The 202684-nt window shown below is 42.8% G+C and overlaps 5 protein-coding genes and 1 long non-coding RNA gene across 12 annotated transcripts; 3 read left to right on the top strand and 3 right to left on the bottom strand.

The window, feature by feature from the left end:
• Nucleotides 1–13592: 13592 nt before the first annotated feature.
• On the bottom strand, nucleotides 13593–30297 carry LOC140340800 (general transcription factor II-I repeat domain-containing protein 2-like). Of its 3 annotated transcripts, XM_072426187.1 has the most exons (7): nucleotides 26275–30296; nucleotides 24855–24955; nucleotides 24598–24732; nucleotides 24404–24527; nucleotides 24192–24289; nucleotides 15365–15575; nucleotides 13593–14413 (listed from the first exon to the last, which is right to left on the bottom strand). In XM_072426187.1, the coding sequence occupies exons 2-7, from the start codon at nucleotides 24930–24932 to the stop codon at nucleotides 13659–13661; spliced, it is 1401 nt and encodes a 466-aa protein (XP_072282288.1). In that variant the 5' UTR covers nucleotides 24933–24955; nucleotides 26275–30296; the 3' UTR covers nucleotides 13593–13658. The 3 variants fall into 3 exon arrangements, with proteins under 3 accessions (XP_072282288.1, XP_072282286.1, XP_072282287.1); XM_072426185.1 differs by having other exon boundaries at nucleotides 13593–15575; nucleotides 26275–30297; XM_072426186.1 differs by lacking the exons at nucleotides 24192–24289; nucleotides 24404–24527; nucleotides 24598–24732; nucleotides 24855–24955; nucleotides 26275–30296 and adding an exon at nucleotides 23888–24021 and having other exon boundaries at nucleotides 13593–15575.
• Nucleotides 30298–31307: 1010 nt separating this feature from the next.
• Nucleotides 31308–131516, top strand: CIC (capicua transcriptional repressor). Of its 5 annotated transcripts, none has more exons than XM_072427234.1 (22): nucleotides 31308–31509; nucleotides 54336–57172; nucleotides 110456–110605; nucleotides 110686–110893; nucleotides 111740–111869; nucleotides 112875–113057; nucleotides 113749–113911; nucleotides 114872–115071; nucleotides 117074–117302; nucleotides 117400–117500; nucleotides 118163–119312; nucleotides 119417–119628; nucleotides 120869–121041; nucleotides 122110–122294; nucleotides 122646–122945; nucleotides 123229–123418; nucleotides 125402–125675; nucleotides 126189–126436; nucleotides 126796–126950; nucleotides 127416–127547; nucleotides 127669–127800; nucleotides 128381–131516. In XM_072427234.1, exons 2-22 carry the CDS (start codon nucleotides 54367–54369, stop codon nucleotides 128656–128658), a joined length of 7599 nt encoding a protein of 2532 aa, XP_072283335.1. In that variant the 5' UTR covers nucleotides 31308–31509; nucleotides 54336–54366; the 3' UTR covers nucleotides 128659–131516. The 5 variants fall into 5 exon arrangements, with proteins under 5 accessions (XP_072283335.1, XP_072283337.1, XP_072283338.1 ...); XM_072427236.1 differs by lacking the exon at nucleotides 31308–31509 and adding an exon at nucleotides 35375–35810 and having other exon boundaries at nucleotides 126799–126950; XM_072427237.1 differs by lacking the exon at nucleotides 31308–31509 and adding an exon at nucleotides 35376–35810 and having other exon boundaries at nucleotides 117107–117302.
• A 2895-nt stretch (nucleotides 131517–134411) lies between these two features.
• On the bottom strand, nucleotides 134412–141362 carry PAFAH1B3 (platelet activating factor acetylhydrolase 1b catalytic subunit 3). The gene is made up of 6 exons (XM_072427232.1): nucleotides 141225–141362; nucleotides 139613–139699; nucleotides 138301–138390; nucleotides 137036–137152; nucleotides 136690–136812; nucleotides 134412–135429 (listed from the first exon to the last, which is right to left on the bottom strand). Exons 2-6 carry the CDS (start codon nucleotides 139691–139693, stop codon nucleotides 135160–135162), a joined length of 681 nt encoding a protein of 226 aa, XP_072283333.1. The 5' UTR covers nucleotides 139694–139699; nucleotides 141225–141362; the 3' UTR covers nucleotides 134412–135159.
• A 30-nt stretch (nucleotides 141363–141392) lies between these two features.
• PRR19 (proline rich 19) lies at nucleotides 141393–160533 on the top strand. The gene is made up of 4 exons (XM_072427231.1): nucleotides 141393–141731; nucleotides 144754–145680; nucleotides 157686–157828; nucleotides 158971–160533. The coding sequence occupies exons 2-4, from the start codon at nucleotides 144771–144773 to the stop codon at nucleotides 159961–159963; spliced, it is 2046 nt and encodes a 681-aa protein (XP_072283332.1). The 5' UTR covers nucleotides 141393–141731; nucleotides 144754–144770; the 3' UTR covers nucleotides 159964–160533.
• A 24454-nt stretch (nucleotides 160534–184987) lies between these two features.
• LOC140340834 (uncharacterized) lies at nucleotides 184988–194594 on the bottom strand. The gene is made up of 3 exons (XM_072426250.1): nucleotides 194471–194594; nucleotides 190220–190358; nucleotides 184988–189100 (listed from the first exon to the last, which is right to left on the bottom strand). The coding sequence occupies exon 3, from the start codon at nucleotides 188236–188238 to the stop codon at nucleotides 185395–185397; it is 2844 nt and encodes a 947-aa protein (XP_072282351.1). The 5' UTR covers nucleotides 188239–189100; nucleotides 190220–190358; nucleotides 194471–194594; the 3' UTR covers nucleotides 184988–185394.
• LOC140340835 (uncharacterized) lies at nucleotides 190354–194857 on the top strand. The gene is made up of 2 exons (XR_011922744.1): nucleotides 190354–190744; nucleotides 194295–194857. It is a non-coding gene; the product is annotated as an uncharacterized lncRNA (long non-coding RNA).
• Nucleotides 194858–202684: the final 7827 nt, after the last annotated feature.

Here is a 202684-nt window from a genome sequence, read left to right as displayed (position 1 = left end):
AGAAACAGGGGCCAGAGATAGAAGGTGAGCCGCGGGAGCTATTTATAGTATGGTGGGGTCAGGACAGCTTCCTGCTTCTTAAATACAGACAACTCCTCTTACAGCTCTGAGAATGGTGGGGACATGCCATCCTAGATATGTTTATGTTAAGACAAGCCATGCTGACACACAGACAGCACAGTACTGAGCAACGGCGCAATACTCCATTCCAAGTAAATGTCTAAACAACAGGCCAATGTCCCCTGGGGGGACAGTGCAAGAGTGGGCGTGGCCAGACAAGGGTGTGGCTCAGGGTGGAGTAGCTAAAAAGTTACTTTTATATTAATAATAATAACTGATTAAATAATTAAAATATTAATTTCTTTGAAATTCTTTAAAAAGCGTGATTTTAGTAAAGGATATGGTGGAATTAAGGTGATCTTTAAGAATAGAAAAGACTTCTGAGATTCTTTTAACTATCCTGAACCTAGCTAAAAGCTGTCCCTCATTATTCACAGAAAGAAAAGTTGAAAGTGTAAAAACTTGAGGCCAAAAACTTATGCTTTGTACATACCTCGGATAATAGTTGTCCGAGATGAATGATCATGCTTATCTCATTTGTACAGCAGTCCCAAATATTGTTCATCAATCTGTCAATGTGGCAAGTTGATGAACAACAGATCGTCAATGATTGTTCTGCATTCCTATGGAGGAACTAAAGCTTTACAAAATTTATGATCAAGCAGGGCCTATTTGCACAAAGGGACAGGTGATATCCCTTCTGCAATAAGTATTCTTACCAGCCTAATCGCTGAGATGCGCATGCCGGCAATCCTGGCTTTCCCTGCAGTTGCTGGGACAAAATAAACTCCTGCTCGCCTGCATGGGAGTTGCATCACCCTTAAATATCCAATCAAAACAGATGAAGATTACGACTAGGAAAAGAAGTAAGAAGATGGTGGTGCCCTGGTTCGGAATGAGACAGGTGAGTATAATGGAGTTTAGTTGCGCTTTACATCCTTACCCAGTTATTTTTGTCCTCCCCCACACAGGGAAAAATCCCCCCAAAAAAGTAAAAAAAAAAAAATCTCCTCTCTGCCCTTCCCCCTTTCTTGCTTCTCTTTCCAAAACTTAAACATTTGGGGCTCTGGCCCATCTGTACAAGCCCAACACCTTTTTTTTAATGGGATTTTTTTTTGTTTGTCCTGGACACTTTGGCAAGGGGGGAGCCCGGATGTCATTTTAATATTATTATTATTATAATATTATAGTAATGTATATAGCGCTGACATATTATGCAGCGCTGTACAAAATCTATAGTCATGTTATTTGCTGTCTCTCAAAAGGGCTCACAATCTAATGTCACTACTATAGCCATATGTCTTTTTAATACAAGGTAAATTATGCCTGTTAACCTAGTTTCATGTTTTTGGAATGTGAAAGGTAACCCGAGTACCCGGAGGAAACCCACGCAAACACAGGGAGAACCTGCAAACTCCATGCAGATAGTGACCTGGCCGAGATTTGAACCTGGGACCCAGCACTGCAAAGGCTGCAGCGAACCTATTATGGCTCTAATTTACATATACAGTCTGTGTATAATAAACAACACAAACCCAAGCATAGTTCCCTGAATATAAAAGACAAGTAGAAAACCACAGAGATCACAGAGATCCACACAACACAGGTCCATATGTGTCATTCTGCATGTAGTGATATCCACAAAGAGGGGGCGGATAAACACTCCAACATGCAGATACTCTCACACTATCTCTGCCCCCAGGCTGATAAACTGGCCAGTTCCTCAAGAGACCCCTACAGAGACACATGAAAGACTGTCTGAGCCCTAACCCTGACCCCCGGGTCACCGGTTCACGACCCAGCAGTCACCCGGTCACAAGTGGAGAGGGGGGTCTGCTGGCAGCAATTACAAGTCTCTTGGACCCAAGGTGTATGTGATATTATTGGAGTGTTCAGCCAATGTTACACTTCATTCTATGTTATCATTTAACAGACACCTGATAGCAGTCACTGGCCCCATGGGGAACAATCAGCATTGAGTTCAATGAATAGGGTGTAAACTTCAGCTTTGAATACAGATTGTTTGCAGAGTTTAGGATTATCAGAGGGTCAGAAATGTACATTGTAAGTAGGGGCATGCTGTGCGAATGTGAAACCTTCTGAAATCATAAGGAACGCTGTATGGCAGCACGGTGGCTCAGTAGTTAGCACTCTGACTTTTGAAGCGCTGGGTCCCAGGTTTAAATCTTTGCCAGGGCATTGTCTGCATGGAGTTTGCAGGTTCTCCTCGTGCCTGCAACGGTTTCTTCCCACGTTCCAAAAACATGCAGTTAGGTTATTGAACTTAGACTGTAATAAAGACATATGACATTAGATAAGGACATTAGATTGTGAGCTCCTTTGAGGGACAGTTAGTGACATGACTAGGGACTTTGTACAGCGCTGCGTAATATGTTGGCGCTATATACATATTATATATATTTATTATATATAAATATATATTATAGTATAATAATCATATGGCCTAGGGTTGGTGGATACCTAACTGTCACACTGGATGATCTTTATGGAAATCTCATCTCATCTCATCAACCTATCTTTGCAGATATAACAACCTCTACCCTTAAAGGAAGCTTTACACAGGATTTTGGAGTGTGTTGTGGGAATAGGCACTGATTCAACCAAAAGAGCATTATGAGGTCAGATACCAATGGTTGGTGAGACGACCTGGATAGCATTTGGCTTTCCACTTTATCACAATGGTATCCAGTAGGGTTGGGGTCAGGGTTCTCCACAGGACATTTGAATTCTCCCACACCAAACCTATCACACTATGCACCTGGTTTATTAAAGCTCTTGAAGGCTGGAGAAGATACACTTTCATCGGTGAAGCTGGGTGATCCAGCAAACCTGGAATGGATCTGGTCCAGGATTCAAATTGTTTGCTCGCAAATAGAAAATTACTATAAAGAAATTAATTCCAGGTTTGCCATTGGCAAATTAGGTAAAGGTTCCATCAGTCTAAAAATGAGACTTCCAGGGAACCTAAACTATTTGACAGTTTTATATGTCTTTCTGGGATTCTATTGGTCTATTACCAAGTCTACACACCTACTAAACTTCTATTGATACATTTAGAATATAAAAAGGTCAATGTAACAGATGTGGAAAACAAAACCAACACATTTTGGTATAATTTAGTTGGAAAAAGTGAACTCTCCTATCAAATTGTTTGGTGCTGCTCCCTACATTATTGCATCCAATATTTGCCGTGCACCCTGATTGTGGAGCTCATGGACTGTGCTTTGAATATATCAGACTTTTTTTTTATATTGAAGCTTTAGCTTGAATTTGCTGCAAACATAAAACCATCCCAGATTAGGATTGCCTGATATACGAGAGGGGTGCTGAGAAGTTCCTGGCTTTGCCCCCTTCCAGATGAAATAGAAAAATGAGTTTGGGGGCATATGACAGCCTAATATCTTAGTATGTAACTGTGCAAATATCAGGTCTTTGTGATTCTTAAAATAGTTTTTTCTTTTAATGAGAAGCTGTGATGGCAGAGGCACAAGCAAGTTTCACATTGTTGGAGTTACGGGCCGTCATAAAGTTTTTGTTTCTCCAGGGAAAGTCAGCAAAGCACATTGACATTGAGATGTCACAAACACTGGGGGAGAAGTGTCTTTCCAACAGCACTGTCATAACCTCGATATCTCGTTTCAAGACTGGGCATTTCAAAGGTTGAAGATGAGCCCCGCAGTGGGCGCCCCCCAACCTAAACTGACCCGGCAACCTGCGATGCTGTCCATGAGCTGAATATTGAGGACTGGCGAATATCAGCAAAAAAGATAGCCCAGATACATCTCACGGGAGCGTGTTGGGTTTATTATCACCACTATCCCAGACATGCGCAAGCTTTCAGCGAAGTGGGTGCCGAAATGTTTGAACAGTGATCAGAAGAAGGAACGAGTTGAAGCATCCAAAGCCGTTTTGGCCCATTTTGAAGCTGCACAAGATTTTTTGGCTAGGTTAGGGACTGAGGGTGAAACCTGGCTCCACATCTATAATCCTGAAACCAAGGAACAGTCAAAGGAATGGCGCCACAGCGGGTCCCCGCGGCTGAAGAAGTTCCGAACCCAGAAATCGGCCCAAAAAGTCATGGCGTCCGTTTTCTGGGACAAAGACGGTATTCTGTTGGTGGACTACCTACCTCAGGGCTCTAGTATCACTGGACAGTACTGTCATTACTGGACCAGCTGAAGGAGGCAATGAGGACGAAACGCTGTGGAAAGTTGACCAAAGGGATCCTTTTTTGCAGGACAATGCACCTGCGCACACGTCCAATGTAGTGGCTGCCAAATTGAACACCCGGGTTTTCCAATTGTTCCACCATCCCCCCTACTCACCTAACCTGGCCTCTTTGGACTATTTTATCTCTTCCTGAATTTGAAGAAACACCTGAAGGGGCAACATTTTGAGGACATTTCTGACCTCAAGGGTGCTGCTGAGAGCTGGTTTGCGGCCCAACCCATGGACCTTTATTTGAACGGTCTAGAAAAGCTGCAACTACGCTGTACCAAGTGCATCAGTCTCAGGGGGGAATATGTTAAATAAATGTGTTATTTCATAACTCTGGCTCTTCTTTCTGGGCAAAGCCAGGAACTCCTCAGGATCCCCTTGTAATATCTCAACCACACAGATGGTGAATTGTTTCCAACCAGACAGACCTGATTGCTAGACTTTAAATAGGAAGACGGTAATGCACAACCATTGTGTGGCACTACTAAGCAGGAATTAAAACCTGTATTGGCTGTGCTGAGCAAATATGGATGCCCGTGTGTTTTGTAAATTATTACAACTTTGAGACAACAACGTCAAACGTTCTTGCCTAGAGTGATCAATATTATTTCATGTTTTAACCCTGCCAAAAAAAAACAAGAAATCTGTTTTTTTTTTTCTTACAAATAGAATGCATTACTTTGTTATTGCCCATAGCCAAAAAGTAAAACGAAATTGTTAAACCTGCATTGTGTGGTGGATTGCAGTGTAAATTGAAGAGTTGAGCACGTGAAAGTTTTTTCCCCCCCTAACCAATCCCAGGAGTGCACTGCCATCTGCTGGTCATTTTTCAGAATACAATTCCAGCTTTTACTATTTACTCATTATACAGAAAAGTGTGACACAGAAACTGTTTTATGTTAAAATAATTTCTATACTTTAGTGGACAATGAAAGACACACAAGACGAATAATTCTTTCTTAAAGTAAACCCTGTTGTAAAAAATAAAAAAAACGTTCACATGCGCCAGGTGTTTTATCCCCTGGCCTGTGCTGTGGTTGTCCTAAAGGGTCAGTACACCCAAATCTCATATGGGTTGTTAAATCTCCTTCTTAATATTCCTGTTACCTTCTGGGTCATTGTCCTAAAACAAGAATGTTGCAAGTGATGGCAGAACTCCCAATCTGCATGCTCTGAGTTATGCAAAGTAACTAGGCATTGGAAATTAATGACAGCCAGCTCTCATTGCTCCAAAGAATCCTATAATCCATAGTGATCAATAGAAATGGAGAATATACAACTGTACAATAAAATCATACGCAGGTTCTATCATCTACTGAATAAAGACAGTGACTGTATCATTGAAATCTTGCAACAACCAAAAGAAGCAGTTCCCCGTTAATACTGGAAGATAAAAGCAAAGACAAAGGGGCACTGACTTCATATACCAAAGTAACATGTATAGCAGGAAGGCTGAGTCACTGCTGGGAGAAGCTGAGCTGCCAATCTCTGCTGGGAAGGGAAAACAGAGCTGATGATCACTGCTGTGAGGGGGAAGCAGGTGAGCTGGGTTGCTGCATTATTGCTGGGAGAAGGTATTAGGGTGAGCTGAGCTGCTGGGATAACAACTTAAGTGCTTCTAATCACACATTTGAAGATGAATTGCTCTACAGTGCCAGTACCTACATAGGCAAATGAGGGTGCATTTGATCGTCTGCGGCCTGGGCACAGGTTCACTCTTTTAATCTACCCGACCAGAAGATGATTATTAAAAAAACATTTAGGATTTTGTTATTGTATTGTAAGAGTAGAAATTATCTAAAAAACAACTTTTCTATAAAGCTCGAACACCTACAAGAACTCCTTTTTTAGATACAGTGTCCCTTTAACTATATCAAGAATAATAGGATATCACTTTGTGCACCAGTGAACCCTGAGGGATTGTCATTTTAACTGGAGAGGTGCAGAGTATTTCAAATGTGCACTAGCCACTAGAGGGAACCAGAGAAAACATTTCAGGCCTCTAACTTTTTTTTTTCCGGTTTTGCAAAGGATAATGAACAACTAAATTCTTTTTTTTTTTGACATACCAAAAGCAGAAGTAAAGATGATCACTTTTTCTGTAGTACAAACATAAATCAGTTTGGGCATTATTATATATGGACATGATATGTATCTTATATACAAGATAGCTACAACTAATGATTTACCAGGAATGTGTACCCAGATTATGATTTAGCTTGTTCAATGTCTTGGAAAGTTCTCATGTATTCAGGCTATTTTTAAATCTAGTAGTAGGTAATCACATTCAACTTCACTTGTTCTTGTAATGTTGAAGATGTATCTCCAAGCTGCTTCATTGGTTTATGAGAACAAGTGAAGCAGCTTGGAAAGCTGCAAAACTTTCAGCTTTATGATAACTGATTAAGCAGCTTGTAAAGGTATGACAGTTTTAGCTTCCCATGTAGGTCCCCATCTAACCTGACTGAGCCTGAAAGACTTTGCAAAGAAAAATGGCAGAGAATCCTCCAATCCAGCTGTACAAAGCTTGTTGCATACAAAGAGACTGCAGGCTGTAATTGCTGCCAAAAGGTGCTTTAACTAAGTACAGTACTAAGGATCTAAAGGGTCTGAATACTTCTGTAAATGTGAGATTTCAGTTTTTCCTTTTTGTTTCAATCAAGTATATTTCCTTTTTGATGAAACACAAATGCAACAATAAACATAGTCAAAGAATTGTGAATGTATACAGGTGGATGAAGCATACATAAGAATATACAAAGCATAAATAAGAGACAACCACAGTGATCAGTATTAAACAATTTGGTTACAGAATATGTTAATCAAGTCAAAAGCATGCATCCATTGCAGAAAAAAAAGGGAAAACATTATAACATATGATTCACATAGAAATGTCATTTGTACCAGAACTAAGGGGGGGGGGGGGATACGAGGACATACACAGAGATATTAAGCCCCAAGGGGAAATAGGGGGGAAGAGGGTATTGGGCATGGGGCGAAGTAGGGAGAGAAGAGGGGGGATAAGGGCAAAATGATTCAAGTAATATATAGTCATCAAGATTTACCAAATCATGCTCCATCAATGCCAAGGGGCGTATATCATATACCCGGCCGACAGCTCCAACGTTCAAAGGCCGGGATGCGAGACCAGGAGACGCTGATGCCCTCTGGGCATCACCAAGTGGACACAAATGCTGGGCCCAATTGCTGGAGGATGCCCCTGGCTCGTGAGGACCCTCAATTCAGTGATTTTACCCCCCTCAGGTCACACTCGGGAATACCACCAGGGGGATTATTAAACCAAGACTGACCACATCATTTATATTGATTATATTGATTTTCGTCTTCAACTAATAATTCCATATGTTGGATCCTCTCTAGCTCCATAAACTACTCCTTCGTGAAGAGAGTGTTGGTTTGTTTCCAAAACCTGGGAATAATTGCTCTGGCTGCTGTTAAAAAATGGCATAGCACACCCTTTTTAGCAGATTTAACTGAGTCCCAAATCATGGAAAGTAATGCCACTTTGGGGTTATTATGGACATCTGAACCTGTCAGTGTATTATATATTTTTATGACTGTTGGGCATTCCCATTATATGTGGAGCATAGAACCCCTATGTTATAGGCATTGCCAACATGTGTCAGGAAGAGAGGAAGAAAAGTGATGAAGATCTGTAGGGCACCTATACCACCTGTAGAGGATCTTAGTTACTTTCCTGTGCTTTGCATGATAACGCAAGTTTGTATGTCAAAATAAAGGTCTGCTCCCAATCAGAACCAGAGATATGCATACCTAAATCCGATTCCCAATATATACTGTATAGCAAGGTGTTAGATGTGGTTTCCGATAAAAGGATAGAATATAATAGGGAAATAGTATGGGTGGTCAAAGAACCTTAATATCATCTCTATAGCAGTTAGAATTCTGTGAAAAATGTGTTTATCTCTATATGCGGACACAAAGGAAGAAAGCTGTCGGTATTGAAACAAAGGGGACAAAATACCACAGTCTTTAATATTCAGGGAAGAAAGAGATGGAAGTTGCCCATTGGACAGTATGTCACGGAGATGTCTATGCTCCTCGATATTCCAGATTAGGAACCTTCCTGTGTTCAATGCTGGGGGAAAGGCTGGATTGTCAAATAAGGGGGTCATAGGACCTAACTTAGAGGACATCTTACTCATAAGCATTGTCCAAAATACGCAAGAAAACCAGTTAGCTTAGGGAGGGGTTGTTTGGGGCTTAAAAGTACAGTGTTTATCCATAGTAGAGAACGTAGATCTAAAGGAGATAATGCATTCTCCAGAAGTACCCAACTTTTCTTGTCCCTGGTGCGAAACCAATCCACTATTCCTATTAGGATTGCTGTTCTATAATACGAAAAAATGTCGGGTACTCCTGCCCCGCACCTAGTTTTGGGTTTAATCAATGAACGAAGGGCAATGCATGGGTGTTTTCCCTTCCAGATAAATGACGTGAAAAGTTGCTGAAGCTTTCGTAAATATGAGGCTGGAAGGTGTATCGGCACTGTTTGGAAAATATATAGTATGCGGGGCAAGATGTGCATTTTAATTGATTCTGGCAAACCAGGACAAGGGCAAGGTATCATATTTATGGAGGTCTGCTTGAATTTTGATAAATAAGGGTGAATATTTATATACAGTAATTATGCATGAAAAATTTGGTAGGGTCTGAAGTAATATGAATCTCCAGGTATTTGAGGACTTCATTACATATTCTAAAGATGGTGTTGTTGCTTATGGAGTTGATTTGAGTCTGAGGGAGAGTGACATTAAGCAATTCCAAATATTACAATTCATTTTAAAATTACTTACTGTGCCAAATCTATCAAACATCTTCAAAATAGAGGAAATTGAAGTGTGAGTTGACGTTATGAATATTAGGTCATCTGCATAAAGGGAAATTTTGTATTGCGTTTCTCCTATCTGTATGCCTTTAACATCAGGGTTTGTATGTAGGGCGACTGCTAAATCTTCCGTAACTAATGCATACAGCAGGGGGATAAAGGGCATCCTTTCTTGGTGCCATTTTGTATTGAAAACAATGTAGAAAGGGATCTATTCACTCGTACCCAAGCACGAGGGGCTGAGTATAGGGCTGCAATGCGGGAGATCATAGTGGGGCCCAAGCTGATTTGTTTATGTGATGCATACATAAATTCCCAATTTACCCTATTGAATGCCTTCTCTGCATCAATTGAGAGAAGGCACATACTGTATGTATCTTTTAGGTAGGATTTAGAGCTTTGGTCGCTATAAATCCTACCTGATGGGGATGTATCAAATATGTAATATTTTGTGAAAGTCTATTCGTTATAAAAGTTATAAATTTTTGGGGGTAAAGCTATCAGGATCGAGGCTTTTACCCATTGGGGTGGTTAGATGGCCTCCTCTTCCATGAAAGGTGTTTCTAGGTGAGATACAATATCATGGTCCAATGTCAGTAATGCAGTAGAGTCTATGTAATCTTGCAAGGATTGCCAAGGGTACTTGTGAGGAAGCAAGGTTATATCAATCAGAAAATTAATTCTGGAACACTTGTAAAATGTCCTGGGGTATGGAGGTAGCTGTTCCCTGTGGAGTACAGATGGGAGGGATATATGTGACTGGAGCTCCAGAATGTATCGCAAGAAATTTGCCACATTTGTCCCCATGCTGGTATACTAGTTTACAGTATCTATCCTTGTATTTTTGGTGGGCCGGGTCATATAGTTGAAGAAGATGTTTGCTTGCAGCTGTCAGCTCCAAAAAGACACCTGGGGTCATATTTTGCTTATGTAGTGTTTACAAGGTGCAAATTTTTTTTGAGGTATCTGCTATATCCGGAGATCTAATCTTTTTGAGGCGCGCACCTTGATGAGTTAATACGCCTCTGATAATGTCCTTTAAGGCTTTGAGTGATGTAGGGTCAGAAGTGTGATCACCAAAAAAATTAGTAATTGTGTTTTTCACGGCATTGGCACAAACTTCCTCTTTGAACAGAGAGTCATTACATTTCCAAGTCCGTTCCTTTCTGCCCAGATTCCATATATATAACGTTTCTGAGACAGAGGAATGATCAGACCAGGGACAACCGTCAATAGATGCCAATCTAAAGCTCTGTTACTAACAAGGACATAGAAGAGGTAGTCTTTGGTTGTGGGGTTCAAAGTACACCATGTATCAATCAATTAAAGCTCTTGAAGTTTGGATTGAAACGTATTAAGTTTGGAGTATGAAACAGAGGTTTTTCAATAGTATCAATTCTGAAGGTCAAGGTCAAAGTTTAAATCTACTCCCACCAGGAGGATACATTCTGCAAAACCTTTCAACACACCCAGGTACTTTATGGTGATAAATAACAACTATAGGTTGTTGATTGGGCGTAAAAGGAGGCCACTGTCCCCAGGCGGTAAATTTCACAAATACATATCTGCTTTGCAGGTCTATCATGGTGTTGAGAACCTGAGCTGGGAGGGAATCATGATAGGCTATAGATACACCCCTAGACTTAGGCTACGTACACACATGCAATGGTTCTCATCGGCCCTGAGCCAATTATGTGACGAGAATCTGGTGTGTACAGGGCTCGTCATCCATTGTCCGACCATCCTGGCGGATCTACGGACGATGGGCGACGAACAATCGTAATGCAAGTGAAGGTGGGGAGAGCGCAGCGAGGTGCTGCTCCGTCGTTCCCTCCTTCCCCTTTCCATAGAGCAGAACGGTGCTGTATGTACAGCGCTCGTTTATGCATCATGCAGTTGTTTGTCGTTGGAAAGGATCATGAAAGATCCTAGTGTTGTTGAGGAGATCAAATGACCAGGTGAACAGAAATTGGAATGTAAATTTAAATGCTCTGCTAATCTGATATTTAGTGAAAGTTAGGGCAGGGGTGGGGGAGGAGGGTATAATTTAGGGGTGGAAATGGGGAAGGGATTCACACACAAGGACCAAGCTCTCGACAATTGGGGTAGGCTAATGCCCCAAACGTCGAGCAATCTAAGTGGAAGGTTAAAAAGATCCTTGGAAAGCCCAGAGGGGTTAAATACGGTAACCTTGTATACCCTATGAGTGTAAAACTTCCACTTTAGGGTTAGAACAGGCCAAGAACAAAGGAGATTGGATAACCATAAGAGCAATGGTGAAGGCAACTAGAGATGGTAGCCCCTTCTGCTCCATTGATCTCCAAGAGTGGGAACTGGAGGTGGCATAGGAGATATCGTCAGGTGATCAGGTGCCATGGTAGGAGGAGTAGAGGTGGCCAATCTTGAGCAATGAGTAGCTGCAGTAGGTCCTCTATTCATGAGGGAAGCTGCAGTCTGACAATCTTGAAGTACAACATTGGGGAGTCTGAGGTCCGGACCTGTGGTAGGTCCGAGAGGTCTCAGAAAACGTTTTTTCCACCTTGGCAGGCAATCAGGTGAAAGGGAAATCTCCATCTGTATGGGATGTTCAGTTTGCATAGCATAACGACAAGAGGCTTAGATAGGTCAGGCGGGAGTTGTAGCTGCCAATTCAGAAGTAGGTACTGTTTCCGGCAACCCCCTAATACAAATATTATTTTCAGTGATTTTCAGCATCACCTTGAGGTGTGAAAAGCCAAATAATTTGAGCCTCATGGTGTGACAGAATGTCTTCATGACAAACGAGCTGTGCAAGTATGCTGAAGAACGGATGTAGTACTGGATCCTTGTTGTAAGGAGCATTGCATTGCCTGAAACTCAGATTTACAGCTAGCCTCCAATTTACAGATACCTTGGATTTAGGTCATGTTTGGTAGGTAGGGCGCATTTATGTGCCTTCCAATCCCATCGTACCCTTGCTGGAGCAAGCTGTATACTCCATGGAAGAGGGAAAGATAGGGCTTGGAGTAGGTAAAGCTGGGCTCCCCTGAATTACCTTGATTGTAGGGCTGGAACTGGTCATCCTGGCCTGCTGGGTGTCTAACTGAGATGTGGGTGTGTGAGCCCGAGCACTGGTTTCATTTGCTGCTTCCTCCATAACGCCGGGCCGTGGTTTTGTGGCCTGGTCGCGCTTCACAGCCTTAGAAACTAATAGGCCGTGGCTTTGCCCCCCAGTTTTTTCTTTTTAATAAATTCACTAATGTAGCTTGGAAGGCAGCAAAATGCTTAGCTGTATGAGAGCTGATAAAGCAACCTGGAAAACTGCAAAAGGTTCATAACAACCGATGAAGCAGCTTGGAAAGCTGCAAAACCTTCAGCTTCATACCCGGCAGTCCTGTCAGTCACTTCCACAATCTGTCACTGTTTCCCAGGTATGTTCTGTTAATATTATTATCACTCAGGCTTCTGACTATTTTAACATGCATGTAGACATGATACAATGTTGTCACTATAAGAGAATGAGGCAAAAAAATGCAATGCAGCCATTACTAAATTTAGACTATTTAGTAAATGTATTAAAAAAAATGAAACATCACATTTATATAAATATTCACCATAAGTAACCAGTGGGATCATTATCTGCCCATTACCATCCAACAGTGAAGCATGGTGGTGGCAGAATCACACTGTGTGGATATTTTCAGCAGCAGGGACTGGTAGACTGGTCAGGGTTGAGGGAAAGTTGAATGGAGCAAAGTACAAAGATATTCTCAATGAAAACCTGTTCCATAATGCTTAGGACCTCAGATTGGGTGGAAGATTTACCTTCCAACAGAACAATGACCCAAAGCACACACAGCCAGGACTACACACGAGTGGCTTAGGGACAACTTTGTGAATGTCCTAGAGCAAGGGCAGGCAAACTTTTATGGCCATTTCAGGGGTGGGTGGGAGTACACTAGGCTGGACTCTGGGTCCCGCCCCCCACCAGGGAACGCCCGCTGAAGGGAAATCCCTCTCTTGTGTATGCATTGCAGGGAGGTTTCAGGGAGCTTTCCCTATTTACCGCGCCGGCGGAATATCAACGCCCCCCTGGTCCGGAGCTGGCCGGCATTAGGCCGGATTGGCCAGTGGGCGTTAGGCAGGAACTAACTACCGGATAGGCCGTATCTGGCCTAAAGGCCCAAGTAAATACTTCTGTAAATGTGAAATTTAGGTTTTTACTTTTAATACATTTACAAAATTGTCTAAACTTCACTTTGTCATCATGGGAAGTGTAGATCGGTGATGGTGAACCTTTTAGTTTAGTGCCCAAACTGCAACCCAAAACCCACTTATTTAGGTGCCAACACGGCAATTTAACTTGTATACTGAGGTTTTAGTTTACAAAACACAATTCATATATAACATCTTTTGTCTTAAAAGAAAAACACAATAACAGAGCTTTCAATTATACAAACAGTTTTTTATTGAAAGGTAAAAGTTTGCATTTGGGCATGCTTTTGAACAATTAATGTGATTGTTGCTGTTGCATGCATGCTAATAATTTGTCTAACCTTGGCCTATACTTTGTAAGTTTCAGAACAACACATGCAGCACTCAGGTCATCGGTTAGTCCATTTTTGGTGTCAGATTTGATATCATTCAAAGCTGAAAACAGTCGCTCACAAGCATAAGAGGATCCAAACAAAGTAAGGAGTGCAATCCCAAGTGCTTTCATTGACTTAAATTTATTTGGCAGAGAATTCCACACTTTAAGGATTTTATTTTCAGAACTACCTGTGCAGTAATTTGTTATCTCTTCCATCTTCTCAAGTGTTTCACGCAGGTCATAGAATTTATTTTTCCAGATAGAGCTTTCTTGAAATTCCAATAACTCCATTTCTAGATTTTCTAAATCTAACCAGTGTAAGCAGGAAAGATCAAGTTCTTCAAAATTGGCTTTATCTGGAGAAGTAAGAAAACACAAGGTTGTCTCCATCTTATGGAACTGTAAAAATCTGTTACTAAAATTCACCTTTACAGCTGCTACAATGCTAGAAAATTCCTTGTAGATTTCCTGATAGCTTGTAGGTTTGTCTGCAAATGTAGAATTTTCCAAATGCGTTTTTAGATTTGTAAAATATTTCAGCAGTCCACTTTCAAGGTCTGTTTCAAAAACCTGCAGTTTTTTCTCAAATGTTTTGATATGAAAAAACATCCTTTCTGCTGTTTTCCCCAGACCTTGTAGTTGTTTGTTCAGTACTTCAAAGTGTAGTGTTAAATCTGTAAAAAACATAAGGTTGGTAAGCCAGGCCATATCAGTGAGCTGTGGATATTCCTGCCCTTTTTCATTCAAAAACAGCCTAATTTCATCCAAGCAGGCTACAAATCTCTCCAGGACTCGTCCTCTGCTCAGCCACCGGACATTATTACACATACGTACACAATTACACTGTGCCTGAACCTTCTCAAGAAGTGCTCGAAACTGTGGAAAATTTAGAGCATGAGCCATGTAATTCACAATTTTTCTGACATCTTTGAAGACATCGTCAAATTTTTTGCTGCTTTCCTCGGCACAAAGAGCTTCTAGATGTATAATACAATGGAACTGAATGACTTGATGTTTTATTTCTTCAACAAAGAACCGTACGAAACCAGATGTTGCCCCCACCATAGAAGGTGCCCCATCACTAGTAATTGAAACCACTTTTTTTGGTCTTATGTCTTGTGACAAAAAAGCCTCCATCACAGCATTGTAGATATCTATCCCTTGAGTTCTATCAGGCAAAGACACTAGTTTCACCAGCTCTTCTCTCATGATGTCACCAACACCATAACGCAAAATGACTGCTAGCCTTACATGATTATTTATATCTGTGCTTTCGTACAAGCACATGGAGTAACAGGCTGCCTTTTTTAAGTCAGTGGTGAGCTGCTGACTAACATCACTTGCCATGCACTGGACTCGATCTTTAACAGTATTTCCGCTAAGTGGGATCTCAGAGATACGTTGAATAATTTTATCCTTGCTTGGGAAATCATGAAAAAGGGAATTACTCCCAGACAACATGGCCATTTTCATAATATCCCCATCAGAGAGGGGGTTACCATGTTTTGCTATGTACAGTGAAATTTGAAAACTGGCAGCTGTCAGATGATAGTTAGAAAAAATAGGATACTGGGAATTATATTTCCCCAATTTCTCTTGAAGAATCTCTTTTTTTTTAGTCTCACCAAGTTTGGCAACACTTTTATGGTTGGTGTCAAGGTGCCGTTTGACACTTGATGTGCGACACACAACACTTTTATTACACAGAATACATAAAGCTTTCCCATTGCATTCAATCACTCCAAATGTCTCTGTCCAGGCCTTCTGGAATGATCTTCCACTATCTGTTTTTGCTTTTTTTGCTGTACTCCTTTTTGGGTGTTTAAGACTTGGAATCTAGAAAAACACAAAATGAGAAAAAAATGAAGCACCCAATACAAATCTATCCCTATACCAAAACAATTTAACACTAAACAAATGGATATCCCTGAATCAACAATTTACAGCAGTGATTCTCAGCAATAAATCTACCACGGGGTGTGTACAATGACATCCCCCTCCTTTGAACCCCAATTCCTCTGGAATGGGGAGATGTACAAAACCAAAAATGTAGGTGCAAGTGGGGGACACCTGTGACTAACACCCCCTAAAATTTAATTGTTAGGCTATCATCAGAACATAAAGAACTCTGCCCATCAATAAAATCTACCGTTACACATTGCTGGAGGCACCTGAACCCCAATTTCTCTGGAACAGGAAGGGGGTACAGGTGAACAAAATTAGTCAAAAAACTCCTACCCTGTTACACATTGTTGGAGGCTTCTAGCACCTAAACCCCAATTTATCTGTAAACGGGGGTACAGGTGAAAAAAATTTGAGGTGCAAGTACGGGACACCTGTGGCTAACACCTCCTAAAAATTCATAAAAACTCTGCCTATCAAAAAAATCTACCCTGTTACACATTGCTGGAAGCATCTAGCATATGAACCCCAATTTCTCTGGAACAGGGGGGGAGGCGGTACAGGTGACCAAAATAGAGGTGCAAGTGGGGAACACTTATGGCTAACACAACCTACAATTGAATCGCTAAGGCATCGTCAGAAAATAAAGAACTCTGCCCATCAAAATAATCTACCCTGTTACACATTGCTGGAGGCTTCTAGCACCTGTTACTCTTCTAGAACCCCAATTACTCAAGATTGGGGGGTACAGGTGAACAAAATTAAAGCTGCAAATGAGGGACACCTGTGGCTAACACCCCTTAAAATTTCATCGCTAAGGCATCGTCAGAACATAAAGAACTCTGCCCATCAAAAAAATCTACCCTGTTACGTTAGAAGCCTCCACCTTCTAATGTAACAGGATGATACGTTAGAAGCTGGAGGCTTCTAGGGGCATAGTTCAGTGTTTAATTTATTTCAAAGTAGGCCTACAAATGCACACTTGTAACAGGTAAAATTTAAAAAATATTAAAACTTTTAAAAGTTTATAAACTGTGTTATGTTTTGCGGCTCCAGACTATTTTTCTTTAGTGGGAGAGGAGGCAAAATGGCTCTTTTGATAGTAAAGGTTGCTGACCCCTGTCCTAGGGAGATTGCATGAATAAAATGAAGTAGAGGTGTAGCGCACATTTCCCATACACAGTAGGCGTGCAGACCTCGATCATCCATACAAGCTCTCATTTTCCCATAAGCAGGAGCCCAGGATGGTTTCTATGGACAGCTGCCAATACAAAGTTCCCTTTGACAATGCCAGTACAATCAGTGCTATATCTGTCCTGTCCTCTCATATAGTACACACACAGGCCATAGAGAGCTGAACTCTGCACACCAACCTATTTTAACAAACCGGACATTACACGGGTCATATGATGTCAGGTAAACGCAACCTGATCCTATGCAATGACATTGTAACCTTTCATATACTGGGCGCACAGAACAGATGTCAGTAAGTGTGGATGTCATTCATGCAATGCACAGCAATCGCTCTCTATGACAGAACCAATCCATAACCCAACACCAGCAAGAAGCACCAACCTGATCCAGAGGCGGAGGTCACAGCCTGAACTCTCCAGCCTAGTAACCCATGATGGACTTTTCCTACAGAAATTTGTCCAATCCCCTCCTAAAGACATCCAGATTAGATGCCATCACCACACTGCCTTAATTTTATTTGGTAACTAAGACATTGTCATTAAGACAGAAAATGATCAACATCTTCTTAGTTGGGTGCAGACAGCAATAATAATAATAATAATAATTATAATAATAAATAACCTCATAAGGGGTTTAACCTTTCCTTGCTCTATGCAAGACTATAAAAATATATATTTTACCTGGGCATATACTTTAAATATTTCAATTTACTTTCAGTCTAATCAGCGCATGATAATCTATTAGGTCTGTATATAGTTTATAAAATATATTTTGCTTATATGAAAAACTTATACTACTATGTTGCTTTGCAGTGAACAAAACTTGATGTGCTGTTATTGCCGTCTACACAATGAAACCTATGACCTAGAGACCATTTGAAACTCTACAGATAATGTGATTGACAAGAGGAGCTTGTTGTACACCACTGTGAATGGACCAGACAAATGGCAACCAACTGCTGATATATAGAAAGAGATTAAGGTTGACATCTTTTCGGTGCCAAAAGGTGGCCATGAGATACTACCACCCTATTAACTGTTTATGGACTATTATAGTTATTTGGACTTCCCAGTATATGTTATTGGATCTTTTTGCTTGATTACACTGTATTCCTATAAATATTGATGTAGTTCCCTGTTTGAATCAGAATTTCTAGGTTTAACTGCTAAGCATTTTTTTCCCTGTTGCAACATTAAATCTTTATTTAAATAGGATTTACTGTCTCATCTCTGATGGTCCGCTTGGAAACCCCCTAAAAGAACTGGACATTTGGTGCCGTGACTCTTAATTCCAGGAGTTCCCGAACGAAGAAACCCAAACCCCGAGCTAGGGGCAGAACCAGGGGCCATGGTAAGAACTTTTTTCTCACTAATATTCTGCCCATCACGGCTAGTAGTATTGGTTCCAGGATTGCCAGATTGGATTCAAGACGGGATGATACAGTGAGATAAATGTACTTTAGGTGTATAAATAATTTCAATAGTGGTGAAATAATCTATAAAACTGTGATACTTGGGTCTTGCCTGTTGCTGCAATAAAAGAATTTGTTACGGTTTCTGTGTATGTTTTGGTAAAAGAGTGCGACTCTAGAAAGAAATAAGAAAGAGGTCGGCAACATATTTACCTGATTAAAGAGCCTGTCTCCAGTCAGGTCCTTGGGTGAAATTGGGTGAGCTGTGCAAAAGACTAAAGCTGTGTACACACTTCCAATTTTTATCGTTGGTAAACGAACGACGAACGATCCTGCACGATATCTGCGAACGATCGTATGGCACCGATCCTGTACATACAGATAACGACACGATCGTTCAAAGATATTGTACACACGATAGATGCGATCGTTTGAACGATACAGGAAGTGACGTGCACCACAGGAAGTGAGCGAACGTTCGTTCACCGCGCATGCTCAGACCATGGATGATCACTGAACGACCATACACACGATAGATGGTCAACGATCGTCGTCCAATCTGATCCGCCGGTCCGGTCGTTCATTTCCAACGACTATCCTCGTTCGTCGGCGTCGTTGGTTACTTTTTTTACGAACGATTTTTGGCCAATCGGTCGTTCGTTCGTCGTTCATTTCCAACGATAACAATTGGAAGTGTGTACGCAGCTTAAGCAAAAGACCAAGGACGGATTCCGGTTTGTAACAGGTCACCCCTGATGGGATAGTTATCTCAGGTGAAACTACAAATTAGCTAAAAGACTGATATGTTGAATTTTTAGTTAAGATATTAGAGATAAGAAAAGAGTGTTGGTTCAGAGCTTAGTAACATAACTTCCTTTGAGAAAAATGTGTCACAAATAGGGTTAAAAGGATAGGAAAGGCAACCAAAATGATTGTGAAACTAAAGATGGTATTACACCTTAGGGATGAGCGAGAAGGCCTCTGACAGTCTCGCGAAAATTTCCTCGAACTTCCGATGGGTCAGCGAAATATCGGCGAACTGATTTCGGGAATTCCATTAAAGTCAATGGGCTGAATTTAAACATTAATAGCAAAGACCCTTTACATGTTAGAACCACCAAATTTGCTAGGTATGTGTAGAACAGTGGCAACAAGGGAAAAAAAAACAAAAGAAAGACCTTGTGGTTTACAGAAAATGGCAGGCAAAGTGACAGCAGGCAAATAGAATTTTTTGATGGACAGCGTACAGAAGGCAGCAAAAACATTAGGACATTGAGAAGGGTGAACTCAATCCACTATCAGCAGTCTCTGCTGTCAAAACGGCAGGAGACCGCATTGCTAGCTGGCATCATGACCTAGATGATATGTGTTAGGAATGCCACCCATAAAGTTTTGGACAAGTAACGCGGTGTCATTAGGCATAAGGATGGAGGACCAGAGACGGAGCATGGGTCAGGGAGAGCAGTAGCAGTGTGTGGCCTCTGGTCAGCTATTGTCAGGGAGACCGCATTGGTAAGTGTCATGGAGAGCTGGGTGTAGTGCATCGTCAATGCCACCCAGGAGTGTGTAATACAATTTTTGTGAATGGAGTACTGACAGGTGGCAGCAGCAACAGCAGGAGGAGGCGGTAACTGGCATCTAGAGCTGGGTGTATTGCATGATCAATGCCACCCAGAAGTATACAATTTTAGTAAATGGAGTACTGACAGGTGGCAGCACCAACAGCAGGAGGAGGTGGTGGTCCCTGGGATGGAGCGTGGACCGCATTGGTAACTGGCATCCAAAGCTGGGTGTATTGCATCATCAATGCCACGCAGAAGTGTACAGTTTTACTGAATGGAGTACTGACAGACGGAAGCAGCAGCAGGAGGAGGCGGTGGGCCCTAAGACAGAGCAGGGACTGCATTGGTAACTGGCATCCAGAGCTGGGTGTAGTGCATCATCAATGCCAACCAGAAGTGTGTAATACAAATATCTGAAATATTTGTATTGCAGTGTGGGTTCACAGAGGCATCTTGGTTGGCCAGTGAGTCCTTGTGTAAGTCAATCAGTGACATCTGCAGTGGGGATATGTTTTTACTTAGTAACCCACCTTTCCTTCATTTTCAAAAAGGTGAGGCGATTGACATTTTCCGGCGACAATCGTGATTGGTTCTCCGTGACCACTCCGCCAGCGGCACTGGCGGTTCTTTCGGTCAGAACACTGGATGCTGGGCACGAAAGAAGCTTGATGGTATACTATGCCAACTGCGGGCAGATTTCAAGCCTGTTGACCTAAAAATGAGTGGCGTCACTACTGTCAGGACAGGCATCCTCCTCATAACTGCTGTCGTCAACACCACCACCACCAGCCAGAAAAGAGCCAACGTAATCGTGCACCATGTGCTTCATCCGTTCTCTGGTTATGCCTCCGCACTTCACTTGTTTGAGGTGGCTGTATCAGGTAATCCCCCCTGCCTTGGCCTAGGCCTTTGGATGTGTGCGGCCTGCTGCCACTACTGCTGCTGCCGCTACAGGCGGATGCGGTGGAGGCAATGTCCACCTGAGCTCCCTGTGTGGAATGTGGTGCGTGGAAGTCCTCACACAGATGGTCGCATAGTAACCTGCTCAGGCGGACCTTTTCTTTCTATTGCACCAAGTTAGGTAAAAAAATGGGACATTTTGTCCTTGTAGCGGTGATCCAGAGCGGTGGCCAGCCAGTAATCATCCCGTTTTTTGATGGTGCAAATGCGGGGGTCCCTCTGTAGGCATCACAACATGTGAACACACATATGAAAGAGGGGTTCCCTGGGCTCATCCTGTCCCTCAGTAGGCGCCAAAACATCTTCCTCATCACCCACCTCCACCTTTTCAAGCTGCAGCAGTTCCTGTTGCTCCATCGCCCGCACAATGCCTGGGGCATGACAGCACAAATGCGGATTGGATCGGTCCTGCCCAGCAGCCCCAACATGGACTCCCTCACCATCATTATAATCATCTTCCTCCTCCTCTTTAAACTTCTGATGCTGGCCAGTGTCCCTTCTTGCTCATCCTGATGCTGGCTGTGCACTATGGAGTGTAATGTCACCCTCATCCTCCCCCCCCCCCCCATTTTTTCCCCTCCTCTCCCATCGCCACTTTCCATCAGGTCACACAGGGTACAAGCAGAAAGATGTTGTGTATGACCTCGTTCCAGCCTGACCGCATCCGACTGACAACGTTTGTGGCCTGCACAAAGGGGGCCAGTACCTTTGCACAGCATCTCCATCTGCAGCCACTGGTCTCTGGTAAAATATCTCAGTTGTGTGGCTGTACCAAGGGCCCCGCCGTCTCCATGCACCACGCTGACCAAAGTAATGGCGGATGGCTAGCTTTTGCTCACACAGTCCTGGGTACTTGCAGAGGAACTTCTGCACCACCAGGTTCAGTACGTGCACAAAGCAGGGCACATGTGTTATGCGGCCCATGCGCACTGCGGCCACAAGTTTGGCCCCGTTGTCACCCACTACATTGCCTGTTGTGAGCCAGTAGGGCGTCAGCCAAGCCTCAACCTCTTTGTGAAAAGCAGACAAGAGTTCTCTGGCAGTGTGACTTTCTCCCCCAAGGACACCAGTTTCAGCACTGCCTGGCAACGCGTGTGCTTGAGGGAGCCGTAGTGGCGTGCCCCTTTAACCACAGTGTCTTCTGCTGCACGCTTTTCAGGAGTAGTGTCGAAAAGAGAGGGGTTGACGGTAGAAGGTATGCAGAAGGAGGAGGAGGGAGAGGACTGGGGTGGCCCATGCTTTCCCACCACACCCCTCGACGGGGGTACCAGGTGCTCTAATGCCTCTTGCAGACTACCGCCCACTGAGCTATGCAAGGCCACCTAGTGAGCGCTGAAGGACAGGTAGCGTCCCACTCCATGCCTGGTTGTCCAGCTGTCCATGGTGAAGTGGATTTGGCTAGACACCGAGAATGCCAATACCCGGGAGAGGTTTTCCATTACATGTGCAAGTAAACTGGGTACAGCTGTGCGGGAGAATTAATGCCTGCTTGGTATATTCCACCGCCGCTCGGCACGGGCCATCAGGTCACAGAAGGGAGCCGAGGCCTCAATGCTGTACAGCGGTAGCTGCAAGGCCAATAGTGAATTGAGTTGAATGACTGTTTTGTTGGTTGGGCCCATAGCCTAATGCCTTCTTGTGCAGAACTCCGGTAGAGTGGGCTGAAGGGACTGGGAGCTTAAGGGGTCACTGGAGTACCCATCCTGCAGCAACAAACGTCGTCTGACCCCACGAAACTTGTGGGCAAAAGCGATACTTCATCACCGCTAGAAGTCTGGCTGGCACCAACCTCCTGAGACGTAGTAGCAATGACAGTTGGAGGTGAAGGAGTCATTGGAGTGGAAGAAGAGACGATGACGTGGTTGTTCCTCCTTCAAGAGAACGCAAGTACTGCTCCCACTTTGGTTTGTGGTTCTTGGGCATGTGGGAAAGCAGGGATGTTTTACCCAAATGTGATCAGGCCTGTCCTCTGTGGATCTGCCTGTGGCACAGGATGCCGATTGCTACGCACCCGTCATTGTCTTTCAGTGTGAAAAAGGTCCACACTGGAGAGGTGCATGGAACCAGTCTACTGCTTTTTCTCTTTTTCTTTGCCTGCCTTTGCGTCTGCTGGGTGCCCTGCGTCTGCTCCAGCTCCACCTCCCCCACGAACACATCGTCTCTGACTGTTCCCCTGCTTGTGACCACTCCTCTGTCTCTTCTTTGGGACTCATATGAGACAGTTTGGCGGCCCCTTCCATCCCCAGTCTGTTGTTGCTGCCATTCCTTTACGTCTGTTTTGGAACTGATGCTAGCCCCTACACGTACCAGTGGTTCCCAGGTGACATCACGGTCATCATCATCCTCATTTTCATCTAAGCCAACCTATGCAAATGCAGCCACTAATCCAGAACCCTCACCCAGCAAGTGCTGGCCACACTCTCCAAGGGTCCCAAAGTCTGCCTCCTGCTATGAAATTTGCACTGACAGATCCTCAGGCTGTTTGTCAAACAACAAGGGAGAGTCATCGGGAGGTACAGGCATATTACCCATGCTAACTCCTGTTTTTGCTCCTGTCATGGCTGTGCTGGCTGCTGCAGAAGAAGAGCCTGCTGCACTTGAGGCCCCTGAGACCCAGTCTACAATACTCTCCACATGACATGGCTGTATGATTGTATTCCACTCTCTCAATACATCCACTAGCATACTGGTGCTCCACACACATCTCAGACCTGTTTGACAACTTGTGCCCCCTGTTTGAAAACTTGTGCAGGTCACCCAATGCCACGCCTTCCCCTGCGTCTACCACTCATCTTTTACTTATTCAGGCAAAAATGCACCTGTACCAAACGGTTTCTTTGGTAAATTGGAACAGGTATCAAACACTGAAATATCTGTATTTTTTCTATAGTAGTATAAGTTATAGTTTAAGTGTCTGTGTGATATTGGAGTGACTGTCATAGTGTAGAAAAGTCTGATTTGTCTGTCTGACTAAAGCCTGTCTGAGGCTGTCTGAAGTTTATATGCCTGTGTGACTGGTAGCTATCAGATACAGAAGGAGTGATTACTCAGCGGAAGGTGCGCATGCCCACACGGCGTCATAGGTTCGCCACCACTGCATTAGATTGTTCAATAATTACCTGATGATAGTGAGAGACATCCTGACCTACTGTGTGGAATCCTGGGAATAGAGAGGACAGGGACATCTCTCTGGTAGGTTTGTTGGGCCCTCGGCTCCATAAACCTGATGAAGGTGAGGGATCTCCTGACCTGTTGTGTGGAATACAGAGGACAGTGACATCTCTCTGGTGGGTTTATGGGGCCCTGAGCTCCACCAACCTGATGATGGGGAGGCATCTCCTGACCTTCCTGGGTAGGAATCTCTGGAATAAAGAGGACAGGGACATCTTTCTGGTGGGTTTATTGGTCCTCAGCTTCACCAACCTGATGATGGTGCGGGATCTCCTGATCTTCCTGTATGGAATCCTGGGAATACAGAGGATGAGGACATCTCGCTGGCGGGTTCCTGTTACTGGATCCATCTGTAGGAATCACACACCTTGACTGAATACATTGTCTCCATGTGTTTATCAGATGATGGGAAATCTAGGTGGACCCTCCGTAGCGGTCCCGTTTACAATTTTATCTCCTCTTACCTGGTGATGTGAGGGTCTGGTGGTCCTTCATCATGACATCCTTGAAGAGGTCCTTGTGTCCTTCTAAATATTCCCACTCTTCCATGGAGAAATGGACAGTGACATCCTGACACCTTATAGGAACCTGAAACACACAATGATACAGTCACTATCCAGACACATCTCATAATAATCTCCCCAAATTCCTTGCTCACCTCTCCCGTCAGCAGCTCAGTCATGTTCTGGATGACTTCTAGAATCTTCTTGTTGTTGAGTTTCTCAGGTGTCAGGCAGTGAGGTGGAGGCACTGTAATGGTCACCTGGTCTCCAGACTTCACTGGATGAAAACTCTACAATAAATTCAATACCAAAATATTAAAACATTCACAGAATCCTCCTCACCTTTTCGGTCTCTATTTTTTTAAATTAGAGATCAGAGTGATGTCATGTGTCCTCCCAGAATCCTCCTCACCTCTCCAGTCAGCAGGTAGATGATCTCCAGGGTAAGGTTTAGAATTCTTTCAGTCATGTGACTCCGGTCCTTGTTCATTCTTATTGATGTCTTTATGTGATCTATGTAAGTTGTGGACAGACAGCAGAGAATTAATTGGGCTGTACCAGACGTATAATATTAGGATGGGTTAGTAACCAATAAATTCCTGAATTCTTCTTACAATACTGTAATCCCACCCCTCAGTATAGGAATAAGAGCTGTGTCTGTGTCCATGCTGCTGTCATTACCCTTAATGTATAAACCTATCATATGTGTGAGATTGCCATCTTTCTTTTTTCAATGACAGAAAAATCCCTTCTTCACAGGCCTGTTCTCGGGAGCCCAAGCCTATGGGATTTGTGACATGTGTATCCCTGAAGGCCATGTGCTCCCATTCAGTGTTTACGGCCACGGCAGTAATGACAAAATAGGAAGGGCTTTGCCTTTTTGTTTTTTTAAAAAAGGCATTTAACGAAACAAAAAACAAAGGGTTATCTACCCTTCTATAAAAAGTATTATGTGGTGATTGCCTACTTCAAGACCAGGGCTCCCAAATTTAGTTTAAATAATAGGGACCCCTGGGGTTCACTTACATGGCATTGATCATTGGAGTACTGTCAATTGTCTGTGTGCTATGGTGCCTACAATATAAATTTACCCAATCACCAAACTTTAAAAATGCATCAGAAGCACGGTGGCTCAGTGGTTAGCCCTCTGCTCTTTGCAGCGCTGGGTCCCAGGTTTGAATCCCCATGTTTGTGGGGGTTTCCGCCCACATTTCAAAAACATGCAGTTATTTTAATTAGCTTCAACTCAAAATTGACCTTAGACTGTAATAAAGACATATGACTATGGTAGTGACATTAGATTGTGAGCTCCTTTGAGGGACAGCTAGTGATATGACTATGGACCTTGTACAGCACTGTGTAATATAATGGCGGTATATAAATACTGCGTAATAATAATATTCAAACTGGTGGTAAGGTGGCACTGCGGTTACCCCTTCCTCGTGCCATAGAACCCTGCTTAGGGTTAGTCGCTCAGTACTGATCACTGCCGCCTGGAGTCAAATCTGCAGATGCTGCTGTGTAAGGGACTGAGCGGGTGGCAGGGTGCCTGTTACATACAGCTGGCCACCTACCACCAAGCTCATCCCACAAATAATATTATAATTAATTTTTTTAAATATATTTTGAGTAATACCCCAATATTTTAAATATCTTCTAATAAAAAAGCATAAAAAAATCAGTCCTTTTTCAATATATAGTATAGTTCACCCAAGGGGGGCGCTATCGAATCACTCCTTAAAAAAGTAGGCTCTGACCCAAAAAAGGTCGGGGATCACTGATTTAAAACCTTCATTGATTTCAAAAGAGTTTTACATTCAACAGGCACTTACCTTAGGTGGAGGAACATCTATCACAAATACAACTGCAGAGAGTTAGCCTGCCACAAGCTTTGGGTTCATCTGGTCTGAGTGGCAGACTGCTACTCCTGTCCCTGTGCAGCTCTGTTCTGTCTTCAGCTTTCATATTGTACTTCCTATAACTAGGACAGAGCAAGATCCCCCCATCCCCTCCCTCATTTTACCCTCTGTACTTTCACCCTTTCAATGCTGGATCAAGACACATCAGTTTCTATACACATCAGCTGCCTCTCCTCCCCACAGCCTGGTATTCTGAGGGTTAACTGATGATGCAAGAGAAGGGAACCTCCCAGCCAGCACAGGGACAATAGCACAGCCAATGAGAGACCAGCAGGTGGGGGAAGTCACGTGCCCACAGAGAGGGATCTGAGTGCCCCTCTGGCACGTGTTATATAGGTTTGCCACCTCTGCTGTAGATTAAAGAGCAAAGAATAAGAAATAAAAATTGTAACATTAGGCTGCAACATAAAACTGAAAAAAGGAAAGAATAATGCAATAATAAATCAGTATTCTATCTGAAATGGATGAAGGTGCACTACATTGTCCCTTGCAGATTTGTATGTGTCCCCCCATTCTATGCATTGTTCTGCCTTTTTTGTAGTCCTCTCGTACACCACAATTAACCCCTAATAAAGCCCCCGGATTTCTTTACCTACATGACAATATCATCCCAGGGGTCCTGTTCTGTCCAGCATCCATTTATTGCGATTGGAAAGCTCCTGATAGTTTTCTTTTGATTAGCTATAGAAGAGGGCAATTAATTGATTTAGGATGTGGCTACAGGACATTGCCAATAAATCTTAAAGGATCATCCCACTGAAAATGCAGTGTCACAATTCTGCCACTAGAGGGAGATTTAGCTACGTGTTCCCATCCTGATTTTATTATACAGGTAGTCTCCGGGTTACATACAAGATAGGGACTGTAGGTTTGATCTTAAGTTTAATTTGTTTGTAAGTCAGAACAGGTACATAAGGAATGCAATTAGGACTGGTGTTTGTCTCAACATATTATTAGGCAGCATGGTGTCAGTTACCGTATAAAATCCTCACTGTGAGTTAATCACAAACAAAAAAAAAAAAATCTTTATGGAGTCTAGACATTCATTAAATTCTGGAGCAAGCTGTGCTTTGATATGCAAAAAGAAACAGCTACAGAGTTTGTCTTGGTCATTAAAGAGTTACAAGAGGCTGCAGAAGGGCTCAGTCCTTAAGATCACCCACAACTTGCTGTATTTAGCAAAAGATTTCTTCTGCAAGTCATGCAAACTGCCCCTCCCCCCATCAAGCCTCCATTCTGCACACAGCAAGCAGGGAAGCCCCATTCGTTTGTATCTAGGTGGCATCCATATGTCAGGTGTCCTTAACCCCGGGACTACCTGTAAATGTATTGTATTGTTATGAACTTGGAGTCACCTGCAGGGTGTTTGTTAGGGATGAGCAAGACTGGGGATTGTTTTTGCAGTTTCCCAAATGCATTGGTGTCAATGAGCCTTTTAAGGATGCAGTGAACTGACAGCCCCTCTGTAGCCTAAAAAATGCTGTTAAAAAAAAAAAATGAAACTGCACTATATACACCTCCCCCACATCTTCCCCCCAAGCTTCCATTCCTATTTCCGCATCCTTAACTAAATATTTGTTGTACAAATTCCTCACCTGGATTGAAATAGCTGACTCTGCACACTGTGAGCTTCCCCTAATGTGCATTGGAAGCTGCAGCAAGTCAGATGGACCCGGCCTCATTTCCAGGCTGGAGGACGTCCAGCATCCTTAGGCCCCGCCTCCTCCAGCCTGGTTGCTACAGGCCCCAGCCTTTATTCAAATTACCCATTTTATGCAAATGATCCTGATATTGTAAATTAAAAAACAATAAACCTCCAAGCATCAACACTGGAACATTAAAGCATGCCATGGTAATACTACTAACATTTATGCCATTTTTTCTGCCTATGGTTTTACTTTAAAGAGAACCTGTCACAAGACCGGTTCAAGCAATGTGCATGTTATTTACTCATAAATGCCTTCTTTGTGCAGACATCCAGAAGAGCTGCGATTGCTGCTGGGTGCCACCATCTTTGATTTGATGTCAGCAGCGCCAGCAGACTCTGTTATTCCTCCTTTATCTGCTACATAAAAGGTTATATAGGGAGGTGAGGGGACTGGAGGGGAGGGGTGTAGGAGCTGTCTCAGCATAGACAGCAATTAGACTGGGGGACTGTGCTATGGAATCGACTCTTCCTGGAGTAGTCAAATTTGTAGCACAATTAGAGACACATATATGTAAATATAAATAATTTATGGAAAATGTTGGGAAGGAAGAATAAAAGCTAGGGATGTTTTTAGCGGTTAGGTTTAGGTAAGAGAGGGGGTATATTTAGGACCCTTTCTTTTAGTATGGGATAGAGTAAGAAGGGGTTAGGAGCCACTATCATGTGTTTTATTATATGTCCCAGTTGGAATCAGTCGCTTGTTTATTTGTCCTGGTGACCTGGGTCACTGGGCAACAATGTAAGGGGATATTCAACATTTTACAGTTGTCCTTGCTAAAGATAGAAAGAAATCTTCTCTCCAAAAAGACACAAAGATATAAAATGAAATACAGAACACAAGATAAGAAAACAAACACAATGTTTTTACCCATTGCTATGCTACATACATCTTAAACTAAATAAACTGGACATTCAGAGATATTGGTCTAATAGCGGATGTCATTCTAATTTTGTCCAGTAGGTGTCATGTTTTCATTTACAATAAAACAAGTGTCATTTATTATAAATCAACACAAAACATCGCCACCTAGTGGAAGAAATGAAAGCATTTTGCTTTCAAAGGAGACTGCAGCCCATGGACTCTCTGCTTGAGCAATACTTCAGGAACTATATCCAGTGAGTATTTTTCTACCCAGTCCAAAGTTGTTTTTTGTTATTGTCCCTGTCTCTATTTGAGAGATTTCCCTCCACTTCCTGTACTCATAACACACTCGCATGTAGACAGGAAGTCTAGCAATAGAAACTTGGCGGAAGTTCTATACTTTCCATACTTCTTTTAGAGCTGGAGATGAGCTTGAATGATAGTGGAAAATTGTAGTTGAATTTGGTTCGCAGCAGCGATCAATCAAGCTGAACTTTAGGGACAAAAACTTTCACATAATTATATTCCTCAATAGCCACAAAGGATATACATTGACGTTGTGTGCACCAAATGCCTTCACAAAACCAGACAATACTTGTAAATACTGTAAAACAGCAGTGACATCATCACTGTGCTATACAAAGCCTGTGTATGGCTGTAGGAGGGGCCTGGCAGCTCCTCCCACTACAGACTGCCTGCAAGAAAATTCAGGAGGGGGCGGATACAAGACCAGTTACCTTGTGTAACGTAAGAGAACATCAGTGATTGGTCTTTATAGGAAGCTTCTGCACAAAAGCAACATTTAATGCTGGATTCTTGGCCAGATCTGGAAAAAATAGACAGAAGTGATAATACACGTCTCATTATTATTATTAAAGCGTACCTAAACTCAGATATTTCACTTTACATAAAAGGGTAGACAACAAGTAAAAATCCTGTAGTTTTTTTTAGTGCTTTAAAAAAAAATTGTGCAGCACGGCTCCCTAATTAATGGGAGTGCAAAGCCTCCTGGGATACCTACGTCACGCACCCTGGGCGGCTCTTGTGTGCTCCTTCTGTGCATGCCTGGGGCCTTTTTGCGCAAAGAAATACGCATGCATGCGCTGTGAGATCGGCAAGTTTTTTTCTACCCTACGTCACCTGATCTCCTGCCTAGGTTGAGTGATGTAGGATGAAGTGCCCGGAAGAAGAGATGAAGATGGCGGTGCCTGGAGTGCCGGCTCCGGGATGATGCGGGACACCCCCGGATGGATCGGACTGCCCTGCGGGATTGAAGGTAAGTGTATTTTTTTGGGGGGCTGTTTTCAGTTGAGTTCCTCTTTAATAAACAGGATTTATACAGCGCCAACATATTACGCAGCGTTGTACATTAAATAGGAGTTGCAAATAACAGACAGATACAGACAGTGACACAGGAGGAGGAGAGGACCCTGCCCCGAAGAGCTTACCCTCTAATAGGTGGGGTTAGTAACACACAATAGTAGGGGAGATATGAAATGGTGAGCAAGTATGAAAAATGGGTTTTGAGTGATCTTTTAAATGATCAGAAAGTAGTAGCAAGCCAAATAGGACGAGGAAGACAATTCCAGAGAGTTGGAGCAGCTCTAGAAAAGTCTTGGAGCCATGCCTGTGATGAGGTTATGAGTGAGGAAGTCATTAGTAGGTCATTGGAGGAGCGAAGAGAGCGGCTAGGGGAGTATTTTTCTATCAGGTCAGAAAGGTAAGTGGAACAAGATACTCTTGTATTTAGGCAATACTTGCTTATCCTAAAATCCAGCTTTAGGACTATATTAAAGGCATCCTAAAGAAGTCACTGATATCATTATACATTTTTTTAAAGGTTTTTTAAACAGGAAGTAATGGTAGATTTCTTAGATTGTAAGCTCTCTGGGGCAGGGTCCTCTCCTCCTCCAGTGTCATTGTTTGTATTTATTTGTCATTATCAAATCCTATTTATTGTACAGCACTGCTTATTATGTTGGCACTATATACATACAGTTTATTATTATAATACTTTTAATAATAATACTAATAATAATATTAATAATATTAATAGAAGGAGGGGAAGGTTTGAATTCTGAGTTGCAGATTTTCCCCCACTTCCTGTTTTGTGAAACCTTTCTCACGTACACCGAGCTTCCTATCATGGATTCTAATTCTTGTCACTATAAAGAAAAAAGTTTTGGGTGGACCCCTTAAATGGCAAGCAAATCTGGAATGGATTTCTTAAAAATCATTAGCTATTGGATAGCAAAGGTTTTCAAACCATAGCAGGTTTTCTGGATCACCCATGTTCTCCCATGATAGTCTATCTCCTCCAGTCTTGGAGAGTTTTGATAAATCGGGTCCATTATGCTGGCGCTATATCAATACAAATTAATAATGATACGTTTGTATCTTTTTTTTTTTAGAATGGTTTCACTTTGTCATGCAGCGTCAGCATTGCGCCACTAGAGGGAGAATCGGCTACGCTTCCCATCCCGATACGTTCTCTATCCCTTGCCGAACGACTGCTGTGACTGTACAGGCTTACAAGGCGTGCTCCATGACGGCTGCAATTTCCAGCGCAAAATGCAGCGTAAGTAGAAAAAAAAGAAATATGCATTGGTAACCCATGTGCTGTATATGTCAACAAAGAACTGAACGGCATCTCGAATAAAGCTGGCTCAAAACTTTGTCAGCGAACAATTTTCACTAGTTGAAACTTAGTTCATTCTTGCATTTTTTTGTTTTTCACACGCAGATGTTGCCGCACCCTCTAATGCGTCACTTCGGCACGGGTAACGTTTTGCAGAGGAAACGGGTTGTTACCCTTAGTAACCGGCGCTAAGTTTCCTTCTGTAATCTGTATTGGAGGAATCTTTTTGAATGCTGTGAGCAAACAGAGTGACTTTCCCTGGCTGTGTTTTGTTGCAGCTAGTTTCGTGCCGGATCATCTGATCTGGATGGCGAATGAGACGCTGCGCCCATGTCGTATCTCAAAAACACACAAAGAGCTGCAGTTGCACAATTTTATGTAATTGTGATATGAAGATGGGGATGGGCCGAGGAGAGAGCAGAAGGAGCGGCCACACTGGATACTTTATGGGGAAGTGTATAGGGGGTTGGGAGAACAGGGCCTACAATCTATGATTCCGGGGTGGATCAGTATATTACAGGAGGGTACTTTAATCAGTGGTGGACAACTGTGAGCCCCTGTGCAGAACTTGGCACCCCCTGTGGCTAAGGAGGGTTCAGGGCTCACATTGCACCTCCCTATGTTCACCCCTGACTTTGATCTTTTTACCATGAGTACTAAAAAAACTGAAACCCTGGGTCCGATTGATGTCCAAAGTGTCCAGCTACAAGCTTTAAACTCCAGCAGGTTCACCTACTGGTCATTTGTAGGTTACTGGTGTCTCTTGGACCATACCATTATAAACAATACAAATAGGGGGGTTGTTTGTGCCCATTGCAATTCCTAACAATGCCATCTCAATTATTAGAATGGGGGGGAAGCGTCTACCTTACCCAAGGCCTCATTCTACTCATCAAAAGTTTACCTATAGTAATATTCAGCATTACAAAGTATCAATTTCCCCCTATAGCCCATTGTCTGAGTACTCATCAGGAGCACGGGGGTGCTCTTTACTTTTTGACTTAGAAAGTTGACACTTTGGCCCAACTCATATTATCATTCTTCGCTAAGGAGCAGCAAATAGCAAGATGGGAGAGGAAGCTGAACATGGTGCCTACTGACTACTTGGAGTATGTATTTGTATAACAGAGCTCCCCTGGTGTCACCGCCCTGTGGGCATAATGTTGAACTAAAAGCAAGTAGATCCATAGAGCCATGGCCCTAACAGTATTTCCCCCCAGGAACCGGGAGTAGGGAAGCTGCAGCCAGGTGGTCAAAAAGTGCACATGGCAACATATAACCAGTTATTTGTGCCAAAGCTATCCAGCTATCCTATGATTGTATTCGCTTTCTACCGCCCCCTATATTTTGTTCTGACTTTGTAATGCTTGTCCCCTTAGAATGCATCATTTTCCTTCATTTTTGTATTAGGTCCTAACTGTCCAAGGCCCCTTTATTGTGACCCAGCTTCCTGTCTTGTGTTTTGTATAGAGTGTAATTAATATAGTGTAATAATTTAGGCTTAGATCACATTTACAGTAAAAATGTATTTATGGCTCCTGGGTGCCCTCTGGTAACTGCTAGGCCCCAGGAATGGTAATGGGGAATATTAATTTGAATTTTTTGCCTGGCTTTTTTTCTAACTGTATTTTTTTAATTGAAACTGCATGTAAAGCTTGCAGATGCCTAAAAATGTTTCCATTGCAGTGATGAGAGCTTTCAATTCAAGTGTATAGAGATGGCTGGGGTAGAAACCACCTTTCCACATTGGACGTAGGATCTGAAAAAACGTGCAGCAATGCTACTGCATACTACTGCCTGGGAAAAAGGACAAAAAATAAACTATTTGTTCTAAAGTTTTGGCAAGAAGTTTTTTTTTTTTTTTTTGTAAAAAAGGGTGCAGCACTGCCCCCTAATTCTATAAATAGGAGCGCAGAGCAGGATACCTACATCACACATCCCGGGAGGCTCCCAAGCATCTCAGGCATGCGCAAAAGGAGCCCTTTCGTCAAAAGGGGAAAAAATTGCCAATCTCATGCATGCACAGTAAGATCGGCAAGTTTTTTTCCCATCTACGTCACCCGATCTCACACCTGGGTCAGGCAACATAGGAAGAAGAACCCGGAAGAAGAGGAGAAGATGGCGCGCCTGGAGCGTCGGCCCGCAGATGGATACTGGGACGATGCAGGAGCCCATGGAAGAGACCTCCGGACCAATCAACTGTGCTGCGGGATTAAAGGTAAGTAGATTTTTTTGTTTTGGGGGACTTTTGAGTTTAGTTCCTCTTTATATAATAAAATCGCCTTATACAAGGCAGCAAATACATAATGATCTGTACAGAAGCTCTGTGATCCTCTCAGCATGATGATAGCTCCAGGGAGTTTGCCAGTTCTACACCCAGAAGATGAGGAGCAGAAAAGATACAAAGTATAAATCTTCTCTCCTCTTCCAGCTGGCTGCCTGTACTCACTGACAGCTCTCTGTACATCAGATTGAGAGCTTGTCCGATGATAGCCAGGTGGCTACTGAAAAATGCTGGGTGGTGTGCTCAGTTAAAATGGTCTGGGGAGAATAGCGCCCTCTGGATGTACTCTAAAGCAGAAAAACTATAGGTAATTAGCTACCTGGTACCATGGTTCTATGAGGGTACTGAAAAGAAGAACTTTGGGCAAGTAGCTACCTGGTAGAATGGTTCTATGAGGGTACTGAAAAGAAGAACTATGGGCAAGGAGGTACCTGGTACCATGGTTCTATAGGTGTACTGAAAAGAAAAACTTTGGGCAAGTAGCCCATTGGTGCCCTGGGGGCGTACTGCGCAATAGACTGGTAGCTGCCTGGCACTATGGGCTACCTGATAACAGATCGCTGGCTTGTAGCTACCTGGCACTATGGACCTATGCACATACTCCAAGGCAGAACTATAGGCAAGTAGCCCCATGGTGCTATCGAGCATCAGCAAGCTCTCTGTCTTAGATTGGCATCGCTATACAGTTCCATAGATATAATTAGCTTGTTCTGCTTCTTCCTCTCCCAACCTAAGCCTTGCTGTGCTAGGTATATTAGGGGAATGATGACAAGGCTGAAACTATTTTCGGGGATGTGCAAAGTGTACCCCATGGGTTGACTGAGTCAGTTCTGCACAGGGACCCACTGTTCTCTATGTCTGTTGTCTGCGTTCAATAATTCTCTTTCATGTTTTTAATGACTTTAAATGTTTTTTGGTATCGTCTCTCTGTCTTCTGTAATGATACAATACTGGTCACAGTCAGATTTTGTTGCCAGATCTGATCTGTCTTAACATACATGTTACAATTTAATTGTATAATCTTCCTTAGATCTATCAGAAAGCTATAGAAGGCGGGGGTCAGCCTGGCTGGTTACAGGCCGCATGAATGACACAGTATAGATGATATAGTATTATTATTATTATTAAACAGGATTTATATAGCGCCAACATATTACGCAGCGCTGTACATTAAATAGGGATTGCAAATGACAGACTAATACAGACAGTGATACAGGAAGAGAGGACCCTGCCCCGAAGAGCTTACAATCTAGTAGAGTATGGTGATTAGCCAGCTCCTTGGGGCACATATCTATACCTACCCCACCAGTATCTAATATTATATTCAAAGAACAGTTCTGGCTGCACCCAGGCTTCTTTCTCAGGTTTCCAGCATGAAAAAAATGGTAGGGCAGAATCTGATTGGCTGCCTTGGGCAATACAATCAGTACCACTTTCACTTTTTTCCCTTACTAGAACAGGACAGTTCTTTATCTCCAGACACGATATGGTTAACAAGCTCCTGATTGTAAGAAGTTTGCCGCCCCTTGCACAGCCATTGGCCTAATGTTCACGAGGACAAGCGTATTGGCCAATTCAGGCCACGCCCTTATGTGTGTAACAAGTCCCTTATCGTCTGGAGAGCCACGCCCACTCCTTCTAGTTTGATGGCAACACGCTTCCCGACGTCACCGCTTCTCCTCGCTATTGGCTGGCGCTTGTCCCCTCACTAGCCAATGCGCCGCCGCGACGGTGACATCAGCTAGCAACCATTCCCCGGCACGCGCCGACAGAGGGGGCGTGGTTGGGTCGGGCAGTGAGTGGATCCTGGGGCATAGCACCACCCCTTCATGCTGTGACGCCAACGGCGAGGAGGGCGCTGATTGGTCGAGCCTGACGGGCTCTTGCTGTTGCTGTGTGGGAAGAGACGGCTGGAGCTGCCGGTATCTGATGAAGAGCCGGGAGCGGGGGAAAAGGGGTGAGTCACTTAGTAGCAGCTCTCAGCAGCTGCCATCTTCTTTTTGTAACATCTGGATGGACTTCTTCACACGTTCTGCCATACGGCTGTTTCCTCCTCAGCTACAGCTTCAGCGCACTCCTTTTACCTCCTGCCTAACTCTCCGCTACACTTGCTGCGACTTGTAGTCCTCTGTCAAGCACTTTCCCTTTGCTGTCTATTGAGCTCATTTGCTTTGTGAACTACAACACCCGTCAGGCCCTGCGGCAGCCTCCGCTCTTGATAAACAAGTCACTTCATCCAGCGCCGTGGTTGGTGAAATTCTACCACGCCCCACACTTCTTCTTATTGGCTACTGTACCAGCCTGTCAACTGCGTCTGTGATATCCCCGCCCTTTTCTCAACCTCACTCTTCTGTGATTGGTTACTGTAAGCGTTGCTTAGGATTTTGCCCAGCCTAACCGGGTCTGTTCCGCCCTTTTGGGTTGACAGATGGCTTCCCATTGGTTTCAGGTTCTGTCACTGGGCTAGTTGTGGGCTGTGATTGGTTGGCTTGGCCAGCTGTTCCTGCTTCATTCACCATTTTGTCTCCTGGAGTAAAGGGGGCCAGGCAGCAGTGTGTGGATGTCCGTGAGTGAGGGCCAGGTGAGTGTCCACTGCTCACCTACAGCTTTGCCTCCCTGCCTGGATGTGTTTGGAAGCAGCTGGGGAGCTAGCAGCTGTTGTGGAACTACAACTCCCAGCATGCCCAGCCTGCTATAGTCAAGAGGGGCATGCTGGGACTTGTAGTTCCACAGCAGCTGTAAAGACTTCAGTCTGGCTTCTATGATAAACTTCCATCTGCACCGTGTACAGCTGTGTGTCTGCGTTCCCTGTGTGTGTGCACAATCCCCCCCTTCCCCAGCCAGCAATAGCAGCCTATATGTGTCTATGTGATCCTGTGTCACACTCCCTCCCCCCTTTCCACAGCAGCACTCTCCTGCCTGCCCATATGCCTGGGGACTTTCCATTCGTGCCATGGATAATTCCTGATCTGCATCCGGATGGGTGCACAATTCACGCTCTGTCGTATGCAGCACTCTATGCGCGGCATACATGCTCGGGGTCGTCGTGTCTGCAAATAATTTTCACATATTAGTGAGCAAACACGACCACCCGATTTACAATCTCCAGTGGTGAGACATTTGCGCCCACCTACCTGACTCCGATAAGGGTCTTACAATCGCTCTAGCAGCTGGATCTTTTATTCTAATATACTGAAAAAAATTCAACAAGAGAAGTGAGACTGCCCTGGCTGAGAGGGAAAAAAATGATGGGATTTTGAGATAGGTAGGGGGGCAAAGCAAGCGAAAATAAATGGTGGGCAGATGTTTGATGGTGGCCCTAGGAGATGGTTATAAATAGACCTATCGTTTTTATGTGCCTTGCGTCCAATTAAAATTGATATACATACTAAGGGAAGGTACCCTCTCCCGATCTCATGGACATTCATGGTTTCCATTGATGTCAGATATGCCAGGCCACGGCTTTGTATTACTGATTTCTAGACGCACATAGATCTGTTCTAGGAAGGAGCTTGCTGCATGTCGTATCTGACAGCACAGATCAGAATGATTGGAGGACGGGGGGGGGGGCTCGATTATGAGTTATGGATTGAGATAGATAATGCGCTGTGTGGGTGGACTGATAATATCCTCATCACAAGAAAGACAAATAAAGGATTTTTTTTTTAATTTAAAAAACTCAAAGCGTTCCGTGACCTTTTTCTTTCTTTTACTGCAACTTTCCATTCTGTCTAAAACCAGATATCACAGGATAGGGGTTCTCACCAAGTGCTATTTTTTAGCTGAGGACCAATGAGATTGGAACGTTATGGTCATGTGACTAGAAGAATAATACTGACTGTCGTGGTAAAGCTTTATGGGAACAAAGAGGGATCACCCATATTATTATTATTATTATTATTATTAATAATAATAAACAGGATTTATATAGCACCAACATATTATGCAGCAGGGTACATTAAATAGAGAAACCAATGGAATCTGGTCTGTGTTTCATTTTCCATGAAGGGAGCAAAGTATATTTTGTTTTATAAGTCAGCCAGTAAAAGGCCTTCAATAATGATTCTGATTGGACAGAGGCTATGGCACGCACATTGTTTTTTAGGAATCTCCCCCCTTTCCCTTCATCCACACACGTAAATGCAAAGACCAATAAACGTTCTCATTTAAGCACACCGGCTCCATCGTAGTCACAAATTGTATTTGTAAATCCTCTGGCTTCATCCATTCAGTTGCTTTGAGCAATTTGTGACAGGCAGGTAAAGTTACACCAATGATCATTTTGGCTATCTGTAAGGGTGACATTCTTCCCACTGGCCAGCAATGCCACCACACTAATGTAGTTTGAGCTGTGAATATAGTAATTATACCAGGAGTTCCCTAAAGACCTGAAAATTTCAAGGCTTCCCTCATGTTAAAAAGGCTGAAACACTGATCACAAAACTCCACTCTCCATCATCGTAGGTCAACTTCCTCCTCCTTGCTCTCTGTCCCGGCCCATTAATAACCTCCAGGGCCAGTTTGCTTATCAAAAAGAGAATAAAGTTGTTCCCAGGGTCTCATAAGATTTATTCTTCCTTGACACTGGTGGTGGAGCTTTCCCAGCGGGACCACATTGGAGCACCTAAATCTATGCGGTAGCCGCTATATGACAACTTTTGTGGGCTTCCTAAATATGACCTCCAGCCTTCCTTTCTATCTTGCACAGTTTTACCAACTCCTCTCCTGGGCTGAAATAGCTTACTCTGATTTCACTGCACACTATGAGCTTCTCACAATGTGCAATAAAAGCATCAGAAAGTGAGGTTTGCAGCTAAGAAAGATGTCAGTTGCAGGTCAAATACACCTTTGTGAATTATCTAAAATGCAAGCTGAAAACATTTATACATCAACAAGATGCAGAAGCTTCTGTTGCAGGCCTTTGGAAAGAATCACTATAAAAAAATCCAGGAATGGCTGTACTTTGACTTCTGGCTTTGTTCAAGGTTTTTGGGAATCCAGTGAGCCAATCAGGGATCAGTATTCGGAATGCTCCCAGTCTGTGATGTTTCGATATATTTGACTTTTTGGGAAAATCATCAGTTTTCAGATTTGAGAAGGAAACTTTACATCCTGGCTTCTGTAGCAATTATTAGAAAGCTATACTGGGAGAATATAAAAGCTGCCATTGCCACTCTGTTGTATTGGTAATGCTGGTTACCTGGCTCTCTGATATCAGTGCTTTCTGAATCATCCACCTAGAACAATCCTCCCTTAATTCACTTTTTTCTGGTCACACAGCCATTAAAATATATAATATATATATATATACTGAGGACGGACAGCCAAGTCAGCTTGTAATACCGGTAGCAGCCCACATATTCCCAATGAAAGCTTCAATTAAGGTTTTTTTTCCATGTTCAGTTACAATTTGGACTTTAGACTTCTGATAGGACAACAGTAATCTCCTCCGCTCGCCTTCATAAAATGTCCTGCCTGTGATATCTGTATTTTTATTAGTTATATAAAAAAAGCTGATGTAACACATACATATGAATGCAGATACACCATTCAGTAATTGTTATTTGCATGGAAGCGATTTAGGTATGAAAATGTAAATCTAATCAGCCGCGTTACGTGTGAATGTGTAGAGGGGGAACATGGTGATGGCAAGAGGGAGCACGGGGTGTAGAAGGGGGACACCATCAGACTGCTGCTGCTCTTCTTTGTCAAGCAGAGTTCCTCCACAGGTTGCTAGGGTTTCCCTGATCAATGAGCAATTTGTACCTCCCATGTCAGTTTAAGTAAAGCCAATGATCTTTTTGGCTATCTGTAAGGGTGACATTCCTCCCAATGGCCAGCAATGTAAAAGGAATTCTTCCCACTGACCACCACACTAATATACTGTGAGCTATGGATATAGTAATTATAGAAGGGGCTCCCTGTAGACCTGAAAATTGTCAAGGGTTCCTCCATGTTAAAAAGGTTGACCTATATTATAAAATATGAAAGGTTAAATAACTCAAGAAGGATTATGCAGATAAAGAATGGAGAGTTATCCGCACCCAATGCACTGCCCCTCCCTCCATATGTAAATAAATATACACAGGGAGAATTCTATCTATTGTGTAACTATAAACCAGACTCTTCAACTTTAGAAATGTGTTAACTGTACTGGACCAGAGTTTAGGTTTTAAAAAAGTCAGCTGATTTATTTATAACATATAAGTGTTTGGCGGTCCTTCCTCCTTCATCAGGGCTGTAGGTTAATGTGATATGGGCTGTGACATATGGATGAACCTGACAGAACTCTCCCTTCAGTTGCAGCTTATATAAGAGTCGGAGTTACAAGTCATTTGGGGGCTGTGACTTCTGCCTGACCTCCTAGCCATGAAAATGTTTTCAGATTCAGAAGTAACAGAAGTAACAAATTCTGCATGTAAAGGATAACTATTCACAAAAGTATCACTTGAAAAAAAAAGGGATTAGGAAAACAAAATTGGTCCCCATACCTAGTATATCCATATACAGAGATCTGTGCAGTGCTGCCTAGTGTCCAATCAAATCTATGAGATTTGTAAATGATAGTGAGGTCATTCCTGCCTATCAGAAGCAGCTAGGTGGTAGGCAGGGGAGGGGCTTTTGGTAGTCAGGGGTGGGGATTCTATGATTCTAAAGAGGGGCTTTCAGCATCACAGCCACAAACTACCTGCCATGAGAAGCCCCACCTCCTTTTATAGGTAGACCGGAGATGGCATAAATATTGTTTATAACTTTCAGCACGGATTGGAGGGGCCACATGGGCAGATCTCTGTATCCAGACATCCTAGCTGTTGGGTCCAATTTAGTTTTATTATGCTCTTTAGGATAACCAAATGGACTTAGGTGCATAAATACATTTATCCTAAAATACATCTAAAGCCCAAACTTTTTTGTTTTCTATTTTTTTTTAATTCCTTAGGGAATTAACTGGTCCATTTTTTCCCCAATCCCTAATTTGAAGGTCGTACTGACAATTTAAATATTTGAACCTCTAACTTTTAGTCCCAGTGACAGGGGCCACCAACTCAGAACTTGGATGTTTTCTAATGCTATGCACACTTAGAAGTTGGGAGATGGAGGTACGGCAGTTGAAAAGGCAGCAACTTCCAGTCCTCTGACCTCCAGGCTGCAGTATCAAGCTTAGACAATGTAAAGCTAAAAAGAAAGTGACGGGTTCTCTTGGCATTGCTTTTCTTTGCACTAGGCATCAGCTGCTTATTATAAAATGTCACCCTCAGTGCATGATATGTTTTTATTTTATAATCATGTACAGTGCTGCAAATGTGTTGGCGTTACATAAATCCTGTTTAATAATAATAATAATAATAATGATTAACCCTAATAAATAACTTTTAAGTGGAGCTCACAGCCCTCCATACCTCTGTGTCTCCTCCTGTCTGCCCCGATTCTTTCTAACATACCAATACATAACCCAGCCCACATAATCCCAGCTGTGCCTTGTGGCAAAGAATGTGGGTGTTGCCCACTTGACCATCTTACATTCTCCGAGGTAATATTACTCAACTGCCTGAAGAATAAATAAATCCTGGCAGCCCACGACACACGCGGCCCGTGTTTTCTTTGGGACCCGTGTTGGCGTTTGCATGCCTGCAGTACGGTTAGCGGTTGGCGTGTCGGAGGGTTAACTTTTGATCAATGGATTGCACTGTAATGATATTATCAGTGGCTGAATTAAATTTAGTGCAAATATGAAGGGGATCTAGCACAAGCAGTAAAAGGATAGATAAGTGAGGGCAGGGTCTATAGCAACCAATCAGTTCCTTTCTTTTTTATGCAGAGTGAATTTAAAAAATGACAGCTGAAATCTGATTGGATAAAGTAAAACTTTGGCTAAATGCATGTGAACAGTTATAACTTTTACAGATTTAACAACAGTGTAGAAGGGGAGAAACACTACAGTTTCCTTTGACACACTAATGGGATCATCTGGGGTTTTTCACTGCAGGTAATTTGCCGCTTTGGCCCCTAGTACCTGAGAGCAGGGACACTAAGCCCCCCTCTGTCACCTACGCTAGGAGGTGACAGTCAAAATGATCTACCAACAATAAAAACTTTGACTTATTAACTCCTGCGGTAGAGTTTCTTTTGAAAGACAGGGCTCTCCCATCTACTCGCGTTGCCTTTGCAATCTACCGGTTGATCGCGATCCACCTGTTGGGCACCACTGTCTTACATTGATGACCATTGGAAAAATTGTCACCTTTCTAGATAGCCAAATGATCATTGGTGTCACCTAAATGACCTAAGAGTTAACAAATTACTCATTGCTTAAAGAGCCCCTAGCAACCCCTGGAAGAACCCTGGTTGAAAAACTCTGATTTGAACACTACCAGAGGAATTTTTAAAAGCTATATTTGCTGTGATTTGTATTTGGCATGAGAACAATGCTGCACTGCTCCTGAAGTCAGAGCACAGTTGCTACCCTGATATAGTCTTCTTGCACTACTGTGGAATGAAAAGGTGTTGCAGGGGGTGTGGCTATCAGCATTGTAAGCAACTGTCACACCTAACCCCACCCACTTTTCTTGATTGACAGCCTCTGTTGCTGGACCCCTCCCACTGTGATCTGCAGTTTCTAGGAGGGGGAACGTGTGAGACACAAATGAAGGAGGATTTGGCTCAGTCGGAGAAGCTAAAAAATTGTGCCATCACATAGAAAATGGATTTAGGATCTTGGTATTTTACCTTTTCCCTAGGTCCTTGGGCAACATATTTTTCAGACCTAATTTTTAGACTAAGTTCACCCAGACTGCCAGCTGGGACAACCTCTATGGTCTCTCAAAATTAGTGAGTGTTGGTGGGGTTTAATGGGATAGCAGATATTAACCCCCCTAGCGGTGTTCCCCAGTGTGGCTCGGGGTAAAAAAAACATGCAAAAAGCAGGGTGGGTAAAAACAATAAAAAACTACTTGTCCCACCGCATCCTCCTGCGTCCTGCCCCACGGATCTCATCCTAGAGCGGCGTCCTCTTCTTCCGGTCTTTAGCCGGCTAATGTAGTGACGTTCCCTGGGGTTTCCCCGGTGACGCCGGTGCGGGAGGCCTGGCGGGAAATTCAAATAATTTTGTATTGGATTCAATACAAAATAGCTGTATTGAGTCCAATACAAAAAAATCTTTACATATATTATTACAGTTTTCAGTATTTTTTGCACCTTTGTTTTGACAGATTTTTTTAATTTAAAGTTTATTAATAAATTTATTAAATTGGACATATTTCGGTGGGTTATGCCTAAGAATTATAAGCCTACAATGTAAAATAATTTTCCATGCAAAACAATGTAATGCTTTTTGGGTAAAAAAACGGACAGAATTGGAACACCAGGGTGGTTAATCCCCGCTTGTATTGTATACCTTCCTGGTATTCTTTATGGGCAGATGTAACCCAGCTGAAATCACTCTGCCCCCTTGTTGTCTTGTGTGAACGATCCCTAAATGTGTAGAGCCCGGTGTTTCTTCATACAGATGACTGGATTGATGAGTACAGGACTAACGCATTATGAGTGTGTACAGTATTTACTCATTATTAATATTATTAATAAACAGGATTTATATAGCGCCAACATATTATGCAGCGCTGTACATTAAATAGGGATTGCAAATGACAGACTAATACAGACAGTGATACAGGAGGAGAGGACCCTGCCCCGAAGAGTTTACAATCTAGTAGGTGGGGGAATTTCACACACAATAGGATGGGAGATATGTAGTGGTGGGAAGTAGTGGTGGTTTTCCAGGCATTTCCTGCCTGGAAAAGTACTCATCTACTTTTCCAGGCAGGAAATGAGGTGGGTTGTATCTGACTTGCTGCAGTTTCTAATGCACATTGTGATAAATCAGAAGAGGAGCATGTACAGCTATACAAGACTAAATAGAGAGCTGGAGGCCAACTTTAAAGCATCGTTTTAGGTCTAGATTAGAAGAGATAAAACCAAAACTTTTTCTTATCTCTCATTGGGGAGTTTACTGTTAATTACCTCTCCCATAGATGTAATAGAGAGTTAGAGGAAATCTCTACAAAAAGAAGGCAATTCGCCTTTTGGACAAATGTGACAGAAACAAGAAGATTGCATCCCACTTCCTGTGCTGCAGAAAACTGTCAACTACAGAGGCAATCAGAGGTCACCTGACGTCTGACAGTTGCTGGCAGTGAATGGCAGTTGGCTGTGCTTAGCCGTGGAATTGCAAAGAATTAAAGCTCTATAACATAGTGACACTCTGGTAAATAAACCGAATTAGAAAATGGCCAAAAAGATTCTTTTATGTGTTGTAAAGGTAAAAACAACCATCCTGTAAGATCTCCTGTTTGGCAGTTAGTGTTCTTTAGGCATTACGTTTTTCTTAAGAAACTTTACAGCAAAGACTGTTTATTCCCATGCTGATAAAAAATGCTCTCAGTGTAGGTACCAAGCACTTTATTTTTGTGTGTAGAAATTTCAGCTTGAGCTATTGATCTCCATAAATGACACATTTTTTTCTAGCATAGCAGATAAGGATAGATTAGAGACATAGAACATAGAAAATGAAGAATATTCATTGACTATATTTCTAAACAAATTTTCAGTCCTGACCTATTTTTAAAAAAAATTGCAGTCAGCTCCTTTTTTTCTGACGGGATAGGTGTTGTCTCTGCTTCAAAAAAAATCTTACCTGCCTGATCACAGTTTTAATTCACTCACCTGTCCATGGGTCACCTGTCCATGTTCTGTTGCAGGTGCCGCCCTCCTCTTTCCTTTTCTTTTCCTAGTTCTGATCTTAGGCTATCTTTATTGGCCAGGATATTGATTCATATGCACAGTTCATTAGGTCCCAGCAGCCTTGTAACAGTGCTGGAATGCCCTGGGTATCCCAGCATCCCCTGGGGCTGCTGAGATACCTGGTGCATCCCCGCATTGTCTTCCTAATAGAAGGCAGCATTCAGACAAGTAATGGCCTTAGACTGTGTTCACACTGGCCATGTGCCTGGGAGCTCAGATCTCAGGGGGAGATGCTTCATGAAGCTTCTTTCAGCAGCAGCCCGTAGAGAATGTCAGTTGTGCAGACCCAAGTTCCACAAGAACCAGAACTGCGGTGCCAATGGTCGAACAGCTGGCAAGGTGCTAAATCGCCCTGGTACTGAAGCAGGTCTGCCCTAAGATATGTATCGCCATGCAAAAATTATCCCTGAAAACGATCATTGGTAATATTTCCAGGACAAGTAGAAGGAATGAGCACTATTCTGTTCTATAAAGAGGAGAGGGCAAGTATGGGGACACCCCGCTCCTACTTCTGCCTCAAGTGTTGCTGTTTCTAGTGCCCTTTTAATTCCATTATTAAATCTGACAAGAGATAGAAATCCCCTATTGCCCTGAGGACATCCTATGGGCATTGGCCTACCTAAGGACGGTTAGTGATCCAGCTGAATTGAGTTGGAATCGATGGTTTTGCTGCAAATTGTAAGCCGCAGTAGTCACTAACAGTGAGATTGTGCAGTCGCTTGAGGGGGTGGGAACGTGTGAGTACAGAAGCGTAGGTGTAATTGTGGGAGATTGTCTGGGCGCCTCGGTCTGCTCCTTGCAATATGATTTCTCTGTGTACTTGTCTGAAGTTGAGTGCGTCCACCATTAAAAGAGCACCTGTATCGTAGCAATAAGAAGAGGGTAAGGGGGAGAGCAAGGAAAGTAGTCACCGTCATGCAAATGCTTCAGATGATTGTAGCTCATCATTGTGATGCTTGAAGATAAAATCTGAAATGCATTTAATGTAAAAGTTTCCATTCGCAGTTGAGAATCTGAGCAGCATTGTGATTTGACTCTTTGACAGCTGCTTAGCAGACAGAAACAAATGAACAACAGAAGGCGTTTCTTCTCTCCACAAAGATGAGTGGGAATTATCAATCCTAACTTAATGTCCATAATATTTGCTGGATATTTAAATAGAAATAAAAAGGAGCACACCTGTATTTTCTACACACCACTATCTCAACAGGATCAATTTATTTAGTGTCTCCAAGCCAACCCCTGAGGAAGCCTATAGGTGAAACGCGTTGGGTTTGGAGCCTATGATACTCTTTTTGATCACGAATTATTAGACCAAAATAATTGAATTATCGTCATCCATGTTACAACTGTTATTGTTCTTGAGAATGTTAAAAGCTTATGTATGCATTTCTTGATATATATTCTTTAGTAAAACATAAACGTTACCTAAATCACAATCCTTAAAAAGCCCTCTCTGTATCTACCCTTTCTTTTAATTTAAATCAGCATTGTGATCTGACTGTTTAACTCTTTAACTTGCCTGACCTCATGTTGAAAACACACATTGGATCTGATTTAATTATGCTCTTCAAGGCTGGAGGGGATACACTTACACCAGTGAAGCTGGGTGATCCAGCAAACCTGGAATGGATTTATTAAAAGTAATTTGCTAGCAAATGTTTTGAATCCAGGACCAGATCCATTCCAGGTTTGCTGGATCACCCAGCTTCACTGATGAAAATGTGTTCTCTCCAGCTTTAATAAATCAAGCCTATTGACTCCCAGCTCCCGAGTATACATTTACCTATAAAAACCCTCGATTAATCCACAAACCAAGCCCAGCGAGTCCCGTGCTGTCTCCCTTTCCCTCTTTTTTCCAGCATCGCCTTCTTCTTTCTAATAGGTTATTCTTTGTCACCTGAACTTGCACTGCATAGGCGTCCTCCTCCAAATATAAAGAAATGTAAATATCACTGCACATGTGTGGGATTGAGGGCTTTGATAGGGCGTGCTCGATCTCAAGCATATGCCTTAAGCTACATACACTCTTCCAATAGTTCTTGCCCGATATTCGACTCAGGACTGATATCAGACTAAAATCTGAATTGTGTACAGCGCGCGTCGTTCGTCGTCCAAATGACTGTCATGGCGGATCCACAGATGATGAACGACGAACGATCGTAATGCAAGTGAAGGGGGGAGTGTGCAGCGGGGTGCCGCTCCGTCGCTCTCCCCCTCCCTTCTGCATAGAGCAGAATGGCGCTGTATGTACAGCACTCGTTCATGCATCGTACAATATTAGTCGTTAGAAAGGATTGTAAAAGATCCTTTCCAACGACTATAATTGCATGTGTGTGTGCGGCTTTAGGCAGCAGGGTGGCTCAGTGGTTAGCACTCTGGTCTTTGCAGTGCTGGGTACCAGTTTCGAATCTCAGCCAGGCCACTATCTGCATGGAGTTTGTAGATTCTCCCTGTGTTTGCGTGGGTTTCCTCTGGGTACTCCAGTTTCCTCCCACATTCCAAAAACATGCAGTTAGGTTAATTGGCTCCCCCCCAAAATTGTGGTAAAGACATATGACTGAGGTAGGGACATTAGATTGTTAGCCCCTTTGAGGGACAGCTAGTGACTTGACTTGTACAGCGCTGTGTAATATGTTGGCGCTATGTAAATATTGTGTAATAATAATAATAATAATGTTTGGAAGGAGCAGCCCACGGCCTCCTGGGGTACGAGACGTATATGTATCCCAGGAGGCTGTGGGTTTCCCATTCAGGAAGGCAAGGGAACCCCCCAAAAAGTAATTAAAAAACTAATTTTATCATTCAGTAAAAGGGATAGCCATGATTTAATCATGGATCCTCTTTAGGGAAACCAAAGCATAAATAAACATGCAGGTTGCCATTGTTGATCTCTAATTGGTTGGCTGCCGTGCTGTTCCAGTTTCTTCATTACATTATTCATGGCCTGTTTGCATTTTGCCCAGGATTCCCTTTTCTTTTGCACACTGTGCCTCACTTGCTGCATGCTACATATTGGTCAATGACTCTGAAAACACTCCAACCAGGGAGCTTTACAGTTGCAGTCTACCTACTTGACTCAGTAAAAGTTTCCTTTAAGGGGGACCTAAACATCCTCTGAGGTTTGTTGTGTGCACTGTGGAGCTGTGAAATGGTGTGCTCTATAATCCAGCACACACAGGCCAATGGTCACTTCTGATTCAATTAATGCGATTGGATTTGATTAGAAATCAGAAGTTAATGAAGTGGAAGTAATTTTTGTGCTTCTGATGTAAATAGATCAGACATGCTGGACAACGTCCATCTAACTTACACAAGACAGGTCATGTGTATAAATGATTCAGTCTGGATGGAATTCTGATCGCCTTCTATCTGAGAAAAGTGCAGGGACTTGGCAATGTGTTGGGACTTCTGCTCAATCTAAAAATCAATCAGATCTATCGAGTGCAAAATGGTCTGCATGAGGTCAGGTGAGCCACTTGTGCAAACCCTAGCTGAACTCCTGGCAGGTATAAAAGATACAAATGAATTGAGCTCTGTAACCTTGCATCATTATATATTGTTCCAAGTACCTTAAGTTGACTCTGAATCAGCCTCCTGCAGTCCCTGTACAGTCTGTACAGCAGAGCTAAGAGCGGAGGAGGTAAAAGCTGCACAAGGGGGACAGGACAGTCAGATGGGCTTCAATGGAAGGAACATGCTCACAAACAGAAAGGCGAAATCGAGAAGAATTAGGTTTATTCGTCTGCTTTAAGTCGTCTTCTTCTTTCACTCTCCATTCACAAGGAGGGAATCTGAAAGTGAAAGAAAAACTGTAAAAAAGGAAGTTTAGGGCCTTTTCATTTGTAGACACTAGACGAGGCTTTCGTTATTATATCACATGGGCGGCACGGTGGCTCAGAAGTTAGCACTCTGGCCTTTAGAGCGCTGGGTCTCAGGTTTGAATCTCCGCCAGGATCTGCATGGAGTTTGCAGGTTCTCCCCGTGTTTGCATGGGTTTCCTCCGGGTACTCTGGTTTCCTCCCAAAACCCCAAAACATGCAGTTAGATTAATTGGCTTCCCCTCCTAAATTAACCTTAGACTGTATATAAGACCTATGACTATGGTAGGGACATTAGATTGTCAGCTCCTTTGAGGGACAACTAGTGACATGACCATGGACTTTGTACAGCGCTATGTAATATGTCGGTGCTATATAAATGCAAGATAATAATTCATTGGTGATCCTGCAGTAAGGATCATTTCCTGTATAAGGTGACAACACTTTTCTAGCAAAATAAATATTATAGCAGTGTTTCTCAATCAGGGTTATGGGTACCCCAGGGCTCCTCCAGAAGTTGCTGGGAGGTTTCTTTAGCAATGAGCAGTTTGTGGCCCTCTACACTCTGTCTATCTGTAAGGGTGACATTCTTCCCACTAGCCAGCAATGTATGCAAGGTATGGTTTTATCTGATTGAAAAAAAATGGCCATGTGTATTGTCGCCCCTAGATTCTTGCGGAAACCAATTAATATATTACCAATTATTACACAATATTTATATAGCGCCCATATATTACACAGTGCTGTACAAAGTCCATAGTCATGTCACTAGCTGTCCCTCAAAGGAGCTCACAATCTAATGTCCCTACCATAGTCATGTCATTATCACAGTCTCTGGTCAATTTTGGGGGGAAGCTAATTAACTGAATTACATGTTTTTGGAAAAATAACTGTTTCTTATCAAATAAAAATCCAATATTATGTTCTGGTGTGGGTGAAAAGAGGGTTGGTGCCCACAGCCACACATCAAATGTTAGCATTTACTGCGGAGCAAAACATGGAACCTGATTGCTATTTGCAGCAACATTTAGGACTTGCTCCAGTTGATACAAAACAACCAGAAAGGTGGCTTTTGCTTTCAGTGCGTGTGTTGTGTTTGCGGATATTTTTCTCTCTGCTGCGGTGTGTATGTGGGTGTGCGGGTCCTTATTTGCATATTTCTAAGAGGAGATGTCTCAACATGTCCCCTATGTGTCCTAGCATGTCCTCTCCAGAGATTATTTACTCAGTGCATATGTCTGTGGGCGTCCATTGCTTAAATGTTAATAGGTATAAGGAATTAAACACTTCAACACTGAGACATTCAACTTACAGCTAAGGGGAGGACTGCCACGCAGATGCAGACAATGTAGTGGTGTATTTGTGTGCAGAGGGGGAATGTATAAGCTGCATGACTGCCAGGGGGTTATGCCCACAAGTTGTCAATTGCTGCCCAACTGCAATATTGGATTAGCTAACTAACGGGTTTTGCTGCTAATACCTAATGGTGCCGGGTATGAGGGAGCTTGTGATCACCTCGGATTCAATGCCCGGGCCGTCACTGATTTGGGATGATGGTATTAGGAGAACTCTGCCCATTTTGGGAAATACAACACATTTTTGCACAATTGGCACACCATCCCAGCAAGGAATATGCACCCTATACCTACCGCTTTACCACCTCTATTCTAACTGCAAAAATGGCTTCTTAACATGGGGGGAGCATGTGATCTCTACCATGGGTAGGTTTATAAACTATCTTATACCGAAGCTTAATTAAGGGGGGGTTTCCTGCAGCAAGGAGACCAGGAAGGAGAGTCAGTAGGTAAGTCTAAACAGGTGCTAGATTTTAGCCACCCAAAATGAAAGTTTATAATAGTCTGGTGCAAAAATCTATCATTAGTACAGGTGTCCCGTGATGTCATTTAGTGATCTCCTGGACTGGATCAATAAATGATCCTATAGCAGTGTTCTCCCCGGAGCCTTTGAAAAGTAGGGTCACAATCCACTTCAAAAATTTTGGGAATACTGCTTTAGAGAGCTATTGTAGTCCGAGCAGCGGATACTTTCCACCTGTCCTTTCTCCTCCGCACTTTATAAAACAGGACATTTGTCAGTAGTCTGCACAACAATCTTTTCTACTGTCACCCAAAATGATGAATATTGATTGTTTCGGCATCTGTTGAGTGTAAGGGGGTTTAATGTACTTTGCTCCGAAGGCTCCCTTTGACCCGAATTTACATTCTGATAACTTCCGGTACGAACCCGAAACCCTTAGCAACATATTTGTGCTATACATATATGTGTGGGAAGGTGAGTATACTGTAAGTAGGTGGTCTAGTATGACGCTCTTTATCCATTTAGTACAAGGGTCTCTTTAAGCAAACAAAGCACAGCCTGGCTGTGATTAGAAAAGATATCGGTGATTCTGACAAGTGACCTTCGTAAATCCACTCCACTGGTAATTTATTCCGCCATCATGATTCATTGCACAAAGCAAATCCATCTGCATATACATTGGTGCCTACTTTGCTTGCTGTGAAGGTATCTGTCCTGGTATACAATGCACAAATCCACTTTAGGGGTGTTTGGTTTATTTGTGCCAACACTTTTATTAGTGTTGATGGGGAGATGAACAGCTACTAGTGCCTTGCGTTCTTCATTTGCAATTGGAAGCCATTGCTGAATGTTTTTTATACCAGACTATCACCATGTTACACCACTGGGTTCCAGAAGTGGATGGTAAGGCCAAAGTATTCCTGGTAACCCCAAAGCTTCATGGTAGGGCTGAGAAAGCAATTGTGAGGGTTCTGAACCGAAATGTCTCCTGTAAAACCACAATTTTGGGGCTGAGGGGTAAATAAAGTCAGTAAAGGGCTGGGAACCTTTGGCTTGGAAGGCAAACGCAGGCAACAGACAGCTGGCACACCCAGGGTTCCCAAAGGACGTCAATAATAGTGACACGACTTTTCATACCTTCCAGCATCAGTGTCTATTGTGACTTGGCATTTGGTCACATGACCAAATCAGGAAGGTTGTGCTAAAAGGTAATGGCTGTATCATGTCCAGCATGTGTCACTGTTTATGGGTTCTGCTGTGGTTGAAGTCTGCATTGTAGAAAATAACCACACAACACCACCAGCCCAATTTATCTTTCCCACCCAGTCCGGTCCTCTTCTTCACTAAAATATAAGTGCGGCCTAAGTACAGACACCACACCTACTAAAGTCTCCTTTATCCCCCACTCTGATTTTGTTTCACTTTAATGAACATGTACAGTTTTATAAATGTATTACTGATATATCTGTGCATCGGATCTCTCCTTTCAGCAAACCTCTTTCACTACAGCACAGCTGATTGGCTCTTTGTGCTACTTCTCCCTCCCACTCCCTGAGCTCTGTTTTACAGAAACTACAAGCACCTGATGCCAAGGCAGGCCCCTGAACCATAGATACAAAGCTGCTGCATCCATTTGTAGATTTTATATTTGCCTGCAGATTTATTGACAGACTTATGCTGACTCTCCAACCATCAATTTGGCACTCTTGGATTCAGAGTTGGTTATGCGGTCTTAGCCAAAGGTGCTAATGTTTGTGCAGAGCTGAGCTATTGGTTGCTTTGCCGGAACGTTGATCACAACAGGTATGCTTTAAAGCAGGTAGTGCGTGACCGTTGTCAGACACTGGCATGCAGTGTTGTTAATACAAAAGCAATGCATGTCTTTTGGCAGAAGGTCAGTATTCTAAAGCAACAAAAGTCATAAGAAATCTTTTACCATAAAGATACCAAACATGCAGAAGTATCCTTGCTGCTGTAATGTGCAAAAGTAAAAATCAAAAGCATTGGTAATTAAATAGAGGATAGGCTTTAGTTGCTGGGTATATATGTGCCCAGGTACAAGTCCCAGCCCTATGGGCATACAGAGACTTGTAGTTCCACAGCTAAAGAAAATTAAGTTTTCCTATGTCCCAATAAGAGTGCTGACACGTGCAGCAGTTTGGTTATTAACGTTGCATGCCTCTGCCAAGTCTGCCCACCATCGGATTATTATGGCAATGTAATATGAAACATACACAGTGCTCAGCCATTATTAATAATTGTATGGAATAGTCAATCATCTGACTCCATGCCGTCCTCTGCTGCACATACAGAGCTTTAAATAAAAGGCAAATAGACTTTTCACAGCTGATTACTCCGCAGTTTTAACACCAAATTAAGAAAAGAAAAAGGTCATTTTCACTATGCACTACAACCCTGCGATCACATGCTGCACATGTGACAGATGCGCTTTTTAATACGCAGTATCAGTAACTGCATTCCACCTCACCGCCATTTTTTATTTCTAGTGCCTGCTCTTTTGCCAACATCGGTCATCTCGCAGGTATGTTTTGCCCACAGACGGGAAGTGAAAGGCAGCAGGGGGGTAGTAGATCCCGGTAATATAGTCCCCGTCTTTATTTGAAGCACCAAGCTATAGAGACGCACAGCTGCCAGTCAGTCGTCTTTACAATCTTAATAAGCCATTTTTAGCAAGTGTCGCCACCATCGCAGGAACCAAGGTGGCCATCTTTCATTGTCCACCTTGTTACCCGTAGGCAGGTATATATGTCCGTGCATGAAATACATGTGTGCGAGCGTGTTGGGGGTATGTGTCGGGGCATGTTCCATGCATATGATTTTGCAGAGCATGTCGTCATGTTACTGATAACACATGCACTCTGTCATACGTGCTGTGCTGTTCTCATAACAAGCCAGCGTTTAACTATTGCAATGCCGCTGACTGCTAGCGCTTGCATTGTGTGTTTCCACCTTGCTTGGCATGTATGAGAATCTGGGGGAGGGGAACCTATCTCTGTGTGCTAACATGCCTGCTCATGTCCTCACACCACGTCTTCCTTCTCATTGGCGGGTGTAAATGTCTGGGTATCTATTTATAGTGGGTGCAGATGAAGGAACCTATTACACCTTGTTAAAGGGGAATCCCGTTTAATGTCACGTTGCTATAAACAGCACGTATGATATTGTTCATATGTATTACTCATTTAGTGCTGACGTTTATTATATAGTACATTGAACCCATCTACGTCAGTCCCTGCCCTCGAAGGAGCTTACAGTCTATTGTCCCTGCCGCATTCATACATTCACAAACCACAGGGATAGTTTTGCTGCTCAGAAGCAGGCGATGGCCGCTGTCCGATGTAGCCAAGGCGAAGAAGCGCAGGGTAGAAAATCAGCACCAATCTGTAAGCCCGTCCCTTTTAATAACAGCAAATGTTAAGGTTGGCACAGAACACAGAATCCTTGGAAAGAAGAAAGGTCTTGTAAGGCAATAATGGTAGCCACTGAGCTGCCAGTGTACTGGATTAGGTGGACCTGTATTGTAAATGAAGGCTGAAGAGTTCTCCATTGCATATATAATGGATAGTTGCAGCTCTGATATACCTTTGCAGAAAAAAAAGACTCCGGGCTCTCTGCTGCAGCTGGTCACATGACCAGCGTTAGTTATGCGGTCTTAGCCAAAGGTGCTAATGTTTGTGCAGGGCTGAGCTATCGGTGGCTTTGCCGGAACGTTGATCACAACAGGTATGCTTTAAAGCAGGTAGGGCGTGACCGTTGTCAGACACTGACATGCAGTGTTGTTAATACAAAAGCAATGCAAGTCTTTTGGCAAGAGGTCAGTATTCTAATGAATATATGAGATAGCTTTCCTTCAAATCACAGGAGCATGGAAAAAGCAATTAGTTATGTAGGTACTCACCCCCCATCCCCCCCCCACACACTCACAACTTTTCAGTCAAATCTTTCGCTAACTTCTCTGCTGTTATTAGTTTGATGTGGCCGTTTTGTGATCTTGTCTTTTTCTTTAAATCTCACCTTTGAAACAGGTGCCGTCCTTCTAAGAGTGAAAGCCAGAAGATGAAACCAGTAAAGAAATCTACAGGCCCAGGGAACAGCAAAGCATCAAGCTCCACCCGCAGTAAGAAACAGAAGAGAAAAGTGGAGGAAGGGAGACAGGAGGAAGAAGAACAGGAGGAGGAGGAAGCCGCAGAAGAAGAGACATCTGAAGAAGCAGACGAAGGTTCAGGGCATCACCTGGCGTATGTAGGGGCAAGAAGGATGCAGGTAAAAGTTGAACCTGCAACTGCAGAGATGGCAGGCTCCCGAGTACAGGAACAAGACTTGCCAGGACGTAATCCACAGCAAATGACAGAGGCTGAAACACAAGAAGAGAGACCTCAGATATGTATTGATACTTCCAACAATGACCAAGTGATGAGTAAAGTAGTATATGACACAACCCGCTGGGAAATGCCTTCAAGTAGGAAGACTGCTACCTTTAAGTCCAAAGCTCCCAAAAGAAAATATGTGGAAGGCCAAGGCTCACAAGAGGTACAAGAAGATTCTTCTAGCAGCAGTGATGGTACCTCTGCACCGCAGGAACGTATTCCAGAGCAGTCTGTAGCTCCTGCTATTCAAGCAGAAGATATCCCTTCAGTGCGATCCTCCTCTACAGATACAGCCAGTGAGCATTCTGCAGACTTGGAAGAAGAGTCAGAAAAAGTCCAAACTGAGCTGGAGCCACCAACAGTGACCTGGCCTGAGATTGACATTAGAGGTCATCTGCAGCCTCAAAAAGTTCTGGCTCGTAAGGAGGATGTCTTCTACCTTTGCCAAGTAAAACAAGTCCGTCGGAACCATGAACTTGGAGTGCAGTTTCCTGGAGCACAGACAATTACATTCCTGGACATCATGCAGGAACCGGTTCTTCTAGACCAGATCCCAACACCAGGTGAAGTACATGTGGGTTCAGCAGTGTGCGCCTGTGTGGGACCTGACAATACAACTTTCCGAGAGGGAACTGTAGTAGAAATAGTTCAGAATCCCCTTTCCTACAAGGTTTGCTTTCAACAGAGCCCAGGGCGAAGGGAACGTGAATATGGCTGGGTCCCTCACAACAGCATTCGACTTGTTCGTTTCCCTTGGTGTAAAGAACCAGTTCTGGTAGTTCCACGAGCAGCAGAGGAAAAGCCACAGCAGCCAATTAGCAGATTTCCCCCAACCCATACATCAGATCAGCAATCAGGTGGCATGACTGAGATGCCACCATCTCCACGTGGTTCAGAACCAAAACATCTTGAGGATGCAGAGGTCTCAAAGATTAGTTTTAGCATGCCAGTGAGTGAAGAGAAATTGGCATCAGTGCAACACTGTATTCTTTCACCTCCAAAATCTCCTGCCTATGGAATGATAATGGGGCGATTGCCGGAACAGCCATCACCCTTACTTAGTCCAGATGCCGGAAGTCGGAGCAGCTGTAGCAGTGTCTCTTTGGATAAATGCAGTACTCCAGGGTCCCGTTCTCGAACACCACTGACAGCAGCCCAACAGAAGTATAAAAAGGGAGATGTAGTTTGCACCCCTAATGGGATACGTAAGAAATTTAACGGTAAGCAGTGGAGAAGACTGTGCTCTAGGGATGGTTGCATGAAAGAATCTCAGAGAAGAGGCTACTGTTCCAGACACTTGTCAATGAGAACCAAGGAGATGGAGAGCATGTCTGAAGGTCGGGGTGGTCGAGAAGGAAGTGCAGAGTTTGAATGGGATGATACATCTCGGGACAGTGAAGTTAGCAGCATACGCACAGACTCCCGCCCACGTCTTGTGGCCCCCACAGACCTTTCACGCTTTGACTTTGATGAGTGTGAAGCTGCCAATATGTTGGTATCATTGGGCAGCTCTCGCTCTGGAACCCCGTCATTTTCCCCTGTTTCAAACCAGTCTCCATTTTCCCCAACCCCGTCCCCCTCACCTTCCCCACTGTTTGGCTTTAGGCCAGCTAACTTCAGCCCCATCAATGCTTCCCCAGTCATTCAGCGTGCACGTAGTAGACATGTAAGCGCAAGTACCCCCAAGGGACAAGCGGTGTTAACCCCTGAGATGTTGCATCATTCTCACCACCGAGAGAGACAGCCAGCGGGCATCATGCCCTCATTCCAGACCAACCTTACCTTTACAGTGCCCATGAGCCCAAGCAAGAGAAAACCAGATTCTCATCATGGCAGTGCCAGCTCTGCTGCAGACTTCCAGAAGAGCGATAGCTTGGACTCAGGAGTAGATTCTGTCTCCCATACACCAACACCATCAACTCCTGCCGGATTTAGATCAGTGTCCCCTGCCACCATATTCTCCCGATCCCAACAGGCTTCTCCATCCCTCCTCCTGTCCCCACCAGCTGGCCTGACCTCAGACCCAAGCCCCTCAGTCCGTAGAGTTCCTGCCGTACAAAGAGACTCCCCTGTTATTGTGAGGAACCCAGATGTCCCCCTTCCATCAAAGTTTGTAGAAAAGCCAACGGATGTAGGATCGCGTGGTATTGGTGCAGCAGGAGTCGGAGCGGGAAGTCCTCGGCGTATGGTTAAAGTCTGTTCCAAGGAACATCCTTCTAAAACACAGTTGCAAATACCTGTACCCATCAATGCAACCCAGATACAGAATGTGGCACGATCATTACCATCTGGGCCAACAAGCACCGGGGAATCGGCTGTCTGCACTTCTTCAGGTTCTACAGATCTTCCTCCGACTGTGTTCAGTGTGTCGTCACCATTCCAGCCTGTGGCGTTCCATCCATCCCCTGCTGCCCTGCTTCCAGTGATCGTTCCTCATGACTACAGCAGCCATCCTGCACCTAAAAAGGAGATCATCATGGGAAGACCTGGCACAGGTAAGGGATGACTTCATTATTTGATGGTATATTATATGAAGGTGATTGGTATAAGAGTTTTGTGATTCAAGATAGGGTTTTGCTCCATCAGTACAGTGTTTAACCCAAAAATGTTTTTAAGCTGGGTGGCAGTCCCTGTATTGTGACCAAACTCTAAGTGACCACCCAAAAACAGCTGGGTGATTACTGAAAAGTGCTGGGTGCTGCACCCAGCTAAAAGGGGCTGTGGAGAACACTGCAATACCTTTATCCAAATAAAAGAAACTGTACTTTGAGCAAACCAGTAAACCCAATGCTTTTATTCCTCTACTGTTTTCCAGTTTAATCTAATTAGTTTTAGGGCTACACGTACGGTTCTCAGTCATTTTTATAAATGGGCATGAGCTGTTCTTATTTCAAGAAATAAGCAAAAAGCAATCGATGTGGAATTTGCTTTCACTACCTTTGGTGAAAATGGTTGACTTGGCTTTGTTTTTTATGGCATGCTTCAGATTGAAGAGCCATGTCAATATGTGTCCAAAAAGTATGTGGACACCCCTTCAGTTATTGGGATCAGACATTTCCAATGATGGCTACTGGATACAAAAACTTTCAACCTTGGGCCCAAATAACAGAGGCTGGCATACAGCGAGCAAATTTCATTTAAAGAAACTATCGGTTGGTGTGTTGTGCCCAAAATATTAAAATTTCCGATTTAGAGATGCAAAACCTCTTTGGATAAATCAAAGCAAAGAAAAAGAGAAAGTGCTTTTTTGGCACACAAAATACTTGCTGTAAGAAACTTACATCAACAGGGAGAAAATTACATATAAGTTTTGTCCCATCCACATTGCTTTGTGGGATTTTAGACATCGAGTACTGAATACATTTCAACTAACAATAGGGAATATAAATGAAGGAAATTTTACATATTAGTTTCACCCCAAACCTACATTACTTCATGGGGTTTCTGGGGACCAGATACTAAATAAAGCTCGTCTACTAGTAGAATAAAAATAGGTAAAGGTTTTTTAAACCAAAATTTGACGTGTTTCACCATCCGGCTTCCTCAGGGGTAATACAAAGATTGTAGTAATACTATTAGACAGAGTTACAATAAGTAATTCATGCAATATTAACCCAGATAGTATATATACATACAAATCAGTTTGTATGGAGGTAAAATAATGTCAACTATGAAACCATAAAGACAGTTGTGCACATTCCATCTCGGGCCCTGTAAAGAGCACTTGGCCCTATAGACCTCCTTTGGGATGAACAACAAGTGTTTTCTTATTAAACATCATTACCTTTTCTTACAAATGTTCATTTGACTTATTTGAGCACAAGTTCCTTCAGACAAACTCTGAATGCCTTCCCAGATAACAGAGCCTGGCATATGTTGAGCCAACTTCATGATCATACCCATGCAGTGCTCAACCCAAAAAGTTTGTTTGGGTGGGAAGAAATTTTAGACGGGTGGCAGATTCTGTATTGTGACCCAACTCATTAGTAACTACCCAAAAACAGCTGGCTGGGTACTGAAAAGTGCCGGGTGGTGCACCCAGCTAAAAGGGCCAGGGAGAACATGGCTTTGGAATTGGATGTCCAACAAGCTCAAAAGGATGACCGGGTGTCCACAAACTTTTGATAATGTTTCCCATGTTGTTGTTGTTTTTGTTAAGAGATTGAACTTTGTGAAATTGTGAAATGTTTCTATTGCGTGTGTTTTGTAATCATGAATCGGTATCTAAGCTGAATTCTGTTCATTTTGACTCTCACTACACCTTTGTTATGACTCTGTATTGAAATGACTGAAGGTGCGGCATGACTTCAGCGTTTTCTGGTGAACTCAAGTTGGTTTTTATCAAGTCAAGTTACAAAAAAATGTCAGTTTTCACTGACAAGTACACTTCCATACAGTGGCTTCCTTTGAGATTTCACTGTATTATCTCTTTCACACTTTATGTGTTTGCAGTGTTCTTACGGTTTTACAGCTCTCCGAGAACAGTTCTTGGAGAAAAACTGAAGAGTTTCAAAGCTTTTTGTTATTTTAAGACTTGACTCTCCCAACAAAAAGCAATTTGCTGTAAAGGAGGAAGCAAAGCAAAGTAGTCACTGTCCAGATTCTTTTACAGTTATGACATGTTGGGGATTATTTGAAGGGAAAGTAATCCACCTGTATTAACCAATGGCTGTGCTCTCGCTATTTAATCAAAATTATTGTGGAAACCAGGAAAAGTTATAACACAGCTTTCAAAGTAGAATTGTTATCTTATTGCGCATCTATTCCTCATAAATGTAGAACAAAGCAGGGTCCTCTCCTCCTCCTGTATCACTGTCTGTATCTGTCATTTGCTACCCCTGTTTAATGTACGGCGCTGTGTAATATGTTGGCGCTAAATAAATACTGTTTATTATTAATAAAAATAATAATAATAATAACAATTCAAAGCAGCGTGGTCACTCATACAAGGGCCATCTATGCAGGGGCAGTGTTCTCCCCAACACATTGTTTTAAGCTGGGTGGGACGAAGCTGTAGGGGGCTGGTCAAGGAGTTTTCAGGGCAGCACATCACAAATTTAGTGTTCCCAGTTGTCATTGCTATAGGAATCAAGTAACCACTATAACTCTTCTTCTACTTTGTTTCAACCTTCTAATGTATAATACAAAGATGGTGGAATAATGGGACATATTAAGAGGGTGGGCTCTTAATATGTCCCATTATGCCACCATCTTTGTATTATACCCCAACTGTCAAGTGTGCCTGTATTGGGACCTAACTTTTCAGTACCCACCCAAAAACTTCCAGGCGGTTACTGAAAAGTGGTGGGTGGTGCACCCAGCTAAAAGGGGCTGGGGAGAACACTTAGGGATCTATCCTTATCAGGGATGTAATGCTTAGCACAGTGAATACCGATTAACAAACCCCTTCAGTATTCTTACCAGAATTTTTTTTTTAGGCTGGGTTGAAAGAAGCTATAGGCTAGTAGTGTCCACTGTATTGTGACCCAACTCTTCAGGCTGTTACTGAAAAGTGCCGGGCGGTGCGCCCAGCTAAAAGAGCCTGGAGAGAACACTGCCCTTGCTTGATAATCAACAGCCAGTCACTTCTTTATCCACCTGCTGGGTTTGGTTTTTTGACAGTTGTGTTTAATGCAACAGCTTGCACATCTCAGGGTAATGGTGTGCAGGGTATATATAACTAATAAGAAAAAGCCTGCTGATCACATTTAAGAAGAGTACCCAGACTTTTATTTTTTACTTTTATAACATTATGCCTTTTAGTTGTACTTTTAAAAGAAACATTTTCAGGGAGAAGCATTATACAATGGTTTCTTAGCAGTACTGGAATGTTTTATCACTTTCACTGTCACTTATGTATTGTTCATTGCGTTTTGCAAATTGCTATGTTGGTGACATAAATTAGTATTGAAGCCAATCACTCAAGATAACAACCAGCTGACCAGCATTTACAGATCAAAATTGGAAATGGCCTATTTTTAATAATACACATTGGTATAGTTTGGATTTCACAGTAATAATTGTGCCGTCCTGGATGACAGAGGCGCCTGACACATCTTACCATAAAAAGTTAAAGATAAAAAACTTTGACACCTTTCCCATACAGGTCAAAGTATCTCCGGAAAAGCGCAAAGCACCCAAATCCCTTAACAGCACTCTTGATTTTACTTTTGGTTTTTGAATCCGTGACGTCATTGTCCAGGTCGTGGGACAACTCTTGGGCTCATCGATTGGCTTCTAGAACCAAGCATTGCTCAGGGGACGGGGTCATATTCCTATCCATAGCTCGAAATGCCTGGTGTCACCAGCTATGGAGACATGATCATGTACAACAGCTTTCCTAAACCTTTTACCCTGAGAAAAAACCCTTGAAAGAACTTTTCAGGTACCCCTTCTATATTTACTATATACACAGCTTACAGTACATTAGTGTGGTGGACAGTGAGATGAATGCCTCCTACATTGGTGGCCATTAGGAACAATGTCAAACTTACAGATAGCCAAAAAGATCATTGGTGTCACTTAAACGCATCTGATAGTCACAAATTGCTCAATGAAACCTCTAGTAACCTCTGGAGGAATCCTGGTTGAGAAACTCTGATGTACAGCAGAAATGTTGCATCTGTATGAGGCTTAGGCTGCAAGTCGTAAGGAAAGTTGGTACCATTTGTAATTCTCCCTGACATCTGTATTTGTTCCGTTTGAATTTTGTGTGACCAAGTGTAGCTGACCAGATCTAAACCAGGAAGAAATACTCCGCTCCCATGATAGAATCGGAAATGTTCTTGCTTTTTAAGGGTTGGTAGTTTGCACAATGGGCAAGGGAGGTTGGGTATGATTGCACTGGCATCTGGTGTCCATTTTCTATAATATATTAGAGGCCTGTATATCAAGGAAAAGATCTTTTTTCCTCCTATTCTAATTGCTTTATTTATTATATAGCCTGTGGTGTTTGTCATAAAAGTGGAGGATGCTATTTAACGATCTAAAAGTGGTGAAAGGACCTCAGTCAGGCTGCTCTCCCTTAAAGGAGCTCTTCAGTATACAGCCAGGCAGCACAATAATTTCATTGTTTTCAGGCACTGGGGGTTTAGTCCAATTCAACAAGCAGCCTGGAGGTGGAGAAGAGACGAAAGTGGAATCCTCCTTTAACCCTCCCCACCCAATCTCTATTTTAGATTTTGTCTCCTGCGCCATCTAGGCCACACAGGCTCCTGGGGTTCCTGGTTGTCTCCTCGTCATTTTTCTTTTTCAGTCTTCCGCTCCGGAGCTGTGAATGTGCCTGGAAGTGTGAAGACGATGTATCAGTTCCTATAGAGGAGGTGTCTGTGCAGGTGACATGTCAGGCAGATTGCATTCATTATATTTATTCCTGCTTGCGGCTAAGGGCCGGGACCGCACACAGAGACATAGTAAGCTAAGTGAGAGGACAATTAAAGGGGAACTTCACACAGAACTATAAATCTGGGTTGTCTGTGAAGTATAAGCATCTCCACTTTGATGTGGTACATGAAAGCTTCTGGGAATCGCACCCTGCACCTCTGTGTTCGTTTTACTAGTTGTCAGCGCCAAAGTGGAAGTTTTCCAAGACAAGCGGCCTGTGTGCTTCTTTGTGCAATACAGGAAGATTGCAAGGGGCTGGCAGGGTGCTGTACGAGCTTATATGCTACAAATATCATGTGATTATACTTATGTAGATCCACACCCAGTCACTAAAATTTCATATCGGCTTCAACTTATTGTGTAAAATCGTATTCATTATTTTTAAATCTTTCATCAAAGCGGAACTAAAGTTAAAATAAAAAATCACACCTTTTACTTCTGCAGATATCTCCGGAGCTTTCTGTGATTCAGCTTCGTGTTGCCCTGGTGCAGAGGAAGTGTCGGGCACCTCCATCTTCTTCCTTCTCTTGTCTGCGTCACCCGATTTCGCACTGCGCAGGCTGACGCATGCTGCTGTATTTGCAGTGGCGATCCCACTGCGCGTGTGTGAGGAGGGCACCTTTTTTACTTTTTTTTTTTTTTACCTTAATGGCTGAAATGCCTCTTTTTCGTATGCTCGATCTCGGGCATGTGCAGAAGGAGCAGCTAGAAGCCTCCTGGGTTATCCCTGACACTCAGGTTTGGTATGGATCAATGGCCAACCTTTCCAATAGCAGGGCCCAGCAACACAGCAAAAAATTTTGCCACTGCCTGGTACATGTACGGCCTACAACACTCTGCCGCCCCCAGCAGCTCCACCTTCGGCCAGCAGAGCAGCGTAAGAAAGCTGACGTACTGTCAAGCGGCATAGCCGCCAGGGAACGACAGAGACGTGGAAGCCCCACATACACCACTCCGCCACTCCCAGTCGCTCCTGTGCAAGGAGAGCCGCCCGCTCCGCCACCAGCTCCAGAGCAGTGCAAGTAGGGCCGCCGCTCCCAACCCACCAGCTACGGACTGTCACCAGTCTGCGGCCCGAGGTTGGGGTCCACTGGTATACAAAATACAAACAATTTCAAGACCTATTAGGAAGTTGTGGTCTGCTGCTGTCTGGATAAGGAAACAAGCCCTGAGAATCGCCAGGCAGCCATGGCCGGAGGTCGTATAGACATGGAAAAGCTGGAGGTAGCTGTTCTAAGATCCTGGAAATGATTAAAACAAATTCCTGTATGATAACCCGTGATTTAACTTTAATTTATCAATGCAGCTTTTGAGGTCTGCTAAACTTTACCATTATTATTCTCCATTTGCTGCTGAACCAACAGAAGAATAAAGAGGACCTGTTATTAAACTGATTTCAGACAAGCGACGGTTTAACTCCTATAGATAAAGTTACATTTTCACTAAGCCAGTGCGTGTCAGAATCCATGTCACAGAAGACTCGCTGTGGCCTCAGCCGTGTTGAATACTAATCTTTTCAGCTGCGACTCAATGCAGCTTCTAAATAGCTTTCTGTAAAGGTGTCGGAGACGTCAATAAAAGGTGCCAAACCACCGATTACTCAGCAGTGGAATCTTCTGTTTAAAAACGATGTCAACGTCGCCTCCGTCTGTTGTACAAGCGGTAACTTTTTTTTTTAAAGAAAACATCCAGACCTCTGGATGAGTTGTCAGCATTTAAGGTTGCACAGGAGCTGATGCGTCATATATGTGAAAGTGCAGCTAACGTGCTGTGATAGAACGGGAAGATGCGACGCACATTAGCGGCAATATATTTATTTGGCCTGACATATTAAAGCTCTCCAAGATTGGAGAATGTAGAAAAGTGTTTAAGCTAGAAATGTTTTAAAGCTGGGTGGGAAGTAATTGTAGGTGGGTGGCAGCCCCTGTATTGTGACCAAACCCTTCAGTAACCACATAAAAACAGCCGGTTAATGAAAGTGCTGGCTGGTGCACCCAGCTAAAAAGGGCTGGGGAGAACACTGTAGACTGTCATGGCAAAACCAGCAATCCTGAGATGGATTTCTTCTAAAATCATTTGCTGTTTGTTGGCAAATGTTTTAAATCCTGGACTAGATCCTTTCCAGGTTTGATGGATCACCCAGGTTTTCCCATGATAGTTTATCTTCTCCAGGTATGGAGAGCTTTAATAAATCGGACTCATAATGTCTACATACTGTAAAAAGTTATAAGGACAGCATAGTTTCTTGCAATATGCCCTTCCAAGGTTTACTATTTATGTCATGATATGTGGACAGAAAAATAGAAACTGTCCTTGCTGGCTTTTTACTTTGAACCATGGAACAAGCAGACTGCCTGTGAAGTCTGAACAATCTGAACTTTTTCTGCTGCAAAGGTTATGTGTACCATTGGACCATGCTTGTCCAATGATCCTAGAAAACATACTTACCCATTAGTAAATTAAAGTAAATTCCCATCCCTCCCAGAAGTGACCATCTCTAGGTACCAGGTTTATAGGCAAAAGGACTCACCCCAGGTACATCGACTGGGGAAGATTTTTTTTTATACGAACTGATTATGCTTTGCATAACAGACTTGTTATCTTGAGCTAAATGTACATTTGCTCCTCTGCCACCCACAATGCACTGCTCCATGCCCCAGTGCCCCAACATCACCCATGCAAATACTGAAAAGTTGCTTTATACTTTTGGTAAGAACCAGAGGAACACAGAAGCCAGGGGATGCCTGCACATGTTAGGTCTGTGCTTCCTTTAAGTAGGGTGTGTTAGCCGGGCCCTTGAGTATCCTTTGCTGAGGGTCCTGCTGGTTCCTGCAAGCTGTGTAGCCTGGGAAAGGCGGGTTGGGAGTTAGGAGCCAGTCTGGACATGAGGGAAGGGGGGTTGGTGAACAGCGAGATCCAGTTCTCACGCAGAGGCCTGCTCACAGAACATCTGACATTCTGCCAACAACAAAAAGCAAAGTCCCACACAAGTCCCAGCGGGCACTCTATCTGTTAATGGAGAGAGAGAGAAGAATCAAACTGGCCTGACTGTAACTGAGCTGCCGTCTACTACACATTCCACAATCGTGGCACGGAACGGAGATAACATATCGGTGCTATTAAAGTGAAATTCCACCTTTTTTCATGCTGGGAATAAAATAAATGAGAATCATAGCTGCCCTGTGTGTGCTTAAATATTTGTAGATGGAGAACACAGCTTGCTATGTATTCACACTGAAAATTAGAATCTGCTTTGGATATAGGTTGTAGAAATGGCCACCTACTACAACAAGGAGATCTTTGGTTCTTCGTTCCCAGGATACACAAGCCATGGCGTGCTTAACTCTGAAGATTTTAGCTGCTGTGGCTAATGCCAAGGTTAGGTCACTTGATCCACATCATTGCATTCTAGATTGTAAGCTCTTCTGGGCAGGGTCCTCTCTTCCTGTGTTACTGTCTGTAACTGTATGTCATTTGCAACCCCTATTTAATGTACAGCGCTGTGTAATATGTTGGCGCTGGGGGGGGGGGGGGGGAATTTGCAAACTCCATGCAGATAGTGTCCTGAGATTTGAACCTGGGACCCAGCGCTGTAAAGGCCAGAGTGCTAACCACTGAACCACCGTGCTACCCACTCTCTGATTGCCTATAACTGGGGTGGGTGCGTACATTGGGCTGTTAAAGGAAGCACAACTTCCACCAAAAAAGCAACACAGACCAAAGGTGCATTATGGTAACGCTCTTGGTTTCTCTTGGTTCAGCCATACTTTGTGCCATACTTACATTCAGATGCAACATATAAGCCACTGTGAACAAACTACACTGATGAATAGACATATTCACTGAACAATATGGCAGTTCTCCATTCCATCATTCGCAGATCTCAGCTGACCTCTGTCCTGACTACAGGTGTGATGGAGATCTGTCCAGCAACATGCTTAAAAACTAAAGAAACCTCATGATATTCTATGCTACCCTGGCTGCTTCTCTTCATTGAACCCCAATTTCCCTGGAACTGAGAGGTTTAGGAAACTGAAAATATAAGTGCAAGTGGGGAGGACGTCTGTGGCTGACCTAACATTTCATGACTATAGCATTATTAGAATATAAAAGTCTCACCCATCAAAATGCACTGCCCTGTTACTCATAACTGTCTGTTTCCCTTCATTGACCCCCAATTTCTCTAGAACTGGGAGGTGTAGGAAACCCAAAATATAGGTGCAAGTGGGGAGGACACCTGTGGCTGACATGTCCTAAAATTTCATGACTATGGCATTATTAGAACATTAAAAACTCCCCCCATCAAAATGCACTGCCCTGTCACACATAACTGTCCTCTTCCAATGTTTGAACCCCAATAGCTGCCCTACACATAGCTGGCCACTTCCCTACTTTGAACCCTAATTTCTCAGGAACGGGGAGATATAGGGACCTGAAGATGTAGTATTATGAATGTGTCCTTCTTGGCTATCTGTCACATGAATTCTATATGTCTGGAAGTATCCACTGGAGAATTAATGGGCTTCAAAGAAGGTCAGCAGCCCCCTATAACTGTCAGGACACATTGTAATGAGCACATGGTGAGCATGGAGAAATTTAGGTGATACATTGTAGCCTTTTATGAAGGAGGAGGACAACTTCCTGGCTTAGGGAAGAAAACACTATAAACCCAGCCCTGTGATTAGCTCCTTGTGCAGTTCAGGTTTCATGCAGCGTGAGACATGTTACATTTGGCAGCTCATTCTACCCCTTTGATCTTACAGGTCAGGTCAGGACATCGATGACCCCTAGCAATGTGCTGAGCCTCTGTCCTTGGTTAATCAGCAGGCGGGGAAGGTGATGAAGCCGTTTTGCTTCACTGTAAAAATAAGGTCATAATTTTTATTAATAAACAGGATCTATATAGCGCCAACATATTACGCAGCGTTGTACATTATATAGGGGTTGCAAATGACAGACAGATACAGAGAGTGACACAGGAGGAGGAGAGGACCCTGCCCCGAAGAGCTTACAATCTAGGAGACATCCATCAGGCAGTGTGGCAATATTGTGTGAATAGAATCTCAACATTCACTAGTACAGTGTTCAGCTTTGGGTACATTGACCTTCTTGTATGGAAGGCAGGGCTCTGGGTATGATGAAGATTCAATTTACTGCCTAGCAAAGAATTTAGCAACCACCTGCACCAGCAATGACCTCATGGCACCGGAGCAAGCTTTTTCTACCCCAGTTTTATAAGCACCCCATTATTCCTCATACCCCCGGGAGAACAAGAGGAAACGTTTACTTGGTCTGGTGCTCAGTATTCCCTGTGGGCGTCTGCTTGGCAGACGAGGGGTTAAGGAAGCCTCGTTCTCGTCATCGGTGACAAAGCCGTCTCTCGGCAACAGGTAACCGGGGCGACCGTTTCCTAAAAAAGCATGGAGCCCCCTCCCAACCGCCGCCCCTTGTTCTGCTTACTCCTTTTTAGATGTTTTTTGTTTTAAAGAATTAAAAGTATAATAAGGACTCTGAACGAAGGCCAAGTGGTCAGATGGATATCATTTTCCCCAATTATGTCTTTGCTTGTTGAAAAAAAAAAAAACTCCAGGCAACCAGTGCCACCAATCGGTTCCAAATGTATGCAGAAAACTTTGCTGCTGTGCCAAAGTCAGAAACTTTACATACTTCAAAGCTAAAATTCAAGCAAATTCCTGTGTACCATATTGAAATATATATCTGGGAGCTGTTTCACCTATCAAAGGATTTGTATTTCACCATCACCACCTTGCATATCCAACCTGGTGACCCAACTTTTCATGAGCATCTTAGCAGGGTCACCTTTCTGTGCATTGGACAGTAAAGGAGCAGTAACAGACTGATGAGGTCCACACTCTACTCTCCTCTTTCAGCACATGTGATTGCAAGACTCCTGATTGGCTGCAAATCCTCTCCCCTTTCAGTGTAGATGGGGTTGAAAAAAGCTGAAAGCATTAATTCAGATTATTTGTATACTGTATTTAGATGTATCATTTTTTTATTATTTGTTTCTGGAGATCAGCATTAAATCACATTTATATAAATCCATCGCAATCCATTACAACGTGAATATTGTGTGAAGCCAATGATGGAGAACTGGCAAAGGTCAAAGTTCATGCTACAGATATAGCAAATAATTCTTTATTCTTAGTAGAATAATCGGCATGCCAGTGCTTTGTCTGGGGGAGGCCATAATAAAAGGGGCCCCTGTACTCCTGCCCCACCAAAAGTCCCCCCCCCCTCCCCATCAGTCACTCAATAACAGCCCCAGAGCAGCGTTCAGCAAACCAGGGATTGGATATATAAAAAATAATAAATCTTTGTTTCCAGCACCGTTATTTCAGACATGCGATTTCTATTTTGTTGTTATAGGAAACGGATAAACAAGGGGAAAAAATAACCAGTAACATGTGTCAGCGGGGAGAGGGAATACAGAGAGAAAGAAGTTTCATTATGGTCATATTCCCTGCTGCTGACACACGGTATATGGTGATCGGACGCTGTGTCTGGTCACATGATGGGCCTGAAATTGCCCAAAACTGTAGAAGATAGGAGAACCTGGGTGATCCAGCAAACTCAGAATGGATCTGGCCCAGGATTGAAATATTTGCCAACTGTGAATCCATTGCTGGATCATCCATGTTTTGCCATGATAGTCTACAGCAGGGGTGCCCAACAGGTAGATCACGATCTACCGGTAGATCGAGTAGATTTCGGAGCTCGCCTTTCAAATAAAACTCTACTGCGCACAGGAGTTACGTTCAAGTTTTTCTTGTTGGTAGATCATTTTGACTTGGTTATCAAAAAAGTAGCTCAAAAGCCAAAAAAATCTGTACACCCCTGAAGGGGTTGGCTACAATACAGGGACTGAAAACATTTGCCAAATTATTTTGAAGAAGTCCATTTCAAGTTTGCTGGATCACCCAGGTTCTTCCATGATAGTTTATCTTCTCCAGTCTTGGAGAGCTTTAATACATCTTGTAATTGAAATAACAGTGCACCCCTGTAAACCTTCGGTGGCAACCTGGTGCTTTCTGATGAACAAGGGCTCGGTGGAGTATTAATCTTACTGACCTAGATAGCGGACTGCAAGGTGCTGGTGTGCCATGCTTGAGCCCTGCAGATAATTCACCTGATTCAGAAACCTCTGGATATTACACAGACAAATCCTCAGGGCCAAGCCTAATTAAGATTTTCAGACCTGGATTTGGTCTGAATCACTTCTGAATCTGCCAATCACTTCTGCTTTTGGAGTTTATTATAAGGCTGTGTTCAGACCGGCGGTAGGGTTGTGGTGCGGTTACAGCTTCCTCATGCCAGTAATCCTCGGCCTTAGGGTGCAACATGTAGCAGCCTCTGTAATGTGACCAAAGCCTCCAGTAACCACATAAAAAACATATTGAAAAGTGCCCGTTTTATGACCCAAGATTTAAAGAAGAACCAAACTGAAAACGGCCAAAAAAAAAAAATCCTGCAGGGCAGTCTGATCCATCCGGGGATGCCCTGCATCGTGTCCCACAACCTCCCGGCGCTCCGGGGCACCGCCATCTTCGTCTCTTCTTCCGGATTCTTCACCCTAAGTTGCCCGACCCAGGCGCAAGATCTGGTGACGTAGAATGGAAAAAACTTGCTGATATCACTGCGCATGCGCAAAAAGGCTCCTTTTGCGCATGCCCAACGCATGCATGCGTTGTCTACCCTTTTATGTAAAGTGAAGTTTCTGAGTTTAGGTACGCATTAAAGGGGCTGTGCTGCACCACCAACATCAACAATATTTTTACTTCATTTAGAAGTGTTCTCTACCTTTTATTGTAAAGAGAATATTGTTGAGTTTATGTCTGCTTTAAATCTCTAAATGGGTTTTCCATTGGTGATGACACAGTGGGACCACATCTGTGCAATATATATATATATATATATATATATATATATATGTATAATATCTATAGCCACGGCTGCTTGTATTCTCCAGCACGGGTGCATATGGCAGGGTGTCAGTGCAGGAGGAAGGACAGTGCAGGAGGTGTCTGATCTTCATGGCAGGATCTATTGGTATTCGTTTAATAAAGGCAAATAAAAATAGAAAATGATTACAAGCTTCTATGAGATTTTAGTGTTTAGTTTCTACATCCACTGATAGTGTTGGGGTTACCATGAGAGTTATAATTTTTGGGGGGGGGGGCTTGGATATGGCATCACCTGCAATGCCAGGGGCTCTGTGGCCAATCTAATGTTTGATATCCTCAGGGATCATTATGACTCTCTCTGTTATTCCTCTTCTTCTTTCTATCTCTCGCTCATTATATTTCTCAGCAGCGATGGAATCACACACATCTGACCCAACCTATCTAACCTCTCAGATATCACAATAGTACTATAACAACGGGTAATTACCGGGATCAGCGCTAGGCCCAGAGGCTATAGGTTCTGCACATCTGACAGGAAGCGTAGGACCAAATTACACATATGCGTCAGCAGTGAAAAGCACATAGAAAAATGTTGTGTAGGTGTTCTTAATGCATGCGTTCATTCTCAGACTGCTAACAAAACGGGGCCAGCTGATCTTACAACTTCCGCCCCCTCACAGTTCTTAGATTTTGACTCGTTGTGCCGTTAAGCCGGCCAGGATGGGGTTAATACTAAACTCCCACACGTACTTCCTTTTCACATTAGAACATCCCTTCCCTGCTGCGCCAAAGTCATTACAGCTTAAGACTTGGGGGGAAAATGTCATGGAGGAGTGCAGAACAGTGGATTCATGGAACAGCCTCCCAGCAGAGGTGGTAGAGAGTGCTGGAATGCAGCAATGCCTGCAAATCATGCCCAGCATAAAAATGTGTAAAAACTCGAGGAAGGCACAATAATATACAGAATGGCTGGAAAGGAAGTGAGCACGGGAGATATTGATTGTATTATACTTCCTAATATTTATGTTTAGACACTGAGCACCTTTACAAACAGAGATGCATGCCCATGCATGGCAAAGTGATAGCGGACTTGTAAAGAGAACCCCCTACCCACTGCCTATTTATAGCCCTGGCCAGCACTCCCCCACAGATCCTGTCCTTGTTACAAAATGGAAATCTGAGGTTGGTCAGTATTTTCCCTAAATTTCTTTTTAAGCCGGGTAGAAAAATGCTATAGGTGGGTGGCAGCTCCTTTATTGTGACCCAACTGTTCAGTAACCAACCAAAAACAGCCGAGTGGTTACTAAAAAATGCTAGGTGGTGCACCCAGCTAAAAGGGTCTGGGGAGAACACTGTTGGTGCTATGAAGGCAATAGTACAGCCTTCCTTTCCTCATTGTGACCCAATCCTCATTACATGGGTGGTCACATGCTACCCCTGGCAGAGAGAGGAGTGGCGCGGAGCTCTAGTTAAAGTACCCACATTTGTGCTGGTATCATGTCCTTGCAAGGGTTGGGAGTGTGAGAGAGAAAAGCAGCACAAGGAGCCAGTCAATTCATGTGTGGACAAGAAGCATGCTGATAGGAAGAAAAGCAGAGCTACAGCTAAGTTCATCTGTGCTGTTTCTACTTTCACTGTCCATTCACAGGCCGGGGTGGGTCCCAAGCCCTCTTGGCTTTTGGGAAATGCATTGATATAAATATGACCAGTGCTCAACCCAGAATTTTTCTAAAACTAGGTGGGCGGAAGCCCCTGTATTGTGACCAAAGCCTTCAGTAACCACATAAAAACAGTCGGATAGTTATTGAAAAGTGCTGGGGGCAGCCCCTGTATTGTAACCCATGACAAACGATCATAATGCAAGTGAAGGGAAGAGAGCACAGCGGAGTGCCGCTCCTTTGTTCTCCCCTCTCCATAGAGCAGAATGGTGCTGTATGTACAGCGCTTGTTCATGCATCAATACAGTCTTTTGTCATTGGAAAGGATTGTGAAAGATCTTTTCTAACGACAGTTATTGCATGTGTGTACCCAGCCTTACACATTTACTGTATATATTAAACAATTACCTTCGACATGTCTGGTCCCAGATCTTTACTGTAAGTCTGCCCATTGCCATCTTTAGAGAGCTTCTGAGCCATTCCGGTGCATGAACGCCATGGCCTCCATTCAGATCAATGGGCTTTTCATGAGGATGAGGACACTTCCATGGGCGCAAGTAAAAGCTTGGAGCATTTATTACCATTGCAGCCAGAACTTGGCACCTCGGAGGTTGCATAGTAAAAGTATGGGGAGGGTGGCCTTTGCAGCTCTTCCAATCTCAGACAGGGCAATGTCTGCATGGAGTTTGCAGGTTTTCCCCATGTTTGCATGGGGTTCCTCTGGTTTCCTCCCACATTCCAAAAACATGCGGATAGGTGAATTGGCTTCCCCCAAAATTGATATATGAATGTACTAGACATGTGACTGTAGCTGGGACATTAGATTGTGAGCTCCTTTGAGGGACAGTTAGTGACATGACTATGGACCTTGTACAGTGCTGCGTAATATGTTGGTGCTATATAAATTCTGTGTAATAATAGGGGACAGCATAGGTAAAGACAAAGGCTGAAGTGCCGCTAACAGTGCCCCAAGGATTTATGGGTATAGTATAACGAGGGTACAGTGGTTGTTCTTTTTTTTTTGCTCTTGGAATGAAGAGAATAAAAAGATGCCAACAGTGACCGCACTTTAGTTCAGGGTTGCATGTGGGTGGACAAAAAATTCAGAATACTCACATTGAAGATTGCAACAAACCATCAGTATGGTCCTAACCTGACCTCACTTTTTGGAGAATATATCTGCCTCCTCGCAGACCTTTACTAAGTCAATGAATTAAGGTCACCTTGAGAACTGAAATGTCTGTATTGAGTTTGATTGATGAAATTATTAGGGAACCCCCCAACAAAATCCCAGTTGTCTTTGTGTGGGACACCCAGCATCAGTCTGTGCAGGAGATTGGTCAGAAGGCTTATGTTTAAAAAAAATTCCAATATTCCATTTCGTGTTAAGCCATCAGTGGCGCCACACCGCCTGTAATGGCTCAGCCTCCAGCCCTAAAAAAAACTATTCTGAAGAAATGACTAATCTTTTCAATGCAGAATAAATGACTAATCTCTTGGGCACTTTAATGCCAGGAGCCTCTGGAACCCAAAGCGAAGGGGAATTCTGAGAAGTGTCCGATTCCTTTCGGACTGTTTCCCTCTAGCTGGAGGGTGAAGAAGAAATGGGGGAAAAATAAGTCCTATGACCCTTCTATCATTGTAACCTAAGCTTCAGCTACTGAGCTCTGTAAACATTTTCCCAGCATATTTAGCTACTGAGCTCTGTAAACTTTTTTTCCAGCATGCTTAGCTACTGAGCTCTGTAAACACGGCAGTTATTAGTTTCATTAAATATATATATATATGACATGGAGCCCAGAGCTGAACAAGCTTGCTGGAATTTGTAACTTCTTTTCAATGACCAATCCAACCACACACAAGAAAGTGTGAAGGTCAGCTTCTAAAAAGTTTACTTTTACTTTTTCTTTAAGCGTGTCCCTTGTTTTTTTTCCTGCTGAAAACCAGTAAGATGAACTGAGTATCGTAGTACAATCTATTATTCATGATAGGTCAATGAAAGAGAAACGGGATCGATATAGTTGACATTCTGACTTTGTAAGTCATTGGCAGACACGAGGATACTAAAATGAAAGGAGAGCTCTGGAAGAACTATTTGTATTGTAAAGAGCTGAGTAGCATAGCCTAAGGTAGGATTTAAAGAGAACCAGTCATGATGGGGCATAAAAAGGAATTTGTATATGTAGTCTGTCTGAGGGTCTGCTTACCTGGACTGCTCATTCCTTCCCAATCACACAGAATCTGCTAGATTGTAAGCTCTTCTGACCAGGGTTCTCTCCTCCTCCTGTGTCATTGTCTGTATTAGTCTGTCATTTGCAACCCCTATTTAATGTACAGCGCTGCGTAATATGTTGGCGCTATATAAATCCTGTTTATTAATAATGGGAAGAATAAGAATAATAAAGTTCAGGATCATGCTTTATCTTAAATGGTTCTGGTCCAGGATTCAAAACATTTGCTAGCAAATAGCAAATGTCTTTGAAGAAATCCAATCCAGGTTTGCTGGATCACCCAGCTTCACTGGTGAAGGTGTATCCTCTCCAGCCATGGAGAGCTTTATTAAGTCCGGCCCATTGGATCTGGTTTATTAAAGCTTGCCACCAAAGGTTTACAGGGGTGCACAATGTATTAAAGCTCTCCAAGGCTGGAGTTAGATAGACTATCATGGGAGAACCTGGGTTATCCAGTAAACCTGTAATGGTTTCTTTAAAGTCATTTGCTATTTGCTAGAAAATGTTTTGAATCCTGTACCAGATCCATTCCAAGTTTGCTGAATCACCCAGCTTCACTGATAAAAACTTTGGAGAGCTTTAATAAATCAGGCCCAATGTGTCGCTTACCAGCACAGCCTGATTCATAAGAGACCTCAGAAGCTTTATGCAAATTCTGGGGAAATCAATCAGACATGAGGTAAGAATTCTAAGAAGTCATGCACACAGTACTGTTGCAATGGTTGCAAGGAAGCAAAACTGTACATTCAAATGAAATAAAGGAAACCCAACTACAAATTGATTCATGAAACATATATGTTATAGTTTCTAGATAGTTTTCCTTTAAATCTCCCACCTCTTAGATTGTAAGCTCTTCAGGGCAGGGTCCTCTCCTCCTGTGTCACTCTCTGTATCTGTCTGTCATTTGCAACCCCTATTTATTGTACAGCGCTGCGTTTTTGTTGGCGCTATATAAATCCTATTTAATAATAATAATAAATCAGCATTGCAGTATTCATTGTCTGCCTGTAATCCCATTGTGTCCTTCCTGATGGTCTTGAAGCGTGACTTCCTGTTTTGGTGAACAGGAAGCCATGCCTGGGCAGAAATGTGCTGAATAAAATGTCACTTGCCCAATCACGGTCATCATTTCTCATATCCTAAAAAAAGAAAGTCTTGTTTAATGTAACCAAGAAACACTGCAGGCAGATGGGGAAATTCCAAACTTTGGGGCTGCTCTCCTCTTATGGTTGTGGGGCCATTTTTTTTTTGTATCTAGGAGAATGCCGGGTAATGTGTTCCATGGTTCAGTCCCGCTTCATAGGGATCCCACTGATTGGACGAAACAAAAACAGCACATAGTGCAGCTCTATTCTTCCCCCACCCCCTGTGCAAAGAGAAGAGCTGTGATTGGCTTGGAATGCCCCTCCCAGTGCTGTTGTGCAGAGTATTTCAGAATTATAATGAAAAGGTATAATTGGGCATATTTCCTAGATCAGGGTAAAAATATATTTAGGAGGAAACTAATCTCCATTACACCCGCCTGTTCCTGTACCAGGATCTAGAAACGGCTCCACCCCCTACTCTGTTTCTCATGGGTCCTGCTGTAATCCCTCTCAGCCATTGGACAGCCACTGGAGATGTAACTTCTGCGCATGTAAGTCCGTACAAAACTATACAGCAAGCATTGCAATGGAGCTGTGCAGGCGCCGCCATCTTTATTCTTTTCTCCTTGTTTCAGTGTTCGGCTTTATTGATTGGCCGGGATGACATAACTCCCACGCAGGAGTTCATTCAGTCCCTGCAGCTGCAGGAGAAGCTGGGATTGCCAGGAATCCCAGCAACCAACGCTGAACTGCGCATGCACAGCTCCATTGCAATGCTTACTGTATAGTTATGTACGCACTTACATGCGCAGGAGTTATATCTCCAGTGATTGTCCATTGGAGGAATATTGCAGCAGGATCCATAAGAAATGGCAGTGATGGTGGGGGGCTGTGTTAGGATCCTGAGCCCATCTTGGTTAGAGAAATGCATAGTAGAATGTAGGGCGTCCATAATGTGCTAATATACCAGTGCTGCTTGTGTATTCCCAAGTGTCATCACAACATCAACCCCACAAACTATAAAGCAACTTCCCTATTTTATTAAGATGAGGGGAGGGGTTCTGTAGCCTTAAAAGACCTCTAGTCCTAAGATGACAATGCTGTGTCATCATCCTAAGACAGGAATCACCAGATAAGATAAAACTAGCCCCCCCCCCCCACACACACACCTCCATGCAGCTGCCAACTCGTCTTAAGCCTTGTGTATACAAATAATAATTGCTGCTGGAATTGATCATTAGGATAGGAAGGAATACCAAACTGTTGTATGCTATGGTGTCCCTCCAAATAGTAAATGGCTGCTGGTTAGGCACCCGAAACAATCGTCTCTCCTGATTTGTCAGGAGCTGTAAACCGAGTCTCCAGTGCAGCTGTTTTTGGAAGCTCTGGAATTAACATGGATATGCAGCTGCAGATTCTGCTGGAGAGTATGTGGTGTGTAGGGGGGGGGGGGGGTGTTTAGTTTAGCTTGGGTGAATAATAATATTGTTGCTGGCTTGAGAAGGGAATGTCAGGGCCTAATTTGCACCCCTTCACCCTTTTCTTTAACCTCATTGGTTGTCCCATCTAATATGAATGCTACAGCCAAACTCATCCATCCTTCCCACCGTTCCTCTTCTGCTGTTTCTCTTTGTAGTTCTCTCCATTGGCTTCCATTTCACCTTAGAATCAAATTCAAATTCCTGTGCTTTGCCTTCAAATCCCTCCACAGTTCTTCCTACCTACCTACCTACCTGATACACAAATCCATCCACAGCTCTTGTCCCACTTACGTTTCTGACCTGAAAAATCCCCCCCTAGCCGCTCTCTTCGCTCCTCTGATGACCTATTACTGATTTCCTAACTCATAACCTCATCACACGCACGGCTCCAAGACTTTTCCATAGCTGCCCTGACTCTCTGGAATGCTCTTTCATCCTCGTCCTTTTTGGCTTTATGTTCATTTGACTGATCACTCAAAATCAATCTTTTGAAACTTGTCTACCCGTCTTCTTCTGTCTCTTAAACCCTCACCACTCCACCCACCCACTCCATACCTCCTACTGTATAATACTTCCCCCTCCTCCTAGATTGTAAGCTCTTCGGGACAGGGTCCTCTCCTCCTCTTGTGTCACTGTCTGTATCTGTCTGTTATTTGCAATCCCTACATTAATATACATTGCTGCGTAATATGTTGGTGCTATATATAAATCTTGTTTATTAATAAAAATAATAATAATAATATTAAATAAAGTCAATGCATTTTTTTATGGCGGGTCCAAGGGAACCATCAGAACCATGGTGCTGTACTGCAGCTCCCAGCATGCTTCCGTCTACAAGCGGTGTTTATACAAAGGCCTGTGAGCGTTTCCTAGCTGCACATTGCACTCTTGTGCCCCGGTGACTTCGTTCTAGTACTCGTTCGTGGTTGTTTTTCCCCAGACGCTGAGTCACATGACCTCTCAGGCTATAGACACCATTAAGCTGCAGGGGGTCACACCCAATTCAGGAGGGCGAAACTTTGAGTCAGGTGTCCTATGTGTGTACAGTTGTAAAATAATCAGACCCAACTTGTACTTTCTTACTTTTCCAGCCTGTCAATGTCTACAAATCTATTTCCCAGGACTTTGCCTTGTGTTGGATCTGAAGACTTGCAGCGCCCTCTACTGGCTGATTGTCAAAACTTACTGGAAAAAGTGTCAGCAAATTGGCTTTTTTTGCCATTTCCCTGCCAGGGCATTGCGCCCCAATGTCAATGTGCCAGGCCGAGATGATTGCAAGGCTCCTATCCTTGTTATCTAGATTATTTGATTTACCTTCAGCCGTTTAGGAAGTGATTGTCATTTTGTTTCAGATGAGGTTGAAGATGTCTGGAAAATTTACAGCCATGAATTATATCTACTGGATCCCGTTGCTGACCACGCTTTGGTGTGGACACAAGATGACTGGAGCGAAATCATTTGGGCTTTAACCATCTGATCTCTAGGATGCCCCCAATGTGAACCTTTTTGTGTTCATAATGAACCTGTATTCATAATCAGTCCTTACACCAGTGGTTCCCTATCAAGTTTCTGGGAAACCCAAGGGTTCCTGTAGAGCAGCGGTGTCAAACTCTGGCCCGAGGGCCAAATCCGGCCTCCAAAAGGATTTTTTAGCCCCCCTAAGCAATTTCCAAATATGAATTTCAGCTGGCCACCTCTGCATTGAAACAGCGCTGCTACTTCAATTCCCGGCATCACTCGCGACTATAAACCAGCGGCCTCTTTACCTATGCGTGGCCCCCGCATTGTACTGTTTTATTGACGCAGGGAATTGTAGTTGTGGTGCTATTTCTCTATTAAAGGCTTGTTCCAGATTGAATGTTAAGCAAAACCTCTTTGTTTCCATATTTAATGGTTTTATATCTAATGAGAAGGAAAAACTTCCTCAATTTTTTCAATAAACTTCAAGTTTGGCCTGCGACTCTAAGTTTTTAATTTTGCCCCTCTGTGTATTTGAGTTTGACACCCCTGCTCTAGAGGTTTTGACTCTCAGGTCAGTTTAGGTGACACCAATGATCTTTTTGGCAATCTGTAGGGTGGCATTCTTCCTAATGGCCACCAATGTAAGAGGCATTTGTCTCACTGACCACGACACTAATGTACTGTAAGCTGTGGATATAGTAATTATAGAAGGGGTACCTGAAAAGTACTTTCAGGGGGTTTACCCAAGTGAAAAGGTTTAAGAAAGCTGTTGTACTTGATCATGTCCCCATAGCTGGTGACACCAGGCATTTCGAGGTATGGATAGGAATATGACCCCGTCCCCCTGAGCAATGCTTGGTTCTAGAAGCCAATCGATGAGCCCAAGAGTTGTCACATGACCTGGACAATGACGTCACAGATTCAATGGCCTGCAATGTAAGAGGCATTCTTTCTATTGAGCATCACGCTAAAGTACAGTGAACTTTTAGATATTGTTATTATTGTCAGAGTTTCCCTGGGACCTGAAAATAATGTTAAGGGTTCTTCCATGTTAAAAAGATTGCCTTAAGTCCTGGGGTATCTGTTTTGCAAACTTACATTCATTGGAGAACTTTAAGCTACTGCTCTGTTCTGTTCTTCCGTGCTCGCTATTAGCCCAAAACTATAGAGGAGACATCACTGATTTATAGAGACATGCACACACTGACGCATGGAGTCATGAACCATTGCACATTAACACCTGAAATCTAGAACATTGACAAACTGACACCAAAAGTCCAGGACTGTGAGACTCTGATATCTGAGGTCCAGGACTGTGACTGTGACACCTGAGGCCCAAAACTGTGACACTTTGACACCTGAGGCCCAGGACTGTGACACACTGACATCTGAGGTCAAGGATTGTGACTCTGTGACACCAGAGGTCAGAAATGGTGACGCACTGACACCTGAGATGAAGAATAGTTGCACCTAAAGTCCCTTATAATATATTTTTTCCCCTATCTACCAACTATCTACTTTTTTGAGTCCCCTATCTACCAACATGGTAACTGTAGTCCCCCCACCATAATAAAATTTATTTGACCTCCTTAGGCTTCTTTTTTATGGGGCCCCATCATTTCTGGCTGCAGCAGCCCCCATTGAATGCTGAGTATGGGTAGGGCAAGGTGATGTCTGTGTGCTGCACTCTGGGGAATTCTCTCCATTAAGAGCAGCTAAAAGCATTTGAAGTCATTAAACAGTATGGATTGGCATGTCGGACAGAATTGACATCCACCTAATGGCCTGCGTCCAGCTACTTTTTTATGCACTGTACACATAATAATCAGGAGGTTTGATCTGCTAAAGCTGGACTAAAACAGGATGATAATTAACCCCATCGAGGAAGCTTACTCCAGATTTTTTTGATAATTGGTTGGTGTGCAGAAACTTTTAAAGCTTTTTAAACCTAAAAACATAAATATATTAACTTGTCAGCCCTACGTGGTGATGGCCGCAGGCAATATGGTCTCCATGTTCCTTTTAGGAGGCAGAAAAGGAATGCTAGTTCTTGTAGTCCCACAGCACACAGAGAAAGGGTTGAGAATACACATCCATTACTGGATAGAAGAGTCATTATCTCATTAGTTCGATATCATTGTCTTATCATGGATCAGGAGAGGTTGATTGTATCATTTTCAGCCAACCAGGATGGGCTCGGTGCCATTAGACAGATATGGTATCATCTGCAGTAACCCATCATGATGTCATTATCTGAGTCTGCTCATGGTTTTATCTCATTAAAGGTGTCCCCAGCACTCATCTTCCTGTAAGCAATACTGTTCACTCCACCTATTTGTATAGGGTGCCTGTGAGGGCAGGGTTATGATCTGGGGTGCCTGTGGGGGCAGTGTTATGATCTGGGGTGCCTGTGGGGGCAGTGTTATGATCTGGTCTGGGGTGCCTGTGGGGGCAGTGTTATGATCTGGGGTACCTGTGGGGGCAGTGTTGTGATCTGGGGTGTCTGTGGGATCAGTGTTATGATCTGGGGTGTCTGTCGGGGCAGTGTTATGATCTGGGGTGCCTGTTAGGGCAGTGTTATGATCTGGGCTACCCTTGGGGGCAGTGTTGTGATCTGGGGTACCTGTGGGGGCAGTGTTGTTATCTGGGGTGCCTGTGGGGGCAGTGTTGTGATCTGGGGTGCCTGTGGGGGCAGTGTTGTGATCTGGGGTACCTGTGGGGGCAGTGTTATGATCTGGGGTGCCTGTCGAGACAGTGTTATGATCTGGGGTGCCTCTCGGGGCCGTGTTATGATCTGGGGTGTCTGTGGGAGCAGTGTTATGATCTGGGGTGCCTGTCGGGGCAGTGTTATGATCCGGGGTGCCTATCGGGGCAGTGTTATGATCTGGGGTGCCTATCGGGGCAGTGTTATGATCTGGGGTGCCTGTCGGGGCAGTGTTATGATCTGGGGTGCCTGTCGGGGCAGTGTTATGATCTGGGGTGCCTGTCGGGGCAGTGTTATGATCTGGGGTGCCTGTTAGGGCAGTGTTATGATCTGGGCTACCTTTAGGGGCAGTGTTGTGATCTGGGGTGCCCGTGGGGGCAGTGTTATGATCTGGGGTACCTGTCGGGGCAGTGTTGTGATCTGGGGTACCTTTGGGGGCAGTGTTATGATCTGGGGTGCCTGTGGGGGCAGTGTTGTGACCTGGGGTGTCTGTAGGGGCAGTGTTGTGAGCTGGGGTGTCTGTAGGGGCAGTGTTGTGACCTGGGGTGTCTGTAGGGGCAGTGTTATGATCTGGGGTGTCTGTAGGGGCAGTGTTATGATCTGGGGTGTCTGTGGGAGCAGTGTTATGATCCGGGGTGTCTGTAGGGGCAGTGTTATGATCTGGGGTTGCTTCAGTTAATCAGGTCTGGGTACAGCAGCATTATGTACCCAAAAAGTGAGGCCAGCTGACCCCCTGAATATACGGAATGCCCAGGTTATTCCATCAATAGGTTTTTCCTCCCTAATATTACGGGTATATTCCAGGATGACAATGCCAGGATTCATTGGGCTGTGATTGTGAAAGAGAATGGTTCAGGGAGTATAGGACATCATTGTCACCCATGGATTGGCCTCCACACAGTCCAGACCTGATCCCCACTGATGATCTTTGGGATTTGCCGGAGAAGACTTTACATGGCGCTCTGACTCTCCCATTATCAATGCAATTCTGGGGGGGGGGGGGGATAAATGTTGTGGCCCTGCATATAATTGTTATAGAAATAATACGACTGTAAATGTGTGCCGTAATCAAAGCTAAACGCGGTGCAATGAAATATTAAAGTGTGTGAATTCTTTATATTTGGCTAAACGTTGCATTTTTAATGACCAGGTACCAGAAATGATTTTCTGTTGTGGCCGTGCATTAGTTTTCTTGATATTTGCCTGTTTATTGGTCGATAATATTTGTGTACATACAATAAGCCAATTAGTCAGATCTTCCTGAGATCAGAAGATGTTCTGTCTATGCCGTAGATTTATCTGATTCCCAATCGTTAGTTTAATGATAACATATATCAGAGCTTTGCAGTAACGTCACCTAATTGTCGGCTTTCCTGTTACTTCTACTCTACTTATTGCTGCTTCTCTGCCGCATAATTCCCTGGCTTGATGAAAGAAGAAAAATCCTCCTTCTAGCTCCAAGTTCTCTCTTCCTCCTCAGTCTACAGACTTTGTCATTTTGTCCTGGTAAAGATAATCCCATCCCTTGCCTTACCTATACTGATATTCATTGCCTTCCGATACCACCCCATTTCTCCATTGGAGCCCCCCTTTGAAATACCCCTACTTACCTGGTATGAACAACCATGTGACCTGCTCCTAGGATGCAATGTGTAGGCATGAGCAGCCGGAGCTTACACAGCTTGACACCCATACAGAGCATACGCATGGTGGGACAAATGGGAGTGGGAGGGTAACATAAGACCCTTAACCTCCCTAGCGGTCTGTGCAAATTTCCATGCAAAAAAAGGTACAATTTTTTGCATGGAAATGTATTGTTCATTCTACGCTATAATTCCTAGGCATAACTCACCGATATTTATTACATTTATTATTAAACTTTAATTAAACTTTATATACCAAAACACAAAAATCTGTTAAAAAATATTTAAACGTATAAATATTTAAATGTACAGTAGCATGTAAAATAAATAAATATATATAATATAAGTATATATATAGATATATATATATATTAGATGAATATTTCTTTGTGTTGGACTCAATACAGCTATTTTGTATTGAATCCAATACAAAACTATTTAAATTTCCCGCCGATACCACCCCCCCCCCCCCCCCCCCCCCCCCCCCCCCCCCGGAACCCACGCATGCACTGATGTCACCGGGAAACCCCGGAGAAAGAGGAGGAAGAACGTGTTCCCAGGACCTGCGGGGACAACAACGGAGCAAGGTAAGTGTTTTTTTTTAGTTTAAAACTACCCCGAGTGTGACTCGGGATTACCACTATTAGCAGGTAAAATCCACCCCGAGTCACACTCGGGATTACCGCTAGTGGGGTTAAAGTGCAGCTGTCCGAAGACAAGTGCCTCATGGCTGAGTTTTCATGGCCATCTTTTCTTTTTCTTCTGGGCCAGCATATTCTCTCTTTGCCTATTGGACATGTATCTTATATGCTTGAACGCGCATTCTAAAACTGATCCTAACCCTGTGAATACTCACCTGTCCCTCTTCCATCACAGATACCACCATCTTCTTCTTTTATCCCTTCCTCATTCTGTTCTTTAGACTTCTAGATGGGCTGCACTGAGATAACATAACTCCTGGTCAGGCATGTGGGAGCTTACTGAGTTCTTGCTCCCGCAGAGAAAGCCTGGATGTGTCAAGCAACCCTGTGCTACGCATGCGCAATGAACAGGGCAACGATCAGGCAGGTAGGAATACTTCATGCAGAAGGGACATCACCTGTCCATTTTTGCAATATAGCCCTGCCTCATTCTACATATTATGAACAATAATTATCAGATGAGCCCTGAAGCTGGCTGATCATGTCTAATACTCTGTCTGACTAATGGCACCTTCAGAAGTTAGTCCTGGTAATGGTTGTATGTAACCTGCTTAATAAACAAACCGATCCTGATACTGAGGAGTGCGGCTGGGCCGGCTGCCAGAATGGAGTGTGAGTAGGAGGAGGCTAGCCTGTATCACCAGGATCTTCACTCTCCCCCACCTAATCTGATTCTAATTTCAGCAGATGACTCAGCCCGGAACACTCCACTCCCTCTCGTGTGTGTACGTGCAGGTGTACAATGGAGACGTACAATCAAGCAGCTCCAACAACACAGAAAAGTCAAATTCTTTTGTGTTCAAAGAAGAGATTTTAGGCAGTTTTATTGCAAATTTTAGAACCACCACCCCCCTTCCTCCTGGTTCACATCAATCTGATCCCTACGAAGGCATGCAAATCCAAGCATTTCCAGCGTGTATGATATACAATCTGGGACATCAGGTGTGGCCCCTGACATGAATATGGGACCACACATAATGTTCAGTATTGTAGTGCTAGAAAAGATTCGAGTGATGAAGGGAAACTGCATTTTCTCCAGCAGTGGTTGCAGCAGCCTTTCTCGATCTTTTAACACGAGGCAACCCTTAAAATAACTTTCAGATCTCAAGGAACCCCTTTTTACTATATCCACAAATCACGTTAAATTAACCTGGTAGTCAGTAAGAAGAATGTCTCTTACATTGCTGGCTATTGGGAAGAATGTCACCCTTACAGATAGCCAAAAAGATCATTGGTGTCACTCTCTGGAGGAACCCTGGTTGGGAAACACTGATCTGGAGACTTAGAAGTGACTTTCCAAGAATGGGACGATGTTACTTGGGATTGTTAAATGTCTCTGCCATTACAGCCCCTTTATATAGCAGTGATCTCATTCCAGCACTGACTGCTGGCGTCACATTTAGGACCAGAGGCCCTCAGGACTCCCAACCATTCTCTGCATATAGATCGTCCATTGGTGGTTTCAGTGTGCAATCCGAAGAAGAATAATGATATTTAATGATTCCTCTATGGTCCTGTGGATGCTAAAAGAAAATGTTTTATCTTGCTGACACCTTGGACTAGCCATTCTCAAATTGCTTTATACCTGAGGAACCCAAATAATAATTTTTAGGTCCCAGCAAACCACTTTATTGAAGGTCATTGTGTGAAGAAAGCCCCCTCCAATGTTGGCCAGAATACCACCTAAATATACAACTACAAACATCGGTAGAGTCATGCAGGTGGCCCTACCATTGGCCCTGGAACGATTCAGGTGTCATCACATGGGAGGTCAACCAGCCACAGCTCGAGGAACCCCCAGCAACCTCTGAAGGAACCCTGGGGTTGTATAGAGCCCTGGCTGCCTTAGACCAAGCAAAGTTGCTTGCCTACTTTCCAGACATGTGTCAGGGTGCACATATGGCAGCTGCCATTGGCAACACATCTATAGAAGAGCAATTCCCTGTCCATTGTCTATGCTCCTCTCTGTAGAAATTCCCAAATCCAAGACAAGTAAATGTGTGCAGGATGAGTTCTCTTCTCCATTGCCTGCTCACTTTTTCCACACCAGTGACTCACCATGGATCAGGAGGATACACATTTAGCTTAAGCCGTTAAATACAAGTTGGCAATGGCAGCTGACAAATATTTTACTGGCAAGTCACCTAGGAGTGTAGAAGGGGGAATGCATTAACTTGAAGCTGAACTCCGGGCATATATTAAAGGCACATACTGATATGGTTCAGAACATTTTAATTGCAAGCAGTGCGAGTACTGAGATTTTTGGGTTGACTCCTAAAGTCCCTTTGGAACAAAATCGGGCGAGAAAGAAAAGTTATTTGTCACATTTTTAGCTTCGTGCTGCACTATGATGAGTTGAATAGCCGTGACTGATGATGGTATAAATCACCCTCCAGTTACAAAGATGTCAGGATGTGGAACCCCACACACATCTGGACACAATTACCAACGCTGTGCCTGGACAATCCCTTTGAACATCGATTTGTCACCGGTCAGGGGTGTCACCAGACCGGAGCATTCTCAAAGCCAAATTGTGGGAAAAACAACTCAATAAGAATTGGATCTGCCAAAGATTTTTTTACTCCGTTTGTGTTTTAAACATTTCTTGCTCAGAGCCTGCTGATTGGATGATAACAGTTCTCTTCTCTCTCCAAAATCTTCTCAAGCACAAGTGCGAGTAGTAGAACTTGATTGGCCCCCAGCGTTGCCACACCCTCTGTCAAAGTACTGCTGTTTACTTACCCCTTAAAAGGAACTAAACTGAAAAGTGCTTAAAAGAAAAAAAAAAAAGTACACAAAAATACGTTCAATCCTGCAGGGCAGTCCGATCCACCTGGAGGTGTCTTCCATCGGTCCCAGTGTCATCCTGTCATCCGTCTCTGAGCTGGCGTGCCGGGCTGCGCCATCTTCACCTCTTCTTTCGGGTTCTTCATCCTACGTCACCCAACCCAGGCACGAGATCAGGTGACGAAGGCTGGAAAAAACTTGCCGATCTCATAGGCAAATCTTTCTCTTGTCACAAAAAAACTCTTTTTGCGCATGGAAGGAGAAGGAGCACCCAAGAGACTCTTGGGATGCCTGACATAGTTATCCCAGGAGGCTTTGCTCAATCACCTAGGCGAATGAGAATTAGGGGACAGTTCTGCACCCCCCCCCCCCTTCATTTTTTTTTTTTTTTTTTAAATGATGTTTCATGAAAAAAAAAATAAACAAACAGAATATTGACCTTACATAAAAGTGTTGTCTACCCTTTTATGTAAAGTGAAATTTCTGAGTTTAGGTACGCTTTAGGCTTATTGGGCACCAGTACGTATCTGTGACAGCCGTTGAAGGCCACACACTACTTAGGTTGGCCAAAGACCTCCATGGTTGGTCAGAGTTGTTCTAACCTAAACGTCCTCAGACCTTTTGTAAAGAGCTGCCACATTCAGCAATGTCTTGTTTAGGCAAAAAAATTGGAATCAAAAATTGAATGGAGTGGAAAGGATTGGCAGCTGGTTGGTGACCCGCCATGAACATGAGACCAGGTCCACCTAACTCCCTCTGTTACGGTCCAATGTCTATATTGGCACCATACAAGCATGGACACCCCAGCCAGTTTTCTAGAACCCACTTAGCCATTATATGTTTTCAAAAAATCTTCTCGACTGTCAAGCTCTTTGTGGCCCCCTGAGAATTTCCTCATTTTTCATTTTCTTGTATCAGACTTGTTGAAATGTCAGGTATGGCCACAAGGGGGCAGAACATTTCCTTCTCTGGGCATTGTTATTGTCAATATTTCAGTTCTGTTACCATCACAGAGAAATGCTAAGAGGCCTTTTTATAATATACAGGTGATCAGATAACAAAATTATTCCTCCCGCCTCTTCTGATCGATGCTTTTATAACACCAGATCAATAGGAGGCTGATATTTTACAGGGTGGATAATTGCCCAACCATAATTACCCTAAATTGGCAATTAGCAGCCTCATTGACTTTAATGGAGTTACTGATCGCCACATTTTCAAGTCATGATCAGGCAAAAGCGGTCCTCATAGCACTTAGATGGGGGGGCTTTGACATAACGTCAAAACTGCACATTATGGCAATACCCTAGGCAATGGCGGAGTTTAATTCTATTTTAATGGGCTTTGATGAAGTATCACCCCATATGAAACAATAAGTGAGCAATACACCATTAGATGACCGTTCTCTGCTCATCAGACATTGATTACTGAGATTTTAGCTGCCAGCTTGGAAATTTATGGACAATTCTCATAATTGGTGTTATTTTTTTACTAACCCAGAACAAGCGTCCATATTGGTATAAAGACTTGATTTACAAGCTTGTTACTGCCTAAGAATATCGAACCTACAAAATCAGCATGACAACAAGATAACGGGAACATGCAGGAAGAGCTCAGCAATGGCAGTCTGTGAATTACTAAGAATAGAAAGAAACAGGAAACACTCTCACTTGTCCCATACAGAGCAAAATCAGTGTTTGGATAGCCCCCCTGAGGTTTACTCGCCCATATATTTATCTCCCATACAACCTCGTCCAACTTGTCTCTCTATTGCTCAGCCTTTCTCAACCTTCTAAACATGAGGGGAACCCTTGAAATAACTTTCAGGGACCCCTTCTATAATTCTTATATCTATAGCTCAAAGTATATTAGCTGGGGGCCATTGGGAAGAATTCCTCTTACATTGCTGGCCATTGGGAAGAATGTCACCCAAAAAGATCATTGGTGTCACCTACCTGACCTGAGAGGCACAAACTGCTCATTCCTCAAGGAGCCCCTAGCGCCCTCTGGAGGAACCCTGGTTGAGATGCACTGCTCAGGGTGTGAAGGAGCATGTGATCTCCCGCCATGTGGCATCGCTCAGGCCCAAGCAGCCAATCCAAACACTCCTATATGTCGAGGGGGGCAGGTACATCATCCCCTTGGGTATAACGCCTGACACCAGAGGTTAGGGTAGAGCCCTCTAGTGGTGAGGTAGTCTGGGTCGGGTAGTATTACTCGCATGGTTGCTTATCAGAAGGCACTGTCGTACTCCTTCCAAAGGGTCGGTGCCTGTATTGGGATATTGGATTGTAAGCTCCACTAAGATATGGACACGTATGGTTGGTTGTAGATGGACACTTTCACACTTTTTTTACACCTTCTATCATCCCGCCCTGCAATGGCCATCAGCATCACAGACAATATTGATTGTGAAACTTTAACAAGCAAAGAACTTGGCCCAAGCCCTCATCTACTTTGGAAAGAGAATCTGAAACCCCTCTACATATCCTAAGATGTTTAATGCCCCCCCAGCCCTGAGGCCACCACCTCTCGGAGAGCTGTAATGATTCGTTTGTAACGATTTCTGAGGGGAGGTTGTGTTTTGCTTTGTTGTAGCTGAGCAGTTATAGACAGCGGTGGCCTTGGAGCTGCTCACGGCCTGAAATATCTCATCGATGAGGGTTCCTCGTGGGGGCAATACATGGTCCAGTGTTCTAAAAGTAGAAAGCACTGATCTATATACCGGTATTAGATTTTGTCAGATATAAAAACCTGGGACACCCTTGCAGGTTTATGTAGACCCAACCAATGAACTTCTTCTCTTCTTTACTTTTTGGGTTGCAAGCATTTTGTTATATTAATACCTGCTGATCATGTCAGAAGTTCATAGCTGTCCGGTGCCCACTTCTCGGGTTATCTCAAAGAAAGTAATTGGCACACTGAGTCCTCATCATGGGACTACAGAACAATTCGCCTTTATGGAGATGGAAGAGTAGATGGATCTGAGTATGAAAAAAAACCAAGCAAGGCTCTTACCCCTCAGGCCACAAACGCACTTGGAGTTGCGTGTTGGGTGCATTTCGGGCACTGCTTTATTTTTCGCTTTTAAGAGATATTTTGCCCCAACATACAGCAGACAGGGCTGAATTTGAGTGGCGGCACCTACGCTAACCTAGTAATGGTTTGGTCCATCATAGTTCAGTTTCTTCCCCCACAGCCCCAAAGGTTCAGCCCGTTCCACTCCTTTATTACTGGCCAACATTTTCACCCCAATCTCATCCAACATTTGTAGAACGTACGGGCAAACAAAGGTTTGCACAACAGGAAGTGGGAGTGGAGGGACTATGATATCTATATAAATATAAAATCGAAGTGACACCGCTCATCAAACTTCATATAGAACAAAAGTCTCCCTTCCAGGTGCACCCGAGCTACAAAAATCTAGAATCCATTTATTAATATTAAACATTATTTATATACTGCCAACATATTACGCAGCGCTGTACATTACATCTCCATGATTCAGAATTGCCCTAGTCGTCCATATTGCTGTCATTTACAAACTTAGGTTCACTTTAATGCCAAACAAAAAAGCTCCGTTATCATTGTCACCTGACTTCCCTGCCTGGTCACCATTAGGTTGTCACTCTTTTTGTCTATTGATCTCTAGGTATAAGCGCATAGCCCTCTCATTTGCTGCCCCTCTCTCCCATATCTCCCATAGATTGCACTTGACCTGCATTGGTTCCGTGTGGAGGGATTGCATTTCCCTCCCTCCCTGTTCTGCAGCTCAGTCACTTGATTTAATTAAAGTACACAGTGTTCCCTGCCTTTCCTTCATACATTTTCACTTGTCATTCACCACCTGAATCATTTCACTCCCCTGCACCTCCATATCTACCTCCCTGTTCAAGATTTAATATTTTGTCCTTTATTTCATTATTTCATGTCTCCTCCTCTGCATCTGCCCAGCCCCTCCCTTGTGCCCATGCTTCCTTGTGTCCCCCCCCCCCCCTCCCCCCAGTCCCTCTCTTGTGCCCCCCCTCCCTTCTTCTATTCCCTTTCTCTTGTTTACTATCATGAACTGATTTGACTCCTGCAGGCTGTAGTGGGAGGAGCTACGCTGCTGCCTCTGCAGTAATTGGCTAAAGCAATACTCAGCAGCGGATTGGTTGGCATGAAAGCCTCACTCCTCAGCCCAGTGGGTTAACCCTCTCAGCGCCTTCTGTGAAATGGCAATGCCTGTACAGCCCCAGCCTAGGCTGGTGTAGGAGATAATACTAGAGCCTGTGCAAACAATGGAGAGGCAGCGCCATGTGAAATATCACAGAAAGGGCTTTTCATGACAAATAAAATGACTGTGAAGAATATTGCTGGAGATGGCAGAACAATAGGCAGCTTGTAATGCTCCCCCCCTCTCCTCTGCCTTCTGCTGCCTGTTTGTACTTATTCTTGTTTTGGCTCCTTTGTACATAGGGAGGGAGAAGGGGCCAGTAGACCCAAAATAGGGGTCGGGTATTAAAGCACAAGATCAGATTTTCCACCTTATTTTATTTTGTGTGCACAGCGCCAAAATCTTCAGTGAGGAGATGACTGAACTATGCGGTCATTGCCCCAAAGGAGCTGACATTCCAACGTCCCCCATGTAGACACTCACCGGGATCAGTGGGAGTTGAATCGGAATTTCTTACCTGAGTATTATTAATAAACAAGATTTATATAGCACCAACATATTTTGTAGAGCTGTATATTAAATAGGCGAATGACAGATAGAGAGTGGCACAGGGAGGGGACCCTGCCCCCAAGAGCTAACAATCTAAGAGGAATATATGAGATGAGGGGTCCGGAGGGGCCACATCTGAACATTCAAAATCACATAGCTCATCACTTAGCGGCCATTCTGTGTTTGTACCATGAGCAGATTTTATTTTTGTATTTTATTTGTCATTATTTAGGGCAGCACGGTGGCTAAGTGGTTAGCACTCTGCTCTTTGCAGCGCTGGGTCCCAAGATGGAATCTCGGCCAGGACACTATCTGCATGGAGTTTGTAGGTTCTCCCCATGTCTGCGTGAGTTTCCTCCCACATTCCAAAAACATGCAGTTACGTTAACTGGCTTTCCCCTAAAATTCACTTTTGACGGTAATAAAGACATATGACTATAGTGAAGACATTAGATTGTAAGCCCCTATGAGTGACAGCTAGTGACACGACTATGGACTTTGTACAGCGCTGCGTAATATGCCAGCGCTAAATAAATACTGTGTAATAATAATAATTATTATTTATAATCCCCCTTCTGACCTTTAGGCTCATTTCATACATGCAGTAAGACGCATACGTTTACCGCATGCTCAACGGATCTCCCAAATGCTGCCATTCAGTCACATAGGAACCATTCCCTGCACACATTGCATTCACATTACAGTAGTTTGTTCCTGATCATGTAGCCTCCAGCTGTCCTTAAAGTGTAAATAAACCCTGCCTGTCCCTGTTTTGCCGCCATCTTCTTCCTATTTGCCACCTATATTGGGAATGACGCCGGCGTGTGGGAGTTCAACCAGCAACCTCAGCAATTTTCAGCAAGATAACGGTGCGCCATCTTCTTACAAATCCTGCAATTCCTATAACACTAGCTTTCGATGTACCTTTACGTTTCAGCGTCTGCCCTGAAGAGTTAACACATTGGCAGCATTTATTGGCCACCAGTGATTTGGATCATCAGCAGTGTGTAATGATAATCCATAGCGGTGACCTCATGATGACAACATGTAAGTGCTACAGAAACACCGGAGCCTGTAGGGGCCCTGACTGATGTGTACAGGAAGTGGGGAGCAATAGATAACCCAGATGACTCTGAATGTTGGCAGCAGAAAGTGACTGAGGAACACAGATAAGGGTGGAGCGATTAAAGAGACCCTGTCACCAGGCCAACAAATGCTGTCTATAACAAAGCCATTGGGGGTCTGGTTGTCCATTCCTCCTTCTGTGGTCCACCCAAATCACTGCTGTAGGGTGCAGTGACTGGCGGGTGGCATCACAAAACACCGGACTGCGCTTCCATCTCTCCAGTTAGTGTGCCAGGCGCTGAGGAGTCTTCAGCTTTGCAAGCTTTGTTATGGTGACAGCAGCCTGGGGGTTTCCCTTACTTTGTACAGATTTCCTGTTGAATCTCCTAGAACAGGATGTGAAGGAAAATTCAGCGGGGACACAACAAACATTCACTACAGGAGTGTATGATGAAAAATGAACGTCTAGTTTCTGCAGCTGTGCTTTGTCCTGTCATAACCTGTATGTGGGTGCTCTCTGTACTTCTGTACACAATGGCCCTGATTTATTAAAGATCTTCAAGGCTGGAGAGGATACACTTTCATCAGTGAAGCTGGGCGATCCAGAAAACCTGGAATGGATCTGGTCCAGGATTCAAAACATGTGCTAGAAAATGAAGAAATCCATTCCAGGTTTGCCGGATCACCCAGCTTCATCTTCTCCAGCCTTGGAGTGCTTTAATAAATCCCGGTCAATGAGTTAGTCTCCCTATCCAAGCAATGGGAAGCATTTAAATCTTGTAATCGTGGAAGAGTTAATCCTGAAATAGTTCAAGGCTATCTCTTTATAGGAGTGACCTTTGCAGCTTGCCATACCAGGGTTGTGTTTGTCCCAGAACAATGCAGTCCTTTCATACATTTGCTGGGGTCATCATGCCAAGACGGGGTCAGGCAGGGGATAGATGAACATTTCTGTGTTCAATGTAAATTATACGTTGTTATCTGAAATATAGGTACATGGAAGAAATATTTCTGTAATGGTATTCAAGTAGTTTATTGGAAAAGAGATCATTATTATCAGGGCAGGTTATGAAAATGTAATCAAGTAGCACCATACAAAATGAGGAATACTTTTAGGGTGACTCCTATTGGGATTCTTTAGCCCATGTTTTAAATGTCCATTTGAATTTCCAACGTCCATGTTCTGTCTTTTAAACCCTCACTACTCACCCTCCAATCCATATCTCCCCTCCTATTGTGTGATACTTCCCCCACCTCCTAGATTGCTAGCTCTTCTGGTTAGGGTCCTCTCTTCCTCCCATGTCACTTTCTGTATCTGTCTGTCATTTGCAACCCCTATTTAGTGTACAGCGCTACGTTATATGTTGGCACGATATAAATCCTGTTTAATAACCTTCGCCAATACCATGTTCTATAGTGACTGGCGGTGGCATCACAGAGCCCAGCAAAGCTCCTATTGGTGCGTCAGATGCTGAAGAGTTTTTGTCTGTAGCTTTGCAGGAGCGCAAGGATAGGAATTCCCCAGACACAACTAGATTGTAAGCTCTTCGGGGCAGGGTCCTCTCCTCCTGTATCACTGTCTGTATTAGTCCAATCCCTATTTAATGTACAGCGCTGCGTAATATGTTGGTGCTATATAAATCCTGTTTAATAATATTAATAACACCAGACCCTGTCACCTGATCAGTCATTCCTTCCATGCCAATATATGTGCATTTATTAGGAACATTCATTGTGTATATATCCAAAAGCCCCTTTACTAGGTGCCGCCATCTTGGAAGCGATGTCCACAGCCCCAGCAGACCCAGGGTTGTCATTGATATTCTTTAGCTTTGTTACCCAACCAGGGTTCCTCCAGAGGTGGCCAGGGGTTCCTTGAGCACAAATTTGTACCTCTCGGGTCAGTTCACATAACACCATATATTTTTTTGAGTATCCGTAAGGGTGACATACTTCCCAAAGGCCAGCAAAATAGGAGGCATTCCTCCTACTGACCAGCACATTAATGTACTGTATAATGTGTGTATATAGGAATTATAGAAGGGGTACAGCGCTTCGTAACTTGTTGGCGCTATATAAATCCTGTTTAATAATAATAAAGGGGTCCCTGAAGACCTAAAAAATATTTCAAGGGTTCCCCCATGTTAAAAAGATGTGGAAAGGCTGCTCTATAGTATTTATCTTTGCCCCTCACCCATAAAAGTTTATATAGGGAAGAGAGGGGATGGGTGTAGGAGCTGGCCCCACACAGACAGGAGAGAAGGGGACCATGGTGCACAATGGGATTGTTTGAAGACAAAGGCAAATAAAAAAAACGTTAATGGGAGGAAAAAATGTTTCATTCTCTGTTCTTCTCTCTCTCTCCTTTTCTCTCACCTCTCTTATTTTTATTATTTGGAATCCTCTGCTCCTTCTCTCTGCCTCTCTCTTTGCTCATCTCTCTGATATACAGGATGCAGACTGGCAGACATTCCCTACGTTACAACCTGATGAGTTTTCCTATATACAGGCAGATTTATTAGAGACCTGGGACACCGGCCGGGTATTTGGACTTGCAATGTGAGACGTGCGGCATCACACAGAACGGTAGCACTGCGAATCCAAGATGGTACCTGGCAATAGAAACACATACAGCTAAGAAAATGAAAGAAAAATCTCTGCAGTGGGGCTATCCCAGCTCTGCAAGGGTTAAAAGCGCATTTAGGACTGTGTGCCCAAAGGGCGGGGATTGCCATTTTTGCCACTGATTTCTTGAATTGGCATATCTACATTATGTATTTTTTAGAAACAGTCCGTTCAACCTTATTATTAAACAGGATTTATATAGCGCCAACATATTACGCAGCACTGTACATTAAATAGGGATTGCAAATGACAGACCGATACATACAGGGACACAGGAGGAGAGGACCCTGCCCAGAAGAGCTTACAATCTAGAAGGAAGTAGCACACAATAGGAGGGAAGATATGGAATGGAGGATTAAGGATACAGAAAATTGAAGTAGAACTAAAGTTCTGCTTTTAGGAATAGATGATCAGGCCGGTCATTATTGCAGAAATAGACAGGCGAGGTGTCTTCTGCAATGATCCCTCCTACCTGCCTGATCACTCCAGATATCTGGAAAAAAGCTGAGCTGCTCATGCGCAGCATTGGCTTAAGTTGCTAGGATACCCAGCAGTCCCGGCTTCCCCTGCGTATGCTGGGAATAAAATGAACTCCCATGCATCTGTGTTTGGGATTTACATCATCCCAGCCAATCAAAATGGCCAAAGATGCTCTACAGGAAGATAGGGAAGAGGATGGCGGCGCCCTGTGACGGACAGGTGAGTAATACAGGTTTAGTTCTTTTTTAAAGCTGAACTAAAGTTGAAAAAAAGTAATGCAAGAAGCCAGATATTTCATGCCTGTCCTTTATGAAATAGGACTCGCCTCTCCTCATTCCTTGGAATCAGGGGCCATCTTGATTGGCCAGGCCAGAATGACATAACTTCCGCACATGCGCACAGGGGTTCACTCATTCTCGTCCATTGAGCTGCGCATGTGTACAATACAAGCTGAACTAAACCCGCTATGCTCACCGGTTCCTTTTCCATCGGAGGCACAGCCACCGTTTACTTCTTCCCTTTCTGGAGACAATCCTCTGCCATATTGATTGGCCGCGATGAGTAACTCCTATACAATGGATTGTAAGCTCTTCAGGGCAGGGTCCTCTCCTATGTTACTGTCTGTCATTTTTCAACCCCTATTGAATGTACAGCGCAGCGTAATATGTTGGCGCTATATAAATCCTGTTTGATAATAAAGGGACATGGGAGTTCATTCATTCCCAGCATACGCAGGGGAAGCTGGTATTGCCGAGTAACCTAGCAACCAAAGCTGAGCTGCGCATGCGTAACCTCTAGCTCTGTGTCCCCTCTCCATAGAACGGATCGGCCTCGTTCATTCCCCTGTCACTTCCGATCATTTCCAATCACCGGACATTCGCGCAGCCAGGTGTTTGGCATTTTCAGAAGGTCAGCAGAGGCATCCCCCATATTTCCTTTCATCGGCTTCCTAACACAATGCCCTGCGCTTTCATTCTACTTGTTATTTAAACGCCTTTTACGTAAAGAGCGAAGCGCCCACACAACAAGCGCATTTCCTGGTCACCTGGCTTGTTTGTGTCAGTTTTTGTGTTTTTTTTTTCTTGTTTTTCTCCCCTCATTGTGCTTTGTGGCCCTGACTGGGTCTCATTTAGAGCTCTGACTCACTGCTATCTACAGCACAAATAAACAATTACTGACATAGTACAACTGCAGGGCCCAGCCAATCACTGCAAGCCACCGTCACCGTGGGAACAGCATGTGTGGGTGGAGCTTTTAAAGGGGAAGCTGCCAGCTCCAGGCTGAGAAGCTGCTTGCTATAGATACTTGCAGCTGATTTGTAATGCTCAGTTTGTAAAACTGTTTTCCAAATGTATTATAATCCACTCCTAATATTGAATGGGTACAGCAGTCATATATGTAAGCTCACCAATTGGAAATCTTCTTTCGTTGCGTGCTTACTTCCATCAGACGTCTTCACTTTTCTGGCTGCCCCTGCACATTAGTGGCCCATAAACTTGTATGGGGCACCGGCTTGGGGCTGGCGACCCATAGATTTGTATGGGGCTTTGTATGGCCCGGAGACAAGATGGGACCCATAGATTTGTATGGGGCTTTGTATGGCCCGGAGACATGATCCGACCCATAGATTTGTATGGGGCTTTGTATGGCCTGAGGCTGGAGACAGTATGGACCCATAGATTTGTATGGGGCATTATCCTAAGGCTGGAGACAATATGGACCCATAGACTTGTATGGGGCTTTGTATGGCCTGAGGCTGGAGACAAGATGGACCCAAAAACCTGTATAGGACCTTTTGACCTGAGGCTGTAAATATAATTGACTCAAAGACTTGTATAGGACCTTGTATGGCTTAGGGCTGGAAAAAAGATGTACCAATAGACATGTAAAGGACACTTGCCTGAGGCCGGGGACGCGATGAACCCATCGAAGTCTATAAAGCTGTAATGAGCGGGTGCGGCCAGGACAGTAAAGAGGAACGATGCTGGATGTAAACAGAATAGCCACAACCATTGGATCTCCTTGAGATATGCATCGGTGTAACAGCTTTGCTAGATGTGATTTTATACTTTGCATTATTTATGTCCCTACAGTATAAGTATGAACTGCAGCTCCATTGTGACCTGCTATTGTCCGCATTGTACTGTGTGCGGTGCTATATAAATATAAAATAAGAAGATGTAGATGGGAAGGATTGTTAGGTCAGGGGAGGTGAGCAGAAATAAGTTATGTACACACACAGATTTTGTGATTATCTTAGGTGAGAATCTGATATGTGTCCCGAATGACCCATTGAGAACATTTCTGTGAAGGAGAGCACAGCAGGGTGCTGCTTTCTCCTTCTCCCCCTTCCAGTGACAATTATCAGCCCATTAATGTGAATTAGAGTGACAAATGTTTGTATCCCTGACAGGTAGCTTCATCTTTTCTTTTTTCACCAAAGCAGAAAGTGAGGGAAAAAACTAAATTTTAGGACATGAGGGAAAAACCTGTTTTAGAGGGGACTTTCCCCTACCTTAATCTCCCTTATTGTGCCTCCAGGAAGGATATTTCCCTAATGGGACACAGACCTCACAAGGTAAACTGATCCGGGTTTAACTCTTCCCCACCCTATCCAAAAAAAACGGGGGAGATTCTCTCATAGTTAACAACCAAACGAGATTTTCCTACTGATTTCCTTCCCAACCCTCTAAAATGTTGGCTTATCTTTGGTATTCCCCCAACGCCGTGTCTGCCCCTTCCCACGCCGTGTCTGCCCCTTCCCACGCCGTGTCTGCCCCTTCCCTCGCCGTGTCTGCCCCTTCCCTCGCCGGGCCTGCCCCCTCCCTCGCCGGGCCTGCCCCCTCCCACGCCGGGCCTGCCCCCTCCCATGCCGGGCCTGCCCCCTCCCACTTGTATGAAGACAACCCTAGATAACAGCAACCTTCAAAGATGATTCTCCGTTATTGGCAAATCTTGAATTGAAGGGCCAGGGACAGTCAGACTGGGGGAGAAAAGGCAAGATTAGCATTTATTTAGCTTTTTAACATGGGGGAACCCTTAAAATAATTTCAGGTCTTTAAGGAAACCCCTCCTATAATCACCATACCGGCAGCTCACTTTATATTAGCTTGGTGGTCATTGGAAAGAATGTCACCGTTACAGATAGCCAAAAAGATCACTGGTGTCCTCTAAACTAACCTGAAACCCACAAATTGAAGTCCTGTCAACCTCTGGAGAATCCCTGACGTAGAAGCTTTTCCACAGCCATATCTAGGTGTCAGGTAAAGCCCGTCCTCCATGCTTTCTCAGTGTCAGGGAGGACATGATTACTACCCCGGCTTATCCGACTTCAAGCTATCTGAAAGCCCCAACAGCCAAGTCAAAGCTAAGTAGAACTGATTTTAGAGTTTTTTTGCAGCTGTAAAATTTCAAACTGCTGACAATAAACAGATAAGTACAAAATTCCCTCAACTCCTACACTGACCTAACCCACCGTCCCCTTCTATCAAAATCCATAGGGGTGTGTTTCTGCATTTGAAAGACTCTGCATTCCCCCCGGAACGGCCTATAGACTTCTATAGGATGTTTCTACCTCTTACCAGGGTTCCCTTAGGGTTCTTTCTAGATGAAGCCCTCCAGCCAGGAAACATGACGAGCTCTATCCTCTACAGTGTGCAGGGCATAACAGGTTCTCTTTATTCAAGGCAGCGCAGCCACCCGTGATAAGCCAAGAATTGACAACAATACAAAATGCTCCGATAGGAGCCAGCTGGCTGTCTTTGCAGTGTATTGGCCATCTGAATCTGGCCCATCCTTGTGTGACATCTCAGAAAATTCCTGCTGATCTTGCTTCATTTTCTTTCTCTATTTTTTTCCATTACCCTCCAAGTTTCTTTTCTCCCCTTTCGTCATTTTCCAGGCACAAAGCCCAGAGCTTTCAGCAGGAGGCCCAGACCCTTATACCTACATGCCTTTTACTGCTTAGAATATTGGAGAACAGGAGATGTGGTTGTACCCTGTGCCTGCGACTAAATGCCCGGGAATATTGCCCCAAGGCTGGGGCAGCAAGTAAGGTGAAATACCTCCTATAGCAGGCCTTGTCAGGCTTTGTCTTGAAATAACTTGCAAGTGTCTGGAACCCCTCTTATATTCACTATATCCACAGCCCACAGTACATTAGTGTGGTGGTCAGTGGGATGAATGCCTCTTACATGGAATGTCGCCTCTACAGATGCCGAAAAAAATCATTAGTGTCACCTAAACTGACCTGAGAGGCACAAATTGCTCAAGGAACCCCTAGCAGCCTCTAAAGGAACCCTGAGAAACACTGATTTATAGTGTTGCAAAAGTAAAAGAAACAATAAAAGTGTTAACGTCTTTTATCCCTCCCTTGCCAGGCTTCCTCCTCCTTGGTGCCATGGGTTCCTTTTCCCTGGTGAGCCATCCATCCGCCAGAGGCTCTGACGTCATCACTGACAATGCAGGAGCAGCAGTCCTGCATTATAAGTGAGGACGTCAAGGACCCGCCTACTACCTGGGAAGTTGCTGGGAAAAGGAGTGCGCCATCTGCTGGGGGGTTTGAGGAATTTGTTATAGAAAAGTGCTTTTAATGGTTTTTGAGGTTCAGATTCCTCCAGGAACCCAAAGTCATATGGAAAGTCTCCCAAGGTCAGTAGAGGATATTATAGCCATAGACAGGGCAATTCTAAATTACAACTTTATTTCCACACAAAAATTGGGAACAGGCAGGTTGTTTTTTGCAGAAGGGACAGGCGATGGGAATGGGCGACCTACCTGTCCATTCCCAAACTTTAAATACGCAGCTCAGTGTAGGATTCGGGTGTGCCAGGTGTCCCAGAATCCCCTGGGGTCGCCAGGAAAAAAAAAAAGAATTCTTGTAGCATGTGTATGAGTTACGCCATCCCAGCCAATCGAGATAGCCGAAGACCCGACTCCAGCGAGAATAGCGGGTGAAGAATAGTTCTGCTTTCATTTTCTGTAAGGTTAGAAAGGGAAGCCACAAAAGCTGATCTACTATAGGCATGATGGTCCACAAACAGACGGCGCCATGTGTGTTTTGGAGTCCGACATGGATCCTTTATCATGGGAAAGCAGGGTTCTCCCCAGGCCCTTTTAGCTGGGTGTACCACCCAGCACTTTTCAGCACCCACCCGGCTGTTTTTGGGTGGTTACTAAATAGTTTGATCACAATACAGGGGCTGCCACCCACCTACAATTTCTTCCCACCCGGCTTAAAAAAATTTCTGGGTTGAGCACTGGGAAAGGTAGGTACCTCTACTTTACAATCTTCCCCATGACAAATGTACCTGTCTACCAGTAACCTTTTAGAAATTACCGCAGCAAGCATTTCTCCTGCACACAGCTTCCACCGTCGCTCACATTTTGGAAGGGTGACAGCGCCATTACTTTGTCATTTGTGCAGCTTGCTGTCAGGCTGACCAAAAGTCACTGTGACCGACGGGAATAAAAATATCCGGCCATACTTCACAGGATAATAGACCATGATGAACACTCGTGAGAAAAAAAGTGAAGTGAATTTCTGGACAAACGTCTGCTAAAAATCCAATCCTTACCAAAAACATAAGAAACGTCCAATTAGCATTATTCAATACAGAGAGGTGATTGGATATCACAGAGGCTAAAAAAAAAATGCGGCAGTTAGTAACTGCACCTTGAGGTGACTGCTGATACCTTCAGCAGCCTCCAATTACAGCAGCTACACCTCAGGCCGCTCTCCCCCCTATTGGCCTTGTTACTATTTAATGGGCCAATGGGGTGGAAAGGGCAAGCAAGACTCCTCCCATGAGGATCTGCAAGGGCTCTGTTGGCACAACAGGTACTTGGCTGTAACAACAAGCTTCTTAAAGCTCATTCAGAGGTTGTTTTCTCCCCTATTCCAGCACGATTGCTCCTCTAACAACCAAAAGCAACCAGTCCTGAAAGCAGCAGTGTAGCCCCGTGTGATCACACTTCTCCACCACGATTCACAGTTGGGCTTATTTCTTTCTGTCCTATAAGACCCCATAAGATGTCATTGATCGTCACCAAACCCAAGATGGGCAGAGGAGTTTTTTCATGGTGACCTCCGATGAACCCAGCCTTGTTTACAGAACACGCATGTTATCTAAAGCTGCCCCTAGATGTGTGTGAGGATTTCACTGACAACCAGCTGACTGCAGTGGAAGTGGACCGGGACCTGAGGATTGGGGGGGCGATATGGTGATGAATATAAAGCAAATCTCTGTACTCCACCCCACCCGGAGATCTTGTGATCCTTCTTTCACTGATGGGATTGTTGAGAAATCTCAGGGTGATGGGGAATATTCCTTGAAGCATGCGTACAATCCGTCCCTCCTCTGTGAACATAGTCAAGCTGTGGCCCCCCCCCCCCCCCCAGCACAGAGGGGGCCCTATGGCAGGGAGTACCTCCAGTGTCCTCCCCCTTCCATGTGTTTACTCAGATCACAGATCAGATTACTGTAATTATCTCAGGGACTATGGAGGAATGAGGCCTCTTACAGATCAGCTTCATCAGCGGGGGTCCCCTCTTTATACCCTACCGAGTCACATGTATGTGGCATGCCATGCTCAGCCAACGCCTGGTGCTGTTAGGCTGGGCCGAATGCAGGCAAATTGCAAGTCACATGATCAGTAAAGTCAATAAAATCTATTGAAAACTGATAAACTCAGCCCCCTCCCTGCTACAACAGGCTATAAATCAGGCCTATGATATCCAGCAGCCAATAGGAACGCTTCCGCATGTTTACTATAACAACCTCATTCTACCTGTTGATGTAGTAAGAAGCGGGAAGTGTTCACATTGCTTCTTCAATAGCAACAAAGCTCAGGGCGATGGTGTGTAAAGGTTGTAGCAGGGATTGGGCAGATTTCGGGTATTTCCACCAATGTCTGGCCATTTCAACGCAGTAAGAAAATCTGCCCAGAGAAATGCCATGCAGCCATCATTGCAGTATGCAGCACAAACATGAGACATTTCTATTGTTTCTTACAGAACTGGCATCCAGTTGGGGTTGGAATCTGTAATGGGTGCCATGGAATGTACCAAGCTCTGACCATGTGTAAGTCGGTGATTTTTGTGGATGGCAGTGAGTGATCATATCTGGGCCCCTGGCATTTTGGGGCCCCTATCAGTGTCTCCTGCTCTTTCCCATCAGTGTGATCTCATTTCCCCATTGCTATGAATCACCCCCCTCCCCCCAGTGATCTGTGAATGCAGAGAGCAGGGTTGTAGCAGGACAGAGTGTGCTCCCCTCCCCCCCTTTAGTATTGGCTCTGAAGTCTCCTCCCACTGCCCTGTGTCACAGCAGCTCTGGGGTACTCAGCCAATCACTGCGCTGCAATCTGACCCGCGTCCCAGGCCACATCCAGCCCACCTCTGGCTTTCACTAATTCCCGCCCTTCGCTGTCGTGACGTCGGCTCATTAACATGCTCTTTGAGAAGGGGGGGCGCGGCCCGGCCAATAGCGACTCCCATATCGCGTAGTCTGTCATTTGCATATGACTGACATTCCTGTGCCAGCCAATGGTCACGCAGAGCGCGTGAGAGGCCTGATTTGCATGTGAATGACAGCCAATGGGCGAGCAGAGCGGTAAATGGGCATGCGTAGGGAGGGGGGAGGTTTCCCCGCTGTCTCCCCCCGAGCTCCGCTCTCCGCTCAGAGGGGGATAGTGAATGGTGACTGGTAGCATGTTCCAGGCCGGAGAGAGGGAGAGCCGGGCTCCGAGCAGCTGACACCCACACACAGCCGGGAGGAGGGGAAGACGTGCTGACTGAGCGGGGGATTCCATCCTGGCTACGCACGGCACTGTGCCTCAGGCGTACCTACCTTCCTCGGGGGCACCTACCGACCTGGGAGCTCACCTGACCGGGATCCTGCTGCATGGTACCTACCTGAGGTATAGAGTTACACCTTACCTGGGATCACACCGACACCAAGATACCTACCTGGGGTCACACACAGGACACCTACCTGCCCGGGGTGACAACAATCTACCCGTCACACTTTGGAAGACCCTGGATAAAGATCCCATTTGCTGACACCTGTATTATTTTTCCCACTTACCTGCAGTGCCCACCTGGGTACACTTACCTTTCCCGGGGTCACTGGCACATTACACGGAGCCCATCTGGTACCAGGGAGATCGCAGTGACACCAGCCTGGTGACATCAGTGACCCCTTGTTTCTGGCCGGGATCACATGGTGGTACTTACCTGACAGACACCTGCAGAATCGTAGTGACACCTATCGGACACCACAAGGCGCACTTACCTGCTACGGCAATCTAGAAGAATTAAAGACATTTAGCTGCAGAGAACCCCTGGGTTCATTGTCCTGGAAAGGTGACACTTACCTGATGGCCTAAGATCAGAGCGTGCCACCCGCCTGGTACCAAACCTCCCGCTGTCCTCTCTGCAACCCTTACAAACATTTGTTGTTGTTGTTTTCCTGCCCCGCCCCTCCTGGGGAAAGGGCACCTAGGGCTCTGCCCCCTCCCGTGAACTCTGCCAGGTGTGCCAGTTTTTTTTTATTCACAGATTTTGGCCGCATGCCTGGTGACCCCCCCTGTGTGGTGGCAGTGTACAGCCGGGACATTGGGACATGGGCAGCCGGGCACGGCCTGAGGTTCCAGTGACAGATTGCAGGGTGCTGTGACCTACCTGTGCTCAGGATGTTCTCTTCAGAGCGACCATCCCCTCCCCGCAGCCTCAGCATGTTCGGTTAGTGCCTATTCTATTTACTGTAGCCCTACCCAGATCTGTCTCTGCTAGTGCCAACCTAATGCTGCCCAGGAACAAGCCTTGGCACTGCTGGTAGTTCCGCCACAGCTTGCCATCTTCTGCCCTAAACTAGCCTCAGCGTATTCCAGAAGACAAGGCTGTGCTATGGCACCGTATGTGTTACCACCTTCATATGTCAATGCCTGCTGGCACTTGTAGTTCCAACATAGCCAGGTACATTCCTATGGTGGGCATGCCATGGGTAACCTACACTAATACATGCCTGGTTGGGTAGCCACCGTAACCTTTGCCCTAGGTGGCGCCGGCTTTGGGCATAGTACGGTCCCTGGTACCCGGTGCCAGTGTTTGCGCACATGATGCAGAAGATCTGGGTCACAGAAGCTGGAGTTGTTATGTGTGTGAGCACAGAGAGTGAGTGGGAGGACTCCGCTTAATGCACCAACCTCCCCCGCACCTCCCTGCTACATTCTGCTCCCATTCTGGTCCAGCCCCTGGTTGTAAATGATTTAGTCGTGCATCAACAGGGGGCAGAACCACAACTGCATGACGTGCTGACAGCCTGGCTGCATTCTGAGGGCTTTACTCAGCCAGCATGACACATACACAGCATCTCCTGTAATTACGTTTGGTCTCGGGTAGAAGCCGTTTTGTTTTGCTCACGATTATTTTTTACGTGGGCAGGAACCATACACGAAAAACAGTCATGCCTAGGAACCAATCAGATTTTATATATCCGCTTACGGCTGGGATTGGTCGCACAATTTAGGTATAATATGCAATGAGATTATTATAAGGTGAATGGAGGTGGGCAGCGCTGGCTTTAGGGGGGTATGGGCTTGTTCCCAGACTTTGTAGTCCCACTTGATTGATGACAGCACATTGGCACTGGGAAGCTATGCATGGCATGACTGGATGGCCATGTGGTGGGCTATGTATGGCTTGTCTAGGTATGGTTATGGTCTACTGGGGAAAGTTGTGGGGCCAAATATTGATACCTTTTATTTTTTTTCTGCTGACATATTACGTAGCGTTATACAAAGTCTATAGTCATGTCACTAGTTGTCCCTCAGAAGAGCTAACAATCTAATGTCCCTACAATAGTCATATGTCTTATATACAGTCTAAGGGCAATTTTGTGGGGAAGCCAAATAACCAAAGTGCATGTTTTAGGAAACCCACACAAAGACAGGGAGAACCTGCAAACTCCATGCAGATAGTGTCCTGGCTGAGATTTGAACCTGCGACCCAGGAGTGGTAACCACCGAGCCACCGTGCTACCCATGCAGTGGCGAGGTTGTAGTTCCCAATGCATGTTGTGTGAGAAGATTGGTGTAGTAGCGCTGATCTCTGTTCTGGCCAGCCTTCATCCACCATGATAGGAACCCAATGCTTTACCTATCCATGGCCAGGTTACAAGTTGGGTTTAGATATGATGGTGTCTGGGATGGAGACACTGGCCCTGGTTTAATAAAGCTCTCCATGCCTGGAGAGAATACACTTTCATCAATGAAGCAGGGTGATCCAACAAACCTGGAATGGATCTGGTCAAGGACTGAAAACATTTGCTATAATTTACTTTTAAGAAATCCATTCCAGGTTTGCTGGATCACTCAGCTTCACTGATTAAAGTGTATCCTCTCCAGTCCTGGAGAGCTTTAATAAATCGGGCTCTATGAATAGCATTGCGGTATACATTTTATGATGCCAAAATTGTAAGGTTACAAGTTGCCCTTATAACCCCATCCGCCTCTTGCTGATACCTCTCCTCCCTTGCTTGTTGGGGACCTTGAAAAAATCCAGTTTCTGGGTCAAAGGAACACGTGACCTACCTTAGTCTCAGGTTTAAGTTCTCAGGACAATTGCTAAATCCTCTCACTAGGTTTTGGTGTCTAAGCAGCACTGAGGAAGCACAGTGCGGGTTCTTAAACTGGCATTCTGTTGTGTCACCAGTGCCCCTGAGTAATGAAGCAGGGAAAGTAGAACCACAGAGGTGGGGCAAGGCTTTCTTATGTTTTTGATATTTTAGGCTACATACACACGCTCAATAATTGATCTTTCACCATCCTTTCCAACAACAAAAGACTGAATGAGAGCTGTGCATACATATGGAGAGAGGAGGCAGGAGAACGATGGAGCAGCACCCCGCTCTGCTCTCTCCCCTTTACTTGTATTACGCCGTTCGTCCATCCTCCAGGATGAATTCATGAACGACGGAGTATGAGAGCTGTACACACCCCAGATTCTCATCCGATACTAGCCCTGAGGCGATTGTTGGATGAGAATCATCTGACGTGTGTACGTAGTTCCTCAAAAAACGCTCATACGTTGCCCCATGGACATTGGATGGTCATCTGGGCTGGGTATAGAAGGCTGGGTTGGAGTTTGGTTGTGATAGCTTGTCTAACCCATTGCTCTAGGTCAGCGGTCACCAACCAGTGGTCCGTGAGAAGATTTTGGGGGTCCACCGCTCTGGCCGGTGCACCCCCGAGCGGGGTCAGGGGAATGACCCGGCCGGCGGGATGCACCAGCCAGAGCTGCGGACCATGTCACCTGTGCGAATCCCTGGCTCGGAGGTGGGCAGGCTGTGTGTCACGACACAACCCGCCCACTCTCCCATTGCAGTCTCAGATCTGCGATGGTAGAGTGGGTGGGGTTATGGCGTTATGATGTCACAATAGGGGATGTTCCTTCCCTTTGATTGACAATCGGCTCCCTGCACATGCGCTGTCAGAATCTGGTAATTTTAGTTGTCCGCGGGACCAAAAAGGTTGGGGACTGCTGCTCTAGGTGTCCAGTTTTTTCCAACCAGGGTTCCTCCAGAGGTTGCTAGGGGTTCCTTAAGCAGTTTGGGTCTTTCAGATAGCTGGAAGTCAGAAGAGCCGGTGTAGTAATCATGGCCTCTCTGACACTGAGGAAGTATGGAGGACAGGTGTTACCTGACACCTAAAGATGGCTCTGGATCCTCCAGAGTTTGCTGGGGGTTCCTTGAGCAAAGAGCAGTTTGTGCCTCTCAGATCAATTTAGGCACCAATGATCTTTTTGGCTATCTGTAAGGGTGACATTCTTCCCTCCGGCCGGCAATGTAAGAGGAATTATTCCTAGTAATTATACTTGGGGGTCCCCCAAGACCTCAATGTCATTTCAAGGGTCCCCCCATTTCAAAAAGTTTGAGAAAGGCTGATTAAGGTGATGAATTTTGGTAAAGAAATGGGTGATTACCAGCTTTCTGTAAATTCTAGCAACAATCCTGGAAAAAACATGCAGCAAAGTGAATTCAATCCTATAGAATGCTTGTTCCAGGTCCTTGGCTCCAAACAAAACTATTAGATCAGTTTGACAATCCAAAAAAAATCAGAAATAAAAGCCCACCTTGTTATTTGAGTGCAAAAATGTTTTTTTTTTTTTTTTTTTTTTTTTTACAAATAATCGCCTATCATTATGCATGGTGCATTGTGGTGGTAGCTGGTTTTTCCTCTGGATCTCAATTGGTGTGAAGTTTGCTATCTAGGAAGCCCTTCACATTGGCGATTTGGCTCTCCTCTGCTGTAGACGGATCACACATCTTGTTGTCAATCAGCGGGTTGGCACAGATCATTGCAGACAGCTCGCTGTCTTCCTATGTCGGCAGTGCCGGTGCTGCAGACTCCACAGGCTTGGCAGAGTGTTATGTGGTAGATGCATCGCTCTGATGTTTATTGAAATCTCGGGCCATTCTGTTTACTTGGGCCGGGTTTCAGGTAGATCCCTACACTGTAAGGAGACTTCAGGCAATGCTGCCTTGGAAACGTATGCAAATATTTCTTTTAAAAACAGCAAAAAAATATGACACCTCTGCCTACTTATACTTGGTGTTCCAGGAAAGGCGCTGCCAAGGTGCTTGTGATGCCAAACAAATACCAGCCTAGGACTCTTCAAGGTTGGGGATGTAAAGCTTTAAAATACAACTGCATGTAAAGAGAACCTGAATTTATTATTATTATTATTATTAATAATGGATGGGAGTTATATAGCATCAACATATTAGGCAGCTGTACAATAAATAGGGGTTGCAAATGACAAATACAGACAGTGAAACAGTAGGAGGAGAGGACCCTGCCCCGAAGAGCTTACAATCTAGAAGGGGGGATGTAGAGTGGTGGGAAGTAGTGAGGGTTTAAGGTAGGATTGAAAAGTTGGGTTTTGAGTGCTCTTTTAAATGAGCAGAAAGTAGGAACAAGTTGAACAGGATAAGTAAGACCATTCCAGAGAGTCGGGGCAGCTGTAGAAAAGTCTTGGAGCCTTGCATGTGAGGAGGTTATGAGTGAGGAAGTCATTAGTAGGGCATTGGAGGAGCGGAGAGAGGGGCTAGAGGGATATTTTTCTATCAGGTCAGAAAGGTAAGTGGGACAAGAACTGTGGAGGGATTTGAAGGCAAAGCACTGGAGCTTGAATTTAGGAAGAGAAACCAAACCTGTAACTGGAGGAACATAGACGGCACCTCCTGGTTTGACAGTTTTGGCAACGCCACTGTGTCAGAAAACTTAGTAAAAACCAGGAATGCACATTGGCCATTCCTCGTTCTCTTTTCGAGTATTCGAGGAACAGACCATCGTGCTAAAATTTGGATCAAGGCCTTTTTAATTATTAAAAAAAAAAATCTCTGCATGCTAAAACTGGCATGGGCAGGGATGGTATACTAAGACAGGGAATTGACTTTATAAACATTTGGCATTTATTTTTATATGTTTCATTTTTAAAATATCTCTGGGTCCTTCTGGTGAGAAGCCAAGGAAGCACCAAAATAGGGTCCTGCTTACTGTGAGAAGTATGAGCCAATCCCACAAGACTACATTTTTAAAAGCAAAAGTTTAGATGTTTGTACCAGGGGGCATGGCCTGGGCATCAACAATAAAAAAGGGAATGATACAGGGTGTTCCCGTCACGTTTTATTTTAGAACCAGAGAAGGTTAAGGTAGAGAGAATAAACATAAAGAAGACACCGGAGTCGGATGCAAGAAGTTGAGGGCATTGGTCTATTATTGGCAAACCTTACTTGCAATGTGTGGGGTAGTGGCGTGTCAACCATAGCTCTCTGCCCAATTTTACTTGGCCGGGTTCTGTTCTCTTATAGGTATGTAGGCAGATTTGGAGTGCTTTACACATTTTTCGGCCTCTTGTACATGATGGTGTGAATACAAACCTATGGTGGCTGGCAGGCTCAGCTCCAGGGTCCTGCATGCTCCCCACATGTTTGTGTAGAGTTCGGGATTCCAGCTGCATCCCCAAAACATATCATTAGGCTTAATGGCTTCACCTAAAAATTTAGCCTTTTGGTGACATCAGACTATGAGAACATTGCAAAGGTTCCCTTGGAAGTTCTGTTTTTTGTTGATCCTCTGGTAACCTCTCTGGCCCTCCTGCTCCTCTTTCTCCCTTCCCTCCGGTGACTCTCCTCTCCCTCTCTTCTGTCTTCACTCTCATTGTGTCAGTGGCCACTCTTTTAGGGAAGGTCACAGCAAGTCTGTAAAAACAGGAACATGAACAAAGGAGACCTTCCTGAGTGTGCATACAGGCTGAGAACTCCCAGCTCTGCACAATGTTCAGCTTGCAGATGATGCATTGGGCCTGCTGTACAAATAGTCATGGAAAGTGCAAAAAAGTGCATTTCTCCAATACAACAACATGAGAATGTGCAGACAAATGGCTGCCAGAAATCCAGTGTATTCCTAACTTGTTAAACTGAACATCCTGAAATCCATAGCCACATTATTAGCCCTCCCCAGTTCTCCCCTACTGGACTACAGAAACTCCAGTTTTTTCTCTGTATTCCCCCTCTCCTGGTACATTACTACATTTAGCCATTTCTCAGCATGTGATGGCAGCAAAGGGAACGCAAATACCTGGCAGCTCAAAGAACAAGGAGGGGTTGCAGGAATAAATAGGGGTGTTCTGTAGTCCTGTGGGGGACAAATGGGCAGGGCTATTGATGCTGTTTGATTGATTGATTTCAGTGGAAGATATGCCGTGTTAGTAGCTCCATGGATTTGGGGATAAAACATGAGAAAATGTGGATGTAGTACAGAAATTTGAAGAGTTTGTTACTGCAGTTTTTCCCGGGTTGATGATCAGCACCTTTGCCTGTTGGTTATCACTACCTGTCCTTGTTGAGCTATGTACTAGATAATTGTCACCAGAGATGAACAATTGTGTTTCTAGTGTGAAAGTCTAGTGTGTGTCTGTACTGCTGTCCCCAACATCATCAAGTGATCTGCCATGGCAGATCACTAAACGACCAATCAGGGATGAGCATTGTGATGTCCTTTGGCTTTTAGATGCAGCAGGGTGCCTTCTTCTCCTCCTCTGTTCCCTTTACTAAAGAATCACTGTGTCAACTTTCCTAATTCATTTGAGTGGAAAATAACAATAATCAATAATAAACAGCCAATCACAGCGCACCTCTGACTGCTTTAGTTATTACATGTATTTTTCTCTTTATTATAAATGGATAACTAAAACTCATGTTTGCTAAATCAGTCCTGTGTATACTTTTATTCCATGAAGCTTGAATATTCCAGGTTACACATTAGGTAGGCAAGTTAAAGAAAAGCCAGCGTGTTTTTGGTGCAAGCACATTTTTATTTTTAATGTTTACTGGAAGCATTTCGGTCATGTGACTATGATGGTTGTACATGCTTGCTGTGCTATTTTGTCATATGTTTGTTATGTGATTAATAGGTACTCCCCCTAGTGGCCGTATGTTTCTGGCCTTGTAAGAATCACTGCTCACCCAATGAGGGTTTACTATTACAAGAAAGGTGAAAAGTAAAAAAACACCTCAAAATAAATGGTCAATGCTGTTATAGTGGATTTGGCAGTTTCCTTGCTGCATTGGTCATCAGATTTCTATCAGGGATTTTCTATAGGTTATTTGAGTACTGATCGACTTTTCAATGCGCCTTTAAAGTTTATTTTTTTTTTTTTTTTTTTTACTTTAAAGTTATTCAAGTTATTTGAATGGATTTTCTAAAACGAGCCTGCCATTGTATAGCATATCTGCAGCTTTTTAGTAATTGCATTTTTCTATTATTGTGTTCTATTTAGTATGGACGAATGTGGAGCCGAGGTCTGTGGCGGTCTTTCCCTGGCACTCCCTGGTTCCTTTTTTGGCACCAAGTCAGCCTGACTCTTCCGTCCAGCCCAGCGAGGGTCAGCAGCCTGTCAGTCACCCAGGGGCAGCCAACCAAGGCAAAGGTAAGCCTATTTATACTATGATAATAATAATGTTTGTTCTGGGAACAGATGAAATATTTAGTGTTTTCTCTGTTTATCAGAACCTCCTGAATCGGCGTCTGTGGCACACGAGTCTGTGCCTGTGACAAGCAATGAAGATGAGCGTTGTGGAGTCCCACACCCTGAAACGGCACCATCCCTACCAAACGAGGAGCCACCCAGAAAGTCACAGCACCCCGAGTGCCCTCCACAGGGTGCCACAGGGGATCGCAGGCCAGACAGCGAAACGGAGAGTGACCACGATGATGCGTGAGTCTTTTTACACTTGATGTATTGTCTTTCTGTAGAGGGCATTAGACTGCAGAGGAAGGATTCCTTGCTAGCTGCACAGGTAATGCCAGCCCACTCCTGTCCCCCACACTGTGCACAGTGCTGACACAAGCGAGTCCTCAGCACGCTGACTGTGTCTTTCTGCCTTTATTATGAGCAGTATTAGCTGGAGGGAAACACAAATCCTCAAAGTCAAAAGGTAAACTGCACCGAACATGATCTGCATCTAAACTGAACAACCGAATGCACTGAAAACATTTGGGTCATATTGTAAGAAGTACAATCTTGTACCTGTATGTGTAACTATTAAAATAAAACACTCCTAACATACACTAGAGGTAATTTATGATGCTAAACGAATATGTATGAAACAGGTGGGTAGAAAAGGAACCTTTGTGGACACTCCATCTTCTAGAATGTCCAAAGTTATGTCTTTGGATTGGGTTTTTTTTTTTTTTTTTTTTTTTTTTTTTTTTTATTAAACCCTGTTGCTGCAAGGGAGCGAAGATCTCTTGGACAGGTGAATATAAACCCCTCTGCTCTGCTACTTAATTGTTAACCCAGCAGCAGAACCGCTCTAAGTTTGCCATTCTAGATGTTAATGAATGATCAGTTTCACAGATGAGTCCTGCTTTCAGTATGGTGGTGGTGATCCTTCCAATATTACCTTAAGGATAGTATTGAGGCGTGTCCCTCCTATGAATATCATTATCAAGGCACACTAGTTCCCAATAAAACCACTATAAGTAATATTTTAGCATCAGTACAAATGGATATCATCCACTTTGTATTTTGATCATTGAACTGCTTTTTTTTTCCTTTCAGTTTCTTTACCATTGGGCCTTCTGACATGCCACTCCAAGTGCATTCTGGGAAGCGCCGGACTCAGTCACTTAGTGCACTTCCAAAGGAAAGGGATTCCTCATCTGAAAAGGATGGACGCAGCCCCAACAAGGTAATCTGGGAAGTCTTGTAAAATTGCAGGGGCTTTTATGATACCTGTTCTTTTTTTTTTTTAGACCTTTTGCACTAATTACTTAAAGCAAACCTAAACTCAACATTTTTGCTTTACATAAAAGGGTAGACAACCCCTAAATGTAAAGTAAAAATTGTATTTAAAAAAAAAAAAAAAGTGTGCCGCACTGCCACTTTAAGTCTTGATTATCACAGCTGAATGGGGACGCAGAGCCTTCAAGGATACCTGCGTCACGCATCCCAGTAGATTCTGGGTGCTCCACTAAAAGGAAAGAGATGCCGATCTCACGTATGCACAGTAAGAATGGCTCTCTTTATTTTTTTTTCCCCCTTTACAGCGGGCCGTGTCACCTCACCTTGCACCTGCGCAGTGCAAGATCGGGTGACATAGCAAGAAGACCTGAGAGAAGATGGCAGTGCCTGGTGCTGCCGAAGAAGAATTCTAGGACGACGTAGGACCGGATCGAGGGAAGGTCCAGTGCCATCAAGGAATCTGCAGGATTATAGAAGTGTGTTTTTTCCCTCACTTAAAGAGGGGTGCCTGCTCCTAATTTATGATGCTCAGCAAGCTTACATTGCTATTGTGTCATTACTGAACATACTTGTAATCATTTGTATGAAACAGCAGCTGAAAATGATTTGTGTCAAGTCTTAATCCTGAGAAAATATGTATTGTAACCGTGTATGTGCATCTGTTTTTTTCAGTTTACTAGTACTTAAGTGTGCAGAATAAGTACGATGTAAGTTGATGAGTAGCATTGTTCTCTCCATAAATTTTTTTAGGCTACGCGGGAAGAAGCTGTAGGTGGGTGGCAGCCCCTGTATTGTTACCTAACTTTTCAGTAACCACCAAAAACAGCCGGGTGCTTACTGAAAATATCCGGGTGGTGCACTCTGCTGAAAGGGGGCTAGGGAGAACATTGGAGTAAGAACACACTGGATGTTTCTTTTAGGATAATTCTTTCATCCATTTTTCTTTGAACAGCGGGAAAAAGATCACATACGCCGTCCCATGAATGCCTTCATGATTTTCAGTAAAAGACACCGCGCCCTGGTGCACCAGCGCCATCCAAATCAGGACAATCGCACAGTCAGTAAGATCCTAGGAGAGTGGTGGTATGCCTTGGGGACCAAAGAGAAGCAAAAGTATCATGACTTGGCATTTCAGGTACTCAATAGAGGTTTACTGGTATGACAAAGCTATAGTACGGTTACAACTATTCATTTTAAAGAGAGCCTTTTCTGCAGCTCAGGTCACCCCTATTAGACTTCTTATCCCTAATGTAGGCAGCTGGGAAGAAAGAGGGGATAGAGGAGTCCTACCTATCCAAACATCTTCACTGCTTTTATTTTTAACATTCAAGGATAAATTACTCCACAGTGTCAGCATTTACATCAGTCAGTGAGGGCTTTTTATAAAACCTATTTTCCTCTGGTTAAGAAAATGTAAATATTTGATTGTCCCTAGGCTTGCCATAAATTCCAGCATGAAGGACACAGATTCTGCCCTTCCTGTATTCCATGTCCCCAGTACATGATTATAATTCAGAGTGTTTGTCTTCCAGCTGCTTTGTTAATTTTTTAGGGTTCTGATTCTTTAATTTTTTAAGCTTCTGATTCCAAACATTCAGGTGTAATAGCACTAACATTATGACATATTTGTAACAAGAAATAACTTGTCTTTAAAGACAACCCCTTACTGACCTCTGTAGTTGCAGCCACAAATAATTCATATTTGTTAAAGTTGTAGCGTGGGATGTTTACTTGCTTTCATATTCTCCCTTTTTAATGAGTGAACTACAAAGATGTAATATTGTGATAAAAAATATAAGGTGTCATCTCCTCCTTCCACGGGCTAGGTGAAAGAAGCACACTTCAAGGCCCACCCTGACTGGAAGTGGTGTAATAAAGATCGCAAGAAGTCCAGTTCAGATGTAAAGCAGGTGATGCAGGGGCCCTGGGGAGTCCCCAAAGAGATGAGGGAAAGAAGTATGTCTGAGACTGGGACTACAGCTGCCACAGGTAAGTGGAGTGACAAGCCAGTGTTTCCTCCTTTTTTATCTCATTTTCAATACATAGTTGGGGGAAAAAAAATAACTTTAGAAGTAGTTTTAAACACAGTTACTAATTTCTCAAGTAAGCTAAAAGATGAAAGTAAGATGAAGGGATTATGATCCTTAAGGTCCTTGCTTGGGCACTTCCCATTTTTGAATTCACGTGATTCGCCTATCTGCGTTCCAGTGCGGGGCGCCTCTATCTTCCTTTTCTCCTTTCTCTTACAGGCTATCCTAGGCCATCTTGGTTGGCTGTGCCAGGATGGTGGAACTCCTATACAGGTGTGCAGGAGTTCATTCATCACGGCAACGCATTGAGATTGCTGGATTTCCCTGGATACCAAAGCTAATGCGCTGCTCAGCTTTGATGACAGAATCCCGGAGCAATCAGACACGTTATTACAGAAGGGACATCACCTGTCTGCAATAATGACTGGCCTGATCATGCAAACCTAAAAGTGGATCTTTACTTCCCATGTGGCTGCTATTAGCTACCAGTGCCGTATGGTATTTGATAAGCGTTTGTTGAACTACTTGACCACCCCTGTTGCTTCTCCATAGGGTCAGATGCCTCTTTGGGGCACCATTTCACAGCCACCAATGATTTGTCAGTTCCCTTAGTTTCGATGGTGTTGCTGAGATCTAAACCAAAGGTTTTATGCTCTATTTGTCCACCTAATAGCAAAATCTATTATTGCTCTACACCTATGGCTATGTGCTCAACTCAAGCTCATAGTCATTCTGTTGCTTATGGAGTAAGGGTGTTTTTGTGCTCATACCCACTGTCAAAGTTTACTAGGTTTTTTTTTTTTACAGGTCCAACATTTCAGGAGCTCCAAAGATTGTTTTCAGTCACATTTGGAGGCCAGTTTTCCAAAGCACCTAATTTATTTTAATTTTTTTTCAATTTTTTTTATTTTTTATACAGGTTCCTCAGACATGGCACCATCTGCACTGCTCCTGGAGTCTAAGCATGGGGCCCCTTCTTCTACTCTGGGCTCTGGAGACCGCCTGCTTCCCACTTCCAGTACCTCCGCCCAGCTTCCTCGTCCACGGGCATTCTCTCATAGTGCTGTACAGAGCATAGAGCACAGAGATGACAGCCAGGCTCTGCAGGAGCTCAAACAGGTACAGAAACTTTTTGCCTAATTTAAATTTTGCTGCAAAACCGGTTCTGTATATGCAACATGGACAAATGTTTAGCGCAGGATCACAACTGTATAAGGTGGTTGGACATCTCATTCCAAAATCTTTCTTGTTAGTATGGAGTTGACCCATTCTTTACAGCTTTATTGGGATACACTAATCATTGAAGGCCTTTCACAGGAAATTATCAAATCAAGTCTTTTTAGAGCAAGCTTTGTGCTCACCATGGTAGAGGGGAAAAGGGCCCTGTTTCCACAATTTTCTAACATGACTTTGCGTTTTTGTGTTTTTTTAGCATTAACAGTGCCCGTCACTAGAAACTCCTGATCATAATTCTTTTAAGGAGTTATCTGTGTATGTGGATTTAGTCATGTGACCACAAATTGTGGCCATGCAGTATACATCTCTATTCTAGGCCAGGCATGGCAATGAGGGATGCAGTCTAAAGCAGCGGTCTCCAACCGCTGGTCCGCGACTCTGGTCGGTGCACCGCCGAGCAGGGTCAGGAGAAGGACCCTGATGGGGGGAAGCACCGGCCAGAGCTGCTGACCTCGCCCCCCGTGCAAATCCCTGGCTTAGGGAAGTGGCGGGGTTATGGCATTATGACATCACTATGGGGAAGTGATTGACAACCAGCTCCCCGCGCATGCGCGGTCAGGAGCTGGTAACTTAGTGGTCCGTGGGACCAAAAATGTTAGCGACCGCTGGTCCAAAGGGTCTAAATGTAAACATAAAGGGTCCACTACTTTCATTCCAAATAAATAGAAAGAATTAGTGCTTGTATATTCATTGCATTGGTTCCTCTGCAGTCTGTAATCTGCAGCTTTCCATATTTTTTTCCTTGACGCTGTACAGCTGCAAGCTTGCAGTTTAAATTATTCATGTAAATATGAGCAGGAAGATGAGCAGACCCTGATAATGTCTCTGTTTATTGCTGATAGTTGTAGAATCTTGTGACACTTTATAGGCCCACAGACCTCTGAATTGTGTGATTTAAGATTGGGTATGTCCTCTGACCATATTAAGGACATATAGAAAAGTATTTGTACAATTCTAAACTTTACAGGTTGTAAGGGATTTTGTGGAGGGGCCCCATGAGCATCAGCTTTCATTTTGTTGGAAGTTCTGCTTTTGGGTCTCCTGGTTCTAACATAGATATTGGTCATATATTAGGTAGTCACCTATCTGCAACCTCTTCTGCCCTCTCCTGGCAGAGCATGGTATAGCTGTCACACAGAATGGTCTGTCCTGTCCTTTTTTTTTTTTTTTTTTTTTTTTTTTTTTTTTTTTTCTTTTTTTTTTTTTTTTTTTTTTTTTTTTTTTTTTTCTTTCTTTCTAACTTGCACCAACATTTTAGCCAAATCTGATTAAATTAAAAAAAAAAAAAAGATATAAAAAAATATAATTGCATGACATTTACTGCCTGTAGATCGATGTATTGATGCCACATCCCTTCTTTTAGCAGTCAGTGGGCCAGCTCTGAATCTCCTAATCCAAAGCAAGCATCTTCAGTAGTATAGTAGTAAAGTATAGAGTGATACTTTGCTTTTTTTTTTTCTAACGAAATGAAATAAATACAAAAACCGGACACCCCATTTGGATGGCTCGTGTTAGGAAAAAAATTCATTGATCATTAGTAATTTTTGATGTCTTATCGTCCCATTTATTGGTGGAAATGCAATACGTTAGACCTGTGAAATGTAATTTATTTAAACTTTTTAAAGAGAGTCTGTCACTTTTTAAATAAATATAAATATGGCCGTCCTGCAAAGCATTTTATACGTCTTGTTCTACCATCTAAGGGTCTTCGGTGTATCTGTAACGGCAGAGTTCAGTGATATGAAAGGTTTCGCTTTCCTTTGCAGGTTGACCTTGTTTTTATTTGTTGTTTAATGGCAACACAGTCAGTTTAGCCAACGGGTAGTTCATATTCAGTAGTTCTAAATTACAAGTGACATATTACGACTGTGATGATTACTCACAGATGTGCTCAAGTCGTTCTCCGTATCCCAATCAGAAGGCAGCGTTTGGTGGCCCAGAGCCCTCATCATTCCCAATGCCCACGCACAGCGAGAACGCCGCATGCCCCACCTCCAGGGCCTGTCCGCCTCTTTCTGGATCCTACCGTCCGCAACGCACCGCCAGCGAGGACATGACCAGTGACGAGGAGAGGATGGTCATCTGCGAGGAGGAAGGAGATGACGACGTCATTGGTAGGCAGTCAGAACTGATGACACCAAATACAGCTTGTGATAGTATTCCTTTGTTGTATTCTCATAGTTTAATGAACACTTTATTTTCTCTCTCCAGCAGATGATGGCTATGGCTGTGCAGATATAGACTTGAAATGTAAGGAACGGGTGACAGACAGTGACAGCGAAGGAGTGTCAGGAGATGAAGCAGAAGGCAAGGTATGTGGCACAGTTGTGGCAAAGTGTATTGTGACCAAACTCTTTAGTTCCCACCCAAAAAACTGATTGGTGCTAAAAAGTTCCGGGTGGTGCACCCAGCTAAAAGGGCCTGGGGAGGACCCTGAAGAAGTGTAAAGCAGATCTGCGCCTAGCCCTTGGAAGGCAAAGAAAAACAGTTTTTTTTAATGTCTCATTCCTAGCAACACATTCACATCTTTCCTTTGGTTTGTTCAGTTTCAAAATCAAAGCTAATACCTGGTAATTCAATGTATAGATGACTAGTTGACCTCTTCCTTGTGATAGTGCTGGGTCAATCACCAGAGACCGTTTCTGTCTCCTGTTTGATGTGGCCACAAGGAAAAAGATGATAACATGATGGTAGTGAGAGGATTAAAGTCAACTCTTTGCTTTGCATAGTCAGTACACAGGTTCCCTATAAGTGTAAGAGTATTAGCAATTCATTGAACATTTTGCTGTTGAAAAAATAAAAAGTAACATTGTACATGCTTTTGGCCCTTATGACTTATAGGAAATCGGGCCTCAGTCTGACCCTTTAGTGTTTAGTCCTGCTTTTAAATCTCCTTGCTAGAGGAATAGTTCTCGAAAATAGGTTATACCTTTATAAAAACGGAAAGGGATAACCTTTTGTGTTCTGTTTCTAGGTGGCTCCACAAGGGGTCTTTTCACCTGTTATCCGTTCCTCCTCGCATTCTGGAAGTTTCCCAGTTTCTTCTGAGGACTTTAAGTCAGATAGACCTGTGAATGTGGCTCAGTCACCCAAACCTAGTGACCATCCTCAAGCCTCCTTCCCTCGTGGATACCCTCCACTGCCCCCTGCCAAACCACCACCTCCTCCCCCTCGTACGCCTACCCAGCATCAATCTAAGAGACTTTCAGAAGTGCGCTTCACTATGGTGGACCCTGCTAGCAGCTACAAGAGGAAACGAAGTGCAGAGGGCGCAGGACAAAAGATGGCAGGGGATGGCATGCCTCCTGCTAGTCAGTACTCTGCTCCATCAGTCATTTCATCCACGACATCCCAAACCCTAGTCCTGCCCAGTGTACCCTCACCACACCCCTCCAGCACTGTATATTCCCCCACATCCAGACCCTACGATGGGCAGAGAGGAACCCCTGACAGTCGCCCTTCTGTCCCTGTAGGAACTGTACTTGTTTCAGGGCCACAAGGACTGGGAGTTTTACCTTCTGGCTTTAAGCAAGCTTCCACTGTTGTAACAAATGTAGTAAAACCAGTAAGCAGCACACCAGTTCCTATTGCAAGTAAACCATTACCTATTAGCAGGAGCAGCAGTAGCAGTGAACTTTGTGATGGTCGTGTGCCCGGTTCTCCAGTGGGTATCGGGGTTGTGTATGCTCATGACAGAAAGCCGGTTCAACAGCTGACATCTCCAGCTTCTCCTCACCCACAGGGCAAACCCGCTGGTGGGCTTGTAACTAACCTGCTGGTGGGGGCACCTAACTACGGACAGCCAGCGCCAGCTTCGGGAAACGGGGCAGGTCCTGTTACCGCATTGCAGTTCATTACTCAGAATCCCACAGGCAGCCCCAATGGAGCAGTACCTCTGGGGATACTCCAGCCACAACAGTTGCTTCCCGCTTCAAGCAAACGAGGCAATATCACCCAAGTGCAGTACATCTTGCCCACTATCCCACAACAGCTGCCAGGAGGCATCCACTTCACCCTCCCTTCAACAAACGCTAAGGTGATCGCCGCTCCTCAAGCTGTCCCAATTGTCCAGCCTGGTCCAGCTGCCAGCCCATCCCTGGGCATTGTATCAGCAGCTGCTAGAGGTAATGTGTTTAAGAAATTCTACTCTTTCATTGTACTTCTATTCATTGTCATTTTTGCCTCTCCTTTCTTCTCCCTCATCTTTAATTTTTTTCTGTTCCAATAGCTCAGTCAGTGTCTCCTGCCCCTTCGCCTGGTAGCTGCACCCAACTGCTTTCTAGTCCAGGAATCCTTTCTCCAAGTGCACCAGTTCAAGGCAAGATGCTTGTTCCAGTGAGCACACCACATGTGACGGTGCGGGCAGGCCCTACCACAACACAGCTGCCGCTTGTAACCTCTCCCTTTCCCGTTCAGAATGGCGCACAGCAAGCGAACAAGGTGAGTGTTTGGCTTTGTGCATGCAATATAAATATATAGAATATTTCCCACTTCTAGGTTCTTTAGAGATTTTAATGTTTGATAGGAAATGACAGACAATAATGAACTGAACCATATATTATATTTAAATATTTCAAGTCCTTAGATGTACCCCAGCCTTAGGCTTGGGTACACACGTGCAAATATTGTAAGTGGAAAGGATCTTTCACGATCCTTTCCCACTACAAAAGACTGCACATTACATGAACGAGCGCTGTACATACGACAACACTGTTCTGCTCTATGGAGACGGGAGGGAGAACGGCAGAACCCTGCTTTGCTCTCTCCGCTTCACTTTCAGGACCTACAAAAAGTGCTGTACACACGCCAGATTCTCGTCCGATATCAGCCCTGAGGTGATTATTGGATGAGAATCATTCAACGTGTGTACGTAGCCTTATCTTCAGTCTTTTACAGTTGTATAGGCTTTTCATCTTTAGTGAAAATGCTTACATTGATTTTACTTACTGTATAATGTGAGCATTCCTGGCTGTAGTATGCGTATCCTCCTCTAGCCCTTTTATTCCCAGCACCCCTTTCATCAGATTTCAGTTTTTTAAATGCAGAGGCTCTGCATCACATGTAAGTCACCTAGGGCTGTCTGCATACAAACCTATTCAACATGAGCAAGTCAGTCCTTCAATACTGACATCCACTCGTCAAGGTATTTTGATGGGCATAGCTCTTTCCAAGAGTCAGCGCTGATCATTTTGAGAGGAGGACTGAGGAAGGGTGCCTTACGATATTTTAAAGAATCTTCAGCACCATGCTACCCTGTCCCACCAGCCTTAATTTTTTTGTATTGGATGGAAAAGCAGAAGAACTTTGTGATGACATAGGTAGGTGTGAAAGTATTTTAATTAAAACAGAAAAAATATTTTAAAGTTACTAGCATGTTAAGGGCTGAAGAAAAAAAACCAAGGAAGGGGAAAATCTAAGCAGATTAAACTCCAGCTTTAATACATACTGCTGACCACTTAGGTTAAAGCAACAAGTTTGTTTTACTCCTCCACTCCACCCCAAGGAACAAGGTAAGTCAACCTGTCGTTTGGTTCAATTGACGTTAACTATACAGATTTCAAGCTTTTGTTTGGACAATCTGATTGCTTTATGGTCGTCTTAAGTGTCATCTGTATGCTTTCTTAACATTGGATATGTCTTGTATATTAAATTTAATTTTTCATTACATGGTCCTGCTCAGATTATACAGATCACTCCAATGCCTGTGGTGCAACCGCCAGCTCCAAAGCAGAGTGCCTTAGTGCCCCCGGGCAGTTCAACACTCCAGAGTGCTATCCCTGTCACCATGGCAACCGCAGCAGTTGTGGCAGCAGCATCTCAGCCACAGAAAGTCATCCTGCCCTCATCTACTAGGTAATTAATGCCAGCGCGTGCGCGCGTGTGTGGGTCTTATCTAAAAGGGTTGCTAGAAGAATAAAAAACATGGCAAAGCAGCATTGGTTTGTTGTGTCTGAACAAACCACAATATTGTGACAATGCCCTTTGGGCAGACGAGACCAAAGAGAGCTGTGCAATGAATGCCCACAAATCTTAATGAACTGAACCAATGCTATAAAGAGTGGGCCGAAATTCCTCCACAACAATGTGAGAGACTTGAAAGTCACACATAAACCAATACTTCGTTCTTGCTGGAATACTAGCTATCGAATGATGGGGGTGTATTTTTGTTTTTCCACACATGACGGCTTTATTCTTCAATCTGTCACTATTCTTAACTTCCCTGGTGGTATTCCCGAGTGTGGTTCGGGGGTTATTTTTCAGTACCCAAAGCGGTAACACTGAGCCACACTCGGGGTGGAATCGTAAAGGGCTTGCTTGGTCCCCACAAGCCCGCAGTGCCCCCTGGCAATGCCCGGCATCTGCGTCTCTAGCGTGTGAATGTCGGGGATGCAGATGCCAGGCAGGCATGGGAAAAGTGAGCGTGCTGCTGCGGTGCGCTGTGGGATGGGACCTGGCTGGAATTTTATAATAGGTATTTTTAAATGTCAAATGATATAATCAGACCACCAGGAAGGTTAACCAAGCTCTTTTATACCCCCCCATAACATATCTTTATTACATGTTAATGTGACCGAAGATCCATTATTTTTCACTTCTTTTAAAATGGTGACAGAGCTATTCACTTTGCAGTAAAATCACACAGTACTATCACCCTGTGGCAATGACTTTTTTACATGTACCCCAGCTTCAAGAATTACAAGAGATCATTTTATTTTCTTTTAGAAGAAAACTTGAAATCCTTAATAATTCTGAGCTTTGTATGTACGGTTAGAAAATGTTTAGGCTTACACAATGTACTGCAAAATGCTATTTGTGGATAGCATTATAAACTTTTCATTTTACACTCTTGTTTATTTACAGACAATTATAGGTATAATTGTATAGAATTGCATATTAATCTGTGGTGTTTTCCATCGACAGGATCACGTACGTGCCCTCGGCAGCAGGCAGCACACTTCCCCTGGTGACCACCAGCTCACACTCCCAGACAGTAACAGGGGGGACTGCTCCTTGTGTCCAGCCATCGCTAGGGACCGGTTCCATGGCACTTGGCTTCACCACCATAAGTCCAAATGGTCAAGCTATAGTCCAACCACTACTAGCAGGTAAGATATGCTGACACAGTCATAGAACTGCCATCATGGAAGATGGTATTTTTGTTTTAGGCTTGTTAATGCATTAAATACCTTAACAACTTCCAAGCAATGAGTATGACAAAACAACAGGTTAATTTAATACCTTCCTCTACAAATGTATAAAACAGTCCTGTGTAGGGTCCAAATATACCTAATTGACCAGGACCAAGGATTCTCTCTCCCCTGCTGCCTAAATGGTAGTGTAAGCCAATCATTAATCCATACCCAGTAATTTTGTTACCGTCTAATTTTACAGTTACTGATGTTTGACTTATTGTTTAAAAAAATCTTTTTTGTTTTTGTGATATTTTTGTACTTCAGGACAGAGCCACATCCTTGCCCCTGGGCAGGTCACCGTGTCTCCAGCCTCCACACCCCCTGTACCCGCCACTTGTGGCAGCCAAGTCCTAACTGCAATATACCCAACAGTCGGGTCTAGTACACTTACTGTGGCTGCTGCTTCTCCAACTCAGAATTTAGTGTACACCTTGGCCAGTACAGGTACCGTGCCTGCTGCACCAACCACCATCTTGACCAAAGCTATCAGCACCCCTCCGACAATCAGTGCTCCACCTGCGCCATCCACAGTGGGCAATACATCACAGGTCACCACCATCACTGGTATGCATTTAAAAAGCTAATACATTAAAAAAATGTATGTGTTAAAATACAAGGCGTATGGGTAACTAAATTTGACTAGGTATTCGATTTATAATACCTTAAAAAAATAGAGCTGAGAGGGAAAAGCGGCTTGATGTGCCAATAAGGAGCCTGCTGATAAAACAGAGCAGGTTACTGCGAACTGTTAATGAACTTATTTGCATTTGCTCATTGTTTTAGGATTAATTTGTGTTTTGCATAATCGTATTTAAGTTGTACTAAGTTTTCATTTTATGTTTTGCAGCCTCTTCTGTTACTTTCAGTTTGGTGACTCCCAAATCTCAGAGGAACCTCTCGAAACCTCCTCAGAAAGTGAAGGCAACCATTGCCAGTATTCCTGTGGGGTCGTATGAGGCAACATCACCATCACCGTGCGTGCGCACCACTTCACGCAGTGCCCCGCTGCCACCTTGTGAGGAGACACCTGAACCAAAGTAAGGAAAGTTACAATATTTCCAAAGGGAATGGAAAGTCATTCTCATTGCTCAGATAACTTCATGATCCTTTAAAATCTTTAAATACCCCAGTAATAGTGCCTGTGTCCCATTTTAAAAGCATAAACCACAAAATGCACAACCACTCAAGCCTTTTTTTAATACCACTTGTCCCAAAGGAAAGCCAAGAAAAAAGGAATCGCATAGTGTAAGTTCTCAAATATTTTATTGTATAAAATACTCCAGTTTTTTTTTTTACCAAGTTATATACTCTTTCTTCCAATCTATCGAGAGCAAGTTTGTGAGATAATAAAAAACCTGAAGGCATTCCTATTTTATAACCAGGGCATCACAATAAGTGGAGGGAATTTGAAGTTTGACTTGGGATAAACAGCACTTTATGTCAATGTAATAGGATTTTACACATATATTGCAACATTATTTATATGTAAGGGTGAAGTATGGGTTATGAGGTTATAGAGTTGTATTTGCGATTTGGATATGGAATAGAATGCAGATCCTGGCCACCTATAAGTATTGGATATTGCTAATATTGACACCTTCATGCTTCCTGATGCTGTTCTGTTCAAGGTTGAGTTTTTGGCCTTTCAAAGACTCCTGTTAAATTTTGTCATATTAGAAATATATTCCAGCAGGGTTGGTGAGTCCCCATCATAATGGCACAGCATATGTGCAAACCTGGGTTTAAAAATCGCTCATAAAGATGCCCACTGGTTTAACCTCCTATGTGGTAACGCCAAGTATTGCTCGGAGTAAAAATAAAACAGTTGAAAGCAGGAGTTCCCGGTGACGTTGGTGCGTGCGGCAGTCGCTTGAGGCACGGCAGAAATTTCAAATTATTTTATATTGCATTCAATAAAAAATACCTGTATTGAATGCAATACACTACAGTATTGTATAATATAATATGAGTACAATAAAGTTTGAAACACAAAATCATGTCAAAGTTTTTTGATACATTTTTTTATTTATTAAATTTATTATTCTGACGTGATTTTGTGTTTCAAACTTTATTATACTCCTACTATTATATTATATTGTAAAATAAATTTTCATGAAAGACAATGTACCGCTTTTAGACATATATATCCAGACAGAAATTAACCGCCCAGGAGGTCAACTCTCCATTGTTTCCATTTTGGATGGTTTGGTTGGTTCACCAGCCTTCTACTACATAGATTTAGATGTCCCACAAACATCTGTGCATCTGTTGACAAAAAAGGTGTCCAGACAAGTCTTAGAAACAGACTAAAGGGAGCATGTGGCGTCAATAACTGATGGGAAGGGGGGTTCTTTAAAATCAGTGTCATTTTTCCTTTGTAATTAGACTTACTCATTATTGGGATCCCAGGCTATGGAAGTACAGCTTGCCTTTTTGAGTTTGCATCCACTTAAGGTGTACTAAGGTAAATAATTCAAAATGAAAGCATCCTTTATTGGATAATAGTATAATTTTATTTTGTATTTTGGTAGTTTTATGCATTAGGACTTTAAGATCTTTGTGGTCTTGGTTTCTGTTCTGCATCTTTTCTTCTGCCTCTCCTTTTCCGGTGGGCATTTCCTGCCTAAGACCTTCGGCAGAGCTGCACAAAGAATGACAGGAAACCTATTGTATAGCAGGTGATCCTTGCCACTGTGTTTATGACAACAAATTAAAATACATCCGTACTTTCTGACACATGCACTGTGTGTTTAAAGAGACACTGTTGCCACTGAAGGGAAATTTCACACCTTGGGTTGGGGTGGGTTGAAAAATTCTTCACATTTTTCAGTGTGGTAGAGATCACTGTTGGCCCATAGAGCAGGAATATGAGTATTCAAACACTTTTTGGATAGGTAAAGATGTCCTTATTGCTGTCTTGTTGAGAAAATCCTCCATCATTGACTGTGTTGGTTAGAGTTACATTTGAAACCCACATTTTGTCTGGTTATAAAGATTCACCCACTCTGTCTTTTCATTAGGTACACATCAGAACCTCGAGGGGCATCCATAGGCCGGGAGCCTACCATGGAAACATCATCCTCTTCATCTAGTGCTTTCCCTGCCGCTCCGCCTCGGGATTCAGCTGCGGGGAAGCCTAGGCTGACAGCTGCAGAAGAGCGCTCGTCACGAGACGTGTGGGCGAAGACCGCAACTGAGGACAAAGCGGTTGGGTCCCCATTACACAGCGGAGCTGTCGGGCTGCTTGACATCAAAAGAGAGCCGCCATCTCCCACCATCAAGAAGGAATCTGTGGTAATTAACAACGTCATTTCTATTTATACACAACAGGAAAGACTGACTCTCCCACTCATACCTTGGCTAAATTCAGGCTCGCCAAGTATGTGAAAATTTTAGGTCTTGCAACAATTTGTAATTATAGAAAATGCACATCAAAGATTTCTCTGTGACAGGTAGAAGAGGTGGTAGAGAATTTTATGGTCTCTGTTAGACTCCTGTCTCTGTTAGACTGTTGTCATTTCTATTATTCATATCAATAGCTCCTGCATATTACCACTCAAATCACTTTGCTTGCAAATTAGATTCTTTAGTACTCTTTCTCTATCCAATCTAAATATTGGTCCCATGCTATGATGCATACAGACTAATAAAAAAAATGTGTGGAAGGCTGAATAAGGCCCAGAGCATAAACAAATTTCTTTGGTTCCTGGGAAACTTGTGGTCAACTCTGGGTTACTGTATTAAATATCTGTATTAAAATGTGGTTTACTTTCTTGACAATACATATTTTTTTTTTGTTATAAACAGTATTCAACAGACTGGAAGGGCACAGTCCTAGAGAGTCGCTCAGATCCTACACCTGCTCCACCTGCCCCTCCGCCACCATCTTCTCCTGTGGCACCGACTGCATCTAGCAGCATTGCTGGCTCTCCAGGAGAAGCAGGCAGGTCAGCAGGAGGATCACTTCCCGAAGCTTCGGACAGAAAGGACGTACCAGTAAAAAAACCCAAACTTCGGCCCCCACCCTTAAAGAAGACATTTGATTCTGTTGACAAGTGAGTCCCTTTTGGTGTGTGTGATGCCATTCTACCATTCCTTACTATATCTTAAATCTCTTGTAAGACTGTAGGATCATATAGGCAGGGACCTCTCCTCCTCCTGTGTCACTGTATCTGTCTGTCACTTGCTACCCCTATTTAATGTACAGTGCTGCATTATATGTTGGCTCTATATAAATACTGTTTAATATTAATATCCTTCCCGGGGAGGACATTTTGCTGCCTCTTTTCTTCCATATCTTCTTTAGAGTTCTCGTCCTTCCTTTCTAGCTTTTCCCAGATTCTGCTATGTGGTCTCATTGTTTATGAATGACCACACACACATTTGTTACTGACATTTCTTGTTGTTATCTCAGCAGGGTCTTGTCTGAAGTGGACTTTGAAGAACGATTTGCAGAGCTCCCAGAGTTCAAACCAGAAGAGGTGCTGCCCTCGCCCACGCTTCAGTCCCTTGCCACCTCCCCTCGGGCTATCCTGGGCTCCTACCGTAAGAAGCGCAAAAATTCTACCGGTATGTGTCTAGGGGTTGTTTATGGGGAACAGATCAGTCTGACTTTAGAGTGCAGGGATAAGAGATCAAATCGTCTGTTGTCTTTTAGCAGGCCAACTCTGTCCAGTAAACTTTTAGTAAGACAAGAAAATTGTGAGCTGCAAATATTGTGCAATGCTAATACTAATCAGGAAGGAGAACTTGCATGAAAATTATAGTATATGACATGATGGGTTTTTTAGCATTCCCTACATCTTCAAAAACAAAAATTGCGTTGGAATGGCAGGCTTGATTTGTCACTGCTATGATCTGAGCCCTACACATAACTGACCAGTCCATTCACATGAAAGAACTTGACTCTTCATTGTAACCTCTTCACTTTAAAAGATTCTTATTAATATAATATTTCCTTAAACTGGAATGTTTAGTAATTTGCCTGCAAGGAATGACCTTATCTCATTCAATTTTTATTTTCTTCCCAACCAGACTTGGACTCTTCTACAGAGGATCCCATATCTCCAAAGAGGAAAATTAGGAGACGCTCCAGCTGCAGCTCTGAACCCAACACCCCAAAGAGTGCTAAGTGTGAAGGGGACATCTTCACGTTTGAGCGGACAGGTATAACCTTGCATCTCCCTTTTTCTTCTTTAGCCTGTCTACTATCTGGGCAACCATTCTGCATCATCCTTCGTTATTTTAGTTTGCAGATTGTAACCGTATACCATGTTTCCTCCCACAGGCGGCGAGGCCGATGACATGCTAGCAGAACTGGAGTATGATAAGGTCCCGTATTCCTCCTTACGTCGGACTTTGGATCAGCGGCGGGCTCTGGTCATGCAACTTTTCCAAGAGCATGGCTTCTTCCCATCTTGTAAGTGTGCATGAGCAGGAAGGCAGTTTAGTTATAAGGAACTATTTAAAGTTGTGAATCTCAAACCAAATTTTAACTTTTGGTTAGTGTATAGAAGAAAATGGGCGTAGTTGTGTCTAGCAGAGAACATGGCCTAGGCCAGGGGTGCCCAATACGTCGATCGCGATCTACCAGTCGATCTCAAAGGCAACCCTGCCTTACCCCTTCTTGCTGCTTCCCTGCGGCCGGGCTGCTACATCTGTAGGGATGCAGGGGATGTCTTTCTGTGTGAGATGGCTCCATGTAACAATGGGGAGTGGGAAGGGAGGCAGAGAGGGCAGTCTGAGGTGAGCAGTGCTGGGCAGTTTCTTGTGCAGCACGTCATTCTCCTATGACAGGTGAGCTGTAGCTTTCCTGTCACTATAGTCTTGTAGTGCAATGTCTGTACAATGTTCTGCCATTCACAGTTTAATTAGCTTTAGTAACTTCTGTGTCATACTCGGTGTATATATATGTGTGTTGCGAGCACCCCTGTGGCTATGTGGGTATGTAGGTATTAAATATATTTGTTACAAGCTCTTTTTTTTTTCTTTATTCTTAGCCCAGGCCACAGCTGCCTTCCAGTCTCGCTATTCAGACATCTTTCCCACAAAGGTGTGTCTCCAGCTGAAGATTCGTGAAGTGAGACAGAAGATCATGCAGGCCGCCACGCCGACAGAACCTCACTCTTTCCAAGAGCACTCTTCCCCCAGCACTTCCGAGTCCTCAGCACCTTCTGAAATGCAGCCCCCCCAGGATAACACGTTGCGGCCCAGTGAGCCCACTGATGCCGCATTGGAGGCAGGCCAGGAACCTCCTGACCCTTCCAGCACCAGATGAATGAATAAGGTCGGGGACCCCTTTTGTGCATAGGCACCCAGTGAACTCCTGAGGGCGGAAGGGACAACCTGAAGCGAGGAATTCCCAGGGCCGACAATTACCTGCTCCCCTACCCGCAGCCAGACTTTGCCCCTCTTGCACAGACAATCCACCCGTTCCTTATCAGAATGTGCACTCTGGATGGGCAGTGCTAACCCTGCGGGCAGAGACATCCAGATGTTAGCAGTGTGATAATAATCCACACTGGATTCAACACTGCACTTCTGGCTCTGGCTGAGTAGAAATGGCAAATGAACATTTTTTTTTTTAAAACCAGGTCTGCTAGTATTTTGGCAGCAATGGCTTTCTACAGGGTGTTCTACATAGTATAGAATGCTTAAAAAATGACATGTCTTTGGCATGGTGGTGGACAAAGCATAGTGATGTAGCAGGGAGTGCCGTGACCGCCGATTGTATGGACCCAGCAGCAGGGTTGGGGTCAAAGCGGTTATAGCGGATAATGAAAGAGAATGGGTGTGCTTCAATGGTAAGTGTGTGTGACACAGTCCTACACCCTAGGACACAAGTGCCGTGATGGGCTGACGGGTGATTTTTAGTGGGGGGGGGGGGGGGATAAAAAAAATCATATTTTCTTACGACACTTTAGTTCAAAGCAGCTGCACTATGGGGAGCTGTAAAAATATATATAATTCTATATATATATGTAGACTTTTTTTTTTAATGACAGATGACCGATGTTAAAAATTCCTTCTATAAGAATGTCAATCACTCAGCACACACATGGCACAGACATGTATGTATACATATATATACACTGTGTGTATGTCTGTATGATACACGTGTGTGCACTTACCCGTATGTGTAGTGCTAATGAGTGAGTGGGGCTTGTGTCTTCAGTACGGAGTGCATACAACTTATTTCTTTTTGAACTCCTCTCTGTAAAAGTGCTTTAAAACTTTAAAGTAGAGGAAGTCTTGTTTCTTATTGATGATGAGGATGGAAGTGCCTCTGTTTTCCATTACAGCAAGATCACTTTCCTTCTCCCAGGGTGGGGCTTAAAGAGACCCTGTCACCATACCATTTGTTTGCATCTAATATAATTTATTCATGTTATTTACTATAAAATCCTCCCTTGCATGAAAACTTCTAGACTGCTGCTGGATGCCTCCATCATGGAAGTGATTTCAGCAGTCACCTAAATAGTACTTTATAGTATTCCCTTTTGTTTTTTCCTTAACTGCAGGAGGTTGGCTCAGAGGTTAGTACTCTGGCAGCGCTAGGTCCCGGGTTCCAATCTCGGCTAGGACACTATCTGCATGGAGTTTGCAGGTTCTCCCCGTGTTTGCGTGGGTTTCTTCTGTGTACTCTGGATTCCTCTGTACCCACATTCCAAAAACATGCAGTTAGGTTAATTGGCTTCCCCACAAAATTGACCTCAGACTGTATTAAAGACATAGAGGGACATTAGATTGTGAGCTCCTTTGAGCGACAGCTAGTGACATGACTTTGGACTTCGTACAGCGCTGTGTAATATGTTGGTGCTTTATAAATACTATGTAATAATAACTATTTCATAACAGGTTATGACATTAATTTGACCCTCTCTGAAAAGAAAGAGCTGTCATAGATAATGGACCCCATTTTCTGCTCCGTTTCCCAGAAAATTCATAGGCACATTGGAAGTCATTTAATTTAGGGAAATAAAAAGGATTTTAAAACCCCTTTTCTATGAAGTTGTGGTGGCAGGATCTCTTTAGGAAAGATTTGCTGGCTGTTATGGATAACTATACGGCAGAGTTCCTCCTAAAGAACGTGTGTGCAGTCTGTACCGAGGGACAGATACAGAGGAAAAGCCCCTGCTGTATATAGAGTTCTTGTCAGTATACAGAATTGACTCTGCTGTATATAATGGTGTATACACTGTCAGTATACATAGATGCACATGTAGGCTGAGAAGGTGTTTGCTCCTCTCTTGCACAATTCCTGCTACAGTCACAGAGCGATCTATGTCTGCGCTCTCATTATAGCCAAGGGAAGCCAACCTGGAGGATGGCAGCGCCATACTTACAAAACTGCTCTGTGAAACAGTGTGATCATGCCTATGTAGAAGTGTTACTGAATGGTTGGCGCATTACACGTAGATAATGAGGTGCACATTGATAAGTCGTCAACGGCCGTGTAAGAAATAGAGACGTACAGCTATATATGCACAGGGTGCTTGTGCTCAGGATCCAAGGCGTGTGGGATTGGCCCCTTCCTATCATGTGACTTATTCTGCATTAGGAAGGGGGTGGCCTGCTAATCATGTCGCTTTGAGTTTTGATGCTGTATTCACACGGGTGACCCATCCGCCCCTCTATACAAACATGCTGCAATATATAGTGCTATTAAGCTTTCCTACTGTTAAGGTGCTGCAGCACAAAGACTTTGTTTGGGCCTTGAGGGCAACAGCCATTTGTTTGTCCCTGTACCAGGGATATGGGCCCATGGTGGCAGTGGGAGTTATTCCATCACACAACCTGCAATCCTAAGGCAATACAGATGAGGAAAATCACAAGGTGGAGGCTGATGCTCACTATTTCCTTTTATGACGGGGTTTGCTTGTTTTTAAAAATGAACTGCTTAGCAGTGGCACAGCACCCTGTATCTGCCAGGAAGACTGAACAGTAAAAAAACAAACCGAGGGGGTGCCAGCATAAAATGCCCACTCCCCTGCCACCAGCGTACCCACAGATCAATTCATGGAGACATCTTGCGCTTATATTTTCGTTTGTTCAAAGAAAGGACTGATACAGAACAGACATGTTGATCATGTGCAATATTTCTTACTGTATTAAAATAAAACCTGAAAAAGTCAATTTGAGTGTTGTATATGTGAAGATGTCCGTCCTGTTTCTGCTTTAAAATCCAATGATGACCTACTTGGATCTTTGCATCGTGGCCTGTACCATGCAATGTCAATAGGTGACTGACATCCAATTTACTTTTCATTGGGTGAAAGTTGCACTTGTCAGGTTAAGTGATACCAATAATCATTTTGTTTATCTGTAAGGGTGACATTCTTCCCACTGACCATCAAGCTAATCTGTAAGTCGTGGATATAGTATTTATAGAAGGGGTTCCCTAACACCTAAAAGGTATTTCAAGGGGTTCCCCATGTTTAGAAAGGCTGCAGTAAAAAAAAAAATCCTATTCTGACCGCTGTAGCTGTAGGCACTGTGAAGCGATTGATCCTGAAAAGTCACGAGTGTCTGGGGTGTGCAATTTTTCCCTCCTCTCTTTCGGAGCTCCAGCACTGTTATAAGGATGGCAAGCTCCCAAATCCTTGCTAGTAGAGGAGATTTAAGCTGCTAAGGTATTGCTTGAAAGATACAACAGGGTGAGCTGAGCCACTGAAAACTTAAAGCTTAACTTTTTTTTGTTGATGGGGAAAAAAAAAGTAACTCTGGGTGATCAGTGTACATTGCAAGGATTTCAACAAGCTTCAACTTTGCAGATTCCTTTTTTCACCAGGCCCTTCCAAGCTGATTCATGAATAGAAGAGTCTGTCCTTCACACAAAAGAAACTACACTTCTGGCAGCATTGTGCAGAATGCTTCAAGGCTGCCATATTTTCAACTGTGTTTAAAAATTACAGTGGCTTTAGAATTATGTATTTTCAATAAATTTATAAAATGGGTACTTAATAGTGTAGTCTTCTGATAAAGTACTTTGTTCTGAAATTTTCCACAGTGTCTGCAGCTACAGGGTCAGTGCAAGCTTGTGTAAGAGCATGCATGTTCTAGCACATGCATTTACCTTAGCGGGCACATCTTGTGAGCACTACCACAACCGCCTGGGGCAAGTGCTTACCCCCACTCCAAAATGATGAGGTTGCTGCTCACATTTAGGGGCATATTAGGGTAGCACTAGCAGGACGCACAGGCTAGGGTTCACTCATGTGCCATAGCACACAGGGCTAAGTACATACACATGCTCCTTGATGTAGTAGAGCTCTATAGGCTCCTGCGTGTAATGGAGGAAGTAGGGAAAGGTTAGGAGGAGGTAAAGGAAAGGAGGGGTGGGGGGAGAAACTGATGCTTTAACCTGCATATGGAAAATACAGGTTTGTTAATAGACATTGTCATGTCCTATTTAAAATATATATATATTTTTTTATACCTGCTTTGATTTTACTTTACAATTATCAAGCAAACAGTTGAATATACAGGTAAAATGTAATGAAAGTTTTTTTACATTGTGAAGTGGAAGTAAACTCACACAACTCATCTATCCATGTTTCATTGCAAGGCGTCTTCCTTTTCTTCCTCCCAGAGATGATCTTTGGCCATGCCGGGATAACATAACTCTTGTTCAGGTGTGTGGGACTTCAGTTATCCCCAATACATACAGGAGAAGCCACGCTTGCCAGGTTTCCCTGACAAAGCTGACGGACATTCACAGCTTAGCTGAAACCCCAAGTAATCAGGCATGGACGTCAGACTATTGCAGAAGGGAGATCGCTGACCCTTTCTGCAGTAATGACTGGCCTGATCAAGCATTTGTAAAAGTGGAACTTTAGTTCTTCTCTACTATTGCTGTTAATACATCTGGGTTAGCTCCTAGTCCATTCTGTGATTGGCCAGCAAATTGATGTCATCCCTGCATGAAATTCAGCTAACAAAAGTCTCTAACTGAAACCAACACTCCTCTGTGGCTCATCTCTCCTTCATAGTCTTTGGCCTTCCAACACTTTCTGGAGTGTCCATTGACCCCGTGTCATTGCCAAGTACTGTTATGATTGCTGATTAAGGGACTAGACAATGTCTCCTAAACAAGTCTGTGTTTTCCTTATGTAAGTCAAAGGATCAGCTTCTCCCCAGCACCATTCCTTGCCTCCTCCACTACTCTGTTCAGTCATATTGGACATATAATGAATATATTAGGAAGCTTGTACCTATACTTGACCTAATGTGCTCACATCAGGGCAGGGAAGAGTCCTCAAACCTATTTAAAAAACATTCCTAATCTGCACACGTATTCCAGGTGAGTGATTTAGAAAGATTGACCGGCCATTTTTAGGGGGCACTGAAGATGGCAGTCCCCATATCAGCCTTGTGTTAGGTGTACTGCATGCTCCAGTTACACATATGGGGCCTAATTTAATAAAGCCTGGAGAACATAGACTATGATGGGAGAACCTGCATGATCCATCAAACCTAGAATGTTTTTTTTTTACAAATCAGTTGCTGGTATTTGGCAAATATTTTCAGTTTTCAGATTCATTCCAGGTTTGCTGGATCACCAAGGTTCCCCCAAGATCATCTATCTTCTCCAGCTTTATTAAATCCGGCCCATGCCATTTTGTCTTTACTCCTGGTGGCTAAACGGAGCAGAAAGGATGAGTACAGAAAGTATATGCTGAGAAAAGCGACAGCATGAACCTTCATGGTAAATCACTGGTTTGCATTAGGAAATCCTCACATACAAATATGAAATCTTGTCATTATTTCAGCTTCTTCTGGTTAGTTACCCAATTGTCATGCTGGTCAAATGCCCACGATGATTACAAAAACTAAAAAGTACTCCAAAATGCCTTTCTCCTGGAAGGCTCAGTTGTCACATCACATGACTAGTGTTGTACCATTGGTCACATGGTCAATGCCAGAGGGAATTGTAAACTTAAAACTGACCTGAGGGGTACAAATTTCCCTGGAGGAGCCCTGGTTGCAAACACTGCCCCATACAAATCAATGAGCCGCACGCAGAGAAGCGAGAGTCACAACACATTTATTATGTGATTGAGGTGACAAGTCTTCCAGGTATAGTGGAATCACACTTGCTCTTTGCGGTGTACACAAAGGTCATATAAGGGTAAAGAAACAAAAAAAACATACAATAAATCTCACTGTAATATACAAAAGCAAACAAGAATAACTGTACAAAAGGACATAAAAACAAAAAAGGAAGTGTAGTACTAAACCCACGCTCTCCAACCAGCTACCTACATGCATTCAAATTGTCTTTTAAAACAAGTACAAGATGTTCCTCGACAACCACATTCCATAGTGCCTTTTTATCAAACTCCGCTCCTCCACAGATAGGAGGAATCAAGAATGGAGGAAGTGTGTTCAGTCAAGAGAAAGCTTGCACCTGTTTCAAAGAAGAGCTTGCACCTTTTGCCAGAGAAAAACAAAACATAGCCTAGATATAAAGCGGCAGCTGGTTAGGGATTGTAAAGTGTTTTTTTTTTTTTTGTGAGGGGGGGTCCTGAAAGGAGTGTTTCCTGTCCCCTCCCCAGAGGCAGTAGATATAAAGTGTTAACTTGGGAAGACAGCACCCCCTGGTGGAATGATAAAGTTATTGCACTGCTCTTACCCAGGCAGGTTTACTACCATATATTCCCTTCAACCTTATCTTTGGAGAAGTTTATGTAGGAAGCCTTTAAGAGAACTTGTCTCACCCTCTTCTGGCATTATTCCAGGCTATTCCCAAATCTAGATAACCATTTGGTCGCATTCACTATTGCTGAGTTGGAGTGCCCCTGCCCTCTAACAGCTGCAGCAGTGTTTTGTGCAGAGGTTGGCAGATGCGAGCGTATCCCTGGCGGCTCAGGTGAAGGTAATCGTACATGTCGTTGTGATTGATGGTACCATCGGAATGCACAAACCCGGGATCTACGTCCAAGAACATGGCATTGGGCATCGAGGGCATGGCTTCATTCAGCAGCTCGTTCACCTGCTTGTTTCTGTCCCTTAAGGGGTTTGGGTTCTTCCCTCGTGGCAGCAAACCCTGCAAAAACGAGCAAAGTCATTTTGAGACAGACTGCAGCCAAAACCAAGCTCACATCTATATGCTTCCTCACCCCCTACCTATAGCCTCTTTGCTTTTTAAAATCAATATCACCCCAGAATCCATCTCCTGGGGGCCAATCACAAGCTAGGAGCGTGCAGTACATTTTGCCCTTGCTGATTCAAATAGTAGGGAAAATTTGCTCTTTGATTAAATAATAAATACAGTGGTACCTCGGTATAAGTCCGCTTTGGAATAAGTCCATCTTGGTATAAGTCCTGTTTGGACATGAAAAATTTTGCTTGGTATACAACCTTTGTGCTAGAACTTGTATGGGTGAAAATGAGTCATAACACCGCGCACTACCCTTATTTACCTCTCTCGAGACAAACCCACGACTGCCCACGAGTGTCAGTACACCAGTTGCTACCATTCAGTGAACAACCCGCAATATAACTCTCTGTGAATTACATAACATCTCCTCCTCCTCCCTTCTCAGCACCATCCTAGTAGGCACTCGACTCTTCTCAGTAAGGTAAAGGGAGGTTACATTTTCATTTATTTCATCTAATTGCTTTTGTATTTATTAGGCAGTGTTTAAATTATTTTACACAACCTCACCAATGTATAATATGCCAATAACTATAGGATTTTTTTTCATGGGAACAGAATAATCATTTTCCTTTTACTTCTTATTGGAAAAATTTGTTTGGTATAAGTCCTGTTTGGTATACCCCAAGGATTGGAATGAATTAAGGACTTATACCAAGATACCACTGTACTAGATATGCAAGGAAGAAGTTCTACAAACTAACAGCAAGCGTTTGCTAAACAGTTTAAAAAAGAGGGGCCCATCTAGGGATCAAGCGGAGATTCATTTTCAGGGTTTTTTTTTTATCTTGGTTTATACTCGAGTATATATATGGTACATTGATCCCCACACAACTTTCACGTTTTAAAAACTATTGTCCCTGTTGAGGTTCTCTCACTTCCTCTCCTTGTTGCCATTGTTCTCCCTACAGTTGATCTATCTTTTTCCCATGACTATCTATTTACTACGCTTTGTAGTAAGCTGGCTGATAGACAGTACCACAGCTAAGCAGATCTTACCAAGGAGAGCCTTCCATCCTATATTTTGTTCCCTATTTTGTCCTGCGTATTAGATGTAGCTTAGAAGGCCTGCACTGGTCTGCAGTTTTCTCTGATCCAAGGAAAAAGTTTTAGCATTTGGAGGGGGTTGACAAAGTCTATAACACTTACCAATACCACAACCTTAGCTTGAGGTTGCCTCTGCTGCATGCACCGGACAATGGCCTGAATGCCACCTGAAATCTGCTCGGCAGTGTGTCCCTGGTTGAACGTGCCCACCCAAAGCACAATAATCTGATGACATAAAAGAAGATATGTAAGTAAATCACATTTTGCTAATATATTCTGTGTGCACTATACAGCAGCACTTTCTGATGTGCTATGATTTATAACGCTGCATGTTGCATTACAAAGCAGTGTGATTTCAGGGCTGACCCCTTTCCCTTGGGGACCGGAAACAAACGAGCAGCCATCCTGCACATTTATAAGTAGAAATGATTTATCGTCTCCCACTTACCTTTGGTTTGATGTGTTTCAGCTCTCCGTTCTCCATTCTCCATAATACATGCTGGGTGCCTTCGCCCAATCCTCCAAAGTTCAGGGCGTGCAGAGGGGAAAAGAGCTCCCTCCAAATCTACAGGAAAAATAGAAACCACAATCACAGTTACATCTACAGCAATGTATTCTTGTTACTGACAACCATGCTAATATACTGTGAATATAGAAATTATAGTAGGGGTTCCCTGAGTTGAGAAACAATGCCAAATACAGTATATTGGTGCTTGGACCCTGTTTTTCAATCATTTATTTTGAATCATTTTCTCAGTACCCTTTTATCTTCTGAACTGCATTTATGAACCACACATGTGCACATTAAGATTGTACGTGTATCTTTAACTTTTATCTACAAGCCTGTGTGTGAACACAGACTAACAGAGTCCAGAATAGTGCTAAAACCAGGAAGAACCCATAGTTCTCCCTTGAGGCTTTTTCACGGGCGTTCCACCTGGCACTGGTGTCTCCTCCACCCACCTGTCATCAGCAGCGCTATTGCTCTGAATGGATGATAGTGGGACACGAGCAGCCCTGCTGTCATCCGCTTAGCACTGATGAGAGCTGGAGACAGCCAGTCCCACTCGCATCTGCTAATATGTGTTCACATGATAAGCACTGGATATCTCTTTTAAATAATGGAAACATTATTTCCCTTCTGAAAGGGAAACTTTTATGTATCCCTGAATGCTGTAAGTTGCTCTTTTGCACATGCATCATCAGGGGGCTTCCCCAAAAAAAAAAAGTGCTGATCTCACATTTTCAGGAATATACCTCACCCGATCTTAAACATGCAGAGTGTAAGATCAGGTGACATGAGGAAGAACATGGAGGCAAAAAAGATGGCGCCACTGCACTTCGGTAAATGACAGTTTATTTATTGCTAAACCTAATTTGTTACACTACTACATGGGATTACACATACAAAACATGAACACTGGGAAGTTGTGTCGCTGGACAGTTGACATAATCCAAAAAAAGATGGAAAAATGGGCCATACTATTGAGCCAGGAATAAGAAAGTATAGGAGGACACTATACTGACACTGTAATAGGGATCACTGGATACCTATGACCTTAACAACTAGTAACACTAAATTTGTTGTATCTTGCTCCGCATATTTTTTGACCACCCGGCTACAGCTTCCCCCACAACGTGGCTGGAAAAAATTTGTGGGGAGATCACTGCAAACAAAATAAAGTTAGGGCTGGACATGCACTGCATATTTACCTCAAACTGGTGCAGCAGCTGGACATTAGAGTCTCCTATGAACACAATCTCTGGCTCCTTGTCTTTGCTGCTCGACACAAAGTGATTGTGCTGTGAGATACAAAAGGCCCATTAAACAACAAAAGTAAATAATAACCTCAAGGTCAGCGCTTAAATATCTCTTTTTTACTTACTGCCAGGTACCATATGTACACAAATATAAACTAAGATATTTTTTTCCTGAAAATGCCATTAGAAAAAGGATCTTGGTTTATATTTGAGTGACATTAGTAGATGGCACGGTGTCTTCGTGTAAAGTAAGTAACAAACGCTTTCCATTTATTATTAAAGAGTTTGTTACACTTTACATGCATCATCTACGGATAACCAACAATACTGCACACAAAATCATTTAAGAGCAAGTGACCAATCATATCTCAACTCAAAATGACAAAAAACTTCACTCTGTAAAAAAATTATATACAGAATGAGCTCATATGATGTTTTTTCCCTATGTTAAATGCTTTAAAAATAACTCACCATGGATGTGTCTATTCACATTCAATTTATAGACATCGGATAATAATTTCTGTTCCATATTTGATCAAGCAGGTAAATCTTCAAACCCCTTTCAAATTTTCTTCTACACCAGTGGTCACCAACCTTTTGGGACCTACGGACTAAATCCACGGAACCCAGACCACGCATGCTCAGGGCGCTTTGTGTCACTAAAAGGTGAAGAAACTTCCCCCATAGTGAAATCATGATGCCAGAACCCGCCCACTCTCCCGTCACTGGTCTAAGCCTACGATGGGAGAGTGGGTGAGTTGTGTCCATACGGGGGACATGATCCGTGGCTCTGGCTGGTGCGCCCCCCAGTGGGGTACTTTTCCTAACCAACGGACCTGGTCACAATCCGCCCATTCAGACTGGAAGAAGTTCAGTAGGTTCGGTGTCAGGGCTTCTGTTCTTTATGGAGCTAGCCATCTGATTGCCGATGAGGAAAAACTTCAAAAATCCAAAAAGTTTTTTAAACTCTAAACTTTTTTCAGTGCATAGAATTGTAAAGGGCCAGAACACCTGTGAGGGCCTTTTTGCCATACGAGTCCTCATTGGACACAGGGGTGGGGTATACTTTCTAAGTTGACCGATTGTCACCTGAACAAAAAGTGAGGGGACATCCTATGAGGGCACCTAATGCAGGACAGAGGACTTTCCCTAACGTTGGTAGATTTGGGGAAATCTTTTCAGCAGATAACAAAACTTTACATGTCTTTACATTCACATGGTAATCTCCACCAAGACAAAGGAAACAACATGGCCATGGACTCACCATTGACATCCAGCGTCCATCCCCCTGCACATCCAGCACAGGGGTGGGAACAGCAGCGGGGTTCTGATTTCCGTCACACATCCTGCCCTGTATATAACAAACAGACAAAGCTGTTAGAGATCTGCTCATTTTCAGTACGGTGTCACCACTCCTTGATGTGATGGCTATAAACCTGGAAGTGCTCAGAGCTGATGGCTTCCAGGTTCAGAAGGGTATCACCCCACAGTCCCCTCCTCCACACACCACGGTTCTATAGATTGTAACATTCCCATCCTCCTCTCCTCTATGGATCTGGAGGAGCATGTGACCTTCTTGTATGATAAAGTTGACCAATCAGAAGGCCCGAACACTATCACAAGTGAGCAGGTGACTTTATGTGTAAGCTCTGACATGAGGTTGGACTTTGGGGTCTGACAGAGCGCTGACAAATCGGGAGCACTTCAATGGTAAGTATAGGTAAGTCCAGGGTGAGAGAATAAAGAGACCCTGTCACTACCAAAAGTGGACAAAACCCAGAACTGTGATGATTCTGGATATGAGCCATGGAGGTATATTTCTAGAATTAATATAAAAACAGCATGACATCTGTAAGTGCTAAACGTACAACAAAAAAGTGGTCACATGATCACTGAGCCGACACTTTATACAGTTTGGGACAGTTTTGGCACATGTGATTGGATGACTGCACAACCTACTGCTATATATAATTCTCATTGCAGGATTGGATGCATGGAGTTTGTTTTCTATAGATTGTATTTATTCTATATTGTAATAAATATTGTCCTTTCTTCACCAGCTGTTAAAGTTTTGTATATGAAGATCTGACATGCTTTAATCTGATTGGGGGAAGAAGAATTGGGTCAGTACGATCACACCAGGCATTCTGCATGGGAGAAACCAAAGGCAATGGCGCTCCAGGATACCAAACTGCTGCTTTTCAGGGTTAGCAGACAAAACAGAGGGCGTGGAGGAGACCGGGCACCAAACACACAGGAAGCAGGCAGGGATGACCGGTCTGCTCAACAGGAAGAAAAGAGCAAATCCTGCCCACTCGTTGCACCTGGGTACTGGGGGGCATGTGACCTCCTCCCATGTTGCAATGCTCAGGTCAAGCAGCCAATCACCATGCTCGAACACAGAGCAAAGAACAATTGACCCAGTGTAAGCTCTGACATGTATGGAATAACAAAGGAACGCCCTTGGGGGTAGGGGGATGAGTGTAAAGCGCTCAAGTCTTATTACCCCTACCCAAAATATACAAAAACCCTCCCTGACCAATCAGAAGTCTGCAAGTGCATCTGAGACGAATGAGCTCCCCTGTATAATCATGATGATTTCTGATTGGATAGCATCAACAGCATTATGTTGCAATCATAGAAGGGTCAACTCTGATTGGTTCCTTCAAGCAGCAGCTCTGATTGGCTCATAGACTGCAGGCCAAGCAAAGATGCTGAATGAGGGAGGCAGACATTATAGAGATATACGTTTACAAAATACATATATATGTATATTTCTATAAAGGAAGGGTGACACCGTGTCAGCACGCAGGGGACGCCACATACATGTCAGTCACATGAATATAAAAGACTCCATAGAAGCTGCATCTCCTCACCTGCTAATTCCTCTTCACTGTCTGCAGCCCCGGAATCCTCCCCTCCCGGCTCATACCATCCCCTTCCACTACGGGGGGAATCCACCGCCAATCCTGCCTCTGTTCAAGGAAACCCAGAAGCCCGCCCCCCTCTGCCAGGCATCGGATAGCCTGGTCCAGGAAGTCATTCATACGCAAGGAACTCATCTTTAATAACGCCCCTATTTTATAGTTCAAATAGTCTCGTCCTTATTAAACGCAACGAAATGGACTAAACTAAAGTAACCTATATAGGTGTATATATATCCACCCCTTTTTAGCATTATGATGCAGGCCAGATAGCTTTTACCAATAGATGGACTGTACCATTTGTGACCAAAAATGGGGTTGATTAAAGTGGTTGTGGCGTATACCGGTTTATTATCGGAGGGTGGTCGCTGCTGCCGCCATATTGGAAGTGGAAATCGTTATCGAGGGGCTAGTCATATAGTGAATGCTATGTGAATGTGCCGTGAACACACCAACAAGGTGAAACGTGTATTCCTAGGTGTTAGGTTATATATATTGCTCTGTTCTCATATATAACATTGACATCCCAAAAATATATCAGAAATGAACACATTGGAGGATTTCCTGCATGGAAAATAACTATAACCAATGACAATTCAGCACAGCCCCTGCTATGAAAACATGGATGTCTGAAATATGTTACTATCAGAGTACCATGCAGGTTCTGTGCCATCATTTCTATAGCAGCAACACAAAAAACATTAAAATAACAGATCTTCAATGTATAGAAAGCAGCCATTGTTTAGTAGACAAGCCAGTCACCTGCAGAGAAGAACCCTTGTGTAGAAGCAGTGGTCTCTCTGCAGAGGTCCAGCCTCCCTGCTGTTAAGTCCGACCCACACGTCTGTAGCAAAGCTTAGTTGTCCTTTGATTGGAGATCTCTGGCTTTGAATGAGCAATACATGTATGGGATATTTGCAGAGAGGTTGCTGCTTACATTCTAAAAACAAAGGTCCTTCCTCTGCAGCATGCGGGCAGATAAAAGATTTTGTTTTCTTTACTCCGACTCAGATTTACACTTATTGGCCCAGAAAGTTTAAGTTTATTACTTCAGATCCAAACGTTATCAGATGGCCCATGTACATACCCATAGACTTCACATGACCTCTGGGTGCTGGCTGTGCAGCTGCACAAGGGCCCCTGGACTGTCCTCAGGAAAGGAAAGAGGCAGCACGGTATCTCAGTGGTTAGCACACTGGCCTTTGCAGTGCTAGGTTCTAGGTTCACATCTTGGCCAGGACACTATCTGCATGGAGTTTGCAGGTTCTCCCTGTGTTTGTGTTGGTTTCCTCCCACATTCCAAAAAACATGTAGTTGGGTTTATTGGCTTCCCCCCAAAAAAAATTGACCTTAAACTGTAATTATTACTACACAGTATTTATATAGCGCTGTACAAAGTCCATAGCCATGTCACTAGCTGTCCCTCAAGAGGGCTCACAATCTAATGTCCCTACCATAGTCATATGTCATTAATACCGTCTAAATCAATTTTGGGGGTAAGTTAAATAATTTATTTGCATGTTTTTGGAATGTGGGAGGAAATCCACACAAACCCTGGGAGAACCTGCAAACTCCATGCAGATAGTGTCCTGGCCAAGATTTGAACCTGGGACCCAGCACTGCAAAGGTCAGAGTGCTATCCTATGAGCCACTGATTGGTTGAATTCAGGTGCTGACTGTGTTCTTAGTGAGAGTTATTGTTACCACTACATCATATAAAGACATTTTAGAAAACTGTGCACTACCAACGTTGCAGCTACAGTTTGGTGAAGTCTCTTTATTGTATAATGTTCATACATCACCTGTACTGGGAATCAGTGTTAGAATGAGGATCTGTATGCACATCCATGGATGATCTGTTTTAAAGTTTTATCCATTTTGGAATTGTTTTAAACTCAAGGATTGTGAAAGTTTTGGATGTCATTTCCAGGTCCTGCAACATTTACCTGCACAGCATCTCCAAATTCCACCCCTACCTGTCCCCAGAGACCACCAAACTCCTTGTACATGCTCTTATCATCTCTCGTCTGGACTACTGTAACCTCCTCCTCTCTATTCCACTAACCCGACTCTCTCCTCTACAATCTTTTATGAATGCTGCAGCCAGACTCATCCATCCATCCCTCCGCTCCTCTTCTGCTGCATCTCTTTGTAGTTCTCTTCATTGGCTTCCATTTCACCTGAGAATCAAATTCAAACTCATGTGCTTTGCCTTCAACTTCCTTCACAGGTTTTGTCCCATTTACCTTTCTGACCTGATAAAAAAATACTCCACTAGCCGCTCTCTCCGCTCCTCCAATGACTTACTAATGACTTCCTCACGTATGACCTCATCACACACATGGCTCCAAGACTTTTCTAAAGCTGCCCCGACTCTCTGAAATGGTCTCCTTATCCTATTCGACTTGTTCCTTCTTTCTGCTCATTTAAAAGGGCACTCAAAATCCAATGCTTCAACCTCACCTCCCCGTCTTCTTCTGTCTCCTAAACCCTTACTACTTCCCACCATTCCATATCCCCCCTTCTTTTGGGCATGATTTATTAAAGCTCTCCAAGTCTGGAGAGAATACACTTTCATCAGTGGAGCTAGGTGATCCAGCAAACCTAGAATAGATTTATTCAAAGAAATTATCTATTTGCTAGAAAATGTTCTGAATCCTGGATCAGATCCATTCCAGGTTTGCTGGATCACCCAGATTAGCGGATGAAACTGTATTCTCTCCAGACTTGGAGAGCTTTATTAAATCTGGGCCATTGTGTGATGCTTCCCCCACCTCCTAGATTGTAAGCTCTTCTTCTCCTGTGTCACTGTCTGTATTAGTCTGTCATTTACAACCCCTATTGAATGTACAGTGCTGCGTAATATGTTGACGCTATATACATCCTGTTTAATAATAATGATAATAATAATATTGATAATAATAATAGATACCAGAGTTGTGTTATTGAATGGGAACTGACAAGTTGGATGGAGCCCACAGAACGATATTGTCTCCCTTGAAGTCAAGAAACAAATTGTTTTTTTCCTATTGAAGAGTCCAATTATTTTATTGCATCCACTTTCATTTGAATTGTAACACATCTCCAATTGATAATATATTGAAGAGGAATGATTCCTAATAATGGCCAGTGAGTGCAATATGCGCATGGACTGAGTGAATAGTGAAGAATTGGAACATTACTTTTATTAATCATTCCCATATTGGAACATATTTTTAGCCCCAATAGTCTGAATATTTATTGATTCCCGGGAGATGATAGATCCTGTGCAGTGTGCTGCTTGATTGCTAGTGCACCATTTACTATTAAATTCACCAGTTATTGAAATATTGGGCAACCCCAGTCCCTTCACAGATGTCCCTAGATTTTGGTCACTTTTTTGGTTGTATTGACTTCTAGAATTGTCCATCCCAGGTGCAGTTGTTCCTTATTGTTCCTCTGCTCATTCCATAACTCTTTATTTCTTGCTTGTTGATAACAGGTGATGTTCCTGACACAATGAATCCACAGAACAGTCTGCCATCTGTAAAGGGAAGCCAACCAATTCCCAGCTCTGCCGGGTTACAGTCAGAACTCATTTCCATAGACCAAGGAAAAATCTGCGAAAAAAACATCAACAGATTGATAAAAATAAAAAGAAGGAAGACCAAGAAAGAACGTAACATTAATAAATTTAAGACGCAGGAGACATTTCAGAAGAAGGGGTGGCCTCAGAACTATGTACAAAGACGTGACGGATCTTCTAATACACATGGTCCAAAAATAGCACCTCACCCCTTAGTTAACAAACCATTTATCTCAAAGCAAGTCTTTATAACCCAAGATCGTCTGATCCAGCACCAGGGTATATTTGATCACGAGGTGAAATCTGTCAATATTAAGAGGTTTGTAAAAGAGTCAATGGACGTGGAGGCAGCCAAGAAAGACTCTGCTACGGACAATCTGAGAAGGACACCGATGGGTCACAAGGAGCTCAGCCTTGGCCTTCTTCTAACGCCGGAGGGGAAGGATCAAGAAGAAATTCCTTCAAACCCGAAAAGCTCAGAACCACTAAGCTCTAGGGCAGCAGATCGTGGGAAAACGGGGACCCAGGTCCCTCAGCCTGAACCAAACGTAGGTGTAGACAAGAAAATCTCAACATTGGTCATCCAAGGCAGCGGTAGCCGTCATCAGAGCCCCTTGTCAGGTGGTAGGACTGGAACTTTTCCTGAAGAACTGCAGGAAGCACCTGTCCACGAGGCAGCTGAAAGCATTAACAATATGCTGAACCTACGTAACCTTTTCCCAGGGCGAAACCTGGTGAGTGAGATTCGCCAATCTATAATGGAAAAAGTGAAGGAGCTATCGGGCACAAGGTCCAATCTTTCAAGCCAATCGGTGGAGAGAAAGCCGGACTTCATCTGTAGAGGTAAGACTTACGTGAGTGATGGATGCTGGGATAACTGGTGTGTCATGTATGTATGTATGTATGTAATATATAGGCATTCAGATTAACCATAGACAAGTCTGTAATTTGTATCTGCTCTCCTAATTAGGCTTAACCAGGAAGAAGGTTGCCAAAAATGATCTCTTGAGACCCTTGGATCCCAGCCCGTGGTCTTTATTTCTTGACTAATTCCATGACTAATCCCTCTCTGCATTGTGTCCCAGAATATTTCCTTCCACTAGTGAAAAACATTTTTTTCCAATTCTCTATGGGCACTGTTTATAAAATAGAAAATCTGCAATTCCCTCAAACATTCCCTGGTGGGAATCTTCCAGGTACATGTGTGGCAATAATCGGTTCTCACCGGAAAATGTGTGAGGGGCTCTCTGATTCCCTTTTCTATAAATATAGCCCTATGACATCATCCTCAGTTCCTCCTCCCATAGGCACTCCCCTAGAACAACATCTTCCAGGAGCCTTTTCGCTATATGCATTGGGCCTGATTTATTAAAGTTCTCCAAGACTATTATGGGAGAACCTGAATGATCCAGCAAACTTGGAATGGATTGCTTAAAATAAATTGCTATTTTATGGCAAATGTTTTCAGTCCCGGACCAGATCTTTTCAAGGTTTGCTGGATCACCCATGTTCTCCCAAGATAGTCTACCTTCACCAGTCTTGGAGAACGTTGATAAATCAGACCGTGTGATGGCAAGCGTTTAGTCAAGTTGCTGCCTTGCCAAGTAGGCCAGAGGTGGGTAGGAGTAAGTAAGTAAGTAGTAAGTTTGGAGCACACTGAATTTCTAGGTATTTTTTGTTTGTGTCGTGTTATAGTGAACTGACCCTACAATGATATAAATTTGCCATTCCCATAAGAAATCATCAGGTGTAAACTCAGGAAACAAGTTGATAAAATCTTACCTGTACAGGTGTGTGGTCTATGTTTAGGATCTGAAAACACCCATCAACTATATTGATCGTTTGTGATCATCTCTGGTGAAAATCCAGTGTGTACAGGAGCCCCCAGGTCATTAGAGATCTGGTCTGCCGGACTACTAACGACCATCCACTAACGACCGCTATTTTTACACAACGTAGCGGGAGGCTGCATACTGATGCTCCCGCCTCATGCTCTTCATAAAACAGGGAACTGAGCAGCACATCCGTACAGCCACCATTCCTAAACTGTCACCCGTTGTCACATTGTTTGCAGTTCAATGCATGCATGTCAAGCGGGTCAGAAGTGGGTAGGGTACAGGTGGAGATCCATAGTCCATCAGGTAAGGCACACAACACCAGTTGGGATTGTTAGTGCAAGAAATTTACTGTTGTCAGCCCAAACAAGAAGTTTCTAGGTATTTGCTTGTGTCGTGTTATTGTGAACTGACCCTGCAGTGGTATAAAGTTTTCATTCCCATAAGAAATGATCAGGTTTATACTTGGGAATCAAGTTGATAAAATCCTAGCTGTACAGGTGTGCGGTCTATGATTAGAATCTGGATGCACCCTTCAAATGTATTGATTGTGATCATCTCGGGTAAAATCTAGAGTGTACAGGTGTCCCCCAGTGATTTGTTCTGCTGGATTACTAACAACCATTGATGTGTACAACACAGCGGGGGGGTTTCATGCTCGTGTTTCCCCCTCCCAGAGCAACGCATCCATACAGCCGCCATTCACCCGAAATGATCAGGAACGATCATCTGGGGCAACAGTCATTGCAAGTGCACACCAATCATTTGCCAGGGTGCACGTCCTTAGCAACAAAAGTAAATTGATTGCCTGAATTAATTACATAGTCGAAATCCGTTGATGTCATGAAGCTGTTGGGTCCCTCTTAGCAGCCGCGTTCTGTTGCTAAGGGCACAGTTGCAGAGCGCATATTAGCTCTGTGTCTGACAGATGAGAGCGGGGGAAATAGACATCAGCTGCAATATACTGCACCCCCCACACGCCGCTTTATAGAGTTCTATGACCTGCATCAACTCACGCCGGTGTGAATTGATGTGGCCATAAAATGAATTGGAATATTAGTGTAAAGTACTGCGGGGGCGTAAATTCTAATCTCTCTCTCTCAGTGGAAAGTTAACCTTTAGTGTTGAAATAAACATGAGCTTACCTTTACAACACCTCCGTGTACCCATTTTACCTTTTTACATTTACATCAGAAATTGCTGGGAAAAAAAACAACCAGTTATCGGTGTGCAAAATTCACTCTTGTATTAAAATTCACTCTTGTATTAAACGTATCTAACCCAGAAACACAAATTTAATATGCTGCAGCTTTTCAGTGCACAGTTGGTTTTGTTTTTCAGGTCTGATTTACATAAAGAAGTTCTGTCTGATATAAAATACATTAAAAACATGTCTATCAAATCGTCATTGCCCATATAGCTTTGGCACCTGCCTTTATCCTAAAGTAATGTGATTGCATTCATATTATATTCATAATGGGAACAGTCACATTGCATGGTTGGGTTGTATCCTGTGCAGAGCAGAAGCTGTACCTGTGATAAAATAAAGCATTTTGTTCATTTCATCTTTTAATAAATTGTTATTATTATTACACTGCATTTATATAGCGCCATCATATTACACAGCGCTGTACAAAGTCCATAGTCCTGTCACTAGTTGTCCCTCATAGGGACTCACAATCTAATGTCCCTACCATAGCCATATGTCATTAATTTAGCCTAAGTTCAATTTCTTTGGGGGAAAAGCAAATTAACCTAACTGCATGATTTTGGGATGTGGGAGCAAACCCGAGTACCCGGAGGAAACCCACACAGACACGGAGAGAACCTGCAAACTCCGTGCAGATAGTGTCCTGGCCGAATTACAAAAACTATGGGACTTTTAAGGTACAAAAAATAAAATGAATCATATTTATTCAAATAGCCATTAAAATATACATGAACGTATGCGAACAAAACCACTTATATAAAGTACATATATATCCCATGCATTGATAAAAAGCCACACAATATTGTATTAATCACCATTCAATTGAACCATAATAGATGAATACTAGGAAATCTGCAAAAACATTTTTAATTAATTCTGCCTCTGACTCAACGCGTATCTTCATGAGTTTATAGAAGCAGCTTAAAGCATATATCATTAAAGTGGAATTCTCAAAAGTTCACAGATTTCACAGGAATAGAATCCCTTTATGATGGATCGCTCTGTATTGACATCTGTATTTATTTAATCTGTCGGAGGCAGTCTTCCTGGTTTGTTTGCACTGCAATAAGAAGCTTTACTTGGCCTGTCTATATGTTATATACCAGGGAATGCATTAAAAGCTGGGTTGTCCTACCAATAGTGCTCAGTATTGTAGCTTGAGTAAGGTGTGGCCAAGGTGAAGGGTCTAAGGAGCTGCCAGTTTTTATCGGATCACACACAAAGGATGTGGGACCTTGCTGCGGTTGGCACCCAGGTTGTGGCCGTCAAGCACACCAGAGCAACCACCAATACTAAAATGTCAGGCAGTCATGAAGTTTGGATCAAGCCAAGAGTCACAGAGGAGTAGGCCGGAACAAGCCGAAAACAAGCAACAAGCAACTCAAAGGTCACAGGCGCACACATGTTGACTTGAACACATGGGGCCTGATTTAATAAAGCTCTCCAAGGCTGGAGAGGATACACTTTCATCAGTGAAGCTGGGTGATCCAGCAAACCTGGAATGGATGTAGTCCAGGATTCAAAACATTTGCTTGTAAATAGCAAATTACTTTGAAAAACCCTATTCCATGTTAGCTGGATCACGCAGATTTACTGGTGAAAGTGTATCCTCTCCAGCCTTGGAGATCTTTAAAAAATCAGGCCCATGGCTTCTTCATGAGATCAAATAATTGATGGGCAGAACTGTCAAATCTCAGCAGATTCTCTACGCCGATTCTAGACTCTGCTACAGCCCCCCAAACGTTGTCTCCCCCATTAATAAAGATCTATGGCCGCTGTGCATCAATGCCACCACCTCTTACTTAAAGCCATATGTTCACATGCTGGGGAATGGAAATGTTCACTTTAATTGGAACTTCTGCTTTAAACTGAACAAATCCTGTCGTACAGAAGTACCTGATGTTTACTGCAAATCCGAGCGGCAAGCACACTTTGTCAGATTCTGATATAATTGTTTCTTCCAGAGTCTAATCCTGCTAACAAAGTGCCAGCTGGGTATGAAGGGCTGGCAGAGAAGCGGGTCGTGTCTTAGGTCTTAAAGTTTGTGTGAGAAGACCTGCTGAGAGATAAAAGCTGTTCACGGGCAATCGTGATTTCATTCTTTAAGCCACTTACCTTAAGTGTTGTAATGAGGGCAGCTGTAACCGTTTTCACACCACACACTGTGTGCACAGTGAAGGTTTAAGGGAAGGGGACTTGGATTAAAAAGAGAACCTGTTCCCTGCCCATGTAAGGTGAATAGACAGGGTCCATGGAGAGGGCACCTTCCCCAACCTCTGGTACTCACCTTACCTGGATTTTTAGGTGAATCTGTACTTTGCCCATGTAAGGTGAATAGACAGGATCAATGGAGAGGGTACCCTTCCCCAACCTCTGGTACTCGCGTTACCTGGATTTTTAGGTGAATCTGTACTTTGCCCACATAGGGTGAATAAACAAGGTCCATGGGAGGGGTCCTCTTCACAACCCCCTACTACTTATCATAGCCAGGTTGTAAAGTGAACCTGTCCTTGACCATGTGGCAGGGTCCAAAAGAATGACCCTGCCCATCCCCTTTTATACTCACCCTGGCAGCGCTCTCTCTGTGTTTTCTCTATCACAACTGGTACTGAAACATATTAATTACATATTGACAGATGAACTTTGCTCAAGACAAATGATCCTGCCCATCAGAGGCAAAAATCCATTATATGTACAGAGGTCCCCCTCCATGAGGAAAGCACAGCGGGATGCCATTCACACATCTTCCTCCTCCCCCCTCCAGCGTACCAATCCTGGGGATGGAAGCATTTCTTTCCTTTTTCCAGTTATGTTTTTCCTTATTTTTTCAAATTCAAGTAGAAAAATTCCTGTTGATCTTTCAATAAATGAATTTCTTGATCCTCATAGATTGTAAGCTCACAGGTCTCTCCTCCCAGTGTTTCTATTATTGCCACAAGTGTCTGTGTACAATACATTGGGCCTGATTTATTAAAGCTCTCCAGAAAGGAATGGATCTGGTCCAGGGTTGGAAATATTTGCTGACAGTTAGCAGATGATTTGTAAGAATTCCATTCCAGGTTTGCTGGATCCCCAGGTTCACCAATGATAGACATCTTCTCTATTCTAGGAGAGCTAGGAAACCTCAGGCCCTTTATGTGAGGTATTGAGCACTATTGGTATCCCCAAATGCTTATACTAATGTAGCAGATATACGTTGTTGTATACGTGTATTTCTATCAGGTCAGAAAGGTAAGTTGGACAGGACCTACTAATGACTTCCTCACTCATAACCTCATCACACACCCAGGGCCAAGACTTTTCTAGAGCTGCCCAGACTCTGAAATGGTCTTCCTCGTCCTATTTGGCATGCTCCAACTTTCTGCTTCTTTAAAAAAAATTACTTGAAACCCATCTTTTCAAATTTGCCTACCCGTCTTCTTCTGTCTCCTAAACCCTCACTATCTACCCACCATTCCTTATCCCCCTCTTATTGTATGCTGCTTCCCCACCTCTTAGATTGTAAGTTCTTCAGGGCAGGGTCCTCTCCTCCTCCTGTGTCACTGTCTGTATCTGTCTGTATTTGCAACTCCTATTTAATGTACAGCGCTGCGTAATATGTTGGCGCTATATAAATACTCTTTAATAATAATAATGAATGATGTGCCTGTTAGCTTTGAACTACAAATACATCTCCCCTTGTCTAATGGAGATGGAGAGAGAGAGAAAGTCCAAACCAGGAGACACCTCTACTTCATTTACACACTAAGGTGAATGAGCGTTGTCACCCTAGGACAGGAAGTGTGTTGCTGTCGGAAAAGTGAATGCTGCTATAGGGCTAGGGTACAAATACCAAATACTACTACCTATGGTTTTGGATTTGGACTCTACAAGCTCATATAGATGTGATAGTCAAGTATTCACAAACTTTTGGCCATATAGTGTTAATCTGAACTGTGAAACAAAACTGGAGAGAATCGATGTAAATTAATCTCTGGATTTATCCTTTGTGTGTCTGTAATCATAGATACCATAGCTCATCCTAGCATAACTCAAAGCATAACGCTGCAGGTGCCAAATTTTTACTGCAGTGTAAGAGAAGAAAACATAATTCATCTTCCAGATGGCATGGACATTCAACCAGAATGTGTGAGATAATCACTGATCATTTTTGGAGAAGATAAAAAAAAAACAAAAAGTAACCTGCTGAGTTTTAGAATCTTTTAATATTGACCACTAGATGGCGCTGCTGTCAGTGCAATATTGCACAGATCTTTGTACCTGCAGGGCACAACCAGGCAGCACAGTCAGTATCTCTGTATCTTTAGTCTATGAGCAGGTATAGCTGTCTCTTTGACATATATATTTGTAAACATTACAGAGAAATAAAATTGCTTTTCATTTTTAATTAACACCATGCATTTTCTTTAGCAGGATCAGAATTCCTCCTTATACATTAGCTGTACCATGCATGATACAAAGAGCATTTATTCCATGTGTCGATCTGTGATCTTTGCAGTGAACCAACACTCCCCCCAGCACTGATTTATACAGTTACTGAGATCTGGCGGTTCTGTTCGTTTGCATGCACCACCATCCTGGCCACATTTGTGTTCAATGATTTTTAATAGGTTTTTTTTTTTTTAATTTTAAACAAAAATAACAATAAACAAATAGTGATTTGCATACATTTATGATATAAAGGCGAGGAGCAGTGAAATAGTACATGTGGCAATAATAATTTCCATACATTATTAATAGCATACATGTACAGATAATTTGACAATAAAACTGTTTTGTACTGTGTGCATCCTGGCCACATTTGCACATTACAGCCCTATAGACTTCTTTTGGGCTGGAACATGGATCCATCTAGCGACCCTTATAGAAGTCTATGGGGCTGTAATGCACAGGTGCAGCCAGGAACTGAACAGACACCAGATTAGTTATCCTGAACTTGGCAGCAAGTGATGCTACCCAGCGAATCTAAGTATGGAGTGGCATGTGACCTTCACCCCTGGGGTAATACTTAGACCTAATAGTCAATCTAGAAAGTGGCATCATTGCTTCTTCTAGTAGCTGACTCTTATGATTCTAGTGCTGGCTGCAACCATGAAAGGATGCAAGGTAAGTATTTGGTGTTGGAGGAAGAGCCCTTTGCAGAGACAGTGTCACATTGCATCCACAAACATTGGCCTCACCACCTGAAATATGAGGCTGTTAAAGCTGGAGATTGGAGATACAGCAGAAAGAAGTTTTTGAATCTCACTACTGCCCCCTCTGGTCTCCATGGTGCAATATTTTGATTTGAAAGTATTGGCGTAGAAGTTTGTGCGCTTTAAGTCTTTTTTTTTCCCTTATTGCTCGCCCCAGTCAGTGACCCGTGTCTTTTTCTTCGTCTTCCAGCTATGTTCTGCTGGTTTTCTAATAAGCTCCTCTGACAATGAGCTGTGCGTGTGGATTTACATAAGTCGGTCCCCTTAGCAATATGTTAATATTAATGTTTGCACATGGGAAGATAAGGAGTATTTCGCCTAATGATCCGACAGCAGCTAGGACAATGTTCTGTGTGATACAGCGCCTTGCAGAAATTAGGTCAGCCCGCTGTAAAGCTTCCAAAAGCGCCGAGGCTCAAAGCAGCCCGACTTATGGAGTTTCCAAATGTGAAGAGTCTGGCAGCCTGACAAAAGGAGGGCTGAAATATCACAAAAGCCCGTCTTCCCAGCATCTCAATCCCATCATTACAATGAGCCGTAATTAAAACAGAACTCTGGGCAAATATAGAAATCCCCATTCTCACCTTTCTAACTCCAACAATGACAAATTCAAGTTCTGATACTTCTCATTTTTATTCTATTTAACTTTTGTATATTTTTCATGCTGGTAGGAAAAGAAAAGCTCACAATTCTCCAACAATTATCAGTATCAGTTGCCAGGCCCTAAAAGTTTCAACATGCAAAAACAGAATAACCAGAAAAGAAGAGCTTATTGGCTATGATAAAGTTGCTGGTTAGGAAATAGTTCTTGATTATACAAAATTCAACTGAACTCTAAACATGACGCAACGTGATATATATAATGTGAAATAATAGAACAAGGAAGAGTTGGGATAAAATGCAGTTATCTCTTTCCAACGCATTTCGCCGTGTGGCTTCTTCAGGGGAACGTAGAGACTTTGGGCTCGTAGTGTTGCTGAATGGTAAGTTTGAATGGATACATATGTGGTCCCTCAAAAGGAAGGTAGGTAATTGGAGGTTATTATAGTTTGAGAAGTTTGAGAAGTTCCCAAGGTAAAAACGAGTCCAGACAGCTGGTTCAAAATGATCAGAAATAGCAGGTAAAAGGAATCAGCGGTGAAAGTGAAGTGAGCAGCAATTCAGGCTGCTTTTATGCAGCCCAGCTATATTTCATGCTGCCGTATTGGAAGGTGACAAAGTGGGGAGATCTAAGCTGTTTGGCAGGGATGTCTGGATATAGTTGCGGACATAGGAAGGCCCAAAGCGTGCCACTGCACAAGGGCCCTGGACCCCCCTCAGCCAATAAGGGCCCTAAGTCAGCTCAGCGGGGGTGGCCGAAGGCAGTTCGACGGACTCACTGAATACGAGGGGCCTGATTTATTGAAGCTTTCCAAGGCTGGAGAGGTTACACTTTTATCAGTAAAGCTGGGTGATCCAGCAAACCTGGAATGGATTTCTTCAAAGTCATTTGCTAGCAAATGTTTTGAATCCTGGACCAGATCCATTCCAGGTTTGCTGGATTACCCCGGTTCACTGATGAAAGTGAATCCTCTCCAGCCTTGGGGAGCTTTCATGAATCAGGCCCAATGTACCATTTGTGTGGTTAAAGGGGAAACATAGATGGTTCATCTCCTGATTGTTGCAACACCGACCTAATGCAGATTCCTATTGAAAAACAAAAAAGTAAAAAAAGACAGATAAATGCATGAAATGTAAAAAAAAAAATGATAAATAAATATTTCCAATAACCCCAATGTGTCAACAAATACATTGGATGATGTGGATGAGATTTGCAAATACTACATGGGCATCAAACTCTGACATAAGTGGACACAATGAGCCTGATTTATTAATGCTCTCCAAGGCCAGAGAGAATACATTTTCATCAGTGAAGCTGGGTGACCCAGCAAACCTGTAATGGGCTTCTTAAAAGTCATTTGCTGTTTGTTAGCATATATTTTTAATCCTGGACCAGATCCATTCCAGGTTTGCTGGATCACCCAGCTGCACTGAAGAAAGTATACCCACTCCAGCCTTGGAGAGCTTTATTAAATCAGGCCCAAGTTCTTTCAGATGTGTAATGATATTTTAAATATGGCTATTTATTTCTAATGAAAAACCACCTGATCTTATCGTAAAGTTACAATAACAATCTTTGCAAATTGAATATTTTACCCTGGGTGCACAATGATGCACATGGAATAAGCTCTTCTAAATTCAAACCCCGACTTTGTCACCTAGGCAGGAGCTGAGGGAGAAAAGGTAATGACATTGCAGAAGAGAATCAGTTTGTCCAATAAAAAGGTAAAGTACTTTTGAAGGTCACGTCTACACACAAGGCAGCTTATAAATGAAGAAACAATATATTCCATTACAATATACCAATAAACCTTTCCAGCAGCCACTGCTCCCTGGCCACTGCAGATACTTGGCACTTTCCCTGCTGTCATTAGTAGTTCTTCCTGCTGATTGGCATGCCTTGTTGTGGCATATAAGGTGGCAGAAGGAACCATGACATGCCGAGGGGAAGAAGGTAGTCTGGGAGAAAATGATGGCTGTGGGTTGCAGGTTGTTAATTATAATTTCCTTTTGCTAGAACAGGCTGCTTTTTGTATAGAAGTGTCCTAATCATAACTTTTACTACATATTTTATCAAAACCATTTTAATCCTAAAAAAGATTATAGGAAATTCTACGTAAACATGTGTTGGGTGTTCCTATAGACATGCTAGGGGCTTACTTTAGATATCTCACTGTATTTACTAACTTGATCAGTAAAATGATCCCTCCTGCTATAGTGGGGTAGAAAGCTTCCTCCTATGGCTCCAGATCTCCACATTTATTGCAATATCATAGGAAGAGCAAATATGTAAAAAGTGCACTGTACTTCCACCTTGTTGCAGATTTCATTTTAAAACTGCTCCAAAGGCTTCTGTGAGCCACACTGTGTGTAACAATATGAGATCATCAGTGGTAGTAATATTTGGAAAAGAGGGTAAGCCAAGAAGGATATAGCAGAGAAATGTGAATGTAGGTAAAGTTTAATAGTTTTATTAACTAATATTCAGCAACTTCTCATTTTACGTTTTCAAGTTTTTTAATTAGGCTGCGGGGCTTTTTGGTTAACAAAGGTTTTTATATGACTTAGGTATGAAATTTAGGTTTTAGAGATTACTGATTTATTAGAATACACCATACCAAAGGAGTTCTTAAGCGAGCACATTCACACCAATGGGTGGTATAGGAACTAGATTGTGTGGATATAGGAGGGAATCTCTGAATTATTAACAAAAGTATGAAATTGAATCATTGATCTGTAAAACAAAGTGTAGACATCCACGTTCCATTGTCTGTATTTTTGTTTAAAAGAAGTTGGACAAGTTTTTCCTTAATTTGTAATTCAGTAACTTTGGACCAGCTGTGGGTAGCCTCCCTTTTCACTCATCGTTAAGCCTGGGGTGCCCATGAATGTGTCAATGTTCCTTCCTGGACCACTTTTTGCAGGAACTGACCATTGCATACTAAGAGAACCCTACAACACCCGCCATTGTGGAGAGGCTATGACCCACTCCTCATCTAACCATTACAATTTGGTCGCTCTGCTATATACACTTGTCTTTGTAATCAGATAGTCAATGTTATTGACTCCATCTGACTGTTTACTGTTTTGGGTGATTAGTGTATCTGTGAATTAAAACAAAGCCAAAGACATCTTTAAAGTCATTCTGATAATAGGACTGTTATAGGAATAACTTTGACAGCCTGGCATAGGGATATAGGGACATATTGGGTAGTAAAATGTTACCATAGTCCAGGGGTGTCAAACTCAGGCCCGCACTGTAATTGTATTTGGCCCTCAAGCAAATACCAAATGTCTACTAGAGCTGGCCCGCCAGTAGACAGCACATGCACCGCTAATACTACAAATCCCAGAATGCTCAGCAGGCACTTCAGTCAGGACCCACAAGCACCCCCTTCTCTGTTGACTGTCATTAGCGACCTGCTACCAGTCACATTGGGCCACCCCTACCAAAAATGGCCAAACAAAATGGACATTGATAAGCTATTATCCAAGAAGAGATGCCAGGTATCTGGCGTGGACCAGTGTGCATCAGGGCACATCAGAGTTTAGCAAACTGAGCTGGAATGAATGTTTTCATTTGTTTCTGCTTTTTGTTGTTCTTTTGTTGATGCTTTTTTTATGTTTAGGCACTTTTCTTTGCTACTCCAAGTCATGGACTTGAATGGTTGAATTTTCATTGAAGAGAATTGAAGAAAACTAACTATTACGCATTGCTTGTTCTAGATTCAATTTAAGCAAAACCTAAGTTTGTTTCCATATGAAAAGGTTCATTGTTATATCTGATGAGAAGGAAAACATTCCTCAATTGTAGATATATTTTATTAAATATGGTTGGCCCCCATATTTTTCATTTTGGCTCACTGTGCATTTGAGATTGACACCCCTGCCATAGTCAGTAAGCACTACAACTGGCCAATTAATACCTATTGTCTAGTTTACTGGGGTTAAAGAAAAAAGCTAAATTGCCTAATTTAATGTTTTTGTTTTTTTCTTATTGATTTTTAGTGGATACTTCTGCAAAATATAAATTTGGACATGGCAGTGGAAGTGGGACAGATGTCAGGAAAACTACCCAGAGACCACAAGGCCCCATGCAGTCAACCCCATTTCGTTTCATGCATTTGCCCAGAGACAGCCCTGATCACATGGTGAGTACATACAGGAACATGTAATAATAATATTATTATTATCCAGTATTTATATAGCGCTGACGTATTAGGCAGCACAAAGTCCATAGTCATGGCACTAGCTGTCCTTTAAAAAGGCTCACAATCTAATGTCCCTACTTTAGTTATATGTCCTAATACAGTCTAAGGTGAATTTTGTGGGGAAGCCAATTATAACTAACTAACTGCTTTTTTTTGGAATGTATGATGGGTAAATGAAAACCAACTGCATCGAGTTCTTTTATTCCCATCTTTTCATTCATGATCGGCTGCTTAGCCCAGGAATTCCTGCACAAAGAAATTATTTGAAACTTATGGTCCTGCAAAAGTCTTGCAGGCTTTTTCGAAAACCAGGTGAAGTTATCTTACAGCTCAGTTAGGTCCCACACATGTCAGAAATTACCTTCATTATAGGCTCAGGACTCATTATCATTGGACAACCCCAATGATATCTCACTACCAGAATCTCCATGGGGTGTGAATGGGCTTGCATAGCACTACACATGTTAAGATGCGCACAAAGTTTATGGCCTTAATAAAATAGCAAGAAGTTAAACACAAAATTTAGGTCTGCTTTAAACGATTGTGAAATCATTAGAGTCTGATAGAGATATAAGTATAAGTATCAGCTCATGTGTCTGCCCTAACAATAGTGTCGTATAGAGTTATGTGATCCAATACTGCAACGGGATGCAAAATATATTTACCCGAACATCCAAAAGCTTATAGAAAAAAAAAAATTATTTCAAAAGAAGAACAATGATTCAGAGCCACGCATATATGAAGGTTTGGATGTTCTGATACATTTTGCTTTCTGGGGTAATAGTAGCACCATTCACTGGTTCTTCTAGTTTGGGTGGGCCTTGATCTACACTTTTCTCTAATACCAAATCCAGAATTTTTTTTAAGCCAGGTGGGAGGAAATTGTAGGTGGGTGGCAGCCCCTGTATTGTGGTTACTGAAAAGTGCCAGATGGTGCACCCAGCTAAAAGGGGCTGGGGAGAACACTGACCGAAACAGTACCCAAGAGGAGGAATTTTGTAGTATAATTTTTTTCTGCTATTGTATTGTTGTGATTAGATGTTTGTTAAGTGCTGCTCATGTCTGTCATTGATCCAATACAGGTCAGACCAGAACAAGGTCATCAGATTCCCAAGCAAGTCCTCCATGAGCCTGTAAAATCCAGGTATGATCTGCCTCTTCAGCAGCATAGTATATTAGCTGAAAACTCTCCACATCTAGTTACTGTCCAGTTACCAAGTGAAGGTTTCAGACCAAACAGGCAAGACAAAGATGTTTTAACTCACTACAGGGAATGTAGACACCGACCAAATACCCATAGCCCTCAAGTAAGATGGACAATTGCCCGTGATGATTTGGGATACTCACAAAATACTAACAAGACAAATATCAAGTGGGATGGAAGTCAAAAAATGATTGACCAAGGTTGGTTACCTGGAAAGCCCTTTCAAGACATCTCTACAGAGCATTCGAATATATCAGAGCCAAGATTCAGGTCCAGTTCTTCTAGGGAGAACCAACCCTCATTTGAGGTTCTACACAATCTCTTCGGACGTAATGTACACCATTCTCCAATCACCGAGATCTTTGGTGTGCCCCCTATTGAATCCAGGGCTTGCCATACAGGGATCAGCTCCCACCAGTTGAAATTTAGGAAAAGTTTTGAGAGTCACCATATTAGACCTGAGAAACATGGAGTGAAAGTTGATAGATTCCAAGACCCATTGGAATTTAAAAGAATAAAAAATTACATGTCTTCACCATTGGAAACAGACATGGATTCAGCTCATGACATTTTCTGCAACAGATCTTCACAAAAACAGAGAAACATATCTAGTGACCATAGACTATTGAGTTCATCACCTTCCCTAAGAGAAGCCACTGGTGTGGTGGGTAAGCTTGACACGGAATGGCACAGCGAGGACAGCTGGCCACACAGAACATCGCATCAGTACAGTCAATGGACAAAAAGGCCCATAGTGATGCCCTCCACATCTGCACAGCAGGGAAATTCTTTTGTTAGTCATTCCTATGGAAGAACACAAGATCCAGCAAGCCCGGAGACCTGGGTATTTCCAAGAATGAAACTCTACTAAATGCAACCTTGTTTTATTGTTTTTTGATAAGGAATGGTTAAACCACCCGTCAGGTTTTTTTTATTGCTGTCTGCAACTCTGCTAAGATGACTGACCCTCGTTTGTTTGTCCCAGTAATAAGAAATCTAAAATGTGACAATTGCTATCATCATAGAACCATCATCACCCGCTAATGAAGACTATTTCTACCTACCCACCCCATTGCACTTATATAGCTGCACTTCACCTATATACTGTGGTACATTCTCCCTTGAGATAAGAGTATACATGGTCTAATTGACAGGGCCCTTCCTTCTGTCATAGGCTAAATCCCTTCACAGAAATCTAAGAAAACCAATTATAAGGTATTGACCTGAGCTGGCCCGTAAATTGCACTGTATGTCAACAATTGATTAAACAACTGAAAGCTAGAGAATTCTGTAACTGGAGCAAATAAAGTGAGAAATATGATGTGGTCACCACAACAGAACAATCCTTACATCTGGAATCAATATCTCTATTTCTATCATTTGAGGGGATTCTGAGAACTAATTTATACAATACCAATAAAATATTTGTAATTTTCATAAATGTATTGCTTTTTATTCATGTACTGCCATATAACCTAAAGGGTTGATTTTAGCTCTGCAAGAATATACTCAATCAGTTTTACTGGAATATTTTTATCTAATTGGTTGCTGGGTGTTACAGTAAGTACAGTACATTGATGTTGCTTGCAACATCGCTATGCAAAGATCAATAAACATTTCTGTTTGGCTGGTAAAAAAACAGCAATTAGAGCAAAACTATAAGCAAAAATAATAATCTCATTATGTCTGCTAAATGTGTTGCGTATATCTTTTCTGTCCCTGTTACAGCCGTACGCCTCCTCTGCGAATCTTAGCTCTAGGCTGCAACCTCAAAGTCACCCTGTTTAAAATCATGTAATTATAGTCACCTATCTATGGGCTGACTGTGGAGAATAAGATGCTAAAGTTCTGCTAAGTTCAGTACCATCTCAAGTCTGCTGACTGGCCAGTGAAGGAGCAGCAACACCTTGATCATCCTGTCCTTATGTTCTCTCCTCCTGTAAGCATTGTACAGTTATAGACTGACAACACTGTACAATGCAACACAGCTCTGAGGCTGAGGCCTCTTACAGAAGCTTAATAATTGTTACTTGAAATAGTCAATAGTCATAATTTTGTGCAATGGTTGAAAAAAACAAGTGAATCTTTCCTAGTGGTAAAAATCTAGTGTATTTACAGACCTTTGCTGCAGCTGTGCAGGACATAGTAATGAAGGGATATTGAGATGTTTATTTTAGCTACTTTTAAAGTGAACCTACACCAAAATGGGAACTAACGCTTACTTTAAGAAATTGCAACCAGGCAGGTCCTTAATTTTATAAGGGAATAGGCAATAGGCAATAAAATAACCTTACCTGCCTGATCACAATTTTTTAAACACACCTGTCCCCATTCCATTGCAGACTCCTCCATCTCCTCTTCCTGGTAGCCAATCCTGGTAGTCCCAACAGCTCCAGAAAGCCAGGATACCTGGCAAATAACGGCATCCTCTGGACATCACCTGTCCATTCTGCAATAAGCAACCTACCTTATTGCAATTTTTTTTGTAGAATTGTAATTCTGCTTTAAAAAGTAAAAATCTGGCAAGAGAAGACTGCGTAAATCTTATTAGATATAGAAGACTTTGCTGACCTTTTTTCCAGTCCCCAGGGTTGGAGTCAGTAAATGGATTAGTACCCTATTGTTGGTATCTATAAGAGACATAGTGCCCCTTGGTTGTTTTTAGTCAAATGATTAGTCCCCCATTAATGAAGGAAATGGTGTCTATAGCTGGTATCAGTTTGGGAATTTGTGTTAGATTTTTTGTGTCATTGGAAAGAACAGTTCTTTATAGTTGGTGGCAATGGGAGGCAGTGTGTTCCTTCATGTCAGTGGGGGAAATAGTGGAACAAGGCAAGCAAAGGGCATCTGGCTCAGAGCAGAATCGGGACAAGTAAGCTTTTTATTCTTGATTCAGACACACAGCTACAAAAACACAAATCTCTGCATATAGTGTCAGAACAGGTTGACAGCTTTCTAAAATAATAATGTTGTTTTTTGACTATTTTAGTTACAAAGTGTGCCCAGTGGAATTCTGTAATAAGCATCAAGTAATAAAACAGATAACAATTATCTTCTTAGCGTGCCCACTCTTACGGTTGTTATGGATGAGTCAGCTTAGCCAGGTACGCCGCGTACAGTCTATTCATCTTTTTAAAATGGGAAATTGATTTGAAGGAGCGTATTTGCAGTGTTCCATTTATCAGAAAATATCTGTGGCTAAAACATGGTTTAGTATGCTGTCAAAAGCATCTGTTCCGAGGAAACTAAAAATGCAGACTTAGACCTTTATGGTATTGGCTAGAAAGTTCACAGCAGTCACTTATACCACATTCTTCTACCCACTGAAAGTGAGGGCTGCAAAATAGGAACACGGTTCTTTCACAATCCTTGCTCAGACCTTTTCTTTTATAATTTTAGACCAATACGTTAAGCTGTTATTTCAGTGGAAATGTATAGTGGTTTTGTTAGGAAATCAAGGAGTCTGCTCTCTGCTCAGCAGCTTGCAGGATCCCCGGCTTCCCCTTACCTGTGCTCTTTCCTGAGATATTTCATTCTCAGCATTCCCAGCACATACATTGAGATTGTGTGGGGCTGAAGGGTGCTGCATCCCCAGCTTCTCTTTACCCGTGCTGCCTCCACCTTAGATGTACCTTCTCGGCATCCCCAGCACATACATTGCAGTTGTGTGCAGCTGAGGGGGATTTATAGAATGTGCTGCATCCCCAGCTTCTCTTTGGCCAGGCTGCTTCCACCTTAGATGTACCTTCTCAGCATCCCCAGCACATACACTAAGGCTGTGTGCAGCTGAAGGGGGTTTTAGGAGCAGATTGGTTTCTGTCTTCAATCCTGCCAATGTTTGATAGGACTTTAAAGCCTTTCAGCTCTCAGCCACCAGTTGCCTGTTGTAGTGTTGGGCTTGGCTGACCTGCTCTTGGCCTGTTTCCTGACTCTGTAAATGTATGCTTCCTGGACTGACCTTTGCCTATGAGCCTCTGCTTTCTCTTTTCCCCTTGATACCTTGTCTGGTGGACTGATTACCCGTGTATGACCACTGGTTCTGTTTTCTGGCCATGACTCTGCTGTAATCTTTTGTACTGCATTATCTGCGGGCTCCTGGTCCTCTGTCAGTCCTTCCCTAAATGTCATCCCTTTGCTTGCTATGGGTGAAGAGTACAGAGTTAGATTGGGGGACTGGTGTCTGGTGAGCACTGGATCTCAGGGCCTTTTAAGGTTTTGTTCACAAATATTGAAACCGCCTGCCTAATTTTGTTTAGGTCCTACTCATTCAGGAAACTCCAAAACTTCTTAAGCTTTCCCGCGGCATCAAGATCTAAGCAGCAGATCTTTTAAATCACACTGCCTCTGCCAGCCATCCACATGCAAAGATTATATAATTCAGCAAACCAAGCCCTTACTTCAAGAGCCTCATGGTCCAGTTCTGACACCTATGTGCCCAATATAGGCACTTTTGGTGGTGGTCAGCTGTCAACGTGAACCCTTCAAGTGGTCTAAAGCTACACACCCCCCATATACAGCAACAATAGCTGTTTTATTGAACTGGGCTAGCTAGGATAATCATACCACCATTCCCTCCTCCATATCCCTAATATTTATAATTGCTTGGGTGTCCATGACCTGGTTGACTGGTCAAACTTTCATTAACCATTTTTGTTAGAATATATCCACTGCATACCGAGATTGGATATGTTCTAGTTCAGTTATCTAACTGTTACAATCTGGCCCTTGTCACTCACACCCTTTCACTTGCCCATTTTCCTATTCCCAACACACCGTCTTCAAGGACTAACCTTTCACTTGTTGCCTAATATATCCTACCCTTAACAGTCACCATTGTTATTATATAATGAGTGGTATTCATATCACCTGTCAGAGACTATAATCACAGTGATCTGATAGTAGTCTAGCAAGTCCCCAACCTCACCTGTAGCATGTCTGTAGTCTCTGACCATCTACGACCATTTCTAAAAAATACTTATATTCTGAATGATAATTTTGACCTTTATATTGCACTAAATTCATGAACTGTACTAGAGAGGTAAAAACAAGGGAAGCGCAGCGTGACGTCAGTGTAGTCTTAAGTTGTATGAGGTAACCGTTGCCGAGCCGTACGCTTCAGTATTGTTTCCATTATTACAACAGTCGCTCTGCGAATACCAATTCTCATCCGATTGTTTTATTTTATTTGTTTATTTCTCAGATGCTCTTTTAGGTAAGTATGACCTTAACTGTATTTTCTTTACCTGTTAAATTTACCGGCATGAAATAGTTTGACTTTGATAACTGTCATTTCCTGGTTGGTCTTAGATTTAAATGAAATAAACCCACAATGAGTGAGAATAAGCAAACTAATATTTTGCATTTCTTTAGTAATACCAAAGATAATGCAACTAATGATAATAGTAACAATAGTAATACTTCACTTAAAGCATACCTCATTTCAGAAATTTCACTTACGGTAGACAACCCTTTTATGTAAGGTTAAAATTCTGTTTTTCTAGGTTTTAGGTGCAGCACTGCCCCCTAATTCTCGATCGCCTAGGGAATCGAGAATGAATGGTGCGCAAATCTTTCCGGGATACCTACGTCACGCATCCCGGGAGGCTCTTGGGTGCTCCTTCCGAAAGGAGAATTTTTTTTCATGAAAAGAGAAAAATTTGCTGATCTCACGCATGCGCAGAGAGATCGGCAGGTTTTTTTCCAATCTACGTCACCCAATCCCGAGCCTGGGTTGGATGACGTAGGAAGAAGAACCTGGAAGAAGGGGTGAAGATGGCGGGGCCAAGAGCGCCGGCACAAAGAGAGATACTAGGACGATGCGGAACCCGATGGAAGACACCTCCGGATCAACTGTGCTGCAGGATTGAAAGTAAGTGGATTTTTTGTTTTAGGCAGTTTTAAGTTTAGTTCCTCTTTAACCATGAACTGCTTAATGAATCAGAGCCTCCACAGTCCGTGTCAAGCACCATTAGGAAGATCAATATTTTTCCAATGTATTTGTTTTTTTAAAAATTTATATTAATGGTCCGCAGGATTTAAAATTTTGAATTTAGTTGTCTATGAGGTGCGAAAGGTTGGCGACCGCTTACCACCATATGAATATTTTGTAATTACATATGCAGCCAGCTGGTGGAGCTCTGAGCTCTTTTTCACATGTTTCCAGCTGTTAAGCAAAGAGGCTAAGCAATTGCACATCCATTTTAAACCTGAATCTGCTCCTGTTAAGCACTGCCTAGCTGTTCTAAAGATTTGATATATATCCCTGAAGTATTACTTTTTTCGGTTTTCATTAGAAAGCAGAATAAAAATAAAGCCTGTTCCCTGCCAACACATTGCTGAGACAGACCCATACTCCCTTTTGAAGGCAGTGGCCTCTCTGCAGAGGCCATCAATATCCCCTGTTGGGTCAGAACCAGAGTTCCCCAGTCACTGCAACTCTGCAAAGAGACCACTTCCTCCACACTGAGACCACAGGTCCATCTCTGCAGTATGCTGGCACAGGACAGGACATTTTACTTAGGATGCAGTTGCTTTCTAAAGGGAAACAAACTGTAAGACTTTGCATTTCTCTTGATTTTACTGCACCGTTAATGCATTTAAGGTTCAATTAATGCAGAGTTCATAAAGAGTAGATAAATAAAAATAATAAAAGGAAATAAATAAGGTATCGTGATGTATGTAAACCTGCCGGCTGATATAAAATGTCGTTGTTCTGACTGTAGAGACACCGGATAACTCAGCAGTCACCGGCTCTCCCAGTCTGATTGATGCATATTGCATGGGCCAGAAGCCATTTGGAAGCAAAGAGCGAAACATCTTGTCGAGCAGCCAAGCAAAGAAAAAACACTAAAAAAAGAATATCTCCCCATCTTCTGAGAAAATGCTTTTCCAAATGTTTTACAAACTCATCTTTAGAGCCCTTGAAATTTATCTTTGTCGTAAGCAGGGGTTCAGCTTGTCTTTCCAGAACAGGTTATAGCGACATATATCCTTATGCTGACATTTGCAGCTCGGTGAGCGATCGGCTGAATTCTGCTCTTTGAGGATTTTGACAGCCGTGTCCATAAAGGTAAAAATTGTGCTGGCTGCGGCATTTCTTTTTAATTAGCCGGGAAACAAATACTTTATGATTATATCAGCGGTCCACTCATTTGATACCTGCAGGATAATTATTTTTTCTGCAAACTCATTAATTTTAGCTTTGTGTATTAAAAGGTGTGTTTATTTTCATTTGTTATTACAGCAGCAATTTACAGTTTTTTAAACGTCAGCATTAATAATGCTTCCTCCGTGCAAATTTCAATAAAAAGGTCAAAAGGTTCGATAAAGCCAAACCTTATTAAGCATTGACTAAAGAATAGAGATGGTTAAACCCCGCCATGTGTGTCCCAATGGGGGGAAATATTTTCACTTCCTGTCCCTTAGACCCAACACAAAGTAAAAAGAAATCTTTATTATTAGGGAAATCTCCTGTTAGATAGCTGTGTCCCCATTGGAATATTTTGCTCTTTTTTGTTTTCGGGACAGCTCAGAATTGTTTAATTTTTCCTCCAGTGGAGTTGAAGACAAACAGAAAAGTGAGTCCCTTAATTAAAAACCCTGGTTTACTAATCCCCCCTTTTTCTCTATCATCAGAACAGCAAATAAAGGTAAAAATACAAGTAAACTCCAACAACAATCTTCTCTTGTTTGCCTCTTTCTAGCCTGTAATTCCTATGTTCGGAGATGTCTATCTGGATGTCAGCGCGCCTATTTATTCCCTCTAGTGATGATTGGCAATCATGCCTTGCCAATGGCAGCTGGAATTTTATAGCCTCTATGTTTCCAATCACTAGTTGCCTGCTGGAACTTTAAACTTGGGTGCTGGTGTGAAGGTCTGTTGGATTTACTGTTGCTGACCCTGCCTGATTTTGGCCCCTGTAATTGTATACTGCCTGGATCGACTTTTGCCTGTGACCCCAACTCTGGTTTGGCTTAGCCTTGAATACCTCGACTGGTGGACTGATTACCTGTGTATGACTTCTGGCTCTGTTTTCTGGATTTACCTCTGCTGACCTCTCCTGTGCAACGTTATCTGTGGATCACCTGGTTACTGACCCTGAGCTGTCTAACTTCCCATTGGGTCCCTTGTTTTGCTCCTGTGGGCTCCTGGTCCTCTTTTGGTCCTTCCCCAGACACCATTCTTTGGAAGTATTTTGTTATATCTGTTTAAGTGCAAAAAAGTTCTCCCAGCTTTTATCCTGGTCTACAAAATGATTATTCTTAATGTTGTGAAGTTCTGAGATTGAAGTGATTTACTAAAAGCCTTTGAGAAGGGCTGAGACCACTCATTCCACAAAAATGCTGTTGTCAGCCCACCAAAGTCGGTACATTTTTTTGTTGGTATTTTTCTAAATTTGTGCGGTCTTTTAAAGGATCAAACATGTGCAAGAAATGTGAATGCATTGCTTAGGTAAGTAGATCTGAACTGCCACCTTTTAGTTTCAGTGCATTTTTAAACTGCTGATTGCAAAAGTTGTGATTGTTTTCCATTAAATGGAGTTATATATATTGAAAAAAGAACTCCTGGGGCTCCTGGTCCCCAATCAGTTCTTCCCCCAGATCCCATCCCTTGCACAGTCCTGTGGGCAGCCGTGTGCTGGTAGTCTTCTGGGGCTTTGCCTTTAGGTGAAGAGTGCAGAGTTAGTTCGGGGGACTGGTTGCTGTTGAGCACTGGTGCTGGATTGTATTCTTCGGTGATGGCACAGGCGTATTCCTGTGCCAATTCTAGGATTCATCGGGGGCAAATAGTGAAAGAGTGGTTAAGGAAGCATGGGACATCATTGTCACACATAATTTGGTCACGACAGAGTCCAGACCTGACCCCCCATTGAGAATCTTTGGGATGTGCTGGAGAAGACCTTACATGGCGGTTGGTCTCTCCCACCATCAATACAAGATCTTGGTAAAAAATTAATGCAACTCTGGATGAAAAATCATGCTGTGACGTTGCACAGATTTATCAAAATGATACCACAGTGAATGTGTGCTGTAATCAAAGCTAATGGTGGTCCAATGAAACTGGCTGACTTATAAGACATGTGTATAACTGCTTTTTTTTTACTTACGCATTTTCACATTTTTCATATCCTGCTAATGGTATATAAGGGAACATCCATTTATTGATTTACCCACCCCTGCTGCCATTGTTTGTGACAGGTGCACTTTGATACCAGCTTTAGGTTATTCTTCACACCAAATTTGTGCTCAGTGATATCTTTATGTAATTGGACGTCTGTGTTTTTGTTCTCAGGTGTTAAAGCTGTACCAGTTTTGTAATATTCATTAGGTCTGCGGCACATCTGCAGAGCTGGCAAAATTAATATTATACTGGATGCTTCAGGCTAAAAATGGTACTTTTTGTCTACATACATGTGCCAAGTTATTGCTGGTTGTCTTCATTTGTTTTCACTAAGCTGAGCTCTCTATAGGACTCTAGAGGAACGAGGGCTCGGCACGTACAGGAGGATTTCAGCAAAGCCCCAGGATTACCTCCTGCAATCTTCTAGTTGGAATGGAATATTCACAATAAAAAAGCCATGGAAATGACACAGAATATCAGGCTGTTTCCTTCCTGCTAACATCTGATGGAAAATTAAAAATGCTGAACCATTGAGCCTGTCATATGCTCAACTTTTTCTCTTTTTTTTTGTTTTTACAACTCTTTCAATATCTGATTTTTGCTCTTTTAGGAAGATATACAGAACTATTCACACACCATCTTTCTCTATAAACTACCCAACTCAAAGTCAACTTACCCTTTACAAATGTAAAGCAAAGCAGCTTGTTTCTTTAACCTCTTCCTTGTCCCCAGCAATATGTAAGCTTTTTTTTTTCCCTCTTCCGCTGCTCTTTTTGGTGTTTGGAGCTGAAGGAACCAGCCAAGGGTTCTGGGAACGGCGAAACATGTAGCTTTAGCCTTGACTAAGTCATAGATTCCATGGATATATGTTATATGGGAAGCCCATAGGCGAAACGTGCCGGGAATCTATTGCAACTAATTTGCTTTGGAAAAATAACTGCATGTTTACTTTAAACCACCTACCAGCTAATCGAATGTCTAAATATCCCAGTAAACTCCACGATATCAGTGCATTTGGGAGTAAAAATTTTGTTTTCTTTGTAACCTGGAGGATTTACTTATAAGATGATTTTTTCACTGAATGTAATATTTAAAAATACAGATACCTACATGTTTGCCAACAAAACCCCTACTGCAAGGGTGTCCAAATGTTTTGGAAAGAAGGACAGATTTGGTGAGGTGGAAATGTCTGGGGGCCGACCATTCAGCACATACTCAGGGTTAGTGTGGGCATGGTCTGCGCCGATCCCGCACAACACACGCCCACCAGGGTGACATAAGGAATTCCTTGTGCACGGAGTCTTCTTGGAATCACAGTGAGCGTGGTCTGTGCGGGTCCCACACAGCACATGCCCACTATAATGTAGGGTATTACCTGTGCACACATGGGGACTCCCGTCCTGCGGATTATGCCTTCTGAGTAGCGGGCCGATAATTGCAAGGCGGTTGATTAACTCTAATGAAATATAAAAAATTTTTTGTACAAGTGTATTTTTTACTGTGGTCAACAAATTCTGGTGGGCCGCATAATATTGATTTTTTTGACAGAGGCGGGTGACAGAGGTGGGCCGATGGGAATCTAAACACCGCCGGACTTTGGACATGCCTGCCTACTGTCTTCCTTTCTTCCCCATTTCTTCTCTATAGTACAATTTCTTAGGGGCTGGCAAGGATCAATATAATATAGTTAGAGAAACCCACAACCAAACATTAGTCTTAGGTTAAACAAAGATTTTGCTCCTGGTGGCAGGAATGCAAAAAGAGTGTAAATAGTATATAAAGCCAATATTAGTGGACTCCTGGTCTTCACATCTAAGTGAGTTTGTTGGACATCCCATTTCATACCTTTAATTATGGATGTGTCCCCCATATCCATTATAACCAACTTGTGACAAACCTAGCTTCCATTCTTCTGGCGTGTCCTTCCACCAGGATCTGGGCAGGGGTTGTAGGGTTTGTATTCATTGTGCCAACAGAACATTTGTGAGGTCTGGTACTCATGTTGGGTAAGAAGGCCCGGCTGGTAATCAGTGTTCTAGGTAATCTCAAAAATGCTCAGTAGGGTTTAAGTTGGGGCTTTCAAGTTTCCCCTCACCATACTCATCAAACTGTATTTTTATGGAGCTGGCAAAGGGGCACAGGTATAGTGGAACAGCTTCCTCTAAACCAGGGGTGTCAAACTCAGGTCCAAATCTAGCCTGCACTGTAATTGTATTTGGCCCGCGAGCAAATACCAAATGTCTACTAGACCTGCCCGCCAGTAGACAGCACGTGCACCGCTAATACTACAAATTACAGAATGCTCTGCTGGTGCATCAATCAGGACCCACAAGCACCCCCTCCTCTGTTGACATTCATTAGCGGCCTGCTACTAGTCACATCGAGCCACCCCTCCCAAAGATGGCCAAACAAAATGGACATTGATAAACTAGTATCCAAGAAGAGATGCCAGGTATCTGGCATGGACCAGTGTGCATCAGAGTACATCAGAGTTTAGCAAACTGAGCTTGAATGAAAGTTTTCATTTGTGTATGCTTTTTGTTGTTCTTTTGTTGATGCTTTTTTTATGTTTAGGCACTTGTCTTCGCTACTCCAAGTCATTGACTTGAATGATTAAATTTTCATTGAAGAAAATTGAAGAAAACTAACTATTACGCATTGCTTGTTCCAGATTCAATTTAAGCAAAACTTAGGTTTGTTTCCATATGAAAAGGTTTATTGGTATATCTAATAAGAAGGAAAAACTTATTCAATTGTTGATATTTTTTCAATAAATATTGTGGTTGGTCCGCAACTTTGTCCAAATTTTTCATTTTGGTCCACTGTGTATTTGAGATTGACACCCCTGATCTTAACTGTTGCTTTTATGTTCGTTCTCTCTTTTGCCCCTCCATCCTTTTCTGCCGATCTTCCCTGCTTATGGTTTTTGCTGCATTACTGACCTTTGATTTAAAGCTGCCTATTGCAGTACTTACAGTATATTCTACCAGTGGATTTCTTTAGGTTGAGGAACAACCGATATTGAATGGACTTCCTCTTAGCCCTGGCTGTCACAGATCTGCCCCCTGGGGTGGTGTCTATCACACAGGTTAGGGTGAAAGTATTACTAAGTGAGCTTGCTGGCTGCAATTTCTGAAGATTAATGATGCCATGATGTATGTCATAGTGATTTAGTAGCCTTGGCAGTGTCAAAAAATCAGGAATCTTCACTTTCTTATCAGTAGACTTGTCCCAAATTGGAGACTCTTGGAAAGATATCAAATACAATCAGGCAGCTAATAGTCCTATCAGGAGGGCAGCAATAATAGCTATTGTGTTTATTAGTTAAAGTGTTCATCCACGTTTGTCAGGAAAACATTATCTATGCAAATTATGATGTTGTTCTTCTTTAAGAAGTTACCTTTATGGAATATCTCACCAGAACTAAAATTCCTATTACAAAAATTGCCTAAAAAGTTACTTCTAGTGCAGAATTCTAAGAAAACCAGTGAACCAATCAAACAGGCAGGAAATTACATTGCTGTGGGCTTTCCATGCACCAACACTTCCAGGTTACCATATTGCATTAAAGTTTTAAAAAGTTTTTTGAAAATGAAAGCAGGTGCAGACTAAAAGGGAATTGTTATTTTATTATTGTGAAATGACAAAATGGTTTGTGTGGCAATTTTATATTCATTATTTTATTCCTTTAAGTATATCTACTGTGCATATCATGGTTTTGTGGCACAATCCGGTAAGACTGACTGTGCCGTGTAGCTCCACCAGCAGTTACTGCTTCAAGCAGCTCATCTCTTTTCTATCAGAACTTCAAAGATAAAATGTTCAAACATATCTTTGCAGCTTGCTTCATCAGCCAGAATCCCCCTGCACGTTCTTTAGAACCCCCCAGAAAATCCCTGCTTTCTTTTTCCTTCAGATCTCACTCTCTTAAAGCAAAAAGGATAGAAAATGATTCTCCTGCCCTTCAGCCACAGTAGATGAGGAAGTGGCGGCACACTGGGTTTAATGCCAGCAGAAGCTGCGGATTAGAGGACCAAGCTGGGGATCCTACGGCCTGGTGTTTAATGTACCCTGCAAGGAATAATAGACATGTTGGTGAATCACAGATACCACACAGGGGAACCGGGAATGAAAACAACACCAAATCTCAGTAGGAAATCTGATTAAATTCAGATTTATAACTGCTGTCTAGTTCCTTAAATTTCAGTGCCAAGCAACTGTATTTTCCAGATTAAGGCATGTGATGGCATAGGATGTGAAAAACATTTACTCAATCAGAAGAAGCTTAAAGGAATTCTCAAGGCGAATATAAAAGACACAAATTAATGCGGCTCTGGAATTATTAAAATTGCATTGTTGATGTTTTTTTTAAATGCATGCAGTGTAAGAATTAATGGCAACAATTATATAGTGCTTCACTCCTTTAGGGGATTATTGCTTGCATGTTTTTGCAGAGGAAATCCACACAAACACGGGGAGGAAATGCTGACCGTATGAATTCAGCATAAGGAGAACATGCAAACATAAATCTTGCAGCTATGAAAAATGGGCAAAATCCATGCACTTAGCTAGGAAGAATGGCCAACCCCCATGCATGGAGCTAGGGAAAATGGGCAAACCCCATGCACGCAGCTAGGAAAAATGAGCAAAATCCATGCACGCAGCTAGGGAAATGGGCAAAATCCCTGCACATAGCTAGGAAGAATGGGCAACCCCCATGCAAGGAGCTAGGGAAAACGAGCAAACCCCATGCACACAGCTAGGGAAAATCGGGAAACCCCATGCACTCAGCTAGGGAAAATGGGCTAACCCTATGCACGCAGCTAGGGAAAATGGGCTAACCCCATGCACATGGCTACGAAGAATGGGCAAACCCCATGCACATTGCTAGGAGGAATGGGCAAACCCCATGCATGTAGCTAGGAAGAATGGGCAAACCATGTGCACGCAGCTAGGGAAAATGGGCACACCCCATGCACATGGCTAGTAAGAACAGGCCAACCCAATGCAGGCAGTTAGGGAAAATGGGCAAACCCCATGCAGGCAGCTAGAAAGAACATCCAAACCCCATGCACGATGCTAACGATAAGCCAATGCAGTCCAGCATTCCCTGTTTATTCTTTTCAACTGCATTGCTTGCAGCAGCAAAGGAGATCAAGCAAATAGCTGTCTGTCTTCTGCTTTGCAGCTTGGCATCCCCAGTTTCTCTTTAGCTGTGTATATGCCTGTCTCAGCATCCCCTGCATATCAATTGAGAATGTGTGCAGCTGAAAAGGATTTTGGAGTATGTGCTGCACCCAATGACAGATGGGTTCCTGGCTATGATATTGTCCTGCCATTGCCTACTGGCCCTTTATAGCTTCTCAGGCAGCAATTGCCTATTGTAGTGTTCAGCCTGGTCAACCTGTGACTGGTGTGTATATCTGTTGGATTACCTGCTGCTTAATCTGTGGTTAGACCTGTGATTGTTTGCTGCCTGGACTGAGTTTTGCCTGTACTGCATTATCTTGTTGGCCCCTGGTTCTCTGTCAGTCTTTCCCATTCTTTGTGCACTGAAGCCCTGGGGGCAACTGTGTGCTGTGATAGTGCAACTGTCCACCTGAGGCTGAGCGGGGGCCTGCTTTAGGTGAGTGTGGAGTTACATTGGAGAATTGACGTGAGCACTGGCACTGGACCATAGCATTACACTAGGTTCCCCAAATTTCACACTGGTGTGCTGACTCTCCCTGTGAATCACACATAACTAGATTTATTCCTATAATACAGTGATATAAATATAGTTGAAGTGAAACTGTCAAACTATGGGAAATTGCTTAAATATACCCAAAGCACATGATGTCCTGTAAATATGTGCCCTCTATAGTAACAGAAGGCAAGGATTATTATTGTGCGGTATATTTAGGCACCAGGTTTCATAACAGTGGTGCATATACATTGTCACTGATTGCAAAATCACACAATAAATAATGGTATTTAAAATAATCACCCCCATTTTGCTTAGGTGGCAGAGAGCAGGATTGCTATAATAAGGAAGGTTTTTTTGCTTGGTGCAGCCCCAGAAAAGTCCCTGGGATTGTCAGCTTACATAAAATAAAAGGATGAGAGAAGCTGTAATGATCAGTCTAGATACCATTTTTATTTTTCAAAAATGTCAACTTAGATCAGTGATCTTTTAGCTACAGCTTACAATGGGCTCTTTTTTTTAAAGTGGGGAATCTGACATTCCCTTGAACATTCCCTGGGGAGAATCAGTTACTGCCATTGAAACATACGTACCTGGGAAATTCTCCACCAGGGAATATTTGAGGGAACGTTAGATTCCCTGCTTTATGAAAAAAACCCAATGAAGTAAAACTCAGGATTACCTACTAACCCAGATTCCTCATTGTAAAATAAATTTAAGCACTGATAATGTGGGGACCAAAAGTAGAGGGAGATCCATGTATGCAGAAGAACCATGCATATAGTCCCTGAAATATGTTGGCTTTCAGCTCTTCATGGACCTTTTTATTGTGATACAGTTATATCTGGACAATGAAGACTAACCTAACTAAACACACTTCTTAAAAGGAATGTGAATAAACTTTTACTTGTGATTCATGATTTATTCTAATGTTTGAATTTTGGGTAAAACATTTAGAAATGGGCCCCTAAGTATTTCTCCTGATAACTTACTGAAAGTAAGAATAAGTACACAAATTCTTAGCTGTGATCAGACAACCCCAATAGAACATGCAGAACATGCAGACCCAGATAGATGCAGCTAGGGAGAACATGCAAGCCCCAATAGATGCAGCTAGGGAGAACATGCAAGCCCCAATAGATGCAGCTAGGGAGAACATGCAGACCCCAATAGATGCAGCTAGGGAGGACATGTAAAGTCAATTAATGCAGCTAGTGAGAACATGCAATCCTCTGGTAGATGCAGCTAGGGAGAACATGCAGACCCCATGGATGCAGGTATGGAGAACATGAAAACCCACGCATGCAGCTATGAAGAACATGCATTTTAGCAAGGGAAATCTTGATATATTGTCTATAACCCTATACAGGGAATATTGTATAAAAACGAAGACAAGTATATACTTAAAATTGCTTTGTGTATTTATCCAAAATCTGTACAGAAATACAGCCCAGAACTTTCCCTTTGTGCAAGAGCTTTGTGTAATAAAGACCAGTTGCCTTTGCTTTCTCTCCTTGTACAGGGTGACTGGTCTTGATTCCGCCACTGCGTAGCCCCCATCCACATGTTATGTTCATACCAGTGATGTCACTGCTGCTTTTACAAAATATCTATAAAGTGAAATAAAATCTATTGCGGGAATAACGGAAAACATTTAAATAAAAGTTTGTGTGATGGGAGTTCAGTTTCAATGTAAAAACAAAGTGGGGAATTTATAAAACCTAAGCAGTCTAAAAAGCAAACAATTTGTGCGGTTCTGTATTTATGTTATTTTACTCATACCACACAAGTTTGCACCATTTATACTATTTTACAAGCTATATTTGGAAATTAAATGGTGGCTTAAGGACTATTAGTCTTATCTTTGCAGCACGAGGGTGCCAGGTTTGAATCCCAGCCAGGACGTTCCGCATGCGCTTTGTATGTTCTCCCTTTGTTTGCTTAGATTTTCTCCAGGTATTTCCTCCCACAGCCAAGTATGCAAGAAGGTCCATTGCCTTCCCCAAAAAACTTGACCTCAGCCTTTTTAACATAGGATAACCCTTGAAATAACTTTCATATCTTCAGGTAACCACTTCTATAAATATTATATCCACATCTCACAGTATATTAGCATGGGGATCGGTGGGAAGAATTCCTCTTACATTGCTGGCTATTGGGAAGACAGTCACCGGTACAGCCAAAATAATCATTGGTGTCACTTACCGGAGAGGTACAAATAAATTGTGAATTTTATGGATCTCTATTTGTGTACTAGAACTAAGCACACAGCATTCTTCCCTGGCTCCTCCGCCAAGTCCCTTACGTGACACAATCCCAACATGTTTCATCAAACGCAGACCAGCTCTTCCTAATGCGATTAGACTTGTGGCTGCTGCTTGTAAAGGTTCCAGGCTGACAGAAGAAATATTTATTTGTAGCTAGAAATAGGAGACTCAGGACATTTCCCTATCAGATGCATTGGCTAACCTGTAGGTCCCTGTGATCTATTTAGGCCATTGGCTTCCAGAGATGCAAATCCCTGAAAGTCAGCAGAAAAATCTCGCCTGAATCAGCAATATACCGCTGTGAGACAGTTCCCTGGCAGAAGAGCGGCTCTGATATTCAATGTTCTGAGCACTAGAGCGCTCGTCCAGAGGTTAAACTCAATGACTTACAATTCTCCAAGCGCAATTCAATCTGTGCTTATATTATAGAACATCTAGATCAGCAATGGACAGACCGCGGCTGTTCTTATAATATACAGCTTTTCCAGCAGCATTGGGCCAAATGTAGCTTTCAAAGTGGACCTGTCACTAAACCTATAAATCAAGTAGACACATCAACTTTAACAATACCATTATTATTTAAAAGAGGCTCTGTCACTTTACCTATTTAGGACACTCAATATGGACATGCTCCTTACACAAGAATGATGATTACATCCTACCTATCAGGGTCCAGTGATTGCTTACTCCAATTCTGCATTTTGGGAAGAGGTCACATGCCACCCCATACCTAGATTTCCAGGTATTTTCTGTCTTGGCTAGGCAGTAATAGACCATCAAAGGTTTTGTATAAAAGATTTGGGGATGAGCTAGAAAAAGAAGGGGCTTGAGTGCAAAAATGTAAAAACTTTCTGGACCCAATCACAAAAGTCATTTTTTTAAAAATCAGTGGCTTTTATTAAAATAATACCTGGTGATTCTGCCATGGAGGTCCTTGATATGGCACATCCTGGTATTGAATGACAACTGTCTCCCATTGTATTGTGTGTTACTCCCCCCACCTTCTAGATTGTAAGCTCTTCTGGGCAGGGTCCTCCCCTCCTCCTGTGTCACTATCTGTATCAATTTGTCATTTGTCATGGCACTATATAAATCATGTTTATTAATATTAATTATTGTTATTATTATTAGTAATAATAATAATAATAATAATAATAATAATAATAATATTAACTGCCTCTATGTTGTTCTGCAATATCACTCTGGCACATTCACCCCTGGTGAAAAGTGCACACTACAAGGGAATGGTCCACCAGCCTACCTAATATTTATTGGTTAGAAACACCTACAATAATTTGGTGCCCCATCCACATTGCAGATGCCTAAATTTATTTACTAAACTTTTATAGACTTTAAAGACACCATTATCAGTAAATATTATACATCAATTATTCAATAAAAGCTTTATTTAATCAAACATTAAAAGAACATACAAGAAATATATCATTCAGTTTTAATAAAATTGTATCAACACACACCGAGTGGCACTTCTGTCCTATTCTTAAATACAACGCATTTCGTAGAAGATGATTTCTCAGGACATATGGGACAGCAAAAAAATTCTTGATAAATCTCATCAAACTAAGCACCCATAAGGACAATCTGCCTTATATAATAGAATAGACGGGTCTTACAAAAATCTCACAAAGTACTGTTGAACCACTGTTGCAAACCGCTTTTGTTTTTATTTCAAGCTCTGCAGGCCTTATTAATTGGAAACAGAAGTATAAAACAGTACAACTTCAGACAAGCAAATGAACAAAGAAATGAGACATGTGAAGACCAATGAGACATATTACAAAAAGCATAGAGATTCTGAAGAAATGTATCATACGTTTTTTCCATAAAATGTGTAAATGAAAACAAAAGTGGCTTGCAGAGTTCAACGGCATTTTGTGAAAATTTTGGAAGACCCATCTGTGCTAATATATAAGGACAGATTGTCTTTATGGGTGTTTAGTTTGAGGAGATTTATTAATAATCTTTTTGATGTCAATAGGTCCTGAGGAAGCAAAATCTGCGAAACGCGTAGAATTTAAAAATGGGATAAAATTGGCACTATGTGTGTGTTGATACAAGTTTATTAAAAGTGAATGATATATCTTTTGTATGTTCTTTTATTATCCAAATAAAATATGCTTTTATTGAGTAAACAATTTTGTATAATAATTAATGATAATGGTGCCTTTACAGTCCAGAAAAGCTTAGGCACCATCAGGAACTGATTTAGATCAGGTGCAACAACCACTCCACATAATCCACATCTAGCCACAGCAGACTGATGAAGGGCAAGGGGAACACATGTCAGGTTTTTTCCCGGGACCGGCATGACTGTTCCCAATCTGATGTGTAGCTTAATAGAGAATGAAGAATGAGAATGAGATGCAACAAAGGTTAAAAAACAATAAAAACAGTAAAAAAAACCCACATTAATCTTTGATGATAAAGTGCTTAGAACACTAAATGACACCTGGTTAGGGGTTAGGAATCAAAAAGCCACCCAAAGGAACCTGTTCATAACCTAATGCCGCAGCAGAGTTCAGGCAGCATAAGCCTGCAACGCAGCCTTCAAATATCAAAGAATTGCTATTTCTAGCAAGTCTTCCACCTGTGTAGTTTTCAGCAGTACAAACCCCCATATGGTTACTGTTTCCTGTATGCGGTGCCCTCTCTTGCTCTCTGTTCCTTCATTGACAGATTTGAAGTTGCTAGAAAAGCTTTTTCTGCTTCAATAAATTCAATAGCACCACAGGCAATGAATAATCATGAAAGAAAGGAAAGGAGGCCTACAGAACGATAACATAATCCGACCATTACAGCAAGATATAAATTCATTAGCCAAACATCAGTGTCGTAGATGGCAGAGAATATCCATTGCTGAGGTTTCTGCACAGTTGTCTGCTCAGGTGACAAGGTCGATAATGATGTCATGGCGGAAAGTATATTTAATGTCTTTGCAAAACCATATATAGTGCTACTAATGCTACTCAGTGCTAAAGCTAAAAGGTTCCATCAACTGACTTTATAGAAGAACGTGGGCAGTAACTTCAAAAAGTTCTCTTCAATGACTTTAAATGAGGGCTTAGAAATGAACTCTCCCTGGTCTTTTGCCCACTTTACCCCAAAACGAATCACTCAATGTCAATTTTACCAACATGCACACCAGGTCTTGACTCTTCTATCTTCTTTTTTACAGAAAAGGTGGATCCATCTTTGGTTGTCCATGTTGCTGCTTGGATGACATGGACACTCTCCATTGGTGGGGTCATCTTGGGTTCCATTAGGCCCATCATGATGAAGTTTTAAAGAATTGCAAACAGAATGCAATGCTGGATTACTGGTTGATACCCCGGAAGGAGACACCAGTATGGTAGACTGAGGTCCCCGTATGCTTCCTAAGGGACCTAGTGTCTATACTATGGGCCTGATTTAATAAAGCTCTCCAGTACTGGAGAATATAAATCACAAACATGGAATGGAGTTCATCAAAATCAGTTGCTATTAGTTTGCAAATGTTTTGAATTTTGGATCAGATTGGATCCAGGTTTGTTGGATCACCCAGGTGCTCCCATGATAGTCTATCTTCTCCAGTTCTGGGGAGCTTAAATAAATCAAGCCCTATTAGTGGAATGGAAAGAGAAATACATGGAATGAATAATCTGAGAATAAAAGTTACTAATGCGAAGTTCTATGAACTCAAGAAAAGTCTGGGAGAAGAAAGGTCAGTGAAAGCAGTACTAGTGATGTAATGTCCCGTGATGAAGAGAGAAAGGAAAAATGAAAATATTCAAGTAGAAATGTTTTATCTGTTAGGACCAAACTTTCCTCTTAGATCATTAAATCCCAGACCTACATTAATCTTCCCTAGTGGGGACACAGAAATCAATAAATACTTTACAGAGCGTTCTAATTGGTCTACCAACATTTAGATATTGATTGTTTTTTAACTTGTTTGGACTTGTACCAACGAAGTAAACCTTTTCATATGAAAGGGTTGTGGACATTAGAATAGCTGTCGGTGTTGCTGATTTATTATACTGTTTAGAAGATTTGGAAAATGATGTGTGGACACATATATGTCAGCCTCATAGATGAGCATACCTGGATCCACATGTACCAGGCAGCTCTGGTTCCCAAAACTACTTCTGTAACAACACTGCATAAAGCAAATGCAGAATCCAGCATGTGTATAGAAGAATAGGTAGAATAAAAGTACCAAAATGTACCTCCCATGCAGGGCCACTGTTGGAAATTTGTGAGTCCAATACTAGATAAACTTCCTGGGTCTTCAAGCTGTTTGGTTTGGGACTCGGCACAGAAGTACCCCTCGGCTCCGCGACTATGGCAGTCCTGCTTTCATTTCACTGATCAGGCCACATCTAGAACTGCTTCATACATTTGGGGTACCTGCATTACACTGAAGAAGAAAAGCAGCCTTTTTATTTTAATTATCTTAGAGGAAAGTTTGGTCCTAATAGATAAAAAATTTCTACTTGAATATTTTATATATTATTTATATATTTTATAAAAAAATATATTTTTTATTTTTTTTTAGTTTTCCTCTTTCTCTCTACATCACGGGAGCATTACATCATTAGTATTGCTTTCACTGACCTTTCTTCTCCCACACTCTTCTTAAGTTGATAGATATTTTATGGTATGATATTTTTGGTTTTAGCACCGAGTAGCATTAGTAGCTTTTTTTTCAGTTTATTAATTCCCCTTTCTATTCCACTAACAGGGCTTGATTTATTAAAGCTCTCCAAGACTGGAGAGGATAGACTATCATGGGAGAACCTGGGTGATCCAACAAACCTGGATCTGATCTGATCCAAAATTCAAAACATTTGCTAATAGCAACCGATTTTAAAAAACTCCATTCCATGTTTGTGATTTATATTCATCAGTACTGGAGAGCTTTATTAAATCGGGCCCATAGTATGGACGATGTTCCACAATGGCACAACGCTTAACTGTTAGGAAGGAAACCATAAAATAGCCATGGAATGCCATTTATTTCTTTTTACAAAGAAAAGAAATCCTGGTAGAAGATGCCGGAGAATTGGGAAATACCTACTCTATAAATATGAATAAAGCCCTTGTAATATGGCGTCATTCAAACACTACTCTCTCAAAACTGTGAAAACTCCTTTAGAATGGTATCATTTAGGCACTGGCAATATGATCCAGCCAAACTACTACCATGCCTATCACAAGGTATTTTGTATGCCTTACTACTGTATCCTAACTTCTGCAGAAGTTCAGTTTTAAACACAACAGAAGGTGTCACATTGGGACCTATCCCCCCTGAAGGACTTCTCATTAATGGATTACAATGAAAATATGGAAATGGCTCACTAAATATTAAAAAACTAAACTATAAATACAATATTGCAAAACAATAATCAAATTTGTAGAAAGTGAAACTCTTCTTGAAGTCTCTGACCATCTCTTGTAGTATGTCTGCTGTCCCTTTTATCATCTCCTGTGTAAGGAGTTCAGTATATGACGATCTCCTGTAACATGCCACCCATCTCTGACCATCTCTGATCTCTGACCATCTCTTGTCTCTGACCATCTCTCGTCTCTAACCATCTCTGACCATCTCTCGTCTCTAACCATCTCTGACAATCTCTGACCATCTCTCGTCTCTAACCATCTCTGACCATCTCTCGTCTCTGACCATTTCTGACCATCTCTCGTCTCTGACCATCTCTCTTCTCTCACCATTTCTGACCATCTCTTGTCTCTGACCATCTCTGATTATCTCTCGTCTCTGACCATCTCTCATCTCTGACCATTTCTGACCGTCTTTTGTCTCTGACCATCTCTGATTATCTCTCATCTCTGACCATCTCTCATCTTTGACCACCTCTGACCATCTCTCGTCTCTGACCATCTCTGACTATCTCTCATGTCTGACCATAGTCTTAAATTACATTTGCTGAATATTACTGCATAGCCCTTTGATCTTGGACTTTTTCCTGATGTCCCATATATTAAATAATTTGGCCATCCCTCTAATACATCTTTGGGCAGCCTAAGACTTACTTGTATGTAGCAAACTTTTTTCTTATCTTCGTAAGTCAAAGAGAGTTTCATTTCAAGCTCCTGAGGACTTGATAGATACCCTTCACTGATCCTGTACGTAGATGCTGCTTTCATTACAGACTCATTAGAAGATTACATTGCACTACTGAGGAACAACAGCAGGGATTTTCACATCAGGAGCTGTGTAAAAACGCATTATTATTTAATGTTTACTCATCATAGGAAATTACCTGGAGGTTTCACACTAGGCCACGTGTCTGCCATGATGCAGTGCTGTTTATCTACAGGCAAATGAAGTGATATTCCCCAGAGGCCTCCATTCCTTAAAATGCAAATGTAGACAGCAAGAGCCCAGGGTACAGACTGGAATTTCTCATTAGGCAAATTAGGAAGTATCTGGGGGTGTAAGGAGACAGAATATGCTTCATTTTCAGATGATCTCTGTAATGATTGCATTTTTCCATTGTCATATCTGTCACTGCACTTAAATATAAAAGGTTTCCAATTAAATGGAACCTGTCAAGATAAGAATAAGAAAGCTGCCATTGCTGAATCGTTTTTATTAACCTGAACTCCAGCTCGGTAGCTAAATACACAGTGGAAATTCACACATGTTTTACATGCCTCAATAATTGTAACTACATTATAAGGTCTTGTGACCCATATTGGCCACACATTTTTGCTTTTTGCAGTAAGTAGAGAGCATTATATTTCTCAATGCAGGCAACTTTTACGGAGACCAAACTAATGGCCTTACTTTCTTTACTGTTGCAATATAGCTTGGTCAGGAACCAACCCCAGCTTACTGACTGGACAGTAAGGTGAAACCACCATTTGTGGTTCCTTCAAGTACCTGTATGGGTCTTTAATATGTTCTCTGGAAGCCCTTTGGCTTTAATATACCAACAGGGCCAAAGAGCAGGGAGCTTGTGGCCTCCAAAATTGGTGTTTATCTTAACCCTGGGACCTTATTGGATCCACAGTACCTACAAATGAACTTTGGGTTTTGACCGGTGTCACCTAAACCATACCCTAGGCTAGCGTGAATACTAGGGGTGGCATTGTACTGCCGCTGTCACTAATAGTTGCTGTAGATGCCCCATTTATACAAGTACGGTGCAGCATCTCATGCCGCGTCCAGGCCTCAGTTGGCACAGCTCAAGGTGTTGCCGCAGCTCACAGCAGTTTGCAGTCTGTAACCCAAACTAGGAAACAATGGTGCTGTCAATAGATATCGAAGGGGCTGATGACAACTCCCTACAATTGTTGCTCTAGTTCACAGTGGTCCTTCTGAGGGTGCCCACAGCCTAATGCCATCCCTGGCACTCATTTCTATGATGTCACCCTGATCGCATGGATGTCCTGCAGACTAGTCCTGCTGTAGTGTCCCCAACAACCTATCATCTCAGCTAACTTTCTCTTATTCATTTTTTTGGTCAGCAGGTGGGTTATTGGGTAACCACTTGCAGTACAACATGTACAGAGTTCTAGAGTACGAAATCTACTACGGAAAAGCCAGTACTAAGGTCATGTGACAGGCAATGCAACTTGGTGGACATTTGATGGCTCCTTAGTTGACAGTCCTACTTGGAAGCACTAAAGAACCTCAGTGACTTACAGCCAACCTTACTGAATAATATTTGTTTTACTATAGGACAGGAAGCAAAGGAAGATCTCTTCAATGAGGACACAGATAGCTCTCCAACAATTTCTTTTGTTGCTTTAAGATTTTGGTCTGGAAGTCTGTCCAAGCTATCTTTTTTATGTATACTTTGGTTACCTAATTTCAAGTTCTCATGGGCAGTTTTTCTGTGGTTACAGACCTGACTTTTACCCAGGGTCCTAGCTTACAAATTTACTCATTGTGCCAAAATACACCAACACATTACAATGCAATATATGCAGTTACTGTGTAATACATGCCATTAGGGTAAATTATTGCATGCTTTTTTTTATTTAGTAAGGAATTATTTATTTTTTTACATGTTCCACTTTTTGGCACTTTTATATTTTTCAATGAAGTTATTGATAGTTTCCTCTATGTGGAACAACTCCCATGGTGTGTTTTTGTGTTAAAGGCTGTTTTTGCCCAGGGCAGGTTTGGGGGCCACAAAAGCTGGCTAGCTAGGTGGGTAGCTTCATCATCTTTTAAATGGATCTGCATCTTCTCCTGAGAAAATACAGGTTTAGTTACAGGTCAGCAGTTACTTAATATATATTACATGTCCAACAGTGATATCTTCACACTTCATACTGATTCATAATTACCTCTTGTTTGTTAAAGCAGAACTAAACTCAAAAAACAAAAGTCACTAGGAGGTAGAAGTTTTTGGCAACAGAGACATGCAAAGCCTCTTTTGCCAAAACAAGCTATTTTCCCCTGATATTTTGATATTTGCTTGTGCCATGTAGGGTAGAGCCCAGCTCCATTCACCAGACCATTAGGAATAGACCTGGATGCTGGGGACATTGTAACTCCTGCACATAATAATTGGCTGTCCAATAGTGCAGGGGTGAAAGGTAAAGGTTCCTGAACTTGTTATCGCTGTTGGGAGTTTGGAAAGTTTAGTTCTTCTTTATGCATAGCTAAAACACCAAGAGATTACAGTGCTTGGAGGATGTGTTATATAATTTTGATACACGCAAACCAATACTTGTAATTATAACAGAAATTTGGGAATCAGAATAAGTAAATACCTTTTGTGCTGACTCAATTATTAGTATGTATTCATTCCAAATTTCAAAGTCACCACTTTAAATTAGAAAAAAGTAATGTGTTTGGATTGGTATTTTTAATAGCTCATTTTTACAGCATGTCCAAAAAAAGTTTTTTGTCATTAGTTCATCTCACTTAATATATATTTACAGTTAACATGTCCTTTAAACAAAAATTGCAATAAAGATAACTAATTGGAAGCATTAGAACCATTTCCTGTCCTGTTTGTACTGAAACACTGAACACGTGTGTATGAGAATTTGTCTTTCCGAATGCTCCTCTTAAATAGAAACTAACTGGAATTCTGTATGTATTTCATCATTTGTATACAGGATACAATTTTTGTACTTTCCGGTGAATTCCCACCAGAATCAGGATCATTTTATTAAATCTGAAATTTGATTGGAAGTAAAAGTTGACCCATGGTTAGTAGCTGCAAGTCTCCCCCTTTACCCAATGATTTGTCAGATTGATAAAAGGGGTGTATGTTCCTCAGTAGTTAACAAGGAATCGTCATCATCTTCTGTGGTGGAACCCTTTAGAGCTTTTGTGAGTTTAGCCCAAAAAAGTTTTTGTGCGTCCTGCTCTGTAGGCCATTGAATGTAAGTCTTTTTCAACATCACCTTTCTCATTCGGTGGTAGGTTGATAGCTCTCTGTCTGGAATGTTCTCCAAAAACACCAAGACAAGAACATCCCTCAAATCGTCAAACAGTTTATAGCTAGCCAGCTGCATCTCCAAAGAGCACCATTCACTTTTAAGGTAGCTCCTGCTCACCACGCAGAGAGTTTTTCGACTACTGTGAATACTGTCCACGATGTTGTCTATGATGTACCTTCCTAACTGAAAGTCTCGATGGTGAAGACAAAGACGTAGTCTATTGGATGAACTTTTTTCCAAAACCGGTAACATTTTCTCATACACCCATTCTTCATCCTTGGCGTTGTAGGAAACAAAAGCATCATACTTATAGAGATCTTTGTCCGAATGCCATCTCTCGTGCAGCCATGAAATGAAAAGGAAGTAGTTGTATCGTAATCGCCAGTATGATTTATTGTAGATGATTGGAATGAACGTGAAGAGTAATACTGCAACCAAACTACAGCAAAACAATATTTCTTTAAGAAAAACATCACAGACACGAATGTCAAAATTATGAAAATATGAATTTGGGTCATTGGCACATGTCAGATTATAGAGATTCACAATCTGCGGTGAGGAGTTATTCAACCAGGTTCTTAGATTTTCATTATCACAAGTGCATGTTAATGGACACTTCCATAAATCAAGATATTGCAAGTTGGTCATACTTTCTAAAAAGCTAACATTTACTGTACTTAAAGCATTTTTTGTCAACTGAAGTCTTCTGAGACTGGTAAGGTTTGAAAAGACTTTGGAGTCCAATGTCTGTAGGCACATGTTTTCGAGGTCTAAAATCTGCAAGTTGCTTAGGTTTCTAAAAATTCCAGGTGAGAGAATTTGGATGCCGTTGCAATCTTCTCCCATACTGAGAAATCTCAAACTGCTGAGTCCATGAAATGTATCAGAACTTAGATGTGTAAGCCGATTATTCGACAGATAAAGAGCTTTGAGGGAGGTCAATCCCCTGAAGAAACCTTTGGGGATGATGGTTAGACCAAATGGTTGCTGGGCCTGAAGTTTTAGATCGTAGACATTGTGAAGTTCTGCAAAAGGAGATGAAAACTGTCTTGATGATTCAAAATGCAGTTGATTGCTCATTAGATCAAGAACTTGTAATGTGGCCTCCACACCAATAAACATGTCCCCACTGATTTTTGTAATTTGGTTTCTGTCGAGATATAGTTTAGAAAGGCATTTGAGACCATTAAATGCCCCGTATTTAACTTGAGTAATCTTGTTACCGCCAAGATCCAAGATCGTTAGGTTAGTCAGATCCATAAACACGTTCTCAAAAATAACCGATACCCGATTATTACGGAGATTAAGACTCGTAAGCTGTTTTAAACCCGCAAATGTGGTCTTGTATATATCAGTTATTAAATTATTGTCCAAGTGCAATGACTTAAGCCTTTGTAAGCCCCAAAACGTATTATTATCCAAAAAAAGGATGTTGTTGATATTTAATTTCAGTTCTTCAAGATTGGGAGAAAAGGCAAATGCATAATAATTCAACGACCATATCCTGTTGTAACTAAATGAGATGGATTTAAGATTTGGAAACTGTGGAGCTTCTCTGCAATTTGTGAGTTGTTTCAATAGATTATGTTCCACGATTAATGTTTCTAGTCTAGGGGGTTTAAGAAAATGTAAACAATTAATAGCTTTGAGTCGATTTCTTGATAAATCCACCGTGCCACTAAGACTGCAATTTTCAAGAGCGTTTTGTGGCAAATACGTAATTCCGTTATCAAGCAAGTTTAAACTAGACATGTTTTTGCCTCTTAAATGGTGGCATAGTTGGCCTAATTTAGTGACATTGCTTAAATGTAGTCCAGAATAATCAATATTTTCAGGCTTAATGGTGGCATTGTCTAAATATTTTAGTACATCTAAGTAAGGATTTGATGCTATGTGTAGATAAGTAACCTTAGTAAGGTCTAGACTTTGTATGCTGGAGGTGGTTATTTTATTGTATGAAAGGTCAAGAAAAGAGATGTTTTCAAATACGTCTCGGTGGCATTTTAAATCCTGTAAATCGTTTTTGCAAAGGAAAATTTGGGATAAATTGCTGGGAAGTCGAGAAGTATGATTTAGGATACTGATACCATTATTGCACAACATAAGATTCTTTAGTTCCTGCAATGGTTGGATGGAGTTTACCACTTCTGAGAAATTGGACAAAATGTTTTCTGACAAATTGAGACTTTGTAAACTAAAAAGTGGAACGAAGACCTCAGGATGTAAGAAAGAAATTGAGTTTTGCTGAAGATAGAGGTGTTTTAATTGTATAAGTCCATCAAAGACCCCCCAAGACAGATTGTATATTCGGTTATATGACAAGTCCAAGTACTGCAAATCAGTCAGATTATTGAATGCTCCAGGGCTGAGAGTCTCCAAGTTGTTCTGATCGAATGTGAGATTCTGGAGGTGGGGTAAATTTCTAAAACTATTGGAAGGCAGCTCTTTGATGGTGTTACGTGATATATTTAGATTCCGTGTGTGCAAAGGTAGATCCGACACCACTTTACTTATGGTCACCTCTAGACGATTTAAACAAATGAAACTGTCCTCACGCTCAAATTTTTGAATGCAATTTCTAAACCCACGTCCAGTCACAAGTGATATGAAAAAAAGTCCAAAAACTAGTTGGAGCCAAAAATACTTCATTTTCCCTTTTTTTGTTTTAAATACAACTCAAGGATTACCAGGTAGGATGACTGATCACTTTCTGGAGTTAACCACGTTCATGTGCTAATGTTGGATGGTGGTGGAGGTTCTTAATCATATCATAACGAAGGTACAACTTGTGGCAACCATGCTAATGTTTGATGGTGGTGGAGGTTTTTTTACAATATATTAACCAAGAATCAACTGGTGGCAACCACACTGAATAACGTTGGATGGTGGTGGAGATTTCTAATGATATCTTATCCAAGAAATAACTGGTGGTAACCACGTTGACTAATGTTGGATGGTGGTGGAGGTTCTTTGTCATATCTTAACCAAGAAACAACTGGTGGCTACCACGTTGACTAAGGTTGGATGGTGGTGGAGGTTCTTAATCATATTATAACGAAGGTACAACTGGTGGCAACCATGCTAACGTTGGATATGTGGTTGAGGTTCTTTACAATATATTAACCAAGAATTAACGGTGGCAACCACACTAACTAACTTTGGATGGTGGTGGAGATTCCTAATGATATCTTATCCAAGAAATAACTGGTGGTAACCACATTGACTAACGTTGGATGGTGGTGAAGGTTCTTTACAATATATTAACCAAGAAACAACTGATGTCAACCATGTTGACTAATGCTGGATAGTGGTGGAGGTTCATTGTCATATCTTAACCAAGAAACAACTGGTGGCTACCACGTTGACTAAGGTTGGATGGTGGTGGAGGTTCTTTACAATATATTAACCAAGAAACAACTGGTGGCAGCCATGTTGACTATTGTTGGATAGTGGTGGAGGTTCTTGATCATATCTTACTACCCACAGCCTCGAAGTTCTGGAGATAAGGAATCTACAAGAGATAATTAGAGAAATGAACATTTTTACATTTGTCATCATTTGACACCATCAGTGTAGAGCTAAAATAACATAAGGCTGAACTACATTACTTTGACAATTCCGGTGAGAATCAATAATTTACACACCTGCCTGGGGTCCTCATACAAGCTAGGCTCACAATATGTTAGGACTGAGTGTATTTAGTCAATACTTAAGCAAGTCATAGTCCAAAATGAATGCCTTTCCTTCATGGCTAGAGGACTTCAGAAAATAGGTATGTTAAGGGTTTTTTCCCTTAAATAAATAATACCCAGGGGGATAGGGAAGGTAGTTGCAATTGTTTTTTAATATCTGTGCAACAGTAAAACATATACAAAAAAATTGAACGCACACAAAAGTCAAGTCTTAAGATTATGTGCAAAACAGTGAAAGATGATGATACAGTGAAAACTATTATACTTGTTCCTAGGCAACATTTTGAAAACCTTTGCAACAGATCCGTTTAAAATTAACCATAACTAATGAACCTAGAATTATTCCTTTCACTCTGGAGTCTGCAATGAAACCTAATTTGTATTATGCAATTGAGGTTTATGTACACATATATTATATTTCTGGTGGTGTATATGTTCATGTATGTGGAGGGAGAGTCAATGAGTTTTTGTAATCTTATGTAATTATTTTATGTGTGATTTTTTAAACAATATTTTAATTTGAATTCAGCTGGTTTAATGTAACTGTCATAAGGGGCTGACAATATCAATAGCATAATGGCATAATCCAGGTAGCATGCCTTGTAGATAGAGAAATAAGGGGTCTGTTATACCCATGATAACAGAAAGGGGAAGGGGGAACAGATAGGATGAGTATATAAGGGTTGGGAAGTCTTTATAAATACACCATTACTTCTTACTGCTTAGGCAAAGTACCATACTAACGCTAAATGCCGTCACTCTGGATTGCCAACCCAACCCAAAAATATGGCCCTGTCTACAACAAGAATTATCTGCACAAGAACCTTCATGATGGGATCCCTAAGTATTATTTTCATGGAAGCAACAGACTTAGAAATATATTACTTTGAAACTGACATATACATGTTAAAACTTATTTAGTGGTTGGTTATACATACTTTAAGATTGAACTATTCAAATCCACGCTTGAGCCCAATATTGGTTCCGCTTCAATATTTTAATCCTTTTTCATAATCATTGTCTTTTGATGAATAATGGTTCCCTATCTTAGATGTCTTCATCAGCCAGTGGATAAAGCTAGAAACGAAGGACAATAAATGGAAAGTTAAAATGGACCCTCTCTTATTAAATTATCAATGTAAGAATGCAACCAGAAGAGAACTACAAAGTGGTGAAGAAGGGTGGAAAGCAACAAAGTAAAAAGAGGAAAGAAAAACCACAGCAACTGTTACCAATACAAATGTGAAACTACAGCGTGAGCATTTAGGATGTAGATCCATGTCACGGAATATTCCTGTTTACAAAGAACTAAACAGTCACGAGAAAAGGAGAGTTTCATTTCCATGGTTTTGTGTATCTGGACATAATAGAAAATGCTCATATCTTTAAAGACTAAAGTCAAAATACAGAAGCAAATTGTGAAAAATGAAGTAGACCCTTCCACTTCCATAGGAATTACGAGGGTAAGTAGCAGCCAGTGACCGCTAATCGAATATAAGGTAAGCAGTGATGTTAGGAGACGATTATCTGGCTGGAGATCGCATGCAATAAGCCAACGCTGTTAAGCGCCTTCTGTTTATTCCCTCTGATGGTGTCAGCAGCAAAGATCAAGCAATTAGCTGTCTGTCCTCTACTTTGCAGTCTGAAGCATCCCCGGTATTCCTTTAGCTGTGAATGTTCTATCTCAGCATCCCCAACACGTATTTTGTGGCTGTGCAGCTGAATGAAAATTTTGGAGTATGTGCTGCAGCCAATGAGTGCATTAGTTCCTGGCTATGATCTTGCCCTGCCATTGGCTTCTGGTCCTTTATAATTTCTCAGCACCCTGACTTCACTTGCCTATTGTAGCATTTAGCTTGGCGACCTACTTGTGGTGTGATGATCTGTTGCATTTCCTGTTGCTGACTCTGCCAGTTTCATGACCCTCTGATTGTAAGTTGCCTGGATTGACCTTTGCCTGTGGCCCCAACTTTGCTTTAATTTACATTTAAATACCTTGTTTGGTGGAATGATACCTGTGTATGACCCCATTGTGTCCCCTGTCCTGCTGTGGGGGCTCCTAGACCTCCATTGGTCCTTTTCCAGACACCATCATTTATGTACAGAGGTTCTGGGGGCAACTGTGTGGCCTGAATGGTGCAACTAGTCTCCCGAGGCTGAGCAGTGAGCTTGCTATAGGTAAAGAGTGTAGAGTTAGATTAGAGAACTGGCGCCTGGTCCCAAACCGGGGGCCTTACACGGTTTTACCTCTCAAAACTACTCGCACATGATTAACATTAGCCTGAATGGATCTATTCGTTATCCTTCATTCAACAGACATTTTTTGGGTGCTATATGTGCACAAGAAAAAAGTTTTTAAAATGTAAAAGACAAAAAAAGTAAAAATTACAGCAGCCGCTATGCTTGGCTTTTGCCGCCCCTTGTATCTGCCTTTATGTGTGTTTTAGGTGAGGCTGAGTTGGTGTTCCTGCAGTGATCTGCTGACTTCTCCCGCACATAGTATACAGCAAGATACAGAGGATGGTCGTGTGACCACTTCTTTTTGTTTCAGTAGAAGAATTCAGAAAAATGTTTAACTAAAGTAATAATATATAATTCTACATAAGATCTGCTTTAAGTGGCAAAGTTTATTAAACCAATAGACCCCAGTAATTGTTTGGGCCATTACAGTATACAGAGGTACCAGAGTTGAAATGGTTAATAGAAGTTTGATTATTGCATTGTAGGTGGCTGGGATTTCCCTCATTGAAGTTTTTGGCTTTCTGACATCACTCAGAATAATACATCTCTGTCTTGTCTTTTCAAGGTGTTAGCACGGAGTTTGCATTCTCCTGGGTTTGGTGAGCCCCTGAAATAGATTCTTCTATACATTCCATCATACGGCCAGACGCTAAACCTGTTCTTTACAGACATTAGATAGGACATGTATAGGGAAAAGGTTGTTGCGGTACATTCCATCAAGCAATGCATTTCACAGTATAAAAAACACCGGTTTATCCTGCCAAAAATCTACAAATTCTCTTTTGATGACAATTCAGCTTTTGCAGAACTGAAATCCCAAGTGGCCCTACCCAGTTCTTCTCTGCTAGACAACAGAAAACCTCCCTGTTCTTGTTCTTCATGGCATTTCTGTTGGACCATGTGATCTTTGCCTAAGCTTTAGGTCACATGAAGGGGCTCAGGAGAAATTTATGGAGCCTGAACTGAGCTGGGATTCATCACTTCCAGGCATGTCTGATACTTGTGCCACCTGCTGAACTCCATGGTTCCTCCCGCTACCCCCCATGGCACTGCTGTACTGATGCACCAGAGGCAGGTGGTAGGAACCACAGTGCACAGAGGACAGGGCAAGTGTTTAATACTTCTGGAAGTGTTGAATGCTGAAGACTTCAATAGGATCTGCAATGCCTGAGCACAGGGGCATTCGGATCTCTCACCCACCAGAGGCATTCCCAACTTTCGTTTTCCAGAAAGCCAACATTATTCATCCCTGGCATTGATTTACCATGGTAAAAATAGGACCAGGGGTAACTTAGGGCAGGGGTGTTCAAACTTTTTGCAAAGAGCGACAGATTTGGTGAGGTGAAAATGTGTGGGGGCCGACCACTAACCAGGGTTAGTGTGGGCGTGGTCTGTGTGGGTCCCGCACAGCACATGCCCACCAGGGTAACGTGAGGGATTCCCTGTGCACGGAGTCTGGTGTCAGGGGCTCCGTGCAGAGCACGTACTTGGAATCACAGTAGGCGTTGTCCGTGCGGGTCCCACACAGGACACGCCCACTATAATGACGTAGGGGATTACCTGTGATGACAGAGGCTGCAGGCCGGTAGAAATCTGAACAAGGGCCATAATTGGCCCCTGGGCCGGACTTTGGACATGTCTGACTTAGGGTATCTGCAGTGCAGCACGCTTGCTACTTTGCCTTGTGTGTGTATAGTATAGTATGATTTTAAACTGTTAAAGAGATGGATTTGGGGTGGAGCAACCTGGGTGATTTCCCAGGGCCACCACCTTCTCCAGGGCCCCAAGCCACAGAATGGCTGAAATACTGGGAGTTAGAATGCTGCACATTTGGGGCCCTATTTTATCTGAAACCATCCCCGGAATCTCAGAATCTCCTTAATGCACTCGAGTATGACCGTTCCTTATCATTAACACGTTATATTTGATTGCATTTGAGTCGGGATTACTGACTTGGCCGATGGCTTGTGGTCTCACATGTTTTGTAGTTGTATAGTTCTAATTGGAGTTAATTCTGATTCTGATCAGAGCTCTTCTGACCTCGGATTGGGGCTTGGTACTCAAGTTCTGACTTTACTATCCCTGTCATTGACTGGATGATGACATCTGCCATCGCCCACCCAACCACCATTTTGGTTGGGTCTGACCATACCAGTCATTGACATATATAGTAAGTCTCAATAAATAAAATACAAATTCCAACTTGAAATTTCTGAATCCGGTCAAGCTTCTTAACTACGGTATTCCATAGGTGGTCGGAATTCCCAACCCATCCAACAAGATTTGATCTAGAATTGTGCTCTGGGCACCTCTAGTGTCTTGCTTGCCAATCGGCACTGTCTACATTCTGCCAACAGTGGACCCGTGCAGAACGGGCTTGGGGTTTCCTCACCAAATAGACTTGGGGCCATCATGGGGGCTTCTTTTGGCTGAGGAGGGTCCGGGGTTCTGGTGCTGCAGCACCACCATATGTCCCCCACTGTCTACACCACCTACAGAGTTTATATCTACTGGTTGGTTCAGTCCCAAAATCACCAGGGATTATTGTTTTCCATTATTGCCCAATTCCAGCTTTTTTTAAAGAGGGGCAAGTTTTATTGTTAATATGTTGCGGCATCAAAAACTCTGCACCCCCAGCCATACAGATCAAATAATTCTCATGCAAGTAGCACATTTCCATCCTTGCAGACACCTAAATCATCATCATAATAAAAGTCCCAATTTCTAAATCTTTTTCACATTTACTTTTCCCTTTCTTCTACTCTTTTCAAGGCAATATTCATTTATGGGAATAAATCCACTGATCTGACCCAAAAGATGAAGAAACGATGGAGGGAAGGAGACTGAAGCCATAAGAGAAAGAGTCAGGCGCTGCTAATGTAACCAGGCTGCTGTAAAGAATATTACATACTCCATGCACACATGACCCATTCATGTACTTCTCCTACCTTCAATGTCTTGTTCACTTCTCAGCGTCTCATGCAGTGGCGTGTTGTCACTCGGCTGCCTTCTCCTTGAAATGAAATTGAGGAAGTGGTGCTATATTTAAATAGCAATGCTGCTCTTCCACCTGACTGTCGGTTTCACTGGGTGCACATGCAGTGGAGATAAAGTGGTAGCGTGAGAAAGTTTTTAATGTATTATAAAGAAAGGTGTATTGTGTATATTTTGTATTATGAGAAGGAACAGTATTGCACAACTGTGGGGAAGAAGGAAGCAGTAACTGCTTATGTAACTATCAAATATATCTGCTTCTATGTACCTATATAAATATAAAAATGTGACCAAAAACAAAACATTGTCATACATTGATAGCAATAAATGCATCAAGTCAATCTCTGTCATATCCTAGTATCCCACTGAAATTTACACAATCCTATAGTACAACCCTGGGTACCCCGGGAGAGGACTTAACTTTCCTCTACTGCACTTTCACTTTCATTTATAGGTTGTCTCCCCACCCCAGTCCCATGAATGTACAGTGAATGGAGAAGCAGCTGATTTTTCCAGCCTGAGCTTTGGATTGCAAAGGCTTGATACCCGGCCATGTTCAGGTAATGACACTACTTGCAGAAATATTTGTTTTATTGTGCAAACTGAGAAGGGCCAATGTACCAAAAAACTAGGAATGGGAAAACATACTATGCGAATGTAAGTGGTAATGCGTAGAGGTACTATTGATTTGAACAGGGGGTGTAAATCTGTATTTGTCCAGTAGGTGGTGGTGTGTTTATTTTTATTTACAATAAATATTTGTGCAGTTCTTTGTAAATGAAAATGAACACAACACCAGCTAATGGGCAAAAAGAGAATGACACCTGATGTGCCTGGATGCTCACTCATGTCTGCTTAATGCCTTTAGGTAAATGAAGATACATTCATCCATCTCTGAACTATAAAGCAAGCACATTTGTTGAATGAATTTCTATGTGAATAGTTGAATTGTTTCTATATACCCCTTAATGTTACATTAAATATAGAGCAGCTCCAATTACTATTTCTGTACCTGTTTGGAGTCCCGGTTATTGTTTTACAGTTACATGTTTTACCATTCTATGGCACATAGTAATTCAGCCCCTATATCCATTTCGAAAATTTCAGTTCCATTTTCTCAGTATTCATTGTAAAGTGTCGAACCCTTTCCATCAGGGATTCCCCATTTTTAAAACACCCCCTCACTATGTCATTCAAATTTTGGACGCCTTCTACAAGCAAAAACAAGTTACCAAATGCCTGAGGCGACAAATGAAAAATGACTCCGAGCTTCACCCATGGAGTAAATATTGAACCATAAAAATTGAGTTTACTTAAAGTCAGGACAGAAGCAGATTTTCATTTTAGCTTGGAACATTGTTATAGATCACCAAGTCCAAATTGTATTATATGAAGACGCTCTGTTTTTCTATATGTTGTGGTTTTCCTGTCTAGTAATCTCCAGGAAGCCTCTACTAGAAAAAAATGGACAAAAACCTTACAATAGGCTGCACCTATCACAGAGAATACTAAAATAAAATGTTTTATGGTAGCCATGCATATCAAAGTTAGAGTTGGGGAGCCAATTACCCCAGTGTTTCTCAACCAGGGCTCCTCCAGAAGTTGATAGTGGTTCCTTGAGCAATTTGTGACTCCCAGGTTTATATGTATAGTATAGTATTTCCCCCATTGAAAAATTATCTACCTCCCTAGGCTATTGAAATAATTGGATAAAAGGGAATTGGGGAAGGGACTCAAGAAATGTAGGGAGTTGAGTGGTATATTTGCATCTGTAGTTTTTAAAACTCTTTTGTTTAATAAATAAATAAATAAATAATATATATTTAAAACATATATGAAGAATTTTGAATCATATAACAAACGGAGTATCTGATACAAAGGAATCAAAAATTGACAGTGATGTTTTTTGTGCCCCGCGAAACGCGTCAGTACACAAAAAAAAAATTACTGTAATTTTTGGATCTCATTGTATTGGATACTGACTCCATTTGTTGTATGAGTCAAAATTCCAGAGCAATGCTTGCTCAATATGTTGACCAGTCATTGAAGAAGAAACCCTATTATTTGCTGCTTTCCCTGTTCAGACCCAATACAATGTAATAGGAAGAGCTCTTTCCACTCTTGGTGGTCATTGTTGGGTTAGTTTTCAGTGCTCGGTGGTAACCAGGATGAAGGATCAGTATTTGTGAGAAAAATAGTATTGGTAGTTCATTATATATTGTCTCCCACCCCTATAAAGACCCTGAAGCATAAGTAAAACTTATGTAAAGTACAAAAAAGAGTAAAGTACATTCATGTAGCGAAGAAGTAAGTTGGAGCCGGTTTAGACTGGTTTGGGAACAAACTTTTCTGTTTGGTTCCTCGTAGGCCGGTACTTTGCTAGCTATTGGACCACCCACACTGCAGTGTTGGTTTTTAAAGAACCAGCGTTTGCGGATTTGACAGCAGGTGGCACTGAGCAGTAATGAACTGCCCACTGCCGTCTCCATATTTTCTCTATTGGACTGCTGCAGTTAGATACTACATGTAGCTCCTCCCCTGAGGAAGCAGTTCAGTGGCAAGAGAAGTCAGGAACCACAGGACAACCTCACCAGAAGTCTGAACATGACCTGTCAACTTCTCAATGTAGTTTTGATACAGAGAAAGGGTTTATTGAAGTTCTCTGGGAAATGGATGCTTCAGGGAGTGAAGATCTGTGCTCCATCAGCTTCTACTGCTTCCTCCTGCTGACCATCATGTTACTCTTGTGTGCTGCAGTGACTTGGAGATCAGCAGGAAGAGGTAGCAACCCCAGCTTTGAAATGGATTTCATTAGATAAATTCTTCATTTTCAGTGGCACAGGAGGCACAGGGGGAAAGTATTTTGCTGTATCCTCTTTTTCTGTATAATTTGGAATATTACAAATAGTGATGGTCTATTTTGTTCATTACATATGCAGATTCTGCTTCCTGTTTTGCTACATAATGGTTGTGCTTTAGTTATCCTTCCTTGTATCCAGATCTAGGAGTGACTGAGGGAAAGTAAAGCTTTCCCTGTGTAGGTGATACCGTAACTGTACAGATGTGAAAATACAAAATACTGAGAGTTCAACACCAGATCAGCAGATACCGTATTTTTTGCCGTATAAGACGCACTTTTTCTTCCCCAAAACTGGGGGGGAAAAGTTGGTGCGTCCTATACGACAAATGTGTTATAAAATAATTAAAATAAGATACTCACCCGATTGGGTGCGTCTCATATTCCGGAGCGTCTTATACGGCGAAAAATACGGTACTTCTCTGTACTTATAGATTTGTAAATGGAGAGAATATGGGGGAAGCATGTATGTATTTCAAAGATATACTGCATGTGTTTTATTATTTTGCTTCTGAGGATCCTAAGTACTCATACCCCCCAAGTGTCTCTGACTTGGAGGGACTGTCCCTCTTCATATCTCTTTAGTGTCCATGACTTGGAGGGACTGTCCCTCTTCATACCACACAAGTATCTATGACATGGAGGGACTGTCCCTCTTCATACCACCCAAGTGTCCATGGCTTTGGAGGGACTGTCCCTCTTCATACCACACAAGTGTCCATGACTTTGGAGGGACTGTCCCTCTTCATACCACCCAAGTGTCCATGGTTTGGAGGGACTATCCCTCTTCATACCTCTTTAGTGTCCATGGCATGGAGGGGCTGTCCCTCTTCATACCACACAAGTGTTCATGGTTTGGAGGGACTGTCCCTCTTCATACCTCTTTAGTGTCGATGGCTTGGAGGGACTGTTCCTCTTCATACCACCCAAGTGTTAATGGCTTGGAGGGACTATCCCTCTTCATACCACCCAAGTGTTCATGGTTTGGAGGGACTGTCCCTCTTTATACCACCCAAGTGTCCATGGCTTGGAGGGGCTGTCCCTCTTCATACCACACAAGTGTTCATGGCTTGGAGGGACTATCCCTCTTCATACCACACAAGTGTTCATGGTTTGGAGGGACTGTCCCTCTTCATACCTCTTTAGTGTCCATGGCTTGGAGGGACTGTTCCTCTTCATACCTCCCAAGTGTTAATGGCTTGGAGGGACTGTCGTTCTTCATACTACACAAGTGTTCATGGCTTGGAGGGACTGTCCCTCTTTATACCACCCAAGTGTCCATGACATGGAGGGACTGTCCCTCTTCATACCACACAAGTGTTCATGGCTTGGAGGGACTGTCCCTCTTCATACCTACCAAGTGTCCATGACTTGGAGGGACTGTCCCTCTTCATACCACCAAAGTGTCCCTTTTTTGGTGGGATAGTCCTTCATTCAGAAGTCAGTCCTTTCATCTCTTCTTTCTCTTCAGTTGTTTCTCTCACTTTCCTGCCTCTAAATATTAGGAGGTATGGGTACTATAGGTACAGAGATTGTAATCTTGTTTAGGCAACTTCATGCTGCCAGTAATTGGGGAAGAGCATGTTACTGAGCAGATCACAAGACAGGTAGGTACTGACACCTACCACCAGAGGGAGTGTTACAGCCTCAGATAATGTTTCTACCTCCACCAGTAGATGGAGTATGTCTGCAGAGGGCATTAGTCTTTTTAGGCAAGGAGACTGTTTGCAAGAGATCAGACGATATAGGAATAAGACACAAGTTGAGAACCTGGAGATTTTAACATAGCTACAGATGTTTTCAAGATAAGAGAAGCTAATAGGATTACAGATCCCCTAAACCTACAGGGATCTGTGACAGGCATTTTGTAAGTGGACTGATGTTGTTGCAATTATTATTGCACAGAAACAAAGGACTTCAGAGGTGCTTTGAAGGGATCTTCTCTACACATCAGTGGATTAGGTTGTCTTTCATATGCCCGCCATGTGATTTCCATAAACGCTTGCAGAATATTGATTATGATGTTTCTTTGGGGAGTAGCATGAGTAATTAGTAGGTATAAATTTGAGCAATGTATTTTTGCTGTAATTAAGTCACCAATTATTTTATTTCATTGGAGGGCCCCTGAACATAGTACTGTCACCAATTGCTGAAGGCCCGGAGGGTTGGTGGGAACATGCCTCAGGTGAAAACAAATGAAAAAGTATGCAGCTTTTCTGTAAACCAAAGTTAAAAATGTAATTAAAAAAAACATTTTTCAAAGCTAACTCCTGACTTAAAAGCATAAATATTGTTAGGTAAAGGGGAGCTCAGGATGCATATATGAACCAACAGATCTCAAGTGAACAAAAAAAAAAAAGTAAATAAAATGTATAATATAGCCAGGAAAGTACATTTTATGGAAAAACATTTTTTAGGACTTGGGATCCTCCTAATAATTTTAGAGCCAATATTATATTTGGTGGTTTTGTAATTAATTTGAACAGGTGGCTGGTAGCTTGTATTGTATTTCTGACCGCAATTTCTAAAATATTTAATTTCAGAGACTTTGCCATTTATTTGTGGAAGTTACTTTTGCGTTACTTTTGCAGGTTCCACGGTCACATTGTGTTCTCCTTTCTTGTTGCTTGGTAATGACGTCTGCCAGTCATCAGTTTGACATTGTGAGACTTTCATTAATAGGAAGTCTGCTGGCTTCTGTGCTGGCTAAGCGTCTGAGGTTTCCTTCAGATTGTTGCTTGTTGTCATCAGGCCATGGAGATGTGAATCCAATCTGTTATTGGGGTTATTGCTTTATGCCTTACCCCTAACGCAAAAAGAATCCATTATGGTGGCTTTATTGGCTGCCCATTGGGAGTCGGAACAATGGGGTCACTGATCACAAAGTTCAATAAATGTTTGCTTATTAAAGAGTTGTTATTAGGGTTACGCCCCCTGACAGGTGACAAGGGATTACCCGGGGTAGGGAGTCCATGTGTCTCCAGTATTCACCAGAACACCCTGCAAAAGCTGATGGACTGGTAACCCTAGTGGCCTCCAGGACTACATTGTTGCATGGAGAACACCAAGGTCGCACCCCCGGCTCTCCCAGCGAGAGGCAGGTGAAGCAGATTAATTTGGTGTTGGGACAGCCAAAGATCAGGTGCTGGGTAGGTTGGAATCTCTGTAAGGAGCGTAAGCGACAAGACGGATTTAGGAGAGTCATGATGGTTCAAGATCAGGGCAAGCGAGAATCAAGGTCGAAGCAAGTCAGGGCAGGCAGAAGACAAGGGTAGAGGTCAGGTTGAGATCAGGTATCTGGGAAGGTAATCAAGTTGCAGGTAACAAACTAAGGATCCAGCAACCGAAGTCTGGAACCAGAGAAGATTAAATAGCACCAGTAGCCAATAGCAGGACAGGATCAGCATAAGGAACCAATTTGCTCATTGGCTGCAAAACACCAATCCCCTCCAGCTGTGAGCATTGTGCTGGGGATGCAGAGATTGACAGAATCAGTACGGCTAAAGGGATGTTGGTGGTGACAATAGAAACCTCTATTGCCAGTCTGGCCCCAGTGGTGCTGATATAGTTAACAGGAAAGGCTGGGCACGAGGGTGCGGATGAGTCTTGGCAGACGAGGTATAGGAACAGAGATCAGAGACACGTCAGGTCAAAGACAGAAGTCCTCAACATGAGGCCAGGTGGGTTACAAGGCACAAAGAAAATCCAGGAACAAGCCAAGGTTGTCAATAGTAATCCATATAAAGGTAACAGAAGGGTAATCTAAAAGCACAAGACATGGGTCAGGCTGGGTGCATACTGGCCAAATGGCAGCAGGTATGAGACTACACTTGAGAAATGCGTATGTGCATGCATAGGCATGCTGACACGCGTATGCTCTCATGAGAATGATCATTTGATAATGATCATGAGCCCGAACCAATCTGCATGCTATTTCTTTACAGTATTTAATTGGAAAATGCATGAAACATGAGTATAATTTGATTCACACTTTTGGGTGAATCTTACATGAAACATTTATAAATTTCATAGACCCCATTAAGTTTCCAATTATATAAATGGCGGCTGTTTTCAAGAATGGTAGAATGGTCCATGTCACCCTAATGGTAGCCATAGGACCTGAGGAAATTAAACGGTGGGGGGTGGATGGTGGTGGTGGGGTGAATGGGTGTCAATATAGTGGACAGATGGCAGAGACCATTGAAAAAGGAAATATTCATCCACCTTATCGTGATCATGAGACAGGTTCACTTTAAATCCTATTTTGACAATATGGAAGAAGTAAACCGATGATCAAAGTTTATTCATATTGAAGGAAAAGAAAAGAGAATATGTACAGGAAGATGAAGATGCTTTGCAATGACATTTCCTGCAATATTTTACACTACAGTAATTTTTCATTTCTTTATAGTTAAAGCTTTTCATCGCCTCTCCAGCTTGCTGGCTGTATTGATTGTAAAAGAAAATGAATTTCTGTAAAAAGCGTTTGGTTTCATTGGGTAAACAATGACTTATCCTTTTAGCATTTCCTATTCTAGAAGATTTAAAGTTATTATCGTTGGTATAACTTCTCCGCTTCACTCCTTATTTCACACAAAATCTTTCTTTGCGGGCTGCTTTTATCGTCTTAAAGAAAAGCTTTAGTCACAGTTTTCTTTGAGGGATATATACGGGGGAATGTGATCGGCTTAATCTAATGAATGATTTGTTAGGGACCCCTTACAACCGCATTAACCCCTGCAGAAAACATTGCCAGTGTAGCACGTGCTAAGCTTGATTTATTAAGCTGAGAAGAAAGACTATCATGGGAGAACCTGGGTGATCCAGCAAACCTGGAATGGATTTCCAAATCCAATTCAATTCCAGGATTGCTGGATCACCCAGGTTTTCCCACAATAGTCTATCTTCTCTTGTCTTGGTCAGCTTTAATAAATCAGTCCCAGTGCGTGCATTATGATGAATTGTAGCACCAGTATTGGCACCTCCTGTATATGATGCACCACAATGCTATATTATTATATTCACGTGTTCATGTTCCTTACTCCACTTTTTCTTCCAATCAGCATGCTCCTTGCACTGAAGATGATCTGATTGGCTGCTTCCCCTCCCACTCTCTAAAGCCCTAGAACAGGTTCAATCCTGCTTCTTAGTTGCATGATTTTTCCGGCTCCCCATGGCTGGCACCTTGCCAACTGCTTGATCACTCATCTGGCAGCGTCTGCACATGTGATATCTGGCACTGGTGGTACTGGTACCACTAAATGCAGCCCCTATTCATTCCTTATGGGGCTGCCGCAGGGAAATGCTACAT

This window comes from Pyxicephalus adspersus, chromosome 11, assembly GCF_032062135.1.
Source record: "Pyxicephalus adspersus chromosome 11, UCB_Pads_2.0, whole genome shotgun sequence".
Lineage (NCBI taxonomy): Eukaryota > Metazoa > Chordata > Amphibia > Anura > Pyxicephalidae > Pyxicephalus > Pyxicephalus adspersus.
Note: the sequence above shows the minus strand (reverse complement) of the source record. Positions and strands in the feature narration are given on the sequence as shown.

Coding starts and splice junctions, on each gene's coding strand:
- LOC140340834 (XM_072426250.1), bottom strand. CDS start 188,238: ATGAAGTATTTTTGGCTCCAACTAGTTTTTGGACTTTTTTTCATATCA.
- CIC (XM_072427234.1), top strand. CDS start 54,367: ATGAAACCAGTAAAGAAATCTACAGGCCCAGGGAACAGCAAAGCATCA. Junction 115,072..117,073: donor CTCTGCAGGAGCTCAAACAG/GTACAGAAACTT, acceptor GATTACTCACAG/ATGTGCTCAAGTCGTTCTCC. Junction 127,548..127,668: donor CTTCACGTTTGAGCGGACAG/GTATAACCTTGC, acceptor TTCCTCCCACAG/GCGGCGAGGCCGATGACATG.
- LOC140340800 (XM_072426185.1), bottom strand. CDS start 24,932: ATGAACAAGGACCGGAGTCACATGACTGAAAGAATTCTAAACCTTACC. Junction 24,528..24,597: donor CTGAGCTGCTGACGGGAGAG/GTGAGCAAGGAA, acceptor TGTGTGTTTCAG/GTTCCTATAAGGTGTCAGGA. Junction 24,290..24,403: donor CCAGACCCTCACATCACCAG/GTAAGAGGAGAT, acceptor TGATTCCTACAG/ATGGATCCAGTAACAGGAAC.
- PAFAH1B3 (XM_072427232.1), bottom strand. CDS start 139,693: ATGTGTGACGGAAATCAGAACCCCGCTGCTGTTCCCACCCCTGTGCTG. Junction 136,813..137,035: donor TGAAACACATCAAACCAAAG/GTAAGTGGGAGA, acceptor TTATGTCATCAG/ATTATTGTGCTTTGGGTGGG. Junction 135,430..136,689: donor AAGCTAAGGTTGTGGTATTG/GTAAGTGTTATA, acceptor TCGTTTTTGCAG/GGTTTGCTGCCACGAGGGAA.
- PRR19 (XM_072427231.1), top strand. CDS start 144,771: ATGAATCCACAGAACAGTCTGCCATCTGTAAAGGGAAGCCAACCAATT. Junction 145,681..157,685: donor GCCGGACTTCATCTGTAGAG/GTAAGACTTACG, acceptor ATTGATTTTTAG/TGGATACTTCTGCAAAATAT. Junction 157,829..158,970: donor GAGACAGCCCTGATCACATG/GTGAGTACATAC, acceptor GATCCAATACAG/GTCAGACCAGAACAAGGTCA.